Source organism: Mus caroli, unplaced genomic scaffold (assembly GCF_978045245.1).
Source record: "Mus caroli unplaced genomic scaffold, Mus_caroli_1 scaffold_9, whole genome shotgun sequence".
Classification (NCBI taxonomy): domain Eukaryota; kingdom Metazoa; phylum Chordata; class Mammalia; order Rodentia; family Muridae; genus Mus; species Mus caroli.
The window spans coordinates 22,799,858-23,055,000 of NW_028227264.1; the positions used below are offsets into that span (position 1 = coordinate 22,799,858).

The 255,143-nt window shown below is 42.2% G+C and overlaps 2 protein-coding genes and 1 long non-coding RNA gene across 12 annotated transcripts; 2 read left to right on the forward strand and 1 right to left on the reverse strand.

Annotated features, from left to right (window-relative positions):
• The first annotated feature begins 32,337 nt into the window (after positions 1-32,337).
• Positions 32,338-183,533, forward strand: Epb41l2 (erythrocyte membrane protein band 4.1 like 2). 10 transcript variants are annotated; one of them, XM_085842698.1, is made up of 22 exons: positions 32,338-32,458; positions 116,537-117,021; positions 117,825-118,037; positions 133,142-133,246; positions 140,379-140,421; positions 141,460-141,535; positions 143,813-144,031; positions 145,425-145,512; positions 149,602-149,754; positions 150,554-150,651; positions 154,898-155,070; positions 159,454-159,596; positions 164,040-164,102; positions 165,911-166,057; positions 167,226-167,327; positions 170,295-170,462; positions 172,059-172,112; positions 172,305-172,847; positions 174,540-174,662; positions 176,574-176,672; positions 178,198-178,278; positions 183,425-183,533. In XM_085842698.1, the coding sequence occupies exons 2-22, from the start codon at positions 116,551-116,553 to the stop codon at positions 183,530-183,532; spliced, it is 3,270 nt and encodes a 1,089-aa protein (XP_085698824.1). In that variant the 5' UTR covers positions 32,338-32,458; positions 116,537-116,550; the 3' UTR covers position 183,533. The 10 variants fall into 10 exon arrangements, with proteins under 10 accessions (XP_085698824.1, XP_029338132.1, XP_085698822.1 ...); XM_029482272.2 differs by lacking the exons at positions 167,226-167,327; positions 170,295-170,462; XM_085842695.1 differs by lacking the exons at positions 32,338-32,458; positions 167,226-167,327; positions 170,295-170,462 and adding an exon at positions 54,325-54,489.
• A 14,335-nt stretch (positions 183,534-197,868) lies between these two features.
• On the reverse strand, positions 197,869-207,327 carry Smlr1 (small leucine rich protein 1). Its single transcript, XM_021174283.3, has 2 exons — positions 207,026-207,327; positions 197,869-198,232 (listed from the first exon to the last, which is right to left on the reverse strand). Exons 1-2 carry the CDS (start codon positions 207,150-207,152, stop codon positions 198,159-198,161), a joined length of 201 nt encoding a protein of 66 aa, XP_021029942.1. The 5' UTR covers positions 207,153-207,327; the 3' UTR covers positions 197,869-198,158.
• On the forward strand, positions 207,302-213,799 carry LOC110303243 (uncharacterized). Its single transcript, XR_003837788.2, has 3 exons — positions 207,302-207,735; positions 208,322-208,426; positions 208,593-213,799. It is a non-coding gene; the product is annotated as an uncharacterized LOC110303243 (long non-coding RNA).
• Positions 213,800-255,143: the final 41,344 nt, after the last annotated feature.

Genomic DNA, 255,143 nt, shown 5'->3' on the forward strand with positions numbered 1-255,143 from the left:
AGGGTATAGTTCACCCGATGAGTGTTTGCTTCTCTTATAACATGCAAAGCCCTGGTTCTATCCAGCATAAGAAGGGAGACAGGCAGATAGCAGAGTATAAATTTCCAATCCCTGATCTCAGAGACGTATCATCTAAGAAGGAGAAAACAGTAGTCAATGAATAGGAACAGTATGGAGGCAAAATAGTAAAATATCAAAATACCAACCTAGCACTACGTGGATGAGCAAGGACAGTCATGCGTGATTAATTAAAACAAGCAAACAAAAGTTTATATTCAAAATTGTCATGCTGTCTGAACGTTGAATTGTTTTTCTCGGGTTTCTGAACTTGACTACTATTTTTTTTTCTATTTTGTTTTCAAAATAATTGACCTTGTTTTTCCAAAACAATGTATCCATTGTAGACAGCATAAGAGATGAGAGGTGAGCTGCTTATTATGAGAGAGCCCTCAGTTCTCTTAGTATAGCTGACTCAGTCATCAAAGGTTAGAAATGAAGGGAGGGTCTTGGAGTGAGGCTTGTGACTGGAGCTAGGAATGGGGACTGGAGTTCTCGGCCTGACTCCTCTCCTCCAGTAACTATATGCACCCAACAATCCTGATGTTTTTGTCTCATACCCTCTGAGCATCATTTACCCTGGTCACTGTAGCTAGCAGCTTCATGCAACAGTCGCCTCAGAGCAGTTTGCCTCGGGTTCATTATTTGATCGCTCTCGCTCTCGCTCTCGCTCTCCCTCTCCCTCTCCCTCCTCCCTCCTCCCTCCTCCCTCCTCCCTCCTCCCTCCTCCCTCCTCCCTCCTCCCTCTCCCTCTCCCTCCTCCCTCCTCCCTCCTCCCTCCTCCCTCCTCCCTCCTCCCTCCTCCCTCCTCCCTCCTCCCTCCTCCCTCCTCCCTCCTCCCTCCTCCCTCCTCCCTCCTCCCTCCTCCCTCCTCCCTCCTCCCTCCTCCCTCCTCCCTCTCTTAAATTGCAGGCTTCCCTGACTGAATGCGTAGGAAGTCTCCAGGGACCTATTTAACATTCAAACAAGCGCACTCCAGATGTGTCAGGGAGCTTGAAGAGATTGATATCCCAGTGGAGTACCTGTAGTTGCTTGGGGCAAGATCCAGTGTTTCAAATGTTCTCCTCTGCCCTCTGCCTTTCCAGTGTGTGTGTGTGTGTGTGTGTGTGTGTGTGTGTGTGTGTGTGTGTAGCTGTGCTTTAACTAGTTGGATTTTTTTGAGACAGGGTCTCACATACCCCAAGTTTTCGTCCAACTCCCTAGGTGTCCAAGGATAACTTTGCACTTCTGAGCCTCTAGACAATGTACCCCATCCCCAGCTTCTGTCTTTTTAGAATGGATATTCTGAGACACCTTGGAAGGTGTTAGCAGGAAGGCAGCCTTTTATCCATTTTTTTCTTCCTGCTTTTCTTCGACTGACTTTGCTTTAAGGTTGAATGTAGTCTTCTGAAATCAAAATGTAGTATTTTTGAAATCAAAATGGGATCAGTGTTATCCATACTACCAAGAAGTTCTCCAAGTCTCTTAACACAAACTGGGCATCTTATAATTCAGTCCAATTCCCACACTAACTGCTCCTTGTTAGTATCACATGAGGTTAAAGGGTTCACTCTCAAAAGACAGCTCTCGTCGCAGATGGTAGGTGTATATCAGTTTTCAGCTGGACTTATGACCAGTCACTCATCAGGCAAGGTTCCCACACTCCCTTGCACGGGTTGTCTCACTGGCTAAGAAATACTTTACTTACGTCACTGGTTAATTTATCATAGAAAATATATACAAAAAGCCAGATAAAGAGATATACAGAGAAAGATCTAGAAGCTTCCTGTGTATGAGAACTTCTGTTCCTGTTGAGATGTAGCAGTTCTTGGCATGAGGATGTTTGCCTGGCACTGATCTTTGGGACTTTGTATGAAGGTTCTGTGATATAGGCATGACTTTATTTTTTTAATGTTGAAGGGGCTGATTTACTTTATTTGATTGTATGAGTATTTTGCCTCTATTTATGTATATGCACCACATACATGCCTGTTGCATCTCTTAGAACTGGGGTTATGGATGTCCAGACTGGTCTTGAACTCGTGGCAATCCTCCTGCCTCAGTCACCCCAATGCTGAGATTATAGGTATGAGCCACATTGTTTATATAGGTATGATCCAATTAAATCATTGGCTACTGATGACTGGATTCAATTTCCAGGCCCCTCTCATCCCAGAGTAGATTAAAAAAAAAGTTAAAGAACTCTGATAATATGGTTCATTCCTCTGGGAACCAGCCATATCCTGAAATGATCCTGGGACTCACAGAATGTTACCAGCTGTCTGCAGTCTCTGAGGATTTAAGAAGCTCTGTGAGGGACAAAGATGCTCTCTCTCTCTCTTTCTCTCTCTCTCTCTCTCTCTCTCTCTCTCTCTCTCTCTCTCTCACACACACACACACACACACACACACACACACACATCTCACATCTCTTCTTAAAGGGCACTAATGTCATTGGACTGTGGTTTGCCCTCACAATTCCACATAACCCACCACCTTCTATTATTAGTCAATTTTCCACCACTACAACAAAACACTTGAGGTGTCGGCTTATAAGAATAAAAGGTTATCTTGGCTCCCAGTTTTGGAGTTTCCATCCATATTGACCCCATTGCTTTGGGCCTGTGATAGGCAATACATCATGCTAAGTGTGTGGAAAAAAAAAATACCACTCATACACTCATATCTGGGACTGTAAGAAAAGAGGAAGGAGCTGGGGCCTCCAATGGCCTAAGAGCTCCCATTAGGCCCAGCTCTTCTGCTCCCAGACCTCAACTAGGGATGAAAGCCAGGGCATCCCCAGCCCTGACACCTCAGCTGTTAGAGGTTCCAGCCCTTCTTAACACACAAGCCTTTGGGAATCCTCCATAATCCAAGCCGTACCACCCACTTACGGTCCATTTCTAAATGCTACCACTTGAGAATGAGATTTTCAATATGGTGGTCATGGGGATGGAGTGTCACAAATAGTTCACAGCGTAGGATTAGCTATCCAACGTTCCCTCTGTAACCATTTCATTGTGGGTTTTGTTCGTTGTTTGTTTTATTTTTGTTACGCTGATGGTTGTTTTCTTTTTTTATGTCATCAATTTTATCAGAAATTTATTCTACTTATGTCTTCAGTTTTATCAGAATTTTTTCTATATATGTACTCAATTTTACCAGAAATTTTTTCCACATACATCTTCAATTTTACTACATATTTCATCTTTATATGTCTAAATTTTATCAAAAAAGTTCTATAAATATCTTCAATTCTATCACAACTTTTGCTATATACATCTTCATTTTTAACACAAATTGCACCTATATACGTCTTCTGCTTACCAGAAATGTGTTCTATATATGCCATCCATTTTATAACAATTTTTTCTATGTAAGTCTTCAATTTCATCAGATAATTTTATATACATCTCCAATTTTATCAGAACGTTTTAATAAATAGCTCTTTATTTTTTCATTAATTTTTACTCATTTTAATATATATTTTATTAGATATTTTCTTTGTTTACATTTCAAATGTTATCCCCTTTCCTAGTTTCCCCTCCGAAAATCCCCTATCCACTCCCCGCTTCCCCTGCTCCCCAACCCACCCACTCCCACTTCCTGGCCCTGGCATTCCTCTGTACTGGGGCATAGAACCTTCACAGGACCAAGGGCCTCTCCTCCCATTGATGACCGACTAGGCCATCCTCTGCTACATATGCAGCTAGAGGATGGTTGTTTTCTTTTGTTTTTGGTTTTATTTTTATTTTTTTTAAGCTATAGGATGCAACTTAAGATGTGCGTATGTCTATGAGCCATGTGCATGCAGTTCTGGCAGAAGCCAGAGCGGAAGGCCTGCTTGAACTGGAGTTACAGATGCTGGGAATTAAACCAGAGGTCTTTGCACTTAACCACTGAGCCATCTCTCTGGCCCCTGTGGTCTTGAACTCCTGATCCCCATGCCTCTCCCTGTCAAGTGCTGCAGTTACAAGTGAGCACCATTGCACATAACTTTCTTGCTCACTTTCATTAGCACAACTATCCTGGCCTCAGAGACCATTCTGCATGTTTTACTACAATGATCCAAGTCTGATATTGGCAGCCATAATTCATAAAGTTCACACCTCTACAATGTCAGGAGATCGGAGTTATCCATAGATTAGCAACAATAAAACCACATGTGTAATATAGGACCTGGAAAATATCCCTCATCCCCACTGGGTTCTCTGAGGGCACCATAGGAGTTAAGTTACTTCTGATTAATCTGAATCAGGGGTTCCCAACTGAGACTACATAATAAAATCAACCATGGAGGGTTTGGAAAAAAAAAAAAAGTCTGGGCCCACATCCAAAGGCTGATTGAGTTGTAGTGCTTTTGTTTTGTTTTGTTTTCTTCTGTGCCAGAGATGAAACTCTGGGACCCATGCCCGCTAAGCCAGCGGCCTACCAGCAAGCTTCTGATTTCATTGTTTTATGTAAGAAGTTTTACTTTCTAATGGGCAGTCCCAAAGGCTCAGGTTCCTGCTCCACGTGCCTAATGCCCATTCTCCATTTCCTGCTTGACAAACAGGGACTTTGGGGAAGAATTTAGTAAATACTTTTAGCTACAGGGTTTAAAAAAAAAAAGGATTTATTTTTATTTGTGTGTGTGTGTCCCATGGGTATGGGAGCCCTCAGAGAGCAGAAGAAGGTATCAAACCCTCTAGAGCTAGAGTTTACAGGTGATTGGGAATGCTTGCACTGGGTGCTTGGGTTCTCTAGAACAACAGCAAGCACTCTTAAACACTGAGCCATTCTGGTGTTTAACAGCGGCTTTTATTTAAAATAAACTTCCCAAGAGCACAGGTGACAGTCCATTTTAAAAGATCTGAATCACTGAAATGGCTCCTGGGTGGAAAGCACTTGTTACCTAAAGCTCCCGACGTGAGTTCAATCCCTAGAACCCTATGATGGAAGAAGAAAGATGAATTCGGCTAGTTTTCATCTGACCCCTACATAGGAGAGGTGCATGACCAATACACACCACACACACACACACACACACACACACGTACATGCACACAAAATCACATACCATATATACACATGCACACACGTCTGCACACACTCATGCATACAGAGACACACTCACACACATATACATATCACACATACATACACACTACACATACATATCACACATATATATACACACACACATGCGCAAGCACACTCACACACACCACACATATACCCCCCCCACACACACAAACCCATACCTGTATACACTATAAATAAAAGGTCTTTGAGTCACTCCCAGGAAGTGAATTCTACCTTATTTGTGATGGTTTGAATGAGAATCACCCCTCATAGGCCCATGAACTTGAACACTTGCTACCCACTTAGTGGTGCTCTTTGGGGGTGGCTATAGTCTAGCTGCAGGAAGCAGGGCAGTGGGGTAAGCTTTGAGTGTTTAAACCTTGCCCAGTTCATGTGCTCTCTGCTTCCTCTGTGTGTACATTTGATAAACTCTGGATCCTGCCTCCCTGCCATACCGTCCAGGAGGATGCTTCCACTCTGAAACAGCAAGATAAAATCAAAACTTGGTTCCTTAAGTTACCTTTGGCCACCTTATGTATTTTATCACAGCAACAGAAAAGTAACTAATAACTTATTTAAAGATATAATGTTCCTTGAAAACATGTGTGCTAGTGATGTTACAAGAACTGAACGGGTTGTATTTATATATTTAGGGTGCATGTGTGTGTGTGAGAGAGAGAAACACAATTAAAAAGAAGCCATGAATTTGAGAGAGAGCAAGGGAGTATACATGGGAGAGGTTGGAGGAATGAAAGGGAAGGGGGAAATCATATAATTATATCAAAAAATTAGAAAGTAAAAGCAACATACTATACACCAACATTTGGCATCTTTACTTGCCAAAAGGCAGACATAATCCAAGTAGCCACATTTTGGAGGAAGGATAAAATGACTGTGAAACACGCATTACAACGGAGTACTCATTGGCCTTTCTAGGAAGGAAATTCTGACACATGCTACAACAGAGAGGAAGCCTGAAGCTTTATGCTAACCAAGGAAGAAAAGAGAAATGCCCTGTGTGGTGGGTTTAAATATGCGAGGCCCAGGGAGGGTCACTGTTAGGAGGCGTGGCCTTGTTAGAGGAGGCGTGGCCTGGTTGGAGTAGGTGTGGCCTTGTTGGAGGAAATGTGTCATTGTGGAAATGGGCTTGGAAACTCTCCTAACCACGTGGGAGCCAGTCTTCTCCATAGCAATTTTGAGATGAAGATCCTTCAGCTCCCTTCTTGGTGGTAATGGATTGAACCTCTGAACCTGTAAGCCAGCCCCAGTTAACTGTTGCCCTGGTCATGGTGTCTGTTCACAGCAGTAAAACCCTAAGACACTCTGTAAACAGGTCTTATGTGTCTTACTTACAGAAACACTATGACAGGAATCTCAAAGCAAAGTTCTCCTAGGAAACAAGAGTGTGTACTATATATATGAAAAATTAGAGTTGAGCAGATAAACTAGAAAAAAAAAAAAACAGAAATTGTCTAAACTATTCAGGTGCATAATGGCGTTTCCCAGTTACCCTGGAGCCTTTCTGCTTTCTTGTGGCAACGTTTCCTTCTCTATCCCTATTCCACAGAAAGGCGGCTCACTTCAAAATGAAGAGGCTTTGTCACAGATCTCTTTCTCCCTAAACAGCTGACTCAAGGCTCTCCCCCTCTTTATTGCCCTGTCTATCAATAGCAGTCTCCTTGTGCCTTGCCTGTGTGTGTGTTAGGGTATCCCACTTTTTCTCTTAGCCTCTAATTTGAGTAAGAACTTCTTCTTCTTCTTCTTCTTCTTCTTCTTCTTCTTCTTCTTCTTCTTCTTCTTCTTCTTCTTCTTCTTCTTCTTCTTCAGATTTATTTATTTTATGTATGTGAGTACACTGTAGCTGTCCTCAGATACACCAGAAGAGGGCACTGGATCCCATTACAGATGGTTGTGAGCCACCATGTGGTTGCTGAGAATTGAACTCAGGACCTCTGGAAGAGCAATCAGTGCTCTTAACCGCTGAGCCATTTCTCCAGCCCAGGACTTCTTTTAAGAGCTTCCTTTTGCTTTTCCTCTGCCTTGAGCCTTGAAGAATCATTACCCCAATAGCAAAGTCCAAGGTTTTCTTAGTGGCCATAATTAATCACCAGGATGAGTTTTCAACAGGATGTACTGTAAGTTACATCTAAGCTGATCTATCTTAGTACAGATGTAGAATATCACTATAGATACACTTATGTTAAGTTACTCTATGGTATTCCCCATCATTCTGTTGCTCCAACATTCTTTGCTGTGGAGAGCCTTTTTGGGGTGCTGCTTGGCAGGAGTCTATTCTTGGCCAAGGATAAGGAAATGGGCTTCAGGCAGGAATCTGACATTGGCCAAGGACAAGGAAGCAAGAATCTGGTTTTAGGGTAGAACAAAGAAGTAGGCTCAGATATCTTGATCATCCTTAGAAACAGCATCACCGGAGAGATCATGGGACTTTGCTTGTTCCATGACTATTGTCCTTGTTAGTTCCTTATTGTACTGCTCAGCCTTAGTACTTGCATGTAATTAAAAATGGTATAAAAAGTGGATTGGGAAAATTAAATTTGCCTTCAGTCTCAGAATTGACTGGGTCATGCTCCAATGTTGTCTAACTGTCTTTTTTCTTTTTAATCCTCACTCCTGTGCTGGAGAAGCTATTGACTGACTGAGTGGGCTTGGTCACATTGCTCATTCATTTATAGATAGATTGACTAGGTTATCAATTCAGTTACTACTACATTAGGACATATAGTTATCATATGCTAGGTATAAGACAAGACTAGAATCACAGAGCCTGTACTAGTGAAGACAGCTTAAACAATAAAGAACTAGCATATAGAGGGTTAGATTATACCAAAAGCAAAGAAAAATAGAAAGGAGAGAGGGAGAAAGGGAGGGAATAAGGAGAGAGGAAGACAGAGACAGAGTCAGAGAGGGACACAGAATCTTGAAAGAGTGAGGGAAGGATCTTTTGAGGACATGTTTTAATAAAGACCTGAAGGAGGAGAGAGAGTATCAGACTCTTTTGAGGGAAAAGGATGTTCCAGGCAGCAGAGGGTTCTATGCGTGGGAAAGATTCCGCTGGGTTAATTGTGCATGCGATCCAAAAGGAAGAGCAGTGGGTGGAATCCAGAGGGTGGGGGAACCTCAAGAGCATCAGTGTGTGGGGACAGGAAGAACAGGTGAGCCAACTCCCATTGACAGGATTTGACTTTCATTTGGAAGCTCATGCTGGTTACAGTCTTGATGGTTTCAAGTGTTGCAATACTTAGGAGTGCAATTCACTGATGCAGAGGAGAGATGATGGTGGTTTAGGCCATGATCAGAACACAGCTGAGGTGCTGAAAGGAAACACACCTTGAAATATTGGGCAAGGACAGTCAGTAGGCCAGTACCTGGGGAGCTAACGGCTGAGGTGTTGAGGGGCCTGGCTTGACTGTAATGCTCAACATGACAGCTGTCTTGGTTTGTCAAGTCTTTGTCCAAAGATAGATATTAGTAGTAATGCCTATGTGCTCAGATGAGGGAATCTAAGCTTAGAGAAGCTAGATCATTTGCTTAAATTCTCATCATGCATATATAGAAGGGGAAACCAAGGTTTATTTTTCAAACATAACTTGTTTGGCTCTCAGACCAAATCTAAACTCAAATTATCATTTCTTAATAACAAGCTTTTAAGACCAAATGCAAAACAGCAGAAGTTATTATAAAGTTACATCCAGGTAAGAAAGAAAGCTACATCCATCAAGTAATAAAATCTGTTCCTTCAGTCAGGCGCGGTACTCTCATGTAGTTTCAGCAGTCTGGAGGCTGAGGCAGGAGGATTGACACAAGATCAAGACCAGTTTGGGCTGTCTCGTGAGTACCAGGCCAGTAAAAGGTAAAGAATGAAACCTTTAAGAATAATAATAAAATACGAAAGAAAGAAAGAAAGAAAGAAAGAAAGAAAGAAAGAAAGAAAGGAAGGAAGGAAGGAAGGAAGGAAGGAAGGAAGGAAGGAAGGAAGGAAGAAAGAAGACGAGAACTGTTCCTTTGACATTTTTTCTATCAATCACTAAACCGGTGTGCGTGCACTGAAACGGGAATGGCAGGCAGCTCTGCCTCTGGATTGCAGGAACGGCTCTATACAGAAAACAAGTGGACTGGGAGCTGACTATAAGCACGAGGGAGGGAGCTGTCTTCCTGGCCTGGTTTGTACATCCAGACTAAAGCTTTGTTAGGGAGTTGTCCACATCTGGGGAGGCTTGTTGTATTCTGGGGGTTTAACTCATGAGTTACCACGTTCTAGTCTTTCCAGACACTATTCACAGATGTGACTGAGCCTGCTTCCATTACAGCTCAGCACAGGCTCTCGCAGTTCCCCTTGTGTTTTTGTCTGTTCTGGCCTAAGGCCTCACGTTGAGTCTCCACTATTGTGTTGCTCTCTTTCCACAGTTCAGGGGATCAGTTAGTAGTTTCTTGGCAACACTGCTGCTGGGCTATTTAGATGCCTCAGTTCTTCTCTTTCACTTTTTGTTTTTAAATAGCCACCAGCACTGTATCCATTTTGAGCTCAAGTAGTTTAAAAAACTCTTTGGACGTGCACTTTTCCATCAACACAACTGTGCACACTATATAAGCCAGTGACAGAGTCTTCTAACAAAAAGGATGTGAGCTTTATAGTCAGTATCCCTGAGCAGTAAGGATAAGTGTGAATGAATGTTATAAATGTGATACATTGTATGACTCAGATCAGGGCTCAAGACAGAAGCATCCCCTTCCTCTGTCTCTAAGCAACAAGCGAATACAATGTACTGACAGCTTTCTTCCTGTATCCTGTCCTAGAAATGAGCATGTAACCTTCTTGAGGCTGCTTAGGGTTTCACAATATTAGCAATGGTAAGGAAGTTATCACAGACTTTCATGTGACATCTCCTTAGCATGAAAGGCCTGGATAACATATTGACACCAGTGTTAAGAGGCGGTAGGAAGGCAGGGAGGAAGGGATCTCATTGGGCATAATAACTGGACACCGTTAGTCACTTCATTCTATTAAGTTTTATCCTCTATAATCTGAAGAAAAAAAAAAAAACCTCACTCATAATCCCAGCTACGCAGATGGCTGAGGCAGGAAGCTCAAACTCAATGCCTATCTGGGCTTCTTAAAGAGATCTTGGTTCAAAATAAAACAAAAGAAGTCTAGTGTTGCAGCTTAATATAGAGCACATGACTAGCATGTGAAAGGCCCTAGGTTAATCACTAGAGTCAAAAATAAATAAGTAAATAAAAAATAAAGCTCTGAAATCACAAAGGTTTTTTTTTTTTTCTGTACCAACATAACAGCAACTGTAGGAAAGTCTACAGGTGGCCTTGTGTAGACACACACACACAAATAAAACACTAGATAAAATTACTTTCAGGGGTGGTAAGACGGTGGTCCATTTGGTAAAGGTGCTTGCTGCCACGTTTAAGGGTCTAGTTCAAACCCCAGAGCATGCATGCTAGAAAAAGTGTACAGGCTCCTACAAGTTGTCCTCTGATCTTCTTATGTGCACAGTAACATGAACACAAAATAGAGCAAGAAATGTATGATTTTTAATTACCTTTTATTTACATGTTAGGACCCAAATCTCACCCCCGAAACTCATCATTATACATAAGATCAAGCCTCTGGACATTACATGTGATTTTATCATCTATAGATGTGTATGGACGCATCCACAGCTATCCTAGGACAAATTAGGCCAAAAGGATGGATACACCTAATACATGCAAATACCCTCAAAATTCAAAACTTCGTCGGTTATAAGCATTTCAGATAAGCAACACTTAGCCTGTCTCCCACTTTCTCATCTTGCACTGTAAAGCTATCACTGTTCCATGCAGAGAATGCCATGGCTCTGGGTAGATGGCAAACTCACTCTCTTCCTATAACATAGACCTGAAGGCTCAGGCTGACTTGAAAGCCAATCATATTTTAGTTTTGATTTTGATAAATATTTGATTATTTAGATACATGAGTGCTTTGTCTTCATGCACACCAGAAGAGGGCATCAGATCCCATCTTAGATGGTTGCGAGCCATCTGTGTTTGCTGGGAATTGAAATCAGGAACTCTGGAAAAGACTGCTGAGCCATCTCTCCAGCCTCCCTGTCAATCATATTTTAATATATTTAGTGCAAATCAAGGTGTACTTATGTGGTATCTTATAAGAACATACAAATCAGCAACTATATTCATACACTATTTCATAAAAGCAATCGTCCCCTTTACCCTTTCAGATGAGTGCTAAGTCAGGTTCACCCCCAGTAACGTTATATTTTGATGACGATATGACTAATTAGTGAGAGAAACAAGAGTCAAGCAGCAATGGCAGATTTAGTTTTACTTTCTACAGATCTGCTTTTATAATGAAATTTGTAAAGTATAAATTTATAGTAAAATTTATAATGTGAATATCTTCCTGAGTGTAACCATGGCATGGTTCCCTGAGTTCTGTAATAGCTTCCAGATGTGAAGATAATTTTGTTTTGAAAGTTTGAAAATTATTGGAGTTCTTTGCTGATTAAATAGGACTTATGTTAGAGTAAGTCTTCCCTCCACATTAGACTTCGAAACATCCAAAACTTTTGAAGTCATAACTTCAAAGTAGTTTTTGTGTTTATAGTCTCATAGTAAATATGGGATGATAGATGTTTGTATAAGGCTATAAAGGAAATAAGAAAGAAATAATGGCAAACTTACTTCCCATGTTCATATGTCCTCATCTTAATGTTTACTCACTGATTGGTGACTGTGGGAGGCTGGAAACACTGAATGACATCAAAGGAGGTCTTCTCCAGTAAGAAGGTCAAGTGTGGTCACCTAGCTCTCAACTCACAGGCCACTGCTGCCGAGTTAAACAATTTATGTGGACTTCAGATAACGTCAAAATAAATAACATCTGTCCAGGGGAGGAAAAAGTTTTCTGTTGGAAAAAGGATATGTCCGAGATCTCTCTCTCTCTCTCTCTCTCTCTCTCTCTTTCTTCTCTCTCTCTCTCCTCCCTCTCTCTCTCTCTTTCTCTCTCTCTCATAATTTCCATGTTATATCAGTTGTGTGCATTCCATGCCTTTGTGTGTGTTATTCATTTATTCAGTGTGTGTATGTGTGATGAGTGTGTGAATGTGCGTGTTTGGTATATATATGTGTATGTTCAGTGAGTATATGTATGGTGAGTATGTGTTGAGTGTGTGTGTTGAGTGTGAGTGGTGAATGTGTGTATGCGTTGAGTGTATGCTTAGTGTGTGAATGTGTGTTGAGTGTGTGTATGTGGTGAGTGTGTTTGTGGTGAGGATATGTGTGTTGTGTGTATGGTTAGTGAGTGTGTGTGTGTTGTATGTGTGTGTTAACTATGTATGTGTGTGTCTGTGTAGTGAATGTGTGTATGTCTTGAGTGTGTGTTATGTGTGTGTATGGGGAGTGTGTGTGTGTGTGTGTGTGTGGTATGTGTGTGGTGAGTGTGAACATGTGCATGGGAGCTGTGCACAAGCTCACTAGTCTACTTGCATGTGGAAGCTAGAGAATGATTTCCACTGTTCTTCCCCAGGTGCCATCCACCGTGCTTTACAAGCAGGATATCTCATTGGTCTAGGTATTACCAAGTAGGCAAGACAGGCTGGCCAGAGAGCATCACACCCTGTCTTTGCCTCTTGGGTCCTGGGACTACATGTGCCACTATCCCAGTTAGACTCATGCTTTTGAGGCAAGCACTTTACCCACTGAGCTGTCTCCTCTGGCCAAAGTCCCATGTCTAGATCTCCAAGTAATCTAGTGAAGGTGGCTGGAGAGATGGCTCAACAGTTAAGAGTACTGGCTGCTCATCCAGAGGTTCAGTTCCCAGCACCCATATGGTGTGGTGGTTCATAATACTCTCTAACTACAGTCCCATGGGATTTGATGGCCTCTTCTGGCCTCTGTGGTCACTGTATGCACATGGCGCACAGACATATATGCAAGCAAAACACTTATACACAGAAAATAAAATTTAAAAAGAAGATTTTATTTCACAAGGACTAAATGGCCTAATTCCCAGGCACCAGTTCTGCAAGGTTGCTTCACAGCTAAATTTACTTTTTAAAGTTTAAATAAAAAAAAAAACAGATATTGAGAAAAATTCTCTGTAATCTTCCAGTGGTGATAGCTCTTTGCTACTACAAGGCCCTCATACTGCAAGGAATTTTACACTATTTCATTCTGTGACTGAATTTCAAATTGTGTCAAAGTGTTATAACCCGCTTTAAAATAGCACACATAGGGCCTTTAACACTATTTTTGTTGGATCGATTTTGATCCTATCCTTTGGCCTGTTATTGGCTGCTGTCTGACTTACGAGCTCTTTCTGTCATTTCAGGAATTTTTGTATGATTTTATTTTGCTTTGGTTGGTTTTGCTTGCTGAAACTGTGGCTCCATGTGTAGCCCAGGCTTGCCTAGAGCTCTCTTCATATCCCAGAGTCATCTTGAACTTGGTCTTCAGGCTTTATCCCCTCAAGGGCTAGAATTACAGGCATGTGTCAAAACACTCTGGAGAAAGTCTTTTTTTTTTTTTTTAAAGAAAGCTTAGTTGTCATAATTAAATATTGTATGTATTTTTAATTGCTTACATGAACAACTGTATTTAATATCTGTCAACCACGGTTTTCCTTTGTGTTTAGAAATAATTATTGACTTTAAAAATAAATATGTAAGGAAATGCCCATCTCTCTCTGGCTCTCTTTACTCTATACATATTTATTTTTGAACAGCATAACAGTGTGGGTTGGACTGGTGCTTCTTATAAATAGGTGAAGAATACAAGCAACAGCTCAACTTTATCAATGGACATGTGCACATGTGAAGAAAAATATAAATTTATCACATGAAGTGGCAACTGTTTTTAAAAGCACTCACTCAGGGTAATGGAGATATAGCCTGTGGGAAAACTTACCTAGAGTAAGGTGAAAATAATAGGCTGGGGAAAGCAAACTGGTTTGCTTGTTGTTTTTTGTCTTTTTTTTTTTTTTCCAGTTTGGCGGCATGGCTCCTTTCATTGGATCACGGAACAATTCTAATAAATTCCCAGAGGACAGGATGAAAAACAAGACCATGGAGACAATGGGACCAAAGCAACTGGAAACCACTTCTAAATAAGCAATTGTGTGGAATCTAATCTGGTTACAACTATGCAGGTGGGATTTTTCTCCTCCAAAGATACTTACAATTCATGTGCCATTTGAATTTCTTTAAGCTACATCCCAAAAAGCCAACCTGCTCAAAGATGACTGAAGTCTCTTTCTTTCTGGATGCTTCTTACTGGCACAGTGCTTTTTATCTAAACAGAGGAAAAAGAGTGTGGGCAGCCAGGTGTGAAGACACAAGCCTGCACTTCTAGATGAGGTGAGACAGAGGCAGTAGGATTGCTTGAGACCAGAAGTTTGGTGTCATAAGCCTTTAAATCATAGCAAGGCATCCTTCTCTTAAAATAAAAATCTGTGCATTTACCTCATCTGTTGATGACGGCCAGCAAAGAGAGCAAACCACTGGGGAATGGAACCACTGGAAAAATCACACACCCAGACAACACAAAGCCCCAGATTTAACTCCCCAGAGCCTGATAAAGTCGGTGTGGTGGATGATGCATGCATTGGAGGTAGCAGAAGGACCATCATTACTTGAGAGCTACCGGCAAGTTAGAGGGCAAACTGTTATTAGGCTACATCAGACTCTGCCTCGAGAAACAAAGCGCCAACACCAAACAACAGCAAACAACAGGTCCTTCCTTCTCTTGTGTCTTCCGTTTCTCAATTGGAGTGTGATTACCACCCCTAAGTGTCTTGTTCCCATTCCTTCGCCTCCTTTTTACAGTTCGAGGGATCAATCCTAGGGCCGGGTTTTGCTAGAGGAGACTTTCATGACTGAGCTACACCCTTGGCAGGCATCCCTTCTATTTTTAAATTTTAAACTAAATTTCAAGAAGATTTTATTTATTTTTATTTTGTAGGTCTGAGTGTTTTGCCTGCACAGATGTGTCTTGTGCCCTCAGAGGTCTGAAGAGGGAGCTGGACTGGAGATGCGTAAAGCTGCCATTTAGATGTGGGGAAGTGAACTTTTAAGTGGAAACCTTAACATCAATGCAGAAACAAGAACAAATGTCAAATTATTTTTTAAAGTTAATTTATTACTATTGTTGATGATGATGGTGGTGGTGGTGGTGGTGGTGTGTGTGTGTGTGTGTGTGTGTGCATGCTATAATATGCGTGTAGAGGTCAGAGGGCAGCTTTGTGGGACAGTTCTCTCCTTCCACCTCTTCACCGGTTCTGGAACCAAGTCCAGGATGTCAGGCTGCTATGACAGGCACCTTTTCGTGCAGAGTAAGCCCACAAGTTCCATTCAAATCATGAAATCAAATCAATGAAATCATCTATTTCATTGTTCAGTGATTTTCATTTTTTTTGCAAAAATTAATGTGCCAGTGTAACCACCATCCATAGCAGAAACCACTGCTGGAGTCTAACAACCTCCCCCCAGACGGTGCGTCTCCAGTGTTTAATGTCATTATTGATCGCCGGTTTTGAACTTTGTGTAAATTGAGGCATCTTGTTTGTTATTCTTTTGTGTCTGGCTCTTTTTTTTTTTTTCACTCAGAATTAATTCTTTTTGGATGCATCCATGTTTGGTGTTACCAATAATTTGTTTTAATAGCTTCCTTACAATTTTGTTCTGTGGGCTATTACAGAAGTGTACTGCTATGCACATGTCATGTCACAGCCTTTGGTACTGGAAACTTGGCTGGGGTGGATGAAGGAATGAAGAGATAGATTACAAACACTGAAGAAATGCAGACACGCCTACAGAAATGCTGGGTAGCATGGGCCTTGCTCGCTCTGATGGAGACACAACAGCCACAGCACGGAAACACAGTGTCTTTATTTCATACATCTGGATCGAGAAGGTGGGCTTACTGTATACAGCTGAATCAGGAGGCAGGTTTAGTTTATCTTTGAAGGAGATCTCTGTAAGGAGCCGTCTTTGGCTGCAGCCATCCCCTCCAGGAGGAAGCTGTGTTGGATAGTTTGTGCACACACTGGCCAATCATTCGTAAACACTCACACCTGGACTAGACAAAGGCCATGCCATTCCCATGGGTCTGAAGCTCTGGAGTTCTTCACAGCTGTGCCCGTGCCAACAGCACACATTCTCTCAGGACTTCACTCTTTACATGTCCCCTCAGGGGTCTGTCCATCTCCTACACCTTTGGGTGCATTTGTGTGTGCACCTTTTTACAACATACTCTTTGTTGTGTAATTTTGTGTCATCAGATGTATGTACGTTCACTTCCACTATATGATTCCAAGGAGGGATTTTTTTTCTGCATGTGCGTGCATACTCATGTGTATGCAAGTATATGTGGGAGGTATGTGTGTGTCCACATGTGTATGCTCACATGTTAAAGATCAGAGGACTATCTTAAGGTGTCTTCCTCTTTTGAGACAGGGTCTTTTACTAAGCCTGAGCAGTTAGGCTAAACTGGTCAGGCATTTAGCCCTACCCCAACCCCCCAGAAATCCTCCTGTCTCCACCTCCATAGTGCTGACATTATAAGAACTTATTGCTATGAGTGACTGTTTGTTTGTTTTGTTCCTCAAGACAGTTTCTCTGTGTAGCCCTGGCTGACCTGAAACCCACTTTGTAGTCCAGGCTGGCCTTGAACTCAGAGACCCATCTGCCTCTGTTTCCCAAGTGGTGGAATTAAAGGTATGGGCCACCATGGCTGGCTTATGGTTGACATTTTTTCACAGATTCTAAGATTCTACATTAAAAAAAATAAAAATGGCCGGGCGGCGGTGGCACACGCCTTTGATCCCAGCACTTGGGAGGCAGAGGCAGGCATATTTCTGAGTTTGAGGCCAGCCTAGTCTACAGAGTGAGTTCCAGGACAGCCAGAGCTACACAGAGAAACCCTGCCTCGAAAAAACAAAATAAAAAATTAAAAAAATAAAAAATAAAAATGGGGAGCTTGTGAGATAGCTCAGTGTAAGAGCACTGACTGCTCTTCTGAAGGTCCTGAGTTCAAATCCCAGCAACCACATGTTGGCTAACAACCACCTGTAATAAGACCTGATTCCCTCTTCTGGTATGTCAGAAGACAGCTGCAGTGTACTTAGGTATAATAAATAAATAAATCTTTGGGCCAAAGCAAGCTGAGTTGACTGGAGTGAGCAGAGGTCCTAAAAATTCAATTCCCAACAACCACATGAAGGCTCACAACCTTCAGCTACAGTGTACTCACCTACATAAAATAAAATAAAATAAAATAAAATAAAAATACTTTGTCCATTTCCAACTTTGTGATTTAAAAAAAAATGATGACAGGTAAATCCATTTTAACCTAGCCATTTCTTTATCCAGGCACCATTGAGCAATAATGCAAATGGTTGTAAGACAAGCCTCCATTTCCGAGGGGAGGGAGGAGTTGCTGATAAGCCTAGTCTGCTCAGTCTGTACTGCAGGATAATATGTGCTCAATCTGATAAAGTTAGACTTAAGCATATTAGACTATGCTTTCAGGTTTTCAGGATGAGCTATATTTATAGTACAAGAACAAAATGTAATAATCTAGCAGTCTTATGGGGATCTGTAGTGTTCCCTAGTTGTGTACAAAGGCTAAACTTATTCTCAAAGCTTCAATGCCATTGTTCAAGTGGTTTTTCTCACATTAGTTCTGTCAGATGTACATGATGCCCTTAGTCAGAGTTTAGCATTCCTCTTTTTACATTGCTAATGCTTTCATTTAGGATTTTAAACTATTTTGTCCATTGATAGAATTGGCCTGAAAATTTCCCCTACTGCATCTTACTTGTATTTCCCTACTATGAATGACTTGGGGTATGTGACTTCTTGTGTCACAAATACATTAATTTACTGTTGCTCTATTCTCAAGGTCTGCTGGTTAGCACCTGTAGTATGTCGGTCTATAGAGATAACCTAAGGAGCAGGCAGCTTAACTGTACAGTCCTCAGTTTAAAAATCAACAAGGAAATGAAGGCATTCCTAGAACACAGTGGAAACCATAGGATAACCAGAATCCCTGGGATACTGCTAAGGTGCTTCTGAAAGGAAAATGTGTAGCTGTGAGTGTTTATATCAAAGAATCAAAATATAAACGACGTGAGCTCCAGCTAAGAAAAGCGCCGGTGAGATGACTCAGAGGGTGAAAATGTCTGTGGTCAAGCTGACTGACCTGAGCGCAATTCCCACAACCCTCATACTGGAAGGAGAGAATTGCCTTACAAATGGGTTACTGACCATATGCACATGTGGCATGTGCCACAACTTTCCCACATAAATGCCAACAAGAATAAATTTAAAAATGTAAAGGAGAGAGAGAGACAGACAGACAGACACACAGAGAGAGAGGGAATTCAAATAACCTAACGATGCACCTCAAGAAGTTGTAAAAAAACAGAAATAACCCAAACCCCAAAACAGTAAGGACAAAGAAATAATAATAATGGTCAGAGCAAAAATCAATGCATTAAAAACTTCCAGGATAAGAGAGGCCCCTTGGTCTTGCAAACTTTATATGCCTCAGTACAGGGAAACACCAGGGCCAAGAAGTGGGAGTGAGTGGGTAGGGAAGTTGCGGGGGGGGGGGGGCGTATGGGGGACTTTTGGGATAGCATTTTAAACGTAAATGAAGAAAATAACTAATAAAAATATATTTAAAATAAATAAATAAATAAATACCTTCGGGATGATACAAAGAATGCAGGAGACACGTCTGGCCTTTAGAAATAACACTACCAGGACTGGCAAAACAGCTTTTTAGGTGAAGGTGTTTAAGAGACAGGCTCAGTGAACCAAGTTTGAGCTTCAAAAATCCATAGGAAGAAAGAACTGCCTTACAAAGTTGTCCTTTGGACTCCATGCACATGGCCATTCCCAAAGCATCCTTTTAACTAGATCTATAAAGCACTTGTATTGATTGTAGTTTTCATTATAATTGGATTAATTTCTACTATCACAGTACTTTCTTTCAAGTTTAATTTCCTCAGTGCCCCAGGGTAATGGAAGCCATTTCCCTCCACTGGTTATGTGGAAACTGTCATTACCGTGTTTTTAAATAGTCTATTTGAATTTAAATTTTTGTATTACATTTATTTATGTGTGTGTGTACATGTGTGTGCATGCATGTCTGCAATGCTCTGTACAACATGCATATGTGTGTGTGCCTGCATGTGTGCACATGCTTTCTACCAAGCGTGCGTGTGTGTGTGTGTGTGTGTGTGTCTGTGTGTCTGTGTGTACACACAGCATATATGTAAAAGTCAGAGGCCAACTTGCTGGAGTTGGCTTTATCCTTACACCATGTGGGTTCTGGGAACCACACTCAGGTTTTCAGGCTTGGTGGTTTGACACCTTTATCTTTTGAGCCACGTCAGTGGCTCCTTATTTGTATTTTTAAAAATGTTTTATAATTTCATGTTCCAACTTTGGTGTATATAATTTTTAAATTTTTATTTCCTTTTATAATTATGTATTTTTTTGTGTTTTCTTTCTTTATTTAGAGACAAGCTATAGTATTATTAATATAGCTCAGGCTAGCATAGATCTTTTTATGAGTCCTGACTGGCCTAGAACTTACTATCTTGCTATCTCCTATGTTCTGCTAATACAGGTTGATCAACACAAATGGCTTTTTTTTTTTTAAGGTTAGAAAAAAAATATTTTTTTTTATTTTATATCTTATGTGTAGAGGTGTTTTGCCTGTATGTATATCTGGTGTCCTTGGAGTCAGGAGAGAACACTGAATCCCCTGGAGCTGAAGTTACTGATGGCTGTAAATCACACTGTGGAAATCAAACTTAGGTCCTCTAGATCAGCAGTGAGCCCTGAGCATCTCTCCAGCTCCTTCACTGGTTTTATTTGACAATTTCATGCATGCATACACTGCATCTTGATTTTATGCACACCTGATGCCCTTCCTCTGCCCCCGAATCTCCCAACACACACTTTTCCACCTGGATGCCCTTACCTAGGTATAATAGGCAGGCCTTGAACTTTCAGTGATCCCCCTGCCTCTACATCTTGAGTGCTGAGTTTCCAGGCATGCATGGCTGATATGTTATCTCTCTAAAGGCAAGGCTTCATCCTCACAGCACTCTTTTTTTGTTTGTTTGTTTGTTTTGTTGGTTTTTTCTGAGACAGGGTTTCTCTGTGTAGTCCTGGCTGTCCTGGAACTCACTTTGTAGATCAGGCTGGACTCGAACTCAGAAATCCACCTGCCTCTGCCTCCCAAGTGCTGGGATTAAAGGCATGCGCCATCATGCCCGGCCCTCACAGTACTCTTAAAGGTGTTGCTTTTCATAACCAAATGTCTTCTAATAGGGTGGCTTATGGAAAACAAGTTTAGAAGTATCAGAAACACACAGGTGGCTTTAGGCCAAAGCCTGCTCAATGGTTTTGGTAGCACAATAACAGAATGCCCCCTAAAGGTGTATTTCACATGGGTGTTTTTCCCTCTGAGCTGATTCAAGCTTCAAGGAAGCAAGTGTTGCCACAACACATTTCACTTCAACTGCCTGTTCTCAGGCAGTGCACAGCCAGATCTGTGTGCAGAGTGCAGTGCCAGCTTCCATGGTTGTTCACCTCTAGGGGCTTGGTCTTCTGGAGTCACACCTTCCACATTTACTTTACCTTTTCCATCAGGCTCAGCTAGGTATGTACAATATATTTTAAAATAGTAAATCTGGGGTCTGGGGATTGCCAGACAAGTTGCCATGCAAGCTTGAGGAGCTAAATTTTATTTTTAGAACCCACAGAAACGTTGGTAGTTTGTACCCATAATCACAGTGAACCCACAGGAACACTGGAAGTGTGTGCACCTATAATCACAGTTCCTAGGAGGCAGAGACTGGAGGACCCTGAAGGCTTGCTGGCAACTCAGTCTAGGTGAATTGGCACGCTCTAGACTCAGTGAGAAACCCGGACTCAAGGAGATAAGGTAGACAGTGATTGAGGAAGACAAGTGACATTAATCTCTGACCTGGACACACATATGTGCTCACACATGTGCACACACAGGGGAACATATGTACATACAAAACTATTGTATTCATTGTGATACTTGTCTTTGAATACTTTGCCTGTCAAACTAGGAAATAGAAGGTACTTTACTTGTTTTTGATTAAGGATATTCCTTTTTTCTTTCAACAAATAATTAATGAAGATGGCTGTATTATTCAGGGTTCTCTAGAGTCACAGAACTTATGGAATTATTATACATTAAGGGAACTCATTGGAATGAGTTACAGTTTGCAGTCCAACTAACCTAGTAATGGGCAGCTGTGAGTAGGAAGTCCAAGAGTCTAGTAGCGGCTCAGTCCCATGAAGCTAGATGCTTCACCTGCTCTTCAGTATGGAATCCTAAAGAAGTTGTTTCCAGCAGATGTGCTGGCAAGTAAGTGCAAGCAAAAGCAAAGAACAAACACTTCCTTTTTCCATTGTCCTTCTGTAAGCCTCCAGCAGAAGGTGTAGCCCAGATTAAACGTATATACAACACATCCGGATTTGGAACTTGCTCTGTCCTAGACTGGCCTTGAACTCAGAATGCTTGCCTCTGTCTCCTAGGATTAAAGGCATGTATTACCCTGCCTGGGCCTAAGCTTTTCATGGCCACTATGCCTCAAGATCTGGGCCAGAAACCTGTGTCTTCCAGCCTCAAGTTCTGGATCACAGATGTACCCTTCATTTCTAGATTGTAGTTTAATCCAGATGTTGTCAAGTTGACAACCATGAAAAGCCATCACAGTGGCTTATTTAAACCCGTGTCCTGAGATTAAAACACCATGGGATACAAAGAAGTCCCTGCTTTCATAGAGCCTGGAGTTGTATGGCCTTTTATTGCTTTCTGGGTGTGGTTTTGTTTTTCTCAGCAATCATGTTTTCCAGGAAATTTTTTCTTCTGGAGAGGGTCATGGGTGGTAGTAGCATCACAAAACCTTAAACTTCGTTGTAAGCTTTCCCCCATAAGCAGAACACATTTCTGTGCTATGGGGACCCACACGGAATGCAAGTAAGGGCTGGTAGTTGGTAATACTGGCCTTTCTACCACCAGTCTGTTTTGAATAAACAAAGGCCACCCTGCAGGAGAATATGTTGTTGTCCAAGTAGAAGTAATTGTTTACTTAGAAATGGCCTCATTCCTGCCCAGAGGTGGTGCATGCCTTTAATTCCAGCACTCAAGAGGCAAAGGCAGGTAGATCTCTGAGTTTGAGGCCAGCCTGGCCTTCAAATTGAGTTCCAGGACAGCCAAGGCTATCCAGAAAAACAGACAAACAACCCCTATCTCAAAAAACAAAGCAAAGAAAAAATAAAAAAAGAAAAAGAAAATAAATGCCTACATTCCTGTTTCAATGGCTCTGTCACTGCTATTTCTACAGGCCATTAAAAACAAATGAGCCCATCCAGACTGGGCTACACAATATCCAATGCCAACTTCAAATAATTGAGGGTCTAACTCTTCTAACTTTTCTCTTGATTCAACAATCTCTTAGCTGTTCCCATTGATATAAAATCACTGCTGCTAGGTTTTATATCACCAGTTGCTGAGGCCAGTCACAAATTATACTCCACAGGCAAGATCCCTCATAGCATGTTCAAAACCTTTGGCATTCAGGATCACACCCATCAGAAGTTGTCTATGATAGGCTTTGGACATGTCACCCCACACACACTAGATTTCTGAAGCTAAGCAGGGTCAGCCCTTGTGATGGTTTGTGTATGCTTGGCCCAGGGAGTGGCACTATTAGGAGGTGTGGCCTTGTTGGAGTAGGTGTGTCATTGTGGGCTTTAAGACTTAGCTGCCTAGAAGCAATCTTCTCCTAGCTCTTCAGAATAAGATGTAGAACTCACAGCAACTCCAGCCCCAAGTCTGCCTGCATGCTGCCATGCTCCTACCTTGATGATAATGGACTGAACCTTTGAACCTGTAAGCCAGTCCAAATTAAATGCTATCTTTTATTAAGAGTTGCCCTGGTCATGGTGTCTGTTCACAGTAGTAAAACTCTAAGACAGGCCTGATTAGTACTTGTGAGAAAACTGGTCAATGGAATTGTGGTGGTAGATCTGTGTGAGAAATAAAGTCCAATGCCAAGGCTTGAAGGTCATTTTGCCTCCCAATTCCCATATCCAGTTAAATGGGTATGAGAAGGACATTGTTTCTCTATAATCTGATCAAACCCTCTGCTCAGTACAGCCTGGGAAAGAGCTTAGAACAGTAGAGACAGGCTGGCAGTGTGGCTGAGTGGGGAGACATAATCAGAGGCCATTCCCATCTTATTAAAATACAGTGTTCTGTCTCAGTGTCTCCCCATAGACAGACATCTGTTTGATCCCAGCAAAACTGGTATCCATGTTCATAATGCACCTTCTGTCGTCCCTTTGCCTTGGGTTCTTTTGGTCTTTGAATGAGTCTAACTAAACTCTTCTCCTTTGCCTTGAGAAATTTCGAGACATCTTAAATCCCTATAGCTCTTGTTTACAAAGTCAGTCTAAATCAAAGTACAAAATAACTTTTTACTGAATTCACTCTGTGGTTATTTTATGAATTGCGTTGGCATGTAATAGAAATCAATGAAGTCTGTCATTCATATAAAATAGTATTTCATCTTCATTGTTCATACACGCTTAAAGATGACAAAGATAGTCTCTGTTAGGGCATGAGGACTCTCTAAGGGCCAGAGACAGTAACCAGAATTCCTGAAACCTTGTATTTTTTTTTTGTTATTGTTCCATATTTATTGTCCACCAGACTCTGGACTTGGCAGTGGGCATAGTGTTTCACTCATCTTTAGATTTCCTGAGCAAGACTTGGTATAGGATGATGTGCAGACTGGTAGACTGAAATCATATAACTTTGTTGTAGCCTTCTAAAAGCTCCTTTTCTAGGAACTTTTTTTTTTTTCAGGGTTAGGATTTGAACCTAGGGCCTCTTGCAAATGCTCTACCACTGAGCTATATCCTCAGGCCATTCTATTTCTGATTTTAGTTCTAGGGAGCAATTGGCCATGAATATCCACATGCAACTGTGGAGTTCTGGTTCTCATGTTGGTGCTTCTTCCCCTTAAGAGTGAGAAAACACAGGGTACATTAGAGGAAAACCTACAAGTACAGTTGAAGGAATACCAACTTTCTGTAGACTTGAGAAGACGATGGCTACTATTAGCCATTGTGCAGTTGCCAAAGGAGATTGTGATCATTTGCAATAACTTATAATGAAAAGGGGCTTTGTGATGATTCTGATGGAAAAACTATAGAGACTATTACTGCAGATGGAAACTGGAGAGGTTGATTGAGGGAAGATTCTGATCGTGTGCTGGAAAAGTGTGGCAAAAGCAGGTGGATCTCTATGAGTTCATAGCCATCCTGGTCTACATAGTGAGATCCAGGAGAGTAAGAACTGTGTAGTGAAAAATCTATTGAAAAAAGAAAGAGAGAAATAAAGAAAGAGGTAGGAAGGGGGGAAAGAAGAGAAAGAGGGAGAGAGAGAACAAATGAGCCTAAGAGTAGGCTACACAATACCCAATGCCAAGTCCATACAACTGAGGGGATAACTCTTCTAATTTATTTCTTGACTCAACAAAACAATCTCTTTGCTTTTCCCATTACCACTGTTGCTAGGTTTTACACAAACAGCTTGGGGGGAGGTGGTAGTATGGTATTTGGAAATTGTTTATCAAGATAACTGCCAGCAACTTTTCTTTTATTTTTTTTCTTAAATTTTCTTATTATTTAAATGCATTTTCAACATCAAGAAATTAATAATATTGAGTATTTTGAAAATCAAATAATGCATAAAAATTTGTTCAACTTTTTTATTCATATCCCTAAAAATATCATTAATGGATATTTAACACTATCCATAACTGAGGATCCTATATCTAATGTTGAATACTAAATTGTTTCAAAACATACAAAATATTCTTTGGAAGTTAAGCATAATAAAAGACCATAAAATGTTAAAAATTAATCATTAAGAAATTTATTCAAAAGCCCTTATATGATACCACCTGACATAGTGAAAGAGTATTTAAAATGCATTATATATCTGTGTACATTTTTTAACAATCAGTTTACTTAAAAAAGATTATTCTAGAAGTTATTTTATCAGTAAGTATATTTTAAAAATTTCAAAATAGCAAAAACTCTTTGAAGTTAAACATTAAGAAAATGCTATTTTCAGTCACAGAGCAAAAAATTATCATTAATATTTCCATGATGTTCGTAGAACATGATTTTAATATTTTCAACTGTTGATATTCAACAAACAGAATAATTATTTTAAGGTATATCTCATTGTTATGTCTCTCTTTTCATTTCCGATTTTGTTAATTTGGATACTGTCTCTTCTCCCTCTGGTTAATCTGGCTAAAGGTTTATCTATCTTGTTGATTTTCTCAAAGGACCAGCTCCTGGTTTGGTTGATTCTTTGTATAGTTCTTTTTGTTTCTATTTGTTTTGATTATTTCCTTCCTTCTACTCCTCTTGGGTATATTTGCTTCTAGAGCTTTCAGGTGTGCTGTTAAACTGTTAGTGTAAGTTCTCTTCAGTTTCTTTTTGGAGGCACTCAGAGCTATGAGTTTTCTTCTTACCACTGCTTTCACTGTATCCCATAAGTTTTGGTATGATGTGTCTTCATTTTCATTAAATTCTAAAAAGCCTTTAATTTCTTTCTTTATTTCTTACTTGACCAAGTTATCATTGAGTAGAGCATTGTTCACCTTCCATGTGTATGTGTTTAAGACCAGCCTTAGTCCATGGTGATCTGATAGGGTGCATGGAGTTATCTCAATCTTCTTGATTGAGATAATCTGTTGAGGCTGGTTTTGTGACCCATTATATGGTCAGTTTTGGAGAAGGTACCATGAGGTGCTAAAAAGAAGGTATATTCTTTAGCTTTAGGATGAAATGTTCTATAAATATCTGTTAGATCCATTTGGTTCATAACTTGTGTTAGTTTCACTGTGTCTCCATTTAGCTTATGTTTCCATGGTCTGTCTATTGCTTAGAATGGGATGTTGAAGTCTCCCACTATTATTGTGTAAGGTGCAATGTGTGCTTTGAGCTTTAGTAAAGTTTCTTTTGTGAAGGTGGGTGCCCTTGCATTTGGAACATAGATGTTCAGAATTAAGAGTTCATCTTGGTAGATTTTATTCCTTTGATGAGTATGAACGTTTCCTTTCTTATCTTTTTTGACAACTATTGGTTGAAAGTTGATTTTATTTGATATTAGAATGGCTACTCCAGCTTGTTTCTTGGGACCATTTGCTTGGAAATTTGTTTTCCAGCCTTTTACTCTATGGTAGTGTCTGTTTTTGTCATCGAGGTGTATTTCCTGTATGCAGCAAAATGTTGGGTCCTGTTTACTTATCCAGTCTGTTAGTCTATGTCTTTTTACTGGGGAATTGAGTGCACTGATGTTAAGAGATATTAAGGACCAGTGATTGTTGCTTCCTGAGTTTTTTGTTGTTGTTGTTGCTCTTGTTAGAGGTGGAATTATATTTGTGTGGCTATCTTCTTTTGGGTTTGATGAAAGATTACTTTCTTGCTTTTTCTAGGGTGTAGTTTCCCTCCTTGTGTTGGAGTTTTCCATCTATTATCCTCTGTAGGACTGGATTTGTGGAAAGATATTGTGTAAATTTGGTTTTGTCATGTAATACCTTGGTTTCTCCATCTATGGTAATTGAGAGTTTTGCTGGATATAGTAGCCTGGGCTGGCATTTGTGTTCTCTTAGGGTCTGTATGACATCTGCCCAGGATCTTCTAGCTTTCATAGTCTCTGGGGAGAAGTCTGGTGTAATTCTGATAGGTCTCCCTTTACATGTTACTTGACCTTTTCCCCTTATTGCTTTTAATATTCTTTGTTTTGTGCATTTGGTGTTTTGACTATTATGTGAAGAAAGGAATTTCTTTTCTGGTCCAGTCTATTTGTTTTTTTTTTTTGTTTTTTTTTTTTTTTTTTTTTTTTTTTTTGGTTTTTCGAGACAGGGTTTCTCTGTGTAGCCCTGGCTGTCCTGGAACTCACTTTGTAGACCAGGCTGGCCTCGAACTCAGAAATCCGCCTGCCTTTGCCTCCCGAGTGCTGGGATTAAAGGCGTGCGCCACCACGCCCGGCTGGTCCGTCTATTTGGAGTTCTGTAGGCTTCTTGTATGTTTATGGGCATCTCTGTCTTTAGGTTAGGGAAGTTTTCCTCTATAATTTTTTTGAAGATATTGACTGGCCCTTTAAGTTGGGAATCTTCACTCCCTTCTATACCTATTATCCTTAGGTTTGGTCTTCTCATTGTGTCCTGGATTTCCTGGATGTTTGGGTTAGGAGCATTTTGCCTTTTCTTTGACTGTTGTGTCAATATTTTCTATGGTATCTTCTGCACCTGAGATTCTCTCTTCTATCTCTTGTATTCTGTTAGTGATGCTTGCATCTATGACTCATGATCTTTTTCCTAGGTTTTCTAACTCTAGGGTCATCTACTTTTGTGAGTTCTTTGTTGTTTCTATTTCCATTTTAAGGTCCTGGATGGTTTTGTTCATTTCCTTTGCCTGTTCGATTGTGTTTTCCTGTAATTGTTTTAAGGGATTTTTGAGTTTCGTCTTTAAGGGCTTCTAGCTTTTACCTGTGTTCTCCTATATTTCTTTAAGGGAGTTATTTATGTCCTTCTTAAAGTCTTCTATCATCATCATGAGAAGTGATTTTAGATACGAATCTTGCTTTTCCAATGTGATGGTGTATCCAGGACTTGCTATAGTGGGAGAATTGGGTTCTGATGATGCCAAGTAACCTTGGTTTCTGTTGCTTATGTTCTAACTCTTGCCTCCTGCCATCTGATTATCTCTTGTGCTACCTGCCCTCGCTATATCTGACTGGAGCCTGTCCTTCCTGTGATCCTGGTTGTGTCAGAACTTCTCAGAGTCCAAATGTCTCTGTGATCCTGTGATTCCAGGATCCTGTAATCCTGAGATCCTGGGTTATCCTGGGTGTGTGAGTTCCTGAAGTCAAGCTGCCTCTGGGACCCTGAGATCCTGTGGTCCTGGGCATGTAAGAGTGCCTGGGAGTTGAGTTTTTTTTAGGTGTTGTGAGACTGGCTGAGGAGTTAGAGCCCAAGGTCTGCTCCAGACACCTCTGATACTCTGATCCTGGGCGTGTTAGAGCCCCTGGGATTGGAGCTTCCTCTGGGTATTGTGGAACTTCCCAGTAGTTCACTCCCAAGGAAGGTCTGCTCAGGTCACCGGAAGGAACCTGTGCCACTGGTTGGGTGGAGTTCCTGGGTGCCTAGGTCCTGGTGGTCCCAGTTACTCCCGGTACTGGGGCTGATGTTATGTCCTCCTCACCTCTCATCCTGTGATCCTGGGAGCTTTAGAGCACCTGGGAATAGGGCTTCCTCTGGGTGTTCTGGTACTGGCTTCGGAGTTCATGTCCAAAGTCTGCTCAGGGCACCAGCCCAGACCAGAAGGACCAACAACTTTTCTTCTCCATTTGACCTACTCTTCCATCAAGAGGTGAAGTCAATGGTCTCTCTTTCTAAACCAGGGCTGGTCTTCTGTATTTCTTTGATAAGACAATGGAGTGTGTTACTGTACTACAGCTTGACTTAGGTTTTGCAAGCCTTGTAGGTTTTGTTCATATTTTCTTGAAAACCAGATGCCATGTAAGAAATCTGGGTTTTTCTACTAGAGAAGCCATATAGAATGAGATAGAGGGATAGAGGGGAAGGGCATGCAGTGAGCATCCACATGGAAGAGATATTTGGTGCTCAAGTAACAGACAGGACCAACTGGCAGATGTGAATGGAACTGTCTTAGCTTCTTCATCTACAGTTAAGCTTATCAGCTGCTATCACATGGAACAGAGATGAGGAATACTTTTGAGGCTTGCCCCAAAGACTCATGGCTAATAATGATTGTTTTACCCTTTTGAAGCCTGACAAAACTCCACCAAAGGGTGGCCATGACAGTGTCTTCTACTGTGATATTTGAATGGTGTCTTGGTTGCTTGTCTTGAACTGGGATTGTCTGCATGTAAGCTTGAGAACATACAAGTCAGTCACACTAGAAAACTGTATTATTAGGTTTTCCTGTCTGTGTTCCATGCAAAACAAGGGCTGATTTGTTTCAACCCAGAGCCCCTACAGTGTGTTTCTGTGGCTTAAGCCAGGTACTCAGAGGCACACGTATAAATTGCTAATATAGTAATAGTATAGACCAGCTTTCTTCCCAAGGCTGTGGACTTAGGCCATTGGGGAGATCATGTGTACACTGCTTGTCTACACTGCTTGTCTACATTGCTTGTCTACACTGCTTGCCTGGTTTTGCTGCTGATCGTACTCACATTTGAGGCTGGTGGTACTTGGATGAGGTAACTCTCAAGTCTAGTACCTGAATTTCTATAGTTTTTGGTCTGGGTCAGTCCTTTGCCTGTTATTGTTTGGTTTAGGGAAACCCAGTTATTATTACTGGTGTGTTTTCCTGAGGATGAACACCTGCCCTTGAACCACAGCCTGATAATTTCAGCAGTGTTTCAACCTTCCTGCATTGCTGAGAACCTCCTATTTAGGACTTTGCCCAAATGTCCCTCCCTTCCCTGTTAGGTTTCCTTGCTTGCATTGGCCACCTGTTGTTTGCTGATATCTCCCATCCTGTTTCTTTACAATATTCAAGTTCTCGGAACACATATCCCTCTCAAGTCTGCCAGGTCCTCACTGAGTCTGCTCGTCCTAATCATCTTTGGTCTTCTTCCTTTTGAGGCAGGTTTTCCCTCTGAACTTAGTCCTTTTGTGTTTTGTCCTAGGCTGCGTGTCTGTAAGCTTCACTCATCCCTTAATGTTGACCCCAAAGTGCTAGGGTTATAAGCACCTGCAGTACTACACCTGGCTGCTACCTGGATGTTGGCTTCTGATTTCAGGTCCTCATCAAGCCACCTTTGGGGCTATGTGGATGAAGGTTTTATGGGCCCCAAACTTACGTGTTGAACTCAGGTTCAACACTATAGTATGAACTTGCACTGCAGTCTTAGCTACATGTGGTAGGAATATCACTTGAGCCCAGGAACTCTAGGCAAGTGTAGTTGTCTTAGTCAGGGTTTCTATTCCTGCACAAGCATCATGACCAAGAAGCAAGTTGGGGAGGAAAGGGTTTATTCAGTTTACACTTTTCACCACCAAGGAAGTCAGGACTGGAACTCAAGCAGTTCAGGAAGCAGGAGCTGACGCAGAGGCCATGGATGGATGTTACTGGCTTGCTCAGCCTGCCTTCTTATAGAACCCAGGACTACCAGCCCAGGGATGACGCCACCCACAATAAGCCCTCCCCCTTGATCACTAATTGAGAAAATGCCTTACAGCTGGATCTCATGGAGGCATTTCCTCGAGGGAGGCTCCTTTCTTTGTGGTAACTCCAGCTTGAGTCAAGTTGGCACACCAAACCAGCCAGTACAATGATCAACATGGTGAACATCTGTCTCAAACAAAAATGAAATATGTCTTATTCTTAGTATGGAATCCAAATTACAGATATTTAATTTCAATGTCTTGGAAAGTACTGGATCTTGAAGTTTGGTTTATGGGAGCTGCCTCTGTGGACCAGGTCTTAATTATTTCCCTGAAGGTCTTGGGTTGAAAGGCTTGGTTCCCAGTTAATGATATTGTGGGGAGATAGGAACCTTTGCATGTGGGACCTAGTTGGAGGAGGTTAGGTCATTGGGTATATGTCAGTGGAAGGTATATTAGGACCTCAGTCTCTCAATTCTTGCTTCTCAGATTCCATGAGGCAATTTGCTCAATGTGGTCCCTGCCGTGATACTTTGCCACCCATTCAAAGTAAAGGACTGGGTGACCAAGGACAGAAGCCTATGGCACCATGAGGAAATCTCTTCAAAGTTATCTGTTTCAGGCATTTCCTCATAGCAACAGAAAAGCAACACCAATTATTCCAAGCCTTCTTTATGCTAGAAATGTATGTAATCAGGATTCTAGTATTCATTAAACAGCTTATCAAACTCTCCTTGTGTTCTTAGCGTCTGGGACTGAAGTCAACTAAGTCAACTCAAGTTTCTGACACACAACAAATGCTATTATAGCAATAATTTTATTATTTACAAGGATGATTCTAGCAAGTAATTTATTTCCCCAACTCTTTTCTTTTTGATGTAGGTACCCTTTTTATAGTAAGGACCAACTGATAAAACACCTGCATGTGTGCCATTACCTGGGAAGTATTATCCACACCCAAGGCATTGCTACTGATGGTTAATTTGATCTTGCTAATTTTACAATGTTTAGGAAGGAAATTGGCAGAGGTGAATCATTAAAGATTTTATTAGAGGTGGGAGGAAGCAAATGACTAGAAGAACACAGGGTGGGGTTGCAGATGCTGGAGGCAGTGGGCTGCCACTCTGACAGCTTGACATGCAATGCTCAGAAAGGATGAAATAAGTAGAAGAGATTGAGGTCAATTGTACTAATCTGTAAAATTTACCACGATCTATCTATCTATCTATCTATCTATATCATTCATATATATAATATATATATCACGTGTGTATTTTTTTATTTTAATTTTTTTTGTCACTGCCTTATTCCCATTATACTTTGCAAGCTAGGTTCTCAATTCTCTGCCTGGAGAAATCCTGACTAGTAAGGCTGAGCATCAAAGCGCCTCTCCTCCACGGGGTTTACCCAATCTCTCCTGCCTCTCCCACAGGAAGAATAAATGGATTCTTTTCAAGCCTTTCCTGTGAAAGCACTTCTTTCACTGCAGACTGAGGGGGGACCCGGCTTTCCTTATTCGGTTTCCTGGACCTGCTCTACCGTCTACCACGAAATAGGCATCCAGTGAAGGTTTGGTTAGTGAAAGCACTCCGAAGAAAGAACTTTTCGAAGTTGAGAGGGCATTTAAGGCCAAGATGCTCAGAAAGAACGCCTCGCACACGTGCACTGGCTGTCATTATCTCCAGGGTCGCTCCGAAGGCGAAACGCACCCCTGCGACGGGGCACTGGGCCCGAGAGACGCGCGAACCCCTCGGGAAGGCCCCCCTCCCACGCCAGCCGGCGCCGGGGGCGTGGCTTTGGCCGTGGGGGCGTGGCCTGCCCGCGGGGGTTTCCGCGCCCGGGGCGTGCCGGGCGGGGGACGAGGGCGGGGCTTCCGCCAGGAGGGGGCGGGGCTTGCGCGGAGAGTTCTCTGACGGCCCCAGTCAGGGAATTTCAATTTGAAACCCAGAGGAGGGTGGAGGCGGCAGGCGCGGAGGGCCGGCGGCGTCCGAGGCTGGAACGGGACGCGTTCCCGGGGCGAGCAAGCTCGAGAGGGGCGGTGTCCGGGTAAGGAGGCGAGCGGGCTGCGGAGTGGCGGGCCGGGTCCTGACACGCTGCAGGCGGGAAGCGGACCCCGGCAGGAAGCCCGGACGGCCATCCCGGGCGGGGGAGGGGGCGGCCGCGGGCCCTTCTCTCTCCTTCCCGGGCGGGGACCGCCGCGGCGTCCCCCGGCTCTCGCGCCCCGGCCCTGCCGAGGCGTGCGGCTCCATCCTGGGTGCCGGGGGCTCGCCGCGCCCTCTCTCCCGAGGGTCGCCAGATGCGGGCCCGCGGCGCGCGTGGGCTCTGCGGGAGTCGGGGAGGGAGCGCGCCCCGCCAGCCACCCAGCCCCACGCGCGCCGCAGGTCTGGCTAACGCGGGCGATCCTCTGTCCCCGCCGCCCACTGTGCGGTCTGGAGCCGAGGACACCCTCGCACGTTTTCTGCGGCGAGCCTTCCAGCTCGGACACCAGGCCATCCGCCCCCGATGGCTTCTTTTTCTCGGCGCTGGCAGCTGAGGGGTGGGAGCAGTTTAGGTGAGCTGCAGGTCAGGGCTACGAGGAGGAAATAACCGAGTCGATGGCGTTGAGGTTGGCATCTCGGGATCCCCCATCCTCAACCCCAGACGTCTGCGGTGGACGTTAGTCATTAAATGTCCCCAGACGCCAGCCTCAGGCGGGGCCAAGTTTTATTTATTTATTTGGAGTGAAGTTAGAAGAGCGCCCCCTTCCCCCGGTGTCTTATTTTGGGGAGTGGTCTCCGTGGAGCCTTCCTTACAAAATGAGGAAACCCTTCAGTAAATCTGTCACCTGAACAGCTGTCCCTGATTTTTAAGGTTCCTGGGAGAGTGGTAGGCACGGTGGCATTTAGGGGAGTTGTACTTATATTTCCTCCTTTGGGAATCAAGATTCTCTCTGTTTCTTGAACTTTGTTGCATGTAAAATGTGGGGTGTGCAGGGCAGTATGTTCTTGTTTCTGTGATTAGCTACAAAACAAAACAAAAATGGTCTCAGTTTTCTCCACTCATTTTTTTCTTCAGTCCTTCCTGTCTCCTCTCCTCTCCTCTTCTCTTCTCTTCTCTTCTCTTCTCTTCTCTTCTCTTCTCTTCTCTTCTCTTCTCTTCTCTTCTCTTCTCTTCTTTCTTTCTTTCTTTCTTTCTTTCTTTGTGGGAGTTCATTATGTCTGTATTCTTCATTGCCTTATAACGCTGCATTAATAACATTTTAGTCTAGTCTGTCAGACATTCCCGTGGATTTGAGGAAAACTCAATCCGTTTCTTGGCTGTGGGAGATGGAGTTTAGAAGTCGCAGTGCTTGTACAGGTTTTCCTGTGCTATTCAGTTTGTTTGCAGGCTCCTGCTGTGAGAAATCTCTGGTTTGCCTTGCAGCCACTGGTAGGCTGCCTTGCAATGTTATCCTGGATCTTGGTAGGCACCAGCAACCCCCTTAGGTTGCTAGTTTGACATAACTTTGAGAGAGAGAGAGAAAGGCTATGTCACCTGTTGGGGCTAGGGCGGTCATTTCAATAATTTGGTTTGAGAGCCGCCATCAAACCTCAGAGGTCTTTGTACCCTTTGGAGAACTGGAGGAGTTGCAGCAGTGGTGTGAAGTTTGCCCAGTTTAATCCTATTCTGTCTTCTCCACTTCTGGGGCAGAATTCCCATTGAAGACAGCAGTGGTCTTGCTTGCAAACTGCCTATTGAGAACAAGAGGCTGCTCATTAACAGGAGAGGACGGTCCCTCTCCTTTAAAACGATCCCCTTTAAGAAGGATCTAGTCCTAACAGTTCTTCAGTCATTTACCTCTAGTAGAAGTAGGACACTGTGTGCAAGAAAAAAAAATGTGGCTGCATTGAGCCATTAGCTCTCTTGAAGTCTAATGAGAGGGGGACTGTTAAAAGGAATCCAAAGTACTGCTGTGCAATAGATTTTCAGTGACACGTTTCTGTGTAAGAAATGTAAGCTGCTGTGGGATGTCTTATGATAACTGATTATGGATCTTTAAAATCCGAATTCTTAGGTCCAATTAGAAAGAAACCCATTTGGAGCTTTCCAGGAACGGATACCCACCCCCCACCCCAAAATAACTGCAGACAGAAAAATAAGGGACCTTGGAAGTTTGCTATACCTGGAGACACGGCTTTAGGACATTTTGTTTGTGTACATTTCATGTTACGTGCGAGTCTGGGCGAGAGGGACCGTCTTTAGATTTGTGAGGACTCAGCTGACCTGAGTTGGTGAGCCTGGCGTCTTCTGCTTTTTAATGTAATGTTCTTGTGGTTTACTTCTTTCAAATTACCAGTTCTAAAGAATCGAAAACCTAACCAGTGACCAGAATGTAAAAAATAGACATTAAAAAAAATCAGAACCATATCCACATGGGCTTACCCAACCACACACTTTCAACTAAAAATAGTCACGACGAGAAGGCAGCCCTCAACTAAAATAGTTATTGGTAAATTTTCTCCATAACTAGCAGTTCTGTGTAGTTACGCTTAGCATTTAGTTCTGCTCTGAATCGGCACTCTGTAATGCTGTGGCTGGTGACCTGCAGAGGCTGTATCTTTGCCATATTATTTAGGAATGCAGGGCTCATATTTTACATAGTGGGAGGTTTGATTTTTGTTTCCTTTCCACAGTAAAGCAAGGGCTTTTTCTTTACTTGGACTGAGATAGCTGTGGGTAAACATTCTTGAAAAATATGAATTGCTAGTTGATTTTTTTTCTTTTTTCAATAAGGCAGCAGAAGTTTGTGGAGCTCATTCTCATCGGGCCACATGTTGCTTCTCTGGAGTGTTTATTGGAGGAGACAGAGGAAATGTGCCTCTTCCCTCCGCCCCACCTTTATTTAGAAACATTTGCTTTTGCTTGTTTGTTTTTTGTTTTGTTTTGTTTTCTCTCCAGATTAGAGTTGCTGTATCTAACCACTGGGTACTCTCACAGATTTAAAAGCCGCAAGTCAATGTTTATTCTGGCTTCCATAGTCAGCAAAAACTAGCCAAACCCTAATTCACTGCTCTTTTATAGAATCTTGGAATCTCAGGGCTGAACTTTTAAGAGTCAGCAAATCTACTCTTAGCTCTGTTCCTTTCCCCTTCCCACACAAACATTTCTAGCTTCTTTGGAAGACCTGAATAAATAGGGGTTTGTATGATTCCTTCACAGATTGTAGACAGAGCATCCTTGGGGAGTACTATGTTTTAGCAGTAACTTAATATTCATAAGATTTCTATCATTTGTCTCTCTGGGCAGTGTCCCAAACTAAAATCTAAGCTTGAATGACTGCTGTGTGTCATTAACTAAAGGACATGGCCACTATAGCACCTATTAGTAGGTAGTTACTGAGAGGCCACAAGTAAGCTAGAAATGAAATAGGAGAACTATCTCTAATAAATCTTGAAAAAATTGACAGTTATAACTTTTTGAGGGTAGTTTTTCTATAAACTACATGTATTTTGTATGAGATAGAAGGGAATACACATACACACCACATATTTACATTATATCTGATAGATGGTGAATCAGTAGTAGAAAATTAATTCACAGAACCTTTTTTTGTATATTTTTAAAGGTTGACTTTTTATGTGTGTGATTATGTTGCCTGCACGTATGTATGTGTACCATGTGGGTGCCTGATGTCCACACAGACCAAAAGAGGGTGCTGCTTCTGTTGGAACTGGAGTTATGGGCAGTTGTAAGCTCTGTAGGTAATGGAAAGCAAATCTGGATTCTCTGCAAGATCAGCAAGTGCTCTTTAACTGCCGAACAGTCTTTCCAACCTTCTTGAGTATATTTTTAATTACTTTAATTCCAGCACTTGGGAAGCAGAGGCCAGCAGATTTCTGTGAGTTCAAGGTCAGCTTGGTCTGTGTTGTGAATTTCGGGACAATCAGGGCTATGTAGAAAGGTCTTGTCTCAAAACAAAACAAAGCAAACAATAAACAACAACAACAACAACAACAACAAAACAAAACAAAAATAAAAACCCCAACCAGCTAACCAAATAAAATTCCAAAAAAGCAAAACAACAACAAAGCCCAGGGTTTCATACAGTTTAGAATGGTGCTGATCCTTCTGTGTAGCTAAGGTTGGCTTTGAACTTCTGGTCCTCTAGTTTCTAGTTGCTAGGATTCCAGTTGTGTGCTTTGAAAACTTGAGCCAACTTTATAGAGGTTGGTTGTAGCTCATGTAGAAACATCATGTAAATAATAAAGAGGACTGACTTTTGAAACAGCGCTGGACGCAGTTCCCCCTTGTTCTTATCATTGGGTGTAGGGGCTTAGATGGGCGGTTTTCATGTTTACGATCGTAAATCATCTGTACATGGTTTTCCTGGTTTGAATAGCATTTATTATAACTAGAATTTTTGTAAAAAATGAGAGGTTTTCTGAGTTTTCTTTTTTTAACAAAAAAGAAAACTTTTTATTTGAGTTTTCATTTCAAATCCCAAGTCAGATCTTTATAGACTCTCAGTGCCTTCATACTTCTTCTGGGTTTCCCTCTCAAATGGGCCTTGAGTTAATTTTATACGCTTAGTGACGTTAAGTATGCTTCGCTCAGATAACTGATTTTTTTTTTTTTTTTTTTTTACATTTTAACTTTTTTTTTTTTTTTTCATTTAGCACCCTCAAAGGTGAACTAAAAAATGGCATGTAGGTTCATCTACCATCCAGGCATGTTTTTTCAGATTCCAACTCTGGGTGTCCAGGTCTCTGGATGAGCTTTGCAGCTGACTCCATCAGGGTTTTACAGCAGTGTCTAGTTCACCCATTGTTCCACAGTGTGTGTGTCTACATCTCAGCAGTTTGAAGGTATGCAGATGTGAGTTATATTTGCTACTGTTCTTTGCCCTCCATCCCCCATTATCCAAAGAGGCTACTTTTTAAGAATAGACACACACACACACACACACACACACACCCTCCACTCTTGGGAGACTTGGTCAGAAGTGCTTAGACAACTTAAGTTATACTCTTGATGTGAGGATCGAGAGCTTAGTGAGAATGTGTTGCTTGGGGGGTGTCTTGGGACTGTGGTAAGAAGCGTGCTTCTGTTTGTGTTTGAGTGAGTGCAGGAAAGAGGTTGAGAGGTAAGGGGAACATAGAGAAAGACCAAATAGGAATATGAGAATATTTGGGTGGTAAGAAGAGGTTTCAAATTGCTGATCTAATTCAGCAGTTATTTTTAAGTAATAATTACTGTTGTATGAAACAAGCTTTCGCGTAGACGAGGAGGCTGACCTTGAACGTGGTGTGTGGCCAAGGAGGACCTTGAGCATCCAGTTTATGTGGTGCTGGGGTCTGACCCAGGGCGCACACTCTATAGCTGAGCTGCATCCCAGACCTAGTTCTTAAATGTTGGCGATGAGGAAGTCAGAGTCTGCAGAGACACTGTTTCCTTATCTCTCCTTTTGTTGTAAGGTTGTACTTTGTCACTGTTGTTTTTTCCCCTCTGCCCGCTGTACTTACTTCCTTTCCATTGGATTCTCCAGTCCGTCCCTCTGTGCTGTTGTCAAGGTGGATAAGATATTCAATCTTATCCACTTGTATTGTTACCTGTGAGTTTCACGCCTGCTTTTGTTTCCTCAGAAGTTTCCTGAAGTAGAACTGTAATTAGAGAAGGCCACTAACATGTCCATGCTGGGTGCTGTTGGCTAGGCTGACATTTTGCCAGGGACTTTGGGCAAAATATTTTACAAAGCCATTTCTTTAATGGTGTGTGTGTGTGTGTGTGTGTGTGTGTGAGTGAGTGAGTGAAAATCGTACCTATTTCATAGAGTGATACAAGAATTAAGCGAGCCAGTGTTTATAGAATGCTTCACACAGTGCCTGGCATCTATGAGAGTTGTTTGCTCGGTTATGAAAAGAGCTAGTGTGTTGCTTTTGGTAAGCACATTTTCTGCAGTTGTCAGGAACCAGTTATCTGTGTGGAAGCAGAGTCTGATATGGGGCTGGGATTTTTTTATTCTTTGAATGCCTTTTAAAAACTATTTTTAGTACAGTATCTTTAGAATTTTCAGGCTTTTACAGAACTATTAACCTAATCTTGCCCAATTTTTAAAAAATAATGCAGAAAGTGCCTTGTATATGGTGGTTCTCTTGGGACCTGGTTTCAACAATACGGGAAGAATGTAGTCTTTTTGTGGTGTTGCTAGAGGTAACGGATCCTGAGTCTGAAGGGCGCCTGTGTTGTCTCTCAAGTTCTTTTCTCTGTAGTTGAAGTAAGGTTGTTGAGACAAGACTCTTAGTAAGTGGGTGTTTTACTGGTTGTGTAAGCTCTGGCAAACAACACACTAAAGCCAAACCTTTATAGATCCAGTACCTTGTATTATATGTGAAATAAACCTGCAGGCGTATATTCCCCCAGTGTAGTGTTTAATTTTAAAGTATCTGCCAGTATTATGAGACCAGAAGTCTAATATAAATGCTTTTATTTTGGGTGGGAAACTTGGAGGACAGTGATTAATGCTGGTTCCATTTGCCTCTACTGGGAGGACCATCAGCCTGACAGAGCTTGCGTTATTTTTTTATGATAACTCTTTTGACTCAGTTTCCCTATTTCCTTTTCATGTTACCTTTAGAGCAGTGGTTCTTAGCCTTCCTAATGCTGTGACCCACATGTTGTGGTGACCCCAACCATTAAATTATTTTGTTGCTACTTCATATCTATAACTTTGCTACTGTTATGAATCGGGCTGTAAATATCTGATGTGCAGGCTCTGGGAATCTACCCACAGGCTAAGAAAATCTTCTCTAGACTGCTTCATTTGCATCGTGTGAGCCAACTATTGGATTTATTCCTTTATTAAACAGTGGTTGAACTGATGATAGGTGAGGCTATGTGACCTTACAGCGAATGTTGCTTACAGTAGGGCTTTCCTTCTATTGGGCCTCTCCCTCTGTGAAGTGTTGCTGTGGGTCACTGTCAGGGTCATGGTTGATCAACGTCCCCTGTGCAGTAAGCCCTCAGACATGGTGTATGAATCATTCCTGTTCTGATTTGGTTCTAGACTTCCTCCTTTACTGTTCAACAATTTGCTCATCCTCTAAAGCTCACTTTTAGACTTCCTCAGCCCACGGCTGAGCCTGATTTATATGTTGTTTGGCTTTTTAAAGTGATGCTTTTCATTTCATCCTTTGCACCAGCCCACCAGTTCAGACTGTAAAGCAGACTGTAAAACAGTTTGTCCTGTGGTCTTAGGAAGTGCAGAGTTTGTGAGAAAAGAGAGGAGGTGGAGACCAGCAGTGCTGATTTACCTTCACATGCCAAGGAAGAACAGGGGTCACATGACTTACAAAGGCTAGAGAAGACAGTGTGTATACCATACAGGAATGCTCACAAAACAGGGCTGACAACCTCTTGTATCTCTGGACACAGTGAGCTAATTATCTGGTTATTTGGTCATTTTGATCATTACCAGATGTCATAGTCAGAGACCGGAGCAACCAAAGTTCACCCTTTGAGGCAGCAGCTTGATATGGGATTAAGTCTTATTTTCTGTATCTTCTACATTTTCAAAAACAACTTTTCCTGAGACAAGGTCTCCTGCATTGCCAGGATCACCATGCAGACTGACATGAACTTGAGCCTCTCTTCCTCCTGCTTCCACCTTTCAAGTGTTGAGGACACAGGGCTTCAGGAGCCACCAGCCCTGATTTGTGTGGGCCACCCCTGGAAAACCTCAGTGTTGTTTTGTGATTTTATTTTATTTTATTTTATTTTGAGACAGGGTTTCTCTGTGTAGCCCTGGCTGTCCTGGAACTCACTTTGTAGACCAGGCTGGCCTTGAACTCAGAAATCTGCCTGCCTCTGCCTCCCAAGTGCTGGGATTCAAGGCGTGCGCCACCACTGCCCAACGTTTTGTGATTTTTGTTTCATTTTCAGTTTTAGATGACAATACTCTTTTATAGTGTTCATTGGAATGCCATCATTACACTGAACGTTTCTTAAAGCTACCAAGTTGTCTGTCAGCATTGAAGTCTTGATTCCCAATTTCTTTCTTTTTTAAATTGGTTTGTATTTAAGCGCATGTTTGTGTGTGTGCCTGCATGGTATGTGCACAGTGCTTATGGGGTCTCTGGAGGTTAGAAGATGTTGTAAAAGTTCCCTGGAGCTGGAGTTACAGGTGTCTGTGTACTGCCTAATATAGTCTCTTTGATCCAAACTGAGGTGCTGTGTAAGAGCAGGAAGTTCTCCTAACTGCTGAGCCATCTCTTAAGCCCCATGGTCTTTAATGTTTTTAAGTGTCAATTTTTAAAGTGGGAGGCTTTGAGACAGAGGCTCACTATGTAGCCCACATTGGCTTCAAATTCCTTTTGTAGTTCAGTCTGGTCTCACATTCTTTTATGTAGCCCAAGATGGCCTTGAACTTGTGATTTTCCTGCTTCTCAAGTCAACTTTGAGATTATAGGTATATACCCACCATACCCAAGTAGGTAAGTGTCAATTTAATCAATGTGATTTTAAAAACGTGTATTTTATGTGTATGAATGTTTTACCTGCGTGTACGTCTGTACCTCATGCGTTCTTGGTCCTTGTGGAGGCTGGAAGAGGATGTTGGTTTCCTTGGAACCAGTAGTGACCCACTGTGGGAACTGGGAATAGAACCTCACTTCTCTGCATGAGTAGCAAGTGCTCTTAACCATTAATCTTCCCAATCTTTCAAGTGCCATTTATTGAAAAGAAATTTCTTTGTATGAAGATGCAGTTAAGATTTGTACATGCAGTTAGTCTTTGTAGCCCTTAAGATTTAGTTATCTCTTTATTTCTTATTTTTCCTTTCAGTGTATTTTGTTGAAGAAACATAATTGATTGTCTCATGTGCTAAACACAGTGTGAATTTTGCTCTTTTCATCTCTGTGGTATGCTTAACCTATTCCTGTACCCTGTATTCTCTTTGATCTCGAAAAATGACCCAGTTCCCTCCCTCTTTCCTATTTCTGTGAGATTATTCCATAGGTGTAGGCTTGTATTCAATATCTTTTATTGAATTTTATTTTTACCTTCATTTTGTGTATGGGTTTATGCTTATGTATGTAGGCTTGTACATTCCACAGGGCATTGTGGAGGTTAGAGGACAGCTCATGGGAGTTAAGTCCTGCGGGTTTTAGGGTTGAACCCAGACCCTTAGGCTTGGTTGCAAGCGCCTTTACTCACTGAGCCATATTCCTGGTCTGTGGCCATCAGGCTTTTGATGCTGTCACAGCACAGATGGGTTCATTCAGTCTTAGGGGCTGCCTTCTTTCAATTATGTACATAATGAAGGTGTCAGCCACAATCAGTAACGGTGTGTTAGAAAAGAAAGAGAAGCAAGCCTTAGAAAACCAAACCCAAAAGAAGGAAGACTGTTTGGACTGTATTTATACATGTTAGTGTGGTATGCAGTTCACTTTCCCGATGAAGGTCACGGCACCCAGTGGACGTGTTGGCTGAATGTTAGCTTGCTTGTTTTGGGCCCCCTCATTTCTACTCTACTGTGTGATTCCCCCCCTCCCCCCCCCCGAACTGGGTTTCTCTGTATAGCCCTGGCTGTCCTGGAACTCACTTTGTAGACCAGGCTGGCCTCGAACTCAGAAATCTACCTGCCTCTGCCTCCCAAGTGCTGCGATTAAAGGCGTGCACCACCACTGCCCGGCTTATTGTGTGTTCTTGAAGCACTGAGTAACAAGTCTACCATGACTGAGCACTGCTTTGGGTTGTGCGATTCTTGTGATTGAAACAGGGCCTCATGCTGTGCCAGTGCCCCACAGAGCTAAGCTCCTGCTCAAGTGAAGAATGACCTCTTGCCTGTTAGGCACCGCTCCTCATCTGCTCCTCCGACATCAACGAGACGTGCCAGAGTAGAAAGCCTAAGGATCAAGTGTGGCTTTCTCCCTCTCCCGACCAGCTTGTTCCTTCATGTGGTTTTACACTTGTGCTCTTTAATTTACAGTGGAAATGGCACTCCCTAGAGGACGTTGGCATGCTGTAGGTAGGATACAGGGGAAACAGTGGGCAGGCCAGTGCCCGAACTCTGATAGCCGTCAGCTTCCCAGTGGCCGCTACTTTCAATATTTCTGGGTTGTTTTTGGTGTGTTTGGTCTCTAAGAAACATAACCATCTTGTTTCTTGAGTTGAAGAAAATGATGAAATACCTTTCATTTTATTATTTGTTAAAGTCTTTTGTATTTTCTAAGGGAACAGGACATGCTGGGAGTCAAGAACTTGGTTCCACAGACATTTAACAGCCACTGTCTGGTTTCTTGGGTTCATGTGGAGGTTTTTTTGTGCATCAAAAGTTGTTTTAGTTGATGTTTCATCGTGGGAACACTTGAGAAGCCTATGCAGTCTTGCTAATGCCTCTTCCCTCCAGTTTCTTGTACATATAAATGATATAGCTACTTACTTTACGTTCTGATTAGAGTTAGTTTGTTTTAATCGCTTCTCATAAGACGAACACTCTCTTTCCCAGTCTCTAACTAGAGAGGAGCCATGTAAAGTGCGTTGGTTAGGCCTGCAAAGATAGTGTTAAACAGTCTTATGTTTCATCCTGAAGATGGTTTTGCTTTTGTCTCATCTGCCTGGTGTTTGTGGTATCAGCCTTTACTTCAGCTGTGTTAGAAGCTATAAAGTTCCTGCCATTAGGCTCAAACGTACAACAGTTTCTCAGTTCCATCTTACGCTCGTGTGTGTGTGTGTGTGTGTGTGTACACATGTGAGTGTGCACATGTGTGCAGGTGGGTGACAGTATGGCCAGGCTGCCTAGGAAGAGCCAATGGCTACAAGTCTGTGCTTTATCCTAACTTGCCCAGTGGGTTTCAGAAGTTTATAAATTCAAACTCTCTCTCTCTTTTTTTTTTTTTTTTCTGTGAGAAGATAGTGCTGGTTCTAAATAGTACAGTGTCTCCCTGGACTATAACAATGACTGAGGTGTTGTGTAGACTCCTTTTAACCCTTTGACTGTATATGCAGATGTACAATTGTTTCTAACTCTTACTTCATTTCTATTACTTAGCCAAACTTGGAAGCAGATACACATTTTAAAGTGATCTAGAGACAGACATTAAATTTAATACAGGATTTGGAAAAACTATAATATGGGTGCACAAATTACTGAAGCTAAAAGAGATGCATGACTATAATTCGAGATGGAAGCAGAATTCAAAGTCATTTTCTGCTTCATAGCATGTTCTAAGTTAGCTTTGGCTACAGGAGGTCCTGTCTCAAATAAAAACAAGACCTGAGCCGGGCGTTGGTGGCACACGCCTTTAATCCCAGCACTCGGGAGGCAGAGGCAGGCGGATTTCTGAGTTCGAGGCCAGCCTGGTCTACAGAGTGAGTTCCAGGACAGCCAGGGCTACACAGAGAAACCCTGTCTCGAAAAACCAAAAAAAAAAAAAAAACAAGACCTGGAGCTGGAGAGATGTCTTAGATGTTTAGAGGACTGGCTGCTTTAAGAAGACCGGGGTTTGATTCCCAGCTGCTCAAATGGCAGCTTACAAATGTCTGTAACTCCAGTTATAGAAGATCTGACACCCTCACGTGGGCAAAATATCAACACACCTAAATAAAAAAAAGAATCCAACAAAACCAAACCCTTCGAAGAGTCCCACTGGGTAGGTTCTAAGGAAGATGTCTCTGCCAGTGCTTTTTTATGCAGTCCTTTTTCCTCTTGGTAGCATATAAAGCTATGTGGTGACTGTGGTGGGCTTCTCTTTCCCTTCTCTTCTTCCACAGGCTCTCCCTGGCAGCTCAGCTCTTCTGGCTCAGTCTTCTTAGTGCTGGGATTATGTGTGTACCTAGCATGCTTCTTTCTTTCTTTCTTTCTTTCTTTCTTTCTTTCTTTCTTTCTTTCTTTCTTTCTTTCTTTCTTCCTTCCTTCCTTCCTTCCTTCCTTCCCTTCCTTCCTTCCTTCCTTAAAAAAAAAATATATATATATACATATATATCTGTTAATTTTAAAGTTATTTTGTTCTAACAAAAATCTAGAACATTTTGTCATTCTACTTTTAAGATTTTTTTTTTTTTTTTTTTTTTAAAGTTCTGTTCAGTAGCTCTGACAACTAAGAAAGGCAAGCCAGGAAGAGGTTAAATGGAAGCCACTCAGCAGTTTAGTAATGACAGCCAGCCTGGCCAGGCTCCTGTGTTCAGTGGTTTCTTCTCTATTCTACTCCTCTGCTCACAATAAAATAGCTAATTGGAGTTTTCTTGGAGACCCAGGAAGCCTGCCAAGTTTTGTAGGTAAAGGGATGTCCTGTAGCTTTTAAATATTTGCATCATGAGCCCTGAAGGTAGACAGACCGAAGTCTTCCAAAAATAGCTCAATAAATGTGTCAAGGTTTTGAAATACTGCTGAAAAAAAAAAAAAACCAACAAGGAAGTCTGGTACTGTGGGGGTTATTGGAAAATGATGCCAAATGCTTTCAGAAGTGTTTGCAAAGCCAATGTGGCCCTGGTGGTATCTAGACAGTGTGCATAGTCAGCGGAGGCTTTGGGAGACTATATTTGTTATGATAATCCTTTGTGTCTTCCTGGTACTCTCTGTTGAAAGCAGCTAACTGAAAATCTTCCTGGAGACGTTTCCTTTCATTCACTTCTCTTAATGGAGAAGAGAAAAAACTTTCTCCCTCCATAAAATAAATAAAAAATATATGTAGGAAAACTTAAAGAGTGTCAAGTAATGATTTGAATCTGTCTTAAAAAGAAGTCAAGAGTTTCCTCTGCACTTGTAGCCGGAACTGTCTTTGGATCATGGCCATTAAAATTAACATCAGTAAAGCTCGTGGCTTCACTTTCCTAGTGCCAAGCATGTCTGTTTTAAATTAGGCGCATATGGGATTGTGAAAACACTGGTTTCTCTCCCAGGGCCCCACCCTAACACTGGAAGCAGGATGAGGTCTGTGGAGGGCATTTCCTAACGTCTGCAGCCCTGAAAAGGACTATGGATTGGTACATGTTTGGTGTAGGTGTGGCAGCTGCTTTCCTGATGCCAGTTCACTTTTATCTTGGTGCTGTGAGCTTAGGATAAAAGACTGTAGTGTGGATTCTAGACCGTTCTATAGCTTGGGACCTGTGTGTCAATTGCTTTGTGTAGCACACAGGGCAGCAGTGGAAGATGGTTGTATTTAAGACTTTTCTTTGTATATGTATATGTAATTTATTGAAGCCATATTTGTGTGTGTGTGTGTGTGCATGCGTATCTGCTGCTCTTTTTTATTTTGAAATTCGTTCCTACCATACCATTATTCGTTACAGAAAACAGAAGTCTTTCTACAGAGACAGACCCTCATGTCATGCAGGCTGGACTGTAGCTGAGGCTGGCTTTGAACCTCTTGTTCTGTGTTCAGTTCTCCAGTGCTGGGATTTAAGACCTGAGCTGACATGGCCTCCTCTGCCTCCCTTTGTACTTGGTTTGCAGAGTTTATAGGATGCTCATCAGTAGAACAGTAGTAAAGAAAGAGTAATGTGCGCACGCGTGCTATGCGGAAAGCGCAAGCCTCATGTGTATTTCGCCTCTACTCCTTCATGCTCACTGCACCCACCCATAATATTTTGAAGCAGATCCTAAACAGTATATCATTTCCTGTGTAAGTAATGTGAGAGCCCTGTTATGTACTACACGGTGTCTGAGGTTCGTGTTTCCAACTGATTGGTTTTTGTGTAAGTTGTTCATTTATAACATACTTAGTTGTCATGTATTTGAGATAAATATTGAGTAGTGTTTTGTCACTGCAAGCAGATTTGTGTGAATGTGGCATTGTGTGTGCTGTCGCCAGTACTAGCAATGAAACACACTGCAGTACATCAGTAAGCTGTGACAGAAAAATTCTGAATGATCACTAAGTTAGAGCAGAAGAGATCTAATTGTAGTGTTATTTTTATCTTTGAGACAGGGTCTTGTTGCCCGCGCTTTTGTGTGTCCCCCTGGTAAGAACACGCTCAGGGCAACAAGAATCTTCTGCAGTACAAACTTTATTGCTTACCCCATCAGGAGCCAGTGGAGAAAGGAGCCAGAGAGAGAGCCCGAGATGGTGGAGCCCCCTCCCTTTTATGGAGGACTGTCCTCCGCCTCGGAGTGTCACTCCCTGATTGGCTGCAGCCCCTCAGCCAGAGTTGTCATCACGGGAAAGGCAGAGCACATGGGGTGGGAAACTACCCCAGCGCATGTGCAGATGGTTTGTTTACTACTTAGAACACAGGTGTCAGTGCCATCTTATAATGGCGAATGTGAGGACGGCTCCTTACATCTCCCCCTTTTCTTTTATTTAAGAGCAATAGGCCACCCATAATAATGAGAGTGGAGATAGAGGTCAAATCCCCAGTGTGCAGGTAAAGGAGCCGTACACAAAACCTCCTCCCAGGCTCATCACCCGGAGGGGTCCTGGTCTGGTCCCGTGTCGTTTTTCCTGGGGGAAGGACACTTGGACACTCAACCTTCTTGAAAGATGACATGTCTCCCTAGAATAGGCTCATAAATGCCACAGAGCCCTTCTACTGCAGTGCTTAGCCGTGCAACTCTCTCGGGCTGCTGAAGCACACTCACTCTATCCCGTGCAATGAGACTAGCCTCGTGGGGTGCAAGAGCTGAGTGGCCAGCGACCTATTGATTAAGCATAGATAACCATATATCAGGGGAAGCACCATGTTCTAGTGCTGCAAGCGCCTGGGAAATAACCACCATGTCTCTCCTAATTTGGGCCTTAAGCTTACAGACCAATCAAAGAAGCAACACTAATCCACAGCAAAGAACAGCTCCAAATAATTCCACCCCCACCCATTCTTTAAAGAAGGAAAATGTTGAAAAGATAGTCCTTAGGTCAGGGACAGGTCCAAGTGCATGGGGCAAGTCTCAATTTTCAAAGGGTCTGTTCAAATTTAGCCGTCCAATTCTGTATCTCCCAACGCTGCTTTCCCTTTGTTGTCGTTGCACTGGACATCACCAAGACGAGGGACATCAGTATTCCCTTGGTCAGTCTGGATTTTTCGGGTGAGTCTTTCTGGTATCCAGAATGGGTTGTCTTCATTCTGTGGAAAAACACAAACAGCTCCCCTGGATCTTATCAAAATAGGATCCGGGCCTTTCCATTTGTTATTTAAAACATCTTTCCATTTAACCATCTCTTTGGGCCTATCTGGCTCTGAACAATGTCGTTCAGCCGCGGTATGGCCATGAGAATCAAGATTTAAAAAATTGAGTGTAAAGAGTGCTGTGGACACAGACACTCTTGGTACTCGGGGTAGAGCCTCCTCGACTCCCCCTTTCTGTTTTATTAGATAGGATTTGAGGGTGCGGTGCGCCCGCTCAATAATACCCTGTCCTTGGGGGTTGTATGGAAGTCCAGTCAGGTGGGTTACGTCCATCTGACGGCAGAACTGTTGGAATTTTTGAGATGTATAAGCTGGTCCATTATCAGTCTTAAGGAGTTTGGGTTTTCCCCAAGCACTCCATGCCTCAAGACAATGTTGAATCACATGTGAGGCCTTTTCTCCGGTTAAAGGAGAGGCAAACATGATGCCAGAGCATGTGTCAATGGACACATGGAGATATTGAAGTTTTCCAAAGGAAGAAACATGTGTAACATCCATTTGCCAGACCTGTAGAGGTCGAATACCGCGTGGGTTAATTCCCACATGAGGAACTGGCAAGAACTCACAGCAGCTTTGACATTGAGTAACAATGTCACGGGCTTCTTTTCTCGTCAAGGAGAAACGGCGGCGTAATGTTTCAGCCGTCACATGAAAATTGTTATGAAAATTTCTTGCAGCCTCTATCGGGGATGTTAGGGCAGCAGCCACCACTTTAGTGGCTTTATCTGCCAGATCATTCCCCAGAGCCATGGGGCCAGGTAGGCCTGAATGGGCTCTAACATGAGTAATATAAACAGGAAATCTTCTAGATAACAAAACTAATTGTATCTGCTGAAAAATATTGGCAACTTTACTGGAAGGCTTAATCACTCCAGCCACTTCTAAAAGATTTACAGCATTAACCATATAACAGGAATCTGACACAATATTAAGGGGTTCTAAAAAGGTTTTTAAAACTTCTAAAACCACTAAACACTCTACCACTTGAGGTGAATTTTCATTATATTGTTTGGATACTACTTTACCATTAGCCACATAGGCACCTATGCCAGTTTTTGATCCATCAGTATATACCACAACCCCATTTTTAAGTGGGTTTCTTACTGTTATTTGTGGAAACACAACAGATTGATTTTGGGCGAACTGTAAAATTGGATGTTTTGGATAATGGTTATCTATTTGTCCTGAAAAGGAGGTAACTAAAACTGCCCAATCATTAGATGTGGCTGCCAAGGTCTGAACCTGTGCAGCGGTATAAGGTACAATTAAAAGATAAGGATTTCGTCCAAAATGGGTAATCGCTGCTTTTAGGCCTTTAAGGGCGAGCTGTGCAATTGCATCAGGATACCAATTTATTATTTTAGCTGGAGATACATTTGGATGGATCCACAACAATGGCCCATTCTGCCACAAAACTGCGGTTGGCAATTGTGCTGTCTTAAAGACACATAAACTAAAAGGCTGCGAATCCTCAATACGTTGTAATTGTGCATTCTGTAATGCATCTTCCACCTTTTGTAAGGCCTGGCTAGCAGCTAGAGTAAGAGCCCTAGGGGAGGAGATATGAGAATCTCCTTCTAAAATATCAAACAAAGGCCTTAACTCAGCGGAAGGAATCTTCAAAAAAGGTCTGAGCCAGTTAATATCCCCTAACAGCTTCTGAAAGTCATTTAAGGTATGGAGGTGATCTCTTCTTATCTCTACCTTTTGGGGCACAATTTTATTTGGGGACACCACAGAGCCCAAAAATTGTCCTGTATCAGAAATTTGGACCTTTTCTGTGGCTATCTGTAAACCCCACTGACTTAAAGTCTTAAGTAGAAAAGGATATGCCTTTTGTAGTATGGTAAGGTTTTTATGGCATAGAAGGATGTCATCCATGTAAAGAAGCAAAATTAAAGAGGGGAATTGTTCCCTCACTGGCAAAAGAGCTTCCTGCACATAAAGTTGGCACATTGTAGGACTATTGGACATTCCCTGTGGTAAGACCTTCCATTGATACCTCTTATCAGGTTCCATGTGATTAATAGAGGGGATGGTAAAGGCAAATCTGGGCCTATCCCTTGGACACAAAGGTATAGAAAAGAAACAATCTTTAATATCTATAATAATTAAATTCCAGCCACGTGGTAAGGCGGAAAGTACAGGGAGACCTCTCTGTACGGGGCCAAATAAGTTCATTTGCTCATTAATGGCTCTGAGGTCATGGAGCAGTCTCCACTTTCCTGACTTTTTCTTAATTACAAAAATTGGAGTATTCCAAGGTGAGGTAGATGGTTCAATATGGCCCAGTTCTAATTGTTCATTTACCAGTTGAGTCACAGCTTCCAGTTTTTCAGAGGATAGGGGCCACTGAGGAACCCATATTGGATCCCCTGCTTTCCATGGTATGGGTCGTGCTGCCCCAATGGCTCCTAGAAAAAACCCAGACCCTGTCTATCTTGGTTTCCAGTGGGTGAGATGGGCTCTGTCCTTCCTTGCTCTTGACGTCCTAACCCTTTTCCCTCTTTATAACCCATCTTTGCCATGATATTTCTTACTTTAACCGAACACCCTCCCGACGGGGCATTCTCATTGGACAAAACAAGGCCCAAATGCTGCATAATATCCCTCCCCCAGAGGTTAACCGGGAGTGGGAGCACATAAGGTATGAATTTCCCTCGCTGCCCCTCGGAGGATTCCCATGTCAAGGCAACAGAGCTTATAGTGGGACATGATTGATATCCTAGGCCCTGTAATGAATGAAATGACTCTGTGGTGGGCCATGCTTTGGGCCACCAATGTGTAGAGATTATACTTTTATCTGCTCCGGTATCAAGGATGCCTTCAAACTCTTTTCCGCTGATCTTAAGGCGGAGCTTAGGTCTATCATTCAAAGATACAACCAAATAGGCAGAATCATTTCCAGGGGAGCCCATTTTCTTTGTCTCAGGTCCTGCAGATTTCTCCCTGGTATTATCAGGGAGGAGCAGCAGCTGAGCTATCCTATCTCCTTTACTAATAGAAAAAACGCCCTTAGGGCTTGAACACAGGACCTGTATTTCAGGGGAATGTTGACAATCCATAACTCCAGGGTGGACTACTAAGCCCTGCAAGGTGAGTGAACCCCGGCCGAGAATAAGGCCCATGGTTCCAGGGGGCAAAGATGGTATAGGCTCCACCGGCACCGGCTGAATACTCATTTGAGGCATCAGTAGGAAATCGGAGGTGGCGCGCAGGTCCACCCTTGTGGGTCTTCCTGGGTCGCCTCTCTGACTGCTTCCTGGGTCCTGACAAACCGGTTCCCATATCTTTGAGGGCCCTGGGACCGAGGGCCCGATAGCCCGTTTTTTGACACATCAGCTGATTGGCTATCAGGTGGGGGAAGGAGTCTGCCCTTTATATCCCTCACAGAGCAACACTGGTCGGCTCTATGATAGCCCTTGCCACACTTAGAGCAAAGAGTGAGGGTCCCCCCCTTTTTGTCTGGAGCTCTACAATCTTTCTTAAAATGCCCAGGCCTCCCACAGTTAAAACATGTCCTCCAATCATTTCTGCCTATGAAGCGTTTTTGGGATTGGAGGATGGCAGCCGCTAAGCCTGCATTGGTGAGAGGTCCCCCGAGCTCTCGACAAACCCTGAGCCAATCCTGTAAGCCTTTATTCTTTCTTGGGGCTATGGCCGTTCGACACTCCTGTGTGGCTTGCTCATAAATGAGCTGTTCTATCAGAGGTGCGGCTTGCTCTGAATCTCCAAAAATACGCTCTGCTGCCTCTGTCATTCTGGCCACAAAGTCTGAGAAGGACTCCTGGGGTCCCTGGATGATCTTGGTTAATTGTCCAGTGGCTTCACCTGTTCGGGAGAGCGCCTTCCAGGCCTTAATAGCCGCGGAGGAAATTTGGGCATAAGCTCCCCAGTGATAATTTGTTTGATCAGCGGTATAAGCTCCCTGACCCGTTAACAGGTCAAAGGTCCAATCTCTCTGCTCTGGAGTCAAAGCGGCAGCATTTGCTCGGGCCTGAGTTTGTGCAGCCTCTTGCCATAGTGCTCTCCATTCCATATATTTGCCCATACTGGGGAGAGCGGCTTTTGCAATCATTTGCCAGTCGGCAGGAGTTAGTGCCATGCCAGCAAGCCTGTCTAACTGCACCAAGGTAAAATTAGCATTGGTTCCATATTTGCGGACCGATTCAGCAAGCTCTTTAATCTGTGTATAATCTACCGGAGCGTGAACACGCCCACTCTCGGCTCCTTCAAAGACCGGAAATGCCTGTTGCATCTTCCTTTGTTCCTCTCTTGGAATGAACGAGTCTGCGCACTGCCTCTCTGCGCAGGGCTGACGCACTACGCAGGGCGGGGGCTCCGCATAGGGCGGAGGTGCACTATGACCCTGAAGCTGACTGCCCTGGGGCCAAGCAGCAAGCTGGCCTTTGCCAGTCGCTTTTGGCTTTTTTCTTGACCTATAAGCTCGCATTTCTCTCTCATAACAAGCTGCTTCCTCCTCCAAGTCTGTTTCCTCAGAAGGGCTAATTTCTTCATCTGATTCACAGCTATTAAGAACTGGCTCCTTAAACTCATCTCTTTTCTCCTCTTTCCTTCCAATCTCTCCCCAGGTATTCTTCCCTGACATTAACTTTTCCTCGGGTTCAAGACCCGTGGAAAGGCCTGTATACTTATTTGGCGCACCATGTTTCCTCTTTTTTTCTGCTCTCTCTCCCCGCTTTACTTCTGATAGACTGTCTTGAATTTCGTTCAGAATTCTCCACCCCATCTTAACTACTTGTTGACATATGAAAAGAAACAAAAAGGCTTTTAACACTAGAGAAAGTTCAAGACCAGACATACCTTGTAAAGCTGTAACACGCCGTCCCACAGCTGAAGAGTTCTGAACCTACACCGGGTCCTTCTCAACAGTCTGTTTCCGGGAAAACTTCATTAACCACAGTTCCCCAGCTGATGAGTTCTGAACCTACACCGGGTCCTTCTCAACAGTCTGTTTCCGGGAACACTTCATTAACCGCTCCTTCTCCGTGATGCAGTAGCTCGCGGGTTCCGGCACCATTTGTTGCCCGCGCTTTTGTGTGTCCCCCTGGTAAGAACACGCTCAGGGCAACAAGAATCTTCTGCAGTACAAACTTTATTGCTTACCCCATCAGGAGCCAGTGGAGAAAGGAGCCAGAGAGAGAGCCCGAGATGGTGGAGCCCCCTCCCTTTTATGGAGGACTGTCCTCCGCCTCGGAGTGTCACTCCCTGATTGGCTGCAGCCCCTCAGCCAGAGTTGTCATCACGGGAAAGGCAGAGCACATGGGGTGGGAAACTACCCCAGCGCATGTGCAGATGGTTTGTTTACTACTTAGAACACAGGTGTCAGTGCCATCTTATAATGGCGAATGTGAGGACGGCTCCTTACAGGGTCTCAGTGTAGCTCTGGCTGTCCTTGAAGTTACTACGTAGATCTGGCTGGCCTTAAACTTACAGAAGTCCTTTTGCTTATGCCCCCTGAGTGCTAAGATCATACCTGGCCGTTAGTGTATTTTTAAGGTAATGTTTATGTATATGCATATTTTTCCTGTCTCCAACTTGAGTTTATTTTAGATTTTTCCTTTTTCTTCCTTTCTTCCATTCTGTCCTTTGTTGTTCTATGTTTTTTTTTTGTGAGAACTAAAACAAGTGAGATATTTTTCTTTCTGTTGGGAAAGTTGTTAGGCTTCTGTTTGAACTGCAGTGTGGGGACAGTGTACCACTTCAAACATTGACCATGCTCTGGCTTAGAAGCAGCAGAGCCGCGGTAGAGAGTCTCTAATGCTGCAATGCTTTCCTTAACTGCTAAGTGGGATTTTTATATTGGAAATAGTTTACACTTTAAGAACATGTAGTTATAACCTCTTACTAGAGGCGACGGATTATAAAGCATTGATGATGCATGTGTGCCGGGCATTGAACTTTGACTTAGCTTACTGTTGAATCCTGAGAGTAGCTCAGGTTGGTAGAAACTGGTTTTTATAGGAGCAATCCTACAGTTGAGGCCCTTCAAGTTTCAGGAACCTACTTTAACAGAGTAACATTATATTCTCAAATCTTCTATTCTAAACACGGCTCTGTATATTGATAAGGATGTGGAAACTCCTTCAGACCTGTTTGTATCTGCACCCTTTGTCCCCCCTCCCCCTCAGCCAGGACTGCTTTATTGCATTTGGGAGTAATTTGTTCATCAGAGGAGTTTCATTCAGTAACTTGAAAGCAGTTGCTAAGATTGTGCTCCAGTTTTGTGCCTAGTCTGAATTATGGCTGGGAAGGAACTCTGGAAGCCTGTGGAGAGTTGTTGGTGACATATTTGCATCTATCTTTTCTGAAGGGAGGGTCTTATTAGCACTCAGTTCTCCTGCCTCAGCTCATAAATGCTAGGATTACAAGCATCCAAAGTCTACCTTTAAAATAGATTTTTAAAAAAGGTTCGCATACAAGGTAATGCATTTCATTGTGTCTTTTCATGCAAACATATAATTGTACTTTGTTCTTATTCTCCCTCCCTTCTGCTTCTTAGAAAACAATTAGCTGATTTCACTGTGAAGCGTAATGGCTTTGTAGACAATTTTATTTAAGCACCTTGACTACATATTGTCTTCATTCAATATGTCATGAGCTCACCCTACTCTATTCCTCATCCCAGCCTCTTCTCCCTTTTCTCTTTATGGTGTGTGTGTGTGTGTGTGTAAAAGCATGACTCACTTACATATAGTGAAATTCTGTATTCAAGAGAAACATGATAAATCATCTTTGTCGCCCCCCCCTTGAGCCCACCCCTGCTTCTGAGATGGAGTGGGGATTCCATTTGGAATGTTGAGATGTCACAAAGGCCCTGGTGAAGGCGATAGTTGAAGGAAGGCAGCAGTGGATGGAGAGATCCTGTCTTCGACTGAGGGCTTCGGCAAGTGTATTACTGGAGCACAGGGTGCTTGGCCAGTGCTGGAGTCATTCACCGGAGTTCGTCCTGAGTCCTTAGAGTTTTCACAGAACAGGTAATTAGACACTGTCTCTCGGCACTTTCTTCTGCAAGGAGAAGGTAGACCCATGACTGTAGCCCCATGTTCCAGTCCCAGGGCAGCGATTGTGGAGGACAGTGCTGGGCGAGGGCATTGCTTTAATGTCTGCTTTCTCTTCGGTGGCTCAGGGTGGTGAAAATAGTCCTAATTCATACGGTTGGGACTCATTAATTTATCACTGTAGTGAAAGTTGATTTTAAAATGTCCTTATTAAAATAAAATATTTGATGATGTCATAATAGCAACTTTGGAAGAATGAGTGGAAAGCAGTTTGGTGGTAGCTGAAATCTTAATGTTGACCATCTCTGATCCAATATAATTTTCCCACTAATGGATTTGTGTTTGTTTGTTTATTTGGAGTTTTTTGAGAAAGGGTTTCCCAGTGTAGCCCTGGCTGTCACGGAACTCACTATATAGACCTGGGAGGCCTTGAAATCAGAGATCCAACTGCCTCTGCCTCTGGGATTAAAGGCATGTGCCAGTACTGCCTGGCTCCCACTAGGATTTTTATTTTACATTTTATTATTGTAATTACTTTTGAGATAAAGTCTCACCGTATACCCCGGTAGCTTGCTGTGTAGAGCATGCTGGTTTTGAAGTGTTAGAGATCCTCTTGTCTCTCCCCCTAGTGCTGACATTAAAAGTACACACCACCATGCCCAGCATTAACGTCTAGTTTTTAACTGATACATAACATAAAAATTGGGCTGTGTATGTATCTCTGTGAGTAGTGCTTGCCCAATATGGGGATGGTATTCTGGATTCAGTCCTCAGCACCATGTGAACGAGTGGGGTGGTGCAGGTTGCTATTCCACAGAGGTGGAGGCGGGAGACTCATGAGTTCAAGGCCAGACGAAACGAGGCTCCATCTCCTTGAAATAAAACAACCCCAGAAAGAGGTTGAATTGTGATTTTTCATGTGATATTTAGATACATGTGTATGTTTTGTAATATTTAAGTTGTATTCAGTATATCTCAAACATTTCTTGATGGTGAAACATTTAAATTCTGTTCTTTAAGCTTTTGAAAATAATACAGCATATTATTATGACCTCACTGCTTCTTGGCTGTTATGAATAGTGATCTTGCCCCCCCTTCCCTCCAGTGTGTGTGTGTGTTTTCTCCTACCATCTGGGCTCCAGGGATTGGCTGCAGTTTGTTAGGCTCGGCAGCAGGTGCCTGTACCTGCTGAGCCATCTCCCTACTGGCCCACGGATGTTAATTTGAAATACTGATTCAGTCTCCTCTGGATTGTAGAAGTTTATAGGGAAACTTCAGAAGTTGTGTACATTGCTGTGTTTCAAATTAGATGAACAACACAAACTTTGCTAGAAGTGAGTTGTTGAGTTTCCCCAGTTATAAATTCCGTGAAGACACTTTAGTATGAAGTGAGAATTATCCTGGTACAACTTCCATACCTTATTCTTCCTATCCCATTTCTTTTCTGGTCTAGAATTATCACTGTGATCATTATTATTATTGTGAAAGAGAGAGTTTGGACACTCATGTGTCACAGCCTGGACTTGAAGATCAGAGGACAACTTTCTGCAATCTTCTCCTTCCACCCTTGGTTCCAGGATTTGAGTGTGTATTATCAGGCTCACATAGAAAGGGCTCCACCCACAGGCCACCTCACTGGCTCTACTCTCCTTGGTTTTATTTCAGTTTAGTTTTTTAGAAGATTCTGCCTGTTCCTTCCAAACTTCTATAAAAATTATTTTCATTTTATTGTATGTGTATGAATGTTTTGCCTGCATGTATGTCTGTGTACCACATGCACACCGGGTACCTGTGGAAGTCAAAAGGCAGCACCAGATCCCATGGTTGCCTTGGGTCACCATGTGAGCTGGTACTGGGAATCTAATGTGGGTCCTCTGGAAGAGCAGCCAATACTCTTAACTGTTGAAACCATTTACAATTATTTATTTATTTTAAGAAAGGGAAGGTACATTTTGGCTCCTAGTTCACGTATATAGTCGTCATGGCAGCAGGAGCATTTCATCCTTAGTCAGGAAGCAAAGAGGATGGATGCTTGTGCTCAGCTTGCTTTCTGCGCATCATGGTTTGTATATGCTTGGAGTAGGGCGTGGCACCATTAGGAGGTGTGGCCTTGTTGAGTGGGTGTGTCTCTGTGGGCGTGGGCTTTAAGACCCTCATTCTAGTTGTCTAGAAACCAGTATTCTGATAGCAGAAAGAAGATGAAGATGTAGAACCTCAGCCCCTCCTCCACCATGCCTGCCTGGATGCTGCCATGATCCTGCCTTGATGATAATGGACTGAACCTCTGAACCTGTAAGCCAGCCTCAAGTAAATGTTGTCTTTATAAGAGTTGCCTTGGTCATGGTGTCTGATCACAGCAGTAAAACCCTAACTAAGACACTCTGTTTTATACAGTTTAGGATCCCAGCCCATAGCATGATGATGCCCACATCTCTAGAAACTCCCTTTATACAGTTCATCTTTTCAGTGATGCTAGATCTTGTTGACAGTCAGCATTAACTCATCAGTATACAGGCTTTTTGTCCATAGGCTGGTAAGCAAAAAAAGGCTTCTCCAACTTCCAAGTGTTACATACATGGCGTGCATTGTGCTTTACCTGCTGATGACCTTCTGAAGAAGGAAATGCAGCCAGTGTCTCATCGTTGCTGTGAATTATGGGGAAAAACCCCCGTTTATTATTGCCAGTGGAATTTTCCCAGTTGTCCAGCAATCCCCAAGAAAGACAAAAGAATGTGTTCTCCTGGTTGTGTTAGCTAGTTTTTAACTTGACACTGGATAGTCATTTGGGGGAAGAGAGAATTATCACTTGAGAAAATGCCTCCACCAGATTGGCCTGAGGGCAAGCCTGTGGGGCATTTTCTTAATTAGTGATTGATGTGGGAAAGCCTGCTCTTTGTGAGTAGTGCCATCTCTGGGCAGGTGCTCCTGGAAGTGTATAAGCAAGCAGCTGGAGCAAGTCAGCAGGTAGTAGTCTCCATGTGTATGTTCCTGCCTTCAGGACTTCTGCCCTGACTTCCTTAGATAATGGACTACATACAGGTTGTGAGATGAAATAAATTCTTTCCTCTTCAAGTTGATTTGGGCGTTCTATCAAAGCAACAGCCCTAAGATAGCAATTGGTACCATGAGTGGGGTTTATTATGGTAGGTCTGACGATGTGTTTTTGGGAGGATTGCTATGACAGTAGAATTATGGGCTACAAAAGCCATTGAGTGCTCAGAGGTCAGTGGGCTGTTTTGTTGGAGCTTGGAAGAGACTGGAGAGCAGACGAAGTTTCAGAAGGAAGTGAGGACTCTAGTGGTGCCCTCTCTGTGATATTCTGAATTAAGAATCTGTGGTTCCTGTTAGCTGGTGCTGAAGAATCAGCTGTGATTAGCAGGAGGCCGGCACCACTCACTGAAGTGAAAGCTTGGTTTTACTGGGACAGTTGATGCTGGTTTAGTGGAGCTGAGAAAGCAGCAGTGGTTCAGAGACCAGCATCACCGAGAATCATAAATCTGGGAGTGTGTCCTCATAGTGAGCCCAGCAGAAGCTGTGCTTCAGAAGAGACCGAGACTGCATCTCATGCTGGCCGCCGAGCTTTGTATTATGTGAATCACCAGGTGCTGCTGGTTGAAGGCCATAGACGTTGTGGGCAGCAGCTGAGCTTTGGCACTGAGAGGCAGGGCTAGACTGTTTGAATAGGAATCCAAGTTCGGCCCACATACTGTGATTGGAGACACTTCTCCTCACTTCTCTTTAACTTAGGTTCTGCCTCCTCACAGATACTTGTATGAAGTGATGGATAGCACTTCACTCAACCATCACTGAACCATCCCCACAGTTTTTGGGGTGCCACTTATCTCTGTTCCTCTCTCCCTTTTACACCAGTAGGAATAAGCAGAAGCTTTAAAAAATTCACTTTCCAGTTCTATTTTTCCTCATTAACATCTTATTTTGTAGTGTCTTTGAAAATTTTTGAGGTATATTATTATTAATGTGTATGAATGTTTTGCCTACATGTATGTTTCTGCACCATGCACATGGTTGGTGCCTGAGGAAGCCAGAAGAGGGTGTCAGATCCTCTGAGCTGTAGCTACAGCAGGTTACAAGCTGCCTTATGGGAGCTGGGGATTGAACCCAGGTCCTGTGAGGAAGAGCCTCTTGGTCACTGAGCTGGTTTTTTCTTGTCTTTTTACTATGTGTATGTGTGTTTTGACTGTATGTGTGTATGTTCACATGTGTGCAGACAGGGATGAGTTCCCTGGGACCAGCATTACAGACAGTTGTGAAGTCCAGTGTGGGGATGTGAACAAATCTGGGCTCACTAGAAGAGTAGCCAGTCCTCTTAATGCAGAGCATTCTCTGCAGAACTCTGGTTTTGTTTGTTTGGTTTTTTTTTTGTTGTTGTTTTGTTTTCGAGACAGGGTTTCTCTGTGTAGCCCTGACTGTCCTGGAACTCACTTTGTAGACTAGGCTGGCCTTGAACTCAGAAACCTGCCTGCCTCTGCCTCCCAAGTGCTGGGATTAAAGGCGTGCGCCACCACAACCTGGCTGGTTTTGTTCTTAATACCACTATAGGAGGGTTCCAGAACCAGCTGTAAGGATGCTGAGAGTCCTTCATTTTCTGGAATCAGCTGAACCCAAACTCCCCTTGAACAAATGGAACCACTTACAGACTTGAGAAAGGTAATGGCCTGCAAAGACCACACCCAGATACATACTAGAAAGAAGGCCTGGCTTTCAGTAAGAGAAAGATGCTTTACAGTTATGCCAGGCTTGGTTTCGCTCAAACCATGACAGGGATGGGCCAGTTGTTGCCTAGATTTCCCATCCAGTAAGCAAGTGTCCTTAAGTACTTTTTCCTCTTCTTTTCTAGGCAGTTGGATATAAGGCTTAAAATGGGAAGATGACAAGTTAGAGATGTGTTAGAGATGACACCAAGATGTGTAAGGAGATCAAATAAACCTTCCCTGCAGGGAGCCTCTGAAGGATACGTGTAACCCCCATCTCCCTCCCCTTCTTCCTCCCTGCCCTCATTCCAGCCCAGCTTTGATTCTTTCAATGGAACTTTTCAGCTGCAGAAACCGAGAAGACAGTAGAGTAATGGACACCAGCCGTCTGTCTCTGATGGCAGTGGGCAGTCTTACACTGCTGTCCATTAGAATCTTCGCCTTTTCCATTGGTTTTCAGACGTGTGGCACACAGTGGGTCCTTTGTCTTTCCTTCATCAATGCTGATATTTTTGCTAGTTTTGTCTGTGTGTTTTGGTTGGTTCTCATTTTAGGTCGCAGGTGGAGGGACTTGGATGGTAGACTAAGATGATGTATCATGCCTTCTTACTGTCTGTCTTTTTAAACGAATGGCTTTTACCCATGGTTTTTAGGTTACTAGTTGCCTGGGAGCATTGTGATTATATTCCTTCCATATGTATTTTTTACCCAGATTATGTAAGTTATGGAGCTCAGAGCCTTTCATCTCTACATCTATATTATGTATTTGTGAAAAAGGGAATTCAACATTTAATCAGATCACTGCTATTTTTATAACTGTTAATTGGCAGAACTCTTGAACATTATCTTGTTTTTGGTGTATTATCTGCAGTCATTCCCACGGTATCTTCTACAGTGTGCTTATTTAACCGGTTTTGCAAAGGAACCCTTCCTCACTTACCCACGCCTTTGCTACTTGGTGTCTTTTATTCTGAAATTCTCATTTCATTATGTTTTCATGATGGCGACTTGTTAGAAAGACATGATGTCACCTCATGTCTTCTAAAACCTTTCCTTTCTCTGACTGGGTTTTACTGTTTCTATGGTGTATTTAGCTCATCCTTCTGTATCCCTTATTTCTGTCAAAGTAAAAGTCTGTCTGAAGAGTTCAAACCAGAATAAACATTTTATTAGAGTGTTTAATAACCAGACCCATTGCAGCATCGCAGGCACCATACAAATCAGTATTAATGAAGGTGATGATAGATTTTTCGATTGTGAAATCATGATTTCCCCTTTGATATCATCTGGGAGGAGTGAAATTTTGGCAATACATATATGTCTAGTTCTTCATCCAGCTTCTACCTAATATAGTATCCATTGGTGGTTTTTACCAGTTATCTTCCTGGAATTAGCAAAAGTTATAAAAAGGATTTTTAAAGAATTGGAGTCAAAATATACAAGCTTTCTATCTTGATCTTTTTAAAGCATATAGTTCAGTATTACATTTTTTTTGTGATGTGCTGATTGATCTTAACTGCACTGAAACTGTATATTCTAAAATGGTATTTGATGCTTTTTTAAAAAAAGATTTATTTTTATGTGTGAGTGTTTTGACTGTGTGTATATAGTGTACCCACCATGTGTATGTATCCTGGGAGGCCAGGAGCTGTCGGGTCCGCCGGAACTTGGGTGACAGGCGTTGTGAACTCCTGTTTTGGCGCTAGGAACTGGACCCCCCAGTCCTGTGCAAGAGCAGCAAGTGCTGTTCAGCTGAGCCAACTTTCCAGCCACCTTACTTACAGCTCTGACTCTTTGCTAAGTGGCTTTCCTTTATCAATGCGGGCTCTTTGTTTACCATAAAATAGTTTAAAAATAGGAAACACTGGGTAAATGTTTTAATTTTTTTGCTTTATTGCAGTTCGGAAGGGGGCTTAATAGTTAGGCCCGTTTCTTTTTTTCTGTATTAATAGAAAAAGTTTTGGGCTTTAAATGTTGCCAGATGTTCAAGCGATTTCTACAGCCTGCGACATGTGGGAGGAGGGGCGAGTGGTCAGGCTGTGGGACCTGCGGAAGCAAGTTGGGTCCTGGGAGGGGTTACTCCCAGGACCCAACTTGCTTTAGGCATGTTGGGAATCTTAGCCTCCTCTGTGGCCCTGGCTGCCTGGGGTAAGCAGCCTTGCTGGACTTCACTCTGTCAACTACCATGAGCTGTATTGTGGGTGTACGAATGGTGGCACAGACTCACTGTGGACCGAAACCTTTGAACCTGTGTGCCAAAATTAAGCTTTCATCCTTAGAAGTTAGTTTGTCTCAGTTATTGTCACAGCAGTGGAAAGCTAACCAGAAGCAGTTTGCTTCCTTCTTGAGTATTGTCACTGATTTAAGATTTTTTTTTTTTTGGTTGCTTTTTTGTTTTTGTTTTGTTTTTTTGGTTTTTCGAGACAGGGTTTCTCTGTGTAGCCCAGGCTGCCCTGGAACTCACTTTGTAGACCAGGCTGGCCTCGAACTCAGAAATCTGCCTGCCTCTGCTTCCCAAGTGTAGGGATTAAAGGCAAGCAGTTACACAGACATTTTTTTTAACCTCCTGAATCAGGGTCTTGCTGTTTGCTGGATTACACTGTGATTGGCCAGTCATTGTTTTTGTATGATGTCCAGTTTTCCTAAGCCCTTTTATTTTTTTCTTTTTTAAATTTATTTTATTTACATTCTAAACTTTGCCCCTCTTTCTGGTCCCCTCCCCAAGTTCTTCAAACCCCCCCCCCCCGGTGCTCCCCCACTGCCCACCACTCCCCTTCCCTGGAGCATCAAGTCTCTACAGGATTAAATTCATCCTCTCCCACTGAGGCCAGACCAGGCAGTCCTCTGCTGCATACATGCCTGGGGGCCACGGACCAGCCGCTATGTGTTCCTTGGGTGGTGCCTCTGGGAGCTCTGAGGGGTCTGGGTTAGTTGACACTGTTGTTCTTCCTATGGGGTTGCAATCTCCCCAGCTCCATCAGTCCTTACCCTAACTCTTCCATATTGGTCCCCATCCTCAGTCCAATGGTTGGCTTTTAGTATCTGCATTTGTCTCAGTCAGCTATTGGTAGGAGCCTCTCAGAGAATCTACGACCATTGCCAGGCTCCCGTCTGCACACACAATATGGCATCAGTAATAGTGTCAGGATTTGGTGTGCACCCATGGGATGGATCCTATGTTGGGTAGGTCACTGGGTGGCCTTTCTTTCAGTCTCTGCTCCATTTTTATTCCTGAGTTTCAATTAGGCTGGAACAAATCTGGGTCAAAAATATTGAAGATGGGAGGGTGTTCCCCTGCCTCAACTGGGGGTCATGTCTATCTACTGGAGGTGGTCTCTTCCATCTCCCCACTGTTGGGCATTTTGGCTAATGTCATCCCCATTGAGTCCTGGTAGCCTACATCCAAGGACTCTGGGACACTCTAGAGGTTCCCCACCCCCAGTCGCCACTGCTGTATATTTTGATTCATTCTCCTGGCCCTCTGGGTTTCTTTCTTGTCTCTCCCCATATATAATCTTGTTCCTTCCTTCCCCTTCCCCTTTCTGAGTCCTTTTACACTGGCTTTTTTTTTTTTTTTTTAAATTTAGAATACCATCAAATCCCCATTAGCTTTCACACAAAACAGTCTGTGATGTAAAGAAACGTTGTGGAGCAGATTGCTTACACTGTGATGTGGTAAATCTCCCAAATATGCCCGGCAATGAAAACCCAACACAGTTCATATGATTACATGCTGTGCGCCTAGATTGGGCAGATCTACCGCTACACTACCATCTTCCACATCTATGAGACCCCTTAGAACTTGCAGTTTCTCCAGGCCATGTGCTTCTGCTCTGCTTTCCTTCTTCTTCCTCCTCCTCTGCATCCTCTCCCCTCTCCCCTCTCTCCATCTTCCCTTTTATCTGCCCAATCATCAGCTCTCCTTTATTTTACAAATTAAGGTGGGAAGCAGGCTTACAGGAAATCACCTGAGTGCTGACTCATTCCGTGTTCTCTACCCCTTACAGGAGAACGGAATTAACATCAAATATAATTAGCCCCAGGGCTATCCACAACACTGTAATACCAAGTTATCAGCACTTAGGGACTGGGTGAAAGTCCAGGACTTCTTGTTGTATGGTTTGTGGTCTTTTAATGCTTAAAATGTTGTTTTACTATTTAGTCATTATCGGAACAAAATATTTGAAGAGTTTGTTTATTGTTTTTTTGAGTTAGATGTCATAATTTGTTCCCTATTCAGTTAGCTTTCCAGGCCACAGATTCAGTTTGGGGCCATGAGAGTCCCAGCATCCTTCAGAGTCACAAGCTCTATCCTCAGAGGAAACTAGGAGGGATTTGCATGCTAACCTCTGCCTCTAATTTCATCCTAAAGCTTAGCTAAGCGCTCTGCCTGGACGGTAACCTTGTCATGCTGGATTAATAGACTGATGAGAGTTTCCTTTGGGCAGCTCTGTTTCCTCTGGTTGGAGTAAACAGGTCATATTTGGAGTTTAAATGTATGAGTTTGTACAGGACTGCTCAGTAATTGAATAGAGTCTTCGTGAGCACATCATGTTTCTACACCTGTGGGTAGACAGTGTCTGACCTTTTAAAACACACATTGGCTTATGACTTTCCTTTCCTTTCCTGCAGTGGAGTTTAAGGTACATTTTGTTCATTGTGTAGGCAAAAGTTCTTTCTAGCTTTGTAGGCTTTCTTCTCTGAGTAAATGTGGCTTGGTTTATCCATGTCCTCACCCACCGGTCGCCATTATGACTCTCTCTGTACACATTACATAGGAACCTCCATCGTCTGAGTCCTTTGAGCACGTACTGCATGTTGGGCAGCAGTGCAGATAATACAGCTGCATGCCATGCTAATACAAACCAAATGCTGTGCTTTGAAAAGCCATTTCTTTTCCAAGAATAGAAACTAGTATAACGGGATTCTGTGCTTATTCTACAGGGAGTTGAGTTTTAAAGTAAATAAAAAGAAGCCATATTATACTTTAGTTAGAAATACTCTTCTTTATATGTTTAACTATGGCAGGTTTGTAAACTATAACAGCTTTGTAAGTATAAGAAACTTATTTTGTAGAGAACCAGCACTTTAAAAAAAATATCTAAAATTGCATAAACTGCAGAAACTGAATACTGTCATTCCTAGCAGATAAAGCTTTTCTGTGGCTAGTCCAGATGTGGCAGCAGCAGGATAATATGAATACTTGGTTATTTCTTTCACATTCATAATACTACTGAATTGTGAATGAGTTCAGTTAAAGTTGTGCAGGATTATCCTGTATAAGGACACGCTCTTCCTTACAGGAAAGCACAAGTGTCTGAAGGTTGAATGGCAGTTACTTTGTATATTACCATACAATGATTTTAGGCCATCTTACAGTTAGTACTTAGGATAAAATTTCCTTTTTTCCTTTTTTTAAAGGAGTTTTTATTTAATGTATAAGTATCTGCATGTACACCTACACACCAGAAGAGGGCCCAAGATTTCAATATAGATGGTTGTGAGCCACCATGTAGTTGCTGGGAATTGAACTCGGGACCTCTGGATGGGCAGCTAGTTCTCTTAACCACTGAGCCATCTCTCCAGCCCTGTGATAAAATTTCTTAAAAAGCAATTAGGGTCGGGTAAATTAAGACTTAAAGGAAAACATACAAGAGAATGTGTATGCACGCAACTGTAACTGTGGCCTAGCATATGTTCTGAAGATACTCTGTTTATTTCATTGCTTTGTTATTTTATTTTTGTATGAAGAATACTATGCAGTTAATGACTTATAACCCTCCAAAAGTATTTGTTCTATAAAAAATAGCAAAACAGCTATACACATAAATAGAATATCTGATTTATTCCTGATTTAACTGTTATTCTTTGGAAATGCTTGCTGAAAGTTATTGAAGACATTTTCCTCCTTAAATCCTGAAATTCTGTGTGTGTATGTTTGAGGATGTGATGCATGTACGTGTACATGTCTCTGGAGGGCTTGGGTGGTGTTCCTCAAGTATTATCTATTCTTTTTTTAATGAGATAGGCACTGTCCTGCAAGTTGGGCTGGCTGACCAGGAAACTTTAGAAATGCAGGGTTTACCTCCTCAGTGCAGAGGTTACGAGAGAACCCGGTGACTGCCTTTTCCCTCTAAAATGTAGCTTCTGGGGACTGAACTCCAGCTCCTTCAGCTTGGAATGCAGACATTTTACTAGCGAGTTTCCCGATCCTTTGAGTTTTTACAGCATAAGACAAAGCCATTTTGTAAGAGGGCAGTCACTGTTAAGGCTGGAAGCTCATAATCTTAGCACTTCAGTTGCTGAGGCCTGAGGATTCCTGCAAGTCTGAGGCCAGCTTGAACTGTACCGTGAGACCTGTTTAAACAAAAAGATTAGGAGCTGAGACTTTTCTGAGTTCTATCTCTTGAGTGATTTATATACTTCTGAGCCAATTCTTCCCTAATTCCTCCCTAATTCTTGATCCTTTTAAAACGAATAGTTTCTGATTCCCACCAGTCGGTTTAGCTGCCATCTCTTTGTCACTCTTGGATGTGCACAGCATCTACCAGGTTCCATTTTAACAGCTGACTGTGCAGGCTTTTCCAGCTACTGCCTTTTCTCAGAGTAGCCGCCATGCTTTAGCCTGTTCCTAGTGATTGGCACGTGTTAGAGCACTCTCTGCGTATTTATGGAATGAATAAAAAGTAGTAAATGAAACACAAGTCTTAATGAAGTTCAGATTATGTTATGGTTTGAATGGAAATGTCGCCTACAGGTTTATGAGTTGAATGCTCGGAGCCTCAGCTGGAGGCACTGTTCTGAGAAGCAGTGGAGACTTTAGGAGATGATGGGGCCTCTCTGGAGCAGTAGGTCACTGGGATGTGCTGGCCTCTTCCTCATTCCCATTTCTTTTCTGCTTCCTGGGTGCCTTGGCGTGAGCTTCTTGCCATGGATGCTTTCCTGGTCATAGTGGACCAAATGCCTAGAACTGAGCTAGAGTATGCTGTGCTTTTGGTTAAGTGTGGTGCTTGTCACAATGAGTCCAACACACACTGTTACTTTTCTCTCCTCGCTAGGAATGAGTGAGTACATTACCTGACTTGGATGCTCCTTTTGCCGTGTAGAAATTTTAGGTGCTGGTGGTGATGTGGTATGTCTTAGAGTTGAATGAGATAGGTTCTTAGGTGGAGAAGTGGAGCTGGGTATAGGTGCTTTTCTCCAGAGCACTCACTCAGCTGCCTTCTTCTGTATCCCTTCCTGCAGAGGCGGCCTCCTGTATTGTCTCCTCCCCTCGGCTGCTCTCAGTGGCATTCCAGAGTCCTCTCCTATCACTTCCTGCCTAATCAGATGTCCTGTTGGTTGATTACAACTATTTAGTATTCCCTGTCTGCCGTAAGCAGTGGTCCTCAATCCTGGCAGTGTTAGAACCATCGGGGGATTTTAAAAGAGGAAAAAGGACGAGAATCTTAGACCTACCAGATAGTAGCATGGCAAGGGAGGAAAGCGCTGAGAGGAAAGTGAGATCTGGGGCCCTTTCCAAGAGAATGAACCATTTACCCTAAAAACTTGGCAGCAGCTTGGACCCTTAGAACTCCTCTTCACAAATCCTGTCCCTATTCTTCACGCAGAGGTATCGAGCCCCGTCTTAGCCTTTGGTAACTCCCCGGTCCTTGGTTTCCACTTTCTAGCTCCTTTCTGTTCCCTTTGATGTTCTTTTCTCCCTTCCACTTCTCAAGCTGCCCTTTGTGCTTGATGATGTCACTTCCCTACTGTGGAGCAGCTAAGAGCTCCCTTTTAAGTGTCAGAATTCAAAGTCAACAGTTGGTATCCTTCTCATGGGATGCCCTATTCTAGCCATGGGACTTTCAGTGGCTGCTGGACAGCTTTGTTTTTACAGATTTGAAGACACCCTTTTCATTTTATTTTAAGAAAGGCTTAATTTCTATTTTTGATTACTTGTACATGTGTGGGTATCTTTCTTGTGTAAGTGTGTGGGTTACTCTCAGGGTCCGGAACAGTTTATTAGATCCCCTGGAGCTGCAGTTAGAGGCGGTTGTGAACTACCTTGATGTGGGAGCTAGGACTTGAACTTGGGTCCTCTTGCAGACTAGCAAATGCTCTTAGCTTCTGAGAGATCTCGCTGGCGTCGTCTGTGAGTTGTATCTTAATTGCTCACTTTTAGAGTTCCTACACCAGTTACTGAATTTTGAGTGGTCAAGAACTATAGCCATTCTTTAGTTGAACCTTTAACTTACAAATGCAACCCCAGGATGTTGACATTTTAATTGACTCCAAGCAGCCCTCACCTATGCCAAAAAAGTAGCCATGGACCCTGATATGGCTGTAGCCTCTTCTCACTTCTCACACGATCTCTTTGTTTTCCGTCTTAGCTGGCGTTCCACTTGTCTCTCATACCTTCTCTATCAGCTCAGCATAGGCTCTGGTGGAACACCTAATTCTAGTGTCATTTAGGTACCATGATACCATCAGACAGACCTTTTGTTCCTGTAGTGATTCACAGTGCTGTTGTTGCTGACGATGCTTTAAGAGCTTACCTTGGAGCCAGTTCCCTCTCTGTTCCTTACAAACCACTTTGCAGGGCACTGATACCCACACTTTAGAAATAAGGAAAAAAGGTATGAAGGTCTAAGAGGTGAAGTCCTTAAATATCAGGGTTAGGTTTGAGTGCAGGTCTGGTCAGAGCCAGGCTTATTTAGACGGTTTTGTAATTGTCTACTGTAGGTGTCTTGTTTTTCACTGACCATAAGGCTCTTAATAACAAGGTCTAGGTCATGGATGTCTCTTTCAGCAGCTTTCACCCAAGAGCGCATTACACGTTTTCTTCCTTACTTGGAAGGGTGTCTAATTCAGATCACACTGAGTGTAGTGTCAGAGCATTGGTAAAGAGGCAGAGAGAGCGGAAGGTGAGAGATGGAGTGTAAACCTAGGACCACATTAGGTCCTTCATCTCAGACATACAGTGCACAGCACAGTTCTCTGCCCTTTACTGTTTAGTGTTTGAAACCAGGTTTTCATTTAGTTACCTGGAGAGTTTGTGCTAGCATCCCATATGACATTGTCACCTCTGGCCTTGTTCGTTGTCGCATATGATGTTCCTTAGTTAAGAGGGACTGAGGCTGTCTCCTGCAAGAGTATTAATGAGTAGCTTCTATGGAAGGATGCATCTTCAATCAGCATCTTCAACTTGTCTGAGGCACTGAGGGCTTCCAACTTGGTGAGCAGCTGAACCAGGCAAGAGCCTTCTGTGATAGTGTGGGGCATGTGGACTGTTCAGTGTCTGCTGTCATGCAGGTGGGGCATGTGGATAGTTCAGCATCTATTGTCATGGGTTATGGGTAAAGAATCTTGTCTTTTGCTTCTTGGGATGGTGAACCATTTTAGCTGATTAAGCATATAATTTCCTGGGATTATTTTTCCCTGAGATTTGTACTCAGTGTTCTTTGTTCTTCTGAAGTAACTCTCAGAGAATATTGTGACAGCCTAAGTCTTTACTGGTTAGAGTCTGAGAATGCACAGAGTAGATTCAGGAGCACACTTGGAGGGCGATCTTCCAAGTTTAACTTTCAAGACATTTGAATGGCCATTTTGAAATGAATGCAGTGTGTGGCTTGAGAGGGAAGCTACAAGATGCTCTCAGGCTAAACCACGTGTGTGGAGAAGCCTATGGAGGAGAGCAGAGACTTGGTTTGTTCTGCTCCTTAGTTTATCTTCAGCTAGTGAGTTGATGGTCTTGGAAAACTGAGGTGAACTCTCTGCATTCGCACCTTTTAAGGAGTTGGAGTTTGTTACTCTTGCTCACCTTTCAGTGTGGTCACTAGTGTCAGAGCTCACACATCTTATTTACTAGTGTCAGAGCTCACACTCACATTTTATTTGTGGTGGAATAAAACCACTCCCTCTTGGAGGAGAAACAGGTCTCTAGTTTATCGAGTGTTTCTGGAACACAGCGGATTTGTAGTTCCTGTGTTTATTAGGGAAAGCTTTAATGGTCATAAACACTTTCTCTGCTATAGATTTTAGCCCTTGAATTAATATTATCTTTATTTTGGTATATATGAAAGATATATTAAAACTCTATAAAATTTACATAAGATTTATCATTTTTGCCTGCGCATGGTGGCACAAACCTGTAATTCTAGCACTGAGGAGGCTGAAGTAGGAAATTGCAAATCGAGATAAGCCTGGGGTACATGGCTTAGTGAGATTCTTCTGTAGAAAACAAATGTTTCCATTTTAACTGTTATTCACTGGGATTGAGGGTATCCAGTGTTGTGTAGCTATTACTGCTATTTCCAGAACTTTTAAAAAACCTCTTATATCCTTTTTGTTGTAGTATATGTACATGGCTCTGTCTGTGTATTTTCATGTTTGTGTGCCTATGTGCATATATATGGGCATGCAGTCAAGTGTGTGCACATTTGTGTGGAGGGGCTGAGGCCACTGTCAGCTGATCTTCTCTGTTACTCTGTTTTTTTTTTTTTTTGTTGTTTATTTATTTATTTTTTCTGAGACAGGGTTTCTCTGTGTAGCCCTGGCTGTAATGGAACTCACTCTAGACCAGGCTGGCCTCGAACTCAGAAATCCGCCTGCCTCTGCTGGGATTAAAGGCGTGTGCCACCACGCCCGCCTAGCTCTCTCAGTTCTTGAAGCAGGGTCTCTCACTGAACTTGAAACTGACTTATTGGTGAGAGTGGCGGCCAGCCTATCATCTGCCCCCCCTTGCCCTAGACCACAGTGCTTCTATATTGGTCTTGGGAACAGAGCTCATGTCTTCACCAACTGAGCATATTCCCGAATTCTCAGTGTAGACTCTGTACTCATTAAATAATCACTCCTCCTTTCTCACCCCCAGCAGCCCTGCGGAACCTACCTCATACAAGAGAGGTAATATGGGTAGGAAGTATCTGATGGGTAGGAAGTATCTTAACTGTGGGTTTGATTTACATTTCCTAATAATTTGAAGATGTTGATCAGCTTTTCTTAAATTTTTTTTAGATTTATTATTTTATGTGTATAAGTGTCTTGTTTGCATGCAAGTATATGGACCACGTGTATGCCTGGTATCCATAAAGGTCAGAAGAAGGTGTGGGTCCTGGGAACTGTTTGTGAACCACTGTGTCCGTGCTGGGAACTGAACTCGGCTTCTCAGCAAGTGTGACAAGTGCTCTTAGCTGCAGAGCCACCCTCACCTGTCAGCTTTTCTTTTGAGACATGGTCTTGCTGTGTGGTCCTGGCTGGACTTGGCCCTGTTGTTAAACTTGAGTAGATTCCATTATGGCTTAAAAAATCATTTTATATTTTTTCGTACTTGTCTGTCTGGCTTACTATCCAAGTGAACATTTAGGGATTTAGGGGAATGTGTTCGTGTTCTCTCTGTCTGCCTGCCTGTCTGTCTGTCTGTCACAGGTTCAGTCATTTTGCCTTTTTTGAGGGCACCTCATTTAATATATGGCTACATTTGTTTTATCAATTTATTTTTTGTCGTACTGGGAGTTGAATATAGGGTCTTGCACGTGGTGGAGATTTCAGTACTGAACTACATCTGCAACCCTAGTTTTATTTTTTGTTTTAAGAAAGTAGTTTCATTAAGTGGTTAAGCTGGCCTTGAACGTGCAATCCCCACACCTCAGTTGTCAGAGCAGTTTGGAGCCTGTGCTACTGGGACCAACCTAAACTGTATCTTAATATTCTTTACTTTGTTCTATAAACTTTTACTTTTATTAATTTCTTTTGAGACAGGGTCTTGTTATGGACTTCCTGCTTCTGTCTCTTGTGTGTTGTGATTGTAGGAATGTGGCAAATTTTTTTTGGATATTTTTTGTATGCATTTATAACTTAGAACCTTTGGAATTCCTAGGGAGAGGATCTTAATTTATTGATCATTTGAATACTATGCAGTTTTGTTTGACTGCAGATAGATTTTTATATAATGGCTTTGGTGGAGTTGTTAAATAAATGAAATGATTCAGTTAAGAATAGTTTAGTAGTGAGATAAGTGATGGAGAGGGATGGAGTGTTTGCTGGCCACGTTCTGTCAACCTGACACAAAGTAGAGTAACCGGGGAGAGGTGACTCTTCTCAACTGAGGAATTGTCTCCATCAGATTGGTCTGTGAGTATACCTGTATCGATGGCTGACGTGTGAGTGATGCCACCCCGGTTGGTACTCTGGGTTTTATGAGAAAGCTAGCTGAGCAAACAACGGTGGGTGAGACAGTGGGCAGCACTCTTCTCTCTTCCTGTCGGCTTCAGCTCCTGCTCCAGGTTCCTGACTTGAGTTCTTGTCTTAGCGCCTGATGATGATGATGGGCTACACAATGCAAGGTGAAAGAAACCCTTTCCTCCTCAGGTTGGAATTGGTCATGGTGTTTATCACAGCAGCAGCAAACTAAGATAGTGCGTGTTATAGAGATATGCTTGGATCTGAAGTGTGTAGGGAGGCAGCATGGTTTAGGGATCTTACTGCCATCCGAAGGAAAGCTTATGTAAAGATGTGGCAAACCAGTAGCCATTTAGTTAATTGAGAAATAACGTTCAGAACGTTTATTAAAAAAATCCAGGTACTTTATGGAGTGCTTGTGTAAGCCATTACTTTAAACTGTTTTAAAGGTCAGAGAGGCTGTTGTGAGAACAGGAGATACAGACTGCAGAGAGGGCCACAGAGCATGTATCTGGGACTTACTCTCATCTGGTTAAGGAGGGGCCGGGTGCTGCAGGTTGTACAACCTTTGCTGCTTACTGTAAACATAGAGACCTCAGGACTTAGAAGGTCACCCTTAGCAGAGCCCTGAACCTTTCATTAAAGTAGTTAACAGAATCAAGAAAGGGCTCCAACGCTGTAACGGAGTCCGTAAGCCTCTGTAGGTGACTGCAGCTCTCTTGTTATCCTCATCCACAAGTCCCTCCCTTGGACCCAATTCCAGTGCTTTATGGAGCAACACAGCAGCCCCTAAACCCCAAGTCCAACCTTGTGATTTTATTGATGATTATGTTGCTCAGAATAATCAGATCTTGGCTCAGATGTGGAGCTGTTGTGTCACCAGTGGCTGTGAACTACTAAAGATCCTTTTTGTGCTGTGTGGTAGCCACTAACTGTCCTGGAATGTTCAGGCAGTTGCTTCGTAACTTGGTAGGTGTCTCTTAAGTTTCCAAGTGTATAAGTCTAAGACATTCTTGGGTGTCTGAATCCTTTTCAGAGGTCCGTAGAGGCAAAATGGACTTTTAGGTTCTGAAGTTAAGTTGGCAACTTTTAAAAATAGAGAAGTAATGGCACAGTCCTTGATTGTGTATGTATGATTTGATTATGTGTGTCTTAAAGGCTCAGTCAGCGTCCACAGAATGTGACCGTGAGACATAAACTTAGCCTTTGATAGCCTGTGACTGATGTATTTACCCACAAGATTCGTAAGAATTTCACTAGTAGAATTGACTCTGATTTTTTTTTTTCATAACTGCTTAGGTGGGATGGGCAATGCTATTTTTAAGTTTTTAGTAACAAAACAAACACCAGACTTTTATGTGTAGTCCTAACAAGCTGAATAAAGTCTTCTCATTGTGCTAGATACTAAAGGAGGATATTAATGAAACAGTCTCCTTTTTCCAGAATTTTAGGAACAAGAAAGAGGTATAAGGGAGGAGAATCCTGTGTGGGTGTGCAGTGATTTAAAAAGGGGGTTGTTTCTCCATTGGGATCATGGGCATTCTAGACTGACTAGGAGATGAGAAGCTGAAATGTTTGCTAACCAGAGCCTGAAGTACATCAGATTGGGGTACAACACACCAAGAAGCACTGCTTTAAGTAGCTGTTAGCAGCATTTGAGTCATGAGCATAAGTAGAGGAGTTCAGTGGTGAAGAATATCTAATGTGTAGTTATAGTAACTGGCTGTAGTACCCTAAGTGGCTGCCCATACTAAAGCGTCAGAGAGCTGGGACCTTTTCTTAGAAACATGAGTGAGATGTGAAGGCTAGTGAGGAATGTGTATTTAAGCATTACAGCACATGGTGGTTTGAAGTCTGAGCCAGCTTAATGATTTGATTCTGTATTAATGATTTGATTATGATGATTGGTATTAGCATTTCCCCCTTTAAAATATTGAACTAGTTAGAGTCAGCTGTTAACAGAGTGTTGTGTGTCCGGAACATCAGACAGTTTCTTCATTCGTGTATTCTTAGGGAATGAAGCTCCCACACCAAAGGATGATTGTTAGTGACCTAGCACTTAGTCTCAAGGGCAAAGTTATTCCTATATATGGGAACAAAATGGGTACCTGTTTGGGGTGTATTTTTTAAAGGGACCTAAGGATTGGTGTGTTCCTCCCAGACTTAAGTAACTATTAGTTCTTGGATGATGTAGCAGCTCTGATGTTTCAGGTGACTGGTAATGTTAACTGGGTTATCCTCAGCCTTTTTGTACAGAGCAGTAGTGGAGCTCACATCTGGTTCATGGATTAGATGTGCTCACTCTTGTCAGCTTCTAACTTTAAACTGCCACACTTTCTTCACTGCTGATTTGCTGATGTCTGTTTCTTGTGAGATCTTTGGAAATGCTCTTGCAGCTGTCAAATAAGGATACTGTGTGTCAGTTACTTGACTTCTCAGTAGGCACTTAACTGTTGAAGTTAGGAAGAAAAAATTAGTGAGTTTTTCTACAGAATGTTCTGTACAGAAGTATTTCTTTTTTTTTTTTAAATTTATTTTTTATTAGATATTTTCTTTATATACATTTCACATGCTATCCCGAATGTTCCCTATACTCTCCCTCCACCCTGCTCCCCTACCCACCCACTCCCGCTTCTTGGCCCTGGCATTCCCCTGTATTGGGGCAGATAAAGTTTGCAAGACCTAGGGGTCTCTCTTCCCAGTGATGGCCGACTAGGCCATCTGTACAGAAGTATTTCTAATCATGGACGTTTTTAATAAACTGTTTAAAATTATCAGCAGAAAGTAAATTGACATTGACTTTAGAATATTGTAAGAACAACAACTCTTGGCAACTTGAGTCAGTTTTAAATGATTTATAAAACGTTGGAGAAACCACACTCATGAACTGTGAAAGTTTGTGTTTAGATAGAGTTCAGGACTCTGCTGTTGAATGAACAAATCTTTTTTTCTCCCTCAGTAAATCGAAGTTTTTCCAGTTTGGGAGTTATCTTAAGGCATTACTAGTTCTTGGCATACTTATCTAAGAAATTACATACTACAGGTTTGTAGATGTAAAATAAATGATCAGAATTGTTTTAAATGGTCTCTGTTGTGACGCAGGTCAGTGTTGGATTTAAAGCTGAATAAGGATACTCCTTTTGATTATATTTCATTTTATCTCAGAGATAAGCAGGTTGCTGTCTCTAAATATTAGGTTACAATAAATATAGAGCACAGGCTGGAGAGATGGCTCGGTGGTTAAGAGCACTGACTGCTCTTCTGCAGGTCCTGAGTTTAGTTCTCAGCAACCATCTGTAATGGGAGCTGATGCCCTCTTCTGGTGTTTGAAGACAGCTACAGTGTACTCACAGACTTTAAATAAATAAATAAATAAATAAGCAAGCAAAACTGCCAGAGCAGGAACACAAACCATATAAGAATTTCACTTTTTTGATGATGTAATAATGTCCTCTTAACTTTTCAGAGTTGATGCTAGTGCTGTTGCTGACTGGCTCACAGAGCCATTACATAATCAATTGTTGGCTGTGTTTTCAGAATTGTTGCCTTTGGCAAACATTGCAGGCGTATGAAGTAATGCTCAGTGGTTTGAATTCCTAGGCGACGGTCTGCTGAGACCCAGTCACTTGCGTCCCAGGGGGATCTAAGCAGATCTATAGGGACATGGCCCCATGGAGAGAAAGCTGTGGCCTGACCATCTTTTGTAGTTAAAATACATGCTGGTATGAGTGATGCACCTTCAGTATGGGACTAACTTATAGCCTTCCTTTCATGACTGAGTGTATTGCAGATTTGAAGCCGGTGATTGTATCTAGTGAATCTGGCTTGCAAGTAGTGGTGAGAGTAAGCCTTGAAGCAACTGTGAGTCTAACTTGAGACAGATAGAAAACATCATGGTATACACACACACACACACACACATATATACCATGATGTTGTGTGTGTATACCATGATGTTGTGTGTGTGTGTGTGTATACCATGATGTTGTGTGTGTGTGTGTGTGTATACCATGATGTTGTGTGTGTGTGTGTGTGTATACCATGATGTTGTGTGTGTGTGTGTGTGTGTGTATCTGCTTAGTCCCTTTCATAAATGGTTGGCGTGAGGGAGTACAGGAGAATTCTTGTATCTAAGTTGTTTATAGAATACTGAGCATAGTAGATTAACAGTGCTAGTCACTATACAGCCTACGATGTGTATCGTTGAGGCTATAAGCGTATGTAAAGGAAGAAGGTGGACAGTCAGTGCGGGGAATTGGAAAGGGAAGGGAAGAGAGGAAGGGGTGTGAGATGTGCCTAGAGTGGGACAGGTTTCAGGGCTGTGCTGCATGGGACCTCCTGCATAGCCAGAACAGCTAGCATTTTATCAGAAAGATAACAGGGATCCCTTGTAGCTGCCAGACACTTTGTGCCTGTCAGACCAGACACAGAAAAGGTAGCACTGGCAAGCCAAAGGGTTATAGCTTGTGGAGCTCTCTAGTCATTAGGAAAAGCAGGTTAGCACAGCAACCTGCTCATGGCCGTCATGGATCTACACCTGTCAGGTAAGCACTGAGGGAGGCCTAGAGATGGTGCAGCTGTACATCATTGCTGAGAAGATGAATTGGCACCTCTATACTGCCCTGTTGGAGAACAGTTTGGGACTATGGGGTAAAACCAGACCTGCCGTTCTAGGGGAGTACTTTCAAAAAGTCCTGTGTTAAGAAGACATTGGAGAAGTGGTCCTGAGAGATCTGTAGGAGAAAAGTGTTGGGGACAACCTGTCTTCCAATTTGGAGAAAGAAAGAATACTTTATTTATCATAGAGTACTATATAGGAGTTAAAAAAAGAACAATGACCTGAATAGAGCTACATGTGAACACAGAAAACCGTAGTCTTGAACTAAAATCGAGAGTATGAGTGTAGTGATAATTATAAACCTACAGAGCAACATTGACCTATGAGAAGTAGGGCCTGAGAAGTGTGCTGACCTTGGAGGTGCCTTCTGCTGCTGCTGCTCAGCGACTTCTGAGAGCCTGGTCCTGAGCTCAGAGCACAGCAGGGTGACCTCGCTCGCTGCTGGCTGTTTATGCATGATATGGTTTTATCTGCTTGTGACAAACTGCTGAGTTATAAAGCCTTTGGTAAAGCCATGTCTTGGTCTATGGGGCATCCCCATTTGTGTGATTTAAGTGGTCCTTTCCTGGCTCTCAGTTCATTAACAGACTTATTCCTTAATAAACGGTGCACATTTTAGAAGTGGTATGCTAGGCTTCCTATGGAAGAGATCCGAGATGAGTCTTGGCACTAGTGATAGCTCATTGGAAGATCTCTATTTCTCTATTGATCCTTAGTATGCATTTACAAAACTGGGGTGAGCCTAGGGTTGCCCTCAGAATTCTTTCTGCCTGCTTTTCCCTCACTTAATGTGTTTCTTTAAGAGTATTGTTACCCTTCCCCTTTCTTTAGCCAGAAAGGTCACACTGTGAGTCCAGGTTAGCCTGCACTTGACTATATAGACCAAACAGGTACTTCTTCTCATCAGTGAATAACAATCTGTTGTGCACATTTAATTTTGGTTTCAGTTTTCTCTCCCCCACCCCTTACTAAGTGCTTTAATATTTTCAGAAGGAATTCAGGAGGAATGTGCCCGACCTGAATTAATAGCTATACCCTGAATTAATTGCTAATGGATAACACTGGGAAAAAAAATCAATGCTCAGAAGTTACACATTTGCTGAGACAGGCTTCAGGCGTGTCAGCCGTCAGTCTTGGGATCACTTAGGAACACAACTGTATAATTGCATGGTCGACTATATAATTGCAAGGACTTTTCTGAAGGAACTGTAGTAGGAAAGATGAGTGAGTGAAGAAGGAAAAAGCTCACGTTATTTTGTAGCAGCTACACAGAGCAGCCTGAGAACTGCAGTTTTATTTTCTGGGATCTCTGTAGCACAAGCTACTGCAGATAGTTCTGCTGCCCCTTTCAGCCTTTCCAGCACTCAAATGTAGACGATTCATACATAGCTGGAACCTATCTTCAAGACAGCACTGTCTCTACTGAAGCCAAATTGTTCCTAGCTTTCTTTCTAGGTACATGACAGGCACTCGGCACTACTGCTGTTAAAAAGTAACCTAGACAGAGGTTCTTAATAAGCACGACACACAGATAGGCACACAGCACCTTGGACTGAGCCCAGCCTCTGCCTCACTGTCCTGCTTGCCACTGTGAGCTGTGCACGTGCTAATGCCAGAGTCCATGGGAGCTGCATGTAGGACAAGTACGCTGGATCTTACTTACCAACTAGTGACTTAGTCTACTGTTCAGAAAACACCGCTAATGGGAAAGATTGAAAAACAGTCCCCAGTTGTCCAGTTAGCTCACATCTGAGGTATGGGTTTCCCAGGCTGAAGTTTCTAACATGGGCCAGAAAACCCATGCGTTTGACAATTGAACTTGGAGCTTTGTTTTTGTGTGCCAGACCTCTGCGTGACCTCGGCAGTCGCTCTTCAGCTGGTCCCCTCCTTGGAAGTAGATGTGTGAGAACATGGGCAGCCAGCGGAGAAAGGCATGCTGGGCTTCTTTAGTGATTATCTTTAATTATGTTGGTGTTGACTGGCTCCTGTTTAGAGCAGGCTGAGCAACTCCAGTGCAGGGTAACTCGTCCTTTCCACGTAAGCTTTCTTGTAGATAACAAGGACGTAGATGTCCTTTGAAGACCCTGATAAGCTACTGACAGTAAAGTTACCTGGACTGCGTTGTTCATGGAGATGAAAGTCCATTACCATCATTAGTATTAACAATGAAAGCAAGTAGTGGATTAAAACGTGTTGAATACTAACTAGCCTTTGCTCCACTGTGAACTTTATCTTTAAACTTAGAAAAAGTATTAAAAATACCAGGTAAGCCTTTAAGCCTTTTTCACTTGCTTGCTGCCTATTTTCCTTGGAGTTTCTAGTTGGAGTGCCTTGGTCTGCTTCTAGATCTTTTTCTTATATCATCTGTATTGCTTTGTGTGTGTGTGTGTGTGTGTGTGTGTGTGTTTTGAATGATTAAAAGTTCTGCACAGGAGTTTTGAGTGTCAGCCTCATTTCTATTCCATCCCACATTGAACTCTGACTGACAGTAGTCTTTGATTATCTTATGTCTTGGACAAGGGATGTAGCTCAGTTGGTAGAATGCTTGCCTCCTATCCTTGAAACTGTGGCTGCTGTCTCCAGTACTTCTTAGAACTGGGTGTGGAAAGCTAGTCTTGGAGCCCAGTGCTTGGAAGGTGGAGGCGGGAGGATCAGGTGATAAGGTCATCATTGACTACATAGTGAGGCCAGGGTCAGTCGTAAAAGAGAAAGGTACGGTGGGTCTCGCAGAGTCACATCAGTTACTTACTAAGAGGGACAGAGCTAGTTCGCGTGCACGTGCGTGCGTGTGTGTGTGTGTGTGTGTGTGTGTGTGTGTACATTGCGTTATTATTGGAACTTGTTTTCAGTTTTAAGTCATCTTTGGACACAGACAATGTTGCTTGACAGACACTGGCCAGATACTTGTTTTTCTTTAAGAATCATGAATTTTGTTCACAGATAGGATCTTGGCTCTCCCAGTACAAGGCACAATTGAGCTTTATTTTTTTTACCACCTTTTTATTACTTTGGCTTCTTTTTCTTTTTAATAAATGATCACTGTGTGAAATTTTAAGACAAATGAGGAACAAAGGAATTGCTGGTTTTCAAAAGTTTGTCTTTAATTTTATATTAAAGAGGCATGTTGGTTTTATTTTTAGAAATTAAATATTTTATAGTTTTTGGGTAATTTAACACCTGCTTTCACCTCTTCTTAAATAACTGGAGAAATCTCCAAGTTGTTTGTATCCTTGGATAAAGAGCTGACAGGGACTGTCAGTTCCATCCTGTGACTTGCCCAAATGCCTTTACTTGATGTGTCAGATTGTAGCAAAACTGAGATTAAAATCACAGTTAAGGGGGACTTTTGGGATAGCATTGGACATGTAAATGAGGAAAATACCTAATTAAAAAAAAATCACAGTTAAAGTGAGTGAGTTGCTTGACTTAAACAAGACAAGCAAACCCCCTACTCCACTTATTCAAATAATATAAAATATGACAGGTTGGGAACAGTGGGGAACCTAAGGGTAATTAAATGCAGGAAGTGGCTTCGCACACTGCCTGTCATACCTTGATGATTTGTATAAAATACAAACAGCTGCGATTCCAAATGCCCCATCCATTTCAGATGCTGGCATAGCACACCTTTGTGAGCTGATTCAGTAAAGCTTTGTCCATATGTCATTGGTGACTTGCTTTCAGTTTTCTTCACAAAAATGCAAAATATTTGGGGCCTATTGCTCAATGGAGAGTTGCGTACATTAGCCTTTACACAGCATAGTACCCTCGGGAGAAGGGTTTGTATGGAGCGGGACTGCAGTTTTTGTGAGGGAACGGGTGAAAAGGGCAGTTTCCTGAGCTGCTGCCAAAAGGTCTGAACAATTTGTAGTAGCTTGTGGTTAGAAAATAGTGTGAGGCAGGGGAGAGGCTGCAGACGGGCTATGGGTGAGAGAGTGAATTCTTTCCATGGTCACTACAGACAGGCTGTGGGTGAGATAGAGTCCGTCCTGTGGTCACTAAACCTTTGTGACAATTTAGTTTAGTCTCAATTACTAGAAATGATGCCTTGGCTGATTTTGGACAGAAATCTGGAGAAATAGTTGCTTTAGCAGAAGTTGGAAAGCGGTGCACTGTTAGAAGTAACATTTCTGTTTTGCTTATACTCTACTATTGAGCGTCAGAGAGAATCCATTTTTCCTTTACCTTATATGAAGGTAAGCATGCATTTTACAGGCAGAGGGGTTGTCTTCCCAGTAAGCTAACTAGAAAGCACCCTCTTTCATAAGCTCACATGTTGTATTTCATTTGGTATTAGATTCACACATAAGACAGTTCTGTAACTACTGGAACTTGCCACCTGCTTGTGCTGACAGTATCAAGCACGATGCTGATATCCGTACACTGGCGATGTCACCTGAATGGCTCCTGACAAGAGAAGCAGGTTAGAGAGGGTAGGGTGTCTTGTACCGAACAGCTCTCGGAGCTGGGCTGTGGAGCCCATCTGCATGGTTCTAACTTTTTTAGGTAGTTACTATTCCAGATCCTTAGCCTTTAGAATAAAAGTGTTGAGGGATTATGCTTGTGGAATGTGCTTGGACATGTGGAGTGTTGGTTTGGTTCGTGTCTCGCCGAGCTCTGACTTAAGTTAGCTTTTGCCACACATATGCATCCAGTCATACAGTAAGCTTTCCTGGTGAGGAGGAGGGGCTCCAGATGCTGCTGTGCTTCCCTGCCTGACTTTTGTCTTTTGTCTTTTGTTGCGGGCACCTAAGCTTTTCACTAATGCAGGGAAGAAGCAGATCAGGACAAAACCTCTCTCTTAATGTTTTGTGATACTCAGCAATGTTGATTTTAATAATTTGTGTTAAGTAGGTTTTGCTCCTCATCTAGCACAGTGGTTTTCAGTCCCACTGGAAGGCAGGTCCATTGGTAGACAGAGCAGAGGCTACATCCTGTCAGAGGAGTGCTGGTCCTCATAGCAGGATGTTAAAACTGGGAGGTTGAACAGTCCAGTTCAAGCAAGCAGAGGCTACAGGCTGTGTACCAGGTTCTTTAGAGACTCTGACTCATGAAGCTGTCTTACAGCATGATGGTCCAGTTATTGTGGAAATGGGGGAAGAGGCTGTCTATCCATCTGCTCCCCCAGCTCCAGGCTAAATAACAGAAGTTGACCTTTTGTTGGGTTCTGTTTCCTGCCTTCACCTGATGACTCTATCATATATATGGTAGTAGAAATGGATGTTTTTGTGTGTTTTATTGTCACCTCGTGGTGTTGCAGTATAACATTCATGATTTTTGTTACATTTAAGATGAAAGGAGCAGTCTATAGATGATTGTGAATTTTATATTTTACTTTTGAGATTATATGAGTACTTATATTCTCCCTTCCCTTTTCTCATTTCAAATCCTCCTATATACCCCTCCTTGCTCTCTTTCATATTTATGACCTTTTAAAATTATTGTTAAATGTGTATATGTATGTGTATTTGTATTTAACTGCATATTCCTAAATATAACTGGCTCAATCTGTATAATGTTACTTGTATGTATATTTTCAGGGCTGACCATTTGGTATTGGATAACTAGTCAGCATGCTATTCCCTGGAGAAGACTATTATGTCTGACACTCTCACATAGAGTTCCATAGTTGACTGTACTACTTAGTGTAGGGTTGAGGGCTGTGGGCTTTCCTGTGTCATTTTGGCATGTCTGTTGTTGTTGTCCTTCTTCAGGTTGTGTTTAGGCAGCCACGTTGGTGAGAGTGTGTGGGCAGCCACTGACATTACTAGGAGAAACAGGCTTGCAGCAGAGATCCTCTGGCTCACCCAGTCTTTCTGACCCTCTTCATCAGGTGTGCAAGTTGTTTTGTAGATGTGTTCCTTGACTGGGCTTCACATGCTGCATTTTGATTGGTTGTGGTAAAGTTTCCTTGAGTAATTTTTGTTCTTCCAGTTTTTCTTGCCCCCTATTTCTCCTGTTTACAGCCCTGGTTTTGGCCCACTCTTCTTTCTACTTTGGCAGCTTTGCTCGCATCTTTTTTGTAGTGGCTATTTTTTAGAGTGGATGCTAATCCTGGGTTTACCCTTCCTCCCTCCCCTTCTTTCTTCCCTCTCCATCTTTGCCTGTCAGGAGAAGCTGGGTCTGAGAGTGACAGAAATGGTCCTTGAAGCCAGAAGAGATCCAGTCATGGAGCTTGAGCGCCCTTGAGCTCTGAGCTGGGTGGTTCCTTGTGCTGTGCGCAGGTAGACTGACTGCCTTAGCCTGCACTTGTACTGACTTGAATTTCAGAGAGACAACTTAATTTTTTCTAGGGTTTAATCTTCTATGTGTATAAATATTACATGTTAGAGTAACTAACAAGCGTGTGTGTTGTTTTGATTGTTTTGGAATATGTGAAAGCATAGACAGTCAGATTCAAATGAGAGATAAGTTGTGGGAAAGTTATTCCTTCACTGAGAGGCCCATTAGTAGGGCATTGGACTTGACTCTTGCAAATTGACCATGCCTGATTGCCCAAGTGTTTGCATGGTTAGACAGATTATAGTTAAACAATAAGCTGTTATACCCAGCAGTGATTGGACAAGCAAGGCATGGCTGCACACGAACTACTTTGAAAGAGAATACAACAAATATTACCATCATTTAGGGAAGAAAATAGAGCCACTGTTTGAGAGTAAAGGTTCCTCTCTTGCTAAGCAGCTATGCACCCTTGAGCTTGGTGTTATGAGAGTTCAGCCTTCAGTTGATGGGCAAATAAATCCTTCTGTGCCCTTCACGCTCTCCCTTCCCTCTTCCTTTCCACAAGTGTCTGGCATTGTATAGAGTTTGCTAGAGACGATATCAGATTCTCTTCCATTGAAGGATAGCTTAGCTTGACAGACGATATCAGATTCTCTTCCATTGAAGGATAGCTTAGCTTGACATTTTTTTTTTTAAAGTATGTACAGATAGAAAGCTGATGTCTGTGATTGTGGAAATGAGTATGACTCAAGAACTTGGTAGGACTTCTGGGATCAGCAAAGGTCCTGTTAAGGTTTGCAACTGTCAGATAATTTATTTTCTTTGTCTTTGAGATAGGGCTTCCCTCTGTAGCTCAAGCTTGCCTTGAACTTATGACAGTCCTGCCTCAGCCTCCTGAGTGTTTTGACTAAAGAGTTACCTTGCCTGAATACCGAGATTGAGAACAGTTTCTATGATGGTTTAACAAAACCACTTTTCATTAGTTGAGGCTTTCATACATGAAATAGGTGGGTTAGATGACCTGGGTGTGGGCAGCTCTAAACCAGGGTGGTGCAAGAGTGGTCAAGGAGTTAAGGTGCCACACTGATGACTTTTGGGATCCAAGCTGCTTCAGGAGGGGAGTAGGGGCATAGACTCCTTACGGTCGGTCAAGCAAGTGTTGGAATTGGTGTTTGAAGTTTGCATTGAAAAGATAGGGGAGAACCAGAAGCTGAGGTTGTGGTGAGGTTGCAGGTGTAGACTGGGTTTTCAAGAGAGTTATTTTGAGGGGCATGCCCAGCACTTAAAGGGGAACAGTAAATAATATGAGACTCACGACCACATGGCGCTTATAAAAACCTTATGTGAGTGAGGGAGAGGAAGGAAAGGGAAGGCCATTCATTTGAAAACATGGTTTCCGTTAAAGCGGTGGTGTTTGCTATGTTTTTGTGAGTTGCATCAGGCAGTAAATATTTTTGGGTCACAGTTGGGGAAGCTTGGAAGGTGGGGTGACTGTGGGAACAGGAAATGGGAATGGTGAGAAGAGGAAAACCGTCAGAGGTTGATTTCCAAGTAGGAACACATGGTTGTCCTGGCCTGTGGGGAAGGCAGGAGTGTGGGTAGTGGGTGCAGGTGTTTACGTTTAGAACGCTTCATTTGCATGGGGAAGTCGGGGGCTCAGCCACACAGCTCTGGAAACACTGTCGCAGACAGTTGAGTTGATGATGAAGATAAGCCATTGGAGACAGACAGATATGTATTTCCTTAGCCCACTTTGACAGGCAAGGCATAGCCGGCGTGTTCTCTAAGATGCTTACTGTCTGGTTTTGGTGAGATAAGGATTAACGATGTGCTGTGCTGTCCTTTTTTTTTTTAAATCCTAAAGGCCCCCAAATCAGTTTTTAGACTCAGGAACTGCCTGTAAATAGAAGTACAAAACCCAGTCCCTCTGAGACCTGCTACCCAATAAAGAGAGCTGAGAATGGTTGGTCCTCCTAAGATTGTCCTGGCAGGATTTGATGCTGTGTTCTGTGAAAAGTTGAAAGCGGAGCGCAGTTCACTGAGTGAGGCTCTTAGGGCTTGGAGAAGAGCCATTTCCTTGGTAGGCAGCCTTGGGTGGGCCGTTCAGAGCCAGGGCTGATAGTGACATCACCCCCACAGGCACCAGATCATCTGTCTTTTCCCTATGTGGTCTGCCCTTGTCTAAAGGAAGCGGTGTGGTGAGGTACCGCTGGGAGATGCTGCATGGAGTCAGTTCTGGGTGTGAGCAGGGGATGACAGTGCAGCAGGCTTTGAAAACTGCATGGGATAGAACTCCAGCTATAGGTACCGTGAGCTGTGTCACTTGCAAGACGGTTTGGGAGAAGACAATAGGTGAGTGAGGGATTTCAGACTCTTCAGAGACAAGTTGAGAAAACAGTTGGTTCTCGCTCTCACTCTGTGTGTGTGTGTGTCTCCCTCCCTTCTCCCTTCCCTCCCTCCCTCCCTCCCTCCCTCCCTCCCTCCCTCCCTCCCTCCCTCCCTCCTTTTCTTCTTCTCTCCCTTTCTCTTTCCCTTCTCCCTCCCTCACCTGAAGACCACATTTTCAGTTTTTCTGAGAGAGCTATTGATAACCAGCCTATTTTCTAAAGGTTGAAGAACTTTGTTAAATGTCAAGTGTGGACTTGAAAGATTGGATCTGCTTAATGGAGGTGTATTAGATAGACTTTGCAATGCAGAGAATCTTAAATAAATGTGCCAATCTTATTCCTCCCTTTTCATGTAATTGCTATTAATATGTTGTTTTTATCCTTGTGCTATGCAGTCATAGCTTATGGAGTAAATGCTCTATAAACACATTTGTGTACGCTTCGGGAAGTGGGTCTTAGCTGTGTGTTTGGCTTAGATATCTTTCTTCACTCACTCTGACTTTGTCTGTAGCTTGCCATGCCAGACTCTTTTGAAAATACCTACACCTTTAAGGTACACTTTAAGTCACGAGTAGTTGTCAGTTGTCTTCCCTCGAGATGAAGAAGGTAAAGCAAGATCAGTGCATTGCTGGTGATGGCCGTTACTCTCAGAGGCAGGCTAGACTCAGCCTGTGCAGTCCGGACACCTGTAAGTACACACGGTGCGCTGCGTGGCCTCACTGAGCCGGAGAGTTTGGCAAATGTGAGTGTGCTCTAGAGGAAATTAGAGATCTTTGACTGCAGAGAGGTAAGCCCCTCTATCTCTCTGAGTATGAAAAAATAAACAGTTGAGACCCCCAGACACAGCTACTCCCGGATTTCGCCTGAGGGCCAGGTTTGAGAAGTGCTATGATACGGCTGCTTTGAGGCCCCTTTGAGTTATTGGTAGAGACTGGAAAGGAGTTGGAGTTAAAGCGTGTTTTACCTTTAGCGTGTGAATCTTGGATATTTTTCTTTTCTACTCTGTTAAAGTCCTGGAAGCTTTGTGTGCGCACTGTGCTCCTCCCCTCCTTCCCCCTCCCCCTCCCCCCAGTGTGGAGCTGGGGATCCAGCTCGGTCTTTTCACAGCAAGCACTTTACTGGCCACCACCTCTCCAGCATACTTTAGAGCTTTAAAAAAAATGTTTTGATGAAGTAACTCACATCTCACCTATGTTTTATTCTCTAATGTATTTGCCTATATATTACTGAATTCCTGTAAGAATTTGTAGCTTTCTAATTCCATTGGCTGTTGTTCACACATATTCTTCTGCCATTTACTCTGCTCTTAAATTTGGCTCAGCATTGTTAACCATGCCAGGTTTTCCACTCAGAAATAAAGTTGTTCTCTTGTTCTGTCCCCTTCTCTTTATTCCTCTCCCTTCTTCCTAGAGGGGGCTGTCAAGGGCTTCTTTTCATGTCTTACTGAAGATCTTCTGACACTTGGGGAGCACGTGGGGAAACAGGATCTCTTGGGTTTAGGCTGGCCTTGCTGATCTAAGGAGTATCTCTGAGGAATGAACAAGTCTGGCATGTTTGGCACTTGTGTTTTGGTTAAAGGTATAGTTTTATTATGGCTTCAAACTCACGGACATCTCTGCAATCATTGTAAATCTTCAGGACTGTATATGAGCTGAGACAAAACGTTGGTGAGAGGTGGAGGAGTACCTGGAAGCAGGTGGGGAAGCACCCAGTTTCTTGCTTTATTGTCTGAGTCTGTATCTGTGGCCTGGAACTGGTGCAGGCTACCCTGACCCCATCATTCACCCTGTCTTAGCCTCCCTGGTACTCGTACTGTAGGAAGGACCCAGCCAGCACGGCTGCCCTTCTCTGAGAGCTATTGCAGCGAGGAGGGAGGTTGGAGATTCTTAGTCTTTAAACTCTTCATCAGCAGGGAGTGAGGAAGACTGAATCACTGCATCTATTTGTAGGTAGGGAGAGAGCAAGAATAGAAAGATGGAAAATAAAGACAGCCAGATATCGAGGTGAGTCTAAGTGTAGTTGTCACTTGGCAAAGTTGTTCTATAATTTCCTACAAGATTTAAAAAGTGATTGGGATGGGTATGGAAAGTTCTCTAGAGATGACATCTTAGGTATTAGAGAAATATAACAAATTGGTTTATGTTGTGGTAATTTCTTACCCCCCATAAGCCCATGTAAAAAACCACAACCAGTTATTATGTTTATAGTATAATAATATATAATAATATAGATTGGGAAGATCTATCACTATACTAATTTATTTCCCAGCTATGAGACCCCTTGCTACTTGTGGCTTCTCCAGACCATGTGGTTCTGCTCCACCTTCCAACCATTTTCTCTTCTTCCATCTCTCTGAGACCTCCTATCCTACTCCTCCCTGCCCCTGCCTAGTCATCTGCCTTAGCCTTTATGTGACCAGTCAGGATGGGGCGAAGGTTCAGTGAGAAGGATCACCTGAGGGCATCATCTGCTCCTTCTTGGGGCAGCCCCTCTCGAGGAAGCAGAATTAACATCAAAATACAAGCAGCACTTGGGCAACTACAGCAGGCCAAGTGGTTAGTTATGATAGGGAAAACAACTGAAAAATTGTTTTCCCCCTGTGGCAGCACTCAGCGTTTCTTATAATGGACCTAAGTTCTTTCATTTCCCTTGAATAGTTTTTGCTTACTAATTCACTATATGTAGCTGATGGTAGATGTGTATGTCCTCTACGCCAAACTTTGTTTTTTCCCACTGTAAAGAGTCTTCCGTTTGATTGACTGTGACAGCCCTACATTGCTTCTTGTTAGAGTTGGAGGCATCCGTACCCCACTTCTTGACCATGATGTGTAGCAGGTATGACTGATTCCATAAGCAGCTGTGGCACGTCATGGTCGTGCCCATGTGTGTGATGTGTCTTCAGTGCACAAGCACGCTTTCTTCCTTTAAAACGGGAAAGGGAATAGTAATGTTTTTGTTTTAACTTTGTTTGTGGTGCTAAACTCTGTTGCCAGAGTGATCTCATCTCTTGATTATCTTTTGCTTGTTGATTTATCATACTTAGTAGTTGTGTATGCTCTCACATTTGAGAATATTTTCTGTTTGGCTGGAGAAACAGGTAAACTACCTCAGGAATTAATTTTGTGACTGGAAGGAAACACTGCTTCTTAGAGATGCTTGTGTTTATCTTTGGGTTCTAGTGTTAGTGGCACTATTCCTGGCCTGGAGCTGTGCCGCCTCTGACTTAAGCGCTGGGACTGAATTGTGTCAGCACTGCTGCTTAAGGGTTTATCCTAATCCAGGCGTCCTTGGATTGTACAGGGCTGGCAGGCGAGCAAGGTGGTGGCCGACGTGGCCGGCAGGTGTGGGCTCCCAGCACTCTTAGGACTCCATCACTGATACTGTGAGTTGTGCTCTCCCTGGGATGCTTCGATTGATGGCGTGATGGGTAGTGAGCAGCATTTGTTTTTGAGGGTGTTATTCTTCTAGAGCAGAGTGCACATCTGCACTTGGTCTTAAAGGGCTCTGTTGTGTTGCAACATGAGAAGGTATCTAGCTAGCGAGGAGCCAGCTGCATAGCAGCTGAGGCACTGTTCCAGTTGGGTTTTCTGGTGGTTAGGCTGACTAGATTTTCTAGACAACAAATTGTATTTTATTTAGCAATGTCCTAAATGCTCTGTGTGGCCATTGAATATTATAGTTGAAGGATCCAGAAGAGTCTAATGGTGGCTCAGTTGTGATATAACTGCTTTCCAGAATGCGTACCCCCACTTTCCGAGGCACCTTTTTACCTTTGATAAGATTTTTTATTAGGGAAATTTGGGTCCCTTCTTTGGGTCCATAGTTGAAGAACAGACCATGAAGTTTGAGGACAGTTTTAATAGGATTTTAAAGAGAAACTGCAGGTCGGCAAACTAAAGTTTGGCAGCTGCTGTGAGCGGAAGATGGCTGCATGGCTGTGGCTCGCTAAGAACCCTGGGAAAACCAGGAGTGGGGATGCTGGGAAGGAAGATACATTGTCTTAGCAAAGAGCTACTTATTCTTCCATCTCTAGAGTGGCCTAAGGTAAAACCTGCTCTCTTGGCGTAGCCCGGTGTCCAGCTGATTGGTAGGCCCAAAGGGATTGATTCTGTTTTATATTTGCGGAGCTTGCCGTGTTTGGCCCACACCAGCCAGGAACACAGCCTTCCCTGAGGTGCTTGTGCAGAACCTGATCAAGTAGAGTAAAGGCTGATAACAACCTGAACCCATAAGGAACAAGCCTCCTTGTCCTGCTCTGACAACCAGTGCTGCACATTGATGAGAGAGCCTCAGCACTCCTGTAGTTGGAAAAGTACCCGCCATCTTTTATCAATCCATCCATCCATCCATCCATCCATCCATCCATCCAACCATTTTAAAAGGTCCTACTATGTAGCTTAGGTTGGCCTGTCCTGCCTGCAGCTTCCTGAGTGCTGGTATTACAGTAGTGTGGCCATACCAAGCACTGTCCTGTAGACAGGAGAAGGAATGAGCTTCATCTGAGATGAGAGGGAGTGAGGGTAAGTTTATTCAGAAACACAGTTCAGCACTACCTTCTAGCATTTCATGCAAAGAGGGACAAATGGCAACTATCTGTTGCCTTTGGGTGGGGCATTCTGCCTTTCTTAGAACATTTAAAAGCTGACCTCATGTACTTACATCAAAGTTTCTCGGATTCTTTAATAGTTATAAAATAAGTGTTTTGGGATGGTTTTGTTTGTTTTTGTTACTCAGAAGGGTCTGTACTCTGGTCCATTCTAGGGTTCATTTCAGAGGCCGCCTCTTTCCTCTTGCCTTCCTTAGAGTTAACACCTGCTCCCTTCCTTCCTCCCCCAACTGCTGTTTCTTTGACAGGGGGTCTCTCCATAGTCTACGCTGGTCTTGAACCTGCTATATAACTGAGGCTGGTTTGGAACTCTGATTGCCCTGCCAGAGTGCTAACCTTACACCTGCAAACCATCATCTGTACCCGCCATTCCTCAGCTGTCCTAATGCACAGTTAAGAGAGGACACAGAATTTCTCATTAAAATGAGACAATGTACATGCCATGAAAGTGCTAGTTAATTTATTAATATAGCTATGGGATCATTACATGACTATCGTGGATATCAGAAAAATAAGATCATAATTAACAGAATTACTTGAATATGGAGTTCTACTGAATTTCCTCCATTTGTCCCCACTTAAAAAAAATCTAACTTTAAGCATAACTTGTACATAGAAGCTCTGAGAGGTAGAGGGCACAGTTGGAGAAGGGTGGGGTGAAAGATGGGTGGCAGGGACTCCACTCAGTGATGATGGTGATGGCTGGTGCTCAGCTCTGTTGTCTGCCTCTGAGTCTTGCCTAGGGTATGAGCCTTGGGGCTAAGTGGCTTTCCCCTGCTCAACTGTAGCATTCAGCCTGGGAGAAATGAGGTCAGAAAGGATTGTCAAGTCAGCATCTTACAGGCCTCTGCATTCCGGGTGAAGAACTCCATTTGCTGTCTGTGACTAGTCACTGAGGCTTTCTGGACACAATTATTTCCATCAGAACTGGAATTGGGGAAGACTGGTGAGAAGCAATATTCTGGAAAGATTGGAAGTAAGGCTAACCAGTAAGTTGTATGAAACAGAGGTAGAACAGTTTACTTGTGGGTGACTTTTGTACATTAGTCTATTCATAGTTGTGATAGAAGTTTTTCTCTCAGGCCGTGGAAGAGCTTTTGGGGGCACTGTCTGGGGCACTGTCTGGAGGATCTCTGAGCACATACAGAAGAGTGATCGAATCTCCCCGCTGTGCTATTTCCCCATACTCTGAGTACAGACATTTCCTCATTCGGGTTCCCACCTCTGACACTCTTGTTTTTTTCCCAACCCATTTCTTGGTTTGCTTTTGCTTTTTTGTTGTTGGGGAATTGTCTTAGTCAGGGTTTCTATTCCTGCACAAACATCATGACCAAGAAGCAAGTTGGGGAGGAAAGGGTTTATTCGGCTTACACTTCCATGCTGCTGTTCATCACCAAAGGAAGTCAGGACTGGAACTCAGACAGGTCAGGGAGCAGGAGCTGATACAGAAGCCATGGAGGGATGTTCTTTACTGGCTTGCCTTCCCTGGCTTGCTCAGCCTACTCTGTTATAGAACCCAAGACTACCAGCCCAGGAATGGTCCCACCCACAAGGGGCCTTTCCCCCTTGATCACTAATTGAGAAAATGCCTTACAGTTGGATCTCATGGAGGCATTTCCTCAACTGAAGCTCCTTTCTCTGTGATAACTCCAGCTGTGTCAAGTTGACACAAAAATAGCCAGTACAATTGACCCCTTGTCAACTTGACACACAAACACATCACTAGTAAGCCTCAACCCTTACATTCTTATTCATCCCCAAGATCTAAATAACTTTAAAAGTCCCACAGTCTTTACATATTCTTAAAATTTCAATCTCTTTAAAATATCCATCTCTTTTAAAATCCAAAGTCTTTTTACAATTAAAAGTCTCTTAACTGTGGGCTCCACTAAAACAGTTTCTTCCTTCAAGAGGGAAAATATCAGGGCACAGTCACAATCAAAGCAAAAATCAATCTCCAACCGTCCAACGTCTGGGATCCAACTCACGATCTTCTGGGCTCCTCCAAGGGCTTGGGTCACTTCTCCAGCCATGCCCTTTGTAGCACACACGTCGTCCTCTGGGCTCCAGATGCCTGTACTCCACTGCTGCTGCTGCTCTTGGTGGTCATCTCGTGGTACTGGCATCTCCAAAACACTGCGTGACCCCTTCAGTCCTGGGTCTTCAATTACAACTGGGGCTGCACCTTCACCAATGGCCTTCCATGGCCTCTCACAGTGCCAAGCCTGAGCTGCTGTGTGACCCCTTCATGCCTTCAAAACCAGTACCAACTGGGTGACCCTTACACATTACCAAGTCCCACTGCAGAAGGAGTACAACCTTGCCTATCTCTGGAACACAGCCTCTTTGTGCTTTCAGAAAACACTTCCCAGAAGATGTCACCTCAACGATGCTGGTCTCTTCTTAATCACTGCTAATTTCTTAGCTCCAGCTAACCAGCATCAATAGTCCCAGTAATGCAAAGTTTTTGCTTTAGTAGTTCTGATATCTTGTTAATCACAGCTGATTCTTCAGCCCCAGCTAACCAGAACTACAAAATCTTCACAATAAAAACAGCAATGGCCCTGAAGAGAGTCTTTAATTTTCCCCCTGAAATTTCACAAACCAGGCCTCCATCTTCTGCACTGTTCTCAGCATTATCTTCCAAGCTCCTACACAACATCTGATAGAGCTCTTAACAACGAATGGATCTTCAAGCCCAAAGTTCCAACGTCCTTCCACAGTCCTCCCCAAAACATGGTCAGGTTGTCACAGGAATACCCCACTCTGCTGGTACCAATTTGTCTTAGTCAGGGTTTCTATTCCTGCACAAACATCATGACCAAGAAGCAAGTTGGGGAGGAAAGGGTTTATTCGGCTTACACTTCCATGCTGCTGTTCATCACCAAAGGAAGTCAGGACTGGAACTCAGACAGGTCAGGGAGCAGGAGCTGATACAGAAGCCATGGAGGGATGTTCTTTACTGGCTTGCCTTCCCTGGCTTGCTCAGCCTACTCTCTTATAGAACCCAAGACTACCAGCCCAGGAATGGTCCCACCCACAAGGGGCCTTTCCCCCTTGATCACTAATTGAGAAAATGCCTTACAGTTGGATCTCATGGAGGCATTTCCTCAACTGAAGCTCCTTTCTCTGTGATAACTCCAGCTGTGTCAAGTTGACACAAAAATAGCCAGTACAGGAATGCACCCCAGGAGCCCTGTGCTTGGTGTGGGAGGTGTGTACCACTAAGGGTCTACCAGCCCTCCTGATTCATTTCTAAAGGGACTCTCTTAATAGGATTTTGAAAATGTTACTTGGTTGACTGAGTTAGTATATCTTGATTTCTCTTTTCCAGAGTCATTAATCTAGCTACATTTGTAGTGCTGTTTTAGGGATGCTCTTGTGCTATTTTGAAAATGGGTTGTCTCTAAACTACTCGAATGTTCCTCCTTGTTCATAGTCTTGGAAAGTCAGAGTGCTAACTGGTAAGTGAAGGATTTGGAAATTAAAACTTGGTCTCCTTGACACCTAGTGTCCTAAGCTGTAGAGGGAAGCATTGACTGGGTTCTCATGAAGTGGTCCTGAGGGAGGAAGTGTCCTGGGAGGCTGCTGTAGCTGCCTCAGCAGCACCGGACTCTCACACATTGCGGTGGATGAGAAAAAAATATTTCTGCTGATAACTTTTGTTTTAGTTTTTCTTTGTAAGTTTCACATTTGCAGATAAAAAGTGTTTTTTGTTCTTTTTTTTTTTTTTTAAATTAAACTCTGTTCCATGTTGAAATGAGGGAAATTTGTGCCCTAGTAGTTTTAGTTTTTCTCTGTAGACTGTTATTCTGCATTTTTAGTTCTGCTTTGTAAATTTTTACTGGTTTTTCCCTCCAAAAGTCAACAGCTCTGTTTTTAGTGGAAACAGTGCTCTTTGTCAGGCTAAAGAAGTGCCTTTGTTATTCCCTTGAGACATTCTACAGATGCCATTTTGCAGTTCTGAAAAGTAAGTCCTTAAATCATGCATGCGTTGTGGTTGGTATCGTAATGGAGTTATAGAGAAAACTAAACAATAGCACTTGTCATATGATAACAAAACAGAGACTTTTTCTCCATCCTTGAACATGTGTGCTATGTGTTCTTGGGTGGTCCCAAAGCAGATGATTTCTTCGGCACTTGGATGTGACCACAGATGATTGACTCCGTGGCCAACTTCACAGAATGACTCCTGAGAAGGACTCTCAGTTCATGTTGATATGTATTGCTCTTTAAATATCTTTGGATTTATTTGCCAAGTGGTCTTAATCCATGTATTCAAAAGAATTGGAAGCAAAAATCTTCTGGGAAATTGCCTTGAATAAAATGCAGGAAATTCCTTTCATTCTTTTGAATCCAGCTGAGATGAGACTTTTGAAAGTCCCTTGGCGTAACAGTGTCCAGAAGACTCGTTTAGAGTCCAGCAGTTTGTGTGCCTGTGCTCAGAGAACACATGAATACACCTCTGTGTTCAGATAAATCTCCTGCACATGGAACAGTGTTTTGGTAAAAGGATGGAGCCTTTAATCTTCTTTTTACTGCCTCTAAAACTCTCAGTGGGCGGAAAACAAAGGGAGAAGACTCTGCCTCTTCAAGGATTGTGTATTATGTGTAAATTGTTATTACATTTATTTTATCTATCTCTGTGTATGTCTGTGTATATCAGGATAGCTTGTGGGAGCTGTATCTCTTTTACCATGTTTATCACTACATCAGACTTAGTGACAAGCACCCTCACCTGCTGAGCCATCTTGATGACCCTACCTTTTTTCTTATTACAGTATCAGCACATATTATGTACAGAAAACTTGGTAATAGCAAAATACAATAGAACAAGATCTCCCAGTGCCCATATTTCTGGAATTAGCAGCTCCTATTTTGGTTAAACATTCCTAGTCTTTGGTTTGTAGGTATACATGTGTGTATTAACACAGCAGCATTCTCTTTTTAAAATTACCTTCCTTTGACAACAGGGCAATAATAATAATAAAAAAAATCTGTGCTCTACAGGTAGAGTTAGTGTTTGGAAACATTAACTTCATTTGAAAGCTTGTATTTGGTAACAGGTATCTATATTAATTGATTACAGTTGTGACACAGAAAGGGCTCGGCTACCATTCTGGAAGTTTTCTGAGATCATAGACATAGAGCAGGTCCTTTCTGTTAAGGAACCATTGAAATAGAGATCCGATCACATAGCCTTAACTTGGCCTGGAGAGATGATTTGCAGATTTTCAAGGGCTGGTTCAAATGTGATCTGACGCTTGTTATTTGGACATGGGGGTTAACAGTGTTTGTGTCTATCTGGGCATCAGCCGTGCCAGGTTGTCCTGATTTCAAGCCCCATGTCATGATATTCCATCAGTTTCTTTAAAAGGCAAATAAAAGATTGGTATAGGCAGATCCTGTTCAAATCAACTCCGTGACAAAAATTAAAATTTCTTTTTTTATGGGTGTTCTTGTATAACTTGGGGTCCAAGTTGATCCACTACTCAGTGAAGGGAACGTAAAGATTCTGGGGCCAATGGTCTATGGAAGAGAAAAGTAACCTGAACTTCCTTATTTCCTTACTTTGGGATAGAGCAAGGATGCTTAACTTTACATAGAAACAGAACAGAAAAAGCAGATACCTTATTGAGTTAAAACTTTGCTGTTTAGTTTGTTCTAGTTGGTCAACCTGAAATTACCAAGGAGAATAGGAAAGGATTGGGAGGGAAGATCTGATATGGTTCCCAGTTATTTCTATACCATACCTGTTGAATATGTAATCATCAGATTAGTGTTGACCATGAGGGAGGAAAGGTTTATACAAGTAGGGCAAAGGGGAGGTTACCTCTCTCTCTGTGTGTGTGTGTTCGTGTACACCTCAGAACACACATACAAGCCCTTACTTCTCCAGGGCAAATCTTTGCACACTGGTTGTGTGGTTCATAGGGTGTGGATGGCAGAGAGAGAGAGGGGGGAGGCGGGGGAGAGGAGAGTGAGAGGGCGAGCTGGAGCGAGCAGTGCTGCCTGGGGCCTGTCTTGTCTCCTGTCATTCCTTGTCTCCTCTGTCCTTTTCATGGGGAGGAATTGCTTCAAGTGTTGTGCTGCATCTCAGAATCATTGTGAAAACAAGTTGTGTTAGACTTAGCCCATTTTAGTACACTTTCTGAAATCCTACTTTTATTCTGCTCGTGGTGAATTTAGCTGGTGGTGTTTGTCATCTAGATTTCTGTTTCATGGCTTTTGTTATTTGTATATGTTCCATCAACTCACAATCAACTATTGGGGTCCACTCAGGCCCAAGTGTCATTCTACATATTTTGTAACTGAAAAATCAGTAGTAGATGCATTGCTGGATTTGCTCACTTAGTGCCTATTTTCAGTCTTGGATCTGGAAGATCATGTCGTATATTTTGTTGGTTTGTTTGCTTTTAAGTGTAGTCATAAGAACTGGGCAGTGTAGACCTAAGATAAAGGTTTGCATTAGTGTACATGGGAGCATGGAGATGCATTTCTTGTTGCAGAAGTTGGTGTGTGGCTGGAGTTGAAGGGTGTGGGCTGTGGAGGGGCAGTGGAAGGCAGTGGGGAGGAACTATTAATTGCTTCCTCCCTTGGCAGCCTGCATAGAATTATCTTCAGGTGCCAAGGAAGCCAGACTTCAGAAGGAGGCTTTAGGTCAGATCTACCTGAAGTCTTGTACCCTAACTGTGTGTGATCTTCAGTTATAGGGGTCACTCTCAACTCCTGGGAGGCAACCAAGACCATGTCCATAATCCACAATACTGTGGGGGTCCTGTGGACTTCCCTAATCAACCATTGGAAAGGAGGTGTCTTAGGCTGTTTTTTTTTGTCGGGAGCATTGTCAGTTCAAGTAGCTTAATTTCCTTTAACACACACATGTGCACATATACAACCACACACATGTGAACACGAACACACCCATACCCCCACACACAACCTTGTGTATAATTTTAGGTAAATATAAAAATAATCCTTGAAATTTTATCAATAGCCTTGGCATTACTGCAGTGTCATTAGTTCTTTGTTTTTTTTTGTTACTTACTTTATGGACAAATCCAAGTTGTCTATCAGTAAAGTCAAGACTAGCAGTAAATTCCTGGAGAGAAACAATGGGAAGTTGGGATGCCAGTTGAGGAGCTGACTTTGGTAATTGCTGCTGTTCAGTACAAAGCACTTTTATGTCCATTCTTTCCATGTGGTGGGCTGAGAGATGCAACCTAAAGAAGACAGAGCTGCTGAGTTCTAGACACTGGTAATAAGACTTAAGAAATGACAACATAGTCAGTGGTAGAAATACAAGAGGATGTACAGCAGTTAGCCTGGATGGAGAGGCAGGAGCACATTGAGTCTTGGTGTGCTTTCTTTAGAATGGGGAGCTAGTAGCAGCCTTTACTCCATGATTATATGCCGTTGCTTATAAATTCATCAAATGTTCTTTTACTCACCCATTGCATATCAGGCATGATATGACTTCCTATGACTAGCGTGACTTTTCTGTCTACATTGAAGACAGCCACAGTGGAGCCATGTTACGAACGTGGTAGATGAGGGAGGTGGGAAAGGACTAAAGCAGTGCTAGCCGTCCTGCTCTCATCCTGGCCCTCTGTACATCTGCTTGCTTGCCTAGGACACCCCTGTCTGGCTGCTGCGGGAATTGCACCCTCATTTCTACTTCATTTCTACTTGCAGGTGTTTGGTAACTCTCAGTAGAAAGGCAAGAAGCAGCCGCTCTAGGTGTTTTCTGAGATAAGGAATTCTGTGCAAGACTGAGGTCTTGATCAGTGAGAACATCTGGTTCTGATGGTATATCTATCCCATCCTCAGAGGGTGCTATCTCCCTCAGAGGTTTCATTGTTGACATTTTTGCTCCTATGAATTTGGAGAAGCCCTGGAATTTCTTTTTTCAGGTCTAGTGCTAGAAATGGCAAGGGGAAGGACCATAGCTGTGTCTCTCTTGTCCCCTTGAAGACTTGTGGCTGTCAGCGGGGCTGCTCTCAGGTTTCAGACTAGAGTAGCTAGGAAGGGTCTCTACAGTTCCTTGTGCTGTGCTGACTCCCAACCATGACAGTATTTTTGTTGCTACTTCAGAACTGTAATTTTGCTGCAGTTACAAATCTTGATGTAAATATTTGATATGAGACCCCTGTGAAAGGGTTGCTCAACTCCCAAAACGGGTCACAGCCCACAGGTTGAGAACCACTGGACTAGCGCATTCCTTCGTAGCAGAGTTGAGTTTATGTAATAACCATGAAGGCAAATGGTAAACTGAACTGTATTGTTCTTAGAAACAGACAGTTTTTTTTTTTGTCATTTGCTTCAGTCCATTTTTTGGACTACCATCTCCATAATGTAATCAGACAGTTTTGCCTTGAAGTAACCTCGTTGTGCAGCTTCCCCTTCACGACACTCAGGGTCTTGAGGCTGATCTTGGTACTGATTTCCCTGGCTCAGTGGATGGCAGCCTCCGTTACCTGGGGACACGGCTTCTGCTTTGCCTGAGCCAGCTAAGCCTTGGCTTTTGTTTGCAGTACATAACATAAAGTTGGCCCTTGCCTTTTTGTTCACCATAACACTTTCTGTCTTTTCATTGGTGCCTTTAGATGATTACATGTAGTTCTTAGTGTGGCTGGGCACTGTCTTGCCGTTTGTTTTCTATTTCATCGGTTTTCCCCTCTTCTGTCTATGCAGTTTAATTGAATAATTGTCTGATTTCAGTTTACCTCCACTTATGGTTGTCTCTGTTTTATTGATACCCAATCCAAAGTTGAATGTATTCCCTCACTCCCCCACTGTTCCTCCTGTGATAATGGTTTCAGTGAAAGGCTCTACTGCTCAGATATTTAAACGCCCCCCCCCCCCACCCCTGTTCCTAATCTCTTTGGCCACATTCTTCTCACCATTCTGTTGAATATTTCTGAGTTTATCTATTTCACAGATGTCACATAGGTGAGTTTGTTCATGGCTGACTTTAATGTTCATATCCAACATTGGGAAGTGCTTGTGTTTTTAATTCTGTGTTTTAAGCAGCAAAGGATCGGGTTTATTAGAACAGTGCAACACTGAGCAGATTTCTTTATTACTTCCTTCTCTAGTTCTTCAGAAACTATAGATTAGACCTTATTTTCTTATCTAACCTCAGTGCCTCCTCCAAAGGCAGTGCTAACAAGCTTAAGCTTGGGTAGATCTTGCCTTCTTTTAATTATAATTTTAAAAAACGTTTAGATTATATCATTTCCCCATTCCCTTTCCTCTCCCCAGATCCTCCCTTGTACCTCCACTCTGTTTCAGATTCATAGCGCTTTTCTCTATTGCTGATGCACACACACACACACACAGCCTGCTTAGTCCATAAAATCATATTTTTATATATGTTTACAGGGATAACTGTTTGGTATGGGATACTCAGCTGGTGTGTTCTTCTCCAGGGAAGACGGTGTCCCCCACTCCCAGCATTCTTTCGTTGCCTGCAGAGCTGAGTTTAGGGTTGAGGCTTAAAGGACTTTCTTTCCTACTTCAACATTAGCAAGTCTATGGGTGTTGTCCCTGCTCAGGTGATGTTTAGACTGCCATGTTGGTGAGACATGGAGGGTATAACTTCCTGAGAGTCAATCTCAAAGCAAAATTCCCATTCCCCTGCCTTTTTAGAATCTTTTCCCTTATTTTCTTCAGTGAGCCCTGAGCCTGAGGTACAGGCGTTACATGGTTGGTACATCACTCAGGGTTGGACTCCATAACTGCACTGTGATCAGTGTTCTGTAATGTCGAAGCTTCTTGTCTATTGCAAATATACATCTTCTTGCCTAAGGATATGAGCTGCACATAGCTGCAGATTTTGTTCTCTTTGCAGCTGGATAGTTCTCAGTGGGGTGCATGATCCACAGCCTCATAAACACTTGTCAGGTAGAGGATGTTTAGGTTGTCAGTGTCCATTTTCTAGACACTGTGACTAGGACTTCAGTGCACATGACTGAGCAAGGATGTGTCAAGTAGGATGTCCTTTACTTTTCCGTTCTTGCCTATTGCACAGCTTCCTATTTGGTCCTTGCTTCTACTGTGTGTCCTTGTCCATCCTGGGTTCTTTACATGGTTTTCTACATTGTTTGTGTACTACAGCCAAATATGTTGTGGAACCTTAAACCCTTTCCTCTTGCATAGAAGAAACTGTGCACATCTTAAACAGTCACTCGTACTCCCTGAGCCTGCACTGCCATTTCCCATTGCCATCAGCAGAGCATTCAGGCTCTAGGTTTTCCAGATTCGCATGAACACCTTGTGTATGTGCGTTCTCGTGCACACACACAGGCATGTGCATATTCGCTTTATTTTTCAGGTATGGTTTTGCTTTGTACTCCAGACTGGTCTTCAGCTCCTGGCCCAGCCTTCCAAGTGCTGGGATTACACACTAACACTGTTCAAATAACTTTTCATCTTCATTTTTCTTAAAACAGCTATCCCAGTGGGTGTGAAGAACTATTACAAAGTGAATTTGATTTTATAATGAGTAATCTCAAACTTTTTTTCGTGTTGTGATTGGCCTTTTGTAAATACTGTGAGAAGTGTCTTTCAACACTTGTCCAGATTTTGAGTTTGGTTTCAAGTTCCTTCACATGTTCTGTGTGGTAGACATTTGTCACATACATGCTCATTCAGGTTGTGACTTTGTTTTTCCCCACATTTTATAATGTATTGTATATATCTAAAAAAATGCTTTTGAGAAAATTTATTAGAGCAGTCCTGTTTGTGGAAATGTCTGTATCCAAATGTGAATGGTAGGGAGGTGGGGCTGTGCAGACAACTGTGTTAGACAGTTGGGCTTTAAGGTGTGTGGACTTATGCAAGAACCACAGTGCAGTATTAAAAGGCCTCATATAAAATAGGCTAAGGTTCTACGCCACATTTAGTGGTCAGGATTCTGAAGTAGAATTCCACAGCTGACTTGTGGAAACCCAAGCCTGATGGTTAGCTACCATGGGATTTACATTCTATGCCATTAAGGGAAGCTGTTTAATTTCTCTGAGCCTTATTCTATCTTAATAGGAAATGGATTTCTAAGTACTTGCTTGCAGAGATTTTGAAATCAAAGTGAGGATGTTTGTGATTTGGGAGAGTTGCTCCTGAAGCAGGCAGGGTCACTGTGCTGAGTCAAATGCTTTGCTGACTTTAAACAGTAGCACCAGCACAGGTCTCAGGCGTGGGGACCAGGGTCAGGGTCACTCAGCCTTTTGGTTTAGATCGGGGATGATTTTGTGTGTAGGCACAGGCTGTCCTTCAGGGTTTTGCTAGGTTCAGGTAACATTGCAAGCTGTTCAGGATGAGAAGTTTACGTTCTCCGTCTGTAACTCCTGAAGTTATACACTCACACTGTGGTTAACTGCACCTGGCGCTTATCTAAATAGTAGGGCTTGAAAGTTGGGGAGGCCTATTTCTTTGTGTTTTCATTTTTATTTATTTTTGGTTGTTGAGAAGTAGGTGTTGCTTTTTCTCTTGCCTGCAGATGATGTATTTGACTAGGAGAGTCTGTTGTTGCCTTGGGAGTGACAGTGTCAGGAGGTGCCCATTGGGCTGCCAGAGTATGCCTTGGTATTACTTCAGTGCTTTTAAGATAGCTTTTTTCTGAAAAGTTTTTGCTGTCATGAAATAGCCACATACCATAAATATGAAGTTCAAATAAATATTCTTAATATGAATACAAATTATTTAATTTGTTTTTTACTACTACTACTCAGAAGTTTGAAAAAAAAAATTTCTGCCACCGTAGATCCAAATTTCCTGTTTGAGATGATGGTGGCAGGCTGTAACTTGCAGATGTAAGTTTATCTACTTTAGTTTTGGTTCAAATAGGGATTTTTTCTCAAGTTTTCATGTTTTCCACTGTAAATTAAAGCAACTATTATGTATATTAGTTTTAAAGTTTGGATCAGGAGAGTGCAGTTCCACTAAGCAGTTTGTAGGGGAAACTAGTCCTGCTTCTGGCTTTTATAGACTCTCTCTGAAAGGGAGGGGCTGCGATCAAGTGGCTTCCAACAGCAGGGGAAGATGGCTTGCAGCTGTGCTGTTTTGGTTCCCTTCCAGAGATAGTGTTTGTGTGTACCGTCAGAACATCTTAAAGCCCACCCTGGAAAGGGTTCAACTCTATAAAAGGAGCACTGTCTCCTAACCTCACATGTTCTTATGGGGTCCTGTTGGTGCTGGTGGTCTTCACTGGTTATTTTGTGAACTGAGCTTTTATTAGACTCAGGCCTCACAGTTTCAGAGTAGGAATCACAGTTGTAGTTTTTCTATCTTGTAAAATAAATGTAGTTGCGCCCTTGGTAAACACTCTGATGAGAACTGACCGCCCTTCCTTAAGCTCTTCCCCTTTAGTGGTGAGTTTTTCAGTTCTCTGCCTTCATACATCCTATAGGTACATTGACACTTATTTGTTTGTGTTCCTCATGGTAGTTTACTAAGTTCTGCTTTACAGATCAAGTTTATATATCAGAAGATGAAAGATTATACAGGAAATTCCAAACACTGAGAAGTTACAAAGCAGAAGGGAACAATCTCTTCTCTTTGAAATTGTTTAGCCCAAGGGTTCTTGTGTGCTTCCTGTTTGTTTACATGCATTATGTGTGTGTGTGTGTGTGTGGTGTCCCTCATTAGAAGCGATTTCCCCTCTCTTCTAAGACATTGGTGCTTCAGGTTACATACGTGGAGCATGTGTCATCCTGCCCTCTGTGAGGTGTGGTAGTTACTGCTTCCTGCCTTCCCAGTGCCAGCCAGGCAGAGCTTCTGTGGCCTGCTTGCCTCTCCCTCCTGCACCACACTCTCTTAGCACCCCTTAACCTTTGTGAGTCCCTGCAGCTGCCTTCCTGTGTGTGTCTGGATGCCTCCGAGCATTCACATTCTGATGGCTGGCTTCCTTCTTGTCATCTCACACCTTGAAAATTCATTGGGAATGTCTTCCTTTACCCCCTTTGCCCCAGGGCTCCGTCCCCTCTGACACTACCTGACCTAGCAGTTCGAGCCTCTGTCATTCTGTCACTACCCAGCCTTTCGTTCTTCAGTCTAGTGTTGTATAGACTCTTCAGTCAAGTACCATCCAAGTAGCTTTGATTCCTTTGTTCTTATTCCTGGTCTCTTTGGAAGGTTCTTTAGGCCAGTTGTATTTCTCTTTTGTCTTTTGACTTTAAGGAACTCTGTTCTTTCCTCCACCACCTAGCTAACTATCAGTCGTGTCTGTTTGCTCACCAACCAGTTCCGCACCCCACCTCTTTGTACTTCAGTTGCCCCATCAGGAATCCTCAGGAATCATTGGGGCAATGGTGTTATCAGCTTCCTTTCATTGTATCACTTGTTCTCAGACTGCCAGAGCAGTCGTCCAGAGACACAAAGTTAATATTAGTTTCCATTGCCTACAGGCTCCAGTGAGAACTTCTGAGTTTAGTACTGACCAGGCATTGTTTGGCTGTGACTTCCGTTTTTCCACCTCTACTCCCCGCCCCATGTTCCAGGCAGATGAGGTACTCCCCGTTCTCTGCAGCACATTTATCTTTAATGGTCCCAGGCCCTTCCCCACTGTTCCCACAGTCTGGAATGTACTTATGCCTACTTATCATCTGCCAGGAAGCTCCCCCTTATCCTTCAAGGTCACTTTGGGAGCCTTCTCCCCTCATCAGTCAGTTACTTACTGTTGAATTGTCTGTGCTTCCCTTATCGTGCTTACAGATACATATTCCAGCCCTCCTCTCATGCTGCCAGGAGCCACTTTCCTTAGAGGTCTGTAGCCTCAGAACCAAAATCAAGATCTCTTAGGCAAAAGCAATGATAATCTACAGGCTTGCTGGCACATAGTTGTGTATTGTGTTAAACCGAGAGCACTTGTGTTGAGAGTGTGTTTTTACTCAGGGGTACGATTGTCTTCTTCAATTCAAGTTTGAGTGCTGAAGTCACAGAAGCACATGCAGAAGTCTAGTTCCAGGTAGGATGCTGTGGAGCTGCGGTTGGGAGGCTGCTGATCTCCAGAAGGAACGTCAGCAGAAGTGCCAAGCTAAAGTGCCGGGAGGTGTACCGGCTCAGGGTGTACCTCCCCAGGCTGTGCCCATCAGGTAGCACCTTCATGTTTTCTAATAGAAGCAATCTGTGTTCAGCTTCATACAACTTGCTTTTTGTCTTATAACTTGTCTACATTGTGTGTGGACAGGAGTGAGTTCAAAGGTCTGCGGACAGTTTTTGGGAGCTGGTCCATCCCTAGCCCGTGAGTCCAAGGCATTGAATTTAGGTTGTCAGGCTTGGCAGCAAGCACTCTTACCCACTGGACCATATGGCCTCTTTATGTTAATGATAGCATTATTTTTTAAAAAGAAAAAAATGGGTGAGGAATATCCATGTGCTTTGTGTGAATGCGTGAACATGTGTATGGGCGTGTGTCCACGTGTGTGCCAGACCTTGTGTGTCTTTCTCAGTTGCTCTCTACATTATTTGTCAATCTCTCTGAAGCTGGGGCTTATTGATGGGTTAGGCTGGCTTGTCAGTGAGCTTCAAGGAGGTGCCTGTCTTCCCCTTGGCCCTCCCGCACATTGCTAGGTTTACAGATGCACTGCACTGAGGCCAGCTCTGTGTGGATGCTGTGGACCCAAACGCAGGTCCTCCTCCCTGGCATCTTCCATCCCCAGTGATGGCTCTTTTAAAAGCCAGACGAGGAAAGATTTGAAGGGAAACTACTGGAGGTGGGTAGGTTGGAGAAATTGTTTTCATTTTGCATATTGAGAAAAAAATAAACAAATCATGTTGGCTATTCAGATTATTGTATTTTAATATCTTTTCTTTTAAAAATGAAATTAATATAGGACACATTCAGTCAGAAAAAAGCTGATCATTGAAGGTTTTTGTTTAATAGTCTCCTGCGTTCTGGTAGTGTTGGCACTTCACTGGCAGGTTCTATGGTCATTTTTTTATTGATCCTAACACCTATCCTGTTAAAGACTTTAGTGGCTGATACCTTCCTTCTATAGACTTAGGTAAAGGGCAGCGTGAGAATATTATTTAAATGGGTCAAGTGTAAGTTTAATGCCCTCCCAGGTGAAGTAAGTAGGTAGTTGTGAGTGTTTTGCCTGCATATATGCAAGTGCCCGAGGAAAAGCTGCTGGCCCCCTGAACTGGAGTTACAACTGTGAGCTGCCCTGTAGGCTGGGAATGGACCCCAGTCCTCTACGGGTGTGGTAAGTGCTCCTGGCCACCAGGCACCTCTTTAGCCTGAAGAGAGATGTTTTTTAGCAGTTGTCCTTTGGTAGCTGTCCTTAGGAGTTAACTGGCTTTTTCTTGAGTACAGAAGATGGGGCAGGCTGCGAAGTACTTTAGATCTGCACTTCTTGTATTGGAGCTGGTGGGTCTCTCTTTGTTTCTTTCTTTCTTTCTTGGCATTAGGATATAGAAAAGAGCCTCGTTTCTGTTTTCGTTCCTTTCGTTTTGTCTTCCTTTTCCTTCTTCAGCTGGGCAGGGCATGCTGTAGTATAGGTTTTGCAGGTGATGGGTGTTCACTTTTTAAAGGAAGATGCAGAGTAGAGATGTTCCTGAAGAACTCTGCTGTCCCCTGGTCCTTTCATGATACCCAGAACTTTTTTTGCACGGCGTTTGCACACTTCAGGGTTTGGAGTTTTGAGCTGACTGCCAGATTATTGAGTCCTCTGCGTGCTCTTCTCTGTCTCTCTCTGTCTCTCTGTCTCTGTCTCTGTCTCTGTCTCTCTGTCTCTCTCTCTCTCTCTCTCTCCTTGCTTGTTGTAACCTTGGCTCATCTCAGATTCCCAGCAGTCCTGCACAGCCTCAGGACTTCAGGGACTAGGCATGTGCTCACTCTTGTGTGCTCTCCTGCCTCCCTTCTCAGTCCTTTTTTTTTTTTTTTTTTGGTGGAAAACAGTTTTTAAAAAATCAAGTTACCCTGGGGTTTAATATTAAAATTGCTATAGACTCTTGTCCACAAATAAAGGATAATGTTTTCCACCCTAGCAAACAATTCTCTTGACTAGTTATACAAACCACATTTTAAAGATAAACTTTCTTATTTCAGTTTTATGATAGTGATGATACAGCATTAAAAATAGAGTTTAAAAATATTTTTCCAAAGGTGCATGAAACATATACAAGTGTCTGTCAACAAAAGGCAAGCCGTGTTTCAGCTTGTATACTCTGAATTGTTTAAAACCTTTTCAGAAACAATAGCTTACATGGAAATGAACATTTGTAGAAGTCTCTGCTGGCAATATAGTGGCTAAGCTTTGTAACTGGATTCAGTTAATAATCTAGAAACCAAAGGTGTTAAAATTGATAAGAGAGATGGAAAGTCGCCTGCTTTGGAGCAGACTGGTGTAATTTTCGCTTTCCTCTGTACCGACGTCTGAGTGCAGGAACACATTTACTATCGTTGGGTTGTATTTGTAAATCCCAGTGCCACGAAAGTTGTCCTGCTTCTTAGTTCTCTTGGTCTCTCCAGTTAGGAGGTTCATGTGTCCCATGAATGGGGTCTTCAGTTTGAAGCTTCAGGAGCTGAGGTGACTCCCATGGCTGTGAGGAGTCAGGCTGATGGAACAAACCACCACAGACTGGCCTGGCCGGCTGAGACGTCAGATATCGCTTCTCACAGTTCTGGAGGTTGCACGTTGGAATTGGCAGGGCATTCCGAGTAAGACCTGGTGGGTGCGGTGTAAGATCTCTGGTGTTCTCACAGGTTTTTAGCAGAGGACCTGTCCTCCACAAGCACATTCTACATTTGCTATACCCTGAAGCCTCCACGTACTCAGTGCAGATCTTAGCGGGGACACGTTTCTGACTTTACAGCTATGGTAAAGAAAAGAAAGGCACGCTGGTGTGGTAGAGGTCTGAGCTAGAGCTCCGAGACTTGCTGGCTGATGCCTAGGGCACTGGTGTTTGTGCTGTAGGTCAGTAGCTGCTAGGTTTCTTTATTCCACAGAAGTAGTCTAGAACTGTGTATGTAATACATTCGTATGACCGGTATTTATTCAAAATGTGTTTTAAAGGCTTGTGAGATGCTCAGTGGGTAAGGTGCTTTTTGGCAAGTCTGAAGACCTCAGTTTAGCAGTGAGACTAAGACAGTGGAGAGAGGGACCTAGCTCCTGTAAGTTTCCTCAGAGCTTTACACATTCACTATGGTGTGCATACTTGTATACACTCCTAATGTACAGAACAAGTTAGTGTAAATACGTTTAAAATAGGTTACAATTAAAAAGTATGCAGACAGGATTATTCTTTGAATTAAATAAAATGAATTCTACTGAGAATCTCAGCAAATTGCTCATTCATGGTGCAGTGAAAACTGGGAACAGTATGCTTTCATTATATAGAACAACACTAAAGTTTACATTTGTGTAGTTTGATAAAGGAATCTTTTTGGAGCTACTATAAAAACTTAACCTTGAGTAAGTCTTCTCATGAAGAAAACATTATTCTTTCTTGACCATATGGTACAAGTGGAATCTTATTTATTGAAATATCTAAAATGTTTCCCTTATGATTAGAAAATACTGTTTTTAACCTTTGAAGACCATTTACTTCCACCTTTGGTGGGGGTGGGGGGTGGGGGGTGGGGGGATGGGGTGGGGCAACCAAAGGCAACAGCAGTAATTTAAGATGTTTTGGGAGTTTCTTGGACAGCCTTAACAGCTCAAAAGAGTTTCTCATGCCTGATGTTAGAGTCTTTGGCTCTTGAGGGGAACAAAAATTACTACCATAAAACTGAGCGCTCAGTGGGTAAAGATGCCAGTTGCTACACCTGATGACCTGAGCTGATTTCCGGATCCAGGTGAGGGAAGGGCTGACTTGCAGAAGTTGTTCTCTGTCTTTCCATCTCTCTGTCTCTCTGTCTCTGTCTCTCTCTCTCTCTCTGTGTCTGTCTCTCTCTCCCCTCTTCCCTCTCTCCTTCCCTCTCTCCTCTAAGTAAATAAATAAAATGTAAACAACCTAACTAAATGAGAAAGGCATTCTTAGTAATGGTTGAATCATGAAAATTGCAGTTACAGAACTGCAGTTTTATCACCGCAACAGTCTTCATGTAGTTAACTGCATAGGAGAGGCAGCAGGAAGCACGTCAGGCCACATGAATTTTCTAGCTGAGGAATGAAGTGACTTGGAAGCAAGCTGAGCTTTTCTACTGAGCATGCCTTCTCCATCCCACAGGGTCCACTTGGGTGGGGCCGCTCACTAAGCTTGGGAACTGGATTTCCATCAGCTTACCAGGCTTCCAATGACAGGAAGCAGGAGAGCTGGCTGGCTGTACTTGGATGCTGCTTGCTAGTGCGCGTATGAGCAGGAGAGTTCTGTGGGAGCAGTTGGGTTATGGTACTTGCTTACTTGTTTCTACTTGGGAAAGGAAGTTTGTTGTTGACAGTGTGATTAAATGTCCAGGTTGAAAATGTAGAATACGACAAACACTGTGCCGAGTAGGTGAGGCACTGTACCGAGTAGGTGAGATTTGGTTGTGCATACTCTGGGAATAGAATGTTGTGTTAAATTTGCTGTAAGCCCTTTTAAAAATGTGTGTGTGTGTGACTGCATGCATATGTGTATTTTAGTGGCCCAAGTTTTGTTTAGTTATTTGCATTTTTCTAGGCAAATGCTGAGTTTTGTGTGTTATCTAACACAAGTAGCTGTTTCAGATGCAGCGGTGAGTAAGTCACGGTGAGGCTGGTTTCTGTCATCCACCTGTCCTCCTGCCTTACCTGTGGCTCACACCTCCTGCCTGTGGAACTGAATGAGGTTCAATTCTTTTTGAATGCACTGTGAAGGCCGTGGCCTGCTGCATAGTTCTTGGGTTCCCCCCCCCCCCATTAAGGGTGAAAATCTCAGTGTAGTACTAATTTATAGAATTTCCCTAATGGATCTGACGAAAGGGAATTCTTCTTTAGCTCTTAAGAGATGGGAATTCCCACAGTTTCAGCATCTACAGTTTCTGTTGTCAAGACCTGTATGCTGTTTTTCATAATGTTGTTCTCTGTCTTTTGTTTCTAAATACCTAATTTTGCCATACTGAGGAGATTCATTCAGTTGCTTAGATTCTGACATTTATATGGGATTAAGTAAGTTTTGTTTTATCTTTATATAATCTACTCATCTAGGACTCTTTAAAAACGAAGAGAAACCTCTAACTGGTTCTATTGCTACTCCTAACAATAGAAAGTGGTATGCTGTGACTGACCGGTGATCTCTGTGGTTCTGTTAACACCACAGGGATTGCCCTGCTGTAATGAGGGAGTCCCCCCTCCCCCAGCCTGTGTGTTTACATTGCAGCATTCCTGGGCTTACACAGAAGAGGATTTGAAAGCAGGCCCCAGCTTGGTGGACTTGTCATAGTCTGGGGCATTGATTGACTTTGACAAGCTTTTGTCTTATGACCCATTAAAATGCAGCGTCTGCAGCCTGTGTGTTTATCCCATGCAGTTAACCTTGGTGGATTTGTCTGTAGCTTATTTGGGAAGAGCCTCTAGAAACACAGTTATTATTTTGTTGCCATAAGACTAAGTTTATTTACACAGAAATAGGTAACTGGTTATTGATTACCACTTGATACCAAGAAGTGGATACCAGGTGTTCCAGTTGGATGAGCATACTGTGAAGAGGGTAGCTGCAGTGAGCTCAGAAAACGTACATTTTATGGTATCTGTTAAACTCATGAGAGATGGGGGCTGGAGAGATGGCTCAGCGGTTAAGAGCACTGACTGCTCTTCTGAAGGTCCTGGGTTCAAATCCTAGCAACCACATGGTGGCTCACAACCATCCATAATGAGATCTGACTCCCTCTTCTGGTGCATCTGAAGACAGCTACCGTGTATACTTACATATAATAAATAAATAAGTCTTTTTAAAAAAATCATGAGAGATGATGGGTTGGATCCTGCTCTGAAAAACCGTTAGTATATTTTTCTTTTCCATAAAGTATTACTTGATGAGGATCTAATAAATGTTCCCTAGATACTAGGAACAACATAAAAGTATTATTGAGAAGCCACCGGATGTATGACATTGCACTGGGGACATGAAGTTTTACTCATCTCACAAAAATGTCCCTCCTTATGGGCACATGGTACCAGATGTGGCCAGCGAGGAGGTGTGGACAGGAAGTGTGACATCTCTGTGCTTATGAGACCGACTGGCTGCTGATTTCCTACAAATGAAGAGGAAGCCGCCGAAAGCGACCAGGAGCATTTATATGTGACAGTCTGACCTTCCCTTTCTGTCTTATCTTCCCTTTCAAAAAGGCTCTCTACTTTGAGACAACTGGTGCGTGCAGTGTTTTCCTTCCTTCAGCACAGAGTAGCCGAGATTGTTTGGCTTCCCTGCACTGCAGTGTTCTGTTGAAGACATGTTTCTGCTCTGTCCTGAGGTTGGGAGGGGAAAGGAACAAGCAAGTGCATTTTCCTAAGTGCATAGATGGTGTGTGCAGCGTGCCAAGGTGTGGGTGGGAGGTCAGAGACATTTCTTCCACCGCATGAGTCCAAGGATCAAATGCTAGTGCAGGCTTGCTGGCATCTTGAAGGTCCATGAAAATACTTCTGTAAAAGAAGTTTTAAGCACATAGGTTTTTAAGCAGTCTGTGTGGGATAAGGTTGATTTGTAGAATATTTCAGATAGACTAGCAAGTATCAGTTACTTTGAGCATTAGAGGGATTAAACTCTGTGCGCTAGGAAATGAGTTTCATGCTTCCGAGTTGGAGTAGCCTGGCAGTTGTCTGTGTTCACGCTGTTTCTGTGTTGGAGCTGTGTGATATGGCAAGATGGCTCTGCTGCTCTCTCAGAGTGTGAATCTATTCTCATGCAGTGCGGAAGTACTTCATCTCATGGAACTTGGGCTCCGGGAGAACTCCTTTCTCCTGTACTGCATCTCACTCTCTCTCACTTCCCACATTCTGTTTCTCTTGGAGAGTCTCCCATTTGTCCCCTAGTACACACGTAGCTACACATGTGTACATGACCATTTATTGTTTGTTCCTAATATACGAGTAGCTACATGTGTGCACAGAACATTTATTCTTTGTCTCTAGTATACAAGTAGATACATGTGTGCACATGAGCATTATTTTTTTCACATACTATGCTTTCAAACGGAAATGTAGGATAGTGAGACTATTGGTTTGAAATACATACTTGGGACTGTGATATGCTTTCTGTTTTGTTTTATTTTTTTAAGATTTTTATTTATTGTATGTATATGAGTACACTGTCATTGTCTTCAGACACACCAGAAGAGGGCATGAGATTTCTTTATAGATGGTTGTGAGCCTCCATGTGGTTGCTGGGAATTGAACTCAGGACCTCTGAAGAGCAGTCAGTGCTCTTAACTGCTGAGCCATCTCTCCAGCTCCCAAGCTTTCTGTTTTTTTAAGATAGGGTCTCAGTGGTAGCTCTGGCTGGCCTGGAACTCAATGTAGAGCAGGCTAGCCTCAAACTCACAAAGACATGCCTGTGTCTACCTCCCAAGTGCTTTGATCAAAGGTGTTCATCGAGTTCTTCCCTGGGGTATAGTTATTGACAAATTGATTTCCGTATCATATGTGGTAGTGCATCTGTATTTGAATGCACCTGTACAGTAGCCATGCTCAGTGATCATGAGACTAAGGGGTGGTGTTGTGGACAGCCCTGGGGCTAATTATGTTTGATGTTAATTCTGTTCTCCTGTGAGTGGTTGTGAACAAGGAATGAGTCAGCACTCAGGTGATTTCCTGTAAACCTGCTTCCACCTTAATTTGTAAAATAAAGGAGAGCTGATGATTGGGCAGATAAAAGGGAAGGTGGAGTGGAAGGAGGGAGAGAGAAGGAGAAAATGGACGAGGGAGAGGACTCAGGAGGAGGAGGAGGAAGAGGATGATGAAGAAGAAAAGCAGAGTAGAAGCACATGGCCTGGAGAAACTGCAAGTTCTAAGGGGTCTCATAAGCTATGGAAGATGGTAGTGTAGTGGTAGGTCTGCCCAATCTAGACTCACAGCATGTATTCATATTAACTGAGTTGTGTTTTCATTGCCGGGGCATATGTGGAATGGAGAGTTACTGCAACAGGGTACCTCCATTGTACATTTGTAGGTATATTTCCCTTTCTTTTTTAAATACAGAGTCGTCGTCAACCCCCCCCCCCCCCCCGTGTGTGTGTGTGTGTGTGTGTGTGTGTGAGAGTTGCACTGACCTTAGTTAGCTTCCTGTCTGTGAGGTCATAGATGAGTATCTACCTGGCCTTTGGGAACATTTCTTTCACTAGAACTGCAAGTGACTGACTGCCTTTTTAATCTCAGCTCCACGATCACCTTTCGCTAAGTCAACTTCTGAGTGCCTTTTGAATTTGGCAATCATTTCAGCCACAGGAGTGCATGTTATGTCACAGAAAATGGAACCTGATTGGTCTGGCATGATGGGGTTGGTCCTCATTTCTGTAATTTCCCTCAGTGCTCTGTATCCTGAGCCGACTCCTCCTTAGGCTTTCTTCCCAATGGATTGGAGATGATTACAACATTCCTCAGTGTTCTGAGCCAGGAAAGCTGGCTACCCGTGTAGAGGGAGGACTCTTGTCCTGCAAACATGGTACTGGATGAATGCCTGTCATCTTGACAAAAGCAGGGAAACCTCAGGACTGCTCTAGACCAACAGAGTCTACACTGGGACCTGTCTGAGTTGTGCATACACGAGTAAGGGGAGAGAGACTGAACAAAATGTGGTTTTTGTTAAAAAGGAGACAAAGCAGAGGAACTCGGTGCTCTGGGTGAAACCCAATCTAGCCTATGCTGGAACTAGCAAAGGGCAGTTTGTAGTTCATATCTTTTCAGTGTGTGGTCTTAATTTCAAGCAGATGTTAGTTTATATTTTTATAGTAACAGTATGAATGTAAAATTGATGCCATTTCATAGATGCCACTCACTGACCAATCATTTCTTTCAGTATATTTGCACTTAGTGGATAGCGGGGATTGCATTTCTAGACCATCTCGTGCTAAGAGAAACAAAGCTACAAAGACTCTCCCTCCTCCCTCCTGGTTAGCACACACTCTTAACAGTGAGCTGTGTACATCAATCTTTGCATCCATGTTGTTTACCTGTTTTTATTACTCTTCCCTGGTCTTCATGTTTTTTATTTTCCCTTTCCCCCTTCCCCTTTGCTCTCTGTCTTTCTTCCTCTTTGCTGTTTTGTATTTGTGAGAAGCATCACCCTCTGCTTTCTCAGTAGAATTAGGTAGCTTCTGACTCATCTTGGCTTGCTTTTCTCACATACGCTGTTTTAATGGAAGACGGTGGTATTAGCAGGACCTCCCTTTGGCTGTGGGCAGTGGGAGCGATGAAAGTGAGCAGTTGTGGGTGTTAGTCGGGTTCCTTACTCATCTCTTATGCTGTCATAGCATGGCAGATGAATACTAATTCTGTTAGCTCTAGGGACAGCTAAATTAGAACTGTCCACACATTGTCAATATATTTTTATATTCATGGCTATTTGTAGAACAGTTTTGTTTCTGTTTCTCAGAGCTGAAACAAAAATCTCGTAGCTTGTTACCCCTAGCTTTGAAGTTTAAAAATGCATATGTTCCCCCTTTGTTAATCTTGGCTCTTTGAATACTTCTTTATATTTTGGTAGGAGAAATGGGTTGCTTCTGATCTTAGCACAGAAAGGAAGCCACTCCCCCCAGAGCCCTACTTCCCCAGACCCTTATGGTTTGGAGGAAGCACCTGGAGCTGCCATTAGCCCAGACACTTGACATTTTTTCCAAAGTTGTGTGGCTGTCTGTTTTGTGTAGTACTGATGATTTAATAGCCTTTGTTTTAAACAGCAGATGTATAGTAGATTGTTTAAGTTAGAATAGCAATGACACCTCGGTGTAAATGTGTTTAACCACGAGGACATAAAGAGTGGTTTTTTAAAATATAATTTTCTACTGAACATTATTGGTCTCTGTTGATAGTTTTCTGCTTGATTGCGTGTTCAATGACGCATGCTTTTTCTCCTGGAGCTGTCACAATAATAGACACTTTCATTGGCCCCAGTTGGAGAATGCCAACTTGGTGATTGTGTCAAACCACATGCTTATCTAATGGGCTGGTTGTTCACATCCTTGGTCTTTTGGTTGTTGTTAAGTAGAAAAATCTTTACTTAGTATATTATATAACTATACTACTAATGATGGAGTTGGGTAGTTCTAATTAAAGATTAATGAGCACTATATCGTTTGAGAAAAATTAGTCTGGTTTTGTCTTTGCTCCTTAAACTTTGTTGCCTTGGGCACATCTTGCTTGCTCAATATTTTAACCCTTGCTGATAAAATCAGGATATAGGACCAGATTTTTGTGTTTTTGTTTTTGTTTTTGTTTTTTTTTTTGAGACAGAGTTTCTCTGGGTAGCCCTGGTTGTCCTGGTTGTCACTCTGTAGCTAGCCTCAAATTCAGATATCAACAAAGTTGTGAGCAATCACCTCCCAGTTTAGACTAGATACTTAGAATTCCCAATGCCCAAGCAATAGTATTTACTGAACAGTGTTCCCCACCTTCTGGAGACAAGTCTAGATGTTCCTGCTCTACATTAAAGAAAGAGCCCTGCCTTCAAGGATTTTAGTGGGAACTACAACCCTGACTTACGTTTTTTGGAAGCACACAGTGTGGCTCTGGGTTTCCATTTTCCTGGGTGGGGCAGTTAGAGTCCCATCTACATCTGAAATGCTGAGTGTTACAAGCATGGTAATTATGGTGAGCTCGTGTGCTATAATCATGTTCTCTTGATGGGAGGGATTTGTTTAAGAAATCATTTTACAAACAAAGTGGTGTTGGGTTTGAGCTCTTGGAGCTGTTTTAAGAACATGGTTATTTACATAGAGTTACACCTACCTTCACTGTTGACTCTTGGCGGGCTCAGTAAGCTTTGTCCATTGTTTTCTGTCTCATCCATCAGTTTGAATGAGTAATGTGGGTCAGCTCTGGGGTGTGTACAGAGGTCACTGATGCAGTGTGTGAGGCTCTGCCTGCTTTCCCTGTGCTCTGGATTTCCATAGTATCTGTTTGTAGTGTCTTCAACTTGGATTCTTTAGCTTTTGATCACACGGTCAAGCAATGACTTTCAAATAATATGTTTTATAGTATGTTTTTGTGGGGTAGAGCTACTTCTAGTGAGAGCACATTTTATACCATGTTCTATAATTGTTTCCACAAACTGACATGGATCTTTTCTCAGGAGTGAAGCAGGAGCTTTGTGATCCTTTCATGGATGTTTTAAAGAACAGAAACTGCACACTGTTGGACACAGTGAGCTGTTAATGGTTGTTTTAGTTAGGGTTTCATTGCTGTGAAGAGACACCATGATCATGGCAATTCTTATAAAGGAAAACATTTGAGGCTGGCTTACAGTTTCTGAGGTTTATTTTATTTTTATCACGGCAAGAAGCATGGGGACACACAGGCGGACATGGTGCTGGAGAAGGAACTGAGAGTTCTTCATACAGATCCGCAGGGAGCGAGGAGAGACTTTGTGTTACTCTGGATCTAGCTTGAGGAAGGAGACCCCAAAGCCTGCCCCCACAGCAACAAACTACCACCAACAAAGTCACACCTCCTAGTAGTGCCACCCTCTATGGCCAAGCACCCCCAGCATTCACACTCTGTGGTGGCTGTTCCCATTCAGGCCAGCACAGTGGCTTCTCCTGTGATTACAGTGTGCACAGCTATTGGTTCCTTAATCCGACAAAGGTGGAAACTTCAGTACACCTGTCAGTCACAGGAAATTTAAAGTCAAGCTCTATGTCTGGCTAGGCCAATCTTCCTGGATATCCTGTTTCCATGGATAACTTCCCCAGCTTCCCATAACTTCCCTAGATTCTTTTTCTCTCTTTCCGTGGTCTGGATAGCTTGTGACTTTCATTGTGAGATTCATTTCTTACCCTCTTCTCGATTGCTTTGGCCTTAATAACAAACCACGCCTGGATTTTTGCAACCATCTGCCAGCTGTCCTTCTGCTTCAGTCCCATTTTAGACCCTACAGTCAGGCTGGGCTGTTGAAACAAGAATCTTACCACATTGGTACTTAAAGCCCCCGAGCTCTCTAAGCACCTAATTTCAGCATGTACCCATGTGAGAGCATATATTACAGCTTTCTTCTTAGGATTAAACAACTTTCTAGTATATTGATGTAGTATGTTTTAAAAGGGTCACATGTGTGGTTTGTGACTCTGCTTTAAATAATTGTACTTTAGTTTTGTTTTTTGTTTTTTTGTTTTTTTTTTGGTTTTTTGGTTTTTCGAGACAGGGTTTCTCGTGTAGCCCTGGCTGTCCTGGCACTCACTTTGTAGACCAGGCTGGCCTCGAACTCAGAAATCCGCCTGCCTCTGCCTCCCAAGTGCTGGGATTAAAGGCGTGTGCCACCACGCCCGGCTTTTTTTTTTTTTTTTTTAAACTGTTGATATTTGTACCCTTTTAAGAAGCTAGCTGTGACATTACCCAGTGGCTAGGGTACCAGCACTCAGAGCATTATGGGAGAACTACTGTGAGGGAGGGAGTCAGGGAGCTTGAGCTGGCTCTACCTGCCTGCTGTCTGCTATGCTGGAGGAGTCCCTCTCTGCTTGTATACAATTTAGGCTGCCAGTTATTTTTAGATTGAATCAATTTTGTGTCATTGGTTGTGATAGAATAAGTCATTAGGTATATTGTTCCCATTCTATGCTATCTTTACTTTGGATTAGGACCTTTACTCTTCTTACACACACACACACACACACACACACACACACACACATACACACACCACACACACAGATTGTGATTGAGAAGCGTAGAGGTTTGGAGTTCTTTTTTTGGCTTTAATTTTTTCAGAAGTTTGACTTTTTGAATAGTGCAGGTGAATCAGGATATAACACTGGAAAGCAAAATAATAGTACAATTTGTTTTAGTAAGTTTTTATTGCTGTTAAGCACCCAGCATTTAAAAGTGGTTTTTCTAATACTTGCTAATATTTACTGACAGTGTTTCTTTAATAAAGAATAAAGGCCAGAAGTAAAAGAGAAACATAAAGATTAGTCTTTCTGTATAGTTTTGTAAGCACTTGGGATCAAATAACGGTAATCGCTCTCTCTTGAGTCTGGGTGACTGTTCCAGCTGTGCATAGTGCACACCATTGTCATGCCATGGGATTCTGGGAGTTCTAATAGAGCAAGTGGTCTTGAGTTGGCTGTGCCTTCCTCCTTACCAGCGCCTGTTCCAGTTCTCTGCTGATCCTCGTCCCACCCTGCTTTGCCCTTTCCATCACCTCACCACCAGACTTAAAGTGGGAAAGTCTAAAATATTATCTTGTGGTTGTTATTTTGTTGCAGTGTGAGCTGTAACCATGACTACTGAAGTTGGCTCTGCGTCTGAAGTGAAGAAGGGCTCTGACCAGGCTGGAGCAGATGCCCCCAAGGAGAAAGCTAAAGAAGTAGAAAATGAGCAGACTCCAGTATCTGAGCCAGAGGAAGAAAAGGGTTCCCAGCCAGGACCTACGGTTGAAAGGCAAAGCACTCCCCGCCTGCGGAAACGAGGGAAGGATCCGTCTGAGAACAGGGGCATCTCTCGATTCATACCCCCGTGGCTTAAGAAGCAGAGGTCTTACAATTTAGTAGTAGCCAAAGATGGAGGAGATAAAAAAGAACCTACTCAAGCTGATGTGGAAGACCAGATCTTAGACAAAGAGGAATCCCTTCCTGAAGAAGAGAGTCGGGCCAAGGGTGATGCAGAAGAAATGGCTCAGAGGAAGCACCTGGAGGTTCAGGTGGAGGTCAGGGAAGCAAAACCAGCCTTGAAAAGCAGCGTGGAGACCCAGGTAGGTCGGAGAGGACCAGAATGAGGGCATACATAACAGGGGCTAGGGCAGGGATGAGAGCACAGCACACAGGGAAAGGGACTGGCTGGTTTGGGATAATTTCCCCCTTCTGTATTGAGATACTACCTCAGCCTAGTGTGTCCGGAATACAAAACTTGGATTATTAAGCTTTAGTCTTCCCTGTAAATCTTAAAAACTATTCCCAAACAACAAAAGTCAAATCAAAGAGCCACTACCACAGCAGGAAAACCCACACAGCCCTGTCTTAACGTGCCTGTTTCCGAGAGGGTTGACCTTGCCAGGCCCTTTAATTCACCTTTGCCTTATTCAAATAAGTAGTGGTCTCGGCCTCTCCCTCCCCACCCCCTCCCCTCTCTCTCTCTCTCTCTCTCTCTCTCTGTGTGTGTGTGTGTGGTTTGCTTGTGGAAGTCTAGGTTTTCTTGTGGTTTAAGATTTTAGAAACTTTGTTATTTCAATGCTATTAAAGTACAGCTGCTGGAATATAGTTTCTTTTATTCATTTAATGCTTACATCACTAACCTGGAAAAATAATGGGTAATAAAAAATGATACAAGAAAGGGTAAAAAGCTTAAAACCCTAAAGTTTAAAGGTGTTAATACTGAAAATCATATTTCTCATTAAAGATTCTTCTTGGGGCTGAGGGTATGGTTGGAGTGCTTGCTACTATGTTCATAACTGGGATAAGTTACCAGTCTGCTTACTGTTTGATCATTTTTTTCTTGTTAATGCTGTCTTCTACAGGTTGGTTAACTTTAATGTGGACTCACTTTTTGTTTTGGCAGCCTGCTGAAGAAGTGAGGAAGGACAAGGAGGAAACGATACAAGACACACAGGAAGAGAAACTGGAAGGAGGTGCAGCCAAAAGGGAGACAAAGGAAGTACAGACAAGTGAGCTGAAGGCAGAGGTGGCCTCTCAGAAAGCTACCAAGAAGACCAAGACTGTCCTGGCCAAAGTGACCCTTCTAGATGGCACGGAATACAGCTGTGACCTTGAGGTGAGGCAGAGAGTTCTCCTCGTGACAGAATAAATGCAGGCTGCCATCTCGGAGGCACAATCGCTCTGTGCCCCTTTCACCAAGTTCCTACAGGCCAGGTTGTCGTAATTGTGCTTTTAAAGTACTAACTGCGTGTAGAAGGAGCGCCATTGTTCCCTTGTCACACAGCACCTCCTGCCTCGCTGTTAAGCAGGGGTGATGCTCTGCCATGGCCGTTCAGTCTCGAATGGTTTGTGTCTGGTCTGAAAGATCTGCTTTGATACCACCTCTATAGGATATCTTACATGAGAAATGCAATTATAGCTTTAAGTTGACTTTTAGAGTAATGAGATTTCAGCAGTTAAACTCTTGAGAAGGAGAACGATGTTCACCTAGGCCATTAGCTTTGTTTCGTTTAGTGAGAAGATGCCTGTGCTTTGTAAGAGGTGTCATTCCTGGCACTGACGTTGAGAGACCCAAGTGGTGCCTTAGAGTCGCAGCTCAGGGCTTTCTGTCACCTCAGTTCTTCACAGTGACATTTTTTTCACATGACATGCATTAATAGTTAGTGTCCCCTGAACTGTGGTGAAGTTCTTTGCGTGGCTCCTCATGTTTCATGTAAGACTCCATTCTCAGTTCACAGTGGGAGGTAAAGGCTTAGACTCAGTAACTGCCAGGTGGTGGCAGAGCCAGGTGGCAGCTTGGCACTAGAGCTTGTGAGCATGTCCTCGGAATTACAGCCATCCCACCAGTGAGCTGACTAAAAATTAGCCAAATTCCTGACAGTTTTTTTTTTTTTTTTTTGCCTTCATTTTGGTTTTTGGAGACAGGGTTTCTCTGCAAGTGGCCCTGGCTGTCCAGGAACTTGATCTGTAGATTAGCCTGGCCTTGAACCCACAGAGATCTTCCTGCCTCTGTCTGCCAAGTGAGTGCTGGGATAAAGGCATGTGCCATCTCCAGTATCATTCATATTTAACAGCTTGCTAAACCGCCTGTGGCTATCTAGTAGAACAGTGCTTTTATTATATTTGAAGATACTCTATTGCCAGGCAAGGATACTCAGGGAACACTTATAATTGATTTCCTTATCTTTTTATAAATCCTCTGGACCTTCTACCCATGTGTATATAATAGTGCTGGCACTGAGGCATTTCAAAACTAGAGTAACAAAGAATTAAGAATCCTTATCTTAGTTGGTACTTGGTGTTATAACAAAATACTTTAGAAGAGGTAGTTTTTAAAGAATAAGAGTCCAGTGATTTTCAGTCTGTGGGTTCAGACCCCTTTGGGGTTCACATATCATGCATATCATGGGCAGGGTCAGAGAAGGCTAGCAGCTCCTTTACCGCCTTGTCTGAGTGCGCTAAGGGAGGCTCCACCTCCTAATACATGGTTAAGCCCATGGCCAACAGACAAGGCAAGGGTCCACTTTCCCCATACCTATTCAGTATCACGCTTGATCTTAGCAGGAGCAGTGAGACAACTGAAAGACAAGATACAACTAGGAAAGGAAGAAGCTGTGATTGTATCCATAAAGGACCCTAAGTCACCAGGAAACTCCATAGCAGAGAAGCACCTTCATCAAAGAATCAGGATGCAGAAACAATCAACAGCAGGAATAAATACTCCGTTTCTTTTTTCTTACTTACATTTTTGTTGCAAATTTACTGTGTTATTTTCCTTCCAAAACCAACAACTAAGTTTTGTTTACTGATTATTTTTTACTTTTTAATATTTCCCCCTTTGCTTACCCTGCCCCCCCTTCCCCCCCCCCCAGCCCATTCCTGTGTTTTCTGATTTTTTTGAGTTTAATACTTAGAAATACTGCTTTTCTGGGTCTTCATTTCATCTTCTAGTCTTTTCCATAGTATTACAGTTTAGTTTGACTTTGGAATTTATGCATCTGATTTAGGGTTTCCAGTGTGTGTATATACACATGGGCGTGCTGTGGGAGAGTTTCTTTTTTTTCCAGAATCCAAATTTTTTGTTGCATTGTGCTCAGAATGTGGTCTAAAGTAGAGATTCTGTTGTGTTTAAGACCTCACAGCAGGATATCTCGTCAGCATAGTTCTCGTAGAGTTTCATAAGCATGCATTCTTTTATTTATACAGAGGTTTGGATTTGTCCTTGATCCAATTAATTACGTCTGTTTCATGGCTGTCCTGTTTAACTGCATTGGCGATTGATTTCTAAGTGTGTTAAAATGGCTGTATTCATTTCATAACTTGCCTTAGCATTCCTGTAAATTTTTATTTTCTAAAAATCTCTAAAATCTCTAAAATCTCTAAAATCTCTCTCTCTCTCTCTCTCTCTCTCTCTCTCTCTCTCTCTCTCTCTCTCTCTCTCTCTCTCTATCAGGCTGGCCTTGAGCTCAGAAATCCTCCTGCCTCTGCCTTCCAAGTGCTGGAATTAAAGGCGTGTGCCACCACGCCCGGCTATTTTCTAAAATCTTAGGCTAGATTATTAACTTCAGAATTATATATTGCTGACCATTTCCTTGATTGTTGTATTGTACCTGAATCCATTTTACTAGATACTAATATTACTACTATAGTAGCATTTTGGTTAGAAATCGCCTGCTTTACCTTCTGCCATTTCTTTTAAAATTGAAATAACTTGTTTTTAAATTTATCCTTTAACTAGTGAATTTACAGAGGTATTTCTCACAGCCCAGATGCCTGTGACTCTATTCTACTGTCTGCGTTTGGGGTATCTCTTTGTTTACTTGCTCCCCACTTTCATTGTTCTTTTTTGGGAATTGTCTGTATATTATAGACACTGATTTGAAGTTTGCTCCTCCTGTGCTTGTGTTAATGTGTGTTTATTAGATCTCTGATCTAATTTTAGAATACTACAAAGTAAAAGTGTAGCTAGTCTTCTATGATTGATTCTGTTGCTTGCAGAGAATCTGTTTGTTGTGTTCCCCAAAGCAGACTTAGATAATACCCAGGGCTAAAAGCTGCAACTTAGTCCTTTAATTTATCAAGAATTAAGCTTTATTATAAGAGTCTCATAATTTTATGAGAGTATGCACTTATATTCTTTTTCTTTAATATGGGATTGTTTAACATGCTACTTTAAGAAGAAACTTTTGAAGACAGTAGATCATAAATCAGCATTATAGCAACTGTGTTGAGTGAATGTCTTATTCTTTTCAGGCACAAAGCAAAATAAAATCTGGTACCCTCCTCCTAGTATGTGCTGGCGTAGTGCAGAAGTCATGTGCTGTATCTCCCGTTGTAATGAATGTTTCTTTCATCTAAATTTTCTTCTCACTGTGGTTGCTTGGTAACATTAGTTTGGATCTCTGTCTTCTCAGCCCTGCTGCATGTGCTCCTCAGGAGTAGAGTGCAGAGGTTGTGAGCCATGGTTGGGTGCCCTCCTGCTTCCTGTCCCGTGCTGGCCTAAACTCCTGGCTGATGTGCTCATGCTGCTGTCTGGGCTCCAGCAGATCTACACCGGAAATTAGTGTCTGAGTTCTAGTTGAGGAAGTATGTGTTGGAAACTGGCTATTAATGCATTTCTGAGCAGTCGAGAAAGGCACATACAGTGTAAGGCACATAGGGGTTTTTTGGTGGCTTGGGAGAACTGTCAGTAAGTGTTGTATTTCTCGTTGTTTTCCATTTCTGTTTGTGCTGTGCCTGTTGTGGCTCTCTATTTCTGTATGTGCTGTGTCTGATTTTCAGTTGTTCTTAGGTTCTATACGACATGCCAGTAAGGAGGACTAATCATTTCTCACCCACATTGGTAGAGGAAAGCATTAGATAACTGGCACCAGCCAGGAGAGGTGCTGCATACCTTTAATCCCAGCACTCTGGGAGGCAGAGGCAGAGGCAGAGGCAGACCTGCTCTACAGAGTGAGTTTCAGCATAGCCAGGGCTATACAGAGAAACTCCATCTTGAAAAACAAAAACAAATAAAAGAAAATTGACCACTGTAGGAAGTCTATATAGAATGTCTATTCACAGGGTCTTTATTGAATAGACAGGATTTGGAAGATGTCAAATGCCAGTATAAGATTAAAACTGACCCCTAGAGCAAAGGGGCCAGGAATAGTGGGACTGAAAAGATCAAGATGCCAGTTAAGGTTTGGAAACTGTTGGCTGTCTTGTTGCAGTAGCTGAGGGGTAGGGTGTTAACAGTTCACTGCACTGGTTAGCATACGCATGGATGGTCCACGTAGGTGACAGGCTTTATGTGATTTGTCAGTTTGGCAAATTGCTGTTTGTATTTCCTATCAGTGTTTTGTCAGTGAAGGGTCCATCTTTGACTATCTGATGTAATATTGAATGTCTTTAATTTAGGAAGCATAATTCTGTAAGATTGTTTTGTCCTATCTAATCGTCATCTCTCCTACTTAGATCCCTCGACAGATAGAATTAACATTCAGGATATGTGTAATGTACTCATATACATATTATATTATTTTTACTGCTTTGTAAATATATGTAATATGTTCATTTCTATATACCCATGTATGCGTGTAGAGGAAGAATGGATATTGACAAGAACATATTTGACATGGGCTTAACTAAATTTCTAAGGATGGCCTCGAACTCCTGAGCTGAGAGTGTTCTCCTCCCTCAGCCTCCTCCAGGATCTGGGACAGTAGAATACATGGGACTTGCCTTACTGGTTTGTTTTGGGGGTTTTTTTTTTGAGGGGTGTGGGTGGAGTTCCTGTTTCAAAATTCTTCTCTCAGGGACCCCCCTGAAACCTGTTTATTTTGCTCTAGAGCCCCAGGATAAAGACAGCTGCCAAATAAACTGGTTTCAAACACTTCTGTCACCTTTGAAGTTGGTGTTTTTTTGAGAAAGGAGCTGCAGGTTAAAATTAACACGTTAAAGAATGTCACACATATTTGCCAGAGTCCCAGAAGGTGGAAATGACAAGCAAAGATTGGACAAAGATTAGACATGGATTGTTTAAGCTCAGAGGACCCCATGGAAATGGTTTGACAGTGTGCACTCAGATGTGTGCGCTCAGGCTTAGGAAGTGATAGTTCACAGTGACTTAATGCTTTTCCTTTTATCCAAAGCCTACTATATCTTTATGCATTTGTTTCAGATTGTTACGTACCTTTTCATTATTGTCCATGAAAATTGCTATTTATATATTATTCTAAAATATCGTTTGATAAATTGAATTGCACACATATTTTAATACTTTTGAGGATTATTATTTTTACTATTACTTTCGAGAAAAAAAATTCAAAATATATCTAGCCCTGAATAGCCTAGAACTGTCCATGTAGTTCAGCTTACAGAGATCTCCCTGCCTCTGCCTCCTGAGTGCTGAGATTAAAGGTGTGTACCACCTAGGCAATGAGCAGTATTATATTTTTAAATGAATGCCATATCAACTTTCATCCCATTCTGTTATTTAAGTGATATATGACAACCTAATTAGGTACCAGAGCTTTCGTTGTGCAGAATTTTAGGGTCTTTGGATTCTGCACGCTGGCTCCAGACACTTGGCTGGAGGAGTCTCTGCTGCCGCTGCAGAAGTCACTTACCCACTGGTGTGCTAAAGCAGCAGGGCTCCTTCCTAGAAGGAACAATCCAGTGAGGTTTATGTGACGCCGTGGGGCAGCAGGACGTTTATATTTACTTCCTATTGACTCTTCCTAGGTCTTGGGCACATGACTTCCTGCCTTTTCTTCTGTCCTCAGATTCAGTAAGAATGAAAACATTGGCTTCCTGTCTTTCTAGGATTGAGCTGGATTTTCTCGAGCTTGTAATTAAATCTGTGTATAGTTTTGAAAGTTGGAGTAAGTCTGGATGTGGGGAGGCTTGAGAAGTGTGAGTATGTGTGCACCCTGAGTAAAAGCTCACATTTTCCTCTGGCATGTGTGCGTTTTCCCACGTGTTAATTTTGTCTGTGAATTGAAGGCATTGTTTTAGCCCACACAGAAATGTCACAACCATTCGTCCAGATTAATGAATAAGGCAGTCAGAAAACAGGCTGTCAGCAGAGAACAGTGTGCAGTGAGGTCTGCAGTACTTCTCTGGACTAATCCTGACACCCAGAAATCCAGTTTCTTATCCTTGCCTTTGGGTGTGCTACGTCTTTGTGTCTACTTTTGTCAACTAGGCTTGTTTTCAAGCTACAGTTGTGACCCTTAAGTTATCTGCATACTCTAGATCATACTTCCAGATCTCAGTGGATCTAGAAGTTGGGATACTCTAAAATCCCATATAGATGGGTATGTGTGTACATGTGTGCATGTATTTGGAACTGGGAATAATTTATGTGCAAATTTAAAATTACAGTGACTAGATCGAAACGTAGTGTCTCTGACCAGCTCTCCGTTTATTCCTTAGGTTATTACAAAGGTTTAAGGTTGTAATTGTGTTGATTATTCCTTAGGTTATTACAAAGGTTTAAGGTTGTAATTGTGTTGAAGGACTTAAAAATCAAAAAAAAAAAAAAAGTGGCAAAGGCTGTCATGCCATGGAAGTGGTAGAACCTTTTGGATTCACTTGAAAAATTCAAAGAACCTACATTTGTGGCAGCTGGACGGACTCTTATTTAAGCCACAAATAGCTGGTCACTAGGGACTGTTAGGTGTGACCCCAGGCTATCTTCCCTCCCCTGTTCATACAAAATGACCTTATCCTTAACTTCCTGAGTTGTAAAGTTTCTGGTCATATGATCTCTCCTTGTGTTCCTCAGCTACACGATTCTTCTCTGGTCTATAGCATCTGATTCATATCCAGCTCACATGCTGTTAGTGTGTTCAGTTATCACACAATGACATGTGAAGGAGTCTTTGTTGTTGAACAGCTGCTAAGTTCTTGTTGGATTTCCTTTAATACTTTCATTGCTTCTTTACCTACAACTTTACTTTCTCCCCGCAGAGCATTTGTGTAAGACTTTGCCTTAAGTTACTTCTCCTAAAGAGTAATTATTCCCATTTACTTTCTTGTACAGAAACAGGGCTTTTCTCCGTAGCTCTGGGTGTCTTGGTACCTGCTCTGGCTCTTTGACTGCAAGAGGTCCCACTTCTTTTGCTAGAGTGATGGGGTTAAAGGTGTGCACCACCACGTCCTGCTGCTTTGTACACTTCTTATCCTTTTTTCCTAAGATAGCTTGATAGCATTTGTGTTACTCATTTCATCTTTCTCTGATCCTCACTGCACTGACTTGTAGAAATTCTTCCAGGCCTTAGTGAGTGAAAATAACTCATTATATTTCTGCAGAAGGTTGTTGTCCAGGTCCAGGAGTAAGAGCATTCTACATAAGAGACCTCTCAGGAGTTGGCAGGCTGCAGGGATCTATGAGAGTTCTTGGCTTTTCTTGAAATAGTGAATCTCTGACTGGGTTGGGCTTGAAAAGGTGAATCAGCAATGCCTTATTCCAAAGTCTTTTCTTTAATAATGCCTCCTCTTGAAAGGATGGATTCGAATTTTGGATAGTCATCAAGTCTCTAATATTCTTTCCACTTTTGATTTTAAAATGCCAGGATTGTTTTTCTGACAAATCAGTGGCATTTTTGAAAGCAATGAACTTGCCATTTGAAAGTAACTCAAAGTGTGAGTGATCATCTTTGACTCTTTCTTCTAGAGATCCTTTCTCCTGGGCACTGTGTGGTAGCTTTGCCTGTGCCCACCTATTGGTAGTGAATGACAAAAAGAAATATAAAAGGAGGATAGGACTGTTCCTAGGTATGGAGGGGAGGCTTATTATAGATATGAAGGAGAGAATAGCCAGAGGCAGAGATATCTGGGACAGTCCAGAGTGAGCCTGAGCCTGAGAGTTCAGGCTAGATTTGGGGGTTGCCAGCCATACCTTGTAACTAACTGATGGGACTGAGAGATTCTGGGAGAAACTGGCAGCTCAGTTAGCCATTTGTCTTGGGTTTGAGATATAATTGGTAGCCATTTCTTTGGGCTGCTTTTCTCATTAAATAATGAAGTGCTATTTAAGTTATGGTGGGAACATTCAGAATAAAATTGGTAAAAGTCTACATAGGCATAGTTTTCTCATCTCTAAATATGGAGGGATTCAAAAACTACCAAACACCAACAAAAATTGGCAGATTTTCGTTAGGATTTATCAGATGAAGTGGTGTGGTGCCATCTTTCATGAAACAACAGAAGGCTTTAGGAAGACTTGCTTCCTTTTAGCTTATATAGAAGGAAAGATATATTAAAATAGCTTATAATTTATGACTCTACTAACAGACACCACATACAATATACTGTCAGCTTCTGTCCGCTGGCTTTATGGGGCCAGTGCTGCCATTTTTGAGCTAAGTTTGCTTCCTTGGGTGGCTTTAACTAGGACAGTCCAATTGCTCGAAGCCACTGAAAACATTACTACTAACATATCATCAATAACGTGCATTCTTCAGTGTGTAATCTTACCGAGAGGTACATTACTGTCCATGGGAGAGGCTGCAGAGAAGGACATGGACACCCACCTCCTGGCCTTTGAGGCTGCTTTCTGAAGTCTGGTTGGTGTGAACGTCATTGTCTGCTGGTGGCTATGCGTAGGGCCGTGGTGCTGTGTATGCTGCTGGCAAGAGAGAGAGGGAGAGAGAGAGAGAGAGGGAGAGAGACTCTGAGAGAGAATAAATATGTTTGTGAATTCACTAAACTAGATATATAGCTTGTCTAGAGATCAGAACTAAGTGTATGTTTTCAGTTCTAAATCTTAGTTTATGTAACAGATTTTCTATAATTTGTTTCATCGCAGGATTAAAATAAACTTGTGGATTCTTACCTTAAATGTAACACATATTAAAGTTAGGTTTTAAAAATTCTTTTAAGAATTTTAATTAGTTCTAGCAGTCTTACAACTTCTATTTTGACACTGTCGATAGTTTTCTTAGGGATGATTTTATAAGTGTTGATGTTCTTTCATTTTTTTTACACATTTCTAGATAATTACATTATTTTGCATGCTTATTTAATTGGCTAGAATGGGAGTTTTTAATTTTTTTTTTATTTTTTTGCTATTCTGTTTAAAAAAAATTTTTTTTTCAAAATCTGGTTGTTATTGGTTATCTAAAGGGGGTTGGTTCCCAGAACCTCCACAAATACTCAGAGCCACACAACATAAGTTCTTTTCTGTAAAATAGTAAAACAGCCTAGTATTTTTTTGTATGTATATCCTCCTGTATACTTGAACTTACTGCTAGATCACTTAGAGTTTATAACACTGTTGATACAGTGTAAGTAGATATTAATTTGTATCGGTTTGAGAATGAGTACAAAGGAAAATGTGTGTGTTCAGTCAGTAGTACAGTTTTTTTTTTCCTTCAAATAGGAATTTCTGTAGGTGTCTTCAACTGGGAGGAATTTTTTGAGTTCTTGAAATAATGTTTTCAATTTTTTGAATTTTTATCAATGATCAGAGAAACATAAATGACTTATTTACTTGTAGAATTATGTTTTGAACATATTAAAAAGAAAAAAAGGTCATTGGCTCCGGTATCCTTTTGCTAGAAGTCGAATGAACTTTAGGAACAGATGCGGGACAGGTGACTCACTGTCGGGAGAAGAACTGACAGTCATGCCCTCAGGCTGAGGCTCTTTCCTCCTTTGTACAGCCTTAGTTGACTTCCTCGGCCCCACCACTGTAAATGAGTTATGTTGGCTCTGTGCATACCGTTGTTCTTGCCCTTTTATATTTGCACAGTGTAGTTTTGAGCGAGTGTAGAATGCATAGCTCTGGGGAGTAATGTATGGATTGCATTGTGTGATTCCCGTCACTGCCTTCTTGGCACACAATAAGGGCACTGTGGAGGGGCCTACACGGAGACAGTGATGGTGTTTTAGAAACTGCCATGATGTGTGGCACCCTCTGCAATATGCTGGGTAAGCAGTTGCCCAGATTCCTCCAAGTTGAGGGGCCTCCAGAAATGTTCTGTTTTGGCTTCAGTTACGAATGCCACAAATAACGGAGCAGACTCAGAGCCTGAGCTGAGGCTCACATCTCAGACTGCCTTCCATTAGCTGGGGGCTGCTGGTTGGTTGGTTTGTTTAAAGAGAAATTTCTCATAAGCTAGTCTGCTAGTCCTTGAGTAAAATACTTTTGAAAACACATCTTACCTATCTTATTTTCTCTATCTCCTTTGCACGTCTCTAATATATTATGTAGCTTCTACCAAAACAAACAAACAAAACCAAAAACGATGTGGGCTGGTGAAAGTTTCAGCCCCTAGAGTGTCAGCACCGAGACCTGGAGTGAATCCCCAGCGTCCACGCAGGAAGCCCTGGGAGGCAGGCGCAGACTGGCTACAGCTGGGCACGCAGGCACAGGATCCCTTGGACTGGCTAACCAGAAGTTTAGCTGAACCCAGTGAGCTTTGGATTCCGAGACCTCTTCTCAGAACTGAGGATGAGGAAGACTGCACATATATGCATGTGTACCCCTTGCCGTATGGACACACATGTGTGAACTTACACAGATCAGCCCTACATACAGACACATAAAGTGTCTGTCCGTGCCTGGAGTTGAGCAGTCTCCCCACTGCACCCTTCTTTTCCCTGGTTATGCAATGCTGAGGTGTAAGTTGGGTTATCGAGTGGCACATGGAGGATTTAAACTGTCAAGCTTGTTGAAATTTGATATAAAAACAAAAAATTAGTTTTTCAAAATGTGGTTGGTAAGTAAGTTTTATGAACTTTTTCTGACAGTACTGAGGACTGGATCTAGGGCCTCATGGATGCTCTACAAGGTTCCGCCACTGAGATAGTGCCCCATTCCTGATTATGGGGTTTCACTGACTGACAGTTTATATAAGTTACCACATAAGAACAGATACAAAGCAAAGAAATGCCTCAACTGGCAATATGAAACAGCAATGCAGCTGATGGGCACAGCCTGGGAACCCCAGTGGACATGCATATAAATGTGGTGCAGCCTGTTCTGGGACAAATGCAGAGCAGCTTTCTGCCTGAGTAGTTCTCCAGAGGTACGCTCTCGCTTACCGAGGAAAAGCATATGTAGGTTCTCCCTAATTCTTATTTCAGTGTGTTCTTGCTTTAATGCTTTGAATGTCTGTGGGTCGGTAGTGATGAATGAGGACTCATGGGATTGTGTGTGCCTGTTAACCAGAAAGACTGAACTCTGCACTCGAGACTGCTGGACTTTCGGCCTGCATTAATAATATGAGCCATTCCAGTATTGTCCTGGTTTTAATTCAGTGAAGTGTACCGCTTTAGAAGACATTGAGACAAGATATGCCGTTCCTTAAATAACCTAGTCACTGAAGTCCACCAGTATGGGAGGGAGTCAAAGAGTGCTGAGGAAGAAAGTCTAAATATTAGGAAACTGGAATATGCTTTGTAGTAGATGACAATTTAGAGATTAGCCTAGAAGCAGAGTGCGCTTTGACCTTTGGAGGTAAGTAGGAAAGACTGGTGAACTGGTTAGGGAGCGGCTCGCAAGCCTTGCCTACCTCAAGCCCACTCCTACAAGTTCTTCTTTGACCTCTGTGTGTGTTTTGTGGCACACACAAAACCCACACAAATAATTTTTTTTTTTTTTTTAAATCTAGAGAAAGACTTTGAAGGTTTTCTTTATCTGGGCCCAAATCCCCACATTATAATGATAGCCCATGAACTAACTGATGTGTTTATAAAAAGATAAAGAGAGAGAGGGGAGATATATGTTCTATGGAGGTGTAGTCAGATATGAGAGAAGGGAAGGATTTGCCTCGGTGGTCCCATGCTGCCCCCCCCCCCAGCCACATTAAGGTATAGTATAGAATAGAGTTTATTCAGGGCATGGGGAGGGGAGTTATGAGGGTAGGGGAGAGGGAGAGGGAGAGAGGGAAAGAGACTGGCCATGAGCACGTGGAGAGAGAGGGGGAAGGGAATGGGCAGAGAGTGGGGGCAGAAAGGCAAGAGCAAGAGAGGAGGGGGGCAAGCAGCCCCTTTATAGTGAGTCAGGCAACTGTGAGGTGGAGCTTAGACAAAATGCTAACACTAACTATATACTTTTAAAGTATATTTTTGCAAAAAATTAAAGTGTAACTATCATTTTCTCACTTCATTTCCTTCCCACAGTACCTCCGATGTTGTCATCCTCCAACCTTCCTGTGCCCTTCATATCCACTGACAGCTCCTCTTAAATGCACGGCCTCCTTTTCTTTGATTGCTATTTTGATTGTTATTGGTATATGTGTGGGAGGAATAATTAGTCTTTCCTAAGGATAGGCCCCCTAATTGCTTATCCAGTACCAAGTAGTCAGCCATGAACCTGAAATCATATATGTACAAGCAACACATAAATGGAGTTGGACATGCTGACTTACAGGCATATAGATACAAACTGCTAATTTTGATACAAGTTGTAAGCAGATGTCTTTCATTTTGCTTGGTTGGCAAATGCTCATTTGTAATCCTTCCACCTAACAGAATTGTAGTTGTTTATAAGAAAAAAACTTAATGGCTGGACATAGTTTTGCATGTCTATAATCTAGCACTCAGGAAACTGAGACAAGAGGATTTCAAATTTGAGGCCAACTGATCTAATTCTAATACCCTAGCACAAACACAGAAGAAACCTGCCTTCCTAGACAGAAGTTTAAGTGTTACACTTACAGAGATCTACCATTAATTCTACAAAAGAAATTCAGAAAAGCAGATGGGAAAACTGGATCATTTCAACTTACTGTAATTTCAAAGGAGGTTGAATTAAATAACGGAAACTTGAATTATATTTAACACTTATTTTTTATAGCAGCTTAATTCCTCTATAGGCCTTCTGTGAATTCATGAAATAGCTCATATATTTTATTAAACATGTTATACACTTAAATGAATTCTCTCTGCTCCATAGGCAGCATTTTACTGTCTATTGAGTTCATTGTCTGTCTTTCCTAGTTGAATAAACATTTCTTGAGACCATTTGTTTTATTCATCATTGTTTCTCCACTGACTAACATGGGAGCTGACATCTATTGCTGGGCCAGCGTATTTAGCCTTCTAGCCTGGCAAACACTTCAGCCATGTGTGAATGGGACAGGGCCTACCACTATAGTGACTGCCTGTGCAGTGTAGTGCCTGCATGCCCGGTTCATCTTATGGATCCTGCAGTGTCTCTGAGGAGAAATTCATTCCACTAGGCTTAGTGAGCACCAAAAGTGAGAAGTTGGGCCTCTTAGAAACCTGCGTTCTCTGCTTCCAGAATCACTGCCTCCTCTGAGATTCACATGCGATGTCATGTTCATGGTTTCTTGTTTTCTTCTTAGATACAGTTGATGGTCCTTGGCATTTCCATAGCACTGACGAGTGGAGATTCCGAGTGGAAGTTTAGAAGCAGCTGTGCATAGTCAGCTTCTCCTGGGCTGCTAAAATATCCATGTCTTAGAGAGGGGTGGAAACCTAACAGGAGGAACGGCCTGAGCGGAGTAGAAACCCAGCCATGGTTGACCTAGATGCTTTGCATCTCCTGTCTCATTCCCTTGATTGTTAGAGAGCTGAGAGGTGGTTCTTGCTTCTGGGTTACAAGTAGGAGGCTAAGTGGTCTCCTGTTGTCACACTGCCTAGTAACAGAAAAGTTCCTGAGATGCGGAGTGATGTCGAACAGCGGGGTCTGACTGCAGCTCCCGTGTTAGGGTTTGATGTATTGCTCAGCATAGGAACGCCAGACTCTGGGTGGCTCTGTGGATGTGTCCCTACTAGTCTTATAGGGTAAAGTGTCCAGTAGAGCTGTGTCTGAGATAGAAACTATTGAAAAGACACGAGTTTACAGAAATTGACTGTAAGCTGGAGTGTATTTTCTCTATGATGTCATCTTAGATGTCTCTTAACTATTCCTATTTTCAAGGACTGTAGCCAGTAGTTACACATTTTAATTCATTTCATGCTTGCCATATACCTTGTATCAAATTCTATTATTCTCATAGCTGTGGAAACTGGTGGTGGAGTAAGGTAAATGTCTTGCCTTCAGTCACTTATTTTATTAAGAGGTAGTGATGTATATAGTTTCTGTATACTATAAACATATAAATAATAGAACCACATGTCTACCTTAGTAACTTAACTATCAACTGCTGACCATTAATCCTCAATGATAGACACAGCACATTGCTTATGGTAATATAATTTGTGTGAATTTCTTTCATTTACTACTGAAATAGTAATCATAGTTTTGAAACATTTAGTAGAGGTACCAGATTCTACTCCCAAAGGTCTGTGTCTGTCTGTCTATCTCTCTGTGTGTATGTATAATTTCTATGTACTGCATGAACAAATAGGTGCATATTTTAAAAATGGGGCATCTGCTGAGCCCTCTTTTTCTTGGTCCCGCTCTGATTTCACTGGTAACTAGTTGTGCTACCTGTAAGCGTGTGGGGAGGGGATGCCTGTCCGACTCAGCTTACAGTTAGGACATTCCAGGGTTGTGCATCTTAACTGGAAATGAGTATGCTTTATCACTGGTTAAATGGCAATCACTTTTTCTATGTCTTCCTGGGGCTTTTAAGTCTCTTTTACATTTCCTAAAGAATGGCTATTCTCCAGAAAACTAGAAATAAAAACATAATTTAAGTGGAAAAAGCTGGTGTTGTATAAATATCTTGGAATAGTAGCAACAAGGAAATAAAGCCTCAGTGCTGACCAGCATGACTTGTGAGAGGTCACATCAGTCAGGGTCACAGAGTGGCCTTCATGAGTTGTGATAGGTCAGTCACATCAGATGGTTTCGTCGGGCAGTGTTCTTAAGAACAGTGAATCATATTCAGGTTTTGAGGGGAAACTTGAAATACGTTTTACTGTTCACATGAGTAGATGAATACTTAGCATTTTGCTTTTTAAATGTCAATGAGAATAGCAGTAAAGCAGAATGCATTTAGTTATGAATTTTAGAACGATACTTTGTATCATTAGGACATTAGAAAATAAATACTTAAAATTAATTTGTAATAAATGACTGATGCTTTAAAAATAATATTTTAAAATTTATTAGTATATAAAATTTTATTATGGCTTTTTTTTTTCATACAAAATTTGTCTTGTTGTTTTTCTTCGCCCCCATTTTCACCTCGTTTGCTCCTGCCCCAGTCCTCCCTGTCTCCTTTCCTGTCCCATGCCTCTTTCCCACTAACCTCCTCTTTCTCTTTCTTCATCTCCTTTAGAAAAGTAAAGGCTTGCTCTGTTTTTCTGCAGAAACGTGCTAAGGGACAAGTGTTGTTTGACCGAGTGTGCGAGCACCTGAACCTCTTGGAGAAGGACTACTTTGGACTTGTATTTCAGGATCATCCTGAGCAGAAAGTAAGCAATTACAACTCTATGTCTTTTTATGTGTATTTCTTGTAAACAGTTTAATTTCACAATAAATTTAACTTTCATTTACATGATTATAAAGAGATTTTTGGCAAATATTTAAAAGTGATTATGTGAGAGACTCACTAAAGCTTTTTGGCATTTTGGATGTGTACAATGCATCAGCAGCAGACGGAATGGAATATTTTCCCATCTTATTTGAGATTGAAAAACTGATTAGCTCTTGAATTCACAGTGGAATCAACTTCCGTAATAAGTTGTTGAGGGGAAAGCATTTCAAAACATGTACATTAAAGGATTCAATAGTGGGAAAATTGATGATGTACCATGAAGAATATCTTTTTAAATAATACTGTCTCAGCCATGACCTGTTTTTGCCTCGTGGTGCTCTAAATACAGTGGCCAAGTAGGCTCCTGTTAGCAACATACAGATGTGCAGTGACCTGTGTAGTAGTAGTTATTGAATAAGCCTGAACCACAGGGAGCTGGGTGCCAGAGGCTTGGGAAGAAGTGCTTGCTTACAGGACTTGAGTGACTTTGTGTGGGAAAGATACTGGTGTCTTTGCGGCTGAGCTGTTGGGGCAGAAGAGGTGACCGGGCCAGCTCCCCTCAGGTGATGTCTGATCAACCAGTGCTGGACTGGCCCTGGGAGTCGTGCTGCTGCTGTCACGAGTGTGCTGAGACACTAAGCAAGAGAACAGGGTGGGTGGTCTGATATTAGTACTAATGTTCTAGAGCTTCAAAGATTCTCAGTTTCACAGGTAAAGTAAGGATGGAAACATTGGCCCTTTCTGGCAGGACCAGGGCTAACTGTAGCCATCAACATTATTTGGAAAAGTGCTTTTTCTTTTTGAGTGTCTAGGTTTGGTGTGGGTGAGATGTTGACTGAAAGAGGGAAGAATGTGAGTTTGTCCAGAGTCGCACCCTACAGAGGAAGCCCATTTAGTCTGTTAAACTGCTGCTGTGGACAGGCTCTCTGTGAGCGTTCTGTTGGGATGTATAGAGCCTTCAGTGATAGTGAAAGAGGGTTCTGTGTAATGTCAGCCTCCATATCTCAGCCAACAGAACAGTAGTCATGGGAGGAAGCATAGTGTGTGTGTTGTTGTTTGCCCAGACAGTGCCATTGTTTGTGTTTACAGAGCCCAGGAATGGGATGATAATTATATGCAAATTAAATGTTCTCAACTTGTTCAGCTTTAAATCTCAGATCTGTAATTAGTGGTTTAATTCTACCTTTAGATTAAAGACAAATTGCAAGCCTGCCTTTTGAATAGCATGTATTTTTATTAGAATTGTTTAGAGTACTCTCCTCAGAAATGGAAACACACTCCACTAAATAAACTAAGTGCCTTGTAAAGCAATAAATTACAAGTTGGTAATGGTTCCAATCAAGTGCTCATTGTTATTCCTCAAAGCTCCAAAGGAGAAAGTGACTTGCTAGTCTGTCCATCCGTCCATCTTTCCTTCCTTCCTTTTTTTTTTTTTTTGAGATTTTCTATTGGTAGATTCATAGGAATGTTTACTTTTTGTAAAATATAAAACATTCAATATGTTGTGAATGCTTTTGTTAGTACAAACAAAATAGACAGTCTGAATAAGTACTCCGGCAATAGAATTTACTGTTTGAAATGTAAACTTTTAGTATACATGTCTAGTCCATATGGTACACCAGAGCCTCTGATCCCCGTTCTCAGCTGTCTGCTGAACACTCCTGGTTTAAAATCAAACTACCCTCCCGTTAAATGCTGTCTGTTCCAGAAGGATAGTTCTGGACTCTTGTTTCTCCTCACCTCTGTGAATAGTCAGGTGCCTGTGATCTAACTAAAGTTAGAAACCTTTAGTGCACACGGTTTAATCCCCTGCAGTTGGCATGAGCTTTCTCCTCAGCACCGTCTCACAGCAGCTGATAGTGTGATTCTGCTTGCCAAGGAAGCCTGGCTGGTGTATCTATCTGCTCATACATACTACGCCTCAGTGGCAGCTTCTTTCTCGTAGTAGCTCAATGCCTGCCTTTCCTAAAGAGTGAGAAATGCTTCCCTCATCCACGGCCTGCCTTCGTCCATCCTCTCCCCAGCCCAAGGAGGTGACTTAGCAGTTTCTTCTGTCATCGGCATATTAATATTAATACAAACCTTATTTGTGTGTTGCCTTTCGCCTCATTACCCTGGTTGTATCTAGAAACAGGCTGCTGAAGTGTAAGGAGGTCTAAGGGGAGTTGTGTGATGACGAGACCCAGGGTTTGGCTTAAGATGATAAGATCAGAAGGGAGCTGGGAGTATAGCTCAGAGGTAGATAATCTGCATCTCCTCTAAGACAATGTAAGGCTGATGTTCTCAGTGACAGAAAGATGCCAGTTGCTGAAGAAGAGCCAAGCATTCCTTACCTAACTTTGTGGTCAGTGTTTCTTACATGTCACATAACATGCTGGTAAAGTGGGATGGGCACTTTAGTACTTACACTTTGCATCCGTGTCCTCTGGGAGACTTTTCAGAAAGTGAGTACTCAAATATAGTTTGAATATGTTAAGTTACATAATTATGTGACTATAATGTTCATTTTAGATACAATGTGTTTATATATAAAAAAATATGTATAGGCAAAATCCAGGTCTCAAATACATTTAGGCAAAACAACTTTCATTCTTCCCAATATAGATGTGTACAGTCTTCCTTTTTTTTTCCCCCCCCAGAAAATTGTTACTGTCAAACTTAGCTTCACAGTCCTTCTTTGAAGTTCTTGAGGTTCCCACTGTAGGAGATGGGGTGTGTCCCTGTGTTGTGTGTATGCCAGACCCAGACTTTACCACCGTGCCAGACTCCTGGCTGTGCTGCTTCCCCGCACTAAATACTATGTGCATTTAAAGAAACTGTGGGTACTTACTTCAGCCTCTTGTAAAGTGGAATTTAGACAGACTATAAGTATTTTGTATAGCAGTTTGTCACGTGGGAAAATGTGTGCTGTCTTGGTTTTAGTATAGTATTGTGTCTATTAGTTGTGAAGCATTTCAGTTTATTGTGATTATGAAAATGTGAGCTAGTGTCAAGCTTTTCACCATCTGTTAAAGTCTCATGTAAACTGTGCTATCGAAAGTGTTAAAAGTTTATAGACTCAAGCAATATGCTTTTCTTTGATGCAGAATTGTAAGCTGTTATAGTTTTGGTGTTCGTGTATAAAGGAATTCATCATTAAAGATACTGGACTCTTCAAGAGGAAAGTCTTGGATTTTTGTTGTTAACAGAGTCTAACAATTTGACTCAGACATTATATAAGTCAGTTTCCTATAAGCAGTACTATAAGAGGTGCTTTTTAGAAGTATAGTTGATATCCATGCTGTCCTTATGAAGTTTAAAGGAGTTGATTACTAGCCACCCATCCTCCCCAGAAGCAGAACTAAAGGCTCATAGTAATTAACTTTAGCAAGATCCTACATGTAGTTCATTTAAACTTTATTATTTTCTGTTCTCCAGATGGGCTATAAGTTTCACTGTGATGCAGAAAACCTGGAACTTCCCTCTTGTGTTGGCATCATGTGGTTCAGAGTGCATAGTGAAGGGAGCTGGTGAAACAGTGCATGTTCTTGTGGAAGGGGAGGGTTAAGACAAGACTACTCTCATCCTTTCAGCATTTGCCTAACACACGTGAACTTGGGTGAATTTGTTAAATTCTCATAGCCAACCTGAGGCTCTCCAAAACAAAGAAGACATGGGCACACTGTTGTTGGGGGTGGGCAGTTCAAACTCTGAAATCCTAAGATCCAGCCTGAAGAGTAGTGGGTGACTCCAGGGTGGAAGATGGTCACTTCAGTTGGGTAGATGTTGTGAATTCTATTTTGCTGTTGAGGAGATTGGGGCTTAGTCAGGGTGAAAATGTAATGAACTCATAGAACTGGTGGGAAGTAAGTGGTAGTTTGACTCCATATATTTCTAAGCCCAAAGTCTGTGTTTGTGGTTACAGTAGCCAGTTCTTTAACATAGCAAGGATACATCCTAGTGTTTCCTGAGGGGCTGCTGTATGTGCTCACACGTGTATACTTATGTGTCCACTCACCACCATCTTTAATCTCAACATCTTCTTTATTCACTGATGCTTTTTTTCAATTCTTATGTGTCTAATGATTTATTCATTTTTTCTTTAAGTGTCAACCCAGAGAAGTTGATTTCCATTTTATTTTTTTGTTTGTGAAGTATGGTAGTACATATATATATAATTTCCTAGCATTTGGAAAAGTGAGGTGGAGGGTCAGGAGTTCCAAGAGCAACCTGAACAGAGTAGCACAAATAGTTTATGCCTGTTTTTGTGTAATTTGTGTAATTGGTAATCCAAAGAATATACTTAAGTTCCTCTATAATGTTACATTAAATATTTTTAACTTTTGCTTGATTATTTATAACACTGTCAAGAAATTATATACCAACCATAATCTACATACTCAAAGATAACTATTCAATAAAAGTAAATTTAATAAAATAATATGTAGTCATTTAAGAAGTCTTCAGGGGAGGAGGAAGCAGAAATGGACAGATAACACTCAACAGGTATTGGATTTTAATATTTAATGTTAGGTTCCCTAAAAATGCCAAGCACCCTAGAGAGCATGGATACAGTCTATCCATGCCTGTGTACCACTGTAGTCTCAGAGAGTGGACAAGACCTCCTGCCTCCATGGGAGGAATGGAGCTTACATAGTGGAAGCCAGTGTGGTTAGGAAAGGAAACCTGGTAGGAAACAGTGGTTTCTGCTGCTCAGTCCTGCTGTGTAAACACAGCCTCTGGTAAATCTGGGTAAGGATCCTGTACTGGATAGTTTCTGTTGTCAATTTGATACAACCTAGAGTCCCCTGGGAAGACGGAACCTAGATTGAATTGCCCAGATCTAGTTAGCCCATGGCCATGTTTGTGAGAGATCATCTTGATTGATGGGAGATGAAGGAAGGCCCAACCCACTCTGGGCAGCCCCATCTATAGGCAGGTGGGTGTGAGCTATTTAAGAAACCTCACTGAGAATGAAGCAGTGAGAAAGGCAGAAGGGCATGGCCTAGGCTGCATTGCTCTCTGGTTTCTGCTTCAGGTCTTGGTTGAGTTCTTGCTCTAACCCGCAGTGATGGCGGGTGACTTACAAGTGTAACGCCTAGAAACATTTCCCTCCCCCAGGTTGCTTTTGTCAGTGTTTATCGTAGGCACAGGAAAGCAATGCAGAACAGAGCCATACAATACAAGATGCCACAGCAGCCTTCAGTGTGTCTGACAGGCAGTCAGTGTTGTGACAAGTGGCCTAAGGGTGACAGTCTCAATTTAACTTGCCAACTTGTCACTTGAGAATATTTAGATCTTTAGACCCCTTAGTCCCTCTCTGTTATCAGGCAATTGGGAGGAGTTGGTGCTGAGGATAGAAAGTGTGGTAGCTGGGACCTTGGGTCCATGTTTGGGGTTCCATTGTTCTTTCCTGGAACACAGAACCTTTTGCTTCTCTCTGGCAGGCCATCTGTGTCCGCTTATCCTAAAGGAAGCTGGAATCTGGGAGGTCTGTCTGTGAGACGAGCAGTGCTCCCTTACTGCATTTCTGTGTCAGGGATAGAAGGGGTCTTGTCACTGAGGTTTGTACCAGTTGTCCCTGAGTCCCTTCCCTTTGTGATCATTACTCTCTTGGTTTCAGTGCCACACATTTAACCCTCTTTCCCCTCTGCCTAGCCTCAGTGCAGCCTGATTAAAAGCTGAACGATGTGCTTTTCTTGTTCTTGTGTTCTTATCATAGTTACCCATTTGTGGCCAGCTGTGTGTAGGACAGCAGCTGCAGGGTAAGGAAGCTGAATGCTACTTTTTTTAGTGAAAAAATAGAGCTGTTTCCTAACACAGCACTCGGTTCCATTATGGGGTCTCACTGGTCCCTCACATCAGTGCCCCATGCAGCTGGAACATCAGTAATAGTGGACCATGCTCTGGTGGCTCATTAATGAGAGCGTTGACTATCTGTCACCAGTGTTAGAGACACATATACCTTGTTGATTATGGTCTGGATTCTTGCTGCCAGAGTTCATGTGTAGTAAAATCTGAGGGCTACTTTGAAAAGATGCTGCTGTCATTACTTTTTAGGGGTGGGTCATGTGCTGTTACAGTTCAGTAGATTGACAGCAGTTGTGTCACAACAAACATTTTGTTCTCTCTGCATGGGAATAAGATTGTGTTTAAATACAGGGGTTGTAATACACTGGGTGGGAGACTTAACATCAGACTTTCTTGCTATATATAAAGTCAGTTGTTTGAATCAACGTATTGTTTTTCAAAAAATGTACTTGTTCTACATTAGGAAGGGGAATGGCTTTCTTATGACTTAACAATAGAATGGGAAAACACAAAGTGCAAAATTGTTGATAGTTTGTGGGAACTGTTTTACAGTTTGAAAGATTCACTATCCTTATGTGGTTCAGAGACTGGAATTTTTTTCTTTTCTTCCTTTTCTTCTCTCTCTCTCCTTTTTCTTTTCTTTCTTTGTTTCTTTCTTTTTGTTGCTTTAAGATGTTTTATTTTATTTTTGGTTGACTTTCTCAAAGAATAGAAATGAGAGGCAAACGGAAGGATGTTGCATTCCAAGGATGTTAGAATTGTGTTTTCTAAATTCAAATGAGAAACAGATCGGGGCGGATGGCATCATTATCTCTTCGAGGTCTGAGTTGTAGAGACAAGAGGCTGAAGGATGTGATGAAGTTAGCTTTAGAGTTTGATGCGATTGTTTGGATCAGGGCATGTGTATTTCTGAGCCAGTGGTTTACAATTCACATTTTATCTTTAAGTAAGAAGAAACTAGGAACAACTTATTTCAATGTCTGAGGGGTGATTTGTGAAGCAGGTCTATGTAATAAAGTTATATATAGATAAGTTGCCCTTTATCATTATTGTATCAAAGATTTAACATTTCACATGCTCACGAGAGCACATGCATACACATAGGTACACACACATGTACACACATGTACACTCAGGAGAATGCTAACAAGTGAAAGCTATATAACTAGATATGAGTTGTAAGGTATGGACTATAAATTGTTCCACTTTATTTTGGGGACGTGGGATAGTTCTTACGCAAAACTGAGTTGTTGTTGTTTTTTTTTTTTTTCCTCCTACAGAACTGGCTAGATCCTGCAAAGGAAATAAAGAGACAGCTGAAAAGTGAGTATTTAAGACCCATACTTAAATTAGTTCATATTATTTCTGCCTTTAATAAAAACCCATGGGATAGCTACTACAATTGTCACATAGAATAGGGTGCTGGTCCTGTTTTGCATGCAGAGATAACAATACTTTAAGATACTTGTGAAAGTGACTTTAGCTGGACATGGTGTCAGGAGCATGCAGTCCTAACACCCAAGAGGCTGAGGCAGGGATCCTGAGCTCCAGGCCTCACAGTGCAACCCAACCTTAAACAACAACAAAACCACGAGTATGACTGTGGGTGGCTTTGAGCCTTCCCTTTGAGGAGGCAATAGACTTATTCTTACATGTCTGTGAAGTCGACTTGTATGAGATTATAGCCTGGCTTTTAAAAAATACATTGAACTTTTTTTGGGTGACATTTATGTTGTATGTATATGTTGTATATATCTGAATGTGTGCATGGGTGTGCTTGTGTGTGTGTGTGTGTGTGTGTGCGCGCGTGCCCATGAGCGTGCCAGAAGTCAACCCTTGGTGTCTTCCTTGATTACTCCCCATCTTGTTTTCTGAGATAACAGTTTCTCACTGAACCTGGAGCCCATCAATTTGACTAGATTGCCAGTCCATTGAATGTGCCTTGCTCTACAGTGTCCACCTCCCCAGTCTGGAGTTCAAGTGCATGCCTCTGCTGTACCCTGCAAAGATGGGAGTCCAGGCTTCATGCTGTGCAGACTGAGCCATCTCAGCAGCCTCACGTCCCACCTTTTGTTTGAGATGATTTGCTTTGTGATACCTAATATAATTAATTGTATTATTCATTTTCATTTGGAACTGTACATTTTTTTTGTTTTTGTTTTGATGTTTGTTTGTTTTTTAGTTTAGAGTTTTTTGTTTGTTTGTTTGAGACAGAGATTCTTTGTATAACAGCCCTGGCTATCCTGGCACTTAATTTGTAGATCAAGCTTATTTATGTTAATTGAGGTGATAACAAATTACTCAAAATAAAAACCACTCAAACCTGGTATTTGGTAAATGACTGAGATTTTGTAATTGCAGATCTTCCCTGGCTGTTCACTTTCAATGTGAAATTTTATCCTCCAGATCCTTCTCAGCTGACTGAAGATATCACCAGGTACCTTGTATTTACATTTTGAAATAATCTTTGCTTATTACTATTGTTTATTTCTGTGTTCTGTGAGTATGGTTGTAACTGTAGGACTGAAAGAGCAATAAAAGAAAGTATGGTATGAAATTTTGACTGCATATCTGTATGTGTACCACCTGCATGGCTAGTACATACAGGGAGAAGAGGGAGATGGGTTACAGGCAGGTCTGAGTCAGTGTGTAGGTTCTATGAAGCCAGTCTCTGCCCCTTGTAAGAACAGTAAGTGCTATTAACAGCTAAGCATCTCTCAGTTAATATATATTCCTGTGTATGTCAGAGTATATAGGGTGGACATGTAGAGTAAGAAGGTAACTTGTGGAGTCTGTTTGCTTCTCCCGCCGCTGTGGACTCTAGGGATTGAACTTGGGATATTAAGCACATGTCTTTGGGCTGCAAGTACCTGTAGCTGCTAAGCCCTCACACTTGCCTCCAGCAGCTGTCAAAACAAAATAAAACAAACTTAGATGTTCACTTAAAACTGGATCTTGTCCCAAATAGCTTGAAGTATTATTACCAGTGTCAAGACTTTTAATTACTCTTCTTTGGTTCTTCTTTTCTATTTAAGTAATAAAACACTTGAATAAAAGAAGGTATTGCCAGCAAATTTACATCCTGTGTCTTAGATATATGGTGAAAGGCACTTACCTTCAGGGTTTCATATGTTAATAGTTTACCCCGTGTATACCTGTGTTAATCTCATGTATACAGGTATCATATGTTTATATTTACCTAGTTAGTAGGCAAAGGAACCTCTGTGTGTGTGTGTGTGTGTGGACACAGGTGTGGGAGATGTAGTACGGCTATGGTGGGGGTTCAGCAGCCTGGGATCCAACTTAAAATTCAGTTCTCCAGAGCAGTACTGTTGTGTTTGTGTAGTTCTACAAGTCAAAGGAACACAACTGTCCTTAAAAAGAGGACTTCTGAAATGCATGAAAATACTCAGACTACATCAGTGAGAAGATTCTTTAACCAGAAAATTCTAGAGCAATTGCCAGAGCTTGTGTGAGTCCTTTTGTAAGTGTGGGGCCATGCTGCTCCTAGAGTTCCTGTCTCCTGTGGGATTGACCCATGGAAACTTGGGTAGAGTTAAGCTGAACTGGAGCCCTGCCTGGTTGCTCAGTGCTTCACCAGCCTTGAGGCCTGCCCAGAGACTGTGCCTCCCCTATGTGAAGGACAGAACAAGAAAAGCAAGAGACTGACAGCTCTTAAGACTTATAGTGGAGATCACCTGTCAGCCCCGGGGAAGGTCGTCATGAAGGGTAACCCTGAAAAGATCATCTAAGTGAGGTCACTGCTGTTCGTCTCAGGGTCACTGGAAACTTCAGCAAATGGTAAATTTGCTGAGAGCAGAGAAGAGATTAGGTTTTAATATATGTCCCCAAAAAGTGTTGATAATGGAGCTGAAAAGAAAAAGAAAAAACTTCATAGAAAATAAATCACATTTCATATTAGTTTAAGTAAAAACCAACACTTCTTATATAATGGTGTACTGAGACAGTTATCGCCTTGACTCCAGGTAGTTGTTGCTGTTCCAGCTACTAGGTACTGATTCCAGGCTCCATGCCAGCCGTTTGCTTATGCACCTAACCTTCACTGTCACCCTCAAAGGCAGCACAGTAGCCTTGGGCGTCAAGCACGGTAACTTGTGCAGGACTATACATCAGCTCTCAGACTTCAGAGTGCCTGCTCTTCTGTGGAACGGAGCTAGCTCTCTTGTATAAGAGAGTGGACAAGCAAGGGTGTCAAGGTAGATTTAGCAGGACTGTTGTTGCTAAAGGCATTTTAGGAAAAGAGGAAATTAGTATGAAAGGGTAAGAGTGGGCAAGAGTGAGTGACTAGATTTTTTTTCTTTTTCCTTCCTTCCTTCCTTCCTTCCTTCCTTCCTTCCTTCCTTCCTTCCTTCCTTCCTTCCCTTTCTTTCTTTCTTTCTTTCTTTCTTTCTTTCTTTCTTTCTTTCTTTCTTTCTTTTTCTTTCTTTCTTTCTTTCTTTCTTTCTTTCTTTCTTTCTTTCTTTCTTTCTTTTGATAAATGATTGCTGTCAAAATGTCTATTGTCTTAATTAACTTTTCGACTTAGTTTTATAAACACACCAGCAGTTTAGGAGCTCAAGGAGCAGGGTAAAAGATCATGTTATGAAACGGCTATTTTTGCTATGAGTATAAATAGTCCCAATAACATGTATTTGTTTGCAGTGGGATGCTAAAATGTAAGGTTGACTGATGTCTCTCTCGATGTCCCTCACAGATACTTCTTGTGCCTTCAGCTAAGGCAGGACATTGCCTCTGGCCGCCTGCCCTGCTCCTTTGTGACTCACGCCCTCTTGGGATCCTACACCCTGCAGGCCGAGCATGGGGACTATGACCCGGAAGAGTGTGACAGTATTGATCTTGGTGACTTCCAGTTTGCCCCGACCCACACCAAGGAGTTGGAGGAAAAGGTGTCAGAACTGCATAAAACTCACAGGTCTGTCGTCGATGAGCTGGCAGGAGACAGACACATGGTGGGAGACAGACATAGGTGGATTGCTTGCTTAGCATTGAGAAGCAGCTTTAATGTCTACTGGCTCCTTTGGGTGCTTGTCCAACACTGATGGGCACAGCCTCCAGCTCTTGAGATGCTCTTGTATGGTTGGTTTTAGTGTAATGTGGAGATTATATTCTTGATAAACTCCTATATCAGAGTAGTGTGTATTCCCACATGACTTCTCCCTCACCCTGTTATCCTCAACCAGTACACAGGAAGCAGACTTGTGTGCATACTGGTATGACATCAGTATAAAATATAAAGTATTACTATATTTTATAAGAAAGCCAGGGAGATAGTGGGGGCAGATGATATCAAAACACACTATATTCATGTTTGAGATTTTTCAAAATAATACTTTTTAAAAAGCTAAAAAGGTATTGAAGCATCTGGATTGGAAGTGCAAATAGTGACGGGTGGGGACAGCTGAAGTGAACAGCTGGCCCCATGAGTCACAGAAAGCGTCCCTTTGTTTGGGTGAGGAGTACTTAAATTACTTGAATGGTATGTGTACTTTTGATTACTTTCATACTTCTGTCAAAATGGAGTTTTATATGAGTTTTTTAATATCTTTCTAAGCTATAAAATATTTACATATGAAGACCATAATCTTATGGAATATTGACTAAAATCATTTTTGAATAACTTTCAGAGATTTAAAATTCTTAAGGGGCATTATACATTAACTTTTGTTTAAAAAAAATGAAAAGGGCAACATTTGATTCCCCACCCCACCCCACCCTTTATTGAAATTCTACTCAACAGACATTTTCTTTGTCACCCAGATTTGCACTGGTAGTATGAAATGCTGTGTTGGAAATGAAGACTTTTGGGACAGAGATCAGTTTGCCTGTTGCTTAAGTTTGTTTGGCTGGAGAAATAGAAAGGAATAAAAATACATTTCTCTAGGCAGAGTACTCTGCTGCTTGTCATACTTAGAAAATCAAATACAAGTAATTCTGATCAATACTAGCAGAATTAAACGAACAACTAGGAACTTACCAGATTTAAAATTGCAAAGTCAGAGTTTGCTCGCTCATTCTCTCTCATTAGCATGGGTTGCACCCGTATTGCTTGGGCTCTTCTCCACAGTGAGAACCACAGAGTGTCATTTCAAGGAGAAAGTGGGAAGGGTGGAAGTCCACCTTCTTGAGCACGCAGGCTAAAGTTCACTGGCCTTAGAGGCAGAGCTGCATCTTGTCTCCTATTCTGCTTTTCTACAGCCAGACAGTTTCCCCCTGCAGCCCCCACTCTCCAGGCCTGCGAACAGCCATATCTGTCATGAACACACACGCTTGCCTCTCCCGGTGACACAGTGTCTTTTGATTCTCAGGGGCTTATCTCCAGCACAAGCTGACTCTCAGTTCTTAGAGAACGCAAAGAGGCTTTCCATGTACGGTGTCGACCTGCATCATGCCAAGGTATTGTGAATGAATTCCAGCTTGGTGACTGAAGTTCTGAGAAATTTCCACTTTCACAAAGCCTGATTCTTTTTGGAAAAGGTGGTTTGTCACCACTTTGGTCTGCAATATTTCTTGGTGACTACTTATAAAATTCATGCTGTGGGAATCCCTTGTCTCTCTACTTCCTTCTTCTGTTGGTTTTATTAATGTCTCTTTAAGAGTTCTTACTACGGAACTGTCTTTGGTAGCCCTTACTCCTTACCCTGTGGTCCTGGTTCATTGCTATGCTCCATCTTCTGCTAAGACCAGTGGTTCTCAACCTGAGGTTTGTGTGTGGCCCATTGTGGGGGCTGAGGAACCCTTGCATAGGATTTGCCTAAGACCATTGGAAAACAGATAATTACATTATGATTCATAACAGTAGCAAAGTTACAGTTATGAAGTACCAGCAAAAATAACTTTATGGTTGGGGCCAGAACTGCATGAGGAACTGTTTTAAAGGGTTGGAGCGTTAGGAAGGCTGAGAACCCCTGTGTTAGGCCCAGTGCTGCTGTCTGGGCTCCCTATTTCTTCCTCACCTCTTTTTTTGGGAGAAGAAAGCATATCTTGAAGCATGGAAGGGCCAAAAGCTGCACAGATGTGCCCTGGCTCCAGGTCATGAAATCCCGCAGACTAATTTCAGAAGTAGTACACGGACGGGATGATGGTGGCTTCAGCTGTCTCACCTGGGTGGGATGATGGCGGCTTCAGCTGTCTCACATGGGTCGGATGGTGCAGGCTTCATCTGTAGTACATGGGTGGGATGGTGGAGGCTTCATCTGTAGTGCATGGGTGGGATGGTGGAGGCTTCATCTGTAGTGCATGGGTGGGATGGTGGAGGCTTCAGCTGTCTCACATGGGTAGAATGGTGGAGGCCTGTGATAGGAAGCCTGGGTTGATTGAGAGGACACCACTAACGAGCATTCCTGCTGTGTGAGACCTACATGGAGTGGTGAGACTTTAGGAGGACAAGAGGGAAAGTGATAGCTTTGGTTTGTCTAGAGTCAGTATCTGAGAGATTCTACCCATTCTGCCAGTCACATGCAGTTTACGAAGTAGCTATCGTGCTGCCAGGAAGCATCCACCCAGAGACGCCTTCTCTTTCTAGGTCTCTGGTTAGTAACTCTTGCTTTTGTGTTATATTTGCAAAGGACTCCGTTGTTCTTGGTGGCTTTATTTTAAAATATTTTTCATTTCAAAATAATGTATATTTAACATAGAAAATGAAAATCACTTGTATCTCTTTGTGTAGAAAGAAAGTTAATGTCTTGAAGCATTTTCTTGCTTGACTTCATTTGTGTGGCTGGGTTTTTGTTGTTGTTTGCATCTCTGAGGAGTCTGATTCTTGGGCTTCTTTATTTGAGATCTGCTCTGAGTGTCTGTTTTATTTTTGCTTTACTTTGAAATAGGATCTCACTGTGTAGCTATGGCTGGCCTGAACTTGCTATGTAAAACAGGCTGGCTTTGAACTCAAGAGATCTACCTGCCTCTGTTTCCCAAGTTGCTGGGATGCAAGGTGTGGGCCTCCACATATGGCTTTAGTTGTTTTTATTGAAATTGTACTTACATTTACAGATTTTCTCCCTTTGAGTTCAGTGAATAGTCTCTGGTAATATCATATGTTTAAACTGCTAGATGAGACACTTCAGTTTTTTTTTTTTAAGATTTATTTATTTTTATTTTATGTATGTGAGTGCACTGTAGCTGTCTTCAGACACTCCAGAAGAGGGCATCGGATCTCATTGCAGATTGTTGTGAGCCACCATGTGGTTGCTGGGATTTGAACTCAGGACCTCTGGAAGAGCAGTCAGTGCTCTTAACCACTGAAACATCTCTCTAGCCTGAAACACCTCAGTTTTAAAAAATGTATTCACGTATACTGTCTTTTTGAGATTTGAATGTATTTGTTTTATAAACACATGAAATAATAAAGAGAACACCTTGTCTGATGTTGTCTATGGCTGGCAGTCACCTTTGCCTGAGACTCTGATAAATGTTACTACTTAGTAAGTCTGATCTTCCTAACGCTGGAGGGGCTTTGTTTGTTTGTTTGTTTTAGTTTCTTTTTATTTGTAGAAGAAAAGGGGGCATGAAAGCACAGACAGTAGTCCCCAGGGATGCTGGCATGGTCCTGTACCCTCTAGGTCTGGCAGAGTGGCTGCCAGACCTCTGTAGAAGGCTGGTCTGCAAGGGCTTGTTTCTGGAGGTGCCGACTGTTAGAACCAGCTGATGTGACTACACAGGGAGGGAGCCTTCAGAATCTCAAACCACTCAGGAGACCTTCCACCCAGGCAGCTTCTTGGGGCAGAGCAGATGGCAATTGCTGGAGTCGGTTTTTTTTTTTTTTTTTTTAATTGTTATTTTTTTATTGTGCTGGTGGCACAGTCAGACATGAAGATTGAGAATGCTTTTCCTCCTTGCACTTCGTGCTCTCATCCATGACTCTGTTCACAAATACTGATACATTTAAAGCAGTGTGGGCCAGCCATACAGCCACTGATTTGCTTGAGTACAGGTCCAGTTGTGTTTGTTTGTTTGTTTTTAAGTAAAGTAAAAATACTTGTTTGTACTGTCTAAATATTGTTTCGTACTAGATTGAGCTGGCTTTGTCTGTTTCCAGTGAATGTCACCTCCTTAGCTATGATGAAAACAATGTTTTCTGCCATCTTGCACCCTCTCCCGTTGGCCATGGGTGTTGATGCTTTTGACAAACACTTTAGTTTGAGGCCAAGTAGTTTGGGCACCTGTGTCTAATTCACCTGACTTTCTCTGCTGTTCCGAGAGAGTTGAGGCCGCTCGGATTCCGGAGAGTAGAGACTGGCTATTTTACTTTGTTTTACTGTTGTGTGTTTGATATGTAAGTGGGTATGCGCAGCACGCTCCATGGTGTGTGTGGAAGGCAGAGACGACTTTGGAGCTGGTTTCCTCTATCTCCCCATGGGCTCTTGGGTCGTTGGGCTTTTGCAGCAAACCTTCATTGGCTATCGGCAGCCCAGTGTGTTAAAACCCGTTAGTGTGGTCTACTGTAAGTTTGTGCCCTTGTATTTGAATTATTCAGGTATCATAGCAGAAAATGAAGTTAGTATCAATTAGTTATATTGTATGTGGCGCTGTCAAACATGCTGTCATTGAATTGAGACTTCTTAATGTGTTGTCTTTGCTCTGTGTGAAATTTTATCCCATGTTGTTCATGATTTCTTAACATGTGCACTTCTCTTGAGTCGTACTGTTGAGAGTTTCTCTGTCTTGACTGGGATTATCTGTGCCCTGATGGAAAGAATGCTTGTGTGTTCTGAGCATTGTGCATCTCTTATCTTAAGTACTGAGTGACTTTGGAGGGGAAGTGTCCTGTGCTTCCTTTTTAAACACACTTGAAGCTGACTGCTCTTTGCTTTTGTGTGTTTGTTTATGTGAGCAAATAAACCAAATTCTTCAGATGTGGGATTATCCTGTATTATCATCTATCCCAAGTTAGCTCTCTGGGGAAAGGAAGCTATGGATGACTTTGGGAGTAGTCTCTAGTCCTTTGTAGCTGAAGGGTGCTGAGTGAGAACTGTGTGTCAGCACTTAAGGTACTGAATGCTTGAAGGGTTCAGAGGCTTCAACACTCTAGAAGACAGATTTATAGGTATAATCTTACCAGCTGCCAGCTAGCATAGCCATGTGAGTTTGGTGATAAAATAGTAGAATGTACCTTAGAGCAGGCCAGGCAGTCTGTCCATGGGGACAGTCTTGCTCCAGGGGCATGCTCTGTCCTATAGCCTCAAAATGCCTCCACTGGCGGTTGTTTCTTCCTTGTTAACTTGTTAACTTCCTTGTTGCAGAACTTGAAAATGCATAAGTTAAATCTTTTACAGATTATGTCTTATAAATAATATTTTCATATCATTTTGCAAATTCAACCTGATCCCTGAAGATGAATCACTTTATTAATGGAGTTAATTTAGGTACTCTCACTAACATTTAAATGTAAACATATTATGTTGACATTTTCACTTGTTTGAAGTTTGATTTGCCTCAGTCTACCTAACTTGTCACTCTAACTGTACCATCGGTTATCCTTGGCAGGACTCAGAAGGTGTGGACATCAAGCTGGGTGTGTGTGCGAATGGCCTTCTCATTTACAAAGACAGACTGAGGATCAATCGTTTTGCTTGGCCGAAGATTTTGAAAATTTCCTATAAGCGCAGTAATTTCTACATTAAAGTTAGACCAGCAGAGGTGAGCAGTGTCTCGTACCCTGGGCATGGCTAAAGCACTGTCAGTGACCCCTTTCCTCTTAGGAGAGGTAAATGAATTCTTCCATGGAAACATTGCAGAAGGAAACCTGTCTTTGATCTTCATGCTACACAAGACATCATTCTTAATGATATATGAACATTCTTGTTGCTGGTTTACAAAATTAGTAGATTGTTCACAGAAAGGGATCTTTTATTCCCTCTCCCACACATAGTAGGAGCTTTTTGTTGTTGCTGCTGTTACCCCCCCACACACACACATAGTAGGAGCTTTTTGTTGTTGCTGCTGTTACCCCCCCACACACACATAGTAGGAGCTTTTTGTTGTTGCTGCTGTTACCCCCCCACACACACATAGTAGGAGCTTTTTGTTGTTGCTGCTGTTACCCCCCCACACACACATAGTAGGAGCTTTTTGTTGTTGCTGCTGTTACCCCCCCCACACACACACATAGTAGGAGCTTTTTGTTGTTGCTGCTGTTACCCCCCCCCACACACACACACATAGTAGGAGCTTTTTGTTGTTGCTGACTCAGGTAAGTGATGGAGTGTACTGTAGTGGCACTGAGTAGTCAGTTTGCTTGGGCAGTCGGCAATTCATACTGCTTTTCACAGAAACAGTATCCCAGTCGGAAATTTGTTTCTTGTATGATTATATAGATTGACTGACAGTTATTTACTAAAGAAGAATTCCTTCTGCCAGAAACAACTGAATCTGCTTACAGTAGCATGTAGCCATTGGTTAAAAATGGGCTGATTTTGTTTTTATGGGTCTATTCTAGCTGGAACAGTTTGAGAGTACCATTGGATTCAAATTGCCAAACCACCGGGCAGCTAAACGGCTATGGAAGGTGTGTGTGGAACATCACACTTTCTACAGGTAAGGGAAGAAGTCTTATGGAGTTGCCAGCCGTACCTTGTCCAAGCCAGATGGGACGGATGGCACAGCAGATGCATCTGTGTCCTACACCAGAATTGTATTTCACAATGGCTATCTTTGTTGCCTGCAGCCATGCTTCAGTGTGCCATCTGGTTCTTTGCCTCCTCTCTCCCCATCACCACCACTGGCCTGTCATTGGTCCATTTGGTTGTTTTGTTAAGAGGATCTATCCTGCTCTCAAGCCCCTGTCTCCTAACACACTAGCTACCCCAGTGTGCTGCTACTGGTTTAATCTGATGTCCTGACATGGCCATTTCTGTGGTTATTGACGCAGTGTCACAACCTTGGGTATCAATGCTATTTCAGAAAAGTCTTTTTCAGCATTAGTTGGGTCCTCATTGCTGCCAGCCCGCCAGCCTGCCAGCCCTTCTGCCTCCCGTAGCATCTGAACTATTCAGTCTTCTAGAGTCCTTCACACTGGCCGTGCCTCAGGATTGCTCTCAGTGCAGTGCAGTCACTGTAGAAATCGGGGGTCACAAACACCCCACCTTTCTTTAATCACCCCCTTTCCTTCCAAAAGTATTATAGCTCCATCGTGCCACCTTCCTTGTTTAATGTTGCCTGTTTTAAGGAAGGATAGACATTTTTTTTTGGTTTATTTATTTCATCCCTCCTGTATTATCATCTATTCCAAGTTAACTCTCTGGGGAAAGGAAACTATTGATGACTTTGGGTGTAGTCTTCAGTCCTTTGTAGCTGAAAGGCGCTTAGTGAGAACTGTGCGTCAGCACTTAAGGTACTGAATGCTTGAAGGGCTCAGAGGCCTCAACACTGTCAGTCTAGAAGACATCAAGGCATCCTGCTTGGCAAATTTACTTTATCATAGATACCTCTGGCTGCTTTGGCCAGTTACATATTCATGCTTTCCAAAGCAAAAGCCCCAAACTAAAAAAAATTCCCCTAAGAGCCCCTAAACTTCAAATCTCAGTACATGGGAAGTAGAAGCATGGTGGCTCTCTGAGTTCAAGGCTAGCCTTGTCTACATAGAGAAATAACCATGTAATAGAGCAACAATACCAACAAACCCTCCAAACCTCCTTTGACTCCAGGCCACAGCTCTTGTTTTATCTCCTTAAGGCCTTCCTCAGGGCTGCTCTTTCCTAAATCGTTTGCTGGCCTTCATTGCTTTCATCTCCTCTGCCTTTGCTCACTGGTTTATAAAGCCAGATGGGGTAAGTGTTGTCTCCAGACTTAGGACCAAGCACTGTGCTGCCACACTAGCCATGGAATAGTGACAAGCTAGACAGCCTCTGTTTTCCCTTCATTATCCCTGCATGATACTAATAAAGGGTCCTTTATTTCTTTATGGGCTTGTTTTCAAAATTAAATGAGATTTTACATAAGAAGCAAACAAGCTGTTTCTAGTGTATAATAATGAAAAATAATGTCATCAGTACCACTTTAAAAACATTGTAGTTATTACAAATGACCAGTTCTTGCAGTGAAATGGAACAGATTTATTTTCAAGAATACTCTAATATGCTAATTTTAGAGAAGACATAATTCAACATATATTTGAATCTGTCTGACTCAGCTATACTAATTGTAGAAGTCCTTGAAAAGTTTAGATGTTTCTTGGTAACTAGAATAAATGCTTTCTGAAGAAGTGTGGGCCTGCCTCATATAAAGCTAGATAATGACGTCGGCTCTACAGGTCTAGAGTGGACAGAGAGCAGGCTTGCCATCAAAGAACGATGCCAACAGCAAGCATCCTGTTGGAAATGACAGGTGCTAGGAATGCTGTTATTGTTAGACACACTTTATTGTCTTAGAGTGCAGTGGTTTGTTGTTTTATAGAACTAAGACCAAAAAGAAATAAGTGATGATGTATGTAAAACGTCTCACGCAAAATGCTCTAATGGATAAATATCTGGATATATACTTAAGCAGTACCAGCTGACTGACTATAACCTTAACAGAAAATAAATTAGAAGAAATTTGATTCTGTAGAGATCCTTTCATGTGGACATGGACAGTAGATGTCTTCTCAGCCCATGGCAATGAGAAAAAGGGCAGCTTTCAGATTGGGTGGGGGACAGCAAAACCAAACTCACCCTCAAGCTCATTTTAAGGACTAATTGTTTTATGTTCTACTAAGACAGAGCATCTCAGCAGCAGCTCTAGTGATGGGTCAGAGGTCAAGGCTTGCAGCACTTACCTTTTCCTAAATTTCCAATACTCCGAATAGAAAACTTACTCCAAGTCTGCATCCCTGAGATATCAGAGGAGTGTGCTTCAGCTGTGTGTGTGTGTGTGTGTGTGTGTGTGTGTGTGTGTGTGTGCGCGCGCGCGCACGCCGGTGCATACACCCGCACAACGACAATGAGAGCACAGACACAGACAGGACTGGGGCAGGCTGCCATTCGAGTTCATGGTTTAAGAGCAGCTCAAGCAACATAGTGAAACCCTCAAACAAAATAAAGCAAGCAACCCATTGAGCTGTGGTTTGGATGTGTCTAGAGTTGAGGTGACAGTGGACCCCAGGTCTAGTTACAAAAAGTAAATTAACAATTGCAAATCCAAAAGATTTTAAATTTTCTTTAAAATTGTTTTCTTAAGCATAAGAAGTTTAATTGTTTTGAATCTATTTTGTAAAAAAAAAAAAACAAAACAGAAAATGTATTAGAATTTGAAAGAGGAATATCTCTTGAAAATATGTGATCTTTAAAGTGCCCTGTCTGTAATTTCAGATCTTTCTTTGAGATCTCTTTCAGGGCCCAGTGCATGTGTCTTTGTTGCAGGAGTCTTTAAATCTTCTCTATTCCTGAGTAGACTTCGTTAATAGACAAGAAGGATCTATGTGTCTTTAAATCTCTATTCCTGAGTGGACTTCAGTGACAGACAAGAAGGAGCCATGGGATTTGGCTAGAGAATATTTCCCAACCTCTGGCTGTACTGCCCAGCAGCCTTCCTCCCATTTCTATAACTGATTGCTTTTGTTCAGAGCAGTTCGAGGTCATGTTCATAAAGCATTGCGAGCTGGGGAAACTCCGAGTTCCAGCCATCAGGAGGCAGCCCGGGGTGAAGAGTCCTCAGAGTGCATGCTCTCAGCACAGCGCTCTGTTGTATCTCTGAGGCTAGAAAGTGGAGTGTGCCTTATGATATGCACATGGCTTTATGTGTCCACCACATGAATAGATGGGGCCAAGAAAGCCTGATGTCTTAGGTTCTCTTATTTAATCCTGACTGTCTCTCTGAGGTAACAGAGGATTTAGATGACCTCTGAGCAGTATTATTCCTTACCACCTTGACTTAGAACTCGTCTTTCCCTAAGCCGAAGATTTCCAAAATCTTATGCAGAAGATCTGGGAATACCTGGAATGATTTTAGGGAGAAAAAAAAAAAAACCTTGTAAAAGACTGACTTTTCCTTGGAAAATGATTGAAATCTCCATATTCTTGAACTTTCAACTAAATTTCATTAGTAAATTGTAAGATCTCTGAAAGTATATTTTTGTTAAGTGTTTTTCTAACTCAAATAATGGAAAGATGATTTCAGTTGTATCAAAAAAGCTATTAAAAGCATGCTTTACATAAGTCAGAAAATTATTAGCCATTAAGTTTGAATTCTTGCATTATGAACCCAATTGCTTGGTAGAGTTACACCGGCAAGAAAGAATATTAGCCACCTCTGAGAACTACTGTCTGTTCTTCAGGAACAGATTGCATAGCTCAATAGATTCCCTGAGTTAGATGGGTTTTTTTCCTACCAGAAAGAGGCATAAACATTACCAATTGCTAATGATAATGGGCCTTTTACTTGACACTTGGAGAGCTAGCAGCACAAATTCAGACATATGTGTTTACATAAGTGATCTACACTGAATCAGATAAACACTCTTGATACGCACTCAGAGCAGCTGCTCTTGTGGTTGGGCTTAAAAAAAATGTGAGCACATTACTGTTACAAAACTACCTATGGCAACCCCTTCCCCCGCAATCCGGTGCTGCACTTCAGCCCCAGTACTTAGTGGATGAGTTGGAGGCCAACTCTTCTCAAAAACCCAAAATAAGAAGAAAACCACACATACAGATAGGAAGGATGTTTTTATTAAGGCTGTGGAGCAGTAATTTTTTGACTGATCATATATGAAATGAGAACTTAAAAATACATACCTGTGCTTTTGGTTTTCTTAATCCACCTGAAGACTTTGTCCTTATTTTATTTTATTATTCCTTCTTTGTAGGCTCGTGTCTCCAGAGCAGCCACCAAAGACCAAGTTCTTGACCCTGGGGTCCAAATTCCGCTACAGCGGCCGCACACAGGCACAGACACGAGAAGCAAGTACCCTCATAGACAGGCCGGCACCACAATTTGAGCGTGCCTCTAGTAAACGTGTCTCGAGGAGCCTAGACGGAGGTAACACGTTTATACTTTTGGATTCTACTCATCTTTTCTAGTTCAGTGGTGTCAGAAAACAATAATCTAGTTCATAAGACCATGAGACACCCTCTAGAGCAGTTGTCTTCAGCCTTCCTGATGCTGACACCATTTAACACAGTTCCTTATGTTGTGGTGACCCCAACCATAAAACCATTTTGTTGCTACTTTGTAACTAATTTTGCTTCTGTTATAGATTGTGATGTAAACATCTGATATATAGGATATCTGATATGGATCCCCCATAGAAGTCACAACCCGTAGGATTGAGGAGCACTGGTCTCAAGGGATAGACAGTTACCCCCAAATAAGTAAAATGTTGCTATTCTCAAAGTAAAGCAATTGTATGCAGGTTGTCACTCTGAACATACATTTTTGTTGTTGTTTATGTATGTTGTTGGCAGCATACATAAATAGTATGTATTTTTGTGTTTATAAGCTATTGGATGAATATGTTTCTCTTGGTTTTATTTGATTATGATCTCTAATGTGGCTTAATTTTTTTTTTTTAATACATTTTTGTGGTCCTCTGGAAGAGTATTAAGTGCTCTTAACTACTGAGCTTTCTCTCCAGCCCCTCATTTGTTTGTTATTTTTTTAAAGCTTGCTTTCTTTCTTTCTTTCTTTCTTTCTTTCTTTCTTTCTTTCTTTCTTTCTTTCTTTCTCTTTCTTTCTTTCTTTCTTTCTTTCTTTCTTTCTTTCTTTCTTTCTTTCTTTCTTTCTTTCTTTCTTTCTTTCTTTCTTTCTTTCATGTGAGTACACTGTAGCTGTCTTCAGGCACACCAGAGGAAGGCATTGGATCCCATTACAGATGGTTGTGAGCTACCATGTGACTTGCTGGGATTTGAACTCAGGACTTCTGGAAGAGCTGTCAGTGCTCTTAACCGCTGAGCCATCTCTCCAGCCTCCATGGCTTAATTTCTTAAACTTGTTAGTTGCTCACATTGCTCTATGGGAATTTGAGGGTATGTTTGCACATGGATTCCAGTAATTATAAAACAGTTATAAACTACTCAGATTTGAAGGTGTGCTTTCCGAAGTTTACCAGACTCACAACAGTGAGAGGTCATTCTAGGTTTCAAAAGTATTAACTTTAAATATGGTTTTAAATAACAATAACAAAAGTATTAACTTTAAATATGGTTTTAAATAACAATAACAAAAGTATTAACTTTAAATATGGTTTTAAATAACAATAACAAGAGAAATACATACTCAGGTATTTCTGGGGAGATAGTGTAAATATTCATGGTTTCTCTTAGAGTTCTGGTGAGCTACATATTTGTAGTCTTACATGGCAACATTCATGGATTTAGGTGATGTTTCTTTTCCACATATTTGTCATATTGCTTATTAGTAAATTAGCAATTAATAATGTTTATACAAAAGATGATGTTACATTTTTATTAAACTGCTTTTCTTGTTATATAACAAAATAATATTAATTTTCAGTGAAAAATAGTTTTTCAACCTTTTTCATTATATTGAATATTAATATTGAATAGTTTGAAATTTTTATTTTTATATTGCACTATTAGCAAAAATACCATTTTGATTGTTCCTTTATATAACTATAGAAATATGAAATATGAACTTGAATAGCAAGATGTTAAGTACCTAGATAAGACAGATGATTCCTAGACTAGTAGAAGATTCTCACAGGTTAGCCTTGCTCTATTTTTCTGGGTAAAAGAAATGACTAAATAGGTGCAGGCACACACAGTTACTTCCCGGGCTTTGCTTGTGGCTATTTTGATATATGTGGTTGTTAACGCACAAGAGTCTTCCTTAAACTTTTAAGGAATCACCAGAAAAATACAGGCTTCAAGCAAATAATTGTCCATATTTCCAGATAAGACTATTTATAGAGAATAACAGTGTCAGACAACAACTAAGTATATTCCGTAGTAGGTCTGAACAAAACATGCCAGTTGGAGTAGGCATCTCTTGAGTCTGCTCTTGCCATGGGTAGATGCAGTTGCTGTCTGTTGTTTCTGCCCCAGAGGAGCCTTCTGGGGACCTTTGCCAGCTTTTGTTGTAAGATTGGAGGCTGTAGAGTTCTCATGTTGTGTTAGAGCTAATGAAGAACAGTCACCCAGGGCATCTTTGTAGGCTGTGCACTTCTTTGGGAAACCTGCCATCTTGATTGAGCAGTTATTGCAGAAGGTGAACAGTTTTCCCGAGGAAAAGCTATAGGCGTGGCGCCAATCCTTTATTTCCCATTTGTGCTTTGGACACTGTGATCCATCAGATGGGCAGGGCATCAAAAGGATGATTGTGTTGCTGTGAAAAGTAGGAGACTTTGCTTGCTAGTATGGCAGTGAAATCTGGCTGGGGTCTGTGTTCTGTTTCCCAGCACGGCAGAGCTGCTCTGACCCAGTGCCGAGCTTCTTCCTTCAGCCTTTTACCAGGGTTCCATCAGTGTTGCTGATGTGTGTTGTGTTTGAAGGTTTGAACAATATAGTTGAATAATCTTCCTTTAGTGATTGCATCACAGGCAGAGTTGAAGGTGACATCAGAAGACTTAAAAGTAAAGATCACCCAGAGCAGCTGTCGTAAAGCAGGGAGCCTCCTCTGAGGTTAGGAACAACAGCAGTCTTCATGAGTTTTCTGAACCTGAGAGTTACCAATAGATGGGGTGCTGGGCTGCGTAAGTAGAGTCCTCAGGGAAGGAAGCCTCCTCAGAGGCCTAGAAGGATGAAAGAGAGACAGCCATGACAAGAGAGGAGAACATAGGTCATCCCAGGTAGTGGAAGGTGCAAAGCGGCTCGGAGGTGAGAGACCAGAAAAAAGACAGCACACTCAGGCCTTGTAGGCAAGCCTGCTGCTGCTAGCTAGGCTTGCTGGCTCCATTCTGTAGGAAGCCTTGGAGGGACTCCTTAGAGTGTTGGTCCTATCGTGCAGAGTGCAGTGTTAGTTTTGAAGAATCAACTGGTCCCGGAGACTGGTGAGAGAAGATTGAGTCAGGAAGCCCACAGACTGCATGCAGTGGTCACATGACACTGTCTGCTGTGGTCTTCACCTTAGGTTGGAGCAGACCACTTGCTTACGCACAGAATGGGTGAGTGTTTAAATGTGTGCCATCAACATATTGTTGACTTGGATTTGTAATTTTTAATTTTATATTGACTCATATTTCAGTATTAGTATAGTTGAAACTATCTTTTGGTCAGATTTTTCATTTTGTCATAATTTGTGATGGCAGCAAGTGCTTAAAATTGTATAATAAGTCAAAGAGGTATGCATAATTAGATGCTTCTACACTGGAAAATTAGTAAAACCTTAGCAAAAACCAGCTTTAGGAAATAAATAGGTATAATGTAAGATGTGAACTCATTTTAATGTTGTAACAATTTGTGTGGATCTTGAAAATACATTCAAGGGCCCTGTTTGACTTGCTAGTATTAAAGGGTGATGTTCTAGAATTTGAGGTTCCTGGCTAAAGCAAATGGGTCTAAGTAGAACTATCATTTGATGCAAAAGCAGGGCTAGGAAAGGGGCAGGTTGTGGCGGGGCAGGCGAGGGGTGTGGAGTGTTTGGTACCGTGTAGAACAAAGATTGAAAGGGTAGACCCCTCGTTGAACTAATGGCTTACACACACCATCCTTTAACAGTTTCCGGCTTTCTGGGTTTTTTGTTTATTGGAATTTTTCTTGGTGCATGGAAAAAAGTAGACCACAGGGTATCTGTAAAGCACTTTTTATAAGGAGGAAAAGACCTGAGGGGTATTTCATTGTTCAGGAGGAGTCTCTGGTAGAGAGACTTGTCACTTGGCTTGCTGACTCTTGAGGTGATCCAACACTATGACAAAAACACTAGTACAGTAGGTTCTGCCTCACTGAGAGAGAGAGAGAGAGGACTGCAGCACACAGTAGGTTCTGTCTCACTGAGAGAGAGAGGACAGCAACACACAGTAGGTTCTACTTTACAGTGAGAGAGAAGACAGCAGCACACAGTAGGTTCTACCTTACTGTGAGAGAGAGGACAGCAGCACACAGTAGGTTCTACCTTACTGTGAGAGAGAGGACAGCAGCGCACAGTAGGTTCTATCTTATTGTGAGAGAGAGGACAGCAGTACACAGTTGGTTCTGCCTGACTATGAGAGGGAGTATTGGTGACATTGTAATTCTGCAGTTGGGTCGAGAGCTCCTCCTACTGGCCAATTCCACATGCTCAAAAATCTGGATGGATTTTTAAAAACTCAGAATATTAGTAGAGTTTTGTGTTAGTTTAAAAACAAGTTTATATTACATATTGATATATCCAAAGTTCAAACACTATGTTCTAGATACATTTGGTTAAGGGGTTCTGTTCTTCAAAGCTTCAACTGGTCTAATATATTTCAACTTCTCTTCTAATTAGCCCCGATTGGTGTTGTGGACCAAAGCCCTCCTGGAGAGGGCTCAGTGCCTGGCCCTGGAGTTATCAGCTATACTACCATCCAGGATGGCCGGAGGGACAGCAAAAGCCCAACAAAAGCTACACCCCTGCCCGCTGAGGGAAAGGTACGGCCCATTAGCACTTGTGCTGCTGTGCAGGATGCTCAGATCAGAGACTCTCTGCTGCCTTTAGTAGTTAAGACGTCAGAATTTCTTGTCGTTGTGTAACCTATGCTTACAATCTTATATGTTTCAAATGGAGGCTGCTACTTTGCACTGTGATTTCTAACCTTGTTTTTATTATTTTTCAGAGTAAAATATTTGTTTCAGTGTAAATTATACTAATGCAAGAACAGGGTAGATTATACAAAAATAAGAAAGCAATGCACTGGCATTTCTTGTTTTCTTAGTTTATTATCAGTTGACTTAACAATGATAAAAGCCATGTGGTTTGAAATTGTGTATTTTACTACTAGTCAATTTTAAAGGTAATCCCTGTCTTTTATTACATTGATTTAATTTTTTTAAATGAATCCACTAATAATCCATATCTGTGAATAAGTGCAGGATTATATGCTGTCTCTGTCTTGTTTGTGCTTACACTATAGCTAATGAACTGAGACATTCTTTAGTCTGTCAGTTTGTTATTTTGTTACTAAAGTCATTTCAAGTGGTTACCAGTCACTTGACTAAAGAACTTTTGAGCTCCTCACATCATTTCCATGCTTGCACAAAGCATTATTTTATATGTAACATTGGAAGTAGATCACACACACATACACACACTCCCCCCCCCTCACACACACACACACACACACACACACATACACTTCCTCTCCCTCCCCCCCCACACCCTCTCTCTCTCTCTCTCTCTCTCTCACACACACACACACACATTTCCTGTCTCTCTCTCTCTCTCTCTCTCTCTCTCTCTCTCTCTCTCTCTCTCTCTCTCTCTCACACACACACACACACACACACAGCCTGGATCATCCTTTTGACACACTGTGCCTTTTTTAGCTCTGGCTTTGAAAACTGTAGTGACATGCAGAATGAACGTGTAAAGGAACTATTAACTGCTGAAGCATCTGCTGGTACTGTAGGAATTCTTGCAAGCACTGACAGCCTCTGTGGCCACCACAGACACATGCCACAGGACAGGGTATCAAACAGCAGGGGATATTTGCATCCTGTTGTTAAACAATTTGTGATGTGTTGAAAATTATCTGGCAAATACCATTTAGTTAAAAAGCAACACAGCTTGTGTTCTACATGATATCCTTCAAGTGCTAAGTGGTCAGAATCTTTTCAGTCATGCTTACAGAGTATCTGAGCAAACAGCTACTGAAGAGGAAGTTCAGGATTTCTGTTCAGTTTGTCTTCAGTTGATATATGTAATTATGAAAAAATCTAGACAATGTTGTATTAAGTTCTAAACGAAATCTTTCTTGTCTTTAGCAAATGACTAGTTCTATGAGCATTTTTCTAGCATTTTTAGATACATGTGTCAGCAGCTAGGTTTGAGTAATGTTAGCTAAAACCTCATAGTCATTAATATGTGTAAATTTTATGTGACAAAAGGAGTCCAGTTTCTCTCCTTCAAAGTGGATTATTCAATTAAGTTTTTAATGACTGTTTTTTATGAAACCTACTTGGGCGTGAAGCTTTCACTAATGTTTCTTCTTTTCTTCTGTTTCCTTCTTGTTCCTTTGAAAATAACCATTGTGGGATTCATCCCCAACCATGGGTTGTTAAAATAGACCACTTGCATGTGCCCCCTGTCACCTCTCATTTGCTGTACTTCATCTTTTCCTCCTTACCTCCTGCCAGTCCTTGAAGTGGACTTGCTGTCAGACATTTCAGAGGAAGACCCTTTTGGGGAGGCTGATCAGACCACACTTGATAGCTTCGAGCTGCTTTCCATGGGTGACTCTGAAGTGGCCACCTTGGATTCTGTCTTAGATCCTATTGTAGCCCCTCGTCAACCTGACTGTCCTTCCGTGCCTGAGAAGACTCTCAGGTCGGCCATCCCTAAGGATGCTGAGCTGCGTTACTTCCCCTTTACCTTTCACAAATGCTTTGCCTCTGGCTTCCCATCTCTCCTTGATGAAGATGGGTACCTGGCGTTCCCCAGCCTCCCCAAGCTCTGGGTTTCTTTCCTCCCGGCTGATGTCCAGCATTGCGTCCCCATCACATCGCCTCCCTTCATCCCTTCACTGCTCCTCAGCTTCGGGCTGCTGCTCTCGGCTTCTCAGTCGGTTGCTTTTTCTCTTACCTTTTCCCTTCCTCTGGCACTGGCCCTCTGCTATCTGGAAGGAAAGGCCACCGCACTTCATGTTTTTTATGATTGTGATTTGAATGACAAAGCAGAGGAAGAAGAAGCAGTGACCATCATGCCTCCATAAGCTACAGTGTCTGAAGCCTACCCTCCTGTTTTTGTTACGTTCCCCCTTATAATATAGAGTCTAGCCATGTGCATCAATTTTACTGACTACCCTCATAGTACGTACACATTTACACACACACACACACACACACACACACACACACACTCGCATGAGCAGTCAGTTAAGATACTTTTGCTATTTGAAGTCCAGGTCTATACACATTCTAAATTCAGTGCAAACTGGTAAGATCATTGTATGAATATCTTAGATCATACTAGGTTGTTAAAGGAGTGTCTGAGCATTCATATTGGCTATGTTTTGAAGATAAGTATCAATATTGTTCCATAAGCATGTGAACATTGTTTTGAAACAAAACTTAGAATGTTTTGGGCATAATTGTAATTGACACATAGCAGGAGAACATAGTATTTTAATCTTGATCAAAACTCAATATTGCACTTGCACTTATGAGCCCAAGTCTGTATGTAAATTGCACACCTGATGTTTTAAGTCTCAGAAACTCCATGTCTGTTGTACTTTTAGCATTTGGGGACCAAGTAGATGAATTTTACTTAGTCTTCTTTCTTCTACCCTGAATTATGTAATTATATAAGAATCATTATTGAGCATTTTATAAGATAGATGATAATTCGGTTATAGTGTGTATTAAAAATGAACCATGGCTCTGAGATATTAGACTAAACATGAGGTTGCCCTTTCCATCTGTGTATTTAGAATTAGGTGTCTGAGACTTCTTACATCTGTGTAAGAGCTTGTTTGAAGTGTTCTACCTCCGCACTACTAGGAAGTCAGCCTTAGCATGTGCAGCACGATTTTTATTATTTTGTTCAATATGGTCTGGTTAATTAAGTTAAAGTATCTTGTATCTTAGGATTTCTATCAACACAGAGTACATATCATAGAAAAAAGGGCAAACAAAAAGAAAAAATAAGAAATTGAGCGAATATGCCATTGTAGAAGAAATTGTAATTCTTTACATTTACTTGAGAAATAACCACAAATCAACATTTGAGTGAATTAAATGTTGACCAAGAACGTAGAAGCTGACTCTTCCCAAGTATAGTAACTATGCCATGCTTTTCACATCTGATACAGAGGTGGGGAAAAGCTCTTAGCTCCCACTTACCTCTCACACATACCACAGAATGGTTAGAAAACAGGATTCCTTCCACTCTGTGGCTTTGTTGTGGCAGCCCAGGAGGGGAGCTCCTGGATGGGCTAGGCTAGCCTGGGAAGCTGACGTTCCTTTTGTGTCTGTTTTTGTTTCTGACATGAGTCTCTTAGTGTCAACATTTACTCAATATTTCTTAGTCCTACTTACAGATTGATTTTTGGAGTCATTAAATATTTGGAAATATCCAACTGCAGAAAACTATTATATAAAAATTTTATGGAAAGTGGCAATATATGAAAGATTATTTGTAAATATCTCTTTTAATATGAAAAAAAGCTAATTGGCTAATTTTTCCCCAAGAAAACCTATGTTTAAAAACTGACAGGGCACTGTATAGTGATGTAAAATTTGTAACCTACTCAGAGCTGAAGGCAAATTTGGTGTCTCTGTACCTCGTTCCATTGCTGCTTGGCTTTTGCCATCTTTGCACTCTCATTTTTATTCTGCTTAAAAAAGAAAATTCTTTAAAGTGGAGCGCACTCTAGGGACTGAGAAAGAGTGAGTTGCCCTTGTCCATCCCACCCACGCAAAGGGCCATTTCATCATGCACAGCAAGCAACTAGCGAAGACAGCCACTGGCTTAGCGTGTCCTGGGGCAGGGCAAGCTTGTCCTGCCACAGCGCCCATTCAGTCGGACACAGCATCTCTGCCCTGGAGGTGGAGCCCTGCCAGGAGCCCTCCTTTCTGCCTGTGTGGCCAGTGGCTTTGCAGGGGAAGATGGAAGATGCAGAGATGTGCCCAGAGCAGGTGTCTGCTTCCCTTATGTTAAATAAGTGCCTGCTGCCCTGTTGCTCCTTTGGTTGGGGTTGGGGTGGGATGGGAGATGATGGTGGAATGTACTCAGCTTTGATTGTTGTGACTCTTAAGATTTTTATTCTTTTATTTTAAAATCTTAGATTATGAAATTCTGGGTTGTTTGTGCTGCTCGCTGACTGATACACTTGTGTTTATTTGCCTTTTCTCCCTGTGTGTGATTTAATTTCACAGAAAAATACCTTGAGAGTAGACGGGGATAATATTTATGTCAGACATAGCAATTTAATGTTGGAGGTTTGTATGATCTAAAAAAGCATTGCACTCTGCCCTCTGGCTGCCAGGCTGCTGTGGACGGGAGGTCACGCACAGACTGGCTGGCTGCTCTCTTCAAGCACAGTGCATGCAATGCATGGGGCTCTTGAACTTGGGAGTGCATGTTACCAGTCCGCCTTAGTTCTTAGATGGCGTGGGAAGGAATATTTCTACTGTAAGTTTTCAAGCTACAGCTTGGGAGAAAAGCTCTTCTTATTTAAATTAGGTTTATTCTTTACTAAGTAAGCCCGTTTTTCTAATAGATCACCTTTAAGCTATACAATATGAAGTAATACAACCTCGAGATTAATATACGTCAGAGTAGGTAATTTTTATATAATGTTAGCCCACTTGCTTAACCCTTGAACTATGGCTTCCCCTTGAAATCTTACTGCTATCTATGTGATGAGGTATGTGGTCCCTTTAAAGTGTTGGACCTGAGAATATGCTAATTAATAGGATTGTCCCTACTGAAAGAAAAGAAGAGAGGAGAGAGGGTGGGAGGGAAGGGAGGAGGAGAGATGTAGATAGAGACATTGGGAACTGTAAAGTGTGCTCCCCTCCCCATGTCACAAAAGGCCATCTTTCCCTGTTGTGCTGAGGGGTGTGCAGCATATTCAGGGCCCCTGCAGCTCTAGTAATCTGACTAGTCTCTTCCCTTGCTTTGGCAGCTTTGAGAATGTGGAGCTGTATTGTCGCTTACCTTACTAAAGTGCTGTAAAGTATAATAAGTAACATTGTTGTGAACAGATGCAAGAAACGTGCCTGATCTCAAGCCAGTCATTCCCCATGCCATGCAGCAGTCTCAGGGTCTCCTGACTTTGCAGCTGGCTATAGAAGCTCCTGGTGAACGACTCTGCTTGTGCATGACTGTGGAGTAGCTGGTTTACCAGATGCATGACCTGCCTGCCCTATGGGAGTGGGACTGTAATCTGCAGGCAGCCTGGTACTTTTGAAATACAACAAAACTTTTAAAATGCCATTCATTCAAATTCCTGAACATTGGTTATATATGCAGTACTTACCAGAGCCAGTTTCCATTTTGCTTTGATTTTTTTGTTGTGTTTTTTTTTTTTTTCTTTTAAATCTGCCAATTATCTGATTCATCTGGGCCCATGGCAGAGAGAAGAACGAATAGGCCTTTCTCTTGTGTTTTGTTATTACATGAGACCAGTATGCCGTTCATTTAGAGAAAGACCAAGCAGAAAAGTCTCTGTAAGGAGTTATTTTTATTCCTTAAGAATTAGAAGACACTGGCATTTGAATTTCCCGACAAAGCCATCCCTTGGTTTTTCTACTTTTGGTGATGGTTCTGGGCAGGCTTGCTCCCTTCAGGCCAAGTGTGTCTCTAACTTTACCCTTCTGTATTTTACTGTATTCACAGAATACAATTTAGGAAGACCCTTTATACCAAAGATAAATTTGTGCTAACAAAGTCATAGGCTGCTATTTAAACCCAAGTGTGTGTATATGTGGATTCTTAGCCATTATAGTCAGTTCCATGGCTCCCTTCTAATGTGAATAATTTTAAATCATTTAAAATCCCAAATAGAGAAGAAATTAAAATCATTCAGATATGAGTAAAATAACTCAATGACTTTGTTTTCAAATTTTTATGTACTCAGGGTTATCCACAGATAATAATATGGCTTTTGAGACTTGGCATTTTTCTTGCTTTATTACGTTTTTGAATCATAAGTTTACTTTATTGTATTTTTGTTTTGGTTCTGCTTTTGCCCTGCTGGGTTTTTCGTCCTGGATTCCCCCTTTGTCATGTTACATGTTGCTAGGACCTGGATAAGGCCCAGGAGGCCATTCTGAAACATCAGGCTAGCATTAGTGAACTCAAGCGCAATTTCATGGCGTCCACACCTGAGCCTCGCCCCAGTGAATGGGAGAAGCGGCGGGTCACACCTCTGCCTTTCCAACCACAAGCGGTATGTCACTGGCTGCCTCTCGGCTCTTTGTCTCATGTGCTCCTGCATCTTGTTTGTCGATTCTCAGATGTTAGAAAATGTTTGCACATAAACTCTTTTCTATTGCTAACAATTTTTAAACTACTAAGTATTAACAATGTAATATTTGTTAGTTTAATTCTTAGGTAAATTTTATGCACTGCAAAGTACTTTGGAAATACTTTGAGAGTAATTGTATTGCATTTAGGTAATAAGTTAGCAGTGTTGAGTTGTTAGGCCAACTCAGGAACTAATGCAAGGTGTGTGTCTAAGAAGCTTAGCTACTGGATTCTCAAATAAGGATTTGGTTTGTGAAGGAAAATACATGTAGATTAGCTTAAGGTTATTACTATGAAGATAAGGAGCTAAGATTTACCTTTGGAGATTGATGAGCTCTGTTGGAAAGTTCTGAAATATTACAAAATATTATACATCAATACTCTTCGAGTACTTCTTGGAAAAACTTTTAAACACCAGTGAACCCCAAACATTCTTCTTTGTTTTTATAGAAGGTAAGGCCTTACTGCTTACTGTCACAAGGATTGCCTTTAGAGTCCTCAAAGAAGATCTCTACATCCATTCCATTTTCTGCCTTCATATTTTTTTTCTTGATGCTTCCAGATACAGTTTATGGGCACATCCTTCTTGAGAGTCGTAGAGTTTGCTTTTCACTTTGGAAAGCTGCTGTGGTAGAATTTATTATGTACCTTTCATTATGTAGTGACTATTGCCCAATTGTAAACATTTGGTTTGGATACTTCCATGTTGGTTTTGCTCGCCCCTCTTCAGAGCAAGCCCCTAGTAGTAATATGCTTCTAAGTTGGTGGCCTTGAGTGGAAAGCAGAGCTTTAAAAACCAGTGAACAAAAGCGGTTGGTGAACTGAAAAATAAAACCTGTCAAATGGAGAGGTTAGATAAGCTGCACGCTGTGTTGTGAAGGAAGAAAGCAGCATTTACTGGCCAGTGCTTTCAACAGCGTGGTCTAGAATCTCTAGAGAAGCAGTGACTTCAGACCTAGGACTGAACGGCCTTCCTCTGTGTACTGTTCCGTCTGGTCTGTCCCACTGCCCCACGCATCCTCTTACATCTGTGTTGCTAAGGTGTGATGCATGTGTCTTTGTGTTGATTGTGTCATTGTTTAAAGCAATAGAGAAAAGGCTGGAGTCCTTTCAAGGATATTCTGTCCACGAGGGAGCAGTACCCGATGGTGGCAGCACAGACATCATCAGCAGGGACAGCTCAGGCACACAAGGTGCTTTCCTCTTATCCCTGCATCTGCTTCCTCTCCCCTCCTCCAGAGAGTTCAGCTCACATTCAGGAGTACGATTTTTAACGTCAATTTATCTTTCAAATAGTTTTTGAATGTTTAAAAAGTTAGGCTCATAACAGCCAAAGTTCCTCAGAGGGAACAAAAAACAAACAAACAAAAAGAAAGGGCGTGGTGATGCACGCCAATAATCCCAGTATTTGGAAAGCAGAGGGAGGTGAGTTCAAGGCCAGCCTGGTCTTCTGAGTGAGTTCTAGGACAGCCTGGGCTACACAGAGAATCCATGTCTAGAAAAACCAAACCAAACAAAATTAACAAGTTAGGCTCATGTGTATTTGGGACTGTAGGAACATTGGGGAGAAATCCTATCCTAACCCCTTACTTGCATTTTGAAAGTATGGAAGTCTAGGAAGATCAGCCATGTTAGGTGATGCATGATCCATCATTGTGCTTGGGAAAGGACCTTCACGGGACTGCCCTGGACTGCCCTGGACTGCCCTGGACTGCCCTGGACTGCCCTGGATTGCCCTGGACTGCCCTGGATTGCCCCTTAGCACAGCTGCTGCTGTTCCATGCAGCAGCTTCTTCCTCTCTGTCCCTGAGTATTGTCACAAGGGAGGCAACAAGAGTTCCACTTCTTTCTACTGTACTCCTGCTGTGGTTGCTTAGCTGGCTTGGTAGCCCTGAGAGCTTAGAGTCTGCTGGGGAGGGAGACAGCAGGTGCACACATTCAGTGATTAGAGAGTGTCATACACTAAGAATGTCAAAAGGTAAGTCTTAGTGTGTGTTCGAAGGGTCAGGAGGACCCTTAAAGTGGATTCTTAATGGTGAGAAAGTTAGATGAGAAGATGTTTCTACGCTAAAGGAAGAGCATACACAACTGTTGAGGCTTAAGCTGTAAGGACACACAATGGCTAAATGACAAGGGAGTATTAATCAGAATGCACAGAAGCCAACTCAAATGGCATCATTTGAAGGGCTTTTGGCAACATTACCTAGAATTTTGGTGAAGATATTTAAAATAATCATTTTCTGGATCTCATGTTTTAAGAATATATAGTATAAAATAATGTATAGAGTGGAATTATATGATGTTTAATCAGGGAATGTTCCTAGAGGGATTATGTACACTTGAAATGACTGTATTTTCTGTCTTGTGTATAAAATATATACACATATACTACATATCAGGTGATCTAGCTCCTGTTTTCTGGTTGCTTCACCCACAAAGCCTTTATGGCCCTGTGTCTGTGTCTCTTGAGATGACATACCACTGTTGGAAGTGTGCGCTCAGTGTGCTCTGGCTCTGACTTGAGCTGATGCCATTTCAGTTGTTCTATGTCTCCCTTTCACTGTTGATTTTACAGGGTTTCTTATTTATCTTCAGATAATCATTATTGAAAAGTAGAAAAAAAAACCAAAACATGTCCATATATTTGCTTAAAATTTCCAGATTCTCATAATATGGGTCTAAGAAAAATAATTAAAAGATTTGTGTATTTTTGTGTGTGAGTGTTTACCTACATATATGTATGTATACTTCATGTGTGCTTGGTGCCCAGAGAAGTCAAAGATAGGGCATCAAATCCCCTGAAACTGGAGTTACAGATGCTTGTGAATCGCTTTGTGGGTGTTGGGAATCGAACCTGGGTCCTCTGCAAGAACAAGGGCTCTTATCTGCTGAGCCATCTCTCATCTCTAACTGACCATCGAGGTAGCTGGTTTTTTGGTTTGTTTGATTTGGTTTTTGGGATTTTTTGTGTTTCTTTTTTTTTTTTTTAAAGAAGTGGTGTCTTGTTTAAAAATAAATACGTTGAATTTTTAAAATGGCTTTGGTTTGACCATGAATAATTTTGGGGCAGAACAGCACAGAAAATTAGAGGCCAATAGATTTTTAGTCTTTAATGAGTAAGTAACCATTGTGTATTCTACAACTTGTATTCTCTTGACTCTGTATGAGAGATGAGCTACACTTTGTTGTAAGGTACTTTGGGGGGCTGCAGTACTAAGGATGGGTCCCAGGATGGTGAGCATGCAAGGCAAGCACTCAGCCTGTGCAGCGTCCCACATCACTGAGAGACCTGGGAAAACACTCGATCCAGTGCATACATAGCACGGTAATTGCACAATTTTTATTAAGATGGGAAACTTTTTTTCTCTGCTGAAAAATTTAAGAACTTCTACACTCTCCCACTCTGAAGAACACTTTATACATGGCAAGCATTTATCTTTTTAAAAAGATTGCTGGAGAATGTGGTTTATTAAGAATTCTCGCAAAGTTCCACTTAATGGGGGCAGGAGGGGTGGAAGGATTTCCTAGTTTATTCTTAATGACATTCCAAGTTTCTGAGGATTGTCACAGCTTGTCCATCACCCTCAGGCAGGCTAGGAAGTATTGGTTAAGGGATAGAAGTATGAAAGTTAAATATGTGTGGATGCTGAGTTGTCAAATTTTGGGATTGTCTTATTTTTCAAACCGTTTTTGAAAACAAGTGGACCCCGCCCCGTTCCGTCAGGACTGCTTGTTGCAGTTATGTGCAGTAGAGAGGAGAGCATAGGAGTTGGGTGCTTATGCTTTGTCACGAGGGTGCTCAGATCCAGAGTGCATATGGAAGTGCATGGAGAGCAGGGCCCAGCCAGGAAAAGCATTTCTAAAGCTGCTGGAGAGAGCTCTCTGTGGAAAGTGGCCAAGGGGCTACCTCAGACAGCAGTGTTTGAGGGCTTGAGGGGTGCCGTTTGTCACAGTGCAGTGATAAATGGCGGTGCAAACGCTGGTGTTCGGGCAAGCCTTCACTTTAGCCTGCTTCCATCTCCAACGTTCTCATCTTTGCTTTCATTGGATGCTGTTCTGTTGTTCTTTCTTGTATAACCTTCTTTCCTTCAGTAGGTCACTGCTGTCTGTCTGTCCTGATGTGTTGCTAACTCTTTGCCTCTTCCTTTTCTGACCTCTAGAGCCTAGAAGAGGAGATAACATCCATTCTGTTTAGTGGACAGGGCTTTTCTCTTAGTGTGAAAGCCTCCTTCCCTTCAGCCACCACTTGGACAGCAGAGGGCCCTGTTGTGAACGCTAATGCACCCAGAGAGCCGCTTTCTTCTTCGCCCTTTTCACACTCGCCTGAGGTGCATTTTACTTCATTTCCCCTCCCTGCTACTAAAAGCACACGAGACGGATTTTCATTCTGGGGGCATTTAGGTATCTTTTCCTCCACTTACGAAACAATGAATAGGATTATAGAGTACCTCTCATAGATTGGGGGGAAATGCCAACATTTTGGGAACTGTTGAAAGCACTGAGGCCCAGAGCTGTAGTTATTACACAGAAGAAAGCCTCACCTAAGCAGAGCCAGCTAAGAGCTCAAGTTTCAAAACCCAAAGTCCAGGTATCTTCTGGTAGTTTATTATTTAAAACAGCACTTACATACCTGACTACAGATGCTGCGGTAAGTGTGTTGGAATGATCCTCTGGAATCCTGAGCAAGCCAAACCTGTGCAGCCATTTGAGGCTCAGTAACAGTCCTGCCACTGGCCTATAGTGAGCTGGAGATGTGTTCCTTAGAGATGCTGTGAGCACTAGACACCTTCATCTCTGCAGGAGTCTGTAGCTAAATGAACTTGCTTATAAGAACAGGCTTGAGGTTTTCAGTTTACTATCCGAAACTCTTGAGTCTTCAGTAAAATTGGAAAGGTGATTCTTTGTTCTATTGATCACATTTTTACTTGGCATGACATGCATTTTGAGCAACTCAGACATACAGTTGCCATGACTTTGAGAGTAACCAGTGACAGAGGCTGTAGCCTATGTTTGTAGGAACGACAGACGATTGTATCACTTAGCTCTGGGTGTCCTTGGTTGCTGGGACCCATGATGTGATTGATGCCTATTAGGAAAACCTCTGAGTACAGTTAGTGTCTTGATGGCACAACAGTTAGCGTTCCAGCATGGTCAGAGGACCAGTGCACATCTGCATTCAGTGTGGGTGATATTTTGAGTAAACAGCACCGCTGCCTGGAACTAAATTATTTTTTGTTAGGTCACTAATGGGAGTGCCACAAGGATATAAACTTCTCTCTCTGTTTTATTTCTGTAAGTGTAAGGTAGCATGAAGCATTGAGCCTCCTCTAAAAGAACCCTGCACCCCAGTTAATACTGGACTAGCGTAATTTATGTTACTATATCTCTACTTCAAATTGAGGTATTAGTAACTTTCTGGAATGAACATCTTAATGTAAATAGCTGTTTGAAACCAACCACAATTCTGCCAATCCAAGATGCTTTTTTAAAAAGCATCATCCAAAAAGGAAGAAATCAGTGCATCAGTCTGTCCTTGATGCTGCATTTGTTTAGGACTTGGGGTCCCAGCCCTTGTTCTAGGTTCGGACTAAAGGATCTGGGGAACAGATTTTTAATTTGTGAACTTTATCCTGTGAGCTGATTAGTAAGCTTACGTAGAGCACAGCATATTTTTCTTTAACAGTTTCAAGTCCATAAATAGTCCTAATCATTTTTTAAAATTTCTTTGTGAGAATACTGGCTGTGTTGTTTGTTTTTGTAAGTGTTGTGGCATTTGTCTAATTGTCCTGTGTGTGACCTTGAGCACAGGGTTCAGTAGGGTTAATTCTCGCTGTTCTGTGTTTACATTGTCACATGTCTGTCTTGGTGGTTGTTGAGGTAAAACCATATTGATTTTGTGTCCTTGGTTGCTTTTTGTTTCGCAGACTCGTCCTCCCACGTCGGAAGGGCCTTGCACTGGACCCAGGGACGCTGTTAAGGTTCTCCTTCCATGTTAATGCCATTCCCTCACACCTCTCATCTGCCTCATGGTCACGCTTCCCTTTCAGTCCACATCACCGTCATCTTGTTCTTCTTCATGACATGAATCTGCCATCAGTTAATTTGGGCTTCCACTGTTTTTATTTATTCATATATTTTTGTTTTCCCTCATCCGTCTTGTTTTTGTACAGAGTTCACATGAGACTCTGAATGTAGTGGAGGAGAAGAAGCGGGCAGAGGTTGGGAAAGACGAAAGCGTAATCACAGAAGAAATGAATGGTAAAGAGATGTCACCGGGGCATGGTCCTGGGGAGACTCGTAAGGTGGAGCCTGTGGCACACAAAGACTCCACCTCCCTGTCTTCTGAGAGCAGCAGCAGCAGCAGCGAGAGTGAGGAGGACATGGGAGAGTACCAGCCCCACCACCGAGTGACCGAGGGCACCATAAGGGAAGAGCTGGAGGAAGAGCCCGGCCAAGGAGCCAAGGTAGTAGAGAGGGAGGCAGCAGTGCCCGACGCCATCCCAGACAGACAAGCAGGGGCCAGTGTGCTCCCAGTAGAAACAGAGGCCCAGGAACATGTAGTTGCCCAAAAGTTACCTGGAGAAAAGGGTGCACACGGAGGCACTGCTGAGCAGGACCCGAGAGAAGAAGCAGAGGAAGACCCGCACAGAGTTAATGGAGAGGTGCCCCATCTTGACCTTGATGGTTTGCCAGAGATTATTTGTTGTTCAGAGGTAAATGGGAGTCTCGGCATGAGCTAAGCTATAGCACTGTTTCTCAGGTGGAAATGCCTGCCATTCTTCCCCTTCTACTGATTCTCCTTCCGCTTTGCAGCAAGAGTCTGTTTTTTCTGTCTCGTGGGAAGAAGGGAAGGCACTGCTCTGCTGCTCATCTGCAGGTCACACTTGCTGCCTTCTCTGCTGCTGGGGCTGGTCTGCAGGCCACCTGCAGCTGCAGCCTTTTGCTGCCTTCTCTGCTGCGGTGAATGGCTTGCAAGCCAACTGCAGCTGCAGCCTTTCTTTCTTGTTTCCATCCAGGTTTCCTTTGCATGTTCTGCATGCTTTTGTCTTCCTTTGCACGCCTTCCTAATCACATGCCATTTCTCATGGGTTTATGTAGTAAAATGTGTGTGTACTGTTGAGAGTTGAGAGGCGGTGGGTTTGGTGTGCGCTCCTGAAGTAATGACTGCACGTGACTCCCTGCATCTTTCCACTCTTCCCTAGAGCTCACAGCTGCTGCTGTAGGTAATGGGGAGAATGCTGGTTTTGGGGTGCCATTGTGACCTGTCTTTAGAGTCCAGGGAGAATGTGGTTTGGCTGAGTCTTTTCTTGTTGGCATCCAAGGACTAAACAGTGCACTGCAAGCACAGGCTTTGTGTTCCTCCATCAGTCCTGGACTCTTTGCCATTGTTTTGTAGACCAATCTATATTAGATGTGTCTCCTCTTTGTTGTCAAGAAAGAGAACCTTGCATATTCCTCTCAGATTGGTTCTTGATTGTGAGGGGCATTGACTCACGTGATAGTTTACTTGAGCAGGAATGTCTCTCGGTTCCAGAAGGCCCATAGTTGTCAGGGTTTGTTAGCATTTCTCTCTGATGGAGTGGACAGTCTTTAAGTGGGTTTATTTTGGAGTAAATAGTTTACTTTAAATTTCATATTTCACTTCAGAAAAGACATCTAGAGAGTCTTTTGAGCACTCTGTTCTGCCTTTTCCATTTAAGCAGTTACACGTGTTGGACGCTTTCTCTCAACGACATGCTCTAACATTTGGCAGAGCTGTAGTCTGCTGTGCTTTGGATGCCCGGCAGGGTTAGCAGACTCTGTACCTCTTCTCATGCTTAAACCCTTCAGAGCACTCAACCCGACACTGACGGACTGCTTTTAGATAACACTTTATTGTACTTTCTGCGAAAGAAAGCAAACTTTCAGATGAGTGTAATTGAACGTACTCATACTTGAAAATATCGTTTCTGACAACGGTTTCAGAAATTGGGGGAAAAGGAGCAAATCTTGGATCTTAGAGTTTACAGTCAAAAATAATAAGTCTTCACATTTGGTCCTTTGAGTGTCAGTAAAGATAAAGGTACTTACCTTTATACGGTACACGCTGTTATCTTTCCTTTTTTCCAAAGTAGAACGGTCATGTGTCGGTGTAATGGTTTAGGACCAGCACAGTGTGAAGAGTAGTGCAGTTCAGGGAACCACTGTGTTAGCTTAGCTGTGTGTGTGTGTGTGTGTGTGTGTGTGCGTGTGATGTACTTTAAGGAGATACATCTTTTATATCTTTTACTTTATTTGCTTTACTCTGACTTTCCATGCATGAATGTATATTTGGATATTTTTTAACAATTATTTTTGAAGGTTCCTTTAACCACTTCTACTTCATGACCACTAGAATTTATCTTTCCCTTCCTTTTCCACCTCAGCCACCAGTGGTAAAAACAGAGATGGTAACAATTTCTGATGCCTCACAAAGGACAGAAATCTCCACCAAGGAAGTCCCCATTGTTCAAACTGAGACCAAAACCATCACATATGAGTCTCCACAGGTACAAAAGCTCACGATTGACACTGTATTTGAATCCCCTTTCTTGTTCAGGATGCCTATTTCTGTTTTCAGTGTCTTCCCCTGTTCCTGGCTTTGATAGAACTTTTCACACACTGCAACTGTCCCAGCACTGTGACTAGCTCTGTTGCTGTCTTAGATTAGACAGAGAGCTGCAGTCAACCCCGACACCTAAAGAGAAACCGCAGTTAGAGAAGGAGAGGAGGAACATGCTGGTGACCTGGTGCTTCACAGGAGAGCCGTGCACATGGGTGGCTAAGACAGGTTGCACAAGCCCTAGCCTGTTACTACAGGGCCTTTCTGGCCTCTTGTATCTAAAAATGTGCACATTCTTAGGACTCAGATGACTCTGCAGAGCTTACTAGATGTGATATTTTATGTAGATCTGTAGTGTTATAAGCTCCCTCAGCACTGACTTCATGAAGGCAGACCAAATAAGCTCTGATTTTATTCTCTCGTTAGAGGCACCCACATACTTTCCCTCCTACTCTGGGTCATTTACCTTACATGTGTGGTGGATTCCATGTAACAGTGTCCAGGTGACTACAGGAACGTCATGCTCTACAGACTCCGGTTCTGCAGAGATATTTTTAGAGAAGAAAGCTGGAGAGATTGCTTAGTTTTACGGTAAAGCACTTCCTACACAAGCATGAGGACTCGAGTTCAGATCCCTTGTTCAAAGCCGGAGTGGTACAGACCTGTCATCTCAGTGCTGAGGGGTCATCCCTGGGCAGTGCTGCCAAATTCAAATCGGTAGGGGAGGAGTTGAGAAGACACCTGACACTGTCCTCTAGGCTCCCCAAGCATATGCATGCAGATGCCAACGAATGACATGGGACAAGACAGTTCACTTCAAACTGGACCTGTGTAAAATGTGTGTGATAAGTGACTGACCTTTCTCTGGTAGGATTGCAGTATGGTGAAGAAGGTCAGGTCTCAAAGTACTTTAAGACTGAATGTATACATGTATGCAACATTTATCGAAAAAGTTTCAAGCATGTTATCTATATGTGTGCATGGCTGCCCCCTAAGGGCAAGCAAACTGATGTGGGCAGGCAGGTCTGTGAGAAGGTTGCTCTGACTAGGTCTGCAGTGTTGCCGGTAACCCTCGCAGAAAGGGGGTCAGATACCTGGGGTGGGTTTGAGAGAAGCTTCTTGTGTTCATGTCAGGAAATAGGGAGCTGTGTTTGTGAGTCTCACAGAACTAAGCTATTAATTTGCCTTGTTATTTTCCCTGGGAGTCTCTAGAATCTTCTGCCTCTTCCAGTGTTAACATAATCAAAGTAGCTCTTTTAAAAATATATACAGTGGCATATATGTGTGTGTATATCCATACACACAGTATTACTATGTACACTCATATATATACTCATGAGATATCAACCATTGGAAGAACTCTGAACATTTTACAGAATATATTCGAGGGAAGTAAATAACCAAATCATTCAAGTCCAGTCTGCTCTCAGCAGGTTCTACCACTTAGTAATCTGAGGAAATGTTGACCTATTTTTACCCACCTGTGCTTAAAAACAGTAAGCAAAGCCAGTACTTCTGGTCACTGTGGAAGCGTCTTCCTCGGGTCCTCGGGTTCTCGGGTTCTTTTTCTAGCTTCTACAAGTGTTCTTTCCTCTTGTGTGATTGACAGTCCCACCTCCTCCTTCATTCTTCCTCCTCCTGACATGGTTTGTTTCTGTACATCATGGTTTTTACAGCTCTGTTTTCAATGCCAGCTGCTCTCTGGACCATGAACCACCACTACAACACGCAGAGAATAGGAAGATAGGATCTCCTGCCAGCTGTGGAGCTCTTAGAAGATGCATATGTAGTGGGGGGCTCTTTTCTGACATGATGGAAGTTAAGCATTACTTTGTATTTTTCCTCCAACTGTCCAAAGATTGACGGCGGGGCTGGTGGTGATTCGGGCGTGTTACTGACCGCACAAACCATCACATCTGAGTCCGCGTCAACAACGACAACCACACACATCACCAAGGTAAAGCAACCCAGGGGAGCTCTAGGGAGAAGAATGAATGGACCATGGCAAACAGCTCTTTTCTGTATTGCTCCTTTGTTCCTTTACACACTTCTAAGTAAGACACAGACAGTGCCAGTGGACTGAAATGCCCTTCTTAAATTATCCAAGAAATTAGGCTCCAATGACAAATTGTTTTGAACCAAATTTCAGTTTTATAAAGTACAAGGGGGTAAAAATATGACTAGTATATTTAAGACAGCTGCATAGACAGTAGTACTTTAGTAGAACTGTGAGACTTCTCTCATTTATTTCAATCCTAGTGTGTAGACCTGACATTTACCCAGAGCCCTTTCTAAACGTTTACTGCTATATCACCCATAGTCCTCAGCCTGACAGCATCTGCTGTGTCTGGGGCTTGGAAGTCGAGCACTCCAGACCTACTAAGACCCTAGGAGGAAGTGTCTAGTTGACTCTGCTGCATATCAACACATTCAAGTCTGACTTTCCAGCATTTCATTTTGCTTCTGCTTTCACATTGGATTAGTGCTTAATGGTCTTAAATGTATTTGTTATACCCTTTCCACCCCATGTTTCTGGACAAGAATTTAAAGAAGCAAACAAAAATAGCAGGCAATGTGAGTTAGAAATGAAGTGTATGCTGGCTCTCATTCTAACATTGTAAAGCTAGTGGTGAGCATTGCTTCTCAGTTACGTGCCACTGCTGGGACATGGTGTGTGAATTCTGACGGTTGTAGAGGTTGCCTGTGTGCCTGCTCAGGATACTGGTATTGGCTGTGTTCTGTTTCAAAGATCTCAGAGCATCTCCAGCATGCCCTGGGTACTCTGAGCTGCACCTGAGCAGTATCCCTCGTGAGGCCATTCATTCATGCAGGGCCTCGGTCACCCTAGTCTTCTGCATAGCCGGTGCACAGTGTGGTCTCTGTCCACGTGCACAACCACACATGGAAGCAATCATCAGTTCAAACCTTGAATGAAAATCTCATTTGCCTTCCTTGTCTGAAATCAAATGCGAGCATTCTTTTTGGTTGCTCTAAATTGAATGAACTCACGAAATGAATTTGTATGACTGGAACCAAGCATCAAAACTGTAGTATCAAACAATTTCCTAAATGTAAAACTCACCTAAAGTATTTGTAACTCTACAAATCCCAAGCAGTTTTTTCTTCTTTCTACTGTTCTTTTCACAAGTTGGCCAACTGACAGGGAAGAAACATGGGGAATGTAGTAGATTATCCCAATGGAAACACTTAGATTTCAAAATGGCACCTGTTCCATTTTAATCTCAGAATGTTGGTATTTTGGGGGCTGCTTTCAATCAGAGGACACCTATGATGCTGCATGATTTTAGCAATAGGACTCTGTGTTGAATTAAGAATTCAGATCAGCACAGGCAAGATCTAGAGCCCAAGTCTTGCACTGCTCTGTGTTCTGCTCTTAAGATGGTGACAGGTGGAAGCTGGCCTTGGCCTTTAGTCTCTGCTTGTTATCTCCAGTTATTGCGTCTTCTTCTTTCTGACCTTAGACTGTGAAAGGTGGGATCTCTGAAACACGAATTGAGAAACGCATTGTGATCACAGGAGACGCAGCTCTGGATCATGATCAGGTAAGCACCTTTCCTGTCACGTCTGTGTGTGGTTGCTTCCTGGTACATCCTGGGTAGCGTCCAGTTCCCTTCTTAGAGGGGAAGGACACTTCTGAGCCTGGAGTGTCCCGCCCTCTAGAGGTCCCAAGTACATCAGCACAAAACATGCTGTATTCTTCATCATCCACTGCGATGACATGCAAGAGAGGGAGGGCTTCCCATTGGCCTGGTTTAAAGACAAGTCGTCACATGTTGTAAAACAAATGGCAGTTACTGATGTCCCTAAAAATCAAACAGAACAAAAGCCACCAACACTTCTCATGCCTAGTTGTTAAATATTTTCAAAGCATTTTTATAGCAAAGGAAAAAGTTGGGCTATTGACTACTAAGGACTTTTCCCTGTTAAAATTTGGAGTAGTAGAGGGAAGAAAAGATTATCTAATATTTCTCTCAAGATGAAAATGTATTGATCTCAGAAAAAGAGTAACTAATAAGGTCCTCTTCTTCAAAATTGATAGAATAATTACAAATATCAAGCAAAACATTCAGTCTCACTCTGTTGTTTTTATTACAAGCCACCTCCCAAATTAATTGTCTACGTTTCTTTTGGCTGTATAAATAATTTTGAAATATGTAAGCTGTTCTGAAAACTATAGTATAGTATAAAAATATCAAATAAACAATCCTACTGATAGAGAGGCTGAGATAGGAGAAGCATGATTTCAAGGCCATTATATGGCACACAGCAAGACACTGTCACGTACAAACAAGCAGAAAGTGCATATGGATTGTGCACTATTGGACTTATTTCTCTCATTACCAAATTAGACCAGTGGATGACAGCCAAGAAATTTCTAATTCCTCATATTTTTGAATTTCAATTGTTTAGGATATGTTAGTAAGATTAATTTTCATATTAAGAGATATCAAGGAAAAGTGATTGTTCCTTCCTGTTATTTTTTGTTGTTAGAGGTGGAATTATGTTTGTGTGGATTTGTTGATTACTTTCTTGCTTTTTCTAGGGTGTAGTTTTGCTCATTATATTGGTGTTTTCCATCTATCATTCTTTGTAGGGCTGGATTTGTGGAAAGAAATTATGAAAATTTGTTTTTGTCATGGAATATCTTGTTTTCTCCATCTATGGTGATTGGGAGTTTTGCTGGGTATAGTAGCTTGGGCTGGCATTTGTGTTCTCTTAGGGTCTGTATAACATCTGCCCAGGATCTTCTGGCTTTCATAGTCTCTGGCAAGAAGTCTGGCGTAACTTCTGATAAAAGTCTGCCTTTATATGTCACTTGACCTTTTTCCCTTACTGCTTTTAATATTCTGTGTTTGTTTAGTGCATTTGTTGTTCTGATTATTATGTGACAGGAGGAATTTCTTTTCTGGTCTAGTCTATTTGGAGTTCTGTAGGCTTCTTGTGTGCTCATGGGCATCTCTTTCTTTACGTTGGGGAAGTTTTCTTTTATAATTTTTTGTTGAAGATATTTACTGGCCCTTTTTACTCCTTTTCTGAAATGAGGTGCCTGTGCCACCCTCCAAGCAGAACCATTGTTCATTGAAACAGTTGATGAATGACTTCATGGATAGACCATCCTAATACACACAACATTTCCTAAATGAATGTAACCTGTTCCCTGTGGGCTGAGAATGATGATAATCACTTAAGTCAAATAGCTTTGATCACAGCAGGAAATCTGTATCCAAATAATCATGCCTACAATTCATTCCTTGACACAGCAGAACTGTCAACTCTTAGCTTAGCTACTATGGATGTAAAATCTTTTGGTGATGTGACAGACATTGAAGTACAGCCTTATTACAATGAACTCCAATGTCTAAAAATTGTTCTTATTTTGGGTTTGTACCACAGTAAGAGCCAAGATTTTAAGCTCTACTAAAACCAAAACAAAACAGATAAACAAACAAGACTTTATCTATTTATGTTCATTTAATAACATGTCCATCATTTTTATGATTGGTATAAAATATATATTGTGTTGAATAAAGTAAAAAATAAAAGAAAAAAGAAAATGTATATTGATTCTATTTATTTGTTTGTTTGTTTATATAAGTGCAGTGCTTGTTATAACAGTTATAAAGAGGTAATAATGAACTGCTTGATGCTTGATTTTAGACTGTAGTCCCAAATGATGAGAAGAGTCTGTTTGCTGCCTTCCTCCTCCTCTTTCTCTTCCTCCTTCCTCCTTCCTCTTCCCTCCCTTCCTTCTTTTCTTCCTTTCTTGTCTTTCTAGCTCTCTGGCTTTTCTTTTTTTTTTTTTTTAAATGATTTTTAAAAAAGAGAACAAGGTTTTGGGGGTGTTGTTGTTGTTGTTTCACAACTTGAAGAAAGGAAAAGAAGTATTTAGTGGATTGCTTCTGCTGGAGAAGAGGAACAAATGATAGACACAGCTTTGAACACAGCATGGTCTCCTAGAAGGCCACTGTTAGATATAAGAACCGCGTGCTTGAGAGAGGTTCTGTGTGTGACGTTTGTAAGCATAGTATTTTAATTACATGTTCCATAATTTACGGGGATTTGTTTGCTTGTTGGTTTGTTTTGGTTTTGGTTTCTGAGGGTTAGAGATAAAGTTGTTGTGGGTGCTCAGTGTGAACTTAGTATGAGGGGTTTCTAGGAGCTGGCTAGTACACTCATCGTGGACAAGAACCTTGTCTTGGAAGTGAGACTCACAGTCTCCCAGACTGTCAGAGGGTGTGGTCCACTGTTGTCCTCTGGAATCTGGACGCCCCTGAACTGGAGGTGGTGCTTTCCTGACTCTTATTTCCCTCTGGGCTTCTTGCTCAAGAGCTGTTTGCTAAGTTCCTTCAGCATTCTAAGCAGCAGAGTGTGAATGTTCCCAGCCATTGTTTCTTTAACTCTCCCCCAAAGTGCAGGCCTTCCCATGCTTTGTAACGACTTTCCCAGCTAAGCAATGGTGGGTTCAGTTCTGTGTTTCACCTTTTATAGCCTGTTCGCCTTGAAAACTCATGTTTATGTAGCATTGTTTGTGAAAGGTGAATATAACAAATGTGAAGCATATGGATAGGAAAATAACACAATTCCAATGTAGAAGGATGACTCAGCAGGCTTACCTGCCTGTGAGACCGGGGCTTCTCCCAGGCCTCAGCACTGCTAAAGTGAGGTCCAACCTGGATACTCCCCACCAGGAGCCTGCGGTAGGCTCACATCCTCCTTAAAGCTGTTGGGGATCTTTGGAACTATGTAAGCTTAAATGAAAATGGCTTTCTTGCCAAACAATGATGCTGATTACATAGTGACCCTGGGTGGTCATTCACACATTTTCTATGTCCCCTTCCTTGTGTTCAGAGGAATCTTAGGCTATTCCTTTCTATGAGCTACACACAAAGAGAAATGCCTCCTCACGTTGGTATGTCTTCAAGGCGTGCTCTCGTAGGGTCCAGCTCAGCAGCTCTTCCTTCTGTGCTGGACATGATTCCTGCTCCATTCCGGGAGTAAACAACCTGTTGTTTCTCTTCTGAGCACATTTCTTCCTAATACAACAGTTTTCAGTCTGGTGCAGTGGTGCGGCCTGTTGTTCAAGGTGCGCTCTCAGGAGACTAGATTAGACCGAACCCATGAAGTTCAAAACTAACTGACTCTACTGAGACTCACATTTTTTTCCTGTGATTTTGACAGTGATATTTTCTCATGATCTTTATTATTGCCATAATAATGTCTTTTAACATGTTATTGCATTTAGCTTCTTGAGTTGATAAGGAAATGAAAGGGTTACAGCCATAGTTTAAGATAAGGGCTGAAGAGGTGGCTCAACGGTTACAGGATGCTGGCTTTTCTTCCAGAGCATCTGATCTTGCTTCTCAGTGCCCATCTGGTGGATCATCACCTTTTATAACTCGGTTCTAGGAGACCATACACTCGGTCTGGCTTCCAACGACACCAGCATACATGGGTATGCAGGCAAACATGCAGGCAAAATACCCATGCACATTCAGGTGTCAGGTATTGATTCTGGCTCTTACTCTTCCCCCGTGCTTGTTAGCTCTACCTGTTTTAATGAGCAAAGCTTCAAGGTGTGCTCCATAGCCTTGCATCAGAGAGAAGCTGTACTGTGATCCGGCAATGCATTTGTCTCCACAGACAGGCCCCCGGGGAAAAGAAACACTGCGCTGCGTTTTGCTGTTTCCAACTACACGGTTTCCTTAAACAGTGAGAAGACCTGTACCTTAAAGGATTTTTCCTCCCATTTAGAATTCTTTCCAAGACTTTGTTCTTGTATGGTTTTGTTTTCTTTATTTTTCTTCCAAACCTTCTTTACAAATAAAATTGGCAATAATTAAGAAAGATATGTCTCTCAAAAATAGGGTCTTTCCATGTTACATAGTTTGCTCTCTGATGAGACAGAGGTATTTTTAATCCCTACCTTGTTGGGATTAAAAGAGACCATGAAGCCGTGCATTAGACACTGGATGCTCTTCACTTGCTGCTGATGGTGGCTGCCTGTTTGAGAAACAGTGCCAACCTTTGAGTCTTCAGCTGCAAAAAAGGGCCTGCAAGGTCCATCCGCTCTTTATCTTAGTGATGGCTTCTATTGTTATTGCTGTTCTTTTTTCTGACTCCTATAGGTTTATAGGTGTTTTTCTGTTAATGTTTTAAATTAGATAGCAAAGACTAGGGGGCCTGCTCCCACATCTTGGAGTTCCCGGCTGTCTGTATAGTGTCTACACTTGAGTGTTAATATAAGACACTACACTTTTGGTTGACATCATTTACGTTCATACAGCAAACCTCAAAATAATCTTTATTGCCTTAGTCTGCACTTCCAGGTAAAAGTTATATAAGGCTCAGAGAAAAACTATGTTCTCCTAATGTGAGTGCAAGCCAAAACTCAGTATAATACAGTGAATGCACGCAGTACCAGGTGAGAACAGAGGCTTCAAAGCCAGCGTGCTCTCCTCCATGCATCACCCCTTGCAGAGGTGCACAGGAAGGACAGGAAGTGTAGAACGGCAGGCATTCTCAGCAATGAGTCATGACCCCAATTCAAACACCCCTGTTACTATAAAGGAAGGCACAAGAACAGATTGCTGGAGCTTGTGTTTGGTTGATGAAGTTACGTGTTTTCTGTCATCTTTGTGTGGAGCCAAATACTCAGCTCATAGTTGCTTGTTCTTCTGACCCTGATAGGCGCTGGCTCAGGCCATACGGGAAGCGAGAGAGCAGCACCCTGATATGTCGGTCACAAGGGTGGTAGTGCACAAAGAAACAGAGTTGGCGGAGGAAGGAGAAGAATAAGGTAAGTGAGCCTGGCCATCCGCAGCCTTGCCTGGCTGCCTGTGTCCCTGTCTGTGCAGTTCTCCATCAGTGTCTTCGCCGGATGAGTTTCTCCACATTGTTGTTCTCTTCGAGCACAGCTGCTCAAGTGCAGGAATCAGAACCTCTGGCTGGCTGTCTAGTGCCAATGGCCTCCTATAGAAGCTGCCAGCAGTGGGCACTTACGCTCCTTCTCCCATCACGTGTGCTAGTGCACTTGGTAGTGAATAGTCACAGTGACTGCTGGGGGCGGTGCTGGCACCTTTCTGCTAGATTTATGTTATATGAGAACTATGTCTTTAAAATCTATATGTTAAACATTATGTATCAAACAGCGAGCTATAGAGAGAGCATAAAGCTAGTATTGCCTAAAAGTTTAAGATTTTAGCTGGACCAAAGGGGAAAATAATGATAAGTGGTGTTTAATATAACCGGCAGAAATGGACTAATATTCTCAACAAACTGGGAAATCTAATAATTTATGAAGAAAATGTAAACACTGCTGGAGAAAAATAGGCTAATGATCACACAGGTAAACCATTTGAAAACTTAAGTACAAACAAAAAGCTTTGGCCTTATTCTTTTGCTTAAATCAGTAAAAATTATACATCTAGTATAACATTTTTTACCCATGTGGTAAAAATGTATGTTTTAATCACTGCTTGGAGATTGTGAGAAGAAGCCATGTTTACATACTATATATTTTATTTCTTAGAAGACAATTTGGAAAAACCTATCTCAAAGTATTTACATTATAGTTACCTATCTTTAAACTACCTTTGAGAATTTAATGAGGGCAGTGAGATGGCCCAGCAAGTAAAAGCTCTTGCTTCCAGCTAGACAACCTCGGTTCCATCCCTGGGACTCATTTTGCAGATGGACAGCCTCAGTTCCACCCCTGGGACTTCTTGTCTGCAATGTTGGAGGACAAACTGGGGCCTGCAAATGCTCGGTTGTTTGTGTTGCTGTGATGAAACAGCATGATGGAGAGCAGCTGGGGAGGGGAGGGTTGACTCAGCTTAAACTCCACACCACTCTTCATCATCAAAGGAGGTCGGGACAGGAACTCAACCTGGAGGCAGGAGCTGATGCCGAGGCCATAGCGGTGCTGCTTACTGGCTTGCCAGCCTGCTTCCTTATAGAACCCAGGACCACCAGCCTAGGGATGGCACCACCACAATGACCTGTGCCCTTCCCCATCAATCACGAATTTTGAAAATGCATTACAGCCACATCTTATGGCAACATCTTTTCCATTAAAGCTCCCTTCTTTCTGATGAGCACAGCTTCTGTCAGGTTGACATGAAATCAGCCAGTACAGAAGATGATGTGGGGAAACTGCTATTGCTCCAAATGTTATCCATCAGCTTCTTACATAGAAGAAAAATGGGGCTGGGAAAATGGGTCAGTGGCTGTACTTCCAGAGGAACTGTGTTTGGGTTCCTGGACCCACTTTGAGCGGCTGCTTATCTTTCCAGGAAATTCAGTGCAGACTGTGAGCACCTAGATGTATGTCTTTTTTTTTTTAATTGAAAATAGATTTTTTTTTATACAATGTATTTTGATTATGATTTCCCTCCGCAAGCTTCTCCCGGCTCTTCATCTCACCCACTCAAATCTCTACCCTTTGTTTCTCTCATTTGAAAACAGTCATTAAAAAAATAAAATAAAAACAAATGAACCAGAATAATACAAAACAAACTAAAACGAGCAAAAGGAAAAGCACAAGGAACACACAGACGCAAAGACATACATTTGCATATATAGAAACCCATACAAACAAAAGTAGGAAACCATTTAAAAAACAATCAATCAAATAAAAATAAAACCTGGCAAAATATCATTGAAATTTTTTTGTGTGTTGTCCATCTACTACTGGGAAGAGGATGTGACCTTAAGTGTGGTTTATATACACAGTAAGACTTCATTGGAGAAAACATTCTTTTCCTTTGAAAGCAGTTATAATTTGGAGCTAGCTTCTGGGTTAGGGGTGGGGCTTGTGTCCCCTTTCTCTCAGTACTGGGACCCTATCTGGCTTAGACCTGTGTCGTCCCCCATGCATGATTTGTCAGTCCTGCGGTGTCTAGAAGACTTGTTTCTTTGGTTGTCTTCCCTACTGGGTCTTAAATCTTTCATTCCATCTTCTACAGAGTGCACTGAGCTCTGTGTGGAGGGATTTGATGCAGACATCCTATTTAGGACTGGGTGTTGTTCCAAGGTCTCACTCTCTGTATCCTGTGTAGTTGTGGGTCTTTGTGTTAGTTGCCTTCTTGTTCAAGAGAAGCTACTCAGATGGTGGCTGAACAAGGCATTAATCTATGAGCATTGCAGAATGGTGTTGGAGTCTTGTATTGCTATGCTATGTTCCTTTAGCAGAACAGTAGTGTTGGGTTTTCTCCTACATCCATTTCCTAGCTAGTATTAAGTTCTTGACCATATGAGCAATGAATGTTAAGCTTGCATTTCATCTCATGGAACAGACCTTAAAAACCAACTAATCATATAGCGGCTGGTCACTGCCACAGCTTTTGTGCCACCACCACATCTGTGTATCCTACAGGCAGGACACCTCTATAAATCAGGTTTGTAGTTGGGTTGGGTTTAACACTCTCTTTTGATAGTGTGCAGAGAACCTTCCAGTACCATGCAAGGTAGGTAGTGCATGAGAGGTGAAGGCTCTAGGTAGGGACCAACTTGACTTCTCCATGCTCTGTGAGGTGTGTGGATGCTGTCTTGAGTAGTAGGCCTTTTCCGTCAGCTTGTGGAGAGCAGCCACTCCCGTTTCCTAGCCACTCAGATGTAACCGTTCCTAGCACTGCAGCCCTCAGTCCGTGGCCACGGATGCCTACTTAGGCTCCCATTATTTGGTGATTTTTTTTTGTTTTTAGATTTTTTCACATATGTATATATTTTAAGGAACTTATACTATATTATGCTTCCATATGGCCTTCAGTTTTAACTGTCCCTCTGTGTATTTCCTTCCTTGCCCATAACCATTTCTTCCCATCCCCATTTGATCTCCCATTCTAGTCTGCCTCCCTATTCCGTCCATAACTATTGTTTGCTTCTCTGTTTCCACCACTGTCCCTTACTCTGTATTGAACTTATATAAACTCTAGCCTACTTAACAAGACTTAACATCGAATATCCACAGATACATGCATATGAACCATGTTTGTCTTTGATCTGGGTTACCTTGCTCAGCGTGATTTATTTTGCCTAGGTGTATCCATTTACCTGCAAAGGTCATGACTTCATCCCACCTTTCTCTATAATAGCTGAGTAATATTACATTCTGTAAATGTACCACATTCTCTTTATTCATCATCTGTTAGTGGACATCTAGGCTGTTAACAATTTGGCTATTATTAGTAGAACATCCATGAACATGAATGAGCAAGTATTTCTGTAGAAAGATAAAGAATCCTTCAGCTGGATCTTGAGATAGAGCTTTTCCTGTCTTCCTGAGGACCCTCCACTGATGTCCATAGTTGCTCTGCAGACTTGCACTCCCAGCAACAGCAGATGAGTTCCCTTTTAAACACATCCTCACCAGCATGCGCTGTCATGTGTTAATCTGTTCTTGACCATTTTGATTGGTATAAAATGAATTCTCAAAGTAGTTTTGATTTGCATATCCCTGAAGATTAAGGATGTTGGACATTTAAACACTTCTCAGCCATTTGAATTTCCTCTTTTGAGAATTCTCTTTTAGATCGGTACCCTATTTTTTTTTTATCATTTGATGATGTATTCCTACTAATTTCAAGCGGAAAACATTTATTAACTTTAAATATACTTTGAGGTTTCATTTTAATGATCAGTAATAGCATCTACCAGTCTGTACATGGTAATAACCAATGCATCTTCATTGCCCAATATACATGTCACAAGTACATTCCTATATAAATGACATTCTACTTTCTTTTTTTTTCTTTTATTTTTATTGGATATTTTCTTTATTTACATTTCAAATGTTATCTGCTTTCCTGGTTTCACCTCTGAAAAATAATACCCTCCCTCATCTCCCCTACTTCCCCTGCTCACCAACCCACCCACTTCTGCTTCCTGGCCCTGGCATTCACCTACTCAGGGGCATAGAGTCTTCATAGAACAGAGGACCTCTTCTCCCATTGATGTCCAACTAGGCCATCCCCTGCTGCATATGCAGCTGGAGCCATGAGTTTCACCATGTGTGCTTTATGGTTGGTGGTTTAGTCCCTGGGAACTCTGGGGGTACTGGTTAGTTCATATTGTTATTCCACCTATGGGGCTGCAAACCCCTTCAGCTCTTTGAGTACTTTCTCTAGCTCCTTCATTGGGGATCCTGTGCTCAGTCCAATGGATGGCTGTGAGCATCCACCTCTGTATTTGTCAGGCACTGGCAGAGCCTCTCAGGAGAGAGCTATGTCAGACTCCCATCAGCAAACACTTGTTAGCATCCACAACAGTGTCTGGGTATGGTAAATGGGATGGATCCCCCGGTGAGTCAGTCTCTAGAGGGTCATTTCTTCAGTCTCTATTCCACACTTTGTCTCTGTAACTCCTTCCATGGGTGTTTTGTTACCCCCTTCTAAGATGGATAGAAGTATCCACACTTTGCTCTTCCTTCTTCTTGAGCTTCATGTGGTCTGTGAATTGTATCATGGGTATTCTGAGCAACTGGGCTAATATCCAGTTATCAGTGAGGGCATAACATGTGTGTTCTTTTGTGATTGGGTTACCTCAATCAGCATAATATCCTCCAGATCCATCCATTTGCCTAAGAATTTCATAAATTCATTGTTTTTAATAGCTGAGTAGTACTACATTGTATAAATAATAGATACAGAATATGTGGTACCCTATTTTTTATTTTAAATAGTACATGTTTTATTCTCCTATCCCCAGAGGGTGGTTTATCCAGAAACCAAGAAAATAAAAATCAACCAGAATAAATTCAAGGGGGCGGGTGGAGAGAAACGCATTAACGACCAGGCAGGCAGGCCAGCAGCCACCCTCCACCTCAGAAGGTCCCCAGAGACCTCTGCCCACCGCCACAAGGGGAAAATCAGGAGGGGCTGGGGAGGGCATCGAATCAGCTATGTCTTCATTATGAGAGTGAGAGAGGTGGCAGAGATATGCAGCTAGATGGATATATATTTATATAATAAATCCGTAAGTTGATAAAGTAAATAGTAAATCTGTGCAAGTTCTTAACTTTTTATAGTTTTTTTTAAGTTTTTTTTTTTTAAATGATTTTGTTTGTTTGTTTCTGTTCCATTCTTTGTATTTTGTTGGTTTTGGTCCTTAGAAAATCTGAGACTCAGAGACCAGGTGAAACAAGGGTGGGTGGGCTGGGGCTGACTGCCCAGCAGCCACTCCTGAGGCAGAGAAGGGTTATGTATGGCAGGTCCTCTGCTCCTGGTGACCACACAGGGTACCTTGTTTTTTAATTGAGGTTTTTCTTTCTCCCCCTCCCCCTCCCCCTCCCTCTCCCCCTCCCCCTCTCCCCCTCCCCCTCCCCTCCCCCTCCCCCTCCTCCTTTTGTCTCTCCCTGTCTCTTCCTCTCCCTCTCTCTTTTCGTTTCCTTTCCTTTTCCTTTTCCTTTTCCTTTTCCTTTTCCTTTTCCTTTTCCTTTTCCTTTTCCTTTTCCTTTTCCTTTTCCTTTTCCTTTTCCTTTTCCTTTTCCTTTTCCTTTTCCTTTTCCTTTTCTTCATCCAAGACAGGGCTTTACTATATAGCTGTGGCTGGCCTGGAACTCTTTCTGTAGACCAGGGTAGCTTGTAACTCAGAGATGTGCTTGCGTCTGTCCTCAGAGTGGTGGTGGGATTAAAGGCGTTCATTACCGTGCTGCCGATTTGCTCTCATGGTGCACAGTTCTTTATATACTTTTGGTGTTAGCCCTGTGTCAGATGCTGCTTTTTCCAGTGATTGCCCTTTGCCACACAGCAGCTTTTCAGGTTTATGAGAATCCATTGATTGTTATTCACTGTTCCTGTGCTTTCTATGCTCTTCTGTTCAGAGTACTCCTGTGTCAGTGAGCTCAAGACCGTCCACCACTTTTCCTTCTGACAGATCCCGAGTGTCTGGCCTTACGTTGAGGCCTTTCCATCTGCTGGTAGTGTCTTTGATTTCTTCTTTTAATGCCCTCAATGTTTTTATTATACAAGCCTTCCACTTTCTTGGATAGAGTTAACCTAAGATATATATATATATATATATATATATATATATATATATATATATATTTAACCTAAGATATATATATATATATATATATATATATATATTTTTTTTTTTTTTTTTTTTTTTTGGTTTTTCGAGACAGGGTTTCTCTGTGTAGCCCTGGCTGTCCTGGAACCCACTTTGTAGACCAGGCTGGCCTCGAACTCAGAAATCCGCCTGCCTCTGCCTCCCAAGTGCTGGGATTAAAGGCATGCACGTGATTTTTTTTTATTATTATTATTAAGAGAGATTTTAAAAACCTAGAGAAAAATGTCATGAAGAGTCCTAAATGTCACCTCTGCTGTAGATTTTTGGGACAGTCACCGCTGACTTGTTTCTTCTTTCCAGTCTTACTACTGTGTCTAACCCATTGTACCTAAAGCATTGTTTCTGTGGGTGGAAGGGTTTGTTTTCTATGCTAACTAGACAGCTGCGACAGCTGTGTTCAAGAAATGACATAGATTTACCAGGCACGGCAGAGATACTAGGTCTCAAAGTGCAAGACGGGGTAGTGAGTCCAGAGGTCACAGATAACTGTCCTGAGCAGTTGATTGGTCACCATCCCCCACATTTCTCTTTGACATTGCCAGCCAAAAAGACTTTGATTCCATTGATTTCCCGACCTGGACTCAAGCAGAAGTGCTAATGAGTAATGAGATAGCCCAAGGAAGACAGCAGGGTGGGAAACAATGGACTTCATTAGTCATCCTGCCCTGGGTAATCAAGAGGCTCTCATCTGTACTGCTTCTTAATAATGAAGAGTATTTTTTCCCCTATCAAAATAAGAATTTTATCTGACCAATACCGTGTACATTCTCTATTTTGGGACTGGTATGTTCTGGAAAGAACATTAATGTCTACGGTTCTCTGTAATTAGTACATTTGCCAGAATGTTTGTCAAGTTGACATAGACTATGAAAGTTGTATCTAGAAACCTTTCGCTAGCTCAGGGATGGTGAGTCACTTGCAGTCCTTTGTGCTGTCTGCCTGCGTTTAATGAGGGGCTTGGGAGCTTCCAAGATCATGTTTCCTTTTTCTGTGAAGCTCACATCCGGTCTCCTTGTGCTTGGTCTTGCTTGGATCCCTGTGTGCTGACTCACAGATCTGTGTCTCTAGGCCTCATGGCTCGCACAGGCTCTTGGCCTCCCTTTTCTGCCCCTTCTAGGTTCCAGACTTTGCAGTATTGCATATAGCTACTTTTCTTTTTAGTTGTTTTTGGTTTGGTTTTGTGACAAGGTGTCACTATTGTTAACCTTGGCTAATCTGGAACTCAGTATGCAGTAGATCAGGCTGGCCTTAATACCACAGAGCTCCACTTGCATCTGCCTGAGTGCTGGGCTGAAGGGCATGAAATACCACTGGGCAGTCATTGGTCCTGTTCTGTGGCAACATCTCAAGCCCCAGTCTTATCCCTCTTCTGATAACACCTGCTTGCTTATTGCCATCTTCTTCATCCAGCTGGCACCTGAGGGTGCTTCTGTCCAGCGTTCTGGCCTTGTTCCCCTTCCCCTTCAGCAGACTTCCCACATAAATCTAAGTGTGTCTCAGTACCATGACCCTGCGCCTCTGAGCCTTCTGTGCCTTCTGTCCCTTCTGTCTGTGTCTCCTCGCCTGTTCCTCTCAGTGAGTAAAAAACGGCTAGCCCTTCTCATGCTGAGCTTAAAGCCTGCATCAGTTAGCTTTCATTTATATAGGGGGTGGGAGGTACCTCAGGGCACTTATGTCTCACTGCTCTGGTAGATGCCTGAAACCAGCCAGTACTGAACCTCCACGCACTGCCCCTTTGGCTTGTCAGTCAAGGTAAGCTTATTGTGACTTCTTAGCAAATCTCAATTGTCAGCATCTCTGCTCAGGCAGTTTGAGACCATTAGTAAGAAAAACAGGGATTACTTGAAGGCAGCCACAGAAATACTGTGATATTTGACTTGATAACCAAAACAGCTGCTAAAGTGGTGAATGGCAGGTGGCCTGCGCAGTATATCTGTGCTGGACAGAGGGGTCTCGGATCATCAACTGGGTGGGGCTGGGGGAGAGACCAGCAGTCTACTTAAAGCAGTCCTCAGTTTCAAGCTTTACCTTTGAATTTCTCATGTAATGTCTGTGAACCACAGTTGGCTATGGGGATCTGCAGCTAAAGAAGGGCAAACTAGAGACTGGACACTGGGGGTGTCACACTGCACACGTGGACACCGGTGTCACACTGCACATGTTGTCTCCTTGGCTGTAATTAGGTCTTGCTACCTCTTTTGCTCATGCCAGTTTTCTGGGAATTTTAAGGTTTGTAATGTGTGCTTCACGTTTGTTTTCAGTAGATACACTGGCTCCTGTTAAAGTAGGAAGATAACTTGATTACTTGATGGAAAACTTTATTTAACTCTGTTTTTAAGCCACTGGCTTTGGAATATTTAAGATTTATGTCTTTTTTTTTTTTTTCTTTCCTAGAAAGTCTTTTTTAAACAACATTTAACTTCATGAATCTGAAGAACTTTGACCATTCCAAGTCTTAACGCCGTACCACTACTCCAGCAAAACTGTGCTCCGACTGGTAACAGTGACCAGAAGCCTGAAGAATTAAAATGCCAACAGCAAACCATACCTTAACAGCTCTGGTCTCTACTATTCCCATACACTTCTAATATATTATTTGTTATATAACCACTTCTAGACACCCTGCTCCCCTGTTCTTTCTTTCCCTACCTTTTTTTAATTCTTTGTTTTTTATTAGGGTTTGTGTTTGTTTCCTTTCCCTACCTGCTTTTTTGACTCATTTGCTCAAATGACAGTGAACAAAGCCAGCCGGGCTGGTAAGGTGCTGTTCACTTGAACAGGTGCTGTTATATGGAAAGGAAACTCGTGACTAATTTAGATAGCAATTTTCATTCTTCAAGATTGTCTCCATTCAACTCTTACAGTCAATATTTACCGCTTTCAGACTGCAGTAGGGATACTGCATGAGAACATATTAATACCAATTAAAAGCATTTTTTACATCTTGAAATTTTTCTAATATTAGGGAATTTCACTACGGATGATTTTTATATAGACCTTTGACCTTCCAGTCCTTTGTACTTCGTAGAGTCAGACAGAGACTCTCTGGACTGGAGAATTAAGAAGCTCACTGACCAGGTACTGTGTTAAGAGACCCTCATCCCACAGTGCAGTACTTCTCAGACATGCGCTTTGCCACAGCATTCCAGAACAAGAGGAGAACCACACCATGTGCCCTTCCCTTTTACTAAGAGAAAACCAGGCAGCTTCCAGCCTTAGAGATTTCTTTCTTAACCTTCCCAGTTCCAGTTCTTCCCACTATCTGAACACCTGAGTAGAACACTTGCTTTGTATGAAACTTGTCTGTCTCCATGCACACGGACCCTTTGCTACTGGGCAGGTAATCTCTGACATAGTTTGACGACTTGCAGCTTTGAAGACACTGGGAAGAAGAGGTTGGGGACGGTCGGTCGGGGCTTTGGTTGGTTGTAAGAAGCCATACCATGTAAAACTAACACCAGAGAAGCTGATAGGGGTTTAACTGTATTGAACATTCTTCTCATTTGCTTTTGACTCTATGTATAGTTATGACGGCAGATTAGATTTATGTCAGCTTCAAGTTGTATTAAATGATATTTTGCTTTATGTAATACTGTTATAAAATAAAAGTTTGTTTATTCTATAAATGTGTCACTTCTCTTTTCATAAACATTGAAATAAACTGGGGTGCAATTTTTCCATCAGAATATCTAGCATTTTTACAAAATACTTAAAATAGTAACATTTTAAGAGTGGCTAAGCTGTGTTTTGTTTTTCAATTTGTTATTCCTGCTAGCCTCGGTGAACTGGTGGAAATTGTGAAAGGTTTGCAAATCCAGCATTTCCTATACCAGATGCCTTGTGATGGGTTAGATGCTCTAGGTAGTTACAGGGTCTGAGGTGTGAGTTCACCAGGGAGGGCTGCCTTTCTCTCCTTGGTGTGCTTTCAGGCGATGTTTCTGCAGTACTGCTGTGCCTTGCCACCATGCTTTGTGTCCTGCCTTTTGTCCGCTGTGTGTTCACAGAGCTCGGAGCAGACTGCTGAGGGACTGCGTCTGCCTGGGATTGACATTGCTCACTGGGAGCTCTCACAAGCATACCACATTATGGGCCTACTTGTGTTTTAAACATGATACCAAAAATGGTCAACCATACAGTCTTTTTTGAAGTGTTACATAGAATTTATGTGGTCATTTAAAATGAGCATAGGAAATACGATTTGCAAAACTGTCTTCTTTGAGATCTGTTCCTACAAAATTATCTTTCAACTTGTGAAAGGCCTTTCTCACGTTCTCTGTAATTGTCACAAAAACAACTATCTGGAGAAGCCTGTCTCAGTGAGCCAAGCTGTGGGGATATTATGAGACCAAATGTGCTTCTGTATATATACTTCCCACCACAAAGTCAGTGTATATAGAGTCCATATTTTAAAAATCATCTGTTGACCTTCCTGTGATGGTGGGTGAGAGCTCTCTTTTGTATGTGTATCTAATGGTGAAAAGGGCCTCATAGAACAGCTATGGGTGAAGTAGTGCACTCAATGCATGGTCTCAGTTTTATTCTCCTGAGGCAGCAGGAGCAGGGGTCCTGGAAGAACACCTTCAGCCCATCGCTCAGTAAACTGGCTAAATGGCGGGTGCGTAGGAAAGTGGATCCAAGAGTTTCCAGGTACAGATTTGAGATTTTTAAATAGAAAGAATTTTTTTTTTTTAATTTTTCACCTTACTGATTATAAATACAAATCTTAGAATGTGTGCTTTCCATTGCTTTTGGGTCATTCATGCTAGGATCAGCACCACAGCCTACCACTGGTATCTTGGGATCTAAAGGAGAAAGTTTATAGTCTTACTCAGAGATTTTAGTTCATTATAGTTTGAGAGGCACAGGGGAGCAGGTAGCAACCAGGACAGGAGCATGTGCCAGAATCACATGACGCACAGAAAAGCAGGACCTCAGGGCAGGCCCTTGGACAGGTAAACTTCCCACTTCTGCCAGGCAGGGTCCATCACCTAAAGCTTCGAAATAAAGTTGGGGGCCAGGTGCTCAGCACGTGTACCTGTGGGGGACAATGCAGATTCAAAGCATAACCTTTAGCACATGCTTTGAAATTTTTATCTGAAGTGTGTTTAACATTCTCTAAATTATAACAAGTTGTAAGGTACGAATTCTGATTTCTAATGCTTTTGCCAGAGAACTGAGATTTCAAGAAAACTGTATTCTTGACTTACCCCATTGCTACTAGAAAGCACTGAAGTCCCTAGAATGGTTAAGTATTACTTTATGGCTAAGAGATTGCAAATACCATCTTGGAGGACGTGAAGTGTATACCTATGACTAATTTTCTGTCTTACCAACTAGGTTCAGGATGTGGAGTGGCCACAGACTTGGAAAGACTTCTAGAAATGGTTCTAGAAGTCTTTTGATGGACCATCTTGGGCAACACCAAACTGCCAAGTACAAATTCAGAAAACAAAAAACAAAAAAAAGCAAGAAAAACCAAAACCAACCAAACAAAAAAACCACCTTGAAAAACTACCACAGCCTTAAACCTGGGTGTGGTGATGTTTGTCATCCTGGCACTTGGTGGGACTGAGGAGGAGGGTCATGAGTTCAAAGCCCTCTTATCTGAATTCTAGACCACATACATAAATAGAACTTGCCCCCCCCCCCCAAAAAAAAGCTTTCATGGCTCTATAACAATTTTTGTTTATTTTCATTGACTTACAAGAGCCGTATGAAGGTGCTTAACCCATTGAAGTTTTATTGCAGGACTGGAGTTGAAAACTGTTAAACCTCCTGGATACTTCTTTTAGATAGTAGGAAGCAATATTAGCAAGGTTAGCAGGGAACAGAAAAGAGGTTAGCTGCTGGCATGAGAACAGTTGGGGTTATGGGAAGCGCTGTGGCTCCCTGGGAATTCAGAGCATAAGTTGGAGTTGACTTGGGAGTGGTGTAAGGAGATCAGTGGTCCAAGTTAGAAGCTGCCAGAAGCTATGATGACCGAATGAGATCTAAACTGACATTTGAGCAAAGATTCAACCCTGCAGCTGCTTACTGTCCTCAGATTTGGCAAAGTTGTTAGCAGGACCTTCACTGACTTGGTAATGAAACCCTTGGGATTTTTCATGACAGCTAACATTGCCTGCATGCATATGCATATCCCCCGGAACCAGAGTTACAGACAGTTGAGAGCTGCCATGTAGGTGCTAGGAATTGAGCCTGGGTCCTCTAGAATAGCAGCCAGTGCTCCCAACCTGAGCCATCTCTCCAGCTACCTAATGTTCTTATAAATACCATGCATATGGTTTTGTCAATGCTTCGCTCTCATGTCCAGCATGAACACCATGAAGCCATCCATAACAATTGATTATACTTACTATTGAAAACATGCATGTTCCAAGCTCACCTGTTACACAGTGAATGCCAGGCGGCCACCACAGCCCAAGCTCAGGTTTCTGAAGTTCCTATTTCTAGAGGAAGGGAAATCCAGCTAATGTCGAGCCACACATTTGGCTGGCAGCTGCCCGGTATGGGACTCTGCTGTGTCCTTTCACACTGCCTGTTAAAACAAGTTTTACACAGACAGCTTCCACCAGGGCCTAAAAAAAGAAATCCTTCCCAAAACCGAAAGAATAGTGTTACTTCTTCCAAATGGCATGAACACTTAGAACTTACCCAACTCTGAAAGGCCCAACAGATAGTTTGGATAGAATTGGGTGCTATTAAGACGAAGAAACAAGTGTTGTCAGTTGATCTGAGAGTTAAAACTTGCAAGTTGTGCCAACAGAAAGCTCACCAGAAGCCTGAGAAGAATTCCAGGGTAGGGCTGAAAGGAAAAGGCAGGAAACACCAGGCCACAGTGAGGTGTGGTGACTTTCGATCATTACAGTCTTGGATGATTGTCTGTGGGAAGCCACATGTGCCGTTGCAGGGTGGCGCTGGCTAACGCTGGCCACCACGCATAAGCTTGGGTAAACAACCAATGTGTACATATGCAGTAAAGTTTTTCACCAAGTCACTGCCTGGCCCGGGCATGATAATGAGGCTCCATGAGATACTGAGAGAGAATAACCAACCAGATGAGAGACATGCAAATGAGGTATGATAATGAGGCTCAGTGAGGTACTGAGAGAGAATAACCAATCAGATGAGGAACATGCAAATGAGGTGGAAAGCATAACCAATCCGGGTGTGAGACATGCCTCTCCTAGGCCTATATAAGCAGCACCAGTTCTGGGCTTGGGGTCTTTTCGCCTCTGCAATCAAGCTCTCCCAATAAACGTGTGCAGAAGGATCCTAGTGTGGCATCTGCTTTGCTGGCGAGTCGGGCGCTCACAAGAATTGTCACTACTAAAATTGGTGCTTTAACAAAAAAACAAAACCACAAACCAGATGACCACACTGGCCATTTCAGAAAACCACTCAGAGCAGTGGACTCATGGACAAAGGTTGGGATTGAGCCAGGGTTGGAGACTGCTGAACATGTGTTGCTATTAACTGGAAGACCATGAAGAGTACAGTAGTGCACATAATCTGTTTAACTGTCACCTTGAAGGAACTGCCCTTTCAGTTGTCTGTGCTCTTTAGAGCCCTGTGAATGATAGGAATTTTGCTTCTGAAAGGCCAACTTTCTACTTAGGGCTCCCTGGTGTTTGGGTTTTACTAAAAAAACAAACAAACAAACAAACACCAAAAAACAAAAAACAAACTTGAATCATTCTCCTGGGGCATTAGAGGAACATTTGTCTTCTCTTCCTTTCCCATGTACCACTTCATCACTATCTCTGCCATGGGGAAAGCTATGTTGGTGAGAGACCCATAGCTAACACTGAGATTCACATGTTTGGTGCAGCCGGCCACAGAGATGGCTTACATTGTCTTAAAGTTGGGGAAAGGGAGACACACAAAGTCAGGTCTTGAACACTATCGGAAGCTACCACGTTTCAGGGTGGCTAGAGGGCCAAACGGAAGGACACCTGCACAGCATCCACTGGGCTCACTCAGGGCACTGTCTTTTGCTGTTTCATTTTTCTCAGGGTTGCCTTACTCTTTAAGGGAAAATTATGTGAGATTTTATAGAGTAATATGATGAGATCTAGAAGTTTTAATTTAAAAGTATTCTCTACAAAGTAAATAAGCGTAGTCAACAATGAAAGAAACTCAAGATACGCCTGGTGCATTGCGCCCGTTAAAAGTTTACGTTCATGGTGCTTTCGGAGGAACTGCCATTAACGTTGGATCCCACAGAAGTCGTCCTGTAGCAACTGGTGTGTTCAACTGCTCTTTCTTGTTTCCTGGTGGCCCTGTTGACTGCTGCTCCGTGACCTTGAGAAATTCATGGTGCTTTGTCCATTGGTGACACCAACCCTCACCTTCACCTCATTCTCTTGCGCAGGGAAGGACCAAACTTGTTCTGGCGATCAGAAGTCTGAGCCAGTTCTTCTTCAACTGAAAGGAGAAACACTGGTGAATTGGGAGACAGCTGAGAGCCTTGGACCTTTTATAGCCCATTAGAAGCTCCTGGCCAGTATTTCTAACTGACCACGCTGTGAGTTACAAAAGACCGAGTTTCTATTGTGGGATCTCAACTCTGGCTTCCTTTTAAAAGTTGCATTGATATTCTCTCTGTGTGTGAATGTGTGTAGTCATGAGCATGGCACAGCCTATGTGGAGATCTGAGGACAACTTGGATTGGTCTGTTCTCACCTTCACCATTTGGTCCCAGGGATTGGTCTCAGGTCATCAGGCTTGGCAGCAAGCACCTTTACACACTGTCCCGTCTCTCTGACCCTCGTCAGTCGCTTCTAAAATTGCCCCTGGTTAGAACAGATGGCTACTGAATTGAAGATCATTAACATCCAACTATCTTGTTTAGCAGATGTTTATATTCTCATATTCAGTAAATGTGTGTAGGACAGGAGTTGGAGATACAGGAATTAGGAAAACAAAGTTTCTGTGCTTTCCTCCTTTCCTAAAATACACTTGGGACTATGTCATCCATCGGCAAGGCAACTCGTTCTCTGTTTGGGCTTTAAGCATGTAGCCCCTTTTACTGGCAATCCTTTCAGAGCCTATGAGTTCCTAAGCTAACACCGCTCTGCTTAAATACTAAAATCCGTAAGTGGTACCCTACTTCTGCTGATTTTTCTAAACCCAGTGGCAATTCCCAGTCCCTGGTTTCCACTCGCTCACCCCTCCCACCATGCAACCTTTTCACTGCCCACAGACCTTCAACTAGTGTGTCTGTCAGCAACAAAATGTGACTTAACCTTGAGATCTCTGTTAAGATCTAAATATACATTCTGTAGATGCTTCTGCTATGCACACACACACACACAAGTTTTTGTTCCCAACAGCTACCTACACTGATTATCAATGTCATGCTTATGGAATTGACCTAAACAATATTCTTATTGTCTACATCAAGCTATGTTATCAATCCCTTATCATATACCTGGTAAACCTTTTCTACCTGGCTTCCATCCTTCCATGATCCCATATTATGATGCTTAGGGAATGTTCCATATTCTTAGATGAGGATATGTCCAACAGGCTATGTGAGCCACAATACTTAATATTTGTTCAGCAATTACGTACCAGATACCCTGTGCTAAGTTTTCATGTGTTAGCTTGTCTAATTCTTGCTCACTTCTTAATTCATGGATGAGCAGAAAGAGACCATGAAAAAGCAGTTTCTCCCAAGACTATAGAAATGGATGTATTCAGGATTTGATAGCAGGCAACCTGACTTTAGAGTCTGTACTTTCAGCCACTGGGTTACATTGCTTTTCCACATAGATGATTTGCTATTTCAAACATATTCTTTTGAGATAACCGTGGGCTTAGATTATGAACTCATTGAAATCGTAATTTCTTCCCGAACTGTATAAGAAGCGCTTTAAATGAGTGACTAAGATATACATTATATGAGACTATGCCGGGGCCTAGCAAACACAGGAGTGGATGCTCACAGTCAGCTATTGGATGTATCACAGGGCTCCCAGTGGAGGAGCTAGAGAAAGTACCCAAGGAGCTAAAGGGATCTGCAACCCTATAGGTGGAACAACATGATGAACTAACCAGTACCCCGGAGCTCTTGTCTCTAGCTGCATATGTATCGAAAGATGGCCTAGTCGGCCATCACTGGAAAGAGAGGCCCATTGGACTTGCAAACTTTATATGCCCCAATATAGGGGAATGCCAGGGCCAAAAGAATGGGAATGGGTGGGTAGGGAAGTGGGGGGCGCTATGGGGGACTTTTGGGATAACATTGGAAATGTAATTGAGGAAAATATGTAATAAAAATATTAAAAATTAAAAAAAAAAGATATACATTATAGAGCTGAAAGTGGGTGGCCCAAATAAGAGACTGAAGGGAGACAGCTAAAGGAACAGAGATCGAGGATGAGGGAAGATGAACTTGGTGAGCTGTGGTGAGTCACCTAGTCAGTGACAAAATTGTCCACTCTGCAGAGAATAAGAGAAGTAAAATCATTTACCTCTCTCCAAAACGAGCTTGCAACTGGGCTATCATTTTAATCCCTGCATTTCATCTACTAGGGAGAATGTGCAGAGAGATTCAGCAGATGGCTTTCAAAACATCTGAGTTTGTTAGGGAAAATTATATAAGCAATAACAATTTCCTTTGTTGGGCTATGGGGTGAAGAATCTTCCTGACTTGGGGGAGAAATTTATGTGAATTACCCTCCCTAGGAATAATTTGTATTTCTTTTATATTAAAACATCAACCCACCCAAAGCTTTTGTCAGCATTCTTTCCTTATTTACAGACTTTCCACAGTTGCCTTCAACTTGGTAGTAAGTTTATTTGCTTGGTCCCAGAAACCGATCCACTTAGTTGGCAGGAAACCTGCGTCGCAGTGTATAGGCTAAGGCAGCTCTGGAGCCAGGCAGCGGGGATTCATCTCTTGCCTACTGCTTTGCAGGTGAGTCACCTTGGGGTAGCATAATTATTCTAAGACAATTATAATGCTACCTATAATGACACAAATGGCCATTTCTTGGGATTTATAAGCCAGTGGGAGTAATAGTAAGCTAGCTGTTTATTCAGAATGGGGACTGTTTGGAACTGTCTGTCACAGCTTATTCCTGTAGCTGAACCCTGCTGCTGCCATTCCTACAGACAAGAAGGCTAAAGCTTTGGAGGATTAAGTAGCAAAGCTGTGTTCCATACTCAAATGCTAATTGATTTCATTCTGTAATTGGGAACTTAGCAATGGCACTCTGCTGACTGGTTACTTTGCTCTTTCCAAGGAACTAAAATGTGTGAATGAAGTTGGAGAAAGAGGCTTTAGCCTCACTGTAATGTCAAATGTTGTTTGTCTGGTTTTTTTTTAAAGATTTATTTATTTATTATATGTAAGTATACTGTAGCTGACTTCAGACACTCACTCCAGAAAAGGGGCAGATCTTGTTACAGGTGGTCGTGAGCCTCCGTGTGGTTGCTGGGATTTGAACTCAGGACCCTCGGAAGAGCACTCAGTGCTCTTATTGACTGAGCGGTCCTCTTCAGCCCCGTTTATCTGTTTTGTAACACACAAGTTGTTGAGGTGTGACCACTTGTTAGCTTTACTTACTTTAATCTAACTAAGCCCTCAGACATTCAGCAGATACACTTTAATAAACTGACAGCTCTTGCTGCTGTTAGTTATTTAGAGCACAGTTTGTTCTTGATCAGGGTGATAATACTTTGAAAGATGGGCGGCACTAGAGGTGGAGGTTTTGGAGTGTTAGAGAGCAATGAAAACCGCATCTTGCACCTTATGATATATAAAATGTTTATGGCCCTGGTCCATAGTGCATTTGGCTATTTCTGGAAAGTTTTAAGGCCCAGCCCTCCTCCTGGAGAGTTGTTTCTCAAAGCAACTGACAGACTAAAATGTGCGGGACGTTGGAGACTTTTCTTTTTTTCTCCGTGAGAAAATTAATATTCTCGACACACTAATTACATTTCCATGCACCATTAGCTGCCAGGGCTTGCAGCGTGGCGATGAGTGTTGAATGACGACAGTGCCTCCATTTACTTCCCATCGCATCCTCAAGTGCCTCTCTTGTGTAACCGTCTAGGATATAGGAAGCTCTCTGAGCTGGTTTTCTGTTTTAGGATGCAGGACTCCTGCGGTTCTGTGAGCACAGCAGTTCATCTGTCAATGTCCCGCTCTTCATAGAAACAAAATGGGAATCGTTACACTTGTAGCTCTCGGTGGAAGATTAACTATAGTGCATTTGCCCATATGTTTATAGTATGGATCAAAGCGGAGGCTGTTAAATAGAGATACAGACTGGCGATGTTTCAGTCTGGGCCAAAGGATCTCCTTGGCCCTCTTAAACTGCAGAGGAACCAGTGCTACACATCCTTCAGGAAATGACTACAGAAAGGACTACAGTTCTTAAGCAACAGGCCAGGGGCAAGACTTCCACTGTGTTCGGTGACTGATGCACAGATGTGTCCCACTGTAAGAAATGGTGCTTCCACTGCCTCCAGCTTCCCATACTCCTTGACTACAGCCTGGGCATGCTTTATTAAGAGCCAGCAGAAGAGAGTGACAATGGAGAAGGTGGTTTATTTCATGACTGGGTTGTTCCTTAGGTATTCAGAAGATCCTGCCTGGTAACAGGTCTCAGCTTTGACATTTTGGAGAAGTAAAAGTGAAAGATTAGAGTTTAGATTTGGCTAAGTTCAAGGGCAGAGTTCAGTCTTAACTTGGCCTGAGGCCAATATCAGAAATCTACAAGTTTACATCTCTGGTGTTAGATTAATTTTTTTCTGATGCATTTTTTTTCTTTATAAATGTAAGACTGTGTCCTCTTGAACTAAAAAATTTTATGGTAAAAGTCTGTCCCAGTGCCTAGGACAAGCCATAGAACATAGTAGGGCTTTAGTTTGGTTTGCCACCAAAATTTTGCTCACTCCCATGTGAGGTTCTAAAGCTCTAGGACCAGATGAGGCCATTAAGAACAGAACTGTGGCCGGGCGTGGTGGCGCACGCCTTTAATCCCAGCACTCGGGAGGCAGAGGCAGGCGGATTTCTGAGTTCGAGGCCAGCCTGGTCTACAAAGTGAGCTCCAGGACAGCCAGAGCTATAAAGAGAAACCCTGTCTCGAAAAGCCAAAAAAAAAAAAAAAAAAAAAAAAAAAAAAAAAAAAAAAGAACAGAACTGTGCTCTCATGAATGGATCAACAAGTAATGAGATGATGCGTTATTTTAAAAATAATTTGGCTCTGTCTTTTAGGTCCACCCCTCCTGCTATGGGACCACAGAGTCTCTACTTGCAAGTGGTACCTCACTTAATGGGGCCATTTGACCTTGGACTTCCCAGGCTTCAGAACTATAAAAATTAACTTTCATTTTTTTTTAAAAAAATAACTACTCAGTCTATGGTGTTCAGTCATAAGAGGAGAAAATTGCCTCAAGTAGATCCACAGATAGTTGTCAAATGACTGACAACTAGTTGATTTCTCGAGGTAGGATGTAAGTTTGGAGTAGGTTTTAAGTTGTAAAGTTTAAAGGGACTCCACCCACAGACTGACCCTCACGGTGGGAAGTTACCAGTGGTACAGCACATCGCCTGGGTCTGAAAGTTCTGAGAGAGAAGGACTAAATTTGTGGTTTGAGAAAATCCAGGAGTTAGGACAAGCTCATTAGCATGTCCTACCCTTTGGAGGGGTGTCTTAGTCAGGGTGTTACTGCTGTGAACAGACACCATGACGGAGGCAACTCTTGTAAGAACAATATTTAGTTGGGGCTGGCTTATAGACTTAGAGGCTCAGCCCATCATCACCAAGGCAGGAGTATAGCAATGTCCAGGCAGGCCTGGTGCAGGAGGAGCTGAGAGTTCTACATCTTCATCTGAAGGCTGCTAGAAGACTGGAGGAGGGTCTTAAAGCACATGCCCACAGACACACATCTACGACAACAAGGCTACACCTATTCTAACAAAGTCACACCTCTAAATGGTGCCACTCCCTGGGCCAGCATCTGCAGAACATCACAAGGGGTAAAGGGAGGAAGGATGAAGATATATGAATTATGTGCCCCGCGTGCTCACTGTTGCAGAACACTTCCCATCTGTTGACCCACAAATGTAGTTGTGTAGTGTTTATTGTGACTTTTGAGCTCCCGTCAGCTTCCCTGGGGAGGGATGCGCTCAGGACAGATGGAGGTCACTATGCAACAGGCATAGTGTTATGTACACGTGGGACAGTTCTGGGCTGAGCAGTGTGGTCTACCACACTGTCCTGACTGGTTTTTATGTCAACTTGACACAAGCCCGAGTCCTCTGAGAAGAGGAAGCTTCATTTGAGAAAATGCTTCCGGAAGATTGGACTGTAGCCAAGCCTAGAGGGCAGCAGCTCTCAACCTGTGGGTCAAAACCCCTTTGGGGGGCAAATTTCACTGGGTTGCATATCTGATATTGCGTATCAGGTATTCACACCATGGTTAATAATAACAAAATTACAGTTATGAAGTAACTACTGTAGGACATTTTCCTAATTAGTGGTTGATTGGGAAGGACTTAACCCATTATGGACAGTGCCACCCTGGACAGTGCCACCCTGGACAGTGCCACCCTGGACAGTGCCACCCTGGGGTGGTGGTCCTGGGTTCTATAGGAATGAAGGCTGAGCACGCCAGTAAGCAGCATCCCTTCTTGGGCTCTATATCAGCGCCTGCCTCCCATCCTACCCAGTTTGAGTTCCCGTTTTCCCTTCCCCTGATGGGCAGTGGTTCACAGAAAGTCACCCAGATAAACCGCTTTCCTCTTCAAGTTGTTTTTCATCGTCATGGTATTTCATCACAGCAATAGAGACAATTGCTAAGAGAAATACTTTGTCTGCACAGCCGGTGACACAGTGCAGGGACGCTGGGCCACACTTCCAGCTGCAGGTTGGCCTTTCCAGGGTGTTCTGAGGAGGAGTATGATTTGCTTAGACCTCAGAGGTATCTAAATACTTAAATAAAATACTGTGTGCTCACTTGTGAGTCTCACGTTACAGATATTTCCCCAGGGACAAGAGAAGCTGTAGAACATGTCATCTTTTTATAGGCCACCCAGCGTCCCACAGAATCATCCAATCTATCATAACTGTTGAGCAGAGGCCACTGGGAGACTGAAATCCAAGAGGCTCTTGTGATCTGTTTGTCTTGTTTTGTGCTTGATGCGGTTTTGAGACACTGTATACTGTAGGGTTTATCCTGCTAAGGAGGCAGCTGCAGATAAAACTTAAGTATGTGAAGAATGCAAGTCCTTGACTGACACCCACTTCTGCTCAGTGACAGTGGGAGCCTGGGGCCCCTGTGCCTGGCCATGCTCACTGCAGCAACTGTGAGGGGCCTTCTGTGTAGAAATGTTTGTAGCCCCGGACAGTGAGGCAGTGTGCAGGATTGAGGGAACACTGCTGCAAATGTTTGGGGTCATGATTTTCAGATTCTTCTTTGTTTTGGAGTTTTTTCTGAGGTTTGGAATTCTTAAATATATGGGTACAGAATTTCTAGAAGTCTGTTCTTGGGGACAGGGAGGGGTGTGATGAACCTTATGAAGAAAAGGATGTTTGGTGTGGGTCTTGTAGAGGACAGTGCAGTGTCCCTTAACACCCTGCAGGAGAGCTGTTCATAAAAATGAGACAGAATGAAAGGCTACAGCAGTGGCTCTCAACCTGTGGAGCTCCACCCCTTTGGAGCCCAACAACCCTTCACAAGGGTCACCAAAGACCATCAGAAAATACAGATGATTCATAACTAGCAAATTTATAGTCATGAAATAGGAACAAAAATAATTGTATGGTTAGGGGTCATGGCAACATGAAGAACTGTGTTAAAGGGCTGCAACTTTAGGGAGGTTGAGAACAGCTGGGCTGCAGAGTTCTCCTGGAGGCCCTGAGGGGAAGCAGCATTTTGTAATGCAGTCTGTCATCTAGGGGTCCCCTGTGTTCTAAGTCTCACTGTAGACATGAGCGCCCCTAGTTGTTTGGCTGCTGGGGCCTGATGTTAGTGCTCAGGAGCACGCAGGAGTGCTTTGCTTGATCTTGGCGAGTTTTTGTAGACGAGCAGAGACTTTACAATCGTTTTTAAGACAGAGACTCATGTTATAGTCCAGGTTCAACTCAAATTTAAGCAAGTCTCCTGTCTCAGCCCCCTGGGTGCTAGGATCACAGCTGTGTACAACCATACCAGCTTGCAAACTTGTTTTTTCAGTAGTTTAATATGAAACCGTCCAAATTAAGAAGCGGGTTGACTTTAGTGACACGGCTAAAATAAGCATTAACCTTTATGGCATCTAGAACTTACTGAAAAACCAAATGAACATGCAACCTCTCAATACACAGCTCGGCTCCAGAGCAAACAATCTCAGTCCAGGAACAAAATGTCCACAGCAGATCACCTTAAGCTCCCGAATGTATCCTGTGGTTTTGGGTTTGTTTTTGTTTTTGTTTGTAAATCAAACAAAATTGTAAATTTTCCTCTTATGGAAAATCTCTGCTGCAGTCCAGATCCAATGTTTTGCATTGGCTAAACACTGATAGCACAATGCTTAGAACATCTCTTAAGCAGAAGTTCAGAGGCTGAAGAAGGTATACACACATGTACATGATCATCGGTGTATATATGTGTGCAGAGTCATGAAAACGTGTGTGTATGTACTATGAGTCCATCTTGACCTGCTGTATGCCTCACTTCACGCTTGCATCATTTGCGAGGTCCTGAAGGTTTGTCTTGTGAAGGGAGCAGCAGAGATAAGATGTGGGGGTAGTACAGTGGACTAGTTCCCAACTGGGCCATCCAAATCCCTTAAGTCTCTCAGCGGCACTCAGTGTCAGTGGGAGCCCAGTGCACGCGTGACTGACAGTAGTTCTTGTGAGGGCTATGACATATACACACACATCTGTTACGTGGGGGAGGCAGACCATGGACAGCATGGAGTCTGATGCCTTGAGAGATAAACAAGCAACCCTATGTCCAATTCGGTGATTTACAGTTGACTGTCTATAGGGAACCACAGTGAAGGAGGCCCTATAGCAAGTGGACAAACCCTACGTACCTCATAACTTACAGAGTTGAAAGTATCAAACTTTGCCCCGTTCATCAAGAGAGGGCTGGGTGGGGTGGGGGAAGAAATCTGTCAATCAAACAGATACATTCCTCCAGCTTCCCAGAGCACCTGCCGGCTTTGGTGTGTTTCAAGGATGAACCAAACCCTTCCTTGTGGGGTTTCACACTTACCTGCCATCAGTTTGATCCTGAAGTAGGCAATAAGGAGGAGAAGCAGCAAGGTCACAGGCAGGAAGATCCCCAGAACCAGGACAGGGCCGGGGAGTTCCTGCAAGAAGATTGCCAGCACGGAGCTCATGGCCCCCACTGCTCAGGACAGGCGACTTGGCCCTGCTCTGTGGTTGTCCTTTCCCGAAGTTCTGGCCTTTGCTCACGCTTTTCCATGAAACCTGTTGTGGACTTTGCTCTAGCTTATTAGTGGAGTGAATGCTGGAGCCCTGTTGGCAAGTTACTCTGTAACTCAGCTCCAGTTGAAGAAGAACCGAAGAGTAAATCTCCCAAGCTGCCCTGGAGATGCATCTATGTCTGACAGGAAGTGGGATGGTCCCGGTAGGCTGGGGTTAAGTATCTGACTTCAACAAATGCCCTTCTCTCTATGTGTTTTCACAGAAGGCCAGGCCCAGGAAGAACTTTTACCCCACTTCCTACATTTCAGAGCTGAAAATGACGGAATTGTCATGGTAATGCCCATAGTTGATGTAACAGATGCTGAGAAGGAAAAACAACGCTTGCCACATGTGAAAACTGCCTGGTTGGTTCTGCTCTGAGTGCCTCTCTGGAGGGCACATTGATGGATTTGACAATCACTTAATTCTACTAGAGCCTGACCGCCAGTCTGGAAGTCAGATAGACAGCAGCAGAGACGTAGATGATAGCCGCAGGTGAGTGGGGGCCCGGACAACAGCAGGGCCTTATCCTAGCTACTGCACCTCACTTTCCTCTCCGATGTCTACTCATTTGCCTTGGCCCAGAATGCAGGCTGTTATGACAACTCCAGACTTCCAGGATAAGAGACGGCAATAAACTGGCAAATGCCAAGGTTCATAATCACCTATTGACTACCAGTGAGCTGCCTTGTACCAATTTAGGGGCAAATTTTCAAAGCGACTAGATGACTAAGGTTGACTAAAAGACTCATTTCCTAACTCAAAGGATCTTTAGAGACTTTGGAAAAGTTTGGGCTTTTTTCTTTTTAAATTTCATTTTTATTTTATGTGCATTAGCGTCTTGACTGCACAATATATCTGCTTGAGGGTGCCAGACAGACCCCTGCAACTGGAGTTACCTGCGCTTGTGAGCTGCCATGTGGGTGCTGGGAATTGAACCCGGGTCTGGAAGAGCAGCCAGTGCTCTTAACTACTGAGCCATCTCTCCAGCCTCAAGACCGAGGGAAAGTTTGCAGGAGATTGGTAACCACATTCAGGGCTTCACTTCCGACTTGTGTCCCCTCTCTGTCCCACCCCACAGGCTGCTGCTGGTGGGCAGCTGACAGAGTCCACCTTCAAGGACTGCCTTCAGTACCATCTACATTCTTCTACCTGGGACTGTGTGTGGCCATGCAAACAGGCTCAGGTTTGAAATCCTCACCTTCACTAAACAATTCAACTGGTGAGGGTAAAGGGGTGGGGGGCTTGCCTGGCATCCCTGAGTAAGTAACAAAGTCAGAAGGAGAGTGTTAGAACACCACTATTGAGCCTGCATTCATTGAATGTATTTCCTTCTCTCCCTCTCTCCACAGAGGGCTGCTGCTGCTGCTATGGTTCGTGCATACTCTCTGTTGAGATGGTTTTTTGGTGCTTATTCAGCTGGGCTAGAATGCTGATTTGTAAAGTGTCAATCTTCAGAGAACCTTCATTAACTGGAGGCAAACAGGTTTGATGTTAGCCAGCTGCTAGGATGGAAGTTCTGTATCCACCCACACAGCAAGGTTTACCTGAATGCCTAGGCTTCGTTGAGTGTGGAGAAGAGGCAATGTGAATAACAGCGCTTAGCCCCAGATTCACATAGAAGCAAAGCTCTGGGGCGGTGCTGACTCGTTCCAATGAGAGGTCTGGGCTGTTCACAAAAAGTTCTCAGTGTCTGGAGCCTGAATAGCTGAAGCAGTCAGCTCAGAAGCACACAAGCCCGAAGCATGGCAGGTCTGTGGAGGAAGGGAAAGAATAGACAGGGGCAGAAAGGCAGAGCACATGAGGAGTTGAAGCTGGAAAGATATTGGAGCTTATAGACTCTTTAGCCCTACTCAGGACAATGTTATGTGGACAAGGGAGGCCACCAAAGGTCTTTTTGAATGTAGATTTGCATGGACTTAGAAAGTATTTGGCAACCTTTTAAGGAATAGAAGGAGAGATAACACTGGCTTAGTATGTCTCAAGGTGGACTCAAAATGCAATGGATGTGAGCTAGAAGTCAATAGTAGGGAAGGGAGTGGGGACAGAGAGATAAGAACAGTTCTCATGGAATAATTGAGTGGGTAGAGCTGGATGTCACCAGTGCCTCCAGCCACCATGGTACCTACTTTCTGTTTGGCTAAGCATGAGTTTATGATCTCTTTTGGTTTCCATGGTAAACTTATAAAGAACTTTGTTTTACAGACGGAGAAATGAGGTCAAAAGCCTAGCCTGTGGCACATCCCTGTAAATTCCAAAGCTAGGGTTTCCATTCCAGAGAGCGTTCTCATCCATAATGACATGTCTGGCCCATGTAACGGCAGTGGCCAGGAGATGGAAAGAAACTTAGACCTGACCCCAGGCAAGGTCACAGGTTTGGGTAGGGAAGATACCCAGGGTTGTGTAGACGGTATGCTTTAAATGGTGAAGAGTCAGCTGGCCAGTGAGGACCAGGTAGAAAGGCAGAGTTCAAGACAGGGGACCAGACTCAGATTTTGCCACTGTGAGAGCAGCATATTCTTGTGTGTGTGTGTGTCCATTAATTAATTACTTATTAATTTTATATCCTAATTGCTGCCCAACCCCTTCTCTCAACCCTCCTCCCATCTTCTCTGAGATTATGAAGATCCCCTGGGTATCCCCTCACCCTGGTGCATCAACTTTGCAGGATTAGGCACATCCTCTCTCACTGAGGCCAGACAAGGCAGCCCAGCTGGGAAACAGATTCCACAGACAGGCAGCAGCTTTAGGGACAACCCCTGCTCCAGTTGTTGGGTAACCTACGTGGAGACTGAGCTGCACATCTGCTACGTATGCCCAGCCTGTGTGTGCTCTTTGGTTGGTGGCTCAGTCTCTGAGAGCCCCAAGTATCCAGGTTAGTTGACTCTGTTGGTCTTCCTGTGGAGTTCCTATCCCCTTTGGGGCCTGCAATCCTTCCCCCAACTCTTCCATAAGAGTCCCCAAGCTCTGTCCAGTGTTTGGCTGTGGGTTTCTGTATCTGTCTCAGTCAGCAAACAGCACACTTTTTTTTTTTTTTTACCAGATTTCTTGCTATGGAGGAATAACCATTAGTATTACTAGAAAAATCTGCATTGGTGGAGATAGAGTATAAGACAGGGGACTAAACTGTACTGCTGGTTTCCTTGGTGACAAATGTTCCCTCTGCTGACTTACATGATATAAGGCACAAGCAATTTACAGAAGTTGGTATTTAGGATAAAATTCCTGACTTCTGCCATGCTGTCTCCTACAGAGGACTCTTAGTGACAGCTGGCCAAGAGTCTCTGTAGCTAACTCTGACCTATGAAAGCAAATGCCAAAGCCACCAGCCATCTGATTTGGATTTTCCCTGAGTTTGAACCATGAAGAGTAATTCATAGCAGTCATATGCTGGAGAGCAAGGAAAGTTCTCAAGTTCATCAGCAGAAGGTGCCAGAGCGCTGTAGACTGTTTTCTAGGGCATCAGCTATGAACAGCCATGGAGCAGTAGCCAGTTCCAAATACAGAAGCAGAGACGAAGCTAACGAATGTCTGTTGAAGTGGTTTCATTACGTGGGCGATAGTTTGTTGAAATGGAAATTTTCACACAATGTTAAGTCTGTGTGTACCAGTAGGAGAGCCTGTATTTCTTTCTCTGGCTCTTGTTAACTGACCCTCTGAACTTTGCTTATCAGCCTATGCCAATTAAAGTAATACCACTTGACAGCAAGTCCACAGTACATACAAAATTAAAGGCTCTGAAATGAGGAGAGGGTTAGGTTACAAGCAATAGAATGACCTCTGCTGTGTGGACTCGGACCAAAGCCCCATAGACCTTTGCCATTCACACTTGAAGGTGACAGATATTTATTCTGGGTTTGGCGTGTGCTTCAGAAGCACTGGTTTAGGCACTGTGATCATTTAAGGACAAGACAAAGTCCTGTCCCTATTGCGACAGATGAACAGTCAATAAACAACAGAAGATAGCAGAATAGTCACATGGTCTCAAGTACATACCTAAAAACTGCACATACATAGTAATCTTGTTTCATTCTTATTATAGTGCTTTTGAAATAGAAACTATTATTTTGTGTGTGTGTGTGTGTGTGCATCTATGGTGGGAGAGAGATACCTATGCACATGATTGTGATCATGTGAATCCATGTGTGTGGAAGCCAGAGATCAAGCATGGATATTGTTCCTTATGTAACATCAACTTCAGTTTGTCTGTCTGTCTATCTATCTATCTATCTATCTATCTATCTATCTATCTATCTACCTACCTCTCTATCAATTTACCTATTATCTATCTACCATCTATCTACCTCTCTATCACCTATCTATCTATCTATCTATCTATCTATCTATCTATCTATCTATCATTATTTTTTTTTTTTTGCGACAGGGTCTCCTACTGCCCACAAATGCACTAATTAAACTAGGCTGGCTAGCCACCAAATCCCAGAGACACACTGGTCTCTGCATCCCTAGCTCTGGGACTGTGCACATACACTACCACAGCTAGATGTTTTAAATGGGTTCTAGTGACTGAACATGGGTTTTCATGCTCACACAACAAGCACTTTACCAGCCAAGCTGTGTCCCTAGTCCCTAAGACAGTATGGGTTTCTATCACTACTGTTTTAGAGGTGGAGAAACGTATGGACTTTTCATAATGAGGATTGCATCACACAGAAGCAGCAGAATCTAGATTTGAACCCATAACCAAACCCATAACCCTGAATATACTACTATATACTCTTAGCCTCCTGAATATACTACTATATACTCTTAGCCTCCTGAATATACTACTATATACTCTTAGCCTCCTGAATATACTACTATATACTCTTAGCCCCCTGAATATACTACTATATACTCTTAGCCTCCTGAATATACTACTATATACTCTTAGCCCCCTGAATATACTACTATATACTCTTAGCCTCCTGAATATACTACTATATACTCTTAGCCCCCTGAATATACTACTATATACTCTTAGCCTCCTGAATATACTACTATATACTCTTAGCCTCCTGAATATACTACTATATACTCAGCCTCCTGGAGAAATACATATATGATGTTGAGTAGTGTATTTCTGCACTAGGAGATGAAGGAATAATGAGAAGTGCTAAATTAGATGAAACTGTCAGAGAAGGTATATTAACATCATAAGAAATAAGTCATATGGTTCATTTTCAGTATAGGGTGTGCCTGGAACTCATCAAACAATCACAGATGAGCAAGAGCTTCTAGGCTTTCTCTTTCCTTGCCTGAAGCCAGCACCTGCTTGGCTCAGCACTCAGGCAGTTGAAAGGTTGCAGGCAGTTTGCTATGTGACTGATCCCACAATCAGAAAGAAGACAAAGTTCCAGCCCAGGGTTAGTCATCAGATACAGATCTCTGCTCTGAACCAATAGGGTGCGAACCTTGGCGTCTTAGTGTTTCGTTGCTATGAAGAGACACCATGACCAAGGCAACTCTTCTATAGGAAAACATTTGGGGCTGGCTTATAGTTTCTGATGTTTAGTCCATTATCATCATGGTAGAAAGCATAGCAACATGCAGGAATACTTGGTGCTGGAGGAGCCAAGAGTTCTACACCTTGATCTATAGGCAACAGAAGTGGACTGTGTCCTATACTAGACAGAGCTTGAGTACATATATGATCTCAAGTCCCACCTCCAGTGACACACTTCCTTTAATAAGGCCATACCTACTCCAACAAGGCCACATTTCTTTATCATAACACTCCCTATGGCCAGGCATTCAAACACATGGGTCAATGGTGCCACCACACTTGGAGAAGTGAGCCAAGTATGAAGACTGTGACTACTGTGTCCTTCTGAAGCAGGGTTTCTCCCAATCAGGGACTTGAAAGATTTATTTATTTTATGTATACGAACGAGTGTTCTATCTGTATGTACATCTCCCAGACCGCATTATAGATGGTTGTGAGCCACCATGTAGTTGCTGGGAACTGAAGTCAAGACTTCTGGAAGAACAGCCAGGGCTCTTAACTGCTGAACCATCTCTCCAGTCACAGTCAGGGACTTTAAAAGCCAGTATGTGACAAAAGCCAATACACCAGCCATTTTTGTCCTCCCTCTACACTGATCTGCAGAATTGAATATTAAAGACTTTCATGTCCACTAGACTCTTGAGTTTATTACCTGAGAGCGAGTCTTTCTCCCCACAGTGTTAGTCTCCACAGTCTCTATGACCAGATGCAGCTTCAGTCACAGGGGGCCACTTTTTGGAATCCACAGTTGAGATGCATGAGGCATTGCTTCCTGCCTGGGCTCACTGACCACCACCACGCCCACATAGGCTTTCTCCTTTGTGCATATATGCCTGGTACTTTGTCTTTTAAGAACAAAGTCCTGTTGTGTTGTAGTTCTTAGGGCCTCAGAACATTAATTACCCACACTAAAAGTTCTACTATCTCCAAATATAGTCATGTAGGGGACAAGGAGGTTAGCATATTGCATTGGAGGTGGGAGGACTTTGGTCCATAACAGGGAAATTTAAACATCAGCCCCCTTTTACACAGGCCTTTTCACGACCCAGGGAGTGATGCTGGGATTTATCCACATGATAATAAATTTTAGAAAGTATTTTAAGCTTTAAGCATTTATTTTTGTGTTTATTATTATGTGTAAAGTGGTGCTCCCTTGTGCAGAGGTGAGGTCAGAGGTCACCCTCCTGGGGTTGGTTCTCTCCTTCAGCCTTCATGTGGGCTCCAAGGATTTAACTCATGATGGCAGGCTTGGGTGACAAGTGCTGTTATGCTTGGAGCTGTCTTCTCATTCCATGGGTCTTTTAAAAATGGTTCTTAGATTTATTTGTTTATTTATTTATTTTATTTCATACGTATGAGCCTTTTGCCTACATATATATATATATATATATATATATATATATATATATACATACATACATATATATGCATCACATGCATGCCTGGTGCCTTGGGACACTGTACAGTTGTATGATGAGCAGGGTAGTCCTGCACAAAGAGCCTGTGGGACTGGAGTTTGAGATGGTTGTGGGCCACCATGTGGGTGCTGGAAACTGAACCCAGGGCCTCTGCAAGTGCAACTATACTCTTACCACTGAGCTATCTCTCCAACCTCCCCATTTCTATAGATTTTTATAGTTTACCAGAAAAAAGAAGAAAGGTTTATCCGATGCAACTAGTTATCACCCTGCCTCTCCTTGCACAAGTGCCCTTTTTAGGAGACAGGAGTGAGGGACAGATAGATGTGTGAGGGGCATTTAATTTAGTTGGGGAAATTTCAGTGTGGCTTGTGATTATGTTTGCATATTATTACATGGTATTTACTTGTCCCAATGCTGGAATGGCTTCCAGAAACACTCCTGCTACCAAGTGTCTTTGTACAACCCCTGGGTTGTAACTAGTAGGACAAATGGTCATTCTGCAGTGAATATATCCCCTGCCCCTGACTTCTGAAGTATGTGGGAAGCAGGAGAGGAATATATTTTGAATGTATGGAGCCAGAAGTAACTCTGGAAAATGCCCTCAATGTATGTATTCTCACTGATGCTCAGATGGAAAGTTCTCTCTTGTGTAAGCCATTATCAGCAGTATGCATGTATTTTCCTATAAGTTGTATGGAATAGAATTTGTTGGATATCACATATTTGAGGACAGAAAGTGGAAGCTATGGATTGTAGTACAGTGGTGAGTGCATCTTTTTAGGATGTTGCATGGTTTGTAGATCCCAGACTACTAGGTCACGTAGACATGAACACATACAGTACACAGGGTGTGCCTGGACAAATAGCATGAAGAGTTTCCACTGAAGAAGAAGAAGAGAGTGAGCAAAGAAACACTCCTTGTGGGCAAGATTTCCACTTCTTGTCTGTTTGAAGGAAGAAAAATCCAGTTGAGATAGATAGTTTAAGCTAAAGTTTATTTAGCTAAGCAGAATAAGGTACAGTGAGTAGACAGTTCTGGTTTTTGTTTCTGTTTTTTTGTTTTTTGTTTTTATCTTAAAGATAAAATCTATGGTACAGCCTTGACTAGTTTGGTGCTTGCTAAGTAACCGTAGCCTTGAACTCAACATATAAGCTAGTCTGGTCTTGAACTCACAAAGATCCACCTGCCTCTATGTCCCCAGGGCTGGGATTAAAGGACTGCACCACTGTGAGGACTACATTTATTTTTATTTTTAATCATGTGTATGTCTCTCTGGGAATATGTGCACATGAACCTGGGTACCCATAGAGGCTAGAAGAGGGTACTGGATCCACTGGAGGTAGAGGTGGTGGTAAGCTGCCTGATATGAGTTCTAGGACCTGAACTAGATCTTCTGTGAGAGTATGCACTCAGCCACTGAGCCAGCTTTTCACCCCTGTGCTGTGGATTTTAAGGAATTTTGTAAGGTGAATCTTTATAACCTGGGTGGCATATTCATTAGGTGGATGTAACCATTTTTCTCCCAAATCGTGGGCGACTAGATTTTCCTCCGGAGACGGGGGATGGGGAGCAGGGCACAAATCAAAACATAGATGCTAATGATTATAATGAAGCCAAGCCTTTGCAGAATGCAGGCCTTTTGATAGAACTCACGCATGATAATCGTAGTTGGCTTCTGCTATATCAACAAGAAGCTAACTACAGCTTCATGGCTGTTTAATCATAAAAGGTCAGGGGACACGGCCACCAAGGCACTGCTGCAGCCTCCTTGACTCTTTGGTGTCCTGTTCCCTGCCAAGCCAATAATAGAAGGGTTACTGTATGAATTAAAGACCACAGCTATAGAGCTGAATACAAGACACGACAATTTAAAAATACATTTAATTCTTTTAGAATAACTTTATATGTTTTTCAAGATTATTGGTTCCATAAAACTTTAGATTTAATGGGAAGGAAATTCTCTAGTGAAAGCTAGAAAATGCTGAAAGACTATGAGAGGCCTCAGGACATAAAAAGAATTATTGGCTTGGTACACTTAAAATTGTAATTTGGGGACCTGGAAAGAGGACTCACTGGTTAAGAACACTCGGTTTTGATTCCCTGTGCCCACAGAGAACTACAAAAACATCTTTAAGTCCAGTTCTAGGGGATTCAATGCTCACTCTGGGTCCCAGGGGCATCAGGCATTCAAGCAAAAATACCTATGCACATATAGCAAAACAAAAAAAATTAATAAAAACTTTTAATTTGCAGTTAGATATACATATACATACGGTCGTAGGCACTTAAAGCTGAGGTAAAAAGATCAGGTGTTTTAAGCTCAGCCTGAAATACACAATGACCTCCCATGCCATGAAAACAAAACCTAAGTAAATAAAATAATTTGCTGTTGTTTTTTGGCCTAGGCAAGTATTCACTTTTGCGCTTGCAATTTTTGGTTTATAATCTTGTTTCCTCCTTAGAGAGTCCTCTACCTTCAAATATATAAGCTTCAAAATACCCACAAACTGGATTATGTTACAGTTAAAAACAATATTGCTTGAAGAGTAAACCCTAGCAGAAATACCAGAGGATCTTGCAACTCATTTTGTGAGCTCTAAGTTTGCTAATTTTACTTCCTTTTTATTATGACTTTGGGAGGATGCTGACCTCCTCTAATTGGTCTCTCTGGCTACTCAGAAATCATATTAATGTAGTACACCTCACCAGGGGGCTACCCAGGAACGATGCCCATGTTAAAGGGGAAGGCGACAACATGCCAGAGACCCCACAACATATGTCAGAGAGAAGCTTTGCCAGAGAAAGAATTGAACCTAGTGCAGGTACCATCAACTATTTGGTATGTTTAACTCAGAGAAATGGTGGTTAGTTTTCATTGTTGACTTGACTGGATTTAGAATCACCTAGGGAATTGCTGAGACATGGCATGGCAGTGTCTCTGAGGGCATTTCTGGGGGGCATTAACATCTCTGAATGTGAGCGGAGCCCTCCCATGGGCTCTGGGTTTTGATTGAACAAAATGGCTGGCAGAACCTTACATGCTCCACCCTGCTTTCTGGCCTGCCAAAGAGAACTGCTCTCTCTCTACTCTTCTCTACATAGCCAGGAAGCTGTGATGGACTGATACCTCTTAGGCTGTGCGTCCAGAGTAACCATTCCTCACCTGCAGTTGGCTCCCTCAGGCATCTTCACCTGAGCAACAAGAAAGGTAGCAAGACATGGGCCAGCCTTTTCTTCAATACAGTGCTATTCCTAAATGTACATCACAAGTAAAATAACTCCACACAATGCCTTTACGCATAATCAGAAACACAAGTCAAAATGTGTTTTTGGATAGACAGAATCTTACTTCACATTCCTTTTTAGATAAACATTCTTGCTGCATTTGTAATACTCCCACAGTGTTTGCACAGAGCTCAGTTAGGCCTAAGTGTTTGTGAACAACAGACATCTGACCACTGGCTTTCTTGAGGAGTGCTTCGTCCTGGGGCTGTAGTTTAGAGGTTCCTTGCCACAGTGTAGCCTTTCTTTAGCAGGAATGTATAATGTGAAACTTTGTATTAATCTTATGGGCATCTTACCAGGCCATCTCCAGAATTTTGCCAAGGTAGTAACAGAAAAATAACAGCTGTTTGTCTGAAGAAAGTAGGAGCCCATTTGTCCTGCTCCTGAGGCGTCAGAGAGAGATCGTGCTGTCAGTCGCTCAGATTTAATTTGACTTGTGCTAAAATAGCATCAATATACATCTCCGCCTGCCATTCAATCTCCTTGAATTTACTGATTAATTTACTCTCGTTTCACCCTGATGCTGCCAGGCAGTAATGAGTTGTAGCCATCTGGAAGTCCTATTTTATCTTCTGCCGTCACCTAAAAAGCTGCAGAAGCAGACATTCTTTACCAGCATCAATCCAGCTTCTCAGAGTTTCCCGTCGTCCTCTTGGGGAACAGCAGCAGATGTCTGTCCAGACTCTGGATGCCTGAGTCAGCTCCCAGGTTTTGCGATATATCTAAGGAGCAAAGGCGCCTCTGTTTCAGATTTGGAAGGGATGACTAACAGAGTCTGTGTGTCAGAATTAACAGTTCGATTGTATAAAAAGAGTTTTGCAAAGTATGACCACTTCTATAAAGTGATATTTATAGATGTATATTAGCAGGAATCATACTGAGACAAAGTTCTTAAAGGCACATAAAAAAAGATTGCTAATATTGTCTTCACACTTAAAACTGGAAACCATCTTAGTTATTACAGAATTTTTTTTCTTCATAATATTCTCAGAGCAATTACCCCACATATAAAACATATTAGCCCACATATAAAAGAATAATAAAACTGATATAAAACTCATTTTATTTAAAGGATAATGTTTTCTAAAATTTAACTTTATCAAGGTATAGGTTCTGTACAGTAAAATGCATGCATCTGTGTGTCCCTGCTTGAGCCTTGGCACATTTATATTCATAAAATCACCACTGAAGTGAAGACAGCAGGTTTTTACATTATCTCTCTCAAGACATCTGTGTCCAGGTCACAGACCTCTTGGCCAATCTTTATAAGCACCAGCATCAGAGTAATGCTTGTGTTCCATCAATAAATTCATTCATTGTAGAATTTCATAAAGATGACATTTTTGCAGATTTTTGGCTTTTGGCTGACTTTTGCTAAGCATTGTTTGGAACAAGCAAAAGAAACTCGTTCTAAGTACTACCATTTCGTTTTCAGACTCGGTTTAATCATAGGGAGAAACTAAATTCAGGGTCCCAGCCCCTAGAGGAGCTGGGGACTTCCCTTTAGCTGAACAGCTTCTGTTGTAGACAGTTGTCTAGTTCATCATCTCAAGGACAACTTCTCCTCCATCTTGATGACAAGGTCAAACAAGTTCAAGTTCCTAAGCCTTGGCAGCTAACTCGCTCCTTTTCCCCTTATCTCTGGACCTAACATCTAGGAGAATGAATCAAGGACCTTGAAGCCAGGATATGGCCCATCCTCCAATGGGTATTCCCTTGTTTAACCCATGTCAAATATATTTGGATAATGCTGCAGATTCCCCTAGCTCCCACCTTGCTCCCATCCTACAAAAATGTTGTACAATCTCCCTTCAGGATTCGGTGCAGATTCCAACTGTCTATCTCCCTGAGCTCTCAGAAAATAAAGCTTTCGTTTTTTAAGCTTCTCTCTCTAAAGTGAGTTTTCTCATCTTCCACTGTGAACCCAACAAGCACAGTTTGTCTCTGTTGCTGCCTTTTTCAGTATTTCCTGTTTTTTTGTGCTGAGTAGAATTTCACTTGTGTAGATTCCATAACCCCGTGAAGATGTTATGTCTGCCTACACTCCTGGATGGTACCTGATGTTCTGCTGTCCTAATCACTGTGGATAGTAGTGGAATTGGTAACATTCTGCTAAGTGTATCTTTAACCTTATGACCAAATGGCTTGCCAAAATGATTCTTCAGTTAAGAGTCGACCCAGCGATTTATGAGGCTTCCAGTTGCTCTCTGACCTGATACTTCATATCCTCATCTTTTAAAGATTATATTTGCACTGAAGTGTGTAATGGCATGTCACTTTATCTCTAACTTGAATGTCCTTACATTTAAAAATACAGTTTATTAGCATTTAGGCAAATTGCAAGGTCAATAGATCAAATGGCTGCTGTGAAAAAGATAGACTGTTAAACTCATTGTTTATCTGTGGAGTATAGTTCATTTACAAAGCAGTACATCAGACTCCCAATCCCAACCATCTCCCAACTCTGTATGGAGAGATGAGTTTCTTATTTTGCTATAATTGTAGGTATTTGATTAGCCCTGAGGAGCAGTCGTTTTGAAGTCAACAAGGACCGAACTTGTCAAACCATCAGCCAGACAGAACAAAATAGAAGTGGTTATATACTCAATGAGAAACAGACATCTTTTATGTGTAGTCTGGAAATTCACAGAGCTCCTTTTGTAAATTACTTAAATACTTTATCCATCTTTCTCCCCTGTGCTTTCTTCTTAAGTTTGGCCAATTAAATTCTTATGTTTTCTGGAAACACATGTTTTTTTCCCCGATATTTGCTTTGCACATAATCTCTCCTGTTCATTAGTGTGTTTTCTCATTTTCTTAATAATGTCTCTCAAACAAGTTTTAAATTGTGATGAAGTATCATTTATCAGTTTTCTTTGTTTTATAGGTGTTTTGCATGTTTTGAATAGGAAATGCTTGCCTAACAATTTATCATAAATATCTATTTTTTTTCTAGATGTGTATAGTATTAAATATTACATTAAATTTTGTGAATCTTTTTAAGTTAGAGTTGTGCATGGCCTTTATCAGGGGCCAATCCCACCCCACCTATTAACATTTGCTCAAAAGTCTTCTTTTCCACACCGAACCAAACTGACGTTTTCATGCCACTAGGAATCAGCTGGACATTTAAATATGGATTGGTTTCTGAATTTTGTATGTAGTCTCTACATTTCTGTAGCTTTGGAGCAATCTTCAAACATAAAATGTATGTCACAAAACTTTAACTTCTTTGACTCTTTGCATTCCTGCTCCCTTTAAATTAGTTTTACGATCAGATTTCAGAAATGAACTCGGGGCTTGGGGTTTTGGTTGGTTTGGTGCTGCATCTACAGTTCAGTCTTCTGTCGCGTCTGTCATCAACGGAGTTTCCATTTCCACATTATTAGACCTTTTAATTTTCTGTAGTTTTTGATAACCTTCAGGTTACATGAATATTTCATTTATTGCTGTGTTATGTTGTTAAAATTGAATCTAAAAATTTCAACTTTACAGTTTCTTGGTTTTTGCTTTTTTTTTTGTTTTTTGTTTGTTTGTTTGTTTTTGTTTTTTGTTTTTTGTTTTTTGTTTCTTGTTTTTTTTACTTTTTCGAGACAGGGTTTCTCTGTGTAGCCCTGGCTGTCCTGGAACTCACTTTGTAGACCAGGCTGGCCTCGAACTAAGAAATCCACCTGCCTCTGCCTCCCGAGTGCTGGGATTAAATGTGTGCACCACAAACGTCCAGCCACAATTTCTTACTGCTAATATGTAGATACAAAATATGTTTTATTTCCTTAAATTTGAGATTATAATATGATTATATTATTCTTCCTTCCTCTTTCTCCCTCTAGAGCCTCTTATATACCTCTATTTGCTCTCTTTCAAATTTATGGCCCTTTTGTTTTCATTAATTGTTGCTGCATGCATAATATGTGTATGTATACACACATGCATATTTAACCTGCTCAGACTGTATAATGTTACTCATGCATATGTTTTAAGGGCTGGCCATTTGATATTGGAAGACCAATTGGTGAGCTCTTCCCTGGGGAAGCCTGTTTCTCAGTGTTTCTTAGTTGCTGTTATTCTTTGTGTAGGTTGAGGCCTCATGGACTTTCCCCTGTCCAATCTGGCATGTCTGTTGGTAACATTCTTTTTTTTTTTTTTTTTTTTTTTTTTTTTGGTTTTTCGAGACAGGGTTTCTCTGTATAGCCCTGGCTGTCCTGGAACTCACTTTGTAGACCAGGCTGGCCTCGAACTCAGAAATCCGCCTGCCTCTGCCTCCCGAGTGCTGGGATTAAAGGCGTGCGCCACCACGCCCGGCTGTTGGTAACATTCTTGTTCAGTCCATGTATAGGCAGTTGACTTGGTGAGACTTTGTGGGTGACTGACATTATTTTTTGTTGTTGTTGTTGTTTTTTCGAGACAGGGTTTCTCTGTATAGCCCTGGCTGTCCTGGAACTCACTTTGTAGACCAGGCTGGCCTCGAACTCAGAAATCCGCCTGCCTCTGCCTCCCAAGTGCTGGGATTAAAGGCGTGTGCCACCACCGCCCGGCGTGACTGACATTATAAAGAGACACAATCTCATAGCAAACTCCCTGATCGTCTGACAAAAATGATTTTGTGTGTGAGTGGTTGAGCGTGCCCCAAGGCACACTTGTGGAGGTAAGAGGACAATTGTTTAAGGGCCCAGTTCTTGCATTCTTCCTTGTTTGGGGGGACAAGTCCTCTGTTGTTTCTGCATTGTGCTACATTGAGAGTGAGCTTCCTGTTAGTTCTCTGCCTATCTTGTGGTGTAGGGCTGGGATTACAGAGGGGAGCTGTGGCATCTTGCTGTTTCATGAAGGTCCTGGGGATCAAACTGTGGTTACCAAGATTGTTCAGCAAGCACTTTTCCTGAGTCATCTTGTCGGTCCACAATGTTTTTAGTTAGTTAACATGTTAGTCTTATATCTAGACACCTTTACAAACATGCTTTTTTTTTTAAGTTAATGTTCTGGTTAGCATAGAGGTAAATGAGTTTTATTGTAATATTTTCAATATATATGCATACACACACATATGGTATATGGACACACACACACACACACATATGTACCCCCCACACTGTTCTCATTCAACATTCTCCTCACTGCACTCACCCATTCTCCCTCTCCTTCTTGCTGTTACTTTTCTCCCCACAAGTAGTCCTTGCTTCTGACAGCTATTGTGTATATGTGTATCATCTATCTATCTATCTATCTATCTATCTATCTATCTATCTATGAATTTATAAAATTGGGATTATATACTTTTAGGAAAGATTTATATACATATTTTGTCTGAATCACGTGGGGTTTTTTGCCCAAGGTTCGGAACTAGGAGAGGGAAAATTAGTCACTGACTCCAAGTAGAGAGGGCAGTGATAATTACCTGCTATGATCAGGTATTAATTATAAATGTCTGTGGCTCCAGGCAGAGAGTTGAACAGATAGATGGTATAACAGGATGGCTGCTCTAGGCAGAGAGCTTAACAAGTAAAGACTGCCTGCTTCCTACAGGCAGATATTAGTGAAAGTTTGAATTAATTGCTTTAAAGAAGGTATAGAGATGTCTTGCTCTAACATGCCTCACAGGATACTCAAATTCTGTCTAATGCGGGCTCCATGGGAATCTTGGGTTATTCTACATGGCAAAATAGAAAAGGCCTAAGAATAGGCACATACAGTATTTCAGTTTACTTCATTTGCTTTGAATTGTTTTAATTTTTAAAGACGGTGTGATTTTAAGTTTTGTGGTTATATTATTCCTCTGGGAGAAAGGTCAATATAAAGATTTTTCTGGTTCCTGGCTCAAGGATATGCCGATTGGGGAGAAAGGTCCTACAGTGTCTATCCACCTTCCAGAGTAATACGGATCAGACTTGATAGAGGGCGACCCCCAGAGAACTAGATTCCAGAGAATCAAACTAAAAAGTTATCTTGATGATACTAAAATTTTGTTTTGAGATTTGTATATAACAGAATATACAGCCTTGTTGAGTCTCATCATCAGACATGCTGAGCTCCTTGAACTCCTGATGTCTTGGAGTTTCAGCCGGATCCAGTCAGGACACAGACATCAGGAACTAATACAATCGTTGCTTCTTAAGGCCAACCAACGACCCCATTTTACCTACCCTTCCCCCTCCCTTCAAAATTTCTCAATGCCCATAGTCAGCTTGAAGAAGTTATGAAGAGTCGCCATCCCAGTTCCCTAGGCTTTGGGGCTGGAGGTGGTTCTCCTAGTTGTTTTTCTAGGGAATTTAGAAATGGTCATAATTGGAACAGGGAGGAAATAGCTAGGATTGATTGTATAGCCATGATCTCACTTGGTAGAAATCTTTATAATTTTTACTAAGTTGAAGTCATAATCTCTTATTTTGGTACAGAATTTATTTTGATATAGAATCGAAGTTTCATTGGTACAAATTTCTTCTATTGATACAAAACTTTTGTAAATACAAAGCTTGGACTCAGCCCTTCTATAAATGCCATTATAAACTGATCTGAGATGTTTAAGCCTGTGAGCTAAGGGCCAAATAGCAAAATCATGGCTCTGAGTTTATTGCTAGGGTGTTGTCAGAGATTTTAATTAGAAATAGTTGAGGACAATTGCTGCAGACCCTCTGGGTCCCTGTGTCTGCTTGGAAAGGGGTCTCTCGATGCAGGTGGGCAAAGCGTGGATGAGTGAGTGACAAACAGACACACACAGATGAGTTCGTGTGTAGAATCTGAATGTAATTTTGCAACTCGAGCATCAGAGTTTTTATGCAGAGGACAATAAGAAAGTTGGGTGACATATTCGCAAGGTACAATTGAGGTAACCGGAATCTTACATAAAACAGAGGAATGCAAACACAAAAGGTCTAACAGGAACCACCTGGGATAGAATTCATTGATAACAGCTGAGATCAACAATGGCTCCACCTAAGATTAGAAGCTCCACTAATCTTAGAAGCCAGGGTCAAGGGCTTCGCGTCCTTGCCATAGTTCCTATTTTAGTCTCTTGAATAGTCCACCTTCCCCTTAGGCCATTGTAAATACATGTGTATGGGTGTAACTCTGCTATAGTATCTATTCTGGTTTCTCCTTTGGTCTGAAACTTCCTTCCTTAGTGATGGTAAATTCCTGTGTAAGGGAGTGACTTAGCTTTTACAATCTTGCTGAATTCTAAGCCCATGATCTTGCTCAAGGACATTTCTAGGACTGTTGGAACACTGGTGGAAGGCTTAAGCCATGACAGAATTCAATTTTAAAAAGCACTTATAATAGGAAAATACTGAAAGAGAGCACATGGATCCATACACTAGACTAACGAGGGAATGGAACGCAGGAATGAAAAATTACTGTATGGGTAGGGAACGCTAGACTCCAGGAGGAGAGATTCTTTGAAGCTCTTTTGCCTCATGAATGACTTTTAAGCCTCTCGGCTTGTCCAGTTGACTTGACCGGGGCGTAGCAGACAATTAAGGGACAACAGTCCAGATTACTTTACATAAATAGTTGGCTTTCGAAAATGTCAGAAATCCACAGAATGTGACATTTAATGTTATTTATTCACTTGTTGTTGAGACAAATCTGCACCTAACAGCTTCCCATTCCTGGATTCAAAGAAGTAACTAACGTCTTACCTCCAGGTGAGGCTGTACACTGTGGCTAGGTGGCCACTGGGCAGAAATTGCCTCTCTCTCCTGCAGACCTGTACCGTCCTTGAGAGGACACAAGTCACAGGTTAGGACAGCTTAGTTCTGCCGAGACAGACTAGGCTAGTCCTTAACAATTCCTGTTTTTCAAAGGCCTGTCAGAGATGATCCTGGGCCAGCAGGCTGAAGTCTGATGTTTCAACTTCCTGACTTACTGGGTCTGTGTAGGTATGTAGCTGTCTCTACAACCTGTCTCAGTTTTGGAAGCTGTGTTAGGCTTCCTATATCTTCAGATAATGTTGGTCATTCTTGGATTTCTGACAGGGTTGAAAGACTGCTTAGAGTCTCATAGCAAACCCAGGCTATTTAACATTGAAAGAACAGATTTGAGAGGATGGTTTTCAGATGGCATGAAATCTAAAGCCAGGATGTAAGTCGGGTGTAGAATTATAAGTCTTTTAAGTTAGGACAGATGGCAGAGTGCTCTATTTTTATTGACAAAAATGATAGATTGGGTGTTAGGTCTCTCTTGTACCTTATGAATTACAAAGTGGTAATACTTGTGCCCAATTTATATTTAAGAGAAAAGCTTTTTTAAAAATTTTTTTGAAAAGAAAGGGTGATATGTAGCAGAATTTTCCCTGTCCAATTAATTTAAATATTAATACAGGAAGCCTGTGATTGAACAGGGAAAGGGAGGCAGAGCTAAGAGTTGCAGAGATAGGGATGGACACAGAAGGAAGGAGAAGGAAGAAAATGGGGGATGAATAGGACAATTCAGAGTCCTAGAGGCTTTAAACAGCCGCAGGTAGCTATAATATCATATAGAGATAGAATGATTGCTATAACTTGTCTAATCTAGGTGGGCAGCTTGTATCGTTATCAATTGGCTCTGAAATTGTTGTGTGGGCACCTTGTGTATTGAGAATTTATTGATATGTAAATCTTACTGATTGATTGGGTATTGCAACAGCTAATCACGAGGTGGGTTCATTGTATGGGGCTGGTGTAGCCATGACCTGTGAAAGGAACTTAGTGAATCAGGTGGAGACATTTCGGGAGCTCTGGACCATAGAGTGTGCTGAGATGAGAACATCCTGCTGGTGCTATGTGGTGCCAGGTGTAGCATGGGAACTTGCCTTTTTTTTTTTTTTAACATTTCCTGCAACAATCTATCATCTATCTATCTATCTATCTATCCATCCATCTATCTATCTATCAGCTATCTATCATCTGTCTCTCAGTAACTTCACTTGTTTCTACCTTCTCTTAGATATTCTCTCTCCTTTCTCATAATCTTCTTTATACTTTCATGTTCTCTGTGTGTGTATTTAAATATGTACTTCATAAATAAATAAAAAAAAAACATGATATTTGCCTGAGTCTGGTTTATTTTTCTTAACAACAATCATCAGTTCTCATCGTGTTCTTGAAAACAGCCATGGTTTCACTTTTATTTATATCTGAATAAAATTCTTTGTGTAAATAGATCACATTACTTTCATCCATTCATCTCTTGTGGACATCTAGGCTGGTTCTTATCTTGTCTATTGTGATGAGTGCAGAAGCAGTAATGAATGTATTGTACCTCTGTTGTATACTGAATTTGAATCCCTCAGGTGCACACTCAGGAGTGCTATTAGAGTATATAGTTCTCTTTAACGTTTTTAGGAGGAGTCCTCATACTATTTCCCACTGTAACTGTACAAATTTATCTCCCCCCCCCCCATCATTGTGTAAGAGTTTCTGTTTCTCCACATCCTTCCTAGCATTTGTTGTTCTAAGGGTTTTTTGTTTTTTAACATTAGGCAAAATCAGTCAGCCTTCTCAGTTTACTCTATGAGCCACATGAATCCATTTGCTGGCTGTGCTGTGATGGGAGAGCATTGAGATCTGAGGTGACTGCCTGTCTTAGTTAGGGTGTCCATTGTTGTGAAGAGACACCATGACCAAGACAACTCTTATAAAGGACAACATTTAATTGTGGCTGGCTTACAGGTTCAGGGCTTCAGTCCATTATCATTAAGGCAAAAAGCACGGCAGCATCCAGGCAGGCATGATGCTGAAGAAGGAGTGGAGAAATCTGCATCTTTATCAGAAGGCAGCCAGAAGACTGTTGTTCAAGCAGCTGGGAGGAGGGTCTCATTGCCCACCTCCACAGTGACACACTTCCTCAACAAGACCTAATAGTGCCACTCCTTGGGCCAAGTATATTCAAACCACACACTGCCATTTCTCTAACTTTTGTTTTTAGCTCAAATGTCTCCAGAGCTTTCTCTGGCAGCCTAGGGTCTTACTTTTCTTTTTTGCAACTATTTTGTTCCATGGCATGTGCATATCTATAACAGAAATATTTGAGTTTTAAAACAAGTTTCTATTTATAAAGTTTTTATCCTTAAATAGCAGAGGCTGGCTTCTCTAATCCATTTGGGGCTTTTCTATTAACAAATTGAGTACTTCTGATTATCAATATATGTGTAGATATGTAATACATTTTGGCAGGCCAATTTTTTCATATTTTTTATTGGGTATTTATTTCATTTACATTTCCAATGCTATCCCAAGAGTCCCCCACATGCTCCCCCACCCACTCCCCTACCCACCCACTCCCACTTCTTGGCCCTGGCATTCCTCTGTACTGAGGCATATAAAGTTTGCATGACCAATGGGCCTCTCTTTCCACTGATGGCCAACTAGGCCATCTTCTGATTCATATGCAGCTAGAGACACGAGCTCCAGAGGGGGCGGGGGTAATTGGTTAGTTCATATCGTTGTTCCACCTATAAGATTGCACATCCCTTGAGCTCCTTGAGTACTTTCCCTAGCTCCTCCATTGGGGGCCCTGTGATCCATCCAATAGCTGACTGTAAGCATCCACTTCTGTGTTTGCTAGGCCCCAGCATAGTCTTGCAAGAGACAGCCATATCTGGGTCCTTTTAGCAAAATCTTGCTAGTGGATGCAATGGTGTCAGCGTTTGGAAGCTGATTATTGTCGCGTCCGCTCTCGACCAGCAAGAACAGGACCACCAGTTCTTCTAACAGCAGTTTATTCAGCAAGCTTCAGTCTTCACCTCTCTCGCTTCATCTTTCTCTTCATCTTTCTCCCCCGAACCCTGGGCCTCTCACTTATATACTCTCAGCCCTCATCCACTCACAGCAGGCCACATCGCCTCACAAGGCACGCAGCTTCAGCTAATCAGGGCGACAGAGGCATGTCTCCACCAAATATGGACTTGTTTACACCGCCAGCATCATGGTGCACCTGTGCAGCTCTCACGATGGTCATGGCTTATTTTCAGGTGTATGAGGAAGTCAGGTACAAGTCATAAGACTCAGCTGCAGTCCCAGGCGCCAGCTTGGGACTGCTGCTACACCCGCTCCTCACAGATTATGGGATGGATCCCCAGATATGGCAGTTTCTAGATGGTCCATTTTTTGTCACACCTCCAAACTTTGTCTCTGTAACTCCTTCCATGGGTGTTTTGTTCCCAATTCTAAGAAGGGGCAAAGTGTCCACACTTCGGTCTTCGTTCTTCTTGAGTTTCATGTGTTTAGCAAATTGTATCTTATATCTTGGGTATTCTAAATTTCTGGGCTAATATCCACTTATCAGTGAGTACATATTGTGCGAGTTCTTTTGTGAATGGGTTACCTCACTCAGGATGATGCCCTCTAGGTCCATCCATTTGCCTAGGAATTTCATAAATTCATTCTTTTTCATAGCTGAGTAGTATCCATTGTGTAAATGTACCACATTTTCTGTATCCATTCCTCTGTTGAAGGGCATCTGGGTTCTTTCCAGCTTCTGGCTATTATAAATAAGGCTGCTATGAACATAGTGGAGTATGTGTCCTTTTTACCGGTTGGAACATCTTCTGGATATATGCCCAGGAGAGGTATTGTGGGATCCTCCGGTAGTACTATGTCCCATTTTCTGAGGAACTGCCAGACTGATTTCCAGGGTGGTTGTACAAGCTTGCAATCCCACCAACAATGGAGGAGTGTTCCTCTTTCTCCACATCCTCGCAAGCATCTGCTGTCACCTGAATTTTTTATCTTAGCCATTCTGACTGGTGTGAGGTTGAATCTCAGGGTTGCTTTGATTTGCATTTCCCTGATGATAAAGGATGTTGAACATTTTTTCAGGTGCTTCTCAGTCATTTGGTATTCCTCAGGTGAGAATTCTTTGTTTAGCTCTGAGCCCCATTTTTAATGGGGTTATTTGATTTTCTGGAGTCCAACTTCTTGAGTTCTTTATATATATTGAATATTAGTCCCCTATCCAATTTAGAATAGGTAAAGATCCTTTCCCAATCTGTTGGTAGCCTTTTTGTCTTATTGACGAGGTCTTTTGCCTTGCAGAAGCTTTGCAATTTTATTAGTTCCCATTTGTCGATTCTCAATCTTACAGCACAAGCCATTACTGTTCTATTCAGGAATTTCCCCCCTGTACCCATATCTTCAAGGCTTTTTCCTACTTTCTCCTCTATAAGTTTCAGTGTCTCTGGTTTTATGTGCAGTTCCTTAATCCACTTAGATTTGACAAGTAGATAGGAATGGATCAATTTGAATTCTTCTACATGATAACCGCCAGTTGTGCCAGCACCATTTGTTGAAAATGCTGTCTTTTTTCCACTGGATGGTTTTTGCTTCCTTGTCAAAGATCAAGTGACCATAATTGTGTGGGTTCATTTCTGGGTCTTCAATTCTATTCCATTGGTCTACTTGTCTGTCACTATACCAGTACCATGCAGTTTTTTTATCACAATTGCTCTGTAGTACAGCTTTAGGTCAGGCATGGTGATTCCACCAGAGGTTCTTTTATCCTTGAGAAGAGTTTTTGCTATCCTAGGTTTTTTGTTATTCCAGATGAATATGCAGATTGCCCTTTCTAATTCGTTGAAGAATTGAGTTGGAATTTTGATGGCGATTGCATTGAATCTGTAGATTGCTTTTGGCAAGATAGCCATTTTTACTATATTGATCCTGCCAATCCATGAGCATGGGAGATCTTTCTATCTTCTGAGATCTTCTTTAATTTCTTTCTTCAGAGACTTGAAGTTCTTATCATACAGATCTTTCAGTTCCTTAGTTAGAGTCATGCCAAGGTATTTTATATTATTTGTGACTATTGAGAAGGGTATTGCTTCCCTAATTTCTTCCTCACCCTGTTTATCCTTTGTGTACAGGAAGGCCATTGACTTGTTTGAGTTAATTTTATATCCAGCTACTTCATTGAAGCTGTTTATCAGGCTTAGGAGTTCTCTGGTGGAATTTTTAGGCTCACTTATATATACTATCATATCATCTGCAAAAAGTGATATTTTGACTTTTTCCTTTCCAATTTGTATCCCCTTGATCTCCTTTTGTTGTCGAATTGTTCTGGCTAGGACTTCAAATACAATGTTGAATAGGTAGGGAGAAAGTGGGCAGCCTTGTCTAGTCCCTGATTTTAGTGGGATTGCTTCCAGCTTCTCACCATTTACTATGATGTTGGCTACTGGTTGGCTGTAGATTGCTTTTACCATGTTTAGGTATGGGCCTTGAATTCCTGATCTTTCCAAGACTTTTATCATGAATGGGTGTTGGATTTTGTCAAATGCTTTCTCCACATCTAACGAGATGATCATGTGGTTTTTGTCTTTGAGTTTGTTTATATACTGGATTACGTTGATGGATTTCTGTATATTGAACCATCCCTTCATCCCTGGAATGAAACCTACTTGGTCAGGATGGATGATTGTTTGATGTGTTCTTGGATTCAGTTAGCGAGAACTTTATTGAGGATTTTTGCATTGATATTCATAAGGGAAATTGGTCTGAAATCCTCTATCTTTGTTGGGTCTTTTTGTGATTTAGGTATTAGAGTAATTGTGGCTTCATAGAATGAGTTGGGTAGAGTATGTTCTCCTTCTATTTTGTGGAATAGTTTGTGAAGAACTGGGATTAGATCTTCTTTTAAGGTCTGATAGAACTCTTCACTATACCCATCTGTCCTGGGCTTTTTTTTTTTTTTTTTGGTTGGGAGAATATTAATGACTGCTTCTATTTCTTTAGGGGATATGGGACTGTTTAGATCATTAACCTGATCTTGATTTAACTTTGGTACCTGGTATCTGTCTAGAAACTTGTCCATTTCATCCAGGTTCTCCAGTTTTGTTAAGTATAGCCTTTTGTAGAAGGATCTGATGGTTTTTTCAGGATGGATTTCTTCAGGATCTGTTATGTCTCCCTTTTTATTTCTGATTTTGTTAATTAGGATGCTTTCCCCTCTGCCCTCTAGTGAGTCTGGCTAAGGGTTTATCTATCTTGTTGATTTTATCAAAGAACCAGCTGCTCCTTTGGTTGATTCTTTGAATAGTTCTTCTTGTTTCCACTTGGTTGATTTTGCCCCTGAGTTTGATTATTTCCTGCTGTCTACTCCTCTTGGGTGAATTTTCTTCCTTTTGTTCTAGAGCTTTTAGGTGTGTTGTCAAGCTTCTAATGTGTGCTCTATCTAGTTTCTTTTTGGAGGCACTCAGAGATATGAGTTTTCCTCTTAGAAATGCTTTCATTGAGTCCCATAAGTTTGGGTATGTTGTGGCTTCATTTTCATTAAACTCCAAAAAGTCCTTAATTTCTTTCTTTATTCCTTCCTTGACCAAAGTATCATTGAGGAGAGTGTTGTTCAGTTTCCACGTGAATGTTGGCTTTCTATTATTTATTTTGTTATTGAAGATCAGCCTTAGTCCATGGTGATCTGATAGGATGCATGGGACAATTTTAATATTTTTGTATCTGTTGAGGCTTGTTTTGTGTCCAATTATGTGGTCAATTTTACAGAAGGTACCAGGAGGTGTTGAGAAGACGGTATATCCTTTTGTTTTAGGATTAAATGTTCTGTAGATATCTGTTAGATCCATTTGTTTCATAACTTCTGTTAGTATCACTGTGTCCCTGTTTAATTTCTGTTTCCATGATCTGTCCATTGGTGTAAGTGGTGTATTGAAGTCCCCCAGTATTATTGTGTGAGCTGCAATGTGTGCTTTAAGCTTTACTAAAGTTTCTTTAATGAATGTGGCTGCCCTTGTATTTGGAGCATAGATATTCAGAATTGAGAGTTCCTCTTGGAAGATTTTACCTTTGATGAGTATGAAGTGCCCCTCCTTGTCTTTTTTGATGACCTTGGGTTGGAAGTCGATTTTATTCGATATTAGAATGGCTACTCCAGCTTATTTCTTCAGACCATTTGCTTGGAAAATTGTTTTCCAGCCTTTCATTCTGAGGTAGTGTCTATCTTTTCCCCTGAGATTGGTTTCCTGTAAGCTGCAAAATGTTGGGTCCTGTTTGTGTCCAGTCTGTTAGTCTATGTTTTTTTTTTTTAATTGGGGGAATTGAGTCCATTGATATTAAGAGATATTAAGGAAAAGTAATTGTTGCTTCCTATTATTTTTGTCGTTAAAGTTGGCATTATGTTCTTGTGGCTGTCTTCTTTTAGGTTTGTTGAGGGATTACCTTCTTTCTTTTTCTAGGATGTGGTTTCTGTCCTTGTATTGGTTTTTTCTGTTATTATCCTTTGAAGGGCTGGATTTGTGGAAAGATAATGTGTGAATTTGGTTCTGTCATGAAATACTTTGGTTTCTCCATCTAAGGTAATTGAAAGTTTGGCTGGGTATAGTAGCCTGGGTTGGCATTTGTGTTCTCTTATTTTCTGTATAACATATGTCCAAGCTCTTATTGCTTTCATAGTCTGTGGTGAAAAATCTGGTGTAATTCTGAAGGCTTGCCTTTATATGCTACTTGACCCCTTTCCCTTACTGCTTTTAATATTCTATCTTTATTTAGTGCATTTGTTGTTCTGATTATTATGTGTTGGGAGGAATTTCTTTTCTGGTCTAGTCTATTTGGAGTTCTGTAGGCTTCCTGTATGTTCATGGGCATCTCTTTTTTTAGATTTGGGAAGTTTTCTTCTATAATTTTGTTGAAGATATTTGCTGGTCCTTTGAGTTGAAAATCTTCATTCTCATCTACTCCTATTATCCGTAGGTTTGGTCTTCTCACTGTGTCCTGGATTTCCTGGATGTTTTGAGTTAGGATCTTTTTACATTTTGTATTTTCTTTGATTGTTGTGCCAATGTTCTCTATGGAATCTTCTGCACCTGAGGTTCTCTCTTCCATCTCTTGTATTCTGTTGCTGATGCTTGCATCTATGGTTCCAGATTTCTTTCCTAGGGTTTCTATCTCCAGCAGTGCCTCACTTTGGGTTTTCTTTATTGTGTCTACTTCCCTTTTTAGGTCTTGTATGGTTTTATTCAATTCCATCACCTGTTTGGTCGTGTTTCCCTGCAATTCTTTAAGGGATTTTTGTGTTTCCTCTTTAAGGTCTTCTACCTGTTTAGCAGTGTTCTCCTGTATTTCTTTGAGTGAGTTATTAAAGTCCTTCTTGATGTCCTCTACCATCATCATGAGATATGCTTTTAAATCCGGTTCTAGCTTTTCGGGTGTGTTGGGGTGCCCTGGACTGGGCGAGGTGGGAGTGCTGGGTTTTGGTGATGGTGAGTGGTCTTGGTTCTTTTAGTAAGATTCTTACGTTTACCTTTCACCATCTGGTAATCTCTGGAATTAGTTGATTTAGTTGTCTCTGGCTAGAGCTTGTTACTCAGGTGATTCTGTTAGCCTCTATTAGCAGACCTTGGAGACTAGATCTCTCCTCTGAGTTTCAGTGGTCAGAGCACTCTCTGCAGGCAAGCTCTCCTCTTACAGGGAAGGTGCACAGATACCTGGTGTTCCGACCTCCCTCCTGGCCAAAGATAAAGGCCCAAAACAGGACTTGTCCCCTAAGCTGAGTTGCTTCGGTCTATCCCAGAAGCTGTTAGCTTCTGTATTCCACACTCTCACCTGTGCAGAATACTCTAGGTGGAGTCCCGGAACCAAGATGGCTGCTGCCGATGCTCAGGCAAAGCCCTCCTGGGCTAGGAGGACATCTATCCTCTGGTCGGGAATGTGGCCTGATGTCTGGGGCCCGAAAAGTGGGCTGCCTCAGAAGCTCTGTGGCTCCCGCCTGTCCCAGAAGATGTTAGCTTCTGTAGTCCACACTCTCACCTGTGCAGAATACTCTCGGCAGAGTCCTGGAACCAAGATGTCTGCCCTTGGCAGGCTATTTTTGAAGGCTGCTATGCTCAGTACTGTACCAATAATGCTAGCCAGGCCACTTTGGAATTTAGTATTTAAATTGAGAACTGTCAACTTACAGCACAGACTGCTTTTTAAATTTGTGTTACAAAAATGCCATAGTATTTAATATTTAAAGATAATCTGTAGACAAAAATATTTCCTATCATATGGAAAACATATTCTGTTAAAGAATGCTTTCAGATGTTTCCATAAGTCTGTTGGATAGAGGAGATAAAATACACTCTGTAGTTTGTATTTCATTATTTATGGTGGTACTTGAAAGCATTTCATGTTCCTAATCTTTGTCACACTTGATTTTGCTCTTTAGGGAAAAGAATTAGAATTTTTTTCTACTTTTATGCATGCACATTTTAGAAATGGAGTGTCTTACTTATGACAGTTTTACCTGTTACAGTATTTCAGGTTTGAAACCCAGAGATCTTATTAGGTTTATATTATTTCTCCATAGAAAAAAATAAACAGGTTGAATGGAAAATGAATTACAAGAGGAACATGTGTGACAGAATTTTAATTGATAATTGATATTATTGCTTGCATAAGAAATTCAGCCACATAGCTTTATGAATTTTTGGTTGTTTTAGTATAAATATTAGCATGGTTAGATTTGAACGGATCTAATATACACAGAGAGAACTCTTCCTTAACATCAGCAACACTCAAGTTCTTCCCAAGTGAAAGAGGAACATTTTCTAGGCTGGGTTTTATATGATGGTTATCATAGAAACCATGGCCTCTAACCTTAGTGGGATAAAGATAGAAAGCAATAATAGAAGTAAACCCAAAACCTCACAACATTGTAAGAATTGATAACACATTTTTAAATGAACAGTGGATTAAAAAAGAACCCACAAGGGAAATTAGAAAATATTGACAGATAAGAAAAAATGGAAATACAATATATCAAAACTTAGAGCTGGGCTTAGGGAATTTGTGGCTATAGGCATGTTAAAAAAAGATGAAAACAAATCAAAACAAAAAAAGAATAAGACAAACTGAAAGTGAGCTCGATGAACTTAAAAAATGAGAGAGAAGGTCTTGAAATAGTAAAAGAAAGGTGAGCTGGGAGGGTGGTGCTGGCATATGTGGCCATCTTAGCATGTAGGCAGGGGGATCTCAAGATCAAGGCTACCCTGAGCTACACAGAGGGAAGAAAAAATTAAGGGCCAGCCAGGGATGGGATCCCTGGGAGTGGGTAGTGTGCAAATCCCTAATTTGATCCAAAGCACAGCAAGAAAACAACAAGAACAATGACAATAATATAAATAATAAATGAGAGATCAATGTGAGGATTTCAAGTCTTTTCTATAAAAACAAAACAATGAGCATAAGAAAGCACTGTGAACAATTGCATATGAACATCTCACATACCTAAATATAGTGGAGGAAATTTTAGACATACTGAACACCCAGGAAAAGGATGGAGAAGTGGGAATAGTGAGAAAGGTTTACAAGGCAAGATTTATCAGGAATCTGAAATCTAAAAATAAATAAATTAATAATTAATTAAAGGAGCCCTGGAATGAAAAGATCCCTGGGTGAATTCTGCTGAAAACTTTTCTCCATGTGATAGCTAATTTTCTCAGACTCTTTCACAGAATGGAGAGGAGGCATGCCGAGGCTAACATGATTCCCATACCAAAACCAGAGAGAGGCACTATTTTTTAAAACAATCCTGTGATCCGGTTGTTGCCAAAAAAAAAATCCTCAACATAACAATAACAACCAAATTCAACTGCATATGAAACGATTATAAAACATTTGCAAGTAGGGCTTATGTCTGCAACTTCTGGGATGATTCCACATCACACAAACACCAATCAGGGCATCTTGGCATGTTAGCAGAATGAAGGGAAACAGTCATGTGATCACTTTAATAGACATGATGATAAAACCCAGCACTCTGCAAATTAAAGATACAAGGACTCTTCCTACTGTTAACAACAGCCACATGGAGAATTCCCCAGGAAACATCATACTCCGTGTTGAATGACTGAAAGGTTCTCTCTTTCAGTAGGAATAAATCAAGGACATCTGTTCTCTCTGTGTTTTAGTTCATGTAGTGTTGGAAGGGCTAGATAGACCAATTAAGGCTCAAAAAGAAACAAAATAAATCTAAATTCGAAAGGAAGAACCAAAGTCATCTCTGTTCACAGATGTGGTGGTTTGAATACGCCTGGCCCAGGGAATGGCACTAGTGAGGTGTGGCCTTGTTGGAGTAAATGTGTCACTGTGGGTGTGGGCTTTAAGGCCTCATCCTAGCTGCCTGGAAGCCAGTCTTCTCCTATTGGTCTTCAGATGAAGATGTAGAACTCTCACTTTTTCCTGCACCATGCCTGCCTGGATGCTGCCATGCTCCCACCTTAATGATAATGGATTGAACCTTTGAAACTGTAAGCTAGCCCCAATTAAATGTTGTCCTTATAAGAGTTGCCTTGGTCATGGACTCTGTTCACAAAACCCTAACTAAGACAACAGATACTATGGCAGGACATGGGGAAAGCCCAACCAGTCCTCAAAGCACCCCTCCTAGGCTACTAAATGAATTTAATAAAGTTATAGGATCCAAGGTCAATATAAAAAAATCTGATTTGGTTTTGTACATTGTTCTTGAACTATTTAAAAAGGAATTATGAGAACAATTTCCTTTTTCCCATTGGGGAAAAAAATCTAAAAATAAATTTAGCCAAGGACACAAAATATTTATACTTTAAAAGTAACAAGCTGACAAGGAACAAAATTAAGCCTCAAATTAATAGAAAAGAATATGATGTGCAAGGCTGGAAGAACTTATATTGTTGTAGCGGCCATACCACCTACAATCATTGATAAATTCAACATAATTCCTGTGAAAAATCTAAGTATTTTTGAAATAGAAATAGTAAAAAATAATACTAGCATTTGGATGAAATTTAAAAAGATCCCAAATAGCTAAAGCAGTCTTGAGAAAGTGAAAACTGAAGGTATCAGGCTTCCAGATTTCAAATGACAGAATTATCAAAGCAGTGTGTTATTGATGTCAAAGCACACAGGATAACCAGGAAGATGCCAGAAACAAATGCACATACAACACAGTAAGGTGACTCTGTCAAGGCACCAAGACTTCATGGCATACAGGCTTCCAGAGGCTTCATGTCCAAGACACACAAAGAACTCCCTAAATAGAAAAGAAAATGAAAAGTCTTATTTTAAAATGGAAGAGAGACTTCAACAGAATTTTTCCAAAGAAAATATAAGAAGGGTCAACAAGTATATGAAGAAATCCAATCCACAATAGCAGTTTAGCTTGTTCTCATTGCAAAGACACTGTAATAAAACAACCCACTGAGGTGTGTGTGTGTGTGTGTGTGGGGAGAGAGAGAGAGAGAGACAGAGACAGAGACAGAGAGACAGAGACAAAGAGAGAGACAGAGAGAGAGGTAAGTATGTATTATGTGGATATATATAAGAATCAATTCAGCCCATAAAAGATATTTGTATCTTCACAATTATTGCTACATTATTTATAACATAATAGATATTAAAATAACCTAAATGTCTATTGTTGGATTGATGGATAAAGAAAAATTGTGGCATGTATATAGAAAAGAATAGTATTCAACCTTTTAAAATGAAGGTAATTGCTGTGGTTAATATTGATTATCACCTTCAGTGGATTGAGAGAAACTTGCAGGTTAGTATAGTACACCAAGAACACCTTCACTGTTCTTTCCAAAGATGTTGACGTCATGAGGACTCTGACCTAAGGAGTGGTTAGATCCACCTATAGGTTCAAAACTTGAATAGACTACAGGGAAGTCATATAGCTGTGAAGAGTGGGGTCTGGTTTGGCTATGTAGGCTACTGAACATGCTCTACTGGCCTCCACCTTGCCCTGGCCCCTTCCTATTGTTGCCCTTATCTCCTTATCTGCTTCCTGTTCATGTAATGGACATCTGTCTTCCATGATGCACAGAAACCTCCAACATGATAAGGAAAGAAAATATTTTATCCTTAAACTGTTTCTATTAGTGTGTTCATGGTGGTGTGTGCTAGCATTTGTGACAGAATTATTGAGCTGGGAGGGAGGGACACTAGACTAAATGGAATAAGCCCAAAATAGATAGACACACACTCTATTTCTTATACAGGGAACCTGAGAAAGCAAAGACATAAAACCAGAAAGTAAGTGGCTTTAGGAGCTCTGGTGTGGGAAATAGGAAAATGCTGGTAAAGGGAAAAAAAACTCTGTTATAAATTGATTTAAGCCGGGCGTGGTGGCGCATGCCTTTAATCCCAGCACTCGGGAGGCAGAGGCAGGTGGATTTCTGAGTTCGAGGCCAGCCTGGTCTACAGAGTGAGTTCCAGGACAGCCAGGACTACACAGAGAAAAAAAACAAATAAAAAAAACAAAAAAAAAACCCAAAACCAAAAACAAATAAATTGATTTAATAGCCAACAACAATGTATTATACACTTGAAATTTGCTAAGAGCAAATCTTATGTATTCTGTGTGTGTCTTTCACACATACACACAACTCTTACACACACACACACACACACACACACACACACACACATACACACACACACACAGAGAGAGAGAGAGATACTAATTAAATGAGGCGATAGGTTCACTAACTTGATGTGGTAACCTTGACAATAAGTGTGTGTATGCCAAATCATTACATTATATTCCTTAAATAGATGCATTTTCCATTTGTCCCTCAATGAAGCTGCATGGGAAAGACCAGTGCTTCATTAAGACCATCTAACCCTCAATAAATCGTACTATTATTCCTGTGGGGGAAAGTTCCATAGACATTAAAGGCAGAGAATGAGGTGATAACCTGTAGATGTTTGGGCCTTTAATGTCATGTTTTGGTTGGCCAAGATTCAAAGGAAACAACCTTTCCCAAGTAGATGAACGTCGTCAGAAAGAGAAAGGATGAGACTGGTCACTGTCAGACAGGAGGACAAGGGCAGTGTCAGAACCTTCCAGTGTAACCACACTGGAACCTTCCAGGAAGGACCACCCTCAGAGTCTCTGTAGCTAATTCCTCTGAAGCCTTGAATTTCTTACCAGCCATGGCATTCAGGTTGTTTTACGGGCCACAAAGTTTAAAGACTTTGGAGCCATGGCTTACATTATATAGAGGGAAAGGGATGGAGCCCTGCCGTGTGAGTTCTAGCCTGTGAGGTTCTTTCACATATATTGTCTCAGTTAAAAGAATCCCTAAATGATTCTGTTTGACAAGAAGAGGAGGACATTGTAATTGGCAGAGAGGATCTATTGGCCGTGTCTGCAGTAGATTTTGCTGACAGAAGTTGATAGATTCCATTCCGACTTAACTGGGCTGTGGAGCTGCTAAGTAGGTAGTGAATGTTGGTCATTAAGGGGTGACCTCATTCATTAGTATGTTCCTGTCCTCATGTCCTGCCTTTCTGGTTTCTCTCCCCCTGCTAATTCTCTTGATCCATTTTGCCCTCCCTCCCTTAGTTTCGGTTAGCACAAAGTCTCAGTAGCCTGCTGCTCTCTTCCCAATTCCCTAAACCTCATTGGTTGTACAGCTCTGCCCTCCAATCAGGGCCTCCTCTGACAAATCCTGTGGTTCTTATTTAATGGGCTATAATCAAGAACACAAGGAAAGATCTGGTGTGCAAGTCTTTTTACATATGCTTTATTTATTTCCTTTTTATTTCATAGGATATTTTCTTTATTTACATTTCAAATGTTATCCACTTTCCCACATCCCCCGAAACCCCCTATCCCTGCTTCTATGAGAGTGTTTTCCTACTCACCTGCCCATTCCCACCTCCCTGCCCTGGTATTTCCTACACTGGGGCATCAAGCCTTCAGAGGACCAAGGACCTCTTCTCCCATTGATGTTTGACAAGGCAATCCTCTGCTACATATGCAGCTGGAGCCATGGGTCCCTCCATGTTTACTCTTTGGTTGGTGGTTTAGTCCCTGGGAGCTCTGGGAGCAGGGATCTGGTTGGTTGATATTATTGTTCTTCCTATGGGGTTGCAAAACCCTTCAGCTCCTTTAGGCCTTTCTGTAACTTCTCCACTGGGGCCCCGTGCTCAGTCGAATGGTTGACTGTGAGCATCCACCTCTATATTTGTCAGGCTCTGTCAGAGCCTCTTAGGAGACAGCTATATCAGGCTTCTGTCAGCATGCACTTCTTGGCATCCATGATAGTGTCTGGGTTTGATGACTGTATATGGGATGGATCCCCAGGTGAGCCAATCTCTGGGTGGCCTTACCTTCTGTCTCTGCTTCATACTTTGTCTTCATATTTCCTCCCAAGAGTATTTTGTTCCCCTTCTAAGAAGGATGGAAGCATCCACACTTTGGTCTTCCTTCTTCTTGAGCTTCATGTGGTCTGTGAATTGTATTTTGTGTATTCTGAGCTTTTGGGTTAATATCCACTTATCAGTGAGTGCATACCATGTGTAATCTTTTCTGATTGGATTACCTCACTCAGGATGATGTTAAGAGATATTAGTGACCAGTGATTGTTGCTTACTGGGTTTTGTTGTTGTTGTTAGAAGTGGAATTATGTTTGTGTGGCTATCTTCTTTTGGGTTTGTTGAAAGAAGATTACTTTCTTGCTTTTTCTATGGTGTAGTTTCCCTCCTTGTGTTGGGGTTTCCATCTATTGTCCTTTGAAGGATTGGATTTGTGGAAAGATATTGTGTAAATTTGGTTTTGTCATGGAATACCTTGGTTTCTCCATCTATGGTAATTGAGAGTTTTGCTGGGTATAGTAGCCTGGGCTGACATTTGTGTTCTTTTAGGGTCTGTATGACATCCAGGATCTTCTAGTTTTCATAGTCTCTGGTGAGAAGTCTGGTATAATTCTGATAGGTCTGCATTTATATGTTACTTGACCTTTTTCCCTTATTGCTTTTAATATTCTGTCTTTGTTTTGTGCATTTGGTTTTTTGACTATTATGTGATGGGAGGAATTTCTTTTCTGGTTCAGTCTATATGGGGTTCTGTGGGCTTTTTGCATGTTCATGGACATCTCTTTCTTTAGGTTAGGGAAGTTTTCTTCTATAATTTTGTTGCAGATATTGACTGGCCCTTTAATTTGGGAATCTTTGCTCTTTTATACCTATTATCCTTAGGTTTGGTCTTCTCATTGTGTTCTGGATTTCCTGGATGTTTTGGGTAAGGAGTTTTTTGCATCTTGCATTTTCTTTGACTGTTGTCTCAATGTTTTCTATGGTATCTTCTACCCCTGGGAATCTTCTCTTCTCTCTCTTGTATTCTGTTGGTGATGCTTGCATCTATGACTCCTGGTCTCTTTCCTAGGTTTTCTATTTCCAGGCTTGTCTCCCTTTGTGATTTCTTTATTGTTTCCTTTCCATTTTTAGGTCTTGGATGGTTTTATTCAATTCCTTCACCTGTTTGGTTGTAATTCCTGTAATTCTTTAAGAGATTTTCATGGGGGAAGGGTATGGGGGACTTTTGGGATAGCATTGGAAATGTAAATGAGGAAAATACCTAATAAAAAAGAAAAAAAGAAGAAAGAAAAAAAAAGAGATTTTTATGTTTCCTTTTTAAGAGTTTCTACTTGTTTACCTGTGTTCTCCTGTATTTCTTTAAAGGAGTTATTTATGTCCTTCTTTAAGTCCTCTACCATTATCATGAGATATGATTTTAAATTTGAATCTTGCTTTTCTGGTATGATGAGATATCCAGGACTTGCTATGTTGGGAGCACTGGGTTCTATTGATGCCAAGTAACCTTGGTTTCTGTTGCTTAAGTCCTTATGCTTGCCTCTGGCCATCTGGTTATTTCTAGTGCTATCTGCCCTCGCTGTCTCTGACTAGAGCCTGTCCCTCCTGTGATCATGGTTGTGTCAGAACTTCTCCGAGTCCAGCTGTCTCTGAGATTCTGTGATTCTGAGATCCTGGGTGTGTCAGAGTTGGGTTTCAAGCTGCTTCTGTGATCCTGAAATCCTGTGATCTGAGGCATGTTAGAGCACCTGGGAGTCAAGCTTCCTCTGGGTGTTGTGGGACTGGGTGCTGAGCCAGTGCCAAGGTCTTCTCCGGGCATCTCAACTTTATTTCTTAAAGGGGAAATAACTTTGCAGAAAAACAAGATTCTTTGTCTTACGTCTTGATTTATTTTTCATGTTAAAGCTGAGTGTGGCTGTGATAATTTAGATTGTCCTTTTAGCAGGGTTAGAGAAGCCTTTGGGTATGTCTGTGAGGGTGTTTCCAGAGAAGATAAGCAGGATGCAAGATTTGTCTTCAATGTGGGCAGCACAATCCCACAGGCTGGGTTTCCCTATTAAATAAAAAGAGGACGGCATTTATCCTGTTTGCTTCTTGATTATAGGTGTGAAGTGACCACCTTCGTCACACTTCTAACTTGATAGATTCAGTTCTCCAGTGGGCTGTATCCCTTTGAACTGTGTGTCAAAATAAATTCTTTCTCTGGCAAGTTGTTCTTGTTAGGTACTGTCACAACAAAGGGAAATCAATTAACCTATTGGTAAAGGGAAGGAGCTTGAGTGGGACCCGATGTAAGAGAAGGATAGAATGCTTGCCGTTTAGATGGGATGATTTTTCTTTTCTTTGTCAAAAAGATTGTTTAATCTTTATAAAGAATGAATAAGATGCTGCTCATTTCATTCATATAACACTTAGTTTGCCTTTTAGAGGTGCAGGAGAGGGAAGGAGGAGCTACAAGCATCTATAGAAACAGAAGAGTGATGTTGGGGTCTGGGAGTCACCCCACAAACCATACAAACACTGATCTCAGTCAGCTAGGCATAGTTTATTGAACACACACACCTAAAAGACTGATTGATTGGGCTGAAAGCTATGCACTGGACATTTCTCAAGGCCAGCTTATAAAGCCTAAGACCACAAAAAAACCACAATGAGCTCATATGCAGGTGATAGAAGTGCTGCCTGCTGACTCAAGCCATTTTAGACATAACCATTCATATTGACCTTCAATTTGATTGATTCTAAGTGAAGTGAAGCTTATGGTTGTGGAATTTCTTAAGATTAACAAACCTCATAACATAGAGAACATAACAAGATATGTAGTCAGCATGACCCTGCTCCCAGTCATGTTACTGTTCTGTTTCAATGACTGGCAGCCATATTACAGCAACAATATGAAATAGCTGGCAGGCATGGATCAAAATGGCCACAGCTATGCTGTGGGGGGGTGGGGTGGGGGGGGTTGGGTGGGGTAATTACCTCAACAGATAATATGTTCAGAAAAGGATGGATTTACAGAATATTGTGAGAGTAGAAAGAGGGCCATACAGAAGGCAGACGTGCGAAGATCCACTGGGTTGGACCACCAACGGCCTGCATGACTGGAGTTCATCCTATCTGTGTGAGTAGGCACTCCCTTTAACACTGGTCAATAGTAACATGAGAATAACTCAGTTAGTGCTGTAGCCAAGTGTTGTCCTTGTAGGTTGTTGTAGCATCACTGGGTTATGGTCTGTTGACTTGGGGCTTCAGAAAAAGTTTCCTGAGAGGCCAGGAGGTTGGGGAACTGAATGACTGACAGTCACACAAATTCTGAATGCTTTCTGTGTTTCCCATGTGCAGCTGAATTCCAACTATCATGACAACCATTTACACCAGTAAAATGAACCAGAGAAGTCAGTGTATCAGAACCTAAGATGGGAAAACTCTATTGGATTTCCTTTTACTTTAACTCTTAGGTTAAGATGTCATTTATTCCCTTCATTCCACCCCCCCCACTTCTCATTCCCCGTTCCCACTTCCTAGAAGTATTCAAATTCATATTCATATTCATTTGCTTTCCAGGTGTTATGTTTCTCTTGAAGGAAAACCATCAGATCTGTGAATGTGTGATGAATAAAACAATCCTTTCAAAGGAAAAAAATCACAGAAAACAATGAATGTCTTAGATGTCTTGTGAGCAGATCTCCACAGACATCTGCTGATGGACAGCACTGGGCTGTGATGGGGAAAAAGAATGAGTTTGATTAAGGACCCCGGTGTCATGCAAGCAGGGTGTAAACAAGTCTGAACAACCTAATCCTCTGCCTCCAACAAGTCTCATCAAGCCTGCTGGCTGAAGAAGGGCTTATTAGGTCTCTTGTTACAGGGCAGATAAGATGGCATACTAGATTTCTCACACTGGCGCTGGCAATTGATTTATTCTTCTATTCATCAAATCACTAACTAATGAGATTCGGCAGCTGTAACAGTGCAAGCATTGCCTGCTGCTTCGCAGTGACCAGCTTCTCTACTGTTCTGTAGTACTCATCATGCCTTTCGTCTCTGCTCGTTCTTTGTTAGCTTTCCCCAATTGTGTGCCCTTTCTGTACTAATGGCAGATAAAACAAGTCACAGGGGATTTTTCTCATCAATTATTTTTAAAGCAAAGTCTTTGGTGTTGATATTACGAGTGCGACAGTAGAAATATTTGCCTTTTGAATCATTAGAAAGGACTGGTCACTGGTACTAACATAGCAGAGCCTTCCCTACAGTATTTTCATGGTGTTCATTAATATTGCTAAAGTGCAAAATGTGGGATCATCAGAATATTGAATGGTTATGGGATAGACCTTTTAAATAACTGAAGCAAAGGCTTCTGAGAGTGAGAAAATCGATCCCTTGTTAGTGGCATCTTTCCCAGATCCCCAGCTTGCTCACCACTCTCTTTGCCTGGCTGGTTTTAATATGTTCTTCACCTTAGTGCTTGTGTATTTTCTTGTTGAAGACAACAGCTATGCAGATACTGTATCTGTGTAAGGGGTTTGAAGACCCTTGACAAGGCTGACATTTGAGTAAATGAGACTCTTCACTTGCCATAGAGTCCTTGAAGACTCTATGGAGATCCTTCCATCCCGGTGTAAGTCAAGAATTATGGTCCATATAGTTCCGGGGAAGTCAGAGCCCACTTCTGGGGTTCTCAGTCTCATTAATAAAAACTTAAGAGCAGATGCACAGGAAGCTTGAAGACAATTTTATTAGGTTTCAAAAGAAAAGAAAACAGCAAAAGCAAAGAAATGGGGCAGCCAAGATGTAAATCTCCGCTGATGCCAGGAGGAAGAGAATGGAAATAGAAGAAGCCATATAGTCTGAATTAAGTGGGCATAGAAGCCACTATATTGTGAGACAACCATAGAAAGGAAGGGAACTTTAGAAAAGGGGGAAGGGAGCACCAAGTGCCAGAAAATTCAGGCTGAGGCTCTAACCAACATCTGGAGAAAGAGACAGAAAAGAAAAATGAGAAGTTAGGCCTTTCCGAATCAGGACTTAGAAAGGCAGGCAGACCCCACAGGACCTCACAGTAGGGACTGTGCCAGGGGTGGGAATTTGGAGAAGGGAAAGTGGGGCATCTCATTAAGAGACTAAGCTGCCTTCCTAGGCGTGGTCCCTGAACCAGGTCAATGACCTGGAGTAAGAGACAATAGCATTTCTCAAACTAGACATAGATCTCCCTCTTTTGGCTAGGAAGGAACAGCTTTTCCTTAAGGCCCTTCAATGCTACTCTGACATGTTGTGTATTGGTGTGATGGTTTGAATATGCTTGCCACAGGGAGTGTCATTAACTGGAGGTGTGGCCTTGTTGGAGGAAGTGTCTCACTGTGGGGATGGGCTTTAAGACCCTTGTCTTAGCTGCCTAGAAGCAAGTCTTCTCCTAGTAGCCTTCAGATAAAGATGTAGAACTCACAGTTCCTCCTGCTCCATGCCTGCCTGGATGCTGCCATGCTCCTGCCTTGATGATAATGGATTGAACCTCTGAACCAGCCCCAACTAAATATTGTCCTTTATAAGAGTTGCCTTGGTCATGGTGTCTGTTCACAGCAGTAAAACCCAGCAGTAATTGAAGACAGTATTAGTAAATTAAACAGTACTATGGTGAGAAAGGCCTATGCCATGGGCCTACTTTTGTGATAAGAGTATTACCAGGATTTCTTGGGTTCTTAAAGCTTTGTGAAGATGAGCCAATATAAATATATATCAAAAGCATATTAAGGCATCAATTCTCAAGCTGCCTGACTTTATTTATATGCAAGAAAATTAATTTATTCTCATGACTTTCAGAAACAATGCTGAACAAGATGTAAACTGTGAATCAAAGCTACAGAGCCTTGCACATGCCCAGGGAACTGTCCTAAGAAAATATAGGAAAATGGAAATATAACTAATACACAAGTGGGAAAGGATCAATGTTTTAAATAAATAATATCTCTGTTAGCTGATATTTCTACAAGTCTGTGCTTATTGTACAAAATTAAGCTCTCTCAAGGACACCCACTTACAATGATGTCTTTGATAAACCCAAGATACAGACTTATTGATGGGAGACCCTGAACTGCTTTGATTGTATGTGGCATCCCAGGCAGTCCCAGAAAAATTGTAAAACTAGACATTTGAGCATTTTCCGAACATATGTTAAAGGAAAAATGAGCCACGAGAATTACAAGTGAGCGAAGGGAACACTGAGGGCGACTGGGGATGAAGCTGGGGTTGCTTATTGGGGCGGTCTACCCTGTGCTCACTCGGAAAACAGAAATACTCTCTGTACAACTCTTCTTATTTTGTTTGTCAAAGTTGAGCAGCTCGTTTTAAATCTGCATGGCACCTCAGTACTGGAGTTGTTTCAGAAGAGAGGTTCCAAGCTTCTTTGTATAGACTCCAGGCTGTGAAATCTGGAAAGGGCTATGCTATGGAGTATAGTCAGAGCGAAGTTCCCTGTGGCTGGGCAGTGTATTAGCTTTCATTCATGACTTACTTTCACACTAGGGAGAACAGATTAAAAAGGCTTTCTAGCATTTTTCACTTCTTACAGAGCGTTTAATAATAATAACTGTTGGATAGAAATAGCCATTAATATCAGCCCAACTTTCCTCTTATATGACGCTTCTCTCCATTTGGAAGAATGTAGAACACTGGTTCTCAACCCTTCTAATGCTGTGACACTTAAATAAAGTTCCTCATGTTGTGGTGACCCTCAACCATAAAATTATTTTTGTTGCTACTTCATAATTGTAATTTTGCTTCTGTTGTGAATCTTAATGTGAATCCATGTTTTCTGATGGTCTTAGGTGACCGTTGTGAAAGGGTTGTTTGACCCCAAAGGGGCCACAAATCACAGGTAGAGAACCACTGGTCTAGATTATGTCCATAGATGTGATTATTTTATTGTTCATAGTTACGGGACCTGGGCTGTGAGGTACTTGGTGAGATGACTCAGACAGGAGAGGACTTTGCTGTGCCCCATGGTGGAAGGAGAGAGCTGACCTCAGAAGGTTATCCTTGATCTCCATAAACTGGTGTGGTGTGTTGTACCCAGACCCTAGCCCAATAATACTAGTTTTTAGAAGCACATATTTACCTTTGCCATCTTATCCCACAAACATTTATAAGGAGAGACAGAAAGGGTGTAGATTTAATGGGAGGGGACATGGGGAAGACCTCAGAGGTTTGGGGGAACGGAAACTGTAAGCAGAGTATACTGTATTTTCAATAGAGGAAAAAAAAGATCTTCAAATCTCCTTTAGACATTTTGCTACACTTCAAATGTGAGCTATGTAGCTAGAATGGAAACATAACAGAAAAAATGCCCATTGACTAGTCTCTTGAGGCTAGAGACTGTAGGTTGTGTTCTGGCTTTTATGGCTTGCACCTATCTCACCGTATAGGCTACAGAGCCTATTTTTCTTTAGTAGGAAGAAGAAAATTACCTTAAACATTTCCAGGCAGGTACTCTGCATAAGAGGATAAATGTTGTGGGAAGATTGCTCTTTCCATTGTCGCTACCTAACTGCAGTCCTCTGGGTAAGGGGACAGAACTGTCAGCTTGCTCTTTCTTTCTCTCTCTCTCTCTCTCTCTTGCTCTCTCTGTCTTTCTCTCTCTCATTCACTCACTCTCTCTGTGTCTCTCTCTCACACACACCATATACACAGAAACATACCACACAAACACAGACACACATTGACACACAGACACACACACACAAACACAGTACACACAGACAGACATGTACACACACAAACACACAGAGCTAGCTGTCTCTGGGTCCCTCCGTGTCTTTGACAGGTCCTGCTCTGCAAAGCATTTTCAAAGCAAGCATACATTTTTTTTCCCTCTCTTTCCTGATTCAGTTTTCTTTTTCTCATTATCTTGTTCAAAGTGAAAACTGTTCTCTCGGCCCAGTTTCCATCGTATGGCTAGCAGGGCAAGAAGATCCGTGGCATTTGGCTTTGTGCTCAGATGTCTGTGTCAAGTGGAACACCACTCATCTTCACTCCCACTTCTTCCTGGAGTCACAGTGGGATAGGTAGCAGTTTTAAATGAGCTCATTCTCATTCATGAATGGACTTTAAAACAATTTTTTTTCACTCAAGATGAATGTATTAATGACATGTTTTTTTTCTGTCAGAGTTCTGGTAAACCCTGTTGTTCACGGATACACATTTTTCCTAGACTTTGTGGAGGGAAGAAAGATATGTGTATGTGGTTTCATCTGGGAATAATGACACATTTTCTGTAGCCAAACAGCCAACATCTGGGTGATAATCAAGCTGGGACTCACAGGGTTGAAGTAACTGAGACTCTATGCAGATAAAGGAAGCTCACTTTAGTTCTTGCTTCTTGTTTATGAGGAAAAGATGGCTTCCTAGTACCCTGTGAGGACCCAAAAGTACCTTCTTTTCCTCCTGCGAGTGACACTGGCCTCCTTGTTATTCTGTGGAGAGGCCACCTGCACTGTATCACAGGGCTTCCTCCTTTGGCCTGAATTCTTTGCCCACTTACACCCTGGCAATCATCATCACCTTCAAACCTGTGTGTAGTGGTTACCCTCCTATGGTGGTTTGAATATGCTTGGCCCATGGGAAGTGACACTATCAGGAGGTATGGCCTTGTTGGAGTAGGTGTGGCCATGTTGGAATGTGTGTGGCCTTGTCAGAGGAAGTGAGCCACTGTGGGGGTGGGCTTTGATGTCCTATGATCAAGCTCCACCCAGGGTGGAACAGAGACCCTCCTCCTGGCTGCATGTAGAAGAGAGTCTTCTCCTGGCTGCCTTTGTACCAAAATGTCAGCTCCTGCCTGAACACTGCCATGTGTCCTGCCATGACTGTAATGGACTGAACCTCTGAACCTGTAAGCCAGCCCCAATTAAAAGTTTGCCTTTATAAGAGTTGCCTAGGTCCTGCTGTCTCTTCACAGCAATGGAAACCCTGACTAAGACACTTCCTAATGACATTATCCTTGAATTCTTTCCCTTTTCTTTTCTTTTTTTTTCTTTTTCTCAGAGAAGACAACCAATATAAATTATATATATATAAATTATATATATATATATATATATATAATTATATATATATAAATTATGATGCTTAAATAATTCACTTATGTGTTAATTATTGACTGTCTTCCTTGACAAATGTGAACCTTCTTACAGATCCTGGGAGTTGGATACAGTGGGCCATTAGTAAATACTTTTTAATGGGAACCCATTGTATGTTTTAACTGTGATTTGTTGTGATTTATATCCTCACTGTAGTGTTAACTTCCCTGAAGGGATAAATTAGTTTCTTGTGGCTCCCATAACAAATGGCCATAAAGTATGGAAATCTTAACTGCCAGTGGTCCCTGTGTGATCTACTCCTTACCACTGTCTCCTCTCCCTCATGAAGCATTTTTTTTCTCACCTGAAATAACTTATCTTGAGTCAGCAGATCTCCCAGAGAACACACACTCTTCCAGGACCACGTGTGTTTGTTTTTATATCCAGCATTCACATTGCATTGTGAAAGCAGTTGATACCCATCTGTTATTTGAAAAAACACATCATGGCCAATGATGAAGACAATGGGATTTATTATCAATTTTCTTGGTGTGTATCTCACTCTGATTTCTGTTGCTAATAATACAACATTACAGCCTAAGCAACCTATAAAGAAAAGAGGATTTTTGGGTTTGTGGGTCAGAAGGAGCAAGCCTAGAGGGCCTTGTCTGGGGTGATCTTCCTGCTTGCAGAATTTCAGAGTAATGCAGGGCAGGTGGCAGACAGGGTAACTGTGTGTCTCATATGTGTGTCTTCTGGTCTCTCTTCTTCTTCTGGTCAAGCTAGGTGTTCATTGGTGTTCAGATGGGGGTGCCTACTCTTGATGATTTTATCTAATCTGAAACATCTCTTTTTTTTTTTTTTTTTTTTGGTTTTTCGAGACAGGGTTTCTCTTTATAGCTCTGGCTGTCCTGGAGCTCACTTTGTAGACCAGGCTGGCCTCGAACTCAGAAATCCGCCTGCCTCTGCCTCCCGAGTGCTGGGATTAAAGGCGTGCGCCACCACGCCCGGCTCTGAAACATCTCTTGATACCGCAGCTAGATTAGGCTTCTACACACACTCCCCCATAATACCTAAAGGTGAGGATTTAGTTCAACATGTGTTTTGGAGGAGCCGAATAGTGATTAAACAATAGCAACAAATGACTCATTCCATACGTCTAGTTTTAATTTTAGCTTTAAGTAGAGCTATGGCCTCAGTTTAGGGTAGTTTGTGCTGTCCTTCCAGGGCATGGGCATATGTTAGTGATGCCTGGGCAGGAAATGCTAGCACCTCACTTTTATCTTAATAATCTGAATGAAAGTATCTTTAATATCAACATGGAAAAACTGTTTGTTGGACTGTATAAGATGTCTGGCCACCTGTACAGGCTAGTTTTGTGTCAACTTGACACAGCTGGAGTTATCACAGAGAAAGGAGCTTCAGTTGAGGAAATGCCTCCATGAGATCCAGCTGTAAGGCATTTTCTCAATTAGTGATCAAGGGGGAAAGGCCCCTTGTGGGTGGGACCATCTCTGGGCTGGTAGTCTTGGGTTCTATAAGAGAGCAGGCTGAGCAAGCCAGGGGAAGCAAGCCAGTAAGGAACATCCCTCTATGGCCTCTGCATCAGCTCCTGCTTCCTGATCTGTTTGAGTTCTAGTCCTGACTTCCTTGGTGATGAACAGCAGTATGGAAATGTAAGCCGAATAAACCCTTTCCTCCCCAACTTGCTTCTTGGTCATGATGTTTGTGCAGGAATAGAAACCCTGACTAAGACACCACCCCTCCAGGAAACCTTGGAGGAGGTTAATCATACATGGCCTTTGTTCCTGGACATCATTCCCAAGCGGCTCCAGATGATGCTTTTACACGGTGTTATTCTGCTTTCCTGTTTAACTCCCTGCCATGTTACACTTGTGATTTGTTGTGATTTATATCCTCACTGTAGTGTTAACTTCCCTGAAGGGATAAATTAGTTTCTTGTGGCTCCCATAACAAATGGCCACATTTGCAGAAGATGGTAGAGACCTACTCTTTCACCATTCTGGGGGACTCAAGTTCTTAGTTCCATGTCCTTCCAGAGGCTGTGGGGAGAATCCTTCCTTGCCTCTTCCAGGACCTGGTAGCAGCCATACCTCCTATCATTATGGGGTTGATAGGCATACCCTTTCGCCTCTGTCTCAAATTTCATATGACTTTCTTCCTGCATGTACACTTCTGTTTCTTCGTCTTATATAAAGAACTGCTATCTGAATGTGCAGTTTTATACCTATAATCTCAACATCCAAAAGGGTGAAGCAGGAGGATTGCTGTGAGCTGGAAACCAGACTAAGTAAGAGTGGGAGACTGTCTTTAAAAAACAAAGCACAAAACTTTCATTGAATTTATGACCCATCCTAATCCAGGAAGCTTCCATGTCAAGGCGCTCTGCTGGATTATTTCTGTAGAAACCTTTTTTGTTCTAGTAGTTGTTAGCATTTCTTCTAAGCTCTGCCCAACAGTTAACTAGCAACAGCCAGTTACAAGCCTGGCTCATGTATAAAGACTGTTCTCTCTCTCTCTCTCTCTCTCTCTCTCTCTCTCTCTGTTCTTCTCTGTCCCCATTTTTTCTCTGCTTCCACTCCCTTCCCCAGACCCCCTTCTCATGTCCCAGTAAACTTCACTTTATATGAACTTGTATGGCTGATACATGGGGTGGGGGCAACCTGCCTCAGCATGGGCCTGCTAAGGCACACCCCTCACACTGAATCATGCCACTGAATTACAAAACATATCAATCCTTGTAGGCTCCTAGAGGATGTATCTCTTAGAAGGCTGGGAACCCATTGTATGTTTTAACTGTCAATCAGCCAAAGTATTCTCTGTAGGTAGAAAGGTTAAGAGGCAAAGTGGTTCTCAATAAAAAAATTTAAAAAAAAAGGAAAGAGGGAGGCTTCCCAGGATACAGAGGTATGGGAAGCCACATACGCCATTACAAGATGGTGCTGGCTACTGCTAGCCACCACCCATAAGTTTGGGTAAACAACCAATGTGCGCATGTGCAGTAGAGTTTTTTTGCTGAGTCACTGCCTGGCCTGAGGCATGTAAATGAGGCACTGAAAGCATAACCAATCGGGTGTAGACATACCTGTCCTAGGCCTATATAAGCAGCATTGGTTTTCAGGCTGGGGTCTTTCGCCTTCGCAATCAAGCTCTCCCAATAAACGTGTGCAGAAGAATCCTGTTGTGGCGTCTTTCTTGCTGGCGAGTTGGGCGTCTACACAGAGGATAAAATGATAATGTGGCTGTGAGAACCCCAGTGCATGAGGAAAATAACACAATTTTCAAGGTATCCAAAGGCAATGTCCTTTAAAGAAATTTTTTTTAAAAGATTTTATTTATTTATTATATGTAAGTACACTGTAGCTGTCTTCAGACACTCCAGAAGAGGGCGCCAGATCTCGTTGCGGATGGTTGTGAGCCACCATGTGGTTGCTGGGATTTGAACTCTGGACCTTCGGAAGAGCAGTCAGGTGCTCTTACCCACTGAGCCATCTCACCAGCCCCCTTTAAAGAAATTAAGTCATTCATTGCAGCTTGAAGCCTTCAGTTTATCTTCTTCCTTTTCACTATGGTTTTGATTCTGAAGGAAGAGAATGACCAAGGGTATCAGAAGATGGTTGGGTGTCAAAAAAGACTGTTAGGAGGGGAGCCAATAATTGCATAAACTCAGAAAAAAAACAAAACAAAACTAGAAACACATGAAGATGTTCTGGGTCTGGGTTGCCCTCTCTCTAGCTGCTACAAATCTGTGCATGACTAGTACTAGACACACAAAGTAATTGAAGATGTAGAAGGTTGTATCTGTCATGGGTGTCATCCTAGTTGTAAGATCAACATGGATAAAATGACTTTGAATATCCCTCCTCAGTACATAATTAAGTATTTATACTATATGGTAGAACCCAAGTGCCCAATTCAGAGAATGGAGGCTTAAGCTGCCTCCTGAAGGATCACTAAGATAGAGCCTTAGGTAACTTTTCTTTAAGAGGGACATTGGTGAAGGAAGACACAAAGGCATTACACACAGGTTTGCCAGGGGACAGGTCAACCCGGTCCTAAAGGTGAGGAATAGTGTGTAACAGACTACAAGGAGAAGGTTGTGGGATTCATTTCCACCTTCAGCTTTCCTTTTAGCTAAAGATGGCCAGAACTTGTGTGTAATTTTAAAATCACGCTATCAAGAAGTCCAGTGCCTGTGCTATAACGTCTCCCAGTTCCCCTAGCTCCAACTCAATCATAACCATCCCCTAACCCAGGGAATCCAAAAGCTGCTGGCCACACTCCAGGGTTCCCTCACAACTAGCTTCGCCAAGCCACCAATAACCGCCCCTGCAGCCTGCTTTCTCCTCCTGCCCACCTAGTGCCATGGATGGACAACCCTAGACAGTTTTAATATTTTAAAACTAGCCAGATAATTCAATGGATGTGTGAAGAATTTCTTTCCCTAATCTTGGCAACTAGCTATTTCCATTCTCCTTGAGCGGAGGCTACAAACTATAGGTGCTCTGAGATCTATATGTCTGCAGCATCACAGCCTGGTCTGATTTCTGTGTACCCTTGTCTTCCTCCTGGGACCTGGAAGTCCCACCGTTCCCCATTCACCCAGCAATTGGCTTCCGCCTACTTTATTGGCACAATCAAGAACCAACTAGGTAATCAACACCTCCCTCTACAAGAACTCATTTTTGCCTCAACTGATTCCCTCACCCCTTAATAAGCACCCATCGACAGTGATTGGAGAGCTGTCTACACTGAAACAGTCTAAACAGGACCCCCACTATTTTGCCTTTCATTAAGGCCAGGTCCACCGAATGTGCAGTGGCTGGTCATTCCCCCGAATTTTCTGAGCAGATGACAGCACAGGTTACATTCTAATTTTTATTCTGAGTTTTCCTACTTTTCTCAAGATGGTTTTCCTTCTCTCAAATGTCTGTTTTTATTCAATGCCTCTCTGAAGACATTTCTATTCCTTGTCATATTAGATTTTGCTCCTTTAAAGTATCTGGCCTCAATTCAAGTCTAGTTCTGGAAATTTCCATAAGGCTTTAATGCTCCTTAAGATGGAATTACCATCATTTGTGGCTGACTCGGTGGCATCATATTTCAAATGAGTACAAAAAAAAAAAACATATTGTTTTCTCAGCTCTGAAGGCATCACTGGAATTAGTTTAAGGACAGCTCTTTACACAGCCTCAGATGCTCTTGTTCAATTCTGGATTAATTATTTCAACAGCAGAGTAGAGAACAACTCAGAGGAATCTCCTGAGCAAGTGGCTCATCTTTGGATTTACTTGTTATTCCAAATGTCCTTGAAACTTCAAAAACCCCTGAAGTAGGAGTGTAAGAAGGGTTCTTGAACCCAGACTTCAGTATAAGAGCTAATTAGAAGGATGTTTGGGGACTGTATCTGGGATTCATACTTAGGAGCTTCAGTGTAGTCCAAGTGGCAAGCCCAAACAGAATACGATCTTATATATTCATATTCACATTCCCGTTCCTGTACACGTACATGTACACATACACGTACATATACCTATGCATGTATCTGAAGAGATA

What these genes read in the sequence shown, in the direction of transcription:
- Epb41l2 (XM_085842698.1), top strand. Translation starts at nt 116,551, where the DNA reads ATGACTACTGAAGTTGGCTCTGCGTCTGAAGTGAAGAAGGGCTCTGAC. An exon ending in TTAAAGTTAGACCAGCAGAG is followed by an intron (nt 149,755 to 150,553) that starts GTGAGCAGTGTC and finishes GGTCTATTCTAG; the next exon opens with CTGGAACAGTTTGAGAGTAC. An exon ending in ATAGCAATTTAATGTTGGAG is followed by an intron (nt 164,103 to 165,910) that starts GTTTGTATGATC and finishes ACATGTTGCTAG; the next exon opens with GACCTGGATAAGGCCCAGGA.
- Smlr1 (XM_021174283.3), bottom strand. Translation starts at nt 207,152, where the DNA reads ATGAGCTCCGTGCTGGCAATCTTCTTGCAGGAACTCCCCGGCCCTGTC. An exon ending in CAGGATCAAACTGATGGCAG is followed by an intron (nt 198,233 to 207,025) that starts GTAAGTGTGAAA and finishes TTCTCCTTTCAG; the next exon opens with TTGAAGAAGAACTGGCTCAG.